The following is a 231,015-nucleotide window of genomic DNA, read 5'->3' as shown; positions in this document are numbered from 1 at the left end:
AACATGGGTTTGCCATATGACCCAGCAATTTTACTCTGAGGTGTATATCCTAGACAGATTAGAACATATGTCCATAAAAAACTGGTACAAAAATGTTCACAGCAGCATTGCTCATGACACCCCAAAAGTGAAAACAACCCAAAATGTCCATCAATCAATGAATGATCAGTAAAATGTGATATATCCATACACAAACCCATTGCCATTGAGTTGGTTCTGACTCGTAGTGACCCTATGGGACAGAGTAAACTATGCCATAGGGTTTCCAAGGCTGTAATCTTTACGGAAGCAGACTGCCACATCTTTCTACTTTTTGGTTAGCAGCAGACAGTTAACCACGGTGCCACCAGGGCTCCTGGTACAGGCATACAATGGAATTTTACTCACAACAAAAAGGAATGATGTACATGTTACAAGGCGGATGATACTTGAAAAAACATTATGAAAGAAGTCACACAGACACAAGACTATGTATCAGTAATTTCATTTGTATCAAATACCCAGAACTGGCAACTCTATAGAGACAAAAATTAGATTCATGGTTGTCTAGGGCTGGGAGAGTGGGGGGCGGGGGGGAGGGGTGTCTACTAAAGGATATGGATTTCTTCTTGGGGTAGTAAAAATGTTCTAAAAATGATTGTGATGATGGTTGCACAAGCCTGGATACACTAAAAACCATTAAATTGTACACTTTCAATAGGTGAATTGTATGGTATGTGAATTATAGCTCAACGAAGTTCTTACCAAAAAGTAGGCCTCTATTCTAGGACTTTTTATTCTAGAGCAAATACAAAAAGTTGTATTTTTTTTTCAAATTTTCTATAATTAACTAGTATTACTTTTGCAATTAGAAAAAATAAATGATATAATTTTAGAGAAAAGAAAAATCCTATCCAAGCCTCAAGGACCAGATAAAATCATGCGCGCCTCCTTGGTGATGTCTTCTCTGATCAGTCCCACCAGAAGGGGTTGCCTTCTCTGTGCTATTCTGGGCCAGGTCCTCTGTTCTCTGTTCTCTTCTGTGTTCTCTACTCCTAATTATGAATAAAATAATTAATTGTTTAATGTAGGAGGCTGGGTGGCACAAGCAGTTTGCAATTGGCTGCTAACCAAAAGTTGGTGGTTCAAACCCACCAGGCAGCTCCAAGAAAGAGGAGGCCCGGCAATCTGCTCCTATAAAGAAAACCCTATAGAGCACAGTTCTAATCTGACACATGTGGGGTCACCATGAGCTGGAATCCATTTGACAGCAACTGTTTTTATTGTTTAATGTTAACATGCTGCATTGTTGTGTCAGTTGGAACCTCCAAGGAGTTACAAGTACAGTCGGTTTACTCAGGGATAACACCTGTGAAAATGAAAAGGGGAAGGAAGTAGAACGCAGATCTGACAAAGTCTTGGTCCTCTGAACAGGGAGCTTTGGAGTAAAGATTGCCCATCAGAAGAGCCTTCCTTTGGGTAGAACCAGCCAAGCCCACACCATGCTCAGTGATTAGTTGGGGGCTATCTGGGAAGACTGTGGCTTTGGCTCGAAAGCCGAAGTGTATCCTGAAGTCACTAACAGGTGGAGGCTCTCCTTGCAGCTGAAGGTGAGTTTTTTTAAGAGGGTAGGTCGGGACAGTGTAACTTCATAGTTGGATATTTGTATTGTAATCTTACATATATATATAAATATATATAAAATCTCACAAAGCTCAGGCTGTCCGTACTTCTTGAAATAATTCTTTGTATCCCCCACAGTGCCTAGCACAGCTTTTTGCCATGGTAGGATCTCATTGAATATATGCAGAAAAATGAGTGATGGAAAACCTTATGGAGCAGAGTTCTACTCTGACACACACAGGTCACCATGAGTCAGAATGGACTCAATGGCCACTGGTTTTTTATTTGTCTTAACAGCTGACATAACTCTCCATTTTTCTGTGTTTCCTCCCAACCTTTGCTTTATGCATACATATTTTTCAAAAAATGTTTTATTGTGGCAAATTTTAAACATGCACAAAGTATATAAAGTAAAATAATCAAATCCATGGACCATTACCCAGTCCCCCAAAACATTAATCTGTGGACAGTCCTATCCTATCCACATCAGCTACTCCCTCCCACACATGTTTTTGAAACAAATCCCAGGCACCAGACACCACATCATTTCATTTATAAATGTTTCAGTAGTAATCATTCAATTTTTCATTCTGCCTTTTTCACTTGTAGGCTAAGAAAGACAAAGACATAAATAATTCAACTTAAAAAAAAAAAATTGGAGTGTTCCGATGTTGGCAGTGAGAGTTGACTGGGGGGGATGGGAGGAATGCCTAAATGCTACAGCATCTGGAGAACTTCATTACTGAATCTTTTCATTTTTCCACCCTCCCTTTTGTGGTTAAATGCAGTTAGAAACCAAATAAAATTCCATTTGCTATCACTTAAACACTAACATGTTGTTGTTGGGTGCCATTGAGTCTATTCTGACTCCTAGTGACCCTATAAGACAGAGTAGAAGTGCCCCATAGGGTTTCCAAGGCTGTAATCTTTATGAAAACAGGCTGCCACATCTTTCTCCCACAGAGCGGCTGGTGGGTTCAAACTGCTGATTTTTTGGTTACCAGCCAAGTGCTTAACCACTGTACCACCAGGGCTCCCTACACATCAGTATAACATAGACTAAATTGTAATGAAAAACACATGAAAAAACAAATTTTATATGATACAACTAAATTCCAAGGCAGTTACAAGTCATCTTCCCCAATGTCAGCAATTTAAAAAGATTTCATTATAAACCCTTTGGATATATTTTGGTTTTTAAATGTTCTACCTGATTATCCATTGGTCAGACATTTCTTTGGAGATAGATTATTGTTCTCTCCCCTCATTCCATTATTTCACTTTGCATGATTGGAGTTCCAGAACTGGGGGAGAAAATGGAAAACACAAAGAGAATCATTGAAGAACTGCTGACAGAAGACATCCCTAATATTAGGAAAGATGAAAAGCTGGCCATCCAAGAAGCTCAACAAACCCCATATAGGATAGACCCAAAGGAAAATCACCAGGCATATCAATAATCACGCTCCCTAAAATAAAAGACAAAGAAAAACTCCTGAGAGCAGCTCGAGAAAAGTGAAAAGTCAGATACAGAGGGTAAACAAAAAGACTAAGCTCTGATTATTCTGAAGAAACCATGCAGGCAAAGAAGGCAATGAGATGACATATACAAAACCTTGAAAGAAAAATATTGCCAAATAAGAATAATATATCCTGCAAAACTCTCATTCAAATATGACGGTGATATTAGGACATTTCCAGATAAATTGAAATTAAGGGAATATGTAAAAACCAAACCAAACTTATAAGAATTATTAAAGGGAATCCTTCAGTTTGGGAACAAACAACATCAGACAACAGCCTGAATCTAGGATGCAAGACCATATCAGCCAGATACCAACTAGGTAATGAACTCTCAAGGATTAATCAAACTAAAAGATTTACAACAGGGAACAAGAGAGATTAATCTGTAAATGACAACAAAGTCAGAACAATAAAAGAAGGAATAAACAGTGTAGGTATAGAACTTTCAAATGGAGAGGAAGGCAAGGCAATAACAAGTAATAAAAGACCAGTTCAAACTTAGGAAGATAAGGGTAAATTTCAAGGTAACCACAAAGAAAGTTAACAAACCTACTCATCAAAATAAAGAAGAAAAACATAAAATCTCAGTAAACACAAAATCTACAAAAACGAAAGAAATGAAGAAAAAATCCACAAACAACAGGAATTCAGCACAGGAGAGTAAGAGGAACAAAGAAAACGTCGACACCACACACACACACACACACACACACACAAAAAGCACTACAAAATGACAATAAACTCACAGCTATCAATAATTACACTGAATGTAAATGGCCTAAATGCACACATAAAGAGACAGAGAGTGACAGAATGGATTAAAAAACAGGATCCATCAATATGCTATCTACAAGAGACACACCTTAGAAACAAAGACATAAATTTATTAAAAATCAAAGGATAGAAAAAATATATCAAGCAAACAGCTATCAAAAAGGAACAAGAGTGGCAATGGCTAAGCTCAGATAAAACAGACTTTAAAACAAAATCCAAAGAAGGGCATTATACAATGATTAAAGGGATGATCCATCTTGAAGACGTAACCATAATAAATGTCTACGCACCCAATGACAGGGCTCCCAAATACATAAAACAAACTCTAACAGCAATGAAAAGAGAACTCAACAGTTCTGCAATAATAGTAGAAGACTTCAACACACCACAATCAGTAAAGCACAGAACATCAAGAAAGAAACCCATTATTTCACTCCACAGTGTCATGAATGATGTTACCCCTCAGGGAAAATCAGGATAGAGGGGGCAAACATCGAAGCCCAGTCCCAAATGCAGATTTGGCAGACAGGAAATCCTCTTATCCCCACGTTTACCATATAGAACGTTTGATATTTTAAGGAAGTAACTCATAGTGTAACCTGGAGTTATTCAGTTTTGTAACACCATTAGACTATGGGTTACAATTTTCTGGACACTTTATATACACTGGAGCCCTCGTGGCACAGTGCTTAAGAGCTCAGTTGCTAACCAAAAGGTCAGCAGTTCAAATCCACCAGCTGCTCCTTCGAAACCCTATAGGGCAGCTCTACTCTGTCCTATATGGTCTCTAGACTGGACGGCAATGGGTTTGGGTTTGGTTTTGGTTTTACATACACTATCTTTTACCCTGGCTCTACCACGCAAAGTCGATTTTATTTGTGTTTGAGAAAACCAAGATTCAGAGAGGCTTACTCAAGATCAAGCATTTAACTGCGATGGAGTGAGGATCTGAACCCTTGTGTACCAATTAGGTTTCTTTAGTTGCAACCAACAGAAATTGGCTAAATTCAGTCAAAGGTGGGGCGTTAATTGGAGGGCTACTGAACAGCTTACAGAATGAATGGAAAGCTTCAGGACACAGGGCTGGGAACCAGGGCAACAGGATGACCCAATCCTCTAATCCGGAAAGAGTGAACATCAACCTTTTTTTTTTCCCATCCTTCTGCCATTTTGCTCAAGATTCAAAGCTCATGGAAAGAGATCTTTATTGGTCTTTGCCTTCAGGAGGAAGACATGACATGTAACTTACTATCCTGTGAGGAAGCCTCATGCTTCAGAAGAGATAATTCTTCAAAAGGAACTCAGGATGCAGTTTTGAAAGGGTGAATGGATGCTGGGTGACAAAATAATAATAATAATTCTGTGGTGCCGTCTTGAATTCAATGTCCATGTCTCCCTTCAGGGAGGGACTTGCTCCCTCAGCTGTAAGAGTCTTGTTAGCAGACAGCCTTCAGCTGTCCAGCCCTTCAGGAATTGCCTTTTCTGCAAAGAGCCACCTCACCTATGGTTACACCCTTCCAGGGGCAGCCCACATCCATGACATACTGAAGTTGGGGTATAAAGGCCTGGCCATTTCATCTCAATGCCAGGACACCTCAGAGGGGCCATTTTAACTTCAGAGCTCTCTATGGGTTTATTGAGGCTATTACAGAGTCTGTGTCGTAGCTCATCTTTTCTCTCTACTCATTCCTGCTTCCCTAGTCTCCCTTTCATAGGTGTTGATCCTAAAGGAATTTTTAAAGCATCCTGAATGCTAGACTCAGTCTCAGAATCTGCTTCCTGGAGAACACAACCTACCACATTTTCAACTTACCAATTCTGTCTGACTCCAAAGTCTTTGATCTTTCCACTACACCACATTGCCTCTTGTTTTAGTCTCTAGTGCTGCTATAACAGAAGTACCACAAGTGGTTGGCTTTAAGAAACAGAAATTTATTTTCTCATAGTTTAGGAGGCTAGAGGTCTGAAGTCAGGGCACCGGCTCTAGGGGAAAGCCCTCTGTCTCTGCTCTGGGGGAAAATCCTTGTCTCAGCTTCTGTGATGTTCTTCTCAGCATTCCTTGGAGATTTCCATGTGGCATCCATCTTTCCCCCATTCTTGCTTCCTTGATTCTGTCCCTAATCTGTTCTTTTTATGTATCTAAAGTAACTGGTTTAAGACATCCTGTACGCTGATAATGGCCTCATTAACATAACAAAGAAAACCTTATTCACAAATGTGATTATATCCACAAATATATTGTTGTTGTTGCTGTTAGGTGCCTCAGAGTCAGTTCTGACTCATAGCGACCCTATGCACAACAGAACACTGCCCGATCCTGTGCCGTCCTCACACTTGTTGCTATGTTTGAGCCCATTGTTGTAGCCACTGTGTCATCAATCTCTTTGAGGGTCTTCCTCTTTTTCACTGACCCTCTACATTACCAAGTATGATGTCCTTTTCCAGGGGCTGGTCCCTCCTGATAACATGTCCAAAGTAGGTAAGACGAAATCTCACCATCCTTGCTTCTAAGGAGCATTCTGGTTGTACTTCTTCAGAGGTAGATTTGTTCATTCTTCTGGCAGTCCATGGTATGTTCAATATTCTTCGCCAATGCCATAATTTAAAGGCATCAGTTCTTCTTCAATCTTATTGTCCAGCTTTTGCATGCATATGAGGCAATTAAAAATACCATGGATTGGGTCAGGCAAAGTGACATCTTTGCTTTTAACAGAGGTCTTTTGCCGCAAATCTGTTGTTTGATTTCTTGACTACTGCTTCCATGGGCACTGATTATGAATTCAAGTAAAATGAAATCCTTGACAACTTCAATCTTTTCTCCACTTATCATGATGTTGCTTATTGGTCCAGTTGTGAAGATTTTTTTCTTTATGTTGAAGTGCAATCCATACTGAAGGCTGTAGTCTTTGACCTTCGTCAGTAAGTGCTTCAAGTCCCCTGCACTTTCAGCAAGCCAGTTGTGCCATCTGCATATTGCACATTGTTAATGAGTCTTCCTCTAATCCTGATGCCCCGTTCTTCTTCATATAGTCCATCTTCTCGGACTATTTGCTCAGGGTACAGATTGAATAAGTATGGTGAAAAAATACGACCCTGACACACACCTTTCCTGATTTTAAACCATGCAGTATCCCCTTGTTTTGTTTGAATGACTGCTTCTTGGTCTGTGTACAGGTTCCTCAAGAGAACAATTAAGTGTTCTGGAATTCCCATTCTTCGAAAAGTTTTTCATAATTTGTTATGATCCACGCAGTTGAATGCCTTTATGTAGTCAATAAAACACAAGTAAACATCTTTCTGGTATTCTCTACTTTCAGCCAAGATCCTTCTGACACCAGCAATGATATTTCTCATTCCATGTCCTCTTCTGCATCCGGCTTGAATTGGCAGTTCCCTGTCAATATACTGCTGCAACCATTTCTGAATGATCTTCACCAAAATTTTAATTATGCATGATACTAATGATATTGTTCAATAATTTCTGCATTCTGTTGGATCACGTTTCTTTGGAATGAGCACAAATATGGATCTTCTAGTTGACTGGCTGGGTATTTCTTGGCATAGACGAGTGAGCACTTCCAGCGCTGCATCCATGTTGAAACATCTTAATTGGTTTTCTGTCAATTCCCGGGGCCTTGTTTATTGTCAATGCCTTCGGTACAGCTTGGACTTCTTCCTCCAATATCATCGGTTCTTTATCATTTGCTACCTCCTGAAAAAAATTGAACTTCGACCAATTCTTTTCGGTACAGTGACTATGTGTATTCTTTTCATCTTCTTTTGATGCTTCTTGCATCATTCATTTTTTGCCCACAGAATCTCTCAATACTGGAAATGGACACTTGAATTTTTTCTTCAGTTCTTTCAGCTTGAGAAATGCCGACCACATTCTTCCATTTTGGTTTTCTAACTCCAGGTCTTTGCTCATTTCATTACAATACTTTGTTTTCTCAAGCCACTCTTTGATATCCCTTCAGTTATTTTACTTCGTCATTTCTTCCTTTCACTTTAGCTTCTCTACATTCAAGAGCAAGTTTCAGAGTATCTTCTGACATCCATTTTGGTCTTTTTTTTTCTTTCCTTTTTAATGATCTTTTGCTTTTTTTGTATATGATGTCCTTGCTGTCATCCTACAACTTATCTGGTCTTCAGCCATTAGCGTTCAATGTGTCAAATCTATTCTTGAGATGATCTCTTATTTCAGGCGGGATATAATCAAGGTTGTACTTTGGGTCTAGTGGATTTGTTTCAATTTTCTCCAGCTTCAACTTGAACTTGCATACGAGCAATCGATGGGCTGTTTCTCGGCTGGCCCCTGGCCTTGTTCTATTTGATGATGCTGAGCCTCTCCCTGATCTCTTTCTGCAGATGTAGTCATTTTGATTCCTGGGTATTCCATCTGGCAAGGTCCACATGTATAGTCATCATCTATGTACTTGAAAAAGGTATTTCCTATGAATATGTCTTTTGTCTTGCAAAATTCTATAATCCGATCTCTGGTATAATTTTTATCACCAAGACCTTATCTTTCAACTTCCTTCACTTCCAACTTCTGCATTCCAATCACCAGTAATTATCAATGCATCTTGATTGCATGTTTGATCAGTTTCAGAGTGCAGAGGTTGGTAAAAATCTTCAATTTCTTCATCTTTGGCCTTAGTGGTTGGTGCATAAATTTGAATAATAGCCATATTAATTGGTCTTCCTTATAGGCACCTGGGTATTATCTTCAGGATAGATTTTAAAACAGTCCTTTTTGACGATGAATGTGACACCATTCTTCTTCAATTTGTCATTCCCAGCATAGTAGAACATGTGACTGTCTGATTCAAATGGCCAATATCAGTCTATTTTAACTCACTAATGCCTAGGGTATCTATCTTCAAGCATTCCATTTCATTTTTGAATACTTCCAATTTTCCTTGTTTCATACTTCATACATTCCATGTTCCGATTGTTAACGGATGTTTGCAGCTGTTTGTTTTCACTTTGAGTCCTGCCACATCAGCAAATGAAGGTCCCAAAAGCTTTACTCCACCCATGTCATTAAGGTCAACTTTTTCTACTTTGAGGAGGCAGCACTTCCCCAGTCGTATTTTGAGTGCCTTGCTACCTGAGGGGCTCAACTTCTGGCACTATATCAGACAATGTTCCACTGCTATTCATGAGTTTTTCACTGGCCTGTTTTTTTCAGTGGACCGCCAGGTCTTTCTTTTTAGTTTGTCTTAATCTGGAAGTTCCACTTAAACCCAACCATCATGGGTAACTCTGCTGGTATTTGAAATACCTATGGCATAGCTTCCAGCAACATGCAAGCCACCACAGTGTGACAAACTGACAGATGAGTGGTGGTCCAACAGCCTGGCCCCTCCGGCCTCCTCCACAGCTGAGTGAGGCCCAGTGCCTGTCTGAGAAAGGAATCAAAAGAAGGGATATGCTTGTAACCTGTGTCCCCAGTCCCAGCCTCACTCTAGGACCTGGGGCTGGCTTCTAAGTTTCCGTCCAGTCTTCAGCCAGCTTCTGAGTTAGTGGCAGTATACATACATCCCTATAAAACCTTGGAGTTTACGTTGAGTTTCTCCCAGCTTGGGTCCCCATGACTGCTCTGGTCCCCTTCAGCTCACTGGTCTCTTCCAGATGCCCAGGATGGGGAAGGTACAGGTTGGGCCTCTGTCTTGGAGTGGGAATGTGTTTTATTCACCCAAATTTGTTTTTGTTTTTCTCCCTGGGCTGGGGAGAGGAGATGGGTCTGGATCTTTTTTTCACAACTCCGTTTTCTGTCAGTCTCCATGCTACGGTTGCATTTCTGTTTTCTATGAATGAGTCTGCATTCAATTCAAGAAACTACCAGACACACACACACACAAGTACACACAACTATAGTGGTTAGGATTTATGACACATATTTTGGGGGGATACAATTCAGTCCATAACACCTCTTAACATAAAATGCTTTTTAATTTTATACTATATTGTTATTACTATTATTAAGCTCTATATCAACACACATTCTTCCCCACAAAATGTAATTATGCTTCATTATGAGTTTTTTTTACACCTTTAGAATAACAGTGCCACACAATATTCAAATTGGAGAAGAGAGAGGTCTTTACACGCTATAAAGTTTGAAAATTCAAGTATTAGACCTTAACAAACATAAAGAGAGAGAAACACAGAGAGAGAGAGAAATAAACAGGACAGGGCAAGTACACCTCCAAGTGAGTAAGAAAGGCCCATCTCCTCTTCTTGCCAGAGGAGCCATAGTTCCCTTCTGCCTCTCGGGGTGTGGGCATCTCTCTATGCTGTGATTCCAGTATTTAAGATTTGTACTTTGCTATAACACAGCACCAAACACAAACCAACTACTTCACCTTGTCTCGATGAAGAAACCACGATCCGCTCTAACACTAGGGAACAACTGTGGGGGTGGGACTTAATAAAATATGGTGTATTTGGGGCAGCTTGAGGCCTTCCTAAGGGTTTACAAGGGTAATTTTGACTGTATTCAATTTTCACCTTATATGCCAACCTTAGAACCTAACCCAGGTGAGACATAACCCCCTTTACATTTGCCTCGTTGCAACAGGACGGCATTAACTCATACCAAAAATTACAACAACACCTTAAAAAAAAGGTGAATGGAAGTATAGAAAAAGGGCAACAGACTGAAAGAAAGACTGATGTTCTTGTTAGGGTATCTATGGATTTTCCTCTTTGTAGGAATCTCTATACGGTGCTATCCAATAGAAATATAATGCAAGCCATACATGTAATTTAAAATTTTCTAGTAAACTCATTTTTTTAAAAAAGAAAAAGAAACATTTGAAATTAATAATATATTTCATTTAGCACAATATATATCCAAAATATTATCTTTTCAACTTGTAATCAATATAAAAAATATTAATGACATATTTTACTTTTTTTTTCATATTGTCTTTGCTAACCAGTGTGTATGTTGCACTTACAATGTATCAGAATTTGGACTAACCACACTTGAAGTGCTCAAGAGCCACATGTAGCTAGTGACTTTCTCATTGAACAGCTTAGGTCTAGAACATATTTTCCAATCACAGAGAAATCTCCTGTCATTTCTCTGAAAAGTTTGGTCTAATGGGGTAACATCTGAGGGAAAGATGTGCAAGTAGATGTAGCTCTATAGCAAAGCCTGCCAGAGCTGAGGAAGACTTCCATGCATCCTGGATGAAAAAGTGGGCAACAGTTTGTGTGTTGGTAGGAAGTAGAAACCCAAACCAAACCCTATAATGCACCCTTAGTAGAGAGAAGCAGCATCTCCCAGAGCAGAACATGAATCAATAGTTTCCAGTTCCCCAACAAGCAGTGAATCATTACGGTTTCACAAGGATAATTCACAGTGCAATCCAATCAAGTCTGTAAATTATAGGCAAGAAGTTTACTCCTCATGCCTCACTGCCTTCTGCCCTGGAGGAGAAAACAGCAACAGCTAATAGAGAAGACGTGAAAAAAGTGCCGAACTATTGAATGGTTGATTTAATTTAAAACGACAAACTCTACTTTTTACAGCAACATGAAAGAATGGAAGTAATAGCTCAATTTTTACTGCTTTGAAACGAAGTTGAAATATGGAGCTGAAAACAGCTTTGAGCAAAATGAAACAGACTTTAAAATCATGAATACCATTCTACTAGTTTGGTGCCTACACAATACCAAATGAAATAAAGAACTAATTTATTCAGATATCTTTTAGCAGACTACACACACACACACACACAATTTTGCATCTGATGCAGAAATGTTGAGCTAAGAGTTCAATATAAAAGCTATTCCATAATTATTGAACCCTGCAGTGCCTTCGAAGCAGAAAACTGTGAAAGTGCCATGTTAGAAACACCTTCAAAATCCAGCCCACACAGAACTCCATGGGAAACATCTCTGTGTCAGATAAGTTCAAAGTAAAAATCTATAAATCACAAGGAAATAAGTCATAAAGAGGGAGATTTAGCAGAAACAACAAACAGGACAACTTGTACTCCCAAAACTCAAGATAACAGAACAATCTAAAAAAGATTTTTTAAATAAGTTTCTTTAAAATGTTTAAAGAATAGTTGCCTTAAGGCGAAAACAACACTATATGAAAAAGTACCAGTGTGATCAAAGAACCATATAGAAATTTTAGAAACAAAACAAAACAATCATTGGGGAAAAAGTTTAATGACAGATTGTACAGTGGATTAGACATAGCTGAAGAGAAATTAGTAAATTGGAAGCTAAAAATAAAGAACCATGCAAACAGATTTAAAAATGTGAAGAAAAAAATTAGAGACTTGGAGAATAAAATGAGATGATCCCACATACGTTGCACAGGAGTTACAAAAGGAAAGAATAAAGGAAATCGGGGACAGGTAATATTTGAAGACATAGTGGGTAAAATTTTAAAGATCTGATTTTTCAAGTTGAAGAAGTCCACCAGCCAAGCAGAAAAAATAAAAGCAAATCCTTACTTAGACACATTGAAGTGAAATTGTAGAACATTGATGCCAAAGAGAATAAAAATTTTGAAACTATCAGAGAGATAATAAAGCTTACCTACAAAGAAAAAAAAAAACAAACTGAAACCGTTGCCATCCAGTCGATTCCAACTTATAGCAACCCTGTAGGACACAGTAGAACGGCTTCACAGGGTTTCCAAGGAGCAGCTGGTGGGTTTGATTTGCCAACCTTTTGGTTAGCAGCCAAGCTCTTAACTGCTGTGCCACCAGGGTTCCACCTACAAAGAAACAACTACTAAACTCATAACAGACATCTCACTTTCAAAGTACTCAGGGACAATAACCTAGACTCTCAAGACATTTCCAGACATGCAAAGACTGAGAGTTTACTTCTTACAGATTCTTGCTGAAAGATGTACTAACGGATATACTCAGGAAGAAAGAAATTGAACTCCGAAGGGCAGCGTGGGATGCCAAAAGCAATTGTGAGCAAAGGTACTAGGAAACATGTTGGTAAATCTGCAAATAGCTTAAAGCGAGAAAGTTGTTGTTAGTTGCCGTGGAATTGATTCCAACTCGTGGCAACCCCACATATGGAGAGTAGAACTGCTCTCTATTGGGTTTTCAAGGCTGCAACCTTTTAGTAGCAGGCCTGTCTTCCGAAGTGCCGCTGACTGGATTTGAACTGCCCGCCTTTCAGCAAGTCGTAGAGTGTTTAATCATTTGTGCCACTGAGGGTTTCCTAAAGCATGAATAAGTAACTAATAATTCACTAGGAAATAAAATTCACATGTAAGTTTTTTCACAAATAAAATGCACACATCTATTCTGGGTGATATTCTGACAGATGCATGCAAATTGTGTTTTGCTGTAACAGCACCAAACACAAACCTTGAAGTGCAAAAAGTTACAAATACCTAAACAAATTTACAAATACAATTTTCATTAGTCCCTTTTTATAAAATAATTTACCCCAAATTGTTTTTTAACATGTTGTCTTTAGTCATATCACTAGGGATCCCCAATCTCCACCTTTATCTCCAAGGACTTTTAGTTATAACAGAACAAAGGAATCAGCAATCTCACCATGAAAGTCTAAACATTAAACATGATTCTGGGTGCTGTACAAAGCAAATTATCTAGACACAACCCCAGCATTTTAGGAGAGGGTAGAATTCCTTCTACTCCTAGGCCAAATAGGTTCCTTATACTTCATTCTATTTATCCCTCAGAGCACATCACAGAACAGATAGCATCACTAATAATCTCACTGACCATTAGGATTTAAAAGACTTTCTTAGTGATATGGAGTCCCAAGGTAGGAATGATTTCCTGGGACCATTTTCTTCTATAAAATGTGGCATTCTCTTTTTTCCAAGAATAACAGTAGGAACTTTGCCAAAAGTCAGGAAGACATGCTTTCAAAACCAACTGTGCTTCCAAACTCAGTGTAGGGATAAAAATATTTTAACTGATGATTTAACTATGTTTCCCTTTGAGTTACTAACATGCAGGGCTAGATTTTTTAAAAGAGAAATATCTTTGTGCAAATAGTATAGGCTTCTGTGTATCAGTCTCTGTGTACAAAACTTTAGGAATTGTGTTTGGATTTTTAAAAATACATACGAAGTTCTGTGCCTTTCTTTCTTTGTATATCTCCATGTCACTATCTTAAAACAAACAACCAGGACTTTCTTCCTCGGTTCCTCGGCCTGGCCTTTCCTTTCTCACACGTTCTCTTTTTTCGCTCCTTTTCTTTCTCTATCTCTATCTTCTCTCTGTTTCTTTCCCTTAAAAAACAATTTTGATTCATAGTGACCCCATGTGTGTCGGAATAAAACTGTGCTCCATAAGGTTTTTCAATGGTTGATTTTTTTTAGTTTCCCATTCAACAATTTATATACAAAGTTTTGTGACATTGGTTGCATTGTGGCTGATTTTTTGGAAGTAGATTGCCAGGTTTTTCTTCCGAGAAGGTTTTGCATAGATTCAAACTTCCACCCTCTTGTTTAGCAGGCAAACACGTTAACCATTTACACCACCAGGGACTCCTTTTTTTCCCCTTAGCTTGCCAATATTGAAAAATATTTTTAAATCATTTGTTTGTGAAGTGAGATAGAAGGAAGGCCACAGACTTCAGATCAGATAGACTGGTATTCAAGTCTTAGTTCTTTACAAGCAATGTGGGCCTTGAACAAATTATTATCCCCTCTAAGCCCTGGTGGCGTAGTGGTTAAGAGTTCTGGCTGCTAACCAAAAGGCTGGCCAGGCGCTTCCTGGAAACCATATGGGGCAGTGCTATTCTGTCCTATAGGGTCACTATCAGTCTGAATTGACTCAACAGCAATGGATTTCTTTTTTGTTTTTCTAAGTTTCAGTGTTCTCATCTGTGATTTGGGGAAAAGATGTCTGCCTCGGAGTTGTTGTCAGAATCACTTGAGATAAGTATGTGAAACAGGCAAAGTAGAGTAAATATCGAATAAATTCTGGCTCACTCGCAGGGCTTTACGGTCTTTGCTCTTAATTTTGATAGCAAACAAATGAAATGTTTTGTTTCTCTCAAAATATTGTTTTATACTGAAAAAAAAAAAAAACCCAGTGCTCAGACCTGAAATTATTATTTTTTTCATAGTCAGTTGTTTGATGGAAAACCATTTCCCATCTATCAGTGTTTTCCAAATTTTGTTCCACAGAACACTAGTATCTTTCTAGATATTGATAGCTGTTCTGTGAACAAAAGGATTGGCGTCAATAAGTTTGGAAATGCTACAAACAGTATCTTCTTGTAGATTCACAGTGCACGCTAGCTGATCCAAGTCCCTGACAACTCCTCCAGGAATTTCCCGAGCAACTTTGTTTAACTCATTGTTTTCCATCACTAGTGGACCATCGTGCTCATTTTTCATGTAACACCTATTAATATCCTGCAGAATACCCCAAGGAACCCCATCTGAGAAACACTACCCTGAAGAGATGGATAAACTATACATTTTAAGCAATTTTCCATAATTGTAACTTCTTTTAACAGCTATTTTGATAAGAACTAAATAGCATCCAATTAAAAGTATAATCTTTGGCCAGAGCCTGGATCATTTTAATTTGGTGTTTTGGGTTGTCTTGGTTTTGATGATTTTAGTCCTTATTTTAAAATGTAGCAAGCATTCAAATGACAGTAGCCAAAGCACCCACTGAATACCGAGCACATAGACAAATCACACAGGCTCTTTCTTCAAACCTCGGTTCCCTTGTTTCTAAGGTGGGAGAATAGAGGCTTTCATATGGCTTTGCTGTGAGGACTGAATGAAATTACCCACGTGCAAGCGCAGCCTATACCAGAGTAGTCTGGACTGGTTAAGTAATGCCCTTGGGCTGCTGTTGATTGTAGGGGTGGGAGTTAAGGACATTCAATGGTACTAAAGAGAAATAATCACGGCTGCTTGCCTGGCAGGAGCCAGGAGCACTATTTGAGCTCAGACCCAACCAGGTCTGACTTTTCTTTCCAATGGAATTCTAAGAGTACACAAAACTCAGATTAGATGACCAAGGCCTGGAGATATGGGCAAGTTCGAGGAAGGAAAGAAAACTCACCACTACCTCGTACGGTTGTTATGAGGGCATAGTAAATATATAAAGAATGCTAGATATTATTATTAGAGAGAAGTCAATACTGTTTTGTTTAAGAAAGATGCATCTAAATATATGATAAAAGGCATAAATGACTACCGGTAGAACTAAAAGCAGGCAAATATTTCCAAAATTACCAGAAGCAAAAAAATCCAAAGAAAACACAGAGAATTTGCCGGAAGCTGGAAAATAAAGATATACCAAGGAAGCACAAAAATAGAAAAGAAAATAAGATGACGAAACTAAGACCACGTTTAATAATTAAATAATAAAAGTGAAAAAGAGATACTGTCTAGTCATCTAGTGCTGCCATAACAGAAATACCACAAGTGCATGGCTTTAACAAAGAGAAATTTATTTCCTCACAGGAGAGTAGGCTAAAAGTCCAAATTTAGGGCGTCAGCTCCAAGGGAAGGCTTTCTCTCCCTGTCAGCTCTGGAAGAAGGTCCTTGTTCTCAGCCACACCCCAGGGAAACTCCCTTTACCTTGGATCAGGGAGGTGACTTGAGTAAGAGTGGTGGTAACAATTCCACCCTAATCCTCTCAACATGAAATTGCAATCACAAAATGGAGGACAGTCACACAATACTGGGAATCCTGGCCTAACCAAGTTGACACATACTTTTGGGGGGACACAATTCAATCCATGACACTAACTTATTGGAAAAAATTGATCAAAAATCTAAATCAGCCTACAGAGCCACATCTAAAACCATAAACTGATAAAAGCCAATGTTGACAATAGGGAGCAAATACGTCCTCAAATCCAGTGTTGGTATAACATTCCTGCAAGGTGATTAGGCTAATTGTATTAAAATGTAAAATGTATATCCCATTTTAACCAGCTAGTCCACTTCTATCCACTGCCATCCAGTTGATTCCCTGATGGCGTAGTGGTTAAGTGCTACGGCTGCTAACCAAAGGGTCAGCAGTTCAAATCCACCAGGCGCTCCTTGGAAACTCTGTGGGGCAGTTCTACTCTGTCCTACAAGGTTGCTATGAGTTGGAATTGACTCAACAGAACTAGGCCTAGGCTAGGCCTAAGTCCACTTCTAAAAATTCCCTTAAGGAGAAAGTTGCACAACTGCAAAAAGTTACACAGAGGATATTTACCATTGTGTGGTTTATGATATCAAAATATGCAAACAACCTACATTCTCAACAATAGGAGACTGTTTGCATAAATCATCATTCATAAATATCATGGAATAGTTGCAACCGTTAACATTCATGGTGTTAGTTTATAGTTACATGACCCTTTGCCTTCAAGTTGATTACTCATAGAGACCTTAAAGGATAGCCGACCCTATAGGACAGAGTAGAACTACCCCACAGGGTTTCCAAGGAGCAGCTGGTGGATTCAAACTGCCAACCTTTTGGTTAGCAGTCGAGCTCTTAACCACTGTGCCACCAGGGCTCCTATAGTTACATAGTCTGTAGTCATTGACTTGGAATTACTACATTGTATAGTTAGAACTACATAACTATCCACTGCATATTCTGAGAGAAAATAGCAACTACAGAACACCACGTGAATTATGACCCCATGTATGTGAATCTACACGCATATACCTCTATATGTATGCTGTATACTGTGTCTACCGTAGAGAGATTCCTGAAGGATGTCACCAAAATCGTTATGGCTGTTGCTCGGGGTGGTGGGATCTGGGGCCAATTTTTATTTCCTTCTTTGTACCTTATCTTGAGTATAAACCTTAGTCATAAGAAACCCATTTTTGTGTATGTGTCTAAAAACTGTAATCCTTTAAAGCTGCTGGGTCAGCCTCATGAGACCCTGGATGCCTATGAATTTCATTCCTATCATTCTCCCAAAGATAAGCTTTAGGAATGAGAAAACAACTGGTGGCTATCAGGATAGCCAAGCCCAGACAGGCTTCCTGCTTAGAGAGACCAGCAGCGGACAGTTCATGCAGACCCAGCTAGCAGGTCATCTTTAGGGAAGGGTTGAAAGCAACTCTTCAAACTGGAGACGAAGAGTTGCTGAATGCAGGCCCTTCTATGTTGCTTCTCAGTGTTTGATTTTTTTTTTTTTTTTTGGCTTCTATGATGGCTATAATACAGCAAGAATGGGATTTTCCCCCAAATTAGAAGGCTACAGTGACTAATTTCTGGGACTTTCTGAGGCTGCTGTGTGCATTAGGCAGCTGCATGGATGGGTGTCTGACAGCCAGAGTTCTCTGCAGCAGTGGCTTTGTTTGCAGCCCTGTGACAGGGTGACAGACTAGGAGGAGCCTCCTGATGCTTTTATTTATTGTCTGACTGTTTCATAAAAAAAGAGCATCGATTACTTTTGTAAAAACAATAAAGCTGTTTTTAAAAGGATTGAGTGGTCAGCAGTGTCTGAATATGATAAAGACTGACAGGGGCTCATTGGATGAGGCAGCTGGGAGGCAGTGAGAGATCTGGTCAAGAATAGTATCTGTGTGGTGGTGGGGGGTGGGGAGTAGTGGCTTTAAGAGAGAGCGGGAAGTGAGGAATTGGAGAGAGTGAGTTTGGATAACTATTTCTGGAAGTTTGGCCACGAAGAGAAGGCATGAGATAGGGCAGCAAGTGACTCAAGGGGAAAATTGGGAGGCAGGAAGAAGTATTTAGTTTTTTGTTTGTTTGTAACTGTTTGTTTTTGCTAGTTTTTAGGATCGAAAAGTAACCAGTAAGTAAGGAGAAGTGGACAACTCAGCAGAGAGAGGGGAAGCTCATAACAGGGAGTCTCTGGAAAGGAGGAAGGGAATGGACACCAGAGCACCAGGGAAGAGGTTAGCCCTAAGCAGAATGAGGAACTTTGTAACTGGAGGGCAGGTGGAAAGGCCACGCAGAGATCAAATGGAGGGCTGCCTCTCCAGTGAACACAGAGATTGATAAAGATGGCCCTGCAGGGGCCAGTGCCGTTATTTTTCAGAAGAGGGTACTGCTGTCGTACTGTGGTGGCTTGTGTGTTGTTATGATGTTGAAAGTTATGGCACTGGTATTTCAAATACTAAAAGGGTCACCCACGGGGGACAGGCTTTAGTGGACCTTCCAGACTAAGTCAGACCATGAGGAAAGGCCTGGCAATCTACTTCTGAAAATTAGCCAGTAGAAATTGTATGGATCACAGAATATTGTGCGAGACTTCAACCTGCTTACTTTAGACATGTGATCAGGAGGGACCCGATGGCTGCAGAAGGACATTATGTTTGGTAAAATGGAGGATCATCAAAGGCAAGGGAAACCCTCAATGACATGGATTGACACAAGGGCGACAACGATGAACTCAAACATACCAACAATCATGAAGATGGTGAAGGACTGGTCAGCATTTCATTCTATTATATGTAAGGTCACCGTGAGTCAGCACCAACTCAATGGCAACTAACAATAACACTGCTGTTATACCAAAAAGTACTGAAACGTCACCCTGTTCCACCCTGAAACGGAAAAGATGTCTGTGTCTATTGTCTTGACCATGGTGATTTCACAGGTATATTCACATCAGATTGTACCCCTTAAGTATGTGCAGTTATTGTAAATCAATCATACCTCACTAAAGCGGTAAAGAAATGTCGTTCAGTTGTAAACTGCCTCACCTCAACCAACAGGGGGCGTTGTTGCACCCGAGAAGATAAGGAATTGATTTTCCGACAGGAGTTTTAATTCTGTGGTCGTTCCGCTTTTCCTCAGCTCTTTTCAGATGACAGTGCTCTCATTTACAGGCATTAAAAGGAGACAAATAAGTATAGGCATGAAAATATAGGGACAAGGATGTGCAAAACCTGGAGCTGCTGAAATACTCTGGGTGCCTGAGCAGCAAGCACTAACGGAGAGCCTCAGCCAGAGCAAGGGTGAGACAGAGAAACAAAAAAGCATTTCTTCACAGCAGTGCGAGCTGCGCAAGAGACTCTCTAGTAGCAAAGAAGGAAGTTGCTGCCTTCCAGAAGAGAAGACTGTGGATAAGCATTTTTGTGAATCCATCAGTACAAGGGTGGGTGTCACATCATCATCGGCCACGTGGAGCCCTGAAGGAAAGGGCATGGAGAAGGGGCACCCGTGTTGCATTCTCTCTGAGGACTTTCCTGCAGCTGGGGACCGAGTGAGGCTTGGCCCTGACCCACAGGGAAGACTCTGGCTCCCTGGAGAAAGATTTGCTGAGAAGCCCTGCCTGTCAGCTCCCTCAATGTAATATTTGGGGCAGTTAAGTTTCCTGCTCCCCCACCACTGGATCTCTGTTTTCTCATCTGCAAAACGAGTTGATGATCTTTGCCTTGCCTGCTTCTCAGAACAACTGTGGAAGACTCCAGTGAAAACACTGAAAAATCAAAAGGACCTGTGAACATGAGGGCTTAGTGCAACCGCAATAATTTGGCAGTGTAGGTCATGATCCAGGGTTCCCTGCTTTGTGAAAAGGTTTCACAAACTCTCCCAGATACTTGTGGTCAGCTTCGTTGATTCAGTATACTGGTAAATGACTCCTTCATCCCACCCCAGGCTCCACCCCTCTGACCTGTCATAACAACACCGCAGATAGTATTAGCCCCATCTTACAGCCTCATAAAAAAGAGAGAGGTTAAATGTCTTTCCTACTAAGGGTTACAAGCTAGTCAAGTAGAAGAGCTGGGATTTGAACCCAAGACTCAAACACCAAAGTCTAGTCTCCTATACTTTTCTCTGCTGTCTTTTAAAAGACTAGTGTCTAATACAGGTATTACAAGCCACAAGTGGCTACTTAAATTTAAATGAATTAAAATTAAGCAAAATTAAAAAATTTGGTTCTTCAGTTGCACTGGGCACATGTCAAGTTCAATAGCCACATGTCACTAACGGCTACTGTATCGCACAGTGCAGATATGAAACATTTCCATCATTGTGGAATGTTCTAATGGACAGCGGCTGCATGCACCAGGAAGATACGATCAGACAGATGGAATATGTACTCTTACCTGATTCTGCCCCCTTTTATCTTTATCGTCTAATTCTGAATATTCTCTCTAGTTCCCCTTCAGTCTTCCATCTAAGCGCCCAGAGGGCATGCTGGGGGATGACCTGCTAGCTCTGCAGGGCACCCAGCACCCAGGGCAGACACCGGGATTTTGATGACAAAGACCGATGTTGACACTTTGTCAGAGTCCAGGAGACAGCAGCTCTGAAGCAATCTGCAACGACAGTACCAGGGTGGGACGTGAACAGCCTGTTTCTGCAAATCTGTGGGTTTTTTTTTTTTTTTTTTTCCTCTCCTAGATCTGTCAGAAGCAGAGACAGAAAGGAAAAAGGGAGAAAGCCAGAAGGGAAGTGAGGGGAGGGGGCAGTGGTGCTACATACACCACAAACTTGGGTGAACAATGGAATAGAATCAATAAATATTCAACACTACATGCCTTCCTCCATGTGTTTATGAATGTCTTCTTCTAGTTCTTCAGGGCACGAAAGTTTATCCCTGAAAACCATAAAGGAGAGAAACTTCCTTTGCCATTCCTGCAGTGGGAGGAGTTTAACAATCACCCACTCTAAAAAAAAAAAGAAAAACCACCAAACATGAATTTATATGATCCTGGATCCTTGGAAACTCTATGGGGCAGTTCTACTCTGTCCTATAGGGTCGCTATGAGTCGGAATCGACTCGACGGCAGCGGGTTTGGTTTTTTTTTGGATCAAATTATGTCTAAAAACTCCATCCCCTGGTGAGGAAGACCATAGAATGAGTGTTGGAATCAGGTGTGGCAAAACAAAACAAACAAAGAAGGCCAGGTTTGCTCTGGGTGACCATTCTTCTCACCTGTTGCTGTCAGCACCCATTTCCTTTGTCCTCTTGCTGTCCCGGATATTTGGAATCCCTGCTTTAGTATTCATCCTTCCCCGGAAACCTTTATGCCCGCAGCAGAATTATTTGAGGACTTTTTTTTTGGTGAGGCTTATGATACACTTTCGGGCATCACACCACCTAGGCCACAAACTAAGGAGCCCTGGTGACACAACAGTTAAGCATTTGGCTGCTAACTGAAAGGTTGGCAGTTTGAGCCCACCCAGCAGCCCCACAGAAGAAAGACCTGGCAATCTTCTTCCATAAAGATTACAGCCTTGTTCCCAAAGTTCATCCTTTAACCAAAGATTAGACAGGCCTATAAAACAAACGATAACACACATGAGGAATGTGCCTCTTAGTTCAATCATGTATACAAGACCAAAAGGCAATGACGAGAAGGCAGGAAGGAACAAGAAAAATGGACGGAGGAAACAGGGAATTGGGGTGTGGAAGGCCAGAGTGTTGACACATTACGGAGATTGTAACCAATGTCACAAAACAATTTATGTATAAATTGTTGAATGAGAAACTAATTTGTTCTGTAAATGTAAAGTTTCACCTAAACACACTGAAAAAAGAAAAGATTACAGCCTTGAAAACCCTATGGGGGCAGTTCTACTCTGTTACATGGGGTCACTATGAGTCGAAATTGATTTGAGAGCACCTAACAACAACAAAAACAGGCCACAAACTACTCACCTTATCTAAACCTAAGTACAGTTTTACCTGCAATGTTTATTTGACTAAGTTTCTCCAACTCTTGTAATTTAGGAAGTAGCAACTTCACAATGTTATAAGATACTCTTTAAGTAATTTGGAGGTGCTCTTTTGCAAGGCCTGCCTCACTCGTGTAAGTATTATTTTAAAACACTGCCTTTGGGTTCCTGGTGTTCAGGTTGGCATTTCTGTAGCTGCTTCAGCACTTCCTTCCTAGGGAGAGCCTGTGGCCCAGCTCCAAACAACACTACACATCTTCCTCTAAGTATCCATGCTTGTTGGGTTTCCTACAACCCAGCCGTCACTCTGAACTGCTGTTCACAGAGCCTGCTGTGAGGAAATCAGAATGGGTCTCAATGGCACCACGCACAGGGCCAAGGAGCTTTGGAACCACTTGGAGAAGCAGCTGGGTGAAAAGCAGCAGGCTGCCTTGGGCCTCTGGGTCCCACCCTGCTGGGACACAAATGACACTGGAAACCTGCGTTTAGAGTTTCTCAGGGGCTTGGCACTTTGCTCGGTTGTCCCAGTGACTCACGTGATAATTTTCCAAGCCTTCAAACTGGGTCAACATGCTTTGTTTGTCCAGAGAGTTCCCGTGGGAGGCCATTCCAAGGAAAGCAGGCTGTGGTGATGTTTGGCCAGGTGATTCTTTTTGCTGGCTTTTAGCCTGCGGAAATATTACCAGTACTCAGGCCAGGAGAATTAAAAGCTCCTTAGCAACTGGGCTGCCCCCCCATCCATGTTACTAGTTAAGTGTTAACCACACTGCTAATGGTGGCTCCCTCCATTAGGGAACCCAACAGATGACTTGGGAAAGCTCTGAACCATGATGTCCACTCCATATAAATATGAGAGACAGTGAGCTTGGGCCAAGAATCTAGCCAGAGAGGCTTCCGTTAACTCTGTATGACCTGTTCAAATTATTTATCAACAAAGTCAGCTTGGGTTAGCATTTATCAAATTTGAGAATTTACAGACCCCCAAGAACATATCTGAAGACTTGCAGGCCCCACCTTTTAAAACTTGGCCCTAAAAGTTTTTCATAGCAGCATTATTCATAATAGCCAAAAAGTGGAAACAAACCAAATGGCCATCAACCAATTAATGGACAAACAACAGAATACAATTGAAAAATATTCAGCCATTAAAAAAGAGATGAAGTACTGATACATGGACAAACCCTGAAAACATTATGCTAAATGAAAGAAACCAGACACAAAAGGCCACATATCACATGATTCCATTTATATGAATGTCCTGAGTAAACAAATCCATAGAGACAGAAAGTAGATTAGTGGTTGCCGGGGGCTCCGAGCAGAGGAGGATGGGGAGTAACTGCTAATGGTTATGGGATATTTTTAGGAAGGGATGATGAAAATGTTCTGAAATTGGATAGTGGTGATTGTTGCATGACCTTGTGAATGTACTAAAAACTACTGAATAGTACTCTTTAAAATGGTGAATTTTATGGTATGTGAACTACATGTCAATATAAAATGTTACATGATATGATTTTAGTTGGTTACTGGATCCCAGGATATCTTAAACACCGTGTGAGGCAGTGAAACTTTCTGTCATGATTGTTATGAGGTACCCAGTCAGGTGCTCCAGGAAGTGCTCATGTTACCTTTGGATGATCATGGAAACGGAAATCTAGAATTACAAATATTCATAGACAACTCACCAGTAAGGCCCCCATGGATCTGTGAACCCCAGTCTGAGAAACACTGACCCAGATAATCTCCCAGGATTTGTTATTCTTTTACATGTTTTGCAGTGACTTCTCATAAGGTGTTTTCCAGAGAGAAAGCCTGGCCAGGGATACCTTGGGATTTACATGTCCCTTGGCTAAACCATGGTAACATAAGCAAATTACTACATCTACACTCCACGTAGTTAGGCATGTGATCTAGGAGGATAGAAATGCATAAGCCCCATCATGAGATGAAACTGGAGTATGATATCAGGTAATCTAACATGGAAAATCCCTGAGGAAGGTCTTCTGCTGTGGCCCCGCTTGGGTCGTGGGTTGACCGCCCTTGATTTAGACACTATGACCTTCCAAAAGGGTCACTTGCAATGGAATAAAGATGGCCACTGTTACTCAAAGCAGAGTAACAAAAAGCCAGTGGGCACCCAAGTGAACAAGAGGACTTTCCCACATAGATTTTTGGGAATGGGCAAAGGTCAAGGAGCACAGGACAAGCTTCAAGGTTGGCTCTTCTACTTCTTTAGCTGGAGGGTTACTCCCTTGACCCTCTACCTTTCATTTCTTCACCTGGAAAAAAATCAGAAACTATCCTACCTCATGGAGCGACTGTTCATATGAGTTCAGTTCATCAAAGCACCTATTCTTCATGTACCAGACACAGAGCTAAGTGCTCAGAGGAATTCACTGTGGCCCCTGACCTCAGGGAGCCCACAGTCTATCAGAGGAGACTATTGTGTTCAGTGTTATGGTGAGAAATTTCATGTTGAAGGGGCTTTAAAAACTATTATGTGCTACAAAATATACGGTAATATATCTTGATTGCCCAAAATGACTCAATGGCTTATCTGATACCTGGTTCTGGATATTTCTTTAATAAGAATACTTTTGTGGAATTAAGCATTGAGGCAGTTATTGAACATCATTTACCTGGTTATTGACTTAATTCACCATCTTCTCCCATAAAGGCATTTTCATGTTGTGCCACTAGGTGTCTCATTATTTTGAAAGAAAATGGAAAAGAACAATGTTTCCACTTACAGCATGAGTCAGCTGTAGTATAAACATCCCACCCACTTAGCTAAAATCTCAGCCCTTTGCCTCTCATTTGAAAAGAAGTAGGGGAAAAAGATGTCTTTGTGGATTCTTTCTCCTCATAATCCATGTGCCTCCAAACTGCTCTCTTGAGAAAGCCATGACTACTCAAGATGAAGTAGAGAATCTTCCTGGAAGTGAGACTAAGACCCGAAGGACAGCAGTACTGCATTCCCGTTGGTTTCCTAGGTACTCTTTGGCCTGTATTTGAGCCAACATGCCTAAATCACACCATACTATCTACGTGTCCACACAAAATATGTTCTTCCTCATTCAAAAGTGTCAATCAAAGGAGTCGTTTTCATACTACAACCCTGGATTTTTTTGTTCTGCAAATTTTAAGTTTATAAAATATTATCTCAATATTTTCACTCAAGAAAACAAAGTAAAGTATTATAATGAAATGTGCAAACATCTGGAGTTAGAAAACCAACAGGGAAGAACATGCTCAGCATTTCTCATCCTGAAAGAATTGAACAAAAAAATTCAATCCTCAAGTTGCAATATTAAAGGATTTTATGGGGAAAATATTGAATGACCCAGGAAGCATCAAAAGAAGATGGAAGGAATATACAGAGTCATTGTACCAAAAAGAACTGGTCGACAATCAACCATTTCAGGAGTAGCATATGATCAAGAGCCTATGGTACTGAAGGAAGAAGTCCAACCTGCACTGAAGGCATTGGCAATAAACAAGATTCCAAGAATTGATGGAATACCAACTGAGATGTTTCAACGAATGGATACAGCACTGGAAATGCTCACTCATCTATGCCAAGAAATTTGGAAGACAACTACCTGGCTGGCCATCTGGAAGAGATCCATATTTGTGCCCATTCCAAAGAAAGGAAATCCAACAGAATGCAGAAATTATCAAACAATGTCATTAATATTACACACAAGTAAAATTTTGCTAAGATCATTCAAAAATGGTTGCAGCAGTAGTACATCAGCAGGGAATTGCCAGAAATTCAAGCTCGATTCAGAAGAGGATGTGGAACCAGAGATATCATTGCTAATGTCAGATGGATCTTGGCTGAAAAGGATGTTTACCTGTGTTGTATCGACTATGCAAAGGCATTTGTCTGTGTGGATCATTACAAATTATGGAAAACATTGCAAAGAATGGAAATTCCAGAACGCTTAATTGTGCTCATGAGGAACCTGTACATAGACTAAGAGACAGTCGTTTGAACAGAACAAGGGGATACTGATTGGTTTAAAGTCTGAAAAGGTGTGTGTCAGGGTTGTATCATTTCACCATACTTACTCAATCTGTATGCTGAGCAAATAATCCAAGAAGCTGAACTATAAGAAGAAGAATGTGGCATCAGGATTGGTGGAAGACTCATTAACAACCTGCGTTATGCAGATGACACAACCTTGCTTGCTGAAAGTGAAGAGGACTTCAAGCACTTACTGATGAAGATCAAAGACCACAGCCTTCAGTATGGATTACACCTCAACATAAAGAAAACAAAAATCCTCACAATTGGACCAATAAGCAACATCTTGATAAACAGAGAAAAGATTAAAGCTGTTCAAGGATTTCATTTTACTTGGATCCACAATCAATGCCCATGGAAGCAGCAGTCAAGAAATCAAACTATTGCATTAGGCAAATCTGCTGCAAAAGACCTCTTCAAAGTGTTAAAAAGCAAAGCTATCACTTTGAGGACTAAGGTGCGCCTGACCCAAAAAAAAAAAAAGCTCCTGATCCAATCCATAGTATTTTCAATCGCCTCATATGCGTATGCATAGGAAAGCTGGACAATGAACAAAGAAAACCAAAGAAGAATTGATGCCTTTGAATTATGGTGTTGGCAAAGAATAGTGAGTATGCCGTGGACTGTCAGAAGAACGAACACATCTGTCTTGGAAGAAGTACAGCCAGAATGCTCCGAAGAAGAGAAGATGGTGAGACTTTGTCTCACATACTTTGGACATGTTATCAGGAGGGACCAGTCCCTGGAGAAGGACATCATGCATGGTAAGGTAGAGGGTCAATGACAAAGAGGAAGACCCCTGATGAGATGGATTGACACAGTGGGTACATCATAGGCTCAAGCCTAACAACCATTGTGAGGATGGCGCAGGACCGGGTTGTGTTTCATTCTGTTGTACATAGGGTTGCTATGAATTGGAATTGACTTTTCTTCAGATGGCCTAGGGCAGAACCCTTTGCCTATAAGCAACATTACAGAGGAAGGTAACAAAAAGGAGACTGCATGCCTTCAAAAATCTATCAAAATTTCAAGAGCCCATCTCATCAGGCTTTCTAAATTTTACTAGTGGGTGTGTAAATTGACATGACCTTTCTGCAATGCAATTTGGCAATATCTGTCAAGTCGGAATCAACTTGATAGCAACAGTAATCTATCACTATATTTCAAAAATATCAATTTTTTAAAATTATACTTTTTAACCCTGTGTCTTTCAGGATTCCAAACAGGAAAGACTATTTACCCCAATGGTATAAATGAAGAGATTTTAATAAAGGGACTAATTACAGGCAGGGATGTTGAGGCACCTGAGAGAAGAGCAACGGTGGGAGGCTGTTAACCACTCCTAAAGCTAAAACGGCAAAAGAAGGAAATAATCTATGGATCTCAGTAAGAGCCAGAAAGGGTCATATAGGAAGAGCCACCAAGGCAGGGGGCTGGGATGGTGGAGAGGGACACTGCAGCTGGTGTCCCAAAGCAGGAAAAGGGTAAAGAGGAAATACCCAGACTTCTTTTGCTTCTTGCCCTCTGATCACCCATCTACTAAATCCCAAGGAAGCCAGAGGGCAAGAGACCCAGGAGGTGCAATCTAGAAAGACAGAGAGTTGGGGGGAGAGGGCAAATCGCAAATACCCAGCACAATCCCATAATCCATTTCTAGGAATATATCCTAGGGATACAATCAAAGATGGAGGCAAAGAGTTACATGCAAGGGTGTTTTTCACAGTGTTATATATAATAGTGAAATAAATTAAAACAAGCTAAATTTCCTATAATAAAAGAATAGATAGATAAATAATGGCAGATCTATACTTTGAATATCATTGTACTATTAGAGTCATTTTTAAAGAATCTGTGATGATGTACACAAACGCTTACAATAAAATGTTAATTGAAAAAAAGGACACAAAACTATATGTGTAGTATTTACCCAATTCCTTATGTGCAAAGGGAAAAACACCTTAAAATATTTACACTATTTCTTTTTGATGATGGGATGATGTTTTTATTTTCTTCATTACATTCAATAGTTTCTCTTTTCTTTTTCCACATTGAGCATGTGATACTTTTGTGATCGGGGGAAAAAACCAGTGCCAAAATGGAGCATCCATGTCATTGAAACAGGCCCTGATCAATGTAAAATATTAATAAGGGACACAACAATTGTTTAAGGAAATTAAAGTCGGTGACATGAAGATTGAACCTCAATGCATGTCTGTTTGATATCTAGACAAAAAGAAAAATCAGTCAATTACTAGGTGCTTTCCTACATGATAGCCAGTATACAGATATTTTAAATGATTTTGATTCTTGAGTAAATTTTTTTACTATTTACTTGAATAACAGGTATCATAAATATTCAGTTTTAATTGGTTTCATTCTTATAACTCTGGGAAATCCAAGATATATCTACAACCTTGAAGCTGTTTCTCAGTTGAGATAAAAAATGTCCACTCTTTTAATTTTTATATTTTAGTGTTCAGTATTTTTAAACTGTATTTTTATTAATTAGCCAAATAATACATGAATACCTTCTTGTTTTAAAGATCCAAGCTATACAGAGAATGCAGATTTTCCCTTGGCCGCCTGGTCACTTGATTTTCTTCCTCTAGGTAATCCTCAAGACCTTTGTTTATCATTTCCATACGTATTGAAATATATGACTTTGTTTTTCATTTGAGTTAATGATGTTACATTGTACATATTGTCCTGCAACTTGTTTTGTTTCCTTCATGTTGAAGCTTCACTTTTTCAGTGGTTATGCAGTTTTTCAGGGTTTGGATATTCCACAGTTTACCTGGCCATTCCTCTTGCTGATGATTGTTTAGGTTGAGTCTAGTTATCTGCTATTTCAGACAAGGCTGCAGTGAAAATCCTTGTACATGCCTCTGTGTGCTCGTATGTGAGCATTTCTCTAAGACAGCTATGAAAAATGGAATTTTTGACTGGAAAAGTGTGTGCACTTAAATTTTTACTTTGTACTGTCTGACAGCCTTCCATTAAATTTCATCAATTTACACTCCCACTAAAAAGAGGAAAAGATGCCCATTTTTCTCCTTTAGTCACAAATTAAAGAAGATTGATAATGCGAAGTGTGGCAGGAGCTAGAGAAATGGATACTGGAATAAAGGTTCTTTTTACTGCCAGCATCTACACTTCAGGGAGTATTCTTTGGAGACATTAAAAGTGATTATGTTAGACTGTTGTGATAAATAAACAAAGAACATTTCTGTTGCAGGATCACTGATTTTTGTGTGTAATGACAGCAGCCCTGCAGCTGACAGGAATTCACTCAGAGCATTTTATCAATTACCATTGTTTTATAATCATTAATCCCTTCATTCACTAAGTACCGCATTTTAATAAGTTCTACCTTCTATTCTGTTTGCCAACCACACCCTCCTCCTCCCCAGATATTTCCACAAGCATGCTATACTAATTTTTTTGCTTGTTATTGGTGTAAAAATATGGTAGATACGAATTTCCCCATTTAATAATAATATTTTGGATTATACCATTTTCTCATAGGTTACTTCAGTTTTGATCTCTCTTCAGTAATGGTGTAAAGTGCTATTTCAGATGGGGAAATCAAGGTCGAGAGGAGTTAAATGGTTTTCCAAGGTCATACACAGCCAGTTTTAAATGGAAGGGCTCAGATCTTCTAACTCTCAATTCTATTAGCTTCCCACTTTTTCAATTGCTTTTAAAATAAAGGACAGTGGAGTAACCACAAAGAAATTTAATACACCTACTCACCAAAATAAAGAAGATGAAAACAAAAAGGACAGTAAACACAAAATCAACAACAATGAAGGATATGAAAAGAAAATCCATAAACAAAAAGAACTCAGTACAGAAGATAAAGCAGAACAAACTGTTAACATCGCCAAAAAAAAAAAAAAAAAAGCATAACAAAATCGCAGCAGTAAATCCATACCTATTGATAATCACACTGAATGTAAATGGTTTAAATGCACCAGTCAAGAGACAGAGAGTGGCAGAATGGATTTAAAAAAAAAAAAAAATGACCCAGCAATATGTCGCCTACAAAGAGACACACCTTAGACACAAAAACATAAACAGGTTAAAAATCAAAGGATGAAAAAAATATATATATCAAGCAAACAGTAACCAAAAGAGGGCAAGAGTGGCAATAATAATCTCTGATAAAATAGACTTTCAGTCAAAATCCATTATAAGAACAAAGAAGGGCATTATATAATGATTAGAGTGTCAATCCACCAAGAGGACATAACCGTGATAAATATTTGCACACCCCATGACAGAGCTCCAAAATACATAAAACAAAATCTAACAGAATTGAAAAGACAAATAGACATTTCTACAATAATAGTAGGAGACTTCAACACACCAGTTTCAATGAGGGACGGAACAAGTAGGAAGAAACCCAGCGAAGATACAGAAAGAAGATCTAAATAACACAATCAACCAACTTGACCTCATGGACATATACAGAACGCACCACCCAACTGCACCACAGTACACAACCTACTCCAACACACATAGATCATTCTCCAGAATAGATCATATTTTAGTCCACAAGCAAGCTTCAATAAATTCAAAAACATTGAAATAATGCAAAGCTTCTTCTCTTATCATAATGCTATAAAACTAGAGATCAATAACAGAAAGAACAAGAAAAAAGACTAAATACATGGAAACTGAATAACACCTTACTTAAAAACTATTAGATAATAGAAGAAATTAAAAATGAAATTAAAAACATTCTTAAAACCAAACAAGAATGAAAACTCAACATACCAAAACCTTTGGGACACAGCAAAAGCAGTGCTCAGAGGAAGATTTATAGTAATAAATGCACACATCAAAAAAGAAGACAGGGGGCCAAAGTTGATAGCTGAACCCCACAACTGGAACAAATAGAAAAGGAGCAGCAAAAGGAGTCCACAAAAAAGTCCATAGTCACCAGGAAAAAAAGGAAATAATAAAGAGCAGAGTACAATAAAGAACAGCAGAAGTCCTCTCTGCCTCTTTGATGGAGTTCATGTCAACCCAAAAGGAACCACAGAGGGCAGCATGGCTCAATGGGAGATGCAACTGACCACTGGCTCTTTGCTCCCTTGAGCAGTGTGACCGTAGGCAAATCATTTAGCCTCCCTGGGTCTCAGCTGCCTCTTAGAAAAATAGAGATGATGCTCAATATAGGTATTGGCAGCCGAGATGACACTGTGCGATACCTGCTGGCTGTGAGATCGTATTTGCAGTTAAACTTAGGTTAGCCCTTCTTCTCCGCTCATAAAAATACATTTTACAAAACCCAATTCTCTGCAATGAATTTATCCTCCACAAATGTGAACCCACAAGGGAAAAACTTACGATACAACGCTTTCTTTGTTGAAGTCTAAAAATGTTCCTTATCTTTTTTTTTTTTAAAAGCTTTGTTAGGTAAACCCCTCACTGAGGGCTGGGGAAATCCTCAGGGAACAACCGCAAATGGTTTCAGCTAGCTCCCTGTGTCTGAAAAGATGTTTTCTGCTTTGGATCTCTTACACTTTGTCATGACCTCAATGCCACCTGCATTGTTTGTTACTTATTATTTACAGAGGAAAAAAAAAAACTGATTTATTTTCCTTCCCCACTTGGAATAACATGAAAGCTTTCACCAGGTTGTTCTTGACAGCTCCAAGGTCCACAAAGCCAAAGATTTTAAGAGCTGGAAGGGATCTTAAGAGATCACTTGATCCTATCCCCTACTTTTGAGCAGATAAAATATTTTTTTTCCATTTACCAGATGAAATATCTGATGTCCAGAAAGCCTGTGACTTATCGGGGTTTTACAGCCCCCGAGTCTTCTCATCAGTACTCATTCCGTTCTAACACAGGACAATTCATTGGTGACCCCAGCTCTTCCAGAAAATTGCACTGCAAGTCAAAAAGAGTAAACCATGTGATCGTTGGCTGTTTTCTTTTTATCACACATCACAAGTTCTAGTCCTAACCATATTTTGATGCATTATTTATGAGAGCCATCTGGTCACAGGTTCCTGGAGAAAACTCTGGAATTTAAAAAAAGTATGCTCCATTTTTTGAGGAAACATACTGATTTACTTAAATTTTTTTATACCTGCTTATCAGTTATACAGCAATAAGAATTGATAATTCTTTTTTTAGAATTTAGATATAACTTAGAGTGTGCATATCTTACCTGTACAACTTGATACATTTTTGCAGTGTGTCTATACCATGTAACAACTACCCAGATGAAGATACAGAATATTTCCAAAGGTACCCAAAGGTACCTGCTATTTTGACTTCTATGACCAGAAATTAGTTTTGCCTGTTTTTGAGCTTCATATTAGTGGAATCATACAGCCTGTACTCTTCTATGTCTAGTTTCTTTCACTCAACGTTATATCGGTGAGATCGTTAACTGCATTCTGAAAATGCAATTCACCTTCTGGCTGAAGTCCTCAGGGACTCTCTCAAGATCCGGTACATAATATGCCAGCTACACAGAGGTATGCATAGTCTAAAAAAAAATGCAGTTGAGAAAAGAACTTTGAAAAATGACTAGACTGGAATACCCTGTACTGTTTCTGTCACTTTCTACTCTTGCAGCAATTTCCCTCTTTATCTCTGCTTTTAGATGCACCCAAGTATCCCCTTTTCCCATTAATGGATAAATAGCTTATAAAAATTTCCTTGCTTATTCCTTCCTGATTTATATCCAGCATTCCCCTTCAGTGCTCCACAATCATTAGTTTAAAAGCTGGAAATGGCCTCAAGCTCTCATCTGACGCAGCCCTCTATCATCAGCAAGGAAAGGACTATTCTCTCCTTCTTTTCAGATTCAGCAGATATTTACTGAGTGCATTAAACCTTCCATGTGTTATGCTAGTCTCCAGGTGTGCAGGGGGAGGCAGGGGAGAGGCTACGAATATATAGCAGTGATGGTCCCTACCCTCACGAGCTTCCAGCCTAGTAGAAAAGCAGGATAGTGCAGACATCTATATAACGTATATATGTACAATGTATAAATGGTCACAATATGATTATAAAGTGTTAAGTGACATGGCTGGGTTAAAAGAAGATGCTGTGTGAGATCAGAGGGAAAGCTAACTTGTAGTGGGAGTAGCTTCAAGGAAGCTTGATGAGGGGTATTTGTACTAAGAGGATTATAAGAAGTAGGATGCGATGGCTAGGCAAGTTTAGTCATGCAGCGATGGGGGAAGGGCATTTTAGATAGTTAGCTGTAAGGACGAGGACACTGAATTGGGAAATCACGTAGTGTGCACAGGGAGCAGCAATGCAGTTTGACCCAAGAGTAGGGTAACTGATGAAGAAACTGGGGCCCAGCGTGGTTGTGGATTACCCAAGGCCATAGTGCCAGGGAGCCCTAAAATGGGGATTGGATCCCAGGCATCTTCCTTCCCTAAAGCTCTCAGTGCATGCTTTCTTTACAACAGTCTATTATATATTGTCTGTTAATTAACTGAATCTCCACAATACTCTAGGCACAATTGAACACTACAGTCTCCAAGACTAATTTGGTATGTACATAAAACATACCAAATTTTTTTTATATAAAACAGTCATTTCCAGGTGGAGTGTAGGGCTAATATAATATTGGACTAAGAAAGTTTCCTTTCCCTTTAATTGCTAGAACTATTGAGTTAGACTTCAGAGCAAATACTACAAACAACAGAGAGAATTAAGCCAACCACAAAAAAGTTCTCTGCATCATGTTTTTCTGCATGGCATCTATACACTGAGTCTTAGCTTTGACTACACATGTGTTTTTTTCCATAACGACTTTGACTTATGTTTGAGCAAGGGGTAATACAGGACGATCTGAAACCTTCAGTTTAAAAACACTCCTAACATTCTAGTATAGCAAGACTCACTTCCGGTTAGCTTATCAACCACTGAAAGACATTTCCCCTTTGTTCTTGTTATGTTTAGTGTAACTATGGAGACTCATCATTTTCTATACAACTGACACACTTGATCCTGGTTTAATGTACTCATTTTCTGAGAAATGTTACCAAAAAAAAAAAGGGAACTGTGGTCACTATTAGACTTTTAGTCTTCTTTGGTATTTCGATGTAAATCCAACATGCCCGTTAGTAGAATTCATGACAGCATAGTTAAGTACCAAGCACTGTGAATTCTTTCTAATTTCATTAACTGCTTCTTCCTAAAGTTTTGGTGTCAGAAAAACATGTAATTATATTTTAAACAGGTAAGGCTTTCGGATATTTTTATAAATTGTAGGGCGTATAAAGTTGAATTTTGAGAGTTCTGCTTCCAGGAATATGACAGGCTCAGCATTCAGACTGCCCCTCTCAATGAAAACAAAAAGACAAGCCACACATAGGGGAAAATACGTGTTTGTAAATCACATATCTGATAGATGACTTTATAATATATAATCTATATATTAAGAAATTTTTGTATTATATATAAAGTATAAAATGACTTTATAATATATATTTATGTAAACATATAAAGAACTCCCAAAACTCAATAATAAGAAAACAAACAACCCAATGAAATAATGGGCAAAAAGTCTGAACAGACACTTCATCAGAGAATGGCAAAAAAGCACCTGAAAAGTTCTCAGCGTCATCTGTCATTAAAACTAAAACCTAACCTGTAGCGGTCAAGTTGATTCTGACTCACAGTGACCCTATAGGACAGAGTAAAACTGCCCCATAGGGTTTCCAAAGAGCGGCTGATGGATTCGAACTGCCGACCTTTTGGTTAGCAGCCTGAGCTCTTAACCACTGTGCCACCAGGACTCCTCGTTAGTCATGAAGGGAATGCAAATTAGAACCACTCTGAGAATACTACCACATCTCTATTAGAGTAGCTAAAATAAAACAATCTGAAAATACCAAGTGCTTGTAAGAATAGGGAACAACTGCAATTCTTGCACATTGCTGGTGGAAATGTACAATGGTATAGTCACTCTGGAAAACAGTCTGGCAGTTTCTTAAAAAAGTTAAACCTACATGTACCATAAAAGCCAACAATCTCACTCTTTATTTACCCAAGTAAAATTAAAACTATGTTCACTTTAAAAACCTGAACACAAATGGCTGTAAAAGATGTATTTGTAATAACCCGAAACTAGAACAACCTCTATGTTCATCAACTGAAGAATGGATAACTGAACTGTGGTATCCATACAATGGAATACTACTCGGCAATAAAAACCAATGAACTCTTGATACACACAAAATAGATGAATCTCAAATGCATTATGCTAAGTGAAAGAAACCAGACTCAAAAGGACTACATATTGTATGCCTCCATTTACATAACATTCTAGAAAACTATAGGGACAGAGAACAGTTGTTTCTAAGAGTTAAGCGTAGGGGAGAATTTGATCGCAAGGGTGTAAGTAGCACAAAGGAATTTTTTTTTGTGGGGGGATACTCTGTATCTTGACTACAGTGGTAGTTTCACAGCTCTACATATTTGCCAAAACTCAATTTTACTATATATATAAAAAACTGTCCATAATTGTCAGATTGGGTAAAAATACAATTGAGTCTCTGACAGTCTTTGTTGGCCAAGGGCAAACTTTGCTTCAGAAAAAAATGTGTTCAGTTCTCATTCTGAGAATTCCTATAAAATTATGCTCCAAAACTTGTTCATTGAACAATATGTATATAAATTTTTGAGTGAGAAATTAACTTGAGCTGTAAACTTTCACCTAAAGCACAACTGAAAAAAAAAGTATTTCTATTTTTAGATGGTCAACATGTGGCAGGAAATAAAAAACCCATATATATTTGACCTAAATGAATACATTTTAACGTACCATGGTTCTATGTATCTTAAACAACTGCAAAAATACGGAGATTAAGAATCAAAGAGAAATTATATGTCTCTAACAGCAAGAGTTCTTGAATTTTTCACTTTTTATCCAGCTGTTTTGCCATCATAGAGCTAATTTTAGAAGGAGCAATCTTATAAAATACAGCGTAATTAAGAAAACTAGGGTTTTTTTTGTTTGTTTGGTAGTCTGTTTGGGGTTTAAAAAAATTTTTTGGGGGGACTTCTAATTCAGAGTTGTACAGGGTGCTTGATTTTCTGAACAAAGCCAGTAGCCTGAGAATAGTCTGAACCCTAAACCTGAAGTTAAACCAAGCAGCTTTGACCTAAAGAATCATAGTTATTTTCTACAAGAGTTGAAATTCAGAATCCCAGTTCCTTTTTGTTAATGGATTTTGATATGAAAATAAAGTTTTTCCTCCATCAGTGAAAATCATGGTGCGTGATGGGTGACTTTTCCCTGCAAACAGAATGACTACATTTGCTTTGTAATGGATTTAAGAGGACAGTGCTTGATTTCCCTTGCTGAAGACTGCACCAGCTGCTTTTTCTTGCTCTTTTTATGATGAGAATCGTCAGCAACATGGAACACACTGCCACATTTTTTGAGCAATGGTACTTACAAAAATGTAAGGAATCAAACCAAACCATCTAACCCAAACCGGAAATTCAGACCACAAAGGCCAGTCTAGTTTTCCCCATTTCTCAAAATAACCGGAGCTGGGTACACACAAAATTCCACTTTTCTTTGTGCCATGTAGATGCTGCAACAAGTGGGAGAGATTCTGCACTCTCGAAGTCATAATGAAGCCAGTCTTTTCACCCTGTTACATAGGTGAGCAATTACTTTTCACTAATTAACTAGGAAACAAAATAGATTAAAAAGAAAACAGTTTTATGTAACTCCCAACAGGTTCAAGTGCTACACAAGGAATGACTTAAGAGTGTAGCTAACAACTTATTCAGTGCATGAGTTACCATTCAACTGCTCAGTAAAAGCTTATTTAGAAACAAAAACATATGTCCACACAAAACTTGCACATGAATATTCATAACAGCATTATTCACAACCCAAAGGTGGCAACAATTCAAATGTCCAACTGATGAATGGATAAACAAAATGTGGTGTATATATATATACACATAGACACACAATAGAATATTATTTGGCCATATAAAGGAATGAAGTTCTTATACAGGCTACAATAATGGATGAATCTTGAAAACATTATGCTGAGTGAAAGAAGCCAGTCACAAAAGACTACGTATTGCATGGTTCCATTTATATGAAATATCCAGCTATCCTTTCACCATACTTATTCCATCTGTATGCTGAGCAAATAATCAGAGAAGCTGGACTATATGAAGAAGAACGCAGAATCAGGATTGGAGGAAGACTCATGAACAACCTGCAATATGCAGGTGGCACAATCTTGCTTGCTGCAAGTGAGGAGGACTTGAAGCACTTACTGATGAGGATCAAAGAGCACAGCCTTCAGCACGGATTACACCTCAACATAAAGAAAACAAAAATCCTCACACTTGGACCAATAAGCAACATCATGATAAACGGAGAAAAGACTGAAGTTGTCAAGGATTTCATTTTACCTGGATCCACAATCAATGCCTACGGATGCAGCAGTCAAGAAATCAAATGACACATTGCATTGAACGTATCTGCTGCAAAAGACCTTAAAGTGTTGAAAAGCAAAGATGTCACTTTGAGGAGTAAAGTGTGCCTGACCCAAGCCACGGTGTTTTCAATCACGTCATATGCGTGTGAAAGCAAGACAATGAACAGGAAAGACCACAGAAGAGTTGACACCTTTGAATTATGGTGTCGGTGAAGAATGCTGAATATACCATAAACTGCCAGAAGAATAAACAAATCTGTCTTGGAAGAAGTACAGCCAGAATGCTCCTTAGAAGCAAGGATGTCAAGACTTCGTCTCACATACTTTGGACATGTTAACAGGAGGGACCAGTCCCTGGAGAAGGACATCATGCTTGGTAGAGGGTCAGCAAAAAAAAAGAAGACCCTCTATGGGACGGATGGACATAGTGGCTGCAACAATGGGCTCAAGCATAATAATAAATGTGAGAATGGTGCAGGACTGGGCAGTGTTTCACTCTGTTGTATGTAGTGTTGCTGACATGGATTGAATTATGTTCCCCCAAAAATGTGTGTATCAATTTGGCTGCACCATGATTCCCAGAATTCTGCGGTTGCTCTCCATTTTGTGAGTGTAACTTTATGTTAAAGAGGATTAGGGTGGAATTGTTAACACCTTTATGAGGTCACATCCCTGATCCAATATAAAGGGGAGTTTCCCTGGGGTGTGGCTTGCACCAACTTTTATCTCTCAAGAGATAAAACGGAAGCAAGAAGAGGGTTGGGGACCTCATACTATTAAGAAAGCAGTGCCGGGAGCAGAGCGTGTCCTTTGGACCAGAGGTTCCTGCGCTGAGATGCTCCCAGACAAGGGAAGACTGATACATCACAAGGACCTTCCTTCAGAGCCAAAAGAGAAAGAAACCCTTTCACTGGAGTTGGCACCCTGAGTTCAGACTTCTGGCCGACCGGACTGTGAGAGAATAAACTCCTCTTTGTTAAAGCCATCTGCTTGTGGTATTTCTGTTATAGCAGCACTAGATGACTAAGACTGTTGCTGTCGGTTGGAACAGACTCGACAGTACCTAACAACAACAACATCCATAACAGATAAATCCATAGTGGAAAAAAAGCAGATTAGTGGTTGCCAGGGATTGCGGGGAGGGGAGAATGGGGCATGACTATTAATGGGTGTGGGGTTTCTTTTGGGGGAGAAGAAAATGCTCTAGAACTGATTTTGGTAAAGGCTCTAAAAGTCTGTGACTATACTAAACACCATTGAGTCATACACTTTAAATGGTGAGTGGTATGTGAATTATAACTCAATAAAGCTGTTACCAAAAAAAAAATCCTGATTTATAGAAAAAAGTTAACCAACTATAGAGTTGGAAAGCTTTTCCAACCAGCTAAGAACCCAAGAAACTTCTATGGGGGGAAAAAGAAAAAGAAAACATCCTATATGGCTCTGGAGTCATATTTGATCTGAGACTTAGGTTTCACCTAATTACTCTCAAATTGTGTGCCTGGTCACAAAAGTCATTCGCTAAATCCTGAGACCAGTGATTGGCCAAGCTTGCTTTTGTGTGGTTAGGAAAACCGTATTACTGAGCAAACCCACAGCTTGTGACATTTATAAGAACCTTGGCAAATTAGCCACAACTACTGAAAAAACCAAAACAGCCTTATGAGAGTAGAAATGGAGAACGAACGGAGAAAAGTTACTTTCGTCAGGCAGGCTTTGAGCAGAAACAACATGTTTACAAAATGTTTTGAGATGTCCTGATAAGCAGTTCTAATGACAGCATATTACAGAGTTATCATGAGCCATGTGTAGCCTAAGGAGAATTTTCAGTGTATCAGGGTGGCCCACATGTTGCTATTTATCACTTCAATTTCATATCAGAACCAAAATTGAGGGGGAAAAAAAACCCAACCGTGACACCAAAGCAAGTCATCTGTGGCCTGAGTAATGAGGCCTCTTGCAAAAAACAGAGATGAACACATTTTTGAGAAACAGGCTTTGGTTTCAGAGAACTATTGCAGCTCTTTAATTCGTTGGCTGATGCACCTCAAGTATGTAGAAATTTACAGTAAATTTTTAAAGGGTTTATGTGCCTCCAGAAATTTTTACCATTTTTAAGAGAAATAAGAAACACTGTGGTAGTTACCCACCCCTTGCCTGTTACCATCTGACTCATAGTGATCCTACAGAACAGAGCAGAACTTCCCCACAAGGTTTCCAAGGCTGTAATCTTTACGGAAGCAGACTGCCATATCTTTTCTCCCGAGGAGTGGCTGGTGGGCTCGACTGCCAAATTTTCAGTTAGCAGCTGAGTGCTCAACAACTGCACCACCAGGACTCCTTATGGTAGTTCCCAAGTAGTAGCATTTACTTACTTTCAGAGGCTGCTTTTTAGTGAATAAAGCAACACTTGTAGACCATAGGAGTATGTCTTCGATGCAATGCAGTCGCTGCTTGTTACAGCAAGTGAGAACTCTGATGAAGAGAGACATGCAAGATCTCTTAAAGAATAACAGTCTCCTAAAAAGGCAATTGCTTTCCCTATAGGAAATAACACGTGAAGCCTAGCAGGCAGAGTTCGATTGCCTGAATTTTCAAATGGGCAGTATTCTATTTCAAGGCCATTCTGTTGCAAAACCTTGCTGTGTTGTTGTAACACATCTGTGTCTGTTATAAAACAGAGAAGAAAGCAAAAAAAAAAAAAAAAAAGAGAGAGAGAGAGATGGAAGGAAAGGGTACTGCATGTAACTTTTCAAATGGCGGCCTTACAATTGTTGTTAGGTGCCATTGAGTCAGTTCCAACTCATAGCAACCCTATGTACAACAGAACTAAATGCTGTCTGATCCTGCACCATTCTCATAATCGTTGCTGTGTTTGGGCCCATTGTTGCAGCCACTGTGTCTACCCATCTCATAGAGGATCTTATTCTTTTTCTACTTTACCAAGCATGAAGTCCTTCTCCAGGGACTGGTCCCTCCTGATAACATGTCCAAAGTTTCTGTGAGACAAAATCTTGCCATCCTTGCTTCTAAGGAGCATTCTGGCTGTACTTTTTTAAGACAGATGTGTTCATTTTTCTTGACAGTCTATGGTATATTCAACACCCTTCGCCAACATCATAATTCAAAGGCATCAATTCTTTTTCAGTCTCCCTTATTCATTGTCTAGCTTCCTTATTTGTTGTCCAGTTTTTCTCTACTGAAAATACCATAGCTTGAATCAGGCACACTTTAGTCCTCAAAGTGACATCTTTGCTTTTTAACACTTGATAAGAGGGCTTTTGTAGCAGATTTGCCCAGTGCAATGTGTTACTTGATTTCTTGACTGCTGCTTCCTTGGACTTTGATTGTGGATTCAAATAAAATGAAATCCTTGACAACTTGAATCTTTTCCCTGTTTATCATGATGTTGATTCTTGATCTAATTATGAGGATTTTTGTTTTCTTTATGTTAAGGTGTAATCCATACTGAAGGCTGTGGTCTTACAGTAGATAGCTGATTCTTAAAACACAATTGAATGAGCTCTGTTTTTACTAAAGATTAACATGTTTCCTGTACAGACTCTAAAGTTTAAGACACTACTGGATCAAGGACACCTTATCATCTAAATAAATGCTTGTCATCTTCACAAAATGAGAATTATGAAGGCCAATTAATTAACAATGGCTGATCATCACTTATTGAGTATCTGCCAGGTATATTTTCCTGTCCAATTTCTTTTGGGGTTTCAGGGTTTCAGGTTGGGTTTTAGGGATAAAAATGTGAGATGGGAAATTTATCATATAATTGTCTTGTGTTGAGGTTATTATTGGGAATATGTAAGGGAATGTGTCTGTGAAATGTCCTTCATAAATGCCTACTTGTATAGATATGTATTGTCTTGGTAATCCAGTGCTCCTGTAACAGAAACACTACAAGTGGATGGCTTTAACAAAGAGAAATTTATTCCCTCACAGCCTAGTACACTGTAAGTCCAAATTCAGGGCGTCAGCTCCAGGGGAAGCCTTTCTATCTCTGTCAGTTCTGGAGGAAGGTCCTTGTCATCAATCTTCCCTGGTCGAGGAGCTTCTCAGCTCAGAGACCCTGGGTCCAAAGGACACACACTCCTGCTCTTCTTTCTTGGTAGTATGAGGTCCCCCTGTCTCTCTGCTCAATTCTCTCTTTTATATCTCAAAAGAGTTTTACTTAAGACAAAATCTAATCTTGTAGATCTCATCTACATAACTGCTGCTAATCCATCCCATTAACATTGTGGTGACAGGATTTACAACACATAGGAAAATCACATCAGATGACAAAATGGTGGACAATCACACAATACTGGGAAACATGGCCTGGCCAAATTGATACACATATTTTTGGGGGACACCATTCAATCCATGACATGTATACAGACAGCCAAATGTTTTCAGTAATGATGATAATTATAATCATTCTATCCAAATACATAGGTTGTTATAAACTATGTAATTAAGAACTGGAACAATATATATTCACAGACTAAATGATAGGTAATGTAATGACAGATCTGAGAAGTCCTTCAAGCAACTACAGCCTTGATCATAAAATACTCAAAAGGGTAGAATGATTAAGATGTAGTTGGGGTTTTGCTTGGCGTGGAAGGGAGATGGTTAATTGAAAATCAAAAGTTTTCTCCCAGTATCCCCAAATCTGGACAAATATTTACTAATATTGAAACAGCTTCTAAAGAGCCCTTGGTGGTACAGCGGTAAGTGCTCAGCTGCTAGCCAAAAGGTTGAAGGTACGAACCCACCAGTTGCTCTCAGGAGAAAGATGTGGCAGTTTGCTTCCATCAAGATTACAGCCTTGAAAACCCTATGGGGCAGTTATACTCTGTTCTGTAAGGTCACTATGAGTTGGAATTGACTTGATAGCAACAGGCTTGGGTCTTTTTTTTTGTAAATTGCTTTGAATGGTGAACGAGTCAAAAATAAATAAGTCCTTCCATGAGCTACCTCATTCCTGGTCCTCCAACTGTAGTCCTCATCCTAGGCAAAAAAATCCCTTTCCTGTTCCCTGTGAAATTATTGATTTTTTAAATTACCTTTTTTTATCATGGTAAAAATATATATAACAAGACATTTGCCAGTTCAACAATTTTTACATGTACATTTCACTGACACTGATTATGTTCACTGTGTTATGTAACCATCACCACTATCGTTTCCTAATTATTCCACCACCGTTAGCAGAAACTCATGCACTCTAAACAATAGTTCCCTCTTTGCCTCTCCCTCCCACCTCTGGTAACCGCTATTTGGCTTTGCTCTTCATAAAAAAAAAAAAAAAAAAAATTTTTTTTTTTTTTTTTTTTTTATGAAGAGCAAAGCCAAATAGCGGTTACCAGATACCTTTGCTTATTTCATATAAGTGGAATCATATAATATCTTTTCCTTTGTGACTGACTTATTTTACTCAGCATAATATTTTCAAGGTTCATCCATGTTGTAGGACTTCATGTACATGTATCTGGACTTCATTTCTCTTTATGGGTGGGTACTATTCCACTTCTGCCAGAAGAATGAACAAATCTGTCTTGGAAGAAGTACAGCCAGATTGCTCCTTAGAAGCAATGATGGCAAGACTTTGTCTCACATACTTTGGACATGTTATCAGGAGGGACCAGTCCCTGGAGAAGGACATCATGCTTTGTAAAGTAGAGGGTCAACAAAAAAGAGGAAGATCCTCAGCGAGATGGATCGACACAGTGGCTGCAACAATGGGCTCAAGCATAACAATGATTTTGAGGATAGCGCAGAACTGGGCAGTGTTTCGTTGTGTTGTACATAGGGTTACTATAAGTTGGAACTCACTGGGTGGCGCCTAACGACAACAACACTATTCCATTGTACATATATACCACATTTGTTTATCCATCCATCTGTTGATGGACATTTAGGTTGTTTCCACCTTTGGCTATTATGAGTAGTGCTGCAGTGAACATTGGTGCTCTGGATTTTTTTTTTAAAGAAACACAGAAGTTTCTCAGAAGGATCTGCACAGTTAGTTCCTGAAAAAAAAAAAAATTAGCTTTGTAACTTCCCATTTCCAAGGACTTTAACTAGGCCAAAAAGAAAAATATTGAATGAGGTTTCTTAGGCCTGAGATACAAAGTTTCCCATAATCACAGTCCCGGAGCACAGTTTCTTGACAAACAGAACATGTGTCAAAGTGTCTTTCCTGTTCCAGTCCCAGAAAGTCACAGATCTCGCTCTACATCTGCTTAACATCTGCAAAAAACTCTTGTTTTATGGACAATGCACTCACTCAAGCCATAAGTCTTTCACTCACAATTCAAAGTGGTAGTAGTGACAAGAACAAATTCTACCTTGGAAGGTATTTTCTGACCCACTCTGCTTAGGAGGATAGATCTGTCCAGTTTTTTATTACTGCTTTATGTATCTAGATGATACTCTGGTCTATCCAAATCAGCTTCAGATTCAGTTATTTGAATTCTTTGAATTTCTTAGTTCTGTGGACTTAGGTGGGCATCATCAATTAATCCCCATAATTTGATCCACAGCTATTTCTAATAGACTCTAACCCCCAGATGTGCTTGCTTCAATTTCCCTGTTGCTTTGGAAACCCCTACGTAACTTCAATTAGAGTCTTTTTACATTATGTAGCTTTCTATAAATAGGCTCACTGTGTTCTCTAGATGTAAAGATTGATTTTACATTGATTGCTTTCAGCATAGGACTTACTAGTATTTTAAAATCTTGCCTTTCCTTAAATATGCGCATTCGTCCAAGTATTAATAAAGCTTATGCATTAAATTTTACAGATGATATAGATTTACACAGGCAAAATGTTCGACTTGGAACATATACTGTAGAAAAAGAAAGCTGAACCAAAGTGGATAAAACAAAAGATCAAGTAAAGAATCCAGCATGGGACTCTCCCAATGCCACAACCCACTTCTTGCCGTAATTTGTAGCTTCACTAGTGGCTGCATTTTTATTCTGTTTCCTTTTTTAGTCTCTTCCTTAGATGTACCACTTACATATGCTTTTGGATGGCAACACTAACCTCTACTGAGTTTCTTCTTCTAATGCAACTTGGTCAGTTTCATTTGCATCGTAGATGCCCCGTGTGATACAAAAGGTAGTATCCTGAAGGTCCAGAAATGTAATGGAAATGATATTTCTGTTGTCCTTTCTCATCCCGTATGCTTTTCACCTATCACCACAAATGTAAAACTACTATTAAACTGCAACAACCATACCTCCATCGCCAGCTAAATACCCTTGGTTTTTGCTTTTGTTTGTTTGTTTTTAATACTCCTTTTTGAGCTTCACAGAGTACAACAATTTTAGAGTTGAAAAGTTGACAGAATCCAGCTTTCAGGGTAGGAAAGATGATTTAGTGAGAATCCAACCTTTGACACATTTTCTTGTATAAAATATTATGGAAACTTAGTCGTTAAGGAAATGCAAATGAAAACTGCAATAAGATTCTATTACACACCAATTACCCATTGCTCTCAAGTCAATTCTAACTCATAGCAACCCTATCGGACAGAGTAGAGCTGCCCCATAGAATTTTCAAGGCTGTAATCTCTACAGAAACAGACTGTAATCTTTACAGAAGCACATCTTTCTCTCTTGGAGCAGCCGGTGGGTTTGAACCACTGACTTTTTGGTTAGCAGCTGAGCACTTAACCATTGTACCACCAGGGCTCCTTATACACCAATTACAATGGCTAAAAAAAAAAAAAAAACCTAAAGAATCCAACGAATCAAAACTTGACAGTAACAAGTGGGGCAACTGGAACTCTCATACATTACTGGTAGGAATGCAAAATGGTACAGCCACGTTAGGGAACAGTTGACAATTTCTTATGAAATTAAACAGACAAGTATCACAAGACCCAGTAAGCTCTCTTCCTAGGTATTTACCTAAGGAAAATGAAAAGGTATGTCCACATAAACACCTGCATGAGAATATTTATAGAAGCTTTATTTATAATTACCCAAACTGGAAATAACAGAAATGTCCCTCAATTGGAAAATGATAGATAAACTGCGGTACGCTCATACAATGGGATACTACTTGGCAATAAAAATGAACATGGTGCACGCAACATGGATGAATCTCTCAACTGCATTATGTTAAGTGAAAAACGTCTCGAAAGGCTACACATTATATGATTCTATCTGTATGTCTTATGTACTTTGGACACGTTATCAGGAGGCACTAGTCCTAGAGAAGAACATCATGCTTGGTAAGGTAGAGTGTCAGCAAAAAAGAGGAAGACTGCCGATGAGATGGATTGACACAGTGGCTGCAACCACAGGCTCAAACGTAGCAACCGTTGTGAGGATGGTGCCAGACTGGGCTGCGTTCCGTTCTGTCGTATATAGGGTCAGTGTGGTCAGAACCAACTTGACGGCACTTAACAGCAACAGCAACGTTTGTATGTCATCCTGGAATGGGCAGTATTATGAGAATAAAAATCAAATCAGCGATTGCCAAGGGCTAGGATGGGGTTGGGGGTTTGACTACAAAGGGATGTGACAGAACTTTTTAGGGTGACAGAAATGTTCTATAAAATATTATGAGTGTAGTGATAGTTCACAGGTGTATAATTTGGCAAAACTCATCAAACTGTACACTTAGAGGGTGAATTTTACTGTATGGAAATTTAACCTCAATAAACTTGACTTTAAAAATCACACACACAAAAAAAACTTTATGGAAATGGATGGAAGATGATGAAGACTATCTTTGCCTGTGCATCGCACACCTAGGGATTTGTATTTTCTCATACTTAATTATTGCATTACTTTTCAAAGAGAATGCCAGCAAAACTTGAATTCTTGTTATTCTCATGACAATGAGATCTCTTATTATTCTCATGACAGTGAATCTTAGTAATAATGAAAACAGGGGAAGAAAAAATAATAATGTACAATAAGTCAGCCAAACTGTTATAAAAAAGAATGTCTGTATTCCATGAGCTGTTAGATTCTGACTGAACATCCTGTATTAGAGGAAGTGGTCTTGTTCCTGATAGTAAGAAAAAGATGCTTTGGTTTTATATGTAGATTTTCTGCAGCAATAATTAATTTAAAAAATTAATTTTTAGAATATTTAAATATAAAAAAGTTTAAAGAAATCCTTGTACCCACACGCAAAATAAATATTTCTTAAAATTTTGTCATATTTATTTAGATTTTTTTTTTTAAGTTGTATGATACTACAGTTGAAGCCCTAACCTCATCTCATTTCCCTCTCACTGCCATAGGTAGCCAATCTCCTGAAGTTGATATGTATCCCTGTGTTTTAGAGATTTGTCCGTGTCGATAGATGTCATATTTCATTAATTTTAATTACCATATAATATTCCATTGTATGATTATATCAAGGTTCTCCTTTTGACAGACATGTAGTTTTTGTAATCTTTACTATCAACAATATACCAGTGACCATAGCAGTGTCTCCTGCACAAGTTTTTCTAGGTGCAAGGGTTTTCAAGCTTTATGGCCAATACAGTGAGAAATAATTTTTCATTCAGACCCTATACAGGCATACGTGCGTATATCATCACAGGTTGGGTTACCTGGGAAGCAGACTCTGAGACAGAGATTGATGCACAGGATGTTTATTGGGGAGTTCCCTGAGATCAGAACTTGTGGGGGAACGAAGGAATCAGGAGTGGGCAGAGGGAGAAGTTGGGTTGCAATGAAGGAGCAACAAAGGCCTCAGCAGATCCCGCTTTAACTGGGGTGACGCTTCAGAGTTATCTGGAATTGGGGAGAGGAGCTCAGGCCTTTTATACACTTGCATTGGCCACTGACTGGATAAGGCTGTACTCAGGAAGAAGGAGTGGCTTTGGCAAGTAGCTCTCTTTGGTCAAAGGCAAGTCCTGGGGAGGAATTCAGCTAAAAGCTGTTGACTGACAACACTCAAACAGCTGAGAGAATGAATGTTACAGTCCTGAAGAGGAAATCTAGGTAGCATACCAGGGCATCTTGAATATTTATATATATGTATATGTATGTATATATGTATATATATGTACATTTCTCCCCCCACAAAACAATTCTTACCATGATATTTCCTGTTCTATTTCATTAAAAAAAAAAAAAAGATTGCTACAATCTCTAAATTGTTTTCCCAATCCACTAGTGGATCATGACTCACGGTTTGAAAAAAATCTGCTTTAGGGTATATACCTGGAAGTGGAATTGCTGAATCATAGGGCATAACATTATGAATTTTACAACAATATTGCCAAACTGCTTTCCTAAGGGGCTGGGCCATTTGAAATTCCCACCAGCACAGCATGTGTGTTCCAGTTTTCCCATGACTTTACCAACTCTTGGTATTATCAGGTTTTTTAATGTTTGCCTATCTGATGGATGTGAAATGAGGTAACACGTTAGAGAATCTGATGCTCCGTCTTTCCTAAAAGTTTAAACACATTCCTAATATTCTAGTACACCAAGACTTACTTCCTGCTAGCTTATCAACCATCAAAAAGATATGTGCATTTCCCTAGTAACTAGGTAACATTCAATATTTGTTCCCTCAAAGTAGAAATCTAGTCTTGTAAAACGAATCTTTTAGTCTTGTAATCTTTTCTGTAGCACTTAGTAGAGTGCCTTGCATATGATGAGGTACCAAGTAAAATATTTGTAGAGTGAAGGAGTGAATTCTATGTCTAGGTCCACGGTATTTAAGAAAATTTCACTTTGTTTTAATCCGTGGTTTGTTAGAAGCCTAGAAGTGAGTATGAGGCCTGGGCTATGGTCTAGTTCATTTATGTGGTTTGGGAAAACCCACTTTATCTTTCTGAGTCTCAGCGTTTTACTATGCATCCTGCTTACTTCATGCTTACTTTGAAATATTGAATTCCCAGAAGTGAATTAACATTTAGGTAATAGAGAGAACAAGAACTGGGAATCTGGAGATCTGGATGCTCGTTCTAGCTCTTCTCTCCCATTATTAAATACATGACCTGGGAAATATCACAAGTGGGCAAATGGTCACTAATTTGAAAATGAAATGGTCTCTAGATGATCTCTAAGATTCCTTCCTGCTCAAAAGTTCTATGTTCTGGGTCAAAGAAACATAAAGTCAATTTATGAAAATGCCATTCTCTCAGAAGGCATGGTCCCTGGATTGTCTGTTAACCCAGAACTAAAACCATTCCCAAAGCCAACTCTTCAGTCAAAGATTAGACTGGACTGTAAGACATAAAATAATACTCATGAATAGTGTGCTTCTTAGTTCAGGTAAATACATGGGACCAAATGGGCGGCTCCTCTCCGGAGGCGAGATGAGAAGGCAGAAAGGACAGGAGCTGGTTGAATGGACACGGGAAACACGGGGTGGAAAGGGGGAGTGTGCTGTCACATTATAGGGATAGCAACTAGGGCCACATAGCAATGTGTGTGTAAATTTCTGTATGGGAAAATAACTTGAGCTGTACACTTTCACCTAACGGACAATACAAAAAAAAAAAGTCATTCTCATAAAGCCATCATGATTCTGGGTCACGTGATAAATCTTAAATCCGTTTCCTAATTGCCTGCCCTGTCTCAAGTGCTCTATAAACCCAAAAACCAAACCCACTGCCGTCCGGCAGATTCCGACTCATAGTGACCCTGTGGGACAGAGTAGAACCGCCCTATAGGGTTTCCAAGGCTGTTTCAACCTTTACAGAAGCAGACTGTCACATCTTTCTCCCACACAGTGGCTAGTGGGTTCAAACGGCTGAACTTCTTTGGTTAGAACAGAGCCCATCAACCACCACACCACCAGGGCTCCTAATTGTTCTATAGCCCAATTCATTTAGCCCTACCCTTGTGCAATTGCCCTACATGTTTCCTGAACTCCACCCTTGAGATTTTCCTTTTCAACCAGTGACCATTTTTATTATCTCTAGTCTTTCAACTCTTGGTCCTAGCCTTTTAGCAAACAGAGGCTTACTTTATGCAATCGTTCAGAGAGTTTGAAATGGAACACATGTTTCTTGTCTCTTTTCACAATTCTACTAATTCCCCATCCCCTTTTAGCACAGAATTAGTTCACCAATGACCTGTATCAACACATACTCTCTTCACCGCAACATCAAGGATCTTTTCTTCAACTGTGTATCATCCACTACTTTCCAGAGAGCAATGCACAATTGGGCATGAGTTTGAACCCTGTAGTGCCATTTCTAAAAGCTTTTCTTCCATTTCCATTCTGATATATTCAAATAAAATAGCCTCTTATCAATTTAAAGTCATTATATTTCCCTTTTAGCTTAATCCAGAACTGTGCAAGTTATTGTAATACTGAAACCTTAAAAAGCCCGTTGCCATTGATAGATTCAGACTCTACTGAGTAGAACTGCCGTACAGGGTTCCCAAGGCTGTACTTTTTACTGAAGGAGACTGCCACGTCTTCCTCCCGTGGAGCCACTGGTGCTTTCCAACTGCTGGCTTCTTGGTTAGCAGCTAAGTGCTTAACCACTCGACCACCAAGACTTCTTTAAAATACCTAGGCTCTAGTAAATCAATAAGGTGATTTTTTTTTATTAACTTTTACTGAGCTTCAAGTGAACGTTTACAAATTAAGTCAGACTGTCACATATAAGTTTATATACACCTTACTCTGTACTCCCACTTGCTCTCCCCCTCATGAGTCAGCCCTTCCATGGTGATGTTTATTAAATTAAAGATGCTGTTGAAACAATTACAACCAAATATGAAAACTTGCAGGGTTATGAGTGGACAATGGAGGCAAAGGATATCCATTACTAGGAATCACTAGGACACAGTAAAGTAATGCTGACACTGTTATTGTGTGTTGAGTCCATTCTGACTCATACTGACCCTATATGACAGAGGAGAACTGCTCCATTGGGTTTCCTTTGGTGCAGTGGTTGAAGAGCTCAGCTGCTAACCAAAACGTCGGCAGTTTGAATCCACCAGCTGCTTCTTAGAAACCCTATGGGGCAGTTCTACTCTGTCCTACAGGGTCAGTACGAGTCTCAATTGACTGGAAAGGAACTTTTTTTTTTTTTTTTTTGCTCTCTAGTCAATTCCAACTCATAGCGACCCTACAAGACAGAGTAGAACTGTCCCATAGGGTTTCCAAGAAGCAGCTGGTAGATCCGAACTGCCAACCTTTTGGTTAGCAGCCAGCCTCTTAACCACTGCACCACCAGGGCCCTGTAGCTGACACTAAACCAAACTCACTGCGGTGGAGTTGATTCCAACTCATAGTGACCCTATAGGACAGAGTAGAACTGCTCCATAGGGTTTCCAAGGAGCGCCTGATGGATTTGAACCACCAACCTTTTGGTTAACAGCTATAGCTCTTAACCACTGCACCACCAGGGTTTCCTGGGTGACGCTGAAACCCTAGAAAGCCTAAAATAGCTTTCCGGGATTATTTAGTTTAACAAGATAACCATCTTATGAGTAGCTTTGGAGATCTTTTTGTTTTTTAACTTAAATCTTTATTATTAATAGCCTATTATTTTACATGTAAAAATGGTTGAAACGGCAAAGGTTTTGTATTTATTTTAGCACGCGCAGGCACACACACACACACAGTCTATTATTCTCCCAATCCTGAGTAAGCTAATTGTTAGAGTTTTTCTTTCTTGGTTACCTGGTCCCTTGATATAACTAGCTGGAATATTGTACCCCCATCCATCTCTTTGTTGGTATGCACAAGTGTGGGAAAGAGGAAGGCGGTGCTTATGGATAGCAAAGGCTTAAATGCCTTCTCTCAATTGGGAGCCTTGTGTTGTCAGTCTGAAAGTCTTCCGAATGAGAGGCTGTCACCACCATCCTACAGAGGGGTAGGAGGGAAAGAGACCAAGTCCCTTAATGCCCTGTTCCTCTGAGCTAGCCTCAAGGCAGGACATTGAACTTTACCACCAAGAATAGGGAGAAAGGGAGGAGGAAGTTGGCAACCTCCAGATGTACCTGGAGCAACTGATGTATATGCATATGTAGGCGTAGGTGTGTGTAAATAGTCATATGTGTGTATATATGTGTATTTATTTATGAAAGTCATGACTCTTATTGAAAATATAGCAAAATATAAAGAAAAAAAGTATTCTCTGTGCTCAGAGGTAACTACAATTAACTTTTTTTTTCAGTTTTTTTTAAAAAATAATATTTCATTGTGTTTTCCATGAAGGTTTACACAACAGTTTAGGGTCCCATTCAACTGTTTCTACACAAATTGTTCATTGTCATTGATTACATTCTTCACAAAGTATGAACATGTTCATTATTTCCTTTCTGGTTGTTCTGTTTCCATTAGTCTAGTTTCCCTGTCCCCTTACCCTCTCATCCGTTGTTTTAAAGTAGTTGTTGACTATCTGGTCTCATATAGATGATTTTTTAAAGGAACATAGTATTCACAGGTGATGTTCCTTATTTTGTGAGATATTTGTTACTTAGCTAAAAGGTGACCTCAGGGGCTAGTTTCGGTTCAAGGTTTAAAGAGAATCTCAGGGTGATAATCTCGGGGAGTCCTCCAGTCTCAACCAGTCCAGTAAATCAGGATTTTTTTTAAAGAATTTGAGGTTCTGTCTCACATTTTTCTCCTACTCTATCACGATCCATCTATTGTGGCACTGATCAGAAAGGTTGGCAGTGGTAACTGGTACTGGTAACAATTTAAAGTATTTCCTTCCAGAATTTTTTTCTGCATAAGTACATACTAACTGTTTTTTATTTTTTACTAAATTGGAGTATATTTAGTACACACCTTTGTTAGTCTGGGTTTTTCAGTGAGACTATTCCTAAATTATTATTAAATAATCTTTGAATATATTAATAGTTATCATTCCTGATTTCCTCCTTAGTAATAACTGGAAATGCATTTGGGCTCCAGACATCAGTTTTTATTTCTGAAGATGGAGTTTACTAACTTGTCTTCTTTTTATTTCTCACTCTCCCTTGCAGCTCTTCTTTCCTCCATGTTGTTAGACAAGCCTGAAGGTGCCCTGAAAGAAGGTTAGTAGTTTGCTTTCCTAAGTCCTCCTCCGTGAGAGGTGGCACAGTTTAGGAGTCTACTGGGTTCAGGAATGAGTCCTTCCAGGGACATTTTCTTTCTTTCTTTTTCTTTTTAATTGTACTTTAGATGAAAGATTACAGAGCAAATTAGTTTCTCATTAAATAATTAATACACATATTGTCTTGTGACCTTGTTTGCCAACCTCATGACATGTCAACACTCTCCCTTTCTTGACCTTGCATTCCCCATTTCAGCTTTCCTGTCCCCTCCTGTCTTCTCATCCTTGCCCCTGCGCTGGTGTGCCCACTTAGTCTCGTTTTGTTTTACGGGCCTGTCTAATCTTTGGCTGAAGGGTGAACCTCAGGAGTGGCTTCAGTACTGAGTTAAAAGGGTGTCTGGGGGCCATACTCTCGGGGTTTCTCCAGTCTCTGTCAGACCAGTAAGTCCAGTCATTTTTTATGAGTTAGAATTTTGTTCTACATTTTTCTCGTGCTCTGTCTGGGACCTCTATTCTGATCCCTGTCAAAGCAGTTGGTGGTGGTAACTGGGTACCATCTAGTTGTGCTGGACTCAGTCTGGTAGAGGCTGTGGTAGTTGTGGTTCATTAGTCCTTTGGTCTGGGAACATTTTATATCACTATTTCTATATGAACTATCACTATTCCTATTAATGCTATAGTTCTGTTCTTTTCTATTTAAATATTTATTAAGTAAATATACTTTTTTTTTTTTTTACTAGGCCCTGGGTTAGATTTTGAGAAAAGATTAAGATATGAACCCTACTCTCAAGCTGCTTATGTTTCAGCTAATTGAGAAAGAGAAATATTTATCAATAAAAAGGATAGTATAAAAATAAAGTATTATAGATGCTATAAGTACAAGGTAATCATAACATTTAACAATGGAAGACATTTATGAGGTGCTCACAATATGCCTGGCACTGTGCTAAAATGTTTAATACATAACATTTTCAGGACCACTTAAAGTTGTTATTATTCACTCCATTTTACAGATTATCAACGGATGCAGGGAGGTGAAGAGCTTGTCCCTCGCCACATAGATACAGGATATAGACTTGGTCTCACTAATTGTAAAACCTGAATGCAGAGCCACACAGTGGGGCACAAAAGGAGAGAAGAGCCAATTTTACCTGCGGTGGAAATGGGACGGGGCTAGGTGGAGCAGGAGATAAGGTTTCTGGAGAAGATGAGGCATGAATGTGAGCTTGAACAACGGAGTAGAAGTCCCATAGGTATGTGTTAGAGGGGTGGGGCAATCCAGATAAAAGGAGCAAAGACTTGGAAACAAAAAGTGTATGAGTGGTTTTGGGGAGATTACAAATTAGTAGTTTCACATGGCTAGGGGTAAAAATGAGCACAGTGAAAGATAAGACCGGAGAAGTTGGGGTGGGGGTCTAACTGGAGAGCTTTATATTCCATTCCAAGTATGAAATAGGGAACTATTGAAGAGTTTAAAACAGGGAAGTAACATGAGCATATATCAACATGAGCATACTTCTTCCTTAGAAAGAGCAACGTGGCAACACAGGGATGGAGGGATTGAAGATGGAAAGACAGGAGATAAGGAATCCAATTAGATGACTGCTGCAAAATTTCAGGTAAAAAAAAAAGAAAAAGGTGTGAATTTGAGCCAGGTCAGTGGAAGTGGGGATAGAGAGGTGAAGAAGGCTACAACTGATTTAACGAGGTGCTTTCAGTTGGTTTTGATGATTGGTTAGGTATCAGGGAATGACGGAAAAAGAGGAGTTGATGATGACTCACAGGTTTTGGCTTTTGTGACTGGGTGTGTGGTGGGTCCTACTCAAGGGATTAGAAAATAGAGGAAAAATAGGTGTGGAGTATAGATAATGAGTTCATCTTGGAAAATGTTGAGTTTGAGGTGCACTTGTGATAGCCAGAAGATGTCTGGAGGCAGTTGAGTATATAATCCTGAAGTTTAGGAGAGAGAAATGACCTAAAGATGTGTCTATCTCATATTCTGAGGGATTATATAGAAACAGAGTTTTCATTTTGTTTTTAAGCTCATTCTTTTCAATTGCAGGTGTTTCCCCTTGTTGGCACCATTTCTTAAGCTTTAGCAATGTTGTCTAACCTTGCAGGATGCATGTCTGGACCCATCAATTAAAAAAAAAAAATGTTTGATTTGTTCAGCTGTATGTTTTCCAAATATTCTAGCCATGACAAACAATGTTGAGTACATGAGGAAAGCTGACTCATATTTCCTACAAATCAGCACAGATATCCATCCATCCAGATTATTTGAACCTTTGGCCACTCACGAAGAGAGTCAAAGTGTTGGAACAATTTACGAGCACCTCTTCCATTTGTTGAGAGCAATTCTAGTACATCTGTTAGAAAGATTCGGAGCTAAAAAATTTTTTGTTAAAAAAGCTTTTCCTGCCTTGTACTACCCCCTACCTCCATGCCCCAGACAATGATATCCTCTCTTTCATAGAAAGTCCAGGTTCTCTGAGGACTCAACTTCCCTGAGCTTCCTCAGCAGTGGGTGTTTCACTAGAATAGAAATTACCATAGTCTGAATTTTAGTAAATTTACATGCCTGGGATTATTAGTGTGCCCTTATCTATCTTGGTTTTCCCTTTGTGTCCAGCATTATGCTTTGTATATAAATGATGATTGAAGAAAATTTGTTAATAGTCACGAAATATCATCCTAGGATTTAAAGAAAGTTGGAGGCATACTTGACTGAAGACAGTGGCAGTTAAAAAGACACATCATATAAAAATAACTTTCTTTTGCAGATAATTAAAAAATTAGAAATGAAATTAAGAGGAATTATTGAAAGAAGAAAAATAATTAACTTGACATTTCTTATTATTCCTGAAAGTTGTTCAGATAATTTCTTTCAAAAAGCATTTTATCAGATTTGTGTTTAAAAATAACTTGATAATATTGCTAATAAATTTCAGTTTGTGGACTTAAATACACTGGAATGTCACTCTCAGTGCTATTTCACAATGAATAGAATTGGCAGTGTGTGTTCTGCTTTGGGACACATCCAAAGAGTTTCTAAAGGACTATAAGATCTCATCCATAAGGAAGCCTGGTGCCATAGATATCAAGGGTTGCTTTATAGAAGGCTCCAGGGTTTTTATTTAAAGTTGTGGGAAACTTCTGGGATAGTAATTAAGGCACATAGATTTAACAGGTGGAGAGGATTAGACTGTACAATAGCCTGAGATTCCAGTGCTTTAAACTGTTACCGGTTTCATAGTTTTCCTTCTTGGATCATTCAAATCAGTGTTTTCAAATAACTTCTCAGAAATAGCCAAGATACAGTTTCGGGTGTAAAAGATGACACAGTTTCAGAGCTGGCATGCGGTGGAAATTTATAAGCGACATTTTTCTGTCTGACCTGTGTCTGCACTGCTAGACTCCCTAGCCCAAATCACATTTAGGGCTTAAGTTTGTTTAAACTGTGACGATCGTAACACATGCCTGGGATGTTGAGAGGACTAGTGACATGACTGTTAAGGGCTCTGAGGTACTTCCTGAGTACACAGACAAGTACTGCTTATTGTTTTTCTCCAAACCCAGACCCATTGCCACTGAGCTGATTCTGACTAATAGAGACCCCATAGGGCCGAGTGGAACTGAGCCACAGGGATTCCAAGGCTGGAATCTTTATGGAAGCAGATTGCCACATCTTTCTGCCCCTGATTGGTTAGTGGGTTTGAACTGCTGACTTTTCGGTTAGCTGCCAAGCACTTAACCACTGCATCACCAGGGCTTCTTATCGGTTTTTCTACTGCTCTTTAATATTGTTTTTTCAGAAGTTGTTTTCTTTGTTTAAAAAACAACAACAAAAACACTTCAAACCTTTTCAACTCTTGAAACATTTTAAGAATCCCATTCTGTAAGCTATGCTTGCAACTATGTGTCTATAATATTTTAATTTGTACTTTGTAGTGTAGATGGAAACATTTGGATGTTTTTAGCCAATGAAAGGAGTGCTTTTTGTTGCTAGACAAATGTTTTGATACACCAAGCTATTCCTCAAAGAGGAATTGACCTGAGAGTTCTAACAATTAAAATCAATGAAATGTTAGATCTGTGTCCAGTGGGGTTGGGGGGGAGATGGGAGATTTCCAACTGGACTTTTAATTTTTTTTTTTTTTACAGCTTTATAAAGTGATAATTAACATATGATGTACTCAAACATGCTGGTGACTGTGAGGATGATTCAGAAGCGGACAACGTTTTGTTCTGTTGTACATAAGGTTGCCTTGAGTCAGTAGTCGGCTAGACTGCAGCTATCTATCGGTCTAAACCACACATATTTAAAGTACAGAATCTGATAAGTTTGACATATGTATACCAGTACCATACCCACTGCTGTTGGACACAGTAAAACTGCCTCATAGGTTTCTAAGGAGTGGCTGGTAAAATCGAACTGCCAACCTTTTGGTTAGCAGCCGTAGCTCTTAACCACTGCACCACCAAGGCTCCTGGCATATGCTCCTGGTATACATTTGTGAAACCATAACCACAATCAAGATAATGAACACGCTCATCATTCCCTCAAAGTTTCCTTGTGCCTCTTTATACTATCATCCCACCCTTGCAGCCAGTGACTGGCCTACAGCCATGGCCTTAAATTGGGCATGAAAACGCTGTAGATGACATGGCAACAGGGAAGAAGGGCCCAGTCTAGTAACTAGATCTAGTTTTTTGTTTAATGGAGTTAACGATGCTACATTTAGGAGCTGTTTATATATATATATGTGTGTGTATATATAGACTCAAAGTGTTTTCAGGTAAAAATTGATCTTTTGAACTTCATAACTTTATGGAAGGCTAGATTATTTAAAATGTGACAAAAACTCACTCCCATCTCTCTTGCCCATTTCCAACCCTTTCTTCACGGAAGATTGATTTTAAAATTAAATTTTCCCAAAGCTGGAATCATTTATTTTTTTAATGAGAATTAATAGTATTCATAAAATATGCACTGGATTAGTTGTACATAAAAGGAGGGGCAGGTTGCCTGTGCCATTTTGGGGCATACATTTATAAGACCATGGAGCATATTTTATGACCACGGAACACAGTTTTTCAGCACTAAAACTTAATTGCTCTTACAGTCATACTCTTCATTAGTATTATGTGTTAGCCATCTGAGCTAAAACTTACATTAATACTTCCTTCTGGGGTGGCGGTTTCTAAACTTGCATGGTGTGGTCCACTGAATCCCTCAATGGGAGCAAACAATCCTGCTGACCATCAAGGCCATTTACTATTTTTTTTTTGGGGGGGGGGGAGGTGGCGGGAACTTCACCGGAGGCCTTAAAAAATTCATTTTTGATATTCAGATAGCAAATTATACCAGAAAATGCAAGGTTAAGCACTTTACAATACATTTGAAACTACAGCATCAAAAAACCTACACATATATAGCAGGCCACATTCTTTTCCCTAGTAGCACTGTAGTGGATTGAATTGTGTCCCCCCAAAAAGACTGTCAGCTTGACTAGGCCATAATCCCCAGTATTGTGTGATTGTCCACCATTTTGTCATCTGATATGATTTTCCTAAGTGTTGTAAATCCTGTTTCTATGATGTTGATGAGGTGGGATTATTGGCAGTTATGTTAATGAGGTGGGACTCAATCTACATGACTGGGTTGTGTCTTAAGCCAATCTCTTTTGAGATATAAAAGACAGAAGCGAGCAAAGAGACATGGGGACCTCATACCACCAAGAAAGCAATGCTTGGAGCAGATCTTGTCCTTTGGACCTGAGGGTCCTGTGCAGAGAAACTCCTATGCCACCAAAGGAAGATTGATGACCAAGACCTTCCCCCAGAGCCAATGGAGAGAGAAGGCCTTCCCCTGGAGCTGGTGCCCTGAATTTGGACTTCTAGTCTACTAGACTGAGAGAATAGATGTCTCTTTGCTAAAGCCAACCACTTTTGGTATTTCTGTTACAGCAGCACTAAATGACTAAGACAAGTATATTATGCAAAAATGAATAAGATGACTGATTTGGATTACCACTAACAATTAATAAAAACAGAATACGTGTACTTATCAAATACCATTGATTAAGTAACTATACATGATACTAACATGCCGTACATTAGAAACAAATTAATTAGCCATTTTCAGTGAAAGTAGTGTTTTTCTATACACAATCTTATGTGATGCTCACACATTTTTTAATGATAAGGAAAATGGAAGATCAGCATATATGATCTGACCAATTTAGTTAGTGCTGAAGAGGCTCAACCCCATAGTTTTGTTTTGTTTTGTTTTTACTTTAGATCCAATTCTTTGGCCCATACATTGTCTGAAATGTAAATATAGATGTCACACTGCAAACATCACTGCTTCCAACTCCCTTGTTCTTACAATCATCCCCTACTTAAAATTCTTTAGTGGCTTTCAGTTACAGTTAGAATAAAATCCAGGCTCTGTAAAATTCAATCTCTATGTCTTCCAAGGCCCTGTAGGACTGGGTTTTCACTCACCTCTCCAATCCTATGCCAGGGTCCTTCATGCACCCTGGACTACACTTAGTGCCAATGAACAAGCTCTTCTTGTCACCGGTCCTTTGCTCATGCCATTCCTTTTGCCTTAAACAATTCCTCAGGGCCTTTCTCTCATGGCTGGCCCTTTCTCATCCATTGGATGGGCCTTCCTTGACCACCCTAGGTTATTAAGCTATCCTGTTATTTGCTATCCCAGAATTTTTCATAACCTTTATAGTGTTTTTTCCCCCAAAATGTAATGAAATATTTGTTTATTGTCCCTCTACTCCCACTACAGGGCCAAGGTGGCACTGTGGTTAGGCATTTGGCTGCTAACCAAAAGATAGGCAGTTCAAAGCCACCAGCCATTCCTTGGGAACCCTATGGAGCAGTTCTACTCTGTCCTATAGGGTTGCTATGAGTTGCAATGGACTCCAGGCAACAAGTTTGGTTTTTCGGGTTTTCTCCCACTAGGCTGTCAGCTCCCTGAGGGCAGACCTTTTCCGTTTCCCTCACCACTCTGTTTCTTCAGTGTTCTGAATGAATGTTTGACTGAATTAATGAATACAAGGGAAGAAGTGGAGTTAGAACACAGAGCTCTAAACCTGGCTATTAACAAGAGTGTATACCTATTCTGGAAAATTTAAGAAAGTTGATTTGAAACCAGAGGGATCTTAGAAAGCCTGTTTTTCCCTTCATTTGTCCATGGAATAGCATTTAACATTTATTGAGTACTTTAGGCATTATGGAAACCCTGGTGGTGTGGTGGTTAAGACCTACGGCTGCTAGCCAGACGGGGCCAGCAGTTCAAACACATCAGGCGCTCCTTGGAAACCGTATAGGGCAGTTTCACTCTGTCCAACAGGATCGCTATGAGTCGGGGCCGACCCCACAGCAACTAGTTTGGTTTCTTGGGGTCTTTTAGGCATTATACTAAGCACCTCACTGGTATTGTGGAATTTAACCCTCAGAACAGCCCTGTAGGAATAATTAACCATTATTATCCTCACTTTTCGTAGGCAACCTGCCAAGAACCATTAATGGTGGAGCCACAGTCAGGTCAGGTTAAAGTAGGCCGTATCCAATAAATCCAATGTAATCTATATCTCTTATCTCTTCAGTCAACAATAGGTGCTTTATCAACGTACTTTCCAGAGAAAGCCCCTGAACTCCCCATTTTACGTGACCTTTTTTTTTTTTTCTATCTTAAGACCGAAACCTACAGGGTGCGGCTGCTAACCCCTGGGAGGTTTCCTGAGGGCTCAGAGCGCCCTTGGTTATGGGGCGCCGCGCAGACAGGCGCGCCGAGCTCCGGTTGGGCAGCCTCAGGACTCCCAGACGCGCCGAGGAGAAAGCAGGAGACAGGTGAGTTGGCTAGGGCCTGATCCCTGTGCCTCGGGGCGGTGAAAGGGGAAGGCAAGATCAGCGCTGCCCACGCCCGCCTTGGGCTCGGGATCTCCCGACCCGAGGGGGAACCGCAGAGCGTATCCCCAACTACACAGCGCGTCACTGGCGAGCGCGGCTCAGCCCCGCCCAGCTTGGCCGCCCACTGTCAGGGGGGCGCTAGGACCCGGCGCCCTCCGGCTTGGCCCCCTCCCGCCCCCTCGGGCCAGACCAGGCCCGCGATTGGTGCTCGAGCGCCGCGATCCCTGCCCCCGCCCCCTCCGTCATGGCCAAGATGGCGCCGTTTGCGGCGGCGGCGGCCGCGGCGGCTGGAGCAGCAGCAGGAGGCGGAGGCAGCGGCGGCCGCAAGGGGAGGGGGAGTCCCGTCTGACTGAGACGGCAGCCCGGGCGGGCGGGGGTGCCGCGCAGGGCGGAGCGCCGGGCTGGGGATGAGCTAGACGAGCTCGGAGCGCCGTGGCGTTCAACCCCTCGTGTCCCGCCGCCGCGCGTGAGGGGACCCGGCGCCGCTGTCCAAGCTCTACCCCCGGCTCAAGCGGGAAGCAGCGGTGCGGTGAGTGCGCGGGCGGCGACGCGGGCAGCGGTGCCGTGCGGAGCTGTCACGGCCTGAAGCGGTGACAGCGGGGCTCGGGAGCGGGGCGGCCGGGCTCCGAGAGGCGGCGCTGGCAGCCGCGACCTCCGCCGGGGCTCCTCGGAGCGGGGGCGCCCCCACGGACCCGGGCTGCCCGGGGAGGGCGCGGCGGCGCTGGGAGAGGAGCGTCCGCGCCTCTGCGTCGGGCACGCGGGGGCTCCCGTGCTTTCGTCCCAGGTTTTCTATTCCGGGCTGGCCTGGGGCTGCTGCGGCTTGGGGGTGGGGACGGGGCGGTGAGGAGGGAGGTCCTGGAGCTGGGATTTTGACAAGCCGGTTACGTAAGACCAAGGTGGCCTCCTGGAATCCCACCTGCTCGGCATATTAAACAGGCGGCGGCGGGAGCCTGGGGAGCCCCGGGGCCCCGTTTTCCTTCCGGGGGTCTGCCAACCTCCGCTGGTTCCGCGTGAGCCCGGCGGGCGTCCAAGTTGGCCAGTTTTTTCAGTCTTCAGAAAAAAAAAAGGATTCGTGGTCACCACCGTTCCCTTTGAAGTTTATCGCTTTCGGGAAGGAGGAGGGAGGAAAAAAAAAAAAAAAAAAAGCTTGCGACCTAAAATTGGGTCGCAGCGACAGCTTTTCATTATCGTGCTTTTAAATGACAGATGTGTTGGAAGATTTTTTGTTTTTGTTGTCCCAGTGTGCTTTTAATTCATACGTATGGTTCCGCCTGGAGCCTTAGAGAGAGGTTTCTGCCTTAGAGGACAGTTATTTCTTGTTTGCAGCAGCAGGGCAGGCATCAGTCAACAGGCATGTATTTATTTGAGGACAAAACGCGTGTCAGCCAGCTAGAGACCCGGAGGACAGAAATTGTATGACTCCGTGAATATGATATTCTTTAAAATGTATTACACATTAATGAAAAGAATAGCCCAACTGATAGAGAAGCAGCCTTACAGGATTACAGGCTGCTGTGTGGTGTGTATAGATTATCGTTCAGTTCTCTCTCCTTCTCTTGGGGGAAGGTGGCGGAGCCACCTGTAAACAGTGTAGCCCAGGTTACACTGATCGATTGTAGTACGTTTGAGATTGTTGTAAAAAGTAGTCTCTGGGGTCCTAAGATTGAGTAATAAATAAGGTCTCTTGGGCAATTTACTGCGTTTATGTTTACAGTAGATAGTTCTAGGGCTCAGCTTCTGAAAACTTAAGTATACAGAATTACTGATCTGTTTGAACCCTGTTTGAACTTGTAATGAAACAAAAGATTGTATCTGGCTTCTTCTACGGGAACATTGTTTTGGACAGAACTAAACATTTTGAACAACTTTTTATTTCATTTTTACAATTTACCTTTGAATTGCAGCTCTCACTAGGAGTTCAGAATAGCATATATTATCATTGTATACAATGTGCATTACATAGTTTTCCTTTTCTGAATGATTAAACGTAGACCTACTTCACTGTGGTATTTTATAAGAATGTGTTTTTTAAAGAAAGTTAATTGAGCCTGATAGCAGCCCAATACTGGGTAAAAGTATGAGTAAGTTTTGGCCTGAGTTTTAAACTTATGTACACAAATGTACATTTTTAAAAATTGGTGAAGCGGTAGGAATTTTTCGTTTGTGCAGGGAAGCTGATGCTGATTTGTTCTGAACTTTTCCACTTGAACTACACTGGTTTAAATAGCTCTTGATTCTTAAGCTCCTGGAGCTGTTGGCCTATTTATGGCAACTTGGGTAATATTTAGGATAATTGGGGGACTATAAGGGAGAAGGGACAAAGTATATGATGTTTATTAATTTATTCAAAAATAAAAATTATGGCAGAGTTATAAATGAAAACTTATTATTTTCCAAATGGGTGATAATAGCTTTCTTTGAAGAATTTTTCTAAGCAGCGTACTTAAAAAGAAAACCTGGATTTAAGCACCAGTTTTTACAGATAGAGATGTTCGCAGTGTTATAAATTTTGTGGCATTCCTGTTTAAAATTGAATTGATGGTTTGTTATTCAAAATGGAAAACAGAAGTGGCTGTAGCAGGAAGATTGACTTGTTATTCTTGACCTCTTTGATGTCAGGTGACTTACCTTTTTGGGACTTTCCTCTTTCCCACCAGAGGTGGAAGAATTGAGTGACTGAAGAAAAATTAATGCAATTTTCTTTATTTTTTGTGTTTTAATGCCCCAGATTGTTTATTGCTGAGTAAAATTTGGGCGGGGGAGGGGGAAGTCAAACACACTATTGCTGTATATTATAATTATTACTTTGACTTTTTCTTTAATTGAGGTAACTTTATTATTTAATCATTTGGCAAAAAAAAAAAAGGATTCTTATCGTTGTCTACATTTAGGTTTCCTTTGGGTTCTTCAGGGCATAAAAACCAGCCCTGAACATTTGTCCTCATTGATTCCTTTTTCTAAGGTTTTAATTATTTTCATTCATTCCTTTTGGATTTGCTATGTGATACAGGGGTTTCAGAGTCCAAAGCTGAAACATAATAAAGTACCGAGCATAGGAAGAAGACAAGCATGTTGCTCTTGAATCCATCATTCCTGATATTACAATTCATAGTGCTGTGAATGTGGATGGCCTTTTTATAGTACCTATAAGGTCGCTATGAGTCGGAATCAACTCGACGGCACTGGGTTTTGGTTTATGTAGTCAGGAGAGATCAGTCCCTGAAGAAGGACATCATGCTTGGCAGAGTACAGGGTCAGCAGAAAAGAGGAAGACCCTCAATGAGGTGGATTAACGCAGTGGTCCAACAATGAGTTTAAGCATAACAACGATTGTAAGGATGGCTCAGGACCGGGCAGTGTTTCGTTCTGTTGTGCAGAGGGTCGCTATGAGTCGGAACTGACTCGATGGCATGTAACAACAACAACATATGAGAATAAAAGAAAAAATTTTCATGCTTATTTGAGAGCAGATACTAATTGTCCTTATTGGAAAGAGCTCTTCAAGATCTTGGATACATTATTCAAATGTTTCTGTTCTTAGTTGCCTTGGAGTCATTTCCAGCTCATGGTGACCCCATATGTGCAGATGTGACTTAGACTTATAAAAGAGCAGTGCAAAACTTTCTACATAATTAATTTAGTATGACGTGTAATTGTAGTAGTGAAAAATTTGAAACAATGAAAATATCCTGTAATAAAGGAATGGTGAAATTAATGATAATGGATTCATGTGTTAGATGCAGCTATTAAAAATTATATTTTCAAAAAATATTTACTGACATGAGAAAGTAGTCAAATATAATGTTGGGAGAAAAAGCAGAATATATGGAAATATATACTGTGTTTTTATTTATAATATCACATGTATATGGCAACAAAAATTGGTAGGAAAGACATAAAATTTTAAGAGGTGTTATCTCCAAATGATAGGATTATGGGTGATTTTTATTTAGTGTTTATATTCTTTGTTCACTCTCTGAATGGTATTATTCTTATATTTACAAAAACGATTACAATATTTTCAAGAATCATAGGAGAAAATACTGAATATCCTCCATAACCATTGCTCCAACAGGGCAACGATCTTATTCATTATTAAGAAAACAAACCTAAAATGTGGTGCTAATTTGTAGTAAACAACAATGGAAATAACTAGTAATGTAAGTGTAGGTATGCTCCTTATTGCTAGCACCATCCTGTGATCATTTTACATAAATGGATGTTCTATGTATCAATGCACGTTGCTGCCTCTTTTCTATTTGTTGCTTACACCAAACTGCTCTGTGTTGACAGCGCCACCTGTTGATGGAGTTTTCCACTCAGTTTTCTTTACAACCTCCTAGCGTGTAGGCTCCACGGCACTGGGCTTTCTGGGTAGTGTGTAGGCAGTAGTCTTTGAATGTTAATTCGGTGCCAGGCACATTTTTAGTCACTGAGGATAGAAAGGTGAATGAAACAGGATTTCTTCCCTGAAGCTCTGGTTGAGAGCCTTTTCTTTTTGGATCATCAGTGCTTATTGTGTACTCTGCGTTTTGCTCATTGCCTGGTACCTCAGGCTGTATCTTTTTCCTGGTGGGAAAATATGTTCTGATTTCCATTAACATAAAATTTTAGAGCATTATTTGATTGTATTTTGAATAATCTTATATTCACAAGGGCAGCATGTATATTCATGTATTGCTGTTATCGTGATTTTTGTTGTAATAATCGTCTTATAGGTGAGACATTTTCGTTTTTGAAAAGTTTTACAAATATAGAAAATCACAAAAAATAATGTAGTAGATAGCCACAAACCCACCATACAAAATATTAACTGTTTTCATTTTTAACATATATATTTAATATAAAAGAATATTATAGTTGTCACGTTGAATTCAAAAAGCAGTATTGAACTCTATACTGTACGTGAACATTACTGATTGAGTTAAGGTCCCTTTTGTTCTCTCCAATTTTATGCAGCTTCCCCAGAGGCAATTGTTATGGTGATTTGATGTGCACACTTTCAGTTTACCTTTTAATACACTATTAATATATATACAGTACATGATATGGCTTTGGGTGCTATTGAAGAATGTGGATTTTGGAGCCATACTCCCTTGGTTTGAATCTTGACTCTACTAAATAGTTTTGTGACCTCAGGCAAGTTATTTAATCTTTCTGTGCCTCATTTTACTCATCTGTAAAATGGTGATAGTAAAAATGCCCTCCTCATAAGATAGTTGTGAAGATTACATGAGCTGATTTACATAGTGTTAAAACTGAGCCAGAACTATTTTTTCAAATTTATGTGTTAATACATTTTAGCAGTTATTAAAATAATTGTCATGGTGTACATATTTTGAAACTTTCATTTTTCTTTTTTTGCTTAATCCTTTTTGATACTACAGATATAGTTCATTCATTTTAACTGCTGTATAGTATTCCATTGAATGTATATACCACAATTTATTATTTCCTCTACTGGTAAGCATTTAGGTTATTTTCATTTTTTTAAACCTGTTATAAACAGAGGCCTCATGAACATCCCTGAAGCTCTTGAAGGAACATACCAGCGTTTCTCCAGGTCATGTACCTGGTTGTCAAGTTGCTGGTTCCTAGGATATATATTTTTTTCCCTTTACAGGGTATTTCTAGGATATTGCCAAATGATTCCTGTTTTCTCCATATCCTTACCAGCAGTTAGTATTGTCAGACTCTGATTTTTGCCAGTCTGATGGGTGTGATATGGCAGTTTATTCTTGTTCCATTTTTATTTCCCTTTATCTTATGTATTAAGTTTTTTTGATTATCTTTTCAGTGATCTGCTTGTACCTGTCTTTTACCTATTTTCTACTGGACTGTCTTTTTCTTATTGATTTGTAAGAGTTTTTTTTTTTTTTAAGGTGTTCAGGGTAGTTAACATTAGTAAAGCTTGTTTTTGTTTGGTTTTTGAAGTTTCCATATCTCTCAAACAATGACCAATACAGACCCAAATTACTGTGAATTTTGCACTGTAGTATATTATTGATGGTGAAATTCCAATGTACTTTCTCAAAATATTTGTACAGTACATTCTTCTCCTTTTGAGACTATGGGGAAATGTTTCAGTGATGTATTGTAAGTGTATTTTACCTAAAACTATTTAAAATTTGTTGACTTTAAAAGCCAAGTGGAATTTTTTTTAATGTCGTTAATATTACAAATTTGCTTTAGTCCAAAGTTGGAGTGGCCTTGTGCTTACAGCACCAGAAATAAAAGGACAGTTTCCTGCCCCCTAAAATGCTTACTGACTAAGGAATTAAAATGTACACATACGAAATGACTAATAGCTACCTTACAGGTACAGTGTTACAAACTGTTCATCAAGCCGAGGTTATTTTGCACATCAATGCTGAGATATTTCTATTTTTATCTGAACCCCACTATATGTGACTTAAAGGCCTAAAATCAGTCTGATTAAGGCAATAATTTCCCTTATTATCATTGTTTTTAAAATTTAAATGAACTTTTTATTTTCGAATAGTTTTAGATTTCCTGAGAAGTTGCAAAGAGCTAGTGTGTATCCTGCACCCAGTTTTCCCTATTGTTAACATCTGACATTCTAGGTTACATTTGTTAAAACAAAGGAACCAATATTGGTACATTACTGTTAAAGCCCATACTTCATTCAGATTTCATTATTTCTTACTTATTGCCCTCATTCTGTTTCACGACCCCATCCAAGATACCACATGACATTTAGTCCTCATGCCTCCTTAGGCTTCTCCGAGCTGTGACAGTTTTCCAGACTGTTTTTTACTGACAGTTTTGTGGAATACTCGTCAGGTGGTTCGCTACGAGTCGGAATCTACTCAACGGCAACAGGTTTTTCTTTTTTTTTAAAGCCCTTAATTTGCGTTTGTCTGATGTTTTTCTCATGGTTAAACTTGGAGTTGTGGTTTGAGGGAGGAAGACGACCACAAAGGTAAAATGCCATTCTCATCACATTATATAGAGGGCACACACTGTCAACATGACTTAGCACTGATATTGTTAACCTTGATCAACTGGCTGAGGTAGCGTTTGCCAGGATTCTCTACTGTATAGTTTTCCCACCTCTTCCTACTCTATTTTTGGGAAGCAAGTCACTAAGTGCAGCCCACACTCAAGAGTGGGGAGTTAAACTGCATCTCCTGGAGAGACAGGAGTATCTGTAAAATTATTTGGAATTCTTCTCTAAGGGAAATTTGTCTCTTCTCCTCCACTTATTTATTCAACCATTTATGTGTGTTTATATGGAATAAGTCTGTCTTGGATGAAGTACAGCCAGAATACTCCTTAGAAGCAAGAACGGTGAGACTTCGTCTCACATACTCTGGACATGTTATCAGAAGGGACCAGTCCCTGGAAAAGGGCATCATGCTTGGTAAAGTAAGAGAGTCAGCAAAACAGAGGAAGACCCTCAATGAGATGGATTGACACAGTGGCTGCAACAATGGGCTCAAGCATAACAACAATTTTGAGGATGGCGCAGGACCGGGTAGTATTTCATTCTATTGTAAACGGGGTCACTATGAGTCGGGACCAGCTCATGGATTTATGGATATTTGGTTTAAGCTTTGGGTTATAATCCTGTACTATATTACTTACTTTGTTGCTCAAATTGTTTACTTCTTTTGGGTTGGCTCCAGTGGCCAATAAGACTTACCCCATTTTTTAAATTTTTGACCATTTCTTTACTTTCTGGCACTATGAGATGCCCCAGGCTCAACTTGTATATTCCGCGCTTCAGCTCTAAAATCAACCATTTCTCCAAGGAGCTCTGGTTCCTTGTATTGGAGAATGATAATAGAAACTAAGACCTGGGTGCTGGGTGCTTCTTGCTGCCGTGGTATCATTGCTTCTAGGCCCTCTCAGTATACAGACCTAGGAAATGTATGTATGTGTACTAACTCATATATATAAACATAATTTTTAAAAATAATTTTTATTGTGCTTTAAGTGAAAGTTTACAAATCAAGTCAGTCTCTCACATAAAAACTTATATACACCTTACTACATATTCCCAATTACTTTCCCCCCAATGAGACAGCCCGCTCCCTCCTTCCAGTCTCTCTTTTCATGGCCGTTTTGCCAGCTTCTAACCCCCTGTCATCTCCCCTCCAGACAGGAGATGCCAACATAGTCTCAAGTGTCCACCTGATGCAGGCAGTGCACTCCTCATCAGCATCTCTCTCCAACCCATTGTCCAGTCCAATCCATGTCTAATGAGTTGGCTTCTGGAATGGTTCTGGTCGTGGGCCAACAGAAGGTTTGGGGACCATGACTGCCGGGGTCCTTCTAGTCTCAGTCAGACCATTAAGTCTGGTCTTTTTGTGAGAATTTGGGGTCTATGTCCCACTCTTCTCCTGCTCCCTCAGGGGTTCTCTGTTGTGTTCCCTGTCAGGGCAGTCATTGGATGTGGCTGGGCACCATCTAGTTCTTCTAGTCTCAGGATGATGTAGTCTCTGGTTCATGTAGCCCTTTCTGTCTCTTGGGCTTGTAATTACCTTGTGTCCTTGGTGTTCTTCATTCTCCTTTGATCTAGGTGGGTTGAGACTCATTGATGCATCTTAGATGGCCGCTTGCTAGTGTTTAAGACCCCAGGCGCCACTCTTCAAAGTGGGATGCAGAATGTTTTCTTAATAGATTTTATTTTGCCAGTTGACTTAGATGTGCCCTGAAACCATGGTCACCAAAGCCCTGCTTCTGCTTCCCTGACCTTTGAAGCATTCGGTTTATTCAGGAAACTTCTTTGCTTCTGGTTTCGTCCAGTTGTGCTGACCTTCCCTGTATTGAATGTTGTCTTTCCCTTCACCTAAACTAGTTCTTATCTGCTATCTAATTAGTAAATACTCCTCTCCCACCCTCCCTCCCTCCCCCCTGTTGTAACCACAAAAGAATGTGTTCTTCTCAGTTTAAACCATTTCTCAAGATCTTATAATAGTGGTCTTATACAATATTTGTCCTTTTGCAACTGGACTAATTTCACTCAGCATAATGCCTTCCAGGCTCCTCCATGTTATGAAATGTTTCACAGATTCATTACTGTTCTTTATTGATGCCTAGTATTCCACTGTGTGAATATACCATAATTTATCCATTCATCCATTGATGGGCACCTTGCTTGCTTCCATCTTTTTGCTATCGTAGACAGTACTGCAGTAAACGTGAGTGTGCATATATCTCTTCGTGTAAAGGCTCTTATTTCTCTAGGATATATTCCGAGGAGTGGGATTGCTGGGTTGTGTGGTAGTTCTATTTCTAGCTTTTTAAGGAAGCGCTAAATCGATTTCCAAAGTGGTTGTACCATTTTACATTCCCACCAGCAGTGTAGAAGTGTTCCAGTTTCTCCACAGCCTCTCCAACATTTATTAATTTGTGTTTTTTGGATTAATGCCAGCCTCATTGGAGTGAGATGGAATCTCATTGTAGTTTTGAGTTGCATTTCTCTAATGGCTAATGATCATGATCGAGGGCATTTCCTCATGTATCTGTTAGCTGCCTGAATATCTTCTTTAGTGAAGTGCCTGTTCATATCCACTGCCCATTTTGTAATTGTGTTGTTTGTCTTTTTGTGGTTGAGTTTTAGCAGAATCGTGTAGAATTTAGAGATCAGGTGCTGGTCAGAGATGTCATAGCTGAAAATTTTTTCCCAGTCTGTAGGTGGTCTTTTTACTCTTTTGGTGAAGTCTTTAGATGAGCATAGGTGTTTGATTTTTAGGAGCTCCCAGTTATCTGGTTTCTCTTTGGCATTTTTAGTAATGTTTTGTATTCTGTTTATGCCATGTATTAAGGCTCCTAACATTGTCCCTATTTTCTCTTCCATGGTCTTTATTGTTTTAGACTTTATAAACATAATTATTTTTGTATCTATCCATCGGTATCTATATTAAGCTAAACATGAATTCATACTGCTGTCTTTGACTCTAATCCAGTGCCACATGGTTCATTCTAGCCTTATCCGCTTCCCTATTTTAGCCTCTCTCTCCAACAGTGGCTCCCACCATCCACGACCATTTACTTATTTGTTCAATTCCATTTTACCTGTGCAGCAAATTCAGAATTGTTAACCAATATCAAGTCTACAGCCTTCAGTATGGATTACTCCTAAATGTGAAGAAAACGAAAATCCTCACAAATGAACTGATAAACAACATCATGATAAATGGAGAAAAAAATGAAGGTGTCGGTGATTTCATGCTACTTGAATCAACAGTCAACACCATGGAAGCAGCAGTCAAGAAATCAAAGACATATTGCATTGGGAAAATCTGCTGCAAAAGACATCTTTGATGTGTTAAAAAGCAAAGATGTTACTTTGATGACTAAGGTTCCCCTGGCCCAAGCCATGATGTTTTCATTTGCTTCATATGCATGAGAATGCTGGACAGTGAAACAGGAAGACAGAAGAACAATTGATGCATTCCAGTTGTGAAGAATATTGGATATATTGTGAACTGCCAGAAGAACGAACGAATCAGGCTTAGGAAAAATACAACTAGAATGCTCCTTAAAAGTGAGAATGGCAACACTTTGGCTTGCTTACTTTAGATATATCATCAAGAAAGACCTATTGCTAGAAAAGGACACCTTGGTTGATAAAGTAGAGAGTTTGTGAAAAAGACAGAAACCATCAATGAGATGAATTGACACAACAGCCAAAACAGTGGACTCAAACATACCAGTGAATATGGCTCAGGACCAGGCAACCTTTCATTCTGTTAGACATAGGTCATCATGAGTCAGAGTCTACTGGACGGCAACTAACAACAGTTCCCGTGAGAAATGACTTTACCAACTAGAGCAGTGTTCCTTTTTTATTTAGTCAAAACACTGTTTTCCAAAGTTAAGTCAGAACCTTTTCCCCTACCCCCCACATTTTAATTTTTACAAATTAGTCTGAAGTACCTAGCAACTACTTATAAAACTTACTAAAAATATCCCTTGCTCAACTATAGATCTTTAGGCTGTATGTTTCTTTTCTGACTTCTGTGGCTGGCGGGGGGGGGGGGGCATTGGGGTGGGGTGGGGAATCTCTTCTCTGAAAGCAATATTTTCTGAGGTTAAGCCAGAACAGTATTCCTCATTTGGTTGTCAGTTGACATCTTTATGATTTGGACTAAAGAGTTATTACTGCTTCAAATATTTTTGGTAGTACAAGTTGAAAAATGCAATCTAGTGGAGCATTAAGATCATCGTTCAACATAAAGAAAACAAAAATCCTCACAACTAGACCGATAAGCAATGTCACGATAAGTGGGGAAAAGATTGAAGTTGTCAAGGATTTCATTTTACTTGGAACCACAATCAACACGTATGGAAGCAGCAGCCAAGAAATCAAAAGATGCATTGCATCAAGCAAATCTGCTGCAAAAGACCTCTTTAAAGTGTTGAAAAGCGAAGATGTCACCTTGAAGACTGCGGTGCTCCTGACCCAAGCCATGATGTTTTCAGTTGCCCTCTATGCATGTGAAAGCTGGATGATGAATAAGGAAGACAGAAGAAGAATTGAAGCCTTTGAATCATGGTGTTGGAGACGAATATTGAATATACCATGGGCTGCCAAAGGAATGAACAAATGTATCTTGAGAGAAGTACAACCAGAATGCTCCCTAGAAGCAAGGATGGTAAGAGTACATCTCACATGCTTTGGACATGTTGTCAGGTGGGATGAGTCCCTGGAGAAGGACATCATGCTTGGTAAAATAGAGGGTCAGCGAAAAAGAGGAAGACCCTAATGAGATGGATTGACGCAGTGGCTACAACAGTGGGCTTAAGCATAACAATGATTGTGAGGATGGCGCAGAACTGGGCAGTGTTTTGTTCTGTTGTACATAGGGTCACTATAAGTTGGAACTGACTCAACTGGCACCTAAAAACAACAAGATCATTGCAAGTAAACAAATATATAATATTTGAGTCCTTAAATGTACCTGTATTCTTGTAATAAGTTTATATCTATTAGCTCATTTAATTCCCCCGAGAAGTCTGTAAGGTAAGTACTTTATTATTTTATCCATTTTAAAGATGAGAAAATTAAGACACTGTGAGGTTAACCAACCTGTGGAAGGTCACACAGTTAGTAAATGGCAGAGCTGGAATTTGAGCCCAGCCAGTCTGATTGTGGAGCCTGCACTCTTAATCACTTTGTGATATTACCTCTGAATAAAGAAGAAAAGTTCATATTGTGGAAAGAGTTACAAAGGAAGTAAGACAGGGTGATATGAGAGAATGACTGAAAGTGTTCGCATAGTATTTCTCTGGGAAGCCCTCTGTTAGGAGATGACATTTAACAGACAAGAAGGAGCCAGCCAGCCATGTGAAGACCTGAGGAAAAAGGGATCCTCGTGGGGGAACTGGAACTGCAAAGCCTTACAGTGCAGAAGACCTTAGGGTGTTGGAGGAAAGAAAGGCACCTGGTGTGTCTAGGTGTAGTGAGCAAGGTTGAAAATAGTCCATGAGGATCTGTGTTGTTGTTGTTGTTAGGTGCCCTCAAGTCATTTCCGACTCATAGCAACCCTGTGCACAACAGAATGAAACACTGCCCTGTCTGGGCCACGCTCACAGTTGTTGCCATGCTTGAGCTCATTATTGCAGCCACTGTGTCAGTCCATCTCGTTGAGGGTCTTCCTCTTTTACGCTGACTTTCTACTTTACCAGGTGTGATGTTCTTCTCCAGGGACTGATCCCTCCTGATAACATGTCCAAAGTATGTGAGACGTAGTCTCGCCATCCTTGCTTCTTGCTTCTAAGGAGCATTCTGGTTGTACTTCCTCCAAGACAGATTTGTTTGTTCTTTTGGCAGTCCATGGTATATTCACTATTCTCCAACAACACAATTCAAGGGTGTCAAGAATCTGAAGATCTATAGTGCTTACTAATCGCTTTGCTATAAATAATTTAGTCCCCACAATAACCTACTGTCTCAGTTTTATACGTGAGGAAACTGAGTAGTCCGTATTGCCAAAATTACCTCTTTTCCTCCGTTTACTCATTATTCCATGGCAATCTGATTTCTGCATCTTTATATTACTAAAATTGCTCTTGCTAAAGAAAGCAATGACAATACTGTTGTCCACTTTCTCAAATTCTACACTTTGACTTCTACCATGCCACCACCTTTTTCTGTTTATCCTGGTCTACCTAACTCCTTTGCATCCTTTAAGAGGCTTTGTCTCCTCCAGAAAGTCTTCTCAGACTCACACTCATACTTGCATTATCGGGTTCCTCTTGGAATAATGTATTAATAACTGTATTATGTCAGTGCCTGGTACAAAGAAGGCACTCAGTAAGAATTTGTTGAATACATACATGTTGGAGAGGCAGTATTAAGTAGTTGGCCCTAGACCCAGATTGCCTGAGATTGAAACCAGGCTTTGCCATTTGACTGTGTTATCTCTATCTCAGTTTCTTCCCCTCAAAAATGGGGGTGATGATGCCTTCATAAGGCTGTTGTGAAGCTTAAATTTGTTAGTGTAAGTAAAAGACTTAGAACGGTGCCTGACACTTTGTAAATGTTTAGTGAATGACCTACTATAGCTATTGTTGCCCTTAGAGTTTTTAATATGTGTCTCTTAACCGCACTAAGCTGTGAATCAGTGAATGAATGAACCAACCAATTCTGAGTTTTAAAATGAATGCTGCATTCCTAGCTTTTGAGAATGTCATTGCAAGTTGACCATTAGTCTTACTCTCTAGTAGCTCCAACATTGAGTATCGTGTAACAAATTGGAAATTTGCACTGATGATGATTTAAAAAAAAACCCACTTGATGATGATTAGCATTTCTTAATTGTGCTAATGAATTTGTTGCTTTTTAAAATTTCAGTGCATTTTTCTTATTAAGAGCATTGTTTAAACTCTTGAAATGCCCTTTATTTACTCTTAATCTTCACGTAGCCCATGCTATAGCGTTTAGCCGCCTTCCCTGTTACGGTGAAGGTGGGAGACAGTAGCTCTGTTAAGATACCACCTTTAAAAAAAATTAATGTGGGAGCTAAGACTGTTTGGAGCATGTTGCAGAGAAAGGTTGAACAAGGGGGCATAATGGGGAATTTGGAAAGCTTCCCAACTACTTCTGAGTCAAACCTGTGTGGTTTTCCGTCACTATGTGGTTTAAAGTAAAGTCTTAGAATAGTAGAGGCTCGTGATCAAATGCAATTTTGGTAAGCACATTCTAAAGGCAATAATCTTTTTTTTTTATGGCAATTACTGTTGAAGTTTTCATAAACTTTTCCTTTTATCCTGAATTTGAACACCAGAACTAGCTATATAATCTTGGCAAATTCCATAGAAGTACAGCCTGTTTTCTTGTTTTTATCTCTATGCTGTTACATTTGTAGATTTTCCCAGTCTTCCTAAGTTTTTATTATGTGAAATTGGTCATATTTCTTTACAAAAGCAAGCTTGTCTGTTTTAAACCCACAGATAGTAAATATTACTAGTATTCATTCTTTTTCATCATATGTTTGAAAACTGTAGTTCTTGTTTTTTTTTTTTTTGTTAATCTGAGTTGCCAAAGGAAACTTCTCCTCACTAACAGATCAATAAAAAAAAAAAATGGAAAACCTTATGTATCAGTCTTGTTTCGGAAGCTAATGCTATATAATGACTGTGGTATTGGTGAACGCTTCCTTTGTTTAAAGGTCCCTATTTTTTTTTTTTATCTTCTAGCATGGCAGCCCAGGTGGCCCAGTGGTTAAGCGCTTGGCTGCTAACAGAAAGGTTGGTGGTTCAAACCCACCCAGCTTCCCCATGGGAGAAGGATGTTGCAGTCTGCTTCCATAAAAATTACAGCCTTTGAAACCCTATGGGGCAGTTCTACCCAGCCCACAGGGTTGCTTTGAGTTGGAATTGACACGAAGGCAATGGGTTTTTGGTCTTCTAAACAACAACAAAAAGAAACCATTGCTGTTGAGTCGATTACAACTCTTAGTGACCCTATAGGACAGAGTAGAACTGCCCCATAGAGTTGCCGAGGAGCACCAGGTAGACCTGAACTGCCAACCTTTTGGTTAGCAGCCATAGCTCTTACCCACTACACCACCAGGGTCCTTTGGTCTTCTGGCACAGAATATTTAGTTGAGAACTCCAAAGTGAAATATTTTAAGATAGATCAGTGTGGATGGATGGGGAAATCTATATCATGATATTTAGGTGTGTTAGACAGGATTAACCATTATCAGAAAAGATCTACCCTCCCTTTTCCTCTTTTGGTCAAACTTACGGTAAATGATAGTATTTTCCTGTAAAAAATAATCCGTAGGGGGGATGGGGAGCAATTGCTTAATGGGTGGGATGAATGGGTGATCCTTTTGGGTTGATGAAAATAGACAGAGGTTCCCCAACATTGTGAATACACTAAATGCCACTGAATTGTTCACTTTAAAGTGGCTAATTTTTTTTTTTTTTGTAAATTTCACCTCCAAAATAATGCAAAAAAACTCTTTTTTTCTAACAAGCTCTACTAAGATATTCCCTATCCCCTAATCTTTCATATTTTTCTTTCTTAACACCAGAGCATTGTAATAGAATTTTATTCATCCTGACTCACAACTATCCTGAGGTTGGATTTATAGAAGGCTGTCTAAACCTGTTATAGTTAGTGAGTTAGTGAATATTTCTCATTTTCTTGCACTGAGGAATGCTTGAAGATGTCAATTTAACAGCCATTTTTTAAAGAAGATTTTTTCACTCTATGATTAACTCGTGTTTTGATATTCCTACTTGATCGTGAGTTGGAGCTCATGGCAGCTAACAACAAAAATAACAACTTGACCTTGTCTTTTTTTTAGGTTTGTTTAATTGAGATTCATTTGATTTCAAGTAATAGAAACAAAATTCAAACTAACTTAGTCCAAAAAGGGAATTAATTGGAAGGATACTGGAGATTTCACAGTATTTGTGTGGTGCAAACAGCTAATGAGTTCTGCTGCTAACCGAAAGGTTGGACATTTGAATCTACCCAGAGGCTCCTTGAAAGAAAGGCCTGGCAATGTACTTCCAAAAAGTCAGCCATTGAAAACTCTATGCAGTACAGTTCTGCTGTGATGTGCATGGGGTCTCCATGAGTCAGAGTCAACTGCATGGCAACTGGAACTGGAAGAAGTACAGCCAGGCTTCATGAGGGGAGGGTGAGCCAGGAACTGGAAACCTATTAGTAACCCAGGGAGCTATTTTTTTTACCACTCAGGGGCTCTGTTTCTCCCTACGTTTCAACTTCAATTGTCTCTCTCTGTATATTGTGTTTTACCGCTGCGCATGGCCAAACATGTCCTCTGGCTCTTAAACTCATACATTTGCTCACGGTTCTGTGATCCCATTGTAAAACCCTGGGAGAAAATCCAACTTGAGGGAAGTGTCTATGTATGGTCCAGTCAACTGTGGCCAGTGAAGCCAAAGTTTCACAGGACATGAATTTCAGGCCCCATTTTTGTGGGAGGAGAATGGCTGCGGGGTGTACAACTCTCAGAGGAGGAGGGTATGGACTAAGCAGACGCTCTAAAAGGTGACGATTACAAAGAAATACTAAATGATGAGAAATAAAATTAAGATTAAAAAAAAATTTTTTTGGGCTTTAGGTGAAAGTTGACAGCACAAATTCGTTTCTCATTCAAAAGTTTATACACAACTTGTTTTGTGACATTGGTTGCAACCCCTGCAATGTGTCAGCACTCTCCCCTTTGCTTTTGCACCCTGGGTTCCCCGTGTCCATCAGGCTGGTGGAGGCTGTGGTTCATGAGGTCTATTAGTCCTTTGTATTAATATTTCACTTGTGTGTTTGGTTTTCTTCATTCTCTTTTCCTTTGGATGGGATGGGCCCAGTAGATGTTATCTTAGATGGCCATTCACAAGCTTTTAAGACCCTAGAAAAAATTAAGATTTTAATGAAATAAAAGGGATCGCTTAGTGGCTTCGTATAGTAATAAAGACCTTAAAAATATTTTATCCTAAGCCCACAGGTGATTGTTGTGAAATCTGTGAAACACCTTCCTTTTTAAAGTAAAAGCCAGTAGAGCTGATTTCTTAGCTTCTGCATGCAGAATTTGAAGTTTGAGTCATGTTATTTCATGAATGCATATAAATGAATATATACCTTCTTTAACCTTATGTTAATGTCATTATTCATATAGCTTGCTGTTCTTTATGCAGTAAGCATGTATTCACTGCCTATTCTCTGCCAGTCCTGGCAGAGATTAGAGATGTAACATTGCCTACTCCCTAACAGTTCATAATCTAGTTATGAAGGGTGGATGAACAAAGAAATAATTACAGTGTTAATGGGATAATCCTAATAGACTTAGATGCAGGATGCTCTTGAAGCATAAGGAAAGAAAGTGACAATCTCTCATGGGGAAAGAGACTTGCAAAGGTTCAAAGAGCAAGTCTCAGATATTATGCAGGAGCTGGCCATTTGAACAGGGGCATTGTAGCAGAGGAACTGAAATTGCAAAGGCGTGTGTGCTATAAACCAAACTGTAAACCAAAAGCCAAACCCATTGCCGTGGAGTCAATTCCGAATCATTGCGACTCTACAGGACAGAGTAGAACTGCTCCTTAGGGTTTCCAAGGCTGTAAATCTTTATAGAAGCAAACTGCCACATCTTTCTCCCGCAGACTGGCTGGTGGGTTTGGACCGCCAGTCTTTTGGTTTGCAGCAAAGCGTTCAACCACTGAGCCACCAGGCCTCCTTTGTATGACTGTAGCATGGGTATTTTGTAATAAGTGAATTTTTTTACCATACAATTTAATAAAACAAATTAAAACTCTTCTTTCATACCTGTCCTTCATGTGGTTGTGAATACTGCCTTTTTTGAAGGAGGGTTATAGATTATAGAATACTCAAATCATTTTGGTCTGTAACTTTGATGCCACATTTGAGAATGAGGTGTCACTGATTGTTTGCTTCTAGACTCTTATCAAAATCTTCTAGTAGTGGTTTATTAGTTTACTTTTATGATAATTTTCCTGTTCAAGCATAGATCTTCATACAATGGGTGACCGAAAATGCTGGAGCTTATAAAGCTTATGAAGACAAAAATAAACAGTGAGAACAGTGCATAGTGTAAGCCTAATGTAATTTTAAAGATAAATCTCTAAAATGATTGTTGTTGTTACTGAAATTTTATAATTTTGGAGAAGAAAGCCCAGATAAGATAGATATACTTTTATAAGATGTTATTTTTCATTAGTGTTTTTTCCCCAGTAAAATTGTACCTGCCTTTCTTAAGCAAAACCCTCGTAGGTTGTTGTCAGAATACTCTGTGCTTCATTGCTCTGATCGGTTGATTTACTTCTCTTTTCAATTCCTTTATTTACTCATTCATGATTCCTGCATCAAAAATAACCAACCAACCAAGCAAAAAAAAAACCCCCCAAAAACCCCGGGCTCTGTAGTTAACTATTCTGAGACGTGATTGAAGTGAGGAGGAGAGAAAAGGAGGTAGTTGTGGCCAGCTTGGCAGTGCCCGTGGCCATGTGTGAGTGTCCGTTTCAAGCATGAGGTTTGTTTTCATACAGCAAGTTCAAAAATATACCAAATTGTGGCCACTTCTCACTCTCTTTCACAGACCCATCAGTTTGCCTTCTGTCACTTTTGTCCTTCAGATAAGCTTTTCCTATTGTGTGGGAAGGAGGTGATAAGCAGAAAAAATAAAAGATGATATAGATGCCTTTGTGTTTGCTGCTTCTTTTGTTTGGAATACCTTTCCATTTCTTTCCTGTCACCCTACTCATATTTCAGGATTTAAGTGATACCTCCTTTTCTGACCCCTCCAGCCTGAGCTGTGTATCCTGCTTGTGCTCTGTGTGCTTACTCCTGTTAGAGGCTTACCGCTAATTGTAATTGCTTGTCTGCCTTCTCTATTAGAATTTGGACTCTTATAAGACAGGCTCATGTCTTATTTGTCTTTGTGTTCCCAGTGCCTAGTACAAGAGCCTGGTACATGGTCAAGATACCAGTTCAGGGTCCATGTTTGCAAACAACAGAAATCAGCTTTGGTTAGCTGAAGCCAAAGAAAAAGAGTTTTATTGGAAGGATATTGGTTAGCTTATAGAATTGATTGAAGGCTGAACAACCAGGTTCAGAGAACAGATGGGAAACAAGGAAAACTTAGGGCTAAACCATAACCAAAGTTAGACCATAGGAATATCCTATTTTTGTTTAAGATACCATTGACTCCTCCACAGAACACTGAATGGCATTTCTGGAACGTTGTCTCTGGGTGCTATATGTTATTGCCCTAAAAATGAATTTTAAACTGTCTCTGCAACTTAAGCTCCAGACTCAAATCCTGCATGAGAACATCTGATTGACCAATCTATGTGCCTGGTCCCTAAATAGGGAGAGCAAGTATCTGGCCTTTTTGGCTTTTGGTTTGTTCTAGGGCTCAGCTGTCTCCAAGACACACATAGTAGCAGATTCTCTAAACATAGGGGAGTAGATGATGGACAGCCAGATACAAAGCTGACACATGTCCATTTCCATAAACATTCGGTAAATACTTGTCAAATGAATGAGAGAATCAGATTCACGTAATTTCCTGTCTCTAAACCTTTATATACCAAACATTGAAGTGATTAGTGGGTTGCCATTCTGTAATTCAAAACAAAATCAATACCAAGCCATAAAATAAGTAATATCAGCAAAATTCTCATTTTTTTAAATGACAACCTAGTGCCGCCGATTTATTCCGACTCATACTGACCCTATAGGACAGAGTAGAACTGCCCCACAGAGTTTCTAAGGAGCACTTGGCGGATTCGAACTGCCGACTCTTTCGTTAGCAGCTGTAGCACTTAACCACTACGCCACCAGGGTTTCCTTTAAATGACAAGTACCTCACTATTAAGTTATTTAAATTAAATCTAAACATTTCCTGGCGCCCCTGTTTTGCAGTGCCCTGATCACGTGTTTATTTGCTTATCAGATAATCTAACACTGGTTAGAGCCAGGATTTGAACTTGACAAGACTGATTCCGTAACACTTACTACTGTGCCTTTTATATACTCCTCATATAGCTGTAGTCAGCAATCTTTAATTAAAACAACAACAAACTAATATTTTATAGAACTCAGTCAGAGAAATGTCTCTGCTTGCTTAAAAAAAACAAAAGAAGTTTTTATTTCTAAGCCATCTTATCCATCAACTATAATACAAGGTTTTATGACAACCAGTTCAGAAAATTTGGGGCAACATCTACCAGTTTAATATACATATACCTATATCCGAGCAATTTTATTCCTAGGTATATTCCAAAAACAGACCAAAATATGCATGCACTTGTCCATTAAAAGACATATATTATTTATAATAGCCTGACATGAGAAACAACAAGCCCAGTGTCTATTAACAGTAGAAGGAATGGATGAAATTGTGGTGTGTATATACATATATATTTTTTAAATTGTGGTGTCTTCTTAACATGAAAAACTATAAAGAACTGGAAATGAACAAACCACTGCTATGCATATGAGTGTGGCTGAATCTCAGAAATACACGAAGTGAAAAAAGATACACCGAAGGAACACGTAACTGTTCTTTCATGTTCAGTTTATATAAAGTTTAGAAACAGGCAAAATCTAGTGTTAGAAGTCAAGATAGTGGTTCCCTTTGAGAAGACTGGAGGGGGCTTCCTGTTACTGGTAATGTTCTATTCTTGACCTGGGAGGTAGTTTTAATGGGTAGCGTGTTCACTTTGTGATACTATACGTATGTTACACGTATGTTATACTTTAGTTAAAAAGCAAAAAAAACAAGAATCAGACTTGTGTATGGATTTGCATGGGGAGTGGCTCAGCGAACCCCTAAAATCGTGTGTAAATTTATATCTGTGTGTCTGTGTGTGTATTTTAGGGGCAAGATGATCCGTAGCAATAATTAGATTCTCGAATGGATTTATGACTCAAAAAAGGTTAAGAACCCACATCACCAGAGCCTGCATATTCAGCAAAACTCTTGTTAATTTAAAAATATTTTTTATGGAAAGCTTATTTATTATAATGGCATAAATCCTTGCCTCTAAGACCAGACCCTATTTATGTTTGGGATCCTATCCCCTCACGCGTTCTCAGGGTTTTCGCTTTTACAAACATCCTCTTTCTTTCCCACATCCTCTTTTCTCTCTGTATTGGAGATTGCCATCAGCATACCTCCCTTAAGTACATTCTTTTTTTTTTTTTAAAGCCCTCTGTTGATTTCATGTCTTCTTTCAGTGACTGCTCCATTTCCCTGCTGTCCTTTACATCTATACTTCCTCACCTCTCCTCAGCCCTTTCCAGTTGGGCATTCTTTGTTACCACTTTACTGAAATGGCTCTTCTCAAGGTCACGTTGATTGGAGACTTGCTGATGCCAACAATTAAATATGTCTCTGGGAGGAAGTGGAGTGAGAGTGTCTCAGGTATAGAACCTGATGTAATCATATTTCTCATTTCATGGTACACTTTTGTCGTTGTCCTGCGCAGGGCGTTGCTTTTATTTTATTTTATTCTCCATCTTCACTCCCATTCTGTTTTCCCTCAGAGGCCTTCACTGTAATATGTTTAGCATATCATCCTGAATATATCTTTGAAAACTGTAGTCCTATTTTGAATATGTATGTGTTTTTAATTTATATAAATGCTATTTTGCTGTAGATTCCTTTCTGTTCCTTACTATTTACATTCAATGCTAAGTAAAAAAAATTATCTATGTTGCTGTGTTTACATGTATTTCATTACTTCTGACTACTACATGGTATTCAGTTATAGATATCTGCCATATTTGAAGATCAGTTCCTTTAGTTATGGACACCGCGGTTTGTTTATTCATTCATTCAGCAAATATTGACCACCTACTGTTTGCCAGCCACTGTTCTAGGTGCTGGTTATACAGCAGAGAATAAAACAGAAAAGTCCCTACCCTTGTGAAACTTACAATCTTGTGGGAGAGAGAGACAATAAATCAAATAAGTAAAACATACAGTACATTAGACAGTGAAGTGCTGAGGTGAGAAGATTAAAGCAAGAAGGGAGAGAATATGAAATGTTGGGTGTGAGAGATTGTTGAAAGTTTAAATAGGGTGGTCATGGAAGGCCTCACTTCTCTGAGAAGGTGCGTTTTTAGTAAAGACCTGAAGGAAGTGATGCGGCTGGCTAGGCTGTCACGGGGGAAGATTATTCCAGGTTGACAGAGCAGCAGGTGTAAAGGTCCTGAGCCTGGGGTGGACCTGGTTTCTTCAAGGATCAACGAGAAGGCTGGCATATTACCTCCAAGAGTTGTCTACAAAGAATTTTTATATTTTTTAAATATGCTGTACTTTTACTATATATTTAGACTTATTCCTGCTATCTTGTTTTGTGTTTTCTATATAATGTAGTTTCTTTTCATTTCTTCTTTCTCCTTTCATATTTTCTATAGATAAATAAAAATTTTTGTACCAGTTTGAAAGTTATATATTCTATTTTTATTCTTCTAATCATTAACCTTTACTTAGATTTGAATTTATTTATTTTTTCTATCAATTTTTTAGGCTTATTGATTACATCTTCCCCTGAACAAGATATGAGTCTTGGCAGGCTCTTACCGTCCTATATTCTTCCCCACCTCTGCCCCCACCTTCAGGCTTCTGAAGTTCAGGATTGTTAAGAGTACACTTTCCTGTTTTTGTTTTTTCCTTTCCTTTCCTTCCTTTCCTCCCCATTATTTATTTAGCAGTAGTGAACCTTTAAGTTAATTACTCACCCTTTCTTGCCATATCTTATAGTAGAGTCCTCCTGGGTTTATTTCTCTTCTTATACTACTTTCTCCCACAGTGTTTCACTCTAGAATTCTGTGTCTTTAAGGATATGAAGTTATACATAATCTTTTAGCCTAATCGAATTTTTGGTTAGTTGTTTTCTTGGTAAACATTCTGAATGCTCACATTCCTGTATTCCTAAGAATATCTATTTCATCCTTGCATTTAAATGATACGAAAAACCAAACCAAACCCAGTGCCGTCGAGTCGATTTTGACTCAGAGCGACCCTATAGGACAGAGTAGAACTGCCCCATAGAGTTTCCATGGAGTACCTGGCGGATTCGAATTGCTGTCCCTTTGGTTAGCAGCTGTAGCACTTAACCAGGGTCCCCTGTAAATGATAGGTTGGTTATGTATGGAAGCCCTGGTGGTGTAGTGGTTAAGTGCTATGGCTGCTAACCAAAGGGTCAGCAGTTTGAATCTGCTAGGCGCTCCTTGGAAACCCAATGGGGCAGTTCTACTCTGTCCTATAGGGTTGCTATGAATTGGAATTGACTCGATGGCACTGGGTTTGGTTTGGTTTTTTGGTTTAGTTATATATAAAATTTCCTTTCTTTCAACATTTAAACAATATTACTCATATTTCTCTATAAGGTGTCTAGGTTTTTTGTTTTTTTCTTATCTAGTATACCAAACTGATGTTTTATAACTTTAATTATTGGAAATCATTGGTCATTATTTCTTCAGTTATTTCCTCATCTCCATTTTTTCCCCTTACCTTCTGGAACTCCAGTTATTTAGATGTTGATACTACTTTTTCTAGCCTCCATATAGTTTTAACTTTTATTGTATATGTGTTTTCCAGGGTCTTTATACCTTCTTATTGCCTCATTCTGATCATATATTCGTTAATTGTATTTTCCAACTATATTCATTTCATTGCTTAAACCTCTGATTTTTTAAAATTTAATTTATTATATTTTTCATACCCAATATCTCCAGTTGGTTCATCATTGTAACTGCTTAGTCTTATTTTCTTAATAACTTACTTTAGTTTCCTGGAGATGTTTATTACGCTTATTTGAAATTTCTGTTCTGTCTGAACCATAAATTCTTTTTCCTCTGGGATAGGTTGTTCCTTTTTGGCCTTTCTTTTTACGTGGTTGTACACCTGAGGTGTCTTACTTATTTTTCCTGGAATGTATATTTCCTTGTGAATATTAACTGCCTTGACTGAAATATGTACCTGAATGAAGCATCAAAGTCTCAGGTTCAAATTTATGCTCTCCTTGGTAAAGCCATAGACTGCATGGGTGTGAGAGAATGGGGAAGTGGGCTTAGGCGTAAAGGTAGGGATTTTCCGAGGAAATCAATAGTTCTGTTTTGGTTGTGACATACCGGTAAAGTTATCAGGTAAGCATTTTGGCTCTCAGTGAAGAACAAGGGCTGGTCATTTAAATTTGAAAGTGAACAGCATTTATGAGACTAATAAATTTGAGGGGGGTTTTTTTTTTAAGAAGAAAGAGAGGCCCCAGAGATTGGAAAGTAGGTTCAGGAAGTTTAAAGAATAGAAGAGATACCTTGTCAATAGTTAGTCTTGGCCATCAGGATGTTTAGAAAGAGCGGTGTGTCATCTAGCCTGACTAAGGTGACCTGCTTATCCTCGTCCGATCTATAGTTCTGCGTCACTGTTCCAGGCTTTTGTGGCGCTTTAAGAGTCCTCTAGCAACATTGGTGTAATGGCAAGAGATCTGGGATTAGGAGTTCCAGGCCCTGCTCTGCTGTCGATGAGCTGTGCTGCTTCGGTCAAGTCAAATTAGTCTTCCCGGACTTTAAGTTCCTCATCAACAAAATTATGCGATTGAACCAAGTGATTTGTAAGGTTCTTGTCTACTTTAAGATTGTATGACTCTTAAAGGAGATGTAGTTATAAGCAATCTTTAGACTACTAGTTTGAATTTTTAAAAATATTTTCTTGAGGTGATTTCACCAAAGTAGAATTAGTTGATAAGAGTAGTTTTAAGGAATTGCTAGATTACTTCTCAGAAGGACTATTTCAATTCGTAGTGCCTTTAGCAGTTTTTAAGTATATACAGTTCCCTACAGCACCACCAGCTTTGGGTTTAATGTTAAAAAAAATTCATGTTTAATAATTTAATGGCTGTGGTATAATACCTCAAAGTTGAATTTCCATTTCTTTAATTATTTGCAAGGCTAACAGTTCTTCCAAGCATTTGGGTTTCCTTCTGTGTGGACTATTTGTTTATAGTCTTTGATCATCTAATAAGTCCTACAAATAAAAAAAAAAAAGCATCAATCATTAACTGGAAAAATAACAGAACTCTCAAAGGTATTTTCATGTATTTACCAATTCTCAAAGTCCTTTTCAAATATCATGTTATTTGACATAGTTTGTGAGGAAAAGTGGAAAGAGATTCTTTAAAAAGGGATTTTAAAAAGGTAGTGAAAGGAAATAATTAAGAAACTACTAAAGTGTTCAGCATTAACTAAATGACAGAACTATAAGTTTTCATACCTGCCTTTCAAAAAAGTTAATATTCTCAGTCAATGGATCTCTTTTTTATTATGTATTAATGTAGCTGAATTTTAGCTTAAGTTATGTGAACTTAAAGTAGCTTGTGTATGGTTGTGAAATAGAGAAGAAGAACCAGATACTGCGTATCTGAGATAAACTTTTGGGAAGATTCCAATGGTGGCGTCCATTCGTTTTAGATTAGATACCAGCTAACAGATGCATAACAATAATTCAAAGAGGAAGTAAGGACTTTGTGATGTGGCAGTGGTGTGCGTAAGGGAAATTAAGTAAAAAAACGATGGCGCAAGAGATGAAATTTAAAACCAGACTTCCCTTCCACTCTAAACTGGTAAGCTCTATGTATTTGCATATCACATATGGTGCTGAGTATGAACAGATCTTCGGGACAAGATTGGTGATTGATTTTTGTTGTTACTGTTAGTTGATAGGAATCTAATTTCATTGTAGGAATGAAAAATCTCAGTTTCTTTATTTAAAAAAAAATGTAAAGTATGCAAAAGAAGTTCTCCATACAGCAATTCCATATACTTCTTTACCCGTTTTTCACCTCCTTCCCATTTCTGCTGTATTTTTACTTTGGTCCCTTCTATACCTTTTTCCCCGATCTTTTTTTATACCTTTTCTTGCCATTTCTCTTTGTTCAACTTTTTTCCTTCTCATTTTTGGTCATTCATTCTTTCTCTTACCTGCTAATTGCCCACTCCCTTCAACCAGTTTAACTTCTCCCACTTACCTGTTCTTTTTTTGTCCATCCAAGCCTGTGTTTACTAACACACAGGTCTCCTCAGAGACTCTCTTTCTTCTCTTCCATTCTTTACTATGAAGTATTGTGTAGGAGAACTTTGAATTAAAACCCATGAGAGTTGCATTGTAAATTGATGTATTTGGTCTTAGGCAAGTTATTTAACTTTTATGCCTCGATTTGTCCAACTGTAAAAGGAGGAATTGTAACTAAACCTCCAGGGATCCTTCCAGCTCTAAAATCCTGTGATTCTATGATGTCTTAAATTTCTCTCCCATTTTCTTCTCATGTGCTGACCTCATTCATTTAATAAATATTTACACACCTACCTCGTGTTTTTAACTGCTATGCATGTGGCAAAAAAAAAAAATAGAAGACAGGGCTCCTGCCTTTGGATTGTTTATAGTCTGTTTGGAGAGACAAGAGGTATCTGTATATTAACACTCAGTTATTTCCAGTCTGTTTCTATTCTGTCTAGACCAGATCCATATTCTCAAAGGAATACCAGCTACTTCAGCTCTAACCTGATTTCATTGTAAGGGGCAGGGTTGCCCTTGAAAACAGTAAAAGACTCCTTTTTATGCTTTATACGTCTAGGAACCCCCATTGTGACTGTCTGTGCCTTTATTTTATGTCAGCCACTTGACTCCAGTCTGGAACTTATCTCAGAACTAGAGATTGGTCTTCATCATGACTTAGTAGATGATCACTTTCTGCCTTCCTGTCTTTTGTGTGTATACATGTCTATGCATTTGTATGTTCATATAATTATGTTCAAATATAATGTAGATGGCTGAGTAAATGTGACCACAACCGTATTCTGTGCTTTGGTTTATTTCTGTACCTATTTTTTAGGGGGCATTGCTTTTGGAAACACTACCTTTTCCTTTCATAGACTGTATGAGCTGCCTGGTTGGAGTCCTTGAGTGGTACAAACAGTTAACGTGCTCAACTGCTAACTAAAAGATTGGGGGTTCAAATCTACCCAGAGGCACATTTGAAGAAATGTGATCTCCTCCCAAAAAATCAGCCACTGAAAACCCTGTGAAGCACAGTTCTACTCTGACACACATATGGTTGCCATGAGTTGGAACCAACTTGATGGCAGCTTGTTGGATCGTTGCTTAAAGGTTCAGGGTCAGAGAGAGGGGGTGAATGGGAGGTCGTTGCTTTATAAAAGAGCAGCAGGAAGAATCTTTGTGATGGAACTATCCTGTGTCTTGACTGTGGTGGTGGATATAAGAACCTGCACATGTGATAAAATTACATAGACCTACATATGCACACATATGCAGACACACACACACAAATGAATACAAGTAAAATTAGGGAAATCAGAATAAGATAGGTAAATTGTATCAGTGGCGAATCTTAGTTGTGATATTGTACTACAGCTTTTTGTAAGAAGTTACCGCTAGGAGAGACTGGGTAAAAGGTATACCAGCTCTCTCTGAATTATTTCTTACAACTGTGTATGAATCTACAATTGTCTCAAAATCAAAAGTTCAATGAAAACTAATAGCAATTTAAAGGAGTTTGTGCTGAAAGATGATGATTTAACACATGTAGCTGCAAGAAGCACTTTACTTTTGGAACATGACTTTCCATTCAGATCAAAGGATGCTCTACTAACTAGATTTTATTCATTTACTATTCCAAGTTTTCTTGTGCATATATGGAAAGTGAAGCAATAGCTATGATGTGTTGGCTCTATTAGCAGAAGAAAAACTTTGCAAACACTTTAGTAATGCCGATTTTATATAAGTGTCATTTTTTGTATCTAGTAGAAAATCAGTTCATTCTAATAATGGGTCAATTTTTTCATACAATTCATGAATCAAAGTAAAGTTTTTGTAAGTTCATTCTGTCAATGATAAAGCATTTATTATTATTGTGAATGCTACTATAAGTTAATCTAAAAAATTCACCATTGAAGAAAACATTATTTGTTTTTTGAGTAATGATACAAATATTAAGTTTAGTGGAGCACTGGATCATGGTCAAAATAATGTTCTTACTGTGTTAAGAAACTCAGTGTAGCAGAAAATGTATTTGGAATTGGTTGGAGTACATTCGTAATTCATAATTGCATCTAAACAAGCCTGTAGTCTGAATAAAATTGGAGCGTAAAATGTTTGAAAATTACTTGCTGGCTCTTAACCATATAAAATTTATAAATATATATACACAAATAGAGTATTTTAACTAAAAAATTTTTGTGATAACCTAATGTTGAATTAAAAAAAACACTTCTGCAGTTCAGTATTCACTGTCTCTTCGCTACCTGTCAGCAATAAGATTTTAGAAATATTTGAAAACATGTATATATCCTGACCATTTTTAGCAGTCCAAATTGTAACAAGATTATGTTTGTATTCTCATTCATTCCTCCCTCCCCCAACCCCCCCCCCAACCGCCCCATTCCAAGGCACTTTATCAAATTCTTTACTCAAATAATTTTGGCTGTTTCCTCGCTTCTCCCCAACTTTCCACAGATACATATACCTTAAGGACCAACAAGTTAGACAAATCTGGTGTCTGATGCCCTGTCATTAGGAGTAATTGTTATTAGGTGCCGTCAGGTCAGTTCCAACTCACAGAGGCCCTGTATACAACAGAACGAAACAACGACTGGTCCCGCACCATCCTCACAGTTGTTGCTCTGTTTGAGCCCATTGTTGAAGCCACTGTACCAGCCCATTTTGGTGATGGTCATCTTCTTTTTTCACTGACCCTCTCCTTTGCCAAGCATGATGTCCTCCTCCAGGGACTGGTACCTCCTGATAACATGCCCAAAGTATATGAGACAAAGTCTTGCCATCCTTTCTTCTAAGGGCATTCTGGTTGTACTTCTTCCAAGACAGATTTGTTCATTCTTCTAGCAACCAATGGTATATTCAATATTCTTCACCAGCACCGCAATTCAGAGGCGTCAGTTCCTCTTCAGTCTTCCTTATTCATTGCCCAGTTTTTGCATGTGTATGAGGTGATTGAAAATACCATGCTTTGAGTCAGGCACACCTTAGTCCTCGAAGTGACATCTTTGCTTTTTAATACTTTAAAAAGTTCTTTTGCAGCAGATTTGCCCAATTCAGTGCATCATTTCATTTCTTGACTGCTATGTCCATGGGTGTTGATTATGGATCCAAGTAAAATGAAATTCTTGACCATTTTAATCTTTTCTCCATTTGTCATGATGTTGCTTATTGGCCCAGTTGTGAGGATTTTTGTTTTCTTCATGTTGAGGCGCAATTCATACTGAAGGTTGTGGTCTTTGATCTTCATCAGTAAGTGTTTCAAGTTCTCTTCACTTTCTGAAAGCAAAGTTGTGTCATCTGCATAACGCAGGTTGTTAACGAGTCTTCCTTTAATCCCTGATGCCCCGTTCTTCTCCATATATTCCAGTTTCTCAGATTATTTGCTCAGCAAACAGATTGAATAAGTATGGTGAAAAGATACAACCCTGATGCACACCTTTCCTGACTTTAAATCACACAGTATCCCCTTGTTCTGCTTGAATGACTGCCTTTTGATCTATGTACAGATTCCATCATTAGTAGATATTCGGTATTACTTAATACTGTAATACTTTTGGGTGTAAATTTCTTGGAAACAAGTATATGGAAATTACTTGAGACTGTCTTTAAATTAACTGAGATACACTATATGTAATACCTCAGGGATAGGCATATTTTTCTTTCTCACCTTCCTTCTGTGTAACTTACTCCTTTATGCTCTTGCTTATTCTTCTGCTTTTTCTCTTTTTACTCCTTATCTGTTGTTCTTTTGTGTGTGTGTGTGTGTGTGTGTGTATCTGTTCTTGAGTAAAATGTATGTTCTGAAGGAGCTGGTGCTCAAAAATTACTTATTGGCTCTTTATCATATAAAAACGACATATATAACCATTTTGTTTAAAAATTATCATTGTTAACAACTTTAAGTATCCGCGGGCATCTTAGGGGAAATACTTGATTGGAATTAATTTAAGCTCATTTCTTGTTCTTTTCAATACAGTGTTTCTCAAACTCTGAGGCTTGCAGAAGTCACATATTGAGATCTGGCATCATTTTCAGAGAGACCTTCAGTAATGTGTAAGTAGTGTTTGTTTCTCACTTTTGTTTCAGTTAGCTGTTTTCTGTAATAAACACAGTGAAACATTAATATGCCAGAACTCTTAATAAGAATTTGGAGGTATTTTCACCACATAATGATTATGAGAAACAAATGACACAAATAAAATAATTTATTGAAAGAATATGTCTTAAGAAGTGTCCTGGGTCAGTATAAATTCAGCACCGTTTATTAGAGGCAACGTCCTCAATGTAAGGAATACTGGATTAAGGATTTGGCTTCTTGCTCAGGCTCTGTCACTAGCCTGCTTGGTATCTGTTAGTAAGCCAGTTTCTGTGGCTATAAAACTGGACTATGATTAATAAGATTCTTTCCCCTCTGAATGTCTATTATCCCTACCTTAAGTTTTTTTTTTTTTTTTTTTTTATGAATCGGGTTGGTAATCTTTCAAAAGAGAACTGTCAAATTATGCATTTATGTTTTGATTTTTTTGTTGTTGGTTTTTGCTTGGGGTTAGTGAGAAGGGGAGGCGGTGATTCCTAAGCAGCGCCCCCTTGCTCAAGAAATTTCCCCCACGTAGTGCATCAATTTGTGTTAATGAAGCTTGCTTAAAAAATCAAGTTTGCCTTGGGAAGGTTAAACTTTTTTTTTTTTTTTAAACATCAATGTATTGTTAAATATGATATGCAAATAAGACTTCTTTCAAAATCTCATTGGGATGCTGATGCTGAAGGAGTGCCAGTCTTCAGGTGGGGTGGGCGGGGGGTAATAGAGTGAGGATTACTTCTGTGCCTGTGGATTTTGAGGAGAAGCAGGCAGGGATAGATTATTGGGGAATTTTGGGCTGCATGAAGACAAGCTACTTGGAACTTGGAAAGGGTGATAGGAGGAAAAATGGCTAGAAGTGGAATGAGAGTATGGAAAGGGATGTGGAAACGTGGAACTAAATAAAAAACTCCTTGAAGGCAGGGGCTGTTGCTTTCATCTCTTGTCACAGCTCCTAGAATAGTGCTAGTACTTAATAAGCATTTATTAAAAAACCTCTGAGCCAACGAATCAAATATTTATTCAGTAAATTTCTAATTTTGCTTAGGGCCCTAATGGTGGTAGCTATTGATTACTACACTCAAATCATCTAGTTAATCCACGTGTATCCTACATTCATCATCGACAGCATTTAAGATACTTGAGATTCAGAAAAATGATTCTGAATTATAGGAAAAAAAAAAGACATGTTTAGCATACTGTGCTTGAGGAAGACTAGAAAGTGAACTATTTATTCATTTAACAAATATTTTTTAAGCAAAAAAAAAAAAAATTTTTTTTTTTTTTTTTTACCTACCATACTTTGGAAACCTTGGTGGTGTAGTGGTTAAGAGCTAAGGCTGCTAACCAAAAAGTCAGCAGTTCAAATCCACCAGCCGCTTCTTGGAAACCCTATGGAGCAGTTCTACTCTGTCCTATTGCTACAAGGAGGAACCAACTCGACAGCAATGGGTTTGGTTTTTTTTGGGGTACCATACTTTGGGTACTAGCTGAGAATGGAAAATAGGATACAGCCTATGAAGTATATTTTAATTTGATGGGTATTATGTAGCCATTTAGGATAATTACGAAGATTATATCAATTTAGAAAAAAAGCTTATTAAATAAATGAAAAATACTAATATTTATATAATTGTAACTGTGCATGAGAATTAGAAAGATGTTTTCTTAAAGAGGAGTAGGAATCATGGCGAAATATAAACCTGATTTATTGTTGTAAATGGGATTGTTGATTTTCTTTTTGCTTCTTTGTGCAATTCATAAAGTTTCGGTGAAAGTGCATGTAAATTTTAATTGTTTTGAAAAATACGATAAACATATATTGACCAGAAAGAAGAAATAGGATGTGTAATCAAAGCGGAAAAGAACAAAGCTTTATTTGAAGCACAATGGGTAGATGACCTTGGTTGGAGAAAAGATGAAAGGTGGAGTTGGAAAAGATGGGCGTGAGAGTCTCTAGTTTAGTTTTGATAATGTAAGAAAAGATGAGCTAGTTTAGGTTCTTGAACTAGAAAATTATGTTAAAAAAAGAAAAAATCTTTTCTAGCTTTTTCAAGTGAACTGGAGTTGGGGGAGTTGAACTGGTCCATTGGACCATTTTAATATATAAATTTGAGTTTATTGACATTATCAGGCCCTGTCCAGGAGGTTTTTACTCCTTTTACCATTTCAGTAATAGTTTATAATTTTGCAAAACTTTTATGGCCAGATTTTTTTTCATATAATTTTTAAATGTTTCCTCCGATGCCACTCTTGCCTTTTCTTGTCCTTCAAGTTAGTCTAGGTAGCAAATGCTTACCTACTTTGATATAATAGAGCAGGAGAAGAAATAAAAGAGAATCTGAATTGATTGGGCAGAGTTTGAAAGGGAGACAAAACAGAAATCACTCTCCAGTAGTTGCTGAATGAGTAAGAGCTTTCTTACAATAACATCACAATTTAGTTCTCATCCTTCTTGTTCTGTATATTCGAAGAAAATAGATGTAAATTTAAAGTGAAATACTACCTAAGCAGGTTTCTTAAATTTTAGGAGATATCTATAAACATTTTATTTTATGATCTAACTACTTAGGTTGTTTATACCGTGCTGAACAAAGAAGAATTAAAAAACAATCATTGGTTTATGATGTAGTATTTGTTATTTTAATTTTTTTATTATACTTTAGATGAAGGTTTATAGAACAAACTAGTTTCTCATTAAACAGTTAGTACACATATTGTTTTATGACATTGGTTAACAACCCCATGATGTGTCAACACCCGCCCTTCTCAACCTTGGGTTTCCTATTACCAGCTTTCCTGTTCCCTCCTGCCTTCTTGTCCTTGCTTCTGGGCAGGTGTGCCCCTTTAGTCTTGTTTTGTTTTATGGGCCTGTCCAATCTTTAGCTGAAGGGTGAACCTCAGGAGTAACTTCATTACTGTGCTGAAAGGGTGTCCCGGGGCCATACTCTCAGGGTTTCTTCAGCCTCTGTCAGGCCAGTCAGTCTGGTCTTTCTTTTTGAGTTAGAATTTTGTTTTACATTTTTCTCCACCTCTGTCCTGGACCCTCTATTATGACCCCTGTCAGAGCAGCCTGTGGTGAGTCAGGCACCATTTAGTTGTACTGGACTCGGTCTGGTCGAGGCTGTGGTAGATGTGGTCCATTAGTCCTTTGGACTAATCTTTGCCTTATATCTTTAGTTTTCTTCATTCTTCCTTGCTTCTGAAGGGGTGAGACCAGTGGAGTATCCTAGATGGCCGCTCACAGGCTTTTAAGTCCCCAGACGCTATCCACCAAAGTAGAAGAGTGTAGAACATTTTCTTTATAAACTATGTTATGCCAATTGAGCTAGGTGTTCCCTAACACCATGTTCCCCATAGCCTTCAATTCAGCACTTCGGTCCCTCAGGGAGTTTGGTTGTGTCTATGGAGCTTCCATGACCTCGCGTTGTACAAGTTGTGCTGGCTTCCCCGGTATTGTGTACTCTCTTACCCTTCATCAAAGTTACCACTTATCTATTGTCTATTTAGTGTTTTTCCATTCCCACCCCTCCCCTCCCTCGTAACCATCAAAGATTAGTTCTTTCTGGGTGTAAACCTTTTCATGAGTTTTTACAGTACTGGTCTCATACAACATTTGTCCTTTTATGATTGACTTATTTCACTCAGCATAATGCCCTCCAGATTCATCCATGTTATGAGATGCTTCACAGATTCATCATTTTTCTTTATCATTGCATAATACTCCATTGTGTATATATACCACAGTTTGTTTATCCATTCATCTGTTGATGGGCATCTAGGTTGTTTCCATCTTTTTGCTATTGTGAATAGTAGTATTTTTTAAGATAATTTATTTTATTTTTATTGTTGTTGACAATATACAGAGCAAAAATACAGCAATAGAACAGTTTCTGCATGTATAATTCAGTAATATTGCTTACATTCTTCAAGTTATACAACCATTCTGACCCTCCTTTTCTGAGTTGTTCTTCCCCCATTGATATAAACTCACTGCCCCCTAAGGTTCCTATCTAGTCTTTTGAGTTGCTGTTGTCACATTAATCCACTATAGATAGATCTTAAAAGCATAATGCTCAAGGCAGACATTCTTTATTAGTTAAGCTAAACTGTTGTTTGGTTTTAAGAAGACTTCAGGGAGTATTTTTGGTTTAAAGATTATCTCAGGGCAGTAGTTTCGGGTGTTTATCCAACCTCCATGGCTCCAGAAAGTCTGGACTCCATGAGAATTTCCCCCTTTTGATCAGCATTCTTCCATAAAATCTTTGATCAAAATGTTCAGTAATGGTAGCCAGGAGCCATCCAGTTCTTCTGATCTCATGGCAAAGGAGCCAGCTGTTCATGGAAGCAATTAGCCCATATATCCATTTCCTCCTCCTATTCCTGACTCTCCTTTGTTGCTCCAGGTGAATAGAGATCAACCGTTGTGCCTTGGATGGCTACTTGCAAGCTTTTAAGACCTCAGGCTCTATGCAGTGAACTACAGTGAACCTGTGAGAGCTGGAACTCGAAGGGACTGCCTTGTTTTTCTGATTCTTGCAAGTTTTCTGCCTTTGACAGGGTGCAGTCTTACCACTTTTCCGTTGCTCGCCATTAGTGGAAAATATTTGAGTTTTCTCTGACAGGTTTTTGCCTTACATGAATTCAGGTTTTTGCAGGTTTTACTGTATATTGGAAACTCTATGGGGCAGTTCTACTCTGTCGTATAGGGTCGTTATGAGTCAGAATCAACTCGACGGCACTGGGTTTTTTACTGTATATGATGTATCATTGTTGCTTCAGCATGAGTAAAATTGTTCAAGAGTTTTATATTACTGTGATTATTTAGGGAACTGTTGAATCAAATGCTTGTTTCTCAAAACCCCCAGTTTCTAAAAATGAATTGAAAAAAATTTACCTGCTTATCGTTATAGGGGTTTCTGCTCTGAAGTACTGCATTAAAAGTCCAGGTTTTTTTGTGTGACCAGGAATATTTTCCCCAAATACTATTTCCAAGTAATTTATGGTGTCTCTTGCCAGCACAAGGCACTCTTGCCTTAACTTATACAATTTGTATCTTCCAGAAGGATTCCAAATTTCACATGCCCATGGTAGTCTCTTAGTTTAACGGAATTGTTAGGAAGCCTTCCGTAATTACTCATTTCTGTATTAAGTATTTCCAGTATTCTTTCTTTGCCTCATAATTTTTACCATTGTCATCCCTGTAGCTTCAAACCCCAAACTTAACTTAAAAAACAGTTGATTTAAAATAAAAACTAGAGGTGTGTTTTTTTGTATTATGGACTTATCCTGAATGAATTAAAGAACATTTAGATCTTATAAGAAGTCACCTGTAATGTTGCTAGCTATGTTCTTGGTATTATATGTTCTGTCAACTGTGCCTTAAAAAATTTTGCCTGCTTCCCAGTCATCCCCAGCCCAAAAATGAATAAATAGAATACACAAACAAAGCAAGGGGCCTGGGATGATACAGACTTTCCTTTTCTGTCAGTGGATGTAAGAGGATTTTATCACCGCTTAAAAGTTGTCTTTTTTAAAAATATTTATTGATGAAGAACAGTAACTTGTCCCTTTTAGTGGTTATTCACTGTGTACAGTTGTGAGTTTAAATTACTAAATTTTGTGAATCAGAAAGATCTAATAAAAAGGAACTTTCCATACAATTTGCCCCCATTTATCTGCTTATTAGTATGTTGTTGTTGATCCCCACCAGCTGGTATCAATTGGAGCCCAACTCATGGTAACCTCATGCACAATGGAATGAAATGCTGCCTGGCTCTGCACCATTCCCATGATAGGCTGCAGATTGGACCATTGTGAATCGTAGGGTTTTCACTGGCCGATTTTCAAAAGTAGATCACTGGGCCTTTCTTCTACTCTTAGTCTGGAAGCTCTGCTGAAACCTGTTCAGCATCCTAGCAACACAGGAGCATCCACTGACAGATGGGTGGTAGCTGTGTATGAGGTGCACTGGTTGGGAATCAAACCCTGGCCTCCCACACAGAAGGTGAGAATTCTACCATTGAACCCCAATGCTTTGCTTACTATTAGTATAATGGCTGTTTAATAGCTGAGGTAGTAGATTTCAAAAAACTTATATTTTTTTTTTATATCATATATATTATGTTATATATCCAAGCAAACACACACACACACACACACACACATATATATATTTTAATGATAGTACTGTTTCCATTCCCTTTTCCTTCCTTCTTCATAACAGGACATAAGACTGTATTCTATGCAATAGTGACTGCATGCTTTAGTCTAAATAACATGAAGTTAGAGTCTGGGAAAAAAGACAATGTTTCAATCTCCTCATTAATATGAAAGGGAAGTTAAATTCATGCACTCCTATAACCACATACACAGGTTGTTTAGGTAACTTTTCACCCAGTAGTTCTACTTCAGTAAATTTATCCGGAAGAAATAAGAGATGTAGCCAGAGGTTTATGTTTAAGTTTTTTCACTGTAGCATTTAAAAAATATTAGCAAAAGAAGTAGAAGTAATAAATGATCAATAATTAAAAAAAAAAAAAGTTAAATCAGTAATGGTACATCCGTAAAACAAAGTATGCTGTTGTTGCTGTTATTAGGTGATGTCGAGTCAATTCTAACTCTCAGCGACCCTATAGGACAGAGTAGAGCTGTACCATAGGGTTTCCAAGTAGTGGCTGGTGGATTTGAACTGCAGCCTGAGCTCTTAACCGCTTCACCACCAGGGCTCCATAAAATATCATGTAGCCGTTAAAAATTGTTTTCAAAGACTAATGAAATGGAGAGAAAGTTCAATACAAAAGTGCACTTGTTATTATTTTACTTCTTTTTTTTTTGTGAATAGGTGGTCAACTAGATAAAACATTGTTTTTGTGGAGCACCTGTTAAATGCCACCAGCTGAGTGACTATTCAGCATTTAAGAGAGTCCTCTCAGGAGAATAAATTGTTACAGCTTTCTCTTTACTGTCACTCTAGGAGGCATTTCTGAAAAGTTTAAGTTCTTTATTACGTGCAGAAACCTTTTGTGCACAGGAGCCATGTTATATCTAAATAAAATAAGTAGGATCATATAGTCCTTTTTTAGGTTAGCTTTCCAAGCAAATAGTGGGAATATTTACGAGTATATTTGAACAATCAACATAGATTCTAAAAAAATGTGGCCAGAATTATGAAAACTCTTAACATTCACAACGTAGAAAATGGAATGAGTATAGGGATTGTGATGGAAAACGTGGTGATTACGTTATAAACAAGTATGCTACATAATTTCTTTGCCCTCAGGTATTTTATAATCTGCATGGAAAGGTTGTTAACTTTACCATAAACTAGCAGTTTCTAAAGCATGTTCTAAAAAATTTTTCAAGTTGTTAAGTGGAAAAACAGGGTCCGGTTTTCAAATAGCCTGGGAAATTCCTGAATTAAGCAAAAGTAATCAGATATCTTTATCAAAATCAGGTACCAAATCAAAGTCATTATAAAAAGGCTCTCTTGAGACCTTAATGTTTTCATATATATTGTAACTATCCAAAGGAGGCGTATAGTGTATACACCTTATTTATTTGTCCATGGAATCCTTTCTTTGCATTTGTTGGAACTAAATCTAACATGAAACACATGTTGGGAAATGCTGTTTTAGATTAAACTTTTTCCCTATAAAGTGGCATGTAAGAAATGACAGTACTATGTGTGCTTTCTGCTAGTTAAAGAAAAACATAGGGTTTCAGTGATACTGGACAATTGAAGGAGATTTTTATATTAAAGTGTTTGTGAATACATGATGGGCTACTCTACTTTGTCTTGTTATTTCTTTGAATCTGTTATAAACGTGCATTACTGTTATAATCTCTGCCCTACTTTCATAATTTAAAATTCTTCTCTTTGTTGTTTCTGCTGAGACTCATTCATGGTGGACTTTTCCTTGTATGATTTTGTAGTTTTGGAATAGGAGCCCATCTTCAGCTGGGCTTCATCTGTGGAAAACCTGTGTTTCCTGGGTTGAGGGTGTAACCTCTACAGCTGCATGTGCTTCCCCAGGGTATCGTTAGCCTGGGAACATTGTTATTGTTAATTTCTCATTTGGGAGCTTGCAAGTGGCTTAAATTTAAACCCCAAATCCAAGTGTGAGTAGGTCTGTTGTTATGAATTCTGAGGAGACCCTCCCCACCCCCGACTCTGCAACCCAAGGCCGAGATTGAGGAAGACTTTTTATTATTATCTCCCTATGCCAGTGAAGGAAACCCTGGTGGTGTAGTGGTTAAGTGCCACTGCTACGGCTGCTAACAGAGAAGTCAGCAGTTTGAATCTGCCAGGCGCTCCTTGGAAACTCTATGGGGCAGTTCTACTCTGTCCTATAGGGTTGCTATGAATCAGAATCAACTCGATGGCAGTGGGTTTGGGTTTTTGGATGCCAGCGAATGGGTTTTTATAACATACTCTTTAACTGAAGGTGTAAGTCCTTTGAGGCTCATGGCTTTAAATAGGTCTCATTTCCAATTTCCTGTCTTATGTTGTCCCAAGGCAATGCCTTTTCCATGTAAACCCCTTGATTGCTGGGGAGGTCCGCAAACCTTCCCCGCCCCCATCAGCTTCTACACACTATTCTGGCTTTTGGTTTCCTCAATGTTTTGGGGCCCTAGTAATTTGCCGTTTTTACAAATGATGGTTTTTGTTGTATATTTTGATAATCTAGGCTTCCATATTTGCCAGAAATGGAAGTTCATGCATTACTTTTATAATCAGAAAACAGTGCTAAGGTATTGCCATTAAAAAATGGGCGTACCTTTTAAATATGAAAGTAAAATAGATAAGACCATGTGTTTCTCAGGAGTGCTCTTTTTGTAGTTTTTGTTATTTGCACACAAACCAGTTACATTTATTTGGCATATTATAGGAGAATATACATTTTACTTTCCTCTCAGATGTGACCTTCTGTAATGGAAGATGATTGAAGACAAGGGACCTCGTGTTGCTGACTACTTTGTGGTAGCAGGATTAACTGATGTTTCAAAGCCTCTTGAAGAAGAAATTCACTTCAATGATGCCTGTCATAAAGTAGCTAAACCAAAAGAACCTATCACAGATGTTTCAGTTATTATTAAATCTCTGGGGGAGGAGGTACCACGGGATTATGTATGTATCGATGTTACTCCAACTGGATTATCAGCTGATCTCAATAATGGAAGTCTTGTGGGGCCACAGATTTACCTTTGCTATAGAAGAGGAAGAGATAAGCCCCCACTCACAGATCTGGGGTAAGTGCTTTTTAAAATGTTTTATTATTATTAATCCAAATAATATGCCTTATAGATTTTAGAGTTAACTGTTTAATTCATTCATTAGTAGAAGTTTGGCAGCTTTAGAAAAGTAGACAAGTTTATATGCAGAATTCTGTATTTTGTCCCTGTCCCCTTTCAGTGGCCCTTTGTCCTGCAGGTTCCCAGCACTTTTATCATGTCTGGGTTTACCAGGAATGAAGATTAGTCTTCTTGTTTTCCATTGCTCTGTTGCAGAAGGGGATGGGCTTAACTTACAATGTTTTGGTTAAAAATAAGAAAGGTATCTATACTCCTACAAAAACCATCAGAAAGGGGCTATAACAATTCCACTTCTAACGTGTTAAGTCTGAAAGTAGGTAGTTGTGTTTACTGATACTTGAGGAAAGATAGGATGACTTGGAAGAGCTTCTGAAGTTTCTTTGACTTTTTTTTATTCTATCATCTGTTTGATATCAAAAAGTTATATGAAACAATTAGTCTTTATTCTGTTAACATCTTTCAGTAATTTTACATTGGCTTCAGAATAGCTACTATGTTGCTTCGTATAAAGTTTAAGTATTTAGTGAATGGCTTCTCAAAGAAAGCTAGCTGCTAGGTCATACGGTCTTCAAAAGAATAGGTGCTTCGCCCCTCTGACCTTTGGCCATACTCCGGAATTCTAGCTTGTGGATAAAATGAAGGAAATGTTGCAGATTATTGTTTGGGTGTTGGAGTCTCATGGTTTAGAGAGGAGTTTTCCAAACATAGGAAGGATTCTCTGTAGGAAAATACTTGAATTGGAAAGAATAAATTAACCTTTCTTATAGCTATTTTTTTTTTATAGCTATTATCTTATGTTAGTCATTGTGGAGTATATGACATCATTCTTGCCTTTAAAAAGCTTACATTTTAATTAGACAAGAAAGGTTTAATTGACAATATAAAAATCAAGTAGTAGTAAACAGTTATAGCTCCAACAGCACAATGAAAGAAAATAGGTATTTTCTGCAGTGAATGTATGTATGTCATGTCTTTTAAAGATTTGAAGTGATAAATGGTGTTTTGTTTTTATTGTTCTGTGTGTTGTATTTTTATTTTCTTGTTTTTAGTTGAGAAAATGTGTGCCAGGCACTGTTTGTTTTGGATACATTCCTTACATTCTCATCTAATTCCTCAAGACATTGAGTTAGATTTTTTAAACTTCATAGCTGAGTAGTAAGTAATAAGGCTCAGAGAGGCTAAGTAACTGCCTAAGGGAATGCACCTAGTGAAAGATCACAGGAATTTGAATTCAGATCGGTTTAACTTCTCTGTGTTTTTGTGCCCTTTCTTAAAAAGATTAAAACACACACAGAGAGAGAAGTGGGATCAAAAGGAGGGGTAAGCAATTAAGCTAACTTCAGGATAAACATGGAGTTCCTGGGTGGTGCACTCGGTCAATGTGCTCAGCTGCGAACCAAAAGATTGGCGGTTGAAGTCTATCCCGAGGTGCCTTGGAAGAAAGGCCTGATGGTCTGCTTCTGAGAAATCAACCACGGAAAACTCTGGGGGGCACAGTGTTACTCTGGCACACACACAGGGTCGCCATGAGTTGGAAGATTTAACTAGTTTTAGCTTAAAGACAGTTGCAATGCTTAATCCTCAAATTTAGCTCTGAATTTTCCAAATCAGATATTGCAAGTTAAAAAAATACTTGCTTCAAAAATACATTAGAAGGAAAGAATTTGACCAATTCTCGACATTAAACTTTATTTGCATAATGGAATTTTATATAAGGGAATATTGATTGATGTTGAGGACATTGCCTGTATAACAATTTTTATAGCAAATTCAGAAACAGATTTAATTTTGTAGAGGCTTAAAAGAAATCTTAGACTAATACCAACACTTAGCATTAAATTACGAATGAGTAAATTCTGTGAGAGAACAAACTAATATTGTTCAAGTATGACGTTTTCTTGATCTCCCCAAGTACTTTAAGTATAGTATTTAGAAGATTCAAGGAATGGATGCTTGGTCTGTCCTTTGTTAAAAGCCTTATGTCTTTCACTCAAACTTTGATTAAAGGTAAATTTGAGGTCATATTCCTTCTTGAAAGTCTTAAACTATCTCTTGAAGCAGAGGAAAGTATTGGAGGTACAAGTATCCAAGCAGTTTCTCTTCTGTCTGGGCAAGACACCTTTTGTAAAATTTTAAACTTGGTCAAAATGCAAAGTAGCTTTTTGTAAAGAAGATACTTGGTTTTAGAGATTTAAAAAAAAAAAAAGCTGTTTTATTAAATAGAGCACTAAAGCAAGTACCTTTGCCTCTAATTGTTACATTCTGTGGTTTACATCAGCTAACACAAAGGTTAATCTGAATCTGTTCTTAACATGATTTTTTTTTCCGCCCCTAAGGAAAAGTTGTCCTTTACTATTATACAGGACTGTGCAATTCAAACTTATAATAAGATTGAAATATCACACTGCTACATTTAGGATCAGTTCATAGTGCCTGAGGATATTACCTTTCATATTTGAGGGTGCTTTGTGTATTCATATTTATACATTTTTACATTTATTTTTTAGGGTTTTGTATGACTGGAAAGAAAGATTGAAACAGGGCTGTGAAATTATTCAGAGTACACCTTATGGACGCCCTGCAAATATTAGCGGCAGTACCTCATCACAGAGAATTTATGTCACTTACCGAAGAGCCTCTGAAAACATGGCACAGAATACGCTGGCTGTCACAGACATATGCATTATTATACCCAGTAAAGGAGAAAGTCCACCACACACATTCTGCAAAGTCGACAAGAATCTCAATAACAGTATGGTAAGCGATTCTTTGGTACTGAGAAAATTAGCCACTGATGAAAAGAGCATACTTTTAAATAAACCTTAGTTTGGAAAGCAACATAGCACAATTACTGAATTGAAAAATACATTTTTAAAGATGTTGAATATTTTATTTTTAGGAAAGTGCTTTGGTTGTACTTTCAAAAGGAGCTGTGCAAAAAGGTTTTTTTTTTTTTTTTAATTAAAAAATAACTCTTCCTCCCTTAACTGCAAAAGCAATGCACTAGTCAAGGCTAACTCCTTTACTTGTGCCCTAGATCCTATACCATACACTTACCTCTTTGAAGACATGGCATCAGCAATTCTCCCTACTTTTTTTGAATCATCTGCTTTTCCTTGTATATCAGATTATTTCCTCCAGCATGTAAAACACTTTGCAATATCTCTCATCTTTACAAAACTTCTTGATCCCACGTCCTCTTCCATCTGTTGCCCCATTTCTTTGTTCTCCTTAATAACAAAACTCCTTAAAAGAGTCAGCTGTATTCTGTCCCCTTCTTTACTTTGACCTTTTCATTCAGGCTTTTTGTAACCGTCATTCCACCAAGATGGCTCCTGTTGAATTTAATGATCAATTCCGAGTCTTAGTTTTCCAGCAGATTTTGATATGGATGATCACTTCTTCCTTCTTGGAACAGTGGCAAGAAGAGAGATGTATTCTCTTCCTGTGTACTCTGGTTTTTCCGCCCACCTCACCAGCCATTCCCTCTGTTGATCGTTTCTTGTATCCCTAACCTCGATGTAATGAAGTGTCTAGGGTTTAGTCTTCAGACCATTTCTCTTGACCACATAAACTCCCTCCCTTGGTGATTTAACCACTTATACTAGCTGTATATTGGAAGCCTCCTAAGTTTATGTGTCTAGCCTAGATGCCTCATATGTGCAGCTGCCACTGCATCACCTCTTCTTGGGTATCTTATCTAATAGGGCATTTTAAATTTAACACATCCAAAAAGGAACTTCAGATGTTTTTCTCCAAACCTGCTTCCCCCCATAGTCCAGTTAGCTTGTGTAACTACCCTTATACCCTTATGCAAGCTAAAAATCCTTGGCTTAATCCTTAAACTTTCTCTTCTACTTTTCTGTAAATCCTATTGACTTTAACTTCTTGTATTTGAACCACTTCTCAGTCCCTCCATTGCCACCATCCTGGTCCAAGCCATGATCATCTCTTAACAGGATTATTGCAATAGCCTCCTAATTCAGAGGTCAGGCAAACTTTTTCTGTAAAGTGTTAGATAATAAATTAGTTTTTGTGCACCAAAGGCAGTCTTTGTCACATATTCTCTTTTTTTTAAACAACTCTTTAAAAATGTGAAAACTATGATATAATGCTTAGCTTAAGACACCATTTCAGATTTGGTTGGGTATTTTTATACAGGCTTATAGATAACTTGATATTTTCCCATTTGTGAGTTTTCCATTTATTTTGTGGATGTGTTGGTTTTGAAATCAGAGTAAATTGATGTCGTCATTAGAGCCAGTCCTAGGTCTCATCAGTTAATCAAGGTGTTCTAAGTAGACTTATGGAATTGAAGCACAACCCAGAGATATGAGTTTCTGTTTTTCTTTGTCCCGAAACACTAGTTCCAGTATTCTCAGAGAGCATTTGTTCTCCATTAGAGAGAATAAAGAGGCACATAGCATAGTGGTTGAGAGCATGAACTACAGCTAAACTGCCTGGGTTTGAATCTCAGATATGTGTCCTGGACAAGTCCTGTTGAACCAAGGCCTGGGATCACCAATAAAAACACAGCTTACACACAGACATTAAATAGAACAATGCTTTACTCACACAGAGAAGAGACAGAGTAAGGTCAGCTTCAGCTGTGGGCTCCAGACCCCTGTGGCCAGCAGGTCACTCCCCACAGCCAAATCAGGGCTGTTGATCTACGTAACAGCTCTCTCGTGTTGCAGCTGATGGACCTTGTTCTCTCTCCACCGGGAACAGATATAGAAATGGGATTGGCCAGCTGCCATATAACACACACACTTAGCTAAGCAGTTCCTGGGAACGTTGATGTGCTAAGGGCAAGAGGGGAGGGATGTGCTGATAGTCCACCAGCTGCTATGGGAAATGTTTTGGGTCAAGATGCCCTGGGAAAGAGGTCATTCCACACTCTCATCCCATCTAAGAAGTCAGGTTGACACATCTGATCGTAAGCACAAGGTTCATTTGTGGGTTACAGGATAAGGTGGCATGCTGTGCTTGGAGTGTCCCCTTCCACAAGTCCCTTGACTCTTTGAGCCTCAGTGTCCTCATTCATGAAGTGGGGATCAAGTAGTACTTTATTTCACAGGCTTTTTGTGAAAATTAAATGAATTAATATTTATAAAGAATTTAGAACAGTACCTGGCACACAGTAAATACAATATAAGTATTGTTGTTGTTGCTGTTGTTAGCACCCCCCAAGTCATGGCGACCCCATACACAATGGAATAAAATGCCACTTTGTCCTGCACTATCTCCATGATCAGTTGCAGAGTCAACTGTTGTGGTCTATAGGGTTTTCACTGGCAGATTTTCAAAAGTAGATCACTAGGCCTTTCTTCCTAGTCCGTCTTAGTCTGGAATCTCCACTGAAACCTATTCAGAATCATAGCAGCACTCAAGCATCCCCTGACAGACAGATGGTGGCTGTGCGTGACGTGCATTGGCTGGGAATCGAACCTGGTCTCTCATGTGAAAGACAAGAATTCTACCGTTGAATCGCCAATGCCCCCATATAAGTGTTAGCTGTTGTTAGCTGTTAGTTAACTCTACTCTGCTCTACCAGTCCCTTTTTTCGTATATTTAATGTCTGAGGAAGAGTTCTTTTGTCTAATGTTTAAGCTTCTCCTAAGTTTTTTAAAGAAGCATTAAAACCATGGAAGCCCATTGTCATTCAGTTGATTCTGACTCATAGTGACCCTACAGGACAGAGTAGAACTGCCCCATGGGGTTTCTAAACATTCGGCTGGTTTGTTTGAACTGCTGACCTTTTGGTTAGCAGCTGAGCTCTTAACCACTGAGCCACCAGGGCTCCAAAGAAACATTAGAGTAATAGAAACCTCTTAAATGGCTGTTTTCTTGTTCTTTAATCTAGCGTCAGACCTGAATATAGAGATTGTTCCTTGATCTTAGCAATAAACCATTAAATTTCAACTTGCAATGGGTTGTAGTTTGTATCTGTTAACATTCTTTGTTTCCATTGACTATAAGATAATAAAAACAAATTCAGGCCTTTGGAGTGGATGTACAATAACTTATTTTCTCCCTCCTTTTAAATAGCTAAAGTAGACATACAGTCTAGAAAACTTATTTTTACATTTGTTCAGTGTATATGTAAGGAATCAGGAAGCAGTTGGGACTAAATTATTGATGTGTTGATAATCCTAGCAATATAGTCATATAGGTGACTCATGGTTTAGAAGATTAGGTAGCTTGAATGAAAGTCATCTACAGGGTTTCTAAACCAGAAAAAAAAAAAAAAAAATGATCTGCTAGACCCCGGGAAATGTGTGTTCAATCTTTATAAGAATTATTCAGCTTTCAAATTTTAGACCAAAAGCCTTAAATAGTTTGGACTTTTGATTTAAAATTGAATCATAATATTTTAGAGCTGAAAGGCTACTTCTTGGCAGAATTGGGCCTACCTACTAAGTTTTTTAACTCCCACTGAGAGTTTTTTTTTTTTTTTAACTCTATCAAATAGCTCTCATTTTACGACTTTTTAAGAATGTCACCATTTGATATAACAAATTTATTTAGAAAAGTAGAGTTGTTAACAAAACAAATAATTAAATCGTGTACCTAATTCCCAGGGGAGAAGGGGAAGTATCTGAAAGTAAATTTTTGCTATGGCGTAAACCACAATGTGGATAGTTTGACTATCGGTCGAAAGTTTAAGGTAATTTTAGAACAGTGATTCCTCCTGCTTTCTTTCTTGCTGAACCCTGTATATGAAAAAATTGGGAAACTGCTGTTGTAGTCTTTATATTTATGGCTCTTTTCCTACAGATCCTCGTAATTTTTACTGTGTCACTGAAATAACAAACAAACAAAAAACACCACCAAAACAGTTGCCAGCAAGTTGGTTCCAACTTATAGTGACCCTGTGTGTGTCAGAGTAGAACTGCACTCCACGGGGTTTTCAAGTCTGACCTTTCGGAAGCAAATCGACACCTTTTTTTCGAGGTACCTATGAATGGATTTGAACTGCTAACCTTTTGGTTAGTTGTCAAGCACTTAACCATCTGCACTACCCACCCAGGAACTCCTACTGTGTGTCTGAGTCCCTGTTTTTCATTTTAGAGTATTCCTTTTGGTTTCTGCCATATCCAAATGATTTTGTATTTCCCTTTTTATAATCATAACAGTTATTATGGAAGGTTTTTGTTTGTTATTGTCTTTAAAAATTTGACTTATGGGGAATTGGAGGGTCCTTTATTTATAAATTTCCTATCCATCTGATAAAATCCAAGTTTGCCAACATTTGTAACATCCACTTGAGTTTTATACATCCATATGACGTATTAAAAAATGTGTCTCCAGAAGATTAGTATATCAAATCTGGCTTAGGAGGTTAAATTATGCTCATTGCTGTGTTGAGATTTTATTTTTATAAATGTTTTAATATTTTTGCATCAAGAGAAAATTTCCTGAGGCTGTAATCTCGACTAGAATATAATCCATTAAATTTTTTTGAAATAAAATGTTTGTTTTTTGTTCAGATATTTCCAGATGCCTAGACATACTATTTTCTATATGCTGTGTTGTTTAAATAAGAGAGGTGTTTGGATATTATTCCCTTTCATCTTAGTTTGGTGCACTTATGCTTTTAGATGTTCAATTTAGAAGATATTTTTGGAAGACTGACAGATACCTAAAGTCAAAAACAGAAATTTATTACGATTTTGATTCTTCAGGATATTGTCTTTTCTTGAAAAAGGATTTTTAAAAAAATGATCATATAATGCTTACTATGGTATCTTTTCTCCTTGCTGTTCACCAGATTTTCAAAATACATGCAATTGAGAACTTAATAAAATGGGTATGAGCTAAGTATCAGAGAAGCCAAAGGAGAAAAATAATTCATATTTAGACACTTGACTTACATGAATTTCCTTATGCAACTTGTCTCTATTTTCTGTAATGCCAACATTTCCCCAGTCCTTTCTTAGCCCTTACCTTTAAGTGACTCCTGTGTCACCTAGTCTTTCCCAAGTATAATGCCCCACTTACTCAGAAACGAGTCATCTAGCAAGCACAATTGTTGTGTAATTCTTGAAAGGATTACATGAAAAGCAGCAAAGAAGATCAAAAAAGGCTTTTGAACATTCAAAGTAGATATAAAGTCCAGACACTAAAAGCTTATACTTTACTCACTGAGTGTCTCAGAATTACCCCTCTTCTAACTTACTCTTGCTTTAGACATTATTGTAATGAAATGATCTGTTTTCTTCAGCTCACAGCATATTAGAAGGGACATTTAAAAGAGAAGAAGGCACATGGGGGAAAGACTTGTAAGAAAGAAAAGTGGCAGAAACCTGAAACAGAGGAAAGAGTTAGGAAAAAAAAAAAAGGAGTTATTAGGAATTTTAAAAGCAGAGTAGTTTGTAGCAAAGTTCAATATCCATATGATGATTCTAGCGATCTTGACCTCACTAAAATGTTTTACTCTGTTTAAGAAAGCAATGAAAAGCTTTGCACAAGGAGCCAAGTTATTGCAGCATTGTTCATAGTAGCAAAAAAGAAAGAACTAAAAAAACAAAGTGTCCATTCATAAAACCACATCCGTCTCTGTCGAGTCAATTCCGACTCATAGCCACCATATAGGACGGAGTAGAACTGCCCCATAGTGTTCCCAAGGAGTAGCTAGTGGACTTGAACTGCTGACCTTTTGGTTGGCAGGTGAGCTCTTAACCACTATACCAGCAGGGCTGGGGGAATAGGTATTAAACTATGGTTCATTCATTTATGGAATACTGCCCAGTAGTAGTTGTTGTTATTAGGTGCTGTTGGGTCGATTTTGACTCATCACAACTCTATGTACAACAGAACTACCCAGCCTTGCGCCATCCTCACAGTTGTTGCTATGCTTGAGCCCATGTTGCAGCCACTGTGTCAGTCCATCTCGTTGAGGGTCGTCCTCTCTTCTGCTGACACTCTACAGTGAAGAAATTAAATATACTATATCAATTTGGATAATTCTTGAAAACATATTGATGAGTAAAAAGCAAATCACAAAAGGACATATATTAGTGTATCACTGTGTAAAATTAAAAAGCACACAAAACAATTATATATGGATATGTATATTCATGTACTAGAAATTTTTAAAATGCATGGTAATAAAATGCACTGACTTTCAGCTAGTGGTTAACTAAGGAGGAGGGAAAGGGATGGAAGCTGGGGCTTTAGCTAAACCTGTCTTTTTTTTATTTCTTTGTGAAATAAAAGATCTGAAATAAATATGGTAAATTGTTAACATTTGTTAAATCTAGGTGGTAAGTACACAGATGTTTGTTATTTAATAGTCTCTTAATATCTAAGAAGAATTTCTTAAAGTTTTAAGGAGCCGTGGTGGTGCAATGATAGCTTATTTTCTATATATATTTGTTCTCAGTGCCATGTACCTATTCTTACATACTTGTTAATACGTGTGTGCATGTATGTATGAACACATCCTCTCACATTAATTCATTTAACAAATGTTATTAAGCATTTTCCATATACCAGATACAATTTTCGGTGATACAGATTCAGCAGTGAGCAAAGCAAAGTCCTAACCATCACGGAATTTAAATTCTAGTAGTAGGAGGCAGATGATAAATACATAAATATATAATGTGCCACATGGTAATACTAAATGCTATGGAGGGAAAAAAAAGTACAAGACTGGGTGGTAGGGAGGGCTGGGCAGGGTGGAGGGGGACTTGTTATTGCGTATAAGGTAGTGAAAAAAGACCTCTCTGATAAAGTGATGTTGGAGCTGGAACTCGAAGGAGATAAAGAAATGTGCTGTGTGACTCTCTCTGTCACTACCCACACGTCAAGGACTCTAAGTTTACATATCCATTTCTGACCTCTCACCTTAGCTGTATTTGATTCTTAACTTGAATTTTCAATAGATTTTTCAAACTTAATATGTCTAAAACTGAAATCCTCATCTTTGCTCCAAAACCTCCTCTACCCCCGTTCTTCCTCATGTCAGTTGAACTTCATTCTTCCAGTTACCCAACCCTAAAACTGTGGAATCACCTTTGACTCTCTTAGACTTTGTATCTAATCAAATAGGAAATCCTCTTGTCTCTATTTTCAGAAAACAAGCAGAATCTGACCTCTTTTCAGCATCCCTACTGCTACCACCCTGGCCCAAGCCATGATCATTTTTTTTACTTTAGTAGCCTCTTAACTGGTCTCGTCACTTCCACACTTGTCTCTTCCCCTCACTTCTCAGCACAGCTGTCAGGGTGACTTTTAAGTCAGATAATGCCACTCTTCTGCTCAAAATCTTCCATTGACTTTCAGTTTCTCTCTGAATAAAAGCCAGAGTCTTTAAAATGTCATACAAGGCCCTACATGATCTGGCTCTCTTATCTCCTTTACTTACTCTTTTACACTCACATTGCCTCCTTTTGACTCTTTGGACATGCCAAGCATACTCCTGTGTCAGCACCTTGAACCCTCTGTCCTGAGATTTATTCATTAAGGAAATACTTTATTGAGCACCTACAGCATGCCAAGTACTGTTCTAGGTGCTAGTGATAGCATAGAATATATAGCTTATATTCTATGAGAGTGGGAGAAATAGACACCAAGTAACGAATATTAAATAAATAAATTATGAAGTATGTTAGAAAGTGATACATGCTGTGCTAAGAAAAAAAAAAAGAAGAAGAAGAAGACATAGGTTAGGATAAAGAGGAACTGGGAGTTCTGGCAAATGGGTTGTAATTTTAAATTGGGTGGTCAGGGTAGGCCTTACTGAGAAGACAGTAAAGGAATTGACCATTCACCTATCATGGGGGAAGAATGTTCTAAATAGAACAGTTTGTGCAAGAGGCCTTGAGGAAGGAGCATTCCTGACAGGTTTTGGGAACAATAAGGAGGGTGTTAGGTCTTCAGGAGGGGAAAATAAAGAAATTGAAGTGGGGGCAGATTAGGTAGAACCCTTAGGTGATTTTAAGGGCTTTGGCTTTTATTCAGAGTAGAACTGAGCTTTTCAAATGGAGCAGTGACATGACTTAATGTTTGCTTTAAAACGATCCTGCTTTTACCTGATAATAGACTGAAGTGGACAGCAAAGGTGGAAGGAAGGAGATCACTAGGGAGATTACTACAATCCATGGTAGTAGCAGTAGAGTAGTAGAATATAAATAACATTAAATTGTGATAATAAATGTTTTGATTATATACTATTTTTAGTTATCAATTATGTTGCCCTCCTTCATTTGCATGGATTATGTGAAGATTGTCTAATTCATATTGTCTAATTCATAAAGCTTATTGTTTTAAAAGCTTTTTAAATATTTATGTATTTATTTACTCAGCAATACTTATTGAACTACCACTATATACAAGGCACTGGGAGTGCAGTGGCAAAGAAGACAAAGTCCCTGCCCTCATTGAGCTTACATTCAAGTGGGAAAACAAGCAAATATAGCGTATAATGACAGAGAGTGACAAGCTATCTGAAGAATAAAGGGGATAGAAAGTGACAGGAGATGCTGTTTTGGTTAGGATGACTAGTAAGGCCTCTCTGAGGAAGGGACATTAGAGCCAAGACCTGAATAAAATGAGGTGAAGAGCATGGGAAGTTTAAAGGCCCTCTCATAGACCTGTGCTTGGTAGGTTTGAGAAAAGGCAGGGAGGCCAGTGATGTTGGAGCAGAGTGAAGGAGTGATAAGGAGATGTGGTTGGAGTGGTAGGAGGCATGATCACAGGTTGTAGAAATCTGATCACATAGGGCTCTGTGGTCCAGAGTAAGGAGTCTGGATTTTATTCTTAATCTAATAGGAAGCCATTTGAGAGTTTTAAGCAAGAAGCAACATGATCTGCCTTACATCTAAAAGGCTCCCTCTGGCTATACAGTGTTGAAGACCAAGAAGCCAAGAAACTGCTTCGGAGACTACAGTAGTGGTAAAAATTAAAAAGGTGACTCCTTGGTCAAGAGCAGTGGTGATGAAGGTGGTGCAGAGTGATCAGATTCAAGGCTGATTTTGAAGGTAGAGTTGACAGAATGTGCAGATGGATTGGATATGGTGTATGAGAGAAAGAGAAAAGACACAAGTGGTTCCAGGGTCTTCAGACTGGTAAATAGTGGGGCCATTTTCTGAGATGGGAAGCACTGGGAGGAGAGCAAGTTTGAGAGGGACAAGATTTCTGTTATAGTTGTGTTAAATATGAGGTGCTCTCAGACACAGAAGTGCGGGTGTCCAGTAGGCACTTGGATATGAGTCTGGAGTTGGTAGGGCGAGGGTATAGTTGGCGCTGGGACTAGAAATTTGAGACTTCTCCGTGAGTAGCTGTTATTTAAAACCATGGACTAAATGTATGAGATCATTTAGAGAAGGTAGAGAGCACATTTAATGATTAGGAAGAAGGGGAGGATCCTACAAAGCAAACTGAGAAGGAGTGGCTGGATAGGGCCGTGAGGGACCAGGAGAGTATGATGCCTCAAAAGCAAGTAAAGAAAATGTTCCCTGAAGGTAGTAACTAATGGTATTAAAACCCACTGAGAGGCTGAATGAGATGAACACTAAGAGTTGACTACTAGATTTGGCATCCTGGAAGTTGTTCAGTTCTTTTAAGGAGCTGTGGGGATTAAAGCCTGGTTTAGAGTGGATTCAGAAGAGAATGGGAAATAAGGAACTGGATACATCAGATTTCAACAACTCTTTTGAGGAATTTTGGCATAAAGGGCTGCAGAAAAATTTGGCAGTATCTAGAAGGGGTGTGGAGTCAGAAAGAAAACATGCACATAAATAGTATTTCTGTATAAAAATAACCATGTAGTTTGTCATTTCTACCCAAAGATTGAACTCAGAATAAAACCTAAATTGTTGTTGCTTAATTTTGTTTTAAAGGGTCAAGCTTTCCTCATGTTACTGCTGTTGCAGGGGAAAGGGAATGTTAAATTTAACTTCTAAAAGAAAAGTAAGCAATAACTTCAGTAAATTGCTGACAAAATAATCAACTGAAAATAGCTAACAGAGAGAAATCTGTTGCTACATTTTAGATAATATATACTGGGGAGATCAAAGAAATTTTATCAAGTGTCTTAGTCATTCAGTGCTGCTGTAACAGAAATACCACAAGTGGATGCCTTTAACAAAGAGAAATTTATTCTCTCATAATCTGGTAGGCCACAAGTCCAAATTCAGGGCATCAGCTCCAGAGAAAGGCATTCTCTCTCTGTTGGCTCTGGAGGAAGGTCCTTGTCATCAATCCTCCCTGGTCGAGATGCTTCTCAGGCACAGGGACCCCGGGTCCAAAAGACGCGCTCTGCTCTTGGTGCTGCTTTCTTGGTGGTATCAGGTTCCTCTGTTTCTCTGCTGGCTTCTCTCTTTTATATCTCAAAAGAGATTGGCTTAAAACACCATCTAACCTTATAGATCTCATCAATATAACTGCTGCTAATCCATATCATTAATGTCATAGTGATAGCATTTACAACACATAGGGAAATTACATCAGATGACAGAATGGTAGACAGTAACACAATACTGGGAATCATGACCTAGCCAAATTGGTACACATATTCTTGGGGGACACAATTCAATCCGTGACATCAAGTTACTGCCTTTTAAAATTAAATGATATTTTCTTTTTTTTTTTTTTTAATTCAGTGGGGATCAGCAGTGTACTTATGTTATAAAAAATCCGTGGCAAAGACTAACACTATATCTTACAAAGCTGGTAAGTATGTTATTTTTCATGAAGCACTTTAGAAATGTATTGTGTGACCCAGTAAGATAAAAGGGGAGGGGGAGCCTGTTTTATGATGCTAGTGTCAGAACTGTTACAAGAACCCTTCCATGTCTCTTGATTCTTAGTTTTGTCTTCATATGCACGTTTATTGGATGGTTTTTGGAAGAGTAATTTTAAAAGCAGGGCTTAAGCATTAGGTTTAAATGAAACAGGCAGTCTCCAGGTTAAGAAATCCGACTTATGGACAACTGGTACATAAGAACAGACTGCCATATTAAAAATTTGAGTTATATTCAGTGCTTCTTAATAACTAACGTACATACTACTTGGTGATGCTCATGAAAACATTGCATGTTTGGGAGTGTTTCGTGTTTTATATGCATAGCAAGGTAGGATGTACACTATTTACTAAGACAAACATTTGACTAACTGCTGGTAAACAAGAACCGTATGTCCTGTTCTGACTTAACGTACAGATTCAACTTAATGACAGACTTAAGAACAGATCTCATTTGTAACCCGGGGGCTGCTGTAACTCGTAAATGGATGCCAGTTCTTTTTTAAGTTTTTCAATCAGAAGATAGTATGGGAAAAATATTTACCCTCCTTTTAATTAATGGTTCTTTAATATCTATATTAATTCTAGTCAAATCTGTAGTTTATATGTAATTATGTTTTATAATAGTGTGAAATATTATAAAGTAATTTGTGATTTTATAACACATAGTTGAAATCTTCAATTTCTTGAGGCTTCAGATATCAAACATACTGATCTTATTTACAAGAGAAGAGATGCAGATTCAGCTTTCTAAAAATACATATATTTTTAATACAGTTTATTTTTGTTGTTGTTGTTAAGAATATACACAGCAGAACATGCCAATTCAGCAGTGTCTACGTGTACAGTTCAGTGACACTGATTACATTCTTCATGTTGTACAGCCATTCTCACCCGACTTTTCCGAGTTGCTTCTCCCCTATTAACATAAACAAACACATATTTTTAAAATTAGTGTCCTAGACTCCTAATTTTTCTTCAACTTTTTATTTTTTAGGACCCACAATTCATCACTATTCCTATACTTAATGGCTTCACTATTACCTCACTACCTGAGAGAGTTAACTGTAGATTTTTGTGGGACCTACTGGCTGGCAAACTGGCTTATAATTAGAGAATTTTAGAGCCGCCTTGGACCTTATTCATCTTTCTCACTTTATAGATGAGAAACCAGAATCCTATGGATATGTGATTTGTCCAGAGTCATACAGTTATTAGTGGCAGAAGCAGCCAGTCTTATTCCCAGTTTATCCTTTTGTTTTTATGGTCATGTCTAGTGACAGCATCCACTTGAAGAAATTCAAGGTCAGGGAAGCTGTTTTTTGTTTCTAGTTTCACAAAATCCAGTACAAGTCTCTGTACTTAGGATGTATTTATTAGAAGATGCCATTTTCCAGCCTAGTCTAAAAGCCAGTTGCTGCCGAGTTGATTCCCACTCTAGTTTACCTAACGTGAAATCATAGATCACTTGAAACTCCTATCTTCATATAATCTGGGGCTATTTAGAAGCTGAGCTTGAGTTGATACTATTCTGGAAACATTGTAAATATGTGGCTTTTCTATTTTTACAAGTAACTTTTTTGTATTTGTGGTAGATATTATATATATACTCATTGGCAATACCCATTTTCATGTGTAAAATCCCCCGAGGAAAGGTTATTGAGAGCTGAAAAATTCAAAAATGGTATATTCGTATGCCTTGAATTAATGTGACCACAAACTGAATTTTTAGGTCTGTATATTTCTATAGGGTTATCTTTTTTTGTTTGCCTTATCTAGCCTTTGTGGATGAAGCTTGGTAAGTATTAAGCAGTTTGTTAATATTAAAAGTTACAGTGTTGAAAATTTAAATCTATATGAATCCTGTGAAGCATTCAAAGTTATTTGATGAACATATGCATGTTTTGGCCTTCCAAATGTGGGAAATGAGAAACATTTTCATAATTCAAATTATGAACAGCTGAATTTAGGAAGTGATGACCTAATATTTATTACTGTTTTTACAGGTTTAATTTGTAGATATCCCCAAGAGGATTATGAATCATTCTCACTACCAGAATCTGTTCCCCTCTTTTGTTTACCAATGGGTGCAACTATTGAATGTTGGCCACCAAACAGCAAATACCCTCTCCCTGTGTTTTCTACCTTTGTGTTAACTGGAGCATCAGCTGAAAAGGTACTATGTGTTTTAACAAATGGCATTTACAAATTTTGTGTACATTTTCAAGCCTTAAGTTTTATATAATGCAAGGAACAGTAGGAAAAATAGCTGGTTAAGTTAAATCCATGCCTCTTACAGTTGGTTAAAATAATATATCCAGAGACATAGGAAAAGAGAATTTTCATTTTATCCCATCCACTTGGTCCTTTTTTTGTGAATATGGTGAAAGATTGGTTTGTTTTATGTGATTAAAGAAACTTTTGAAGTAGTACAAAAGACATCATTAAATATATAATGCTGTTTGCAATCTTTTACTGTTATAGCTGGCAGGGACCTTGGGAATCATGTAGTCCAACAGGCTCAACTTACAGATAGAGAAACTGAGGTCCAGAGAAATTTAGTGAGCTGCCCAAGATTGGAATTTATATTTCCTTATCTGAAATTCTGTCCCACTTTCTACCAAACAATTATTTTCAGTCATTTTCTTATAGAGAATGTTGCAACAATTGCTTTCATTCTCCATAAAGCAATGCAGTTTAATTAAGCAGTTTTTCCTCCCCCAATAAGAGGACCTGAGAATAGTGCTGTATAGTACTTTTATACTTCAAGAAAGCAAGAGTGATGTCTGTTCACCACTGCGTTCCTAATACTGGCACTTAGCCTCGCTCATAGCAAGCATCCATTAAATGTATAACTGATGATGTAATTTGATGTATAAAAAAAAATTTTTTTTGTTTGTTACATATATTTCCTGTTTTGCAGGTCTATGGTGCTGCTATTCAGTTTTATGAACCATACTCTGAGGAGAATCTCACGGAAAAACAGAGATTTCTTTTGGGATTAACATTGCCGGCAGATGGAAAGCCTGATAGTTCCAAAACAATTCACACTAGTAAATGCATTTGTCTTCTTTCTCACTGGCCCTTTTTTGATGCATTCAAGAAGTTTCTGACTTTTCTATATCGTTATTCCATCTCTGGACCTCATGTCCTTCCAATTGAGAAGTAAGTTAGACATCATCTTGGTTCAAAATTTAGCAGATCTTTTCATTATGTGGTATATTGTTACTTAATTGAGTAAATTTTATGTGGAGACTGAACTTCTCAATAGTTATTTTGAAAAAAGAACTTGATAAATAACTTTATACCTAACGAAATAAAATAAATGTTTCATTTTTCTTTCCATCATCTTGCCAGGCTTAAAGAACCTAATCTGGAGAGATATTGTAATTTTTATACTAATTTGTAATTCTTATATTAAAAAAAAATTTTTTTTAATAATTCTTATATATAACGGGTTTATTACGAAACTTTAAAAAATATTCATACTATTTTAATGTCATGAATTTAGATGATTAAATGAATACTTTGTTTTTTGCTTTATTAACTTTAGTGATTTAATTTAAGATCACTAAAATTAATTGATATTTCATGCCATAAAATCTGATGTCAGTGAGATCTAAACATGTCAATTGTTTGACTGTTGTTTATACCATCTATCACTTGAGCTCTTTCGTGTCCTCAGGCAGAATTCTCTGATTCTGATGACAGTTGGGCGGTGATAGGATTGTTATAAAAGCATTCAGTGCGCAATATTACTCTTAATTTTGCCTTATCTTTTTCTATTCTTAATCCCAACAGTCCTCAATTTTTTTGGCCTGAGGACCCCCCAAAAGCTTTCGTTTATGTGTTTGTATCAATATTTATTATAATAGAAATTAAAACTGAGAAACTTTTCAAATATTTATTCATTGATTTAAAAAAAAATTATATGTTAACATGAATATCTTTTTTGAAAAATAGCTACTTGCCAAAACAAAAAAATATTTAGTGAGAAGAGTGGCGTTATTTGACATTTTTGCAAATCTCTTTAAAGTCTGGCTTAGTTGCACAGTTGGGTTCTCATATATGCCTCTGCATTGAATCTGTTGCGACAAGTTGTTTTGGCTCAACTATATGAAGAAAATCTGGCTTCACACAGATAAACAAGTGGAAAAATGAGGAGCATTTGAGTAATCTTTTCAGAAAATTGTGGATATTCTTTTTTGAGACTGCACCAAAATTTGACAAGTGGTAGTTTTTACAGGTTATTTGCAATGTGGAACCTGAACCTTTAGCAGTGAACTTTCTTTCCTTGTTAACATTAAAAGCCACAGGTCTGTCTTGTTCTTTTAGTGGAACTTTTACTTACGCGTGATTTTATAGCATTGCGCATTGGTCATTTGGAAAATATCGACTCACTGAGTTAAGCAGATCTTCCTAATGTAAACATATTTCATTATCAATGTAAAAAAATTATGTTTCTTATTATCACCACCTATCTCACCAGGCAAGTTTTGAGTATTAGGAAACTATCAGGCTCATGGTGGCAAAATTCTAATTTTTGAATTGTATAAGTTTTTTAAGTTTTACAAATTATGAATTTAATTATTGGCAACAAATACTGTCAGTTATTTTCCTTGAGGCAATAGGGTCACTTCATTTTCTTTTAGAAAATATCTGCCAAATACCTGACTGGATAACCTTAGTTTGTCAGTAAAAATGATACTCTTAAAAAGAGGAAAACAGTTAACTCACTTGCGACTAAACAAACAAGTGCTTTTCCTCAAGACAACAGTGGTACTTCTGTATTCAGAAGAAATGCTTTATGCATACTTCCCTTTCAGTCCACAGAGTATTTTTTAAAAGTATACCTGCAGGGTCAAGATTTAATAAAATTGTTACTATTTACTGCTTAATGAAACTGACATTCTTTTACTACCAGTGTGTTAATAAAGAATATTAATAATGTCTGCTAGTACAGTTTGGTGCCTCTGCACTGATTCATGGTAAGGTGCTCACAGTTTTACCCACAGTGCTTTTGCATCATCAGTGCCTATGTTTTACCCACAATGCTTTTGCATCATTAGCGCCTCTATTAAGGCAAACAACACCTTAATATTATTACTAAAATAGTTTTGACCTCACATACCCTCCCCAAATGGTTCTTGGAAGTCTTTAGGGATCTGTAGATCACACTTTGATTTTCCCTATTCCAACTACCAATTCTTCAGATAACTTAGGCAGACTTGTGTCCTGTAGGACTCGTTCCCCTCATCTTTATTCTAGACTGAGAGTACCCTGATGGTAGAGACTGGTAGCTTTATGCCTCTTTTACATTTCCCTTCATGTCTGCCATAGTGTCTTATATATGGTAAGCAGTCAATACATGTTTGTAAAATTAGTAAATTTCTCTTCTAGTGTTCTATAGCCCATTGAAATTAACTCGGTTCTGAAACCAAGATGATTTTGAAACAATGCTTAAAAAAGAATAATAAAACAGAAATAAAATAGCTTATTCAGAAAAAAAAATTTTTTTCTCTATAGTTGCCTTTGTTCTGTTCCATAGTGTTCAAAACAAAGCCCATCAATCTAACTTTTTGTCTATATTCTTCTGGAAAAAAACTTATAAAATCAGTAATAGAATTTGTTTACCTATTGTTGATAGAAGTATATTGTTTATCTTTTAGAATTAACTCATTTTTCTGGAGCACTGTAAATGGTTGTTTCACTTCCAAAGATAAGCAATTGACTAAAAAGCATATTATAAATATGGAAATTAGCTTATTTAATAATGTCCATATCATCTTCATAGGGAGAGATAAACATTGAAATGGTGTTTAAGACAGTGATGATTACAATTGTTATATGTGAGCATCTATTAATGTGAAAGTTACTGGATTGAGGCGCAAACATTTTTAATGGGACAGATGGTTTTGGGTTGCTGTTTGTTCCCTTGTTTTCACAGTACTGAGATTTCAAAATTAATTACAGGTACACAAAGGCTTTGACTCAGCTTGGGCTGGTGATGACATGTTGGCCTTTACAGCATGTGGTAGTCACTTTGGAATAAATAAACTGGGTTTTTGTTTGTTTGTTTTTAAGGCATATTTCTCATTTTATGCACAAAGTTCCTTTTCCATCTCCTCAAAGACCACGGATTTTAGTTCAGGTAAGGCCATTGAATGATTATTGACTCTGTCAAAGTGTAGCATAAGAATAATAATTTTAAGTGAGAAAAAAAATGAGATCTAAAGAGAACCAGATGCTATTTCATGTGGAGTTTGGGCTCTTAATGTGTTATAAACCCCCTCCCAGACAGCTAACATTTCTGCTTTAGAGAAAGAGTTAAATTGAAAGGGATTTCTTTCCCTAAATTTGCTCTAGGTGTTTGAAAGTTTGTGCTTTTGGTAATCATTCAGTAAGATAAATGTATTAAAGAGATATAAGGAAAAGTTGTGCTTTTACATATATTGTAGGAAGAAAGGAATGCCCGTATATTTTATGTGACGAGGGAACTTTAAAATGAACATAATTTTCCCCATCTCTTTCCCCAATTGAATGTATCCTGCATTTACATTTCCTTTTTGTTTGTGTTCTTGATACTTAAGTTGTCTGATTTTTTAATCATCATTTTTGAATGGATTTATATAAAGAAATACTTTCATGTATTATCATTATGTGGTCTTATTGTATTCATCACAGCCCCAACAAGGTATCATTCAGCATTAAAAATCATCCTGGAAATAGGTATTTACAGATTTGTGGAAATATGTATAAATTTGAAAATATAGATAAAAATAATTGTATTTTTGTATTAATTCAGATAAAATATCTGGAAAAATATCAGTTTGATGATCTTTATAATGAGTGTACGTATCCACATATCATCACTTTCTTCTTGTAAGTGCTTAGTACCAGAATAGAGATAGCACACTCAGTTTGAAAGCATACAAAGGATTTGTTTTACAGGCAGGGTTGGCAAACCTTTTTTTGTTAGGGATCAGATAGTAAATATTTTAGGCTTTGCAGGCCATCCGATCTCTATCCCAGCTCCTCTGCTGTGCTGTTACAGCACAAAAGCAGCCAGAAGCAGTACACAAATGACAGGCATGGCTGTATTCCAGCAAAACACAAACAGGAGGGCTGCAAATTTGACCCGTGGGCCGTAGGCTTGCTAACCCTGGCTTTATAGCATTAGATGATTAATGTAATCTTTTAATGCAGGTTTGCTTCAATGACATTTGGGGGAAATGCTGAGGAACAAAAGAAAATAAATAGAATTCAGAGTAGGAAAAACTAGTGATTGGAAGGTACCAGCCATCAGGATGTGTTCTTTAGGATCTTAATCAGTGATAGCAGCAGTTCCTACACTAGTCAGTGGATACAGTGCAGCTTCCTGGGCACCTTTATTAGCCTGTACGTTTTTACCAGAAAGTGGTGTTCATCCTGAGTTTTCAAATCTTTGTTTTAAATCTTACAGTTATCACCACATGATAATCTGATTCTCAGTCAACCTGTTTCTTCACCTCTCCCACTAAGGCAAGTAAAACTTCCTTTCTGTTTAAATTTCTTTAAATCTAGTGTGAGGCCAAAGTGACATTCAAATATTTTCTCTGTTTGCTAGATAAAATTTCAAGTGTTGATAGAAGTACTTCTCATTTAACTTTTTTTATTATCTAAATTCCCTTTACTTGGTATTTAGGTCACAGATTTGAAGAAACAAGGAATTTTACAGTAGTGTTTGGGATTTTAAATACCCATTTATTACCATCAATACTATTACATAAATGTATATATATGTGGATTTTGAAAATAATTTTTTTTAGCTTTAATTATCCCTCAGAGAAAATTAAAATGCAATTCATTTTAAAAAGTGACCCAAAATAAGAGGGTAATTATGATTAATAAACCAAAGACTTGGAACAATGTATGTCATCAGCTTAAAAATTTAGAGGAATTATGATGCATGTTTTTTTCTGCGGTATCCTTTATTGAAATCCAATTAGCTATGTAATTTTTCTAGCAGAGAAATAGTTACAGTGTAATTAAGTTATTATGTAGCACATACCTAAGGGAGACCAGCTGCCATCTTTGACATTAGTTTTGTAAGAATTGCAAATTATTTCATCAGGAGGCCTTGGCGCAGAGTGACCAGTGTTCTCTTAACCTTTGTTTGGTCCCAAAATAAACTAGAAATACTGACTGAGACCACATGTAAATGATCTAAATTATCCAAGGCTTTTTTTTTTTTTTTTGTAACAGCTTTGTTGCGATATGCCCATTTAAGGTGTACAGGTCAGTGGTGGTAAAGTGTATTCAGAGTTGTGCAGCTGTCACCACAGTCAATTTTAGAACATTTTCATCACCCCAGAAAGAAACTTACCCTTTAGCAGTCACTTTCCAATTCCTTCATCCTCCCCAGCCCTAGGCAACCACTGATCTACTTTAAACCGAAAAACCAAATCCACCGCCATGGAGTCAATTCCGACTCATAGCGACCCTACAGAACAGAAGTAGAACTGCCCCATAGAGTTTCCAGGGAGCGCCTGGTGGATTTGAACTGCTGATTTTTTGGTTGGCAGCCATAGTACTTAACCACTATGCCACGAGAGTTTCCTTTGTCTCTAGAGATTTGCCTATTCTGGACATTTCTTACAAATGGAATCATACAATACGTGGCCTTTTGTGTCTGGCTTCTTTCAGTTGGCATAAAGTTTCCAAGGTTCATCCATGTAGTAGCATGTACCACTACTTTATTCCTTTTTTAAACATTTTATTGTGCTTTAGATGAAAGTTTCAGGGCAAATATTAGTTTCCCATTCAATAATTTATACACAATTTATTCTATGACAAGGCTGCAATCCCTGCAATGTGTCAGCACTCTTCTGCTTTCCCTTTACACCCTGGGTTCCCTGTGTCCGTTAGTCCAGGTTTTCTGCCCCTTCCTGCCTTCTCATCTTTGCTTTTGGGCAGGTGTTGCCCATCTGGTCTCATATAGTTGATTGTTCTACGGAGCATGTTCCCCACAGGGATTATATACTATATTTTATTTATCCATTCATCAGTTGATGAGCATTTAGGTTGTTTGTAGTTTGGGATTGCTGTGACTAATGCTGCTGTGTAGATACATAAGTTTTGTGTGGACATATGTTTTCATTTCTCCAAGAGATTTTGTTATTAGTTTTGCTTTATTAAAAAAAAATTTAATTCACTAAAATCAGTTGTTTAGCATTATGTAGACAAGATACTGGTTGGATTACTGAATTATGTAATTTTTCAAGGCAGTATTTTGTTACCATATACAAGATCTAAGTTTATTGTTTTGCTTTGTATCATTTGTAGCTCCTGATTTCCTATTACTATTGTCATTGCAATAGTAATGTAATATATATATTCATAACCCAAATTTTAATATGTGTATTTACATTAAAGGAAGTGAGCCTGCAAGTCATGTAGCTCTTCTGATAATTACAGGGCGAGATGAGCCATGTTCTAAAAATTTCTATTAAAGGATTTGTCTTCACCATTCAACCAAAGCATGCCTTTCATGAATTGAATTCTTTATTTTGAACGTTATCTGCATTGCAGATCATTTTATATAAAATGAAGCAGATGACTTCTCATTTTCCATGTTGAATACAATGCAAAAGAATCGAATGATTTTGAAACCTCTTAAAATTACATTGTTTTCATGGATGTTTGCCATGCAGTGTTTTCCTTACGTAAGAGCAGCAGTCATGTTTAAAGTTGAATATATAATACAAATAATACCCTAATAATGTACTTTTCTTATTATTTTAGACCATAAGGTATTTGGATCTTAATTTTTTTAATCACTTATTCAATAAATATATTTGTTTGGGTTGACAGTGGTGGCAAGTTTTCAACACTACTTCAGAATTTAGGCCCTGAAAATGCCGTGACATTACTGGTGTTTGCAGTAACAGAACATAAAATCCTCATTCATTCCTTGCGGCCTTCCGTGCTTACTAGTGTGACAGAAGCACTAGTGTCTGTGAGTATCGTGGTTTCTTACTGCCAGGCAATTTAGTTTTCATCCTAATTTATTCATATAATTTAATGTTATTTTAATGCTTATCTAAAATTCATAGAGTAATGAATTTTTATATTATGGAAACAGTTTTAATTTCCTGACCATTAACTCTAGTTATAACTATTTAATTTGTTATCAAGCATTAGGCATTAGCTATAAGTATTTAAAAGATAATTTTTTTATATGCTTACAACTTATACTTCAGTATCAAAAACCTGAATATTCTCCTATCTCTTGTTTATCCAAGATGATTTTCCCGTTTCACTGGCCATGCCCATATGTTCCTCTCTGCCCACTGGCTTTAGCAGATGTCTTGAGTGCACCATGTCCATTCATAGTAGGGATTGATTCAAGATACTTTGATCTCTACGATCCTCCCCCAGATGTTAGTTGTGTTGACCTAGACACCAACACCATTTCTCAGTAAGTACATTTTAGAGATTCCATACCTAATAACTTACAACCTCATAGTGCATGTGTGTAATCGTATCTTTTGTGAATGTTCATTAGAATTGTTTTGAGATACAATGTTTTCTTTGTATTTGTGGTTATTACCATCTTTGAATCAGCACTTACGTGCCTTGATGGGGTAGATTTAGGGTATTAAGGAAGGTTTTAATGGAAAGGAAATATACTTCTAGTCCTTACATCTTATAAGTATTGAAGAAACTTTGTAATTTTATGCTTACTTAGAAATTTAGCAGAAGGGAAATTAAGATGAAAAATAGAAAATGTTTATTTTTCTCTAGTCAGATGAGTGTGGGTGAAATCACAAATTAAATTTAAAACACTGTTTCTTGATTAATACTTCAATCCTGTTTCTAGTTCTGTGTAATACTATTAGAAGGCTAATACTAGTATTCCATAGGGAAATTAATGTAATAATATTAAAATTTTAATAACTTTTAAATTATATATACTTTCATCACCTTTACACTCTAGGAATATAAGACTTTTATAAGTTTCCCTCTTTTTATTGGGATAATACTTAAGTCGTGGTTATTGGAGCTGTATTTTACGTTATAACTCAGTACTTCTCTTGTGTTTTCTTGCAACAGTCCCTTATTTTCAGTTTAATTGCACTTAAGTTATTTAGGGAAGAGGAAATTGATGCAGTGACTTTACATCTCCACAGGACATACTTAAAATAACTGCAATTTAGTTTATTAATAAAGCCCAAAAGCTAGTATGGCTTTTATAATTTAAATATGTACATCCAAATGCATTTGTCTCCATTTTTTAAAAAGTGCTATTAATTTTAAAGCCTTTTATTTAATTTTGAAGTCTTAGATTAATTCTCAGTTTTGTCTATGTCAAAACTTGAAGTGTCTAAACCATTAGAAAAGTTTAGTAAAAAAATCAGTCTTCTATGATAAAGAATTTATGCTGTTGAAAAGCTTTTATTTGTAGAAAACCTCACCAAGAAAATATAGAGTGTATTTTGTATATAAGTCATTTTACATAGGGGTCAGATAGAGTCAAAGATTCTCTGCCAGGAACATTTAACTCTTTACTGGGAATATTTTATTCTTTAAATATTAAAGTAATGTTGTTATGTTACATGACAATATTTTTGAAAATTGAACTTAAGGATAGTAAATAAATATATACTGTGCTTATTATGGTAATAAATTATGTTTTTTCTTTTTGTACTTTGCCTCCATTTGTTAAAAAAGAATTTTTTTCTTTCTATTTACTGTTTGATCTTTCTGCTTTGATCACTAATGAGTTAAAGAATCAAAGAAACAAGAGTCATTTGTACTCATCGGTTTTCCTCCTTGTTGATATAATCACTCTTCCTATGGGAGGATAGACTAGGGAACTAACAGCTTTCTCCTTCCCTTCATCCAGAATTTCTGAAGCCTCAGCCTGAAATTTCAAAGAAAAATAAATCCTGAGTATGGAGCTTACAGTTTTCCCTCTCTGGCTCTTAAACAAAAAACCAAACTCACTTGCCATCAAGTCAATTCTGATTCCTAGTGACCCTATAGGACAGAGTAGAACTGCCTGTGAATGTCAAGAAATTTCTGAAAAATGGGAAAGCAATTCCTATCTTATATAAGCTAAGCATAAAGCCATACCCATTGCATAAGCTATCTCACGTTATTCTCCATTCTCTGCGAGGTAGTTTTTATCAACCCTATCTGACAGATACTGAAACTTAGATTTTTAAGTAATTTATCAGTGGGCACATAGCTTATACTGCCAGAACTGGGTTTTGAAACCAACACTGTCTGTCTACAAAACTAATACTTCTGCTATTAATTATTGGGTAACTATTTATGTAATTAGTACTCTTATAAATGGAAGGAATATGAATAAAAATGCAGAAGGCTATGATAGATCCAAACTCAAGCACTAGATAGAACTCTCATACCTAGCCTAGTTTTAGACTGAAGATATCAAAGGCAAGAGGGAAAATTGTGTGAATAAGTAACATTGATGAGGTGTAAGCAGATAATACCAAGGTATTATTCATTCATTTATCCACAGACATATCTTGAGTGCTCATTTTTTGCTAGGCACTGAAATAAACAGGCAAACCAAATACACTCCTTTCTCTCAAGTTGACGGGCATGTACACCATGAATGGCAAGGCATGGAAGGAGCGCCAGGTTGCAAAATTTAAAGAAAATATTGTAAAAAGTGTTTCTACTTTGTGTTCCCACTTTAAGGCAGGATTTCATGTTCCTGATCACATTATAAATGTAATAAAACCTTCACAGCAGGACATCTGCAATTTGATCCTGCCCTACCTTTGTTTTTATTTTCATTTATGAAGAAAGAGCGGGTAGATTCCAAGACAGTCCTCCTTAGTCAGCTTAAGCTTTCCCATCCACTCTTTTCTTTGCTTAATTTTCAAAATGATATTTGCCCTTTTTGTTCTGTGGGAAGTTTAGAGAGCTGTCTCAGTTATCTCGTGCTGCTATAGCAGAAACACCACAGGTGGGTGGCTTTAACAAACAAATTTATTCTCTCACAGCTTAGGGGGCTAGAAGTCTGAATTCAGGGTGTCAGCTCTAGGAAAAGGCTTTCTGTCTCTGTCTACTTAGAGAAAGGTCCTTGTCTCTTTGAGCTTCTGCTCCTGAGCAACCTTCATGTGACTTGGCATCTCTCTTCCCTCATTTCTGCTTCTTTTGCTTGCTTGTTTAATCTCTTTTATATTTCAAAAAGGGAGCCCTGGTGGCACAGTGGTTAAAGCACTAGGCTGCTAACCAAAGGATCAGCAGTTCAAACCCATTAGCCGATAGGAGAAAGACGTAGCAGTCTGTTTCCATAAAGATTTACAGCATTGGAAACCCTATGGGGCAGTTCTACTCTGTCCAATAGGGTTGTTATGAGTCAGAATTGACTTGACAGCAGTGGGTTTGGTTTTTGTTTTGGTTATATCTCAAAAGAGACTGAGTCAAGATACACCCTAATGCTGCCTCATTAAAATTATAAACATAACCTAATCCCGCCTTGTTAACATTCTTCCCATCACATCATCCCAAAGGTCTTCAGTCAACTCCAAGTCCAAAATCTCATCTTCTGAATTATCTAAATCAAATATGAGTGAGACTTTAGGTGTATTCCATCCTGGGGCAAAATTCTTCTTCATCTGTGAATTTGTGAAATCTAGGCTACAAGTTATCGGTTTCCAAAGTACAATGGTGGAACAAGTACAAGGTAGACATTTCCGTTACAAATGGGAGAAGTTGGAGGGAAAGAAGGGATGACAGGCACCAGGCAAGTCCAAAACCTAGCGGAACAAATTACGTTAGCTCTCAAGTGTTGGAAATAATCCTCAGTTCTCTGAGACCACCTAGGTTATGCACCCCCCTACCCCACCCCGACTGCCGACTCTGGGTGTTGGCCATGCTATTTGCAATCTGAGTGGAGGCCCCTTGGGTCTGGGCTTCAGCTCCACTTCCCATGCCCTCTGGGACAGCAACTCTGCTCCCTCAGCTTTGGGTCACCCAGTTCTCATAGTCCTTCTGAGTGGCGACCCCACCCGCTTGGTCCTGGCAGACCCCGCTAAGTCCTGTTTTCACTTTGCATAGTTCTTTTTAAGTCCATCTCTTCCCTTTCATATTTTACTATAAGCGGCAAGGAGAAACCATGCGGCCCCTTTAAGATCTTGCTTAGAAATCTCATCAGCCAGATATCCAAGTTCACCACTTCCGAGTTCTACCTTCCACCAAACATTGGAACATAATTCAGACAAGCTCCTTGCTGCTGCATAAAAAGCATCACCCTTCCTCCACTTTTCAATCACATGTTCATTGTTTTCTTTTAAAGCCTTACCAGAAACACATTTAATACCCACGTCTCTAGCAACGTTCTGTTGCTGGCACCATATGTATTCTCTCAGATGATAAAGCTCTTTTCACTTCCTTCTGGACCCTCACCAGAATTGCCTTTGATATACATAGTTCTACCAGTAGTCTCTTCAAGGCAGTCTAGGCTTTTCACCTTAAAATTCTTCCAGGCTCTACCCGTTACCCAACTCCAAAATCACTTCTATGTTTTAGGTATCTGTTAGAGCAGCACCCCCATTCTGGTACCAAATTCTGTCTTAGTTATCTAGTGCTCCTATAGCAGAAATACCACAAGTGGATGGCCTTAACAAACAGAAATTTATTGTCTCACAGCTTAGGAGGCTAGAAGTCTGAATTCAGGGTGTCAGCTGCAGTTAAAAGCTTTCCCTCTCTGTCAGCTCTGAGGAAGGTCTTTGTTTCTTTGAGCTTCTGCTCTTGGGTGATCTTCATGTGGCTTGGCAACTCTCTTCTCCCATCTCTCCTCTCACTTGCTTGTTTAATCTCTTTTATATTTCAAAAGAGATTGACTCAAGATATACCCTAATCCTTCCTCATTAACATAATAAACATAACCTAATGCTCATTGGAGGAAGCCTTGTTGGCGTAGTGGTTAAGTGCTACAGCTGCTAACCTAAAGGTCAGCAGTTTGAATCCACAGGGCACTCCTTGGAAACTGTGGGCAGTTCTACTCTGTCATATAGGGTCACTATGAGTCGGAATCGACTTGACGGCAGCAGGTTTCGTTTTGGTTTAATCTTCATTGAGGAGCCCTGGTAGCGAAGTGGTTAAGAGCTCAGCTACTAACCAAAAGGTCAGCAGTTCAAATCCACCAGCCACTCCTTGGAAATCCTGTGGGGCAGTTCTACTCTGTCCTGTGGTGTCACTATAAGTCAGAATCCACTCAACAGCAATGGGTTTGGTTTGGTTTTGGAATCCTCATTGACATAACCTAATCCTGCCTCATTAATATCACAAACACAACCCATTCTCAAATAGGATATAACCACAGGCATAGGTTAGGATTTACAGCTCATATTTTGGGGGAACACAATTTAATCTCTAACAGGAGAGTAACAGCGTCTGTGCTAAGTCCCATTATATAACTTGGTCTGCTAGTATCCTTTTATAGAAACAAGGCTTATCAAAAGCTTTTGGAAGTATCAATCTTAGGTTAATTTCTACTTTTTTTTTTCCAGATAATCTTATAGAAAAGTCTAAAATTATAAGGCATAATTAATTTAGATGTGCTGGTTAATATAAATTTTATTTGAACTGTGAACCCATGAAACAAGCCCCATTTCTAGTTCTGTAGCCTACTTGTTAACTAACTTTGGGAAGACAAAAATCGAAGCCAAAGAAGATGGCATCATAATAACTATAAGCAGAGTTGAGTTGAGGAAGGAAATAGTTATTAAAAATTAAAGATTTCTGTTTAAAAAAATAAAGAACAACATAGGTATCTTCACAGTAGGGTAAATGATTAAGTACCCAGCTGTCCAGACTGTCTGAAATAGCACGTCACCTTTTAATATCATGTTTCTGAAGGATATACTGTAGAAAATGTTCATTGCAGAATGTTAGTGAAAATTATGTATGAAATAGGAATCATATCATTTAAAAAAATAGTAAATTAAAGGCCCTGAAAATGGAGAAAAGGCTAAAAAGTAAATATATCCCAGATATTACTAGTTATCATTTTTGGTGATTGGAGAATAAATGATTTAATTTTCTTCTTTTTCTGTCGGTATTTTTTCAGGTTTTCTAAAACATGTCTTCATTGCTTTTGGAATAGAAAAAAAAAGATTTAATAGGAATAGAATCAACAAAGCTATATTGTTGTTGTCAGGTGCTGCCAAGTCAATTTGACACGTAGCGACCCTATGCACAACAGAACGAGACACTGCCCAGTCCTGCTCCACCTTCACAATTGTTGTTACCCTTGTGCCCGTTTTTGCAGCCACTGTGTCAATCTGTATCCCTGAGGGTCTTCCTGTTTTTTGCTGACCCTCTACTTTATCAAGTATGATGTCCTTCTCCAACGACTGATCCCTCCTGATAACGTGTCCAAAGTATATGAGACATAGTCTTGCTATCCTTGCTTCTAAGGAACATTCTGGTTGTACTTCTTCCAAGACAGAACAAAGCTATAGTTAAGTCCAAAAACTTTTTGGTGTTTTATTGCCATGTTCTTTTCTTCTTCTGCCCAATAGATACAGAGCAACTATGTTATAACAGTTGGAATAAAAGAGATAATAGGAGTCCATCCTTGAAACAGAGATACCATTTTCCATCAGATGTCATCTTTTATAGTTATAAACATATTTTGGAATGTTGTACTTTATTCAAGTAATTTCATATTATGGATTTTTTTCCTAAGAAACAAAAATAATTTTTACTTATATTTTTATGAAATAAGGAACTAAATATTTAAATATACCAAAGTATTTCAATAAGATAAATTTATTGAAAGTTTTCTGCAGTGCTTAGAGTCTATAAGGAAAAAAAATCCTCATAGTAGAAATTTTCTAATATTTAGGTGTCTAAACACTCTTAAATGGAGTTTAAGAGTAATGATCGCCACATCGAGCTTAGTGGTAATTAGCTGGATTCCGGTGCAAGTGGAATTTACTCAGTACCAACATCATCATAAATTTTTGAGCTATATTTAATATAAAGTTCTGCCATCATATAAATTAATTTTTAAATATTCAACATCCCAATTTACCATTGTAGTATTTTTGTCCTCTTAACTAAAATATTTTGTATGTGTTTTATTTTTTGTTCAATACATTTTGTTTTTCCTTTTTTTATATGTAACAGGTATATAATTTCCCCCCAAAAAAGGCCAGCTAACAAATATGTTATTGTTGTCATTTAATCTCAGAACTGGAGACAAGAAAAATGTAGCCTGGAAGATACTTCCAAAGAAGCCGTGTAAAAATCTGATGAACACTCTGAATAATTTGCACCAGCAGTTAGCAAAATGTAAGTGGAGAACTTAACTAAAGGAAGTAATCTAATCTGAGAAAGAGATTCCAGTTAATCTGCCTTACCTGTAAAAGGATAACATTTATTTTATCTAAAGGAAAGTGTTTTTATAATCTTGAAGGTAAGCGAACATTAAAGCAAAATTTGTTAGATGCTAATGGGCGATTCACACAATTTTTATTTTACATCTATCACATTTTCATAGAACCATTCTAACTTGTTTAGAATAATAAAGTTCAAAAGGATGTTAAGATGCTTACTTTCTTTAATTTTGCCATTACTGAAATACCTTGGAAAAATAAGGGTTTCCACTTTTATTTTTCCTTCATACAAAGAGTAGAAAGTTAGTTTTGAAAATCTGAGACAGATGGTTTAAATCGCATTTGAAAATGCTTGTGATTTCAGTGGGGTGAGAGCTAGGTCACCTGCTTTTCACTCTCAGTGGATCTTAATGCCGTTCTGACTTCAAATAGAATCTGGCCAAAAGCATTAGGAAATTAATCAAAATGAAAATTGATTAGTGTTTGAGATATTGCAGTGAAAAGTTTTTATAAGAATATATCCTGACTTTGATCCAGAATTACTGATAAGGAGAATTAAACCTTCAGTTCTTTATCTAATCATCTTGGCCCATTTAGAGTCCATAACTTAATACTTACTGTGTGAAATGCAAATATTAGTAATGTAGCAATATATGGGGTTCCCATTTATGTATTAGTTGAAATATAAAACATAGGGGTGGCCTTACCCTCAAAGTGCATGTAGAATAGTTGGAAATAGACATGGGAAAAAAAGCAATGTGAACAAAGCAAACCTCATAACAGGTAGATAATTGGAAATAGCTTATAAGAATTGGATATGAAATAAAAATGATGTCAATATAACAGAATTTGATCTTATGGAGCAAATTATGTGCATAATTTTATTTAAGCCCCCTAGTTAATTGCTTTCTATAAGTGCTTGCACTTCTTTTGAATACCTGAGAAGTCCAGCAGCTTTTGTAGCAATATTTAAATAATATTAAAATCACCCACCTAGCTCTAGTCAAGGGCAGAATTTCAAAGCTCAAAACTACAGAGACTTTTAAATAATACTAATGGTTAAAGATTATGTAATAGTTTACAGCCACAGGGTTGCTAGGAGTTGGGGAGGGGTTACAGCTTTAGAAATCTTTCACATAACATTCTTATTTTTCCTACAACTCTGAAGGACAGTAAGGTTGAGGGAGGTTAAGTCGCTTGTCAAAGGTCCTGCAGTTAACATGGATGGAGCTAGAATTAAAACCTAGGCCTTCTGGTTCCAGTGCTCACAGTTTTTCCAGTGTTATATTTTTGTAGACAACAAGAACTCCAAAAAATAAATTCTCTAAGATGATTAATTAATTGGTTCCTCATATTTAAAAAAATTTTTTTTAATTTGAAGCAATCACCAGTGTTGTCTTGACCCTTTGAGAGTAGATGCCCCATCACCACCAAATAGAGCATTTTCTACCAACAAGTACATTCCCCTGCATCAGCCATCTCCTGCATGTAACCATGAAAATCAGGAAATTAACACTGATACATTACTGCCATCCTAATCCTCAGACCACATTCAAGTTTTGCTAATAATTACAATAATGTTCTTATTAGCAGAAGGATCCATTTCCAAATCAGGTGTTGTTTTTGGTTTCACACCTCTTTAGACTCCTTCCCTCTAGTACAGTTCCTCAGTGTTTAACCCATTTTTTAACCTTTGACACTTTTGAAGATTATCCTTAACATCATAGAATGGTCCATGTTTTGGGTTTCTCTGAGTTTCCTCATAATAGAAACAGGACATGCATTTTTGTTGGGAATACACAGAAGTAACGGAGTGTTCCTCCCATTGCATCCCTTTCAGGCGGTGTACTATTTCAGTTTGTCCTGTTACTGATAAGGATGTTCACTTTGATGTCTTGACTAAGGTGGTGCCTGTTAGGCTTCTCTTCAATAAAGTGACTTTCATTTGTAATTAGGTTTTTTTTTTTTCTTTTCTGTTGTTGTAAATATATCTATCACACAACTTTTGCCAATTCAACTTTTTACAGGTATACAATATAATTAGGTATTTTGTTGGTGTACTTTAAAACTATGCAAGATCCCATTCCTCATCAGATTTTCAATTTATTCCTTTATTTATTTAATATCTGTATGGGCTCATGGCTTCCTGTTTTATTCAATGAATTATAAACTGTCATTAGCATTTATTTTGATACTCACATTTTCCTCCCCTTCACCTGCTTTGGCTCTGATCACCAAACAAGGCCAGCCCTCTGTAGGGATTCTCTTGTCACTCTTCTTAGGCTCTGACTCACCATGCTCAGCCCATCCTCCCTCCCTCACCTGATTTGGGCCCAACATCCTCCTCCGGGCGGCACAGCTCCACACCCCGCAACTGCCTATGCATTCTTTGCTCTGCCCTGCCTAATAGCTTTAGCACTAAATTGTTCAGCAAGGGGAAAAGTAGGGTTTTTTTTCTGTTTTTGTTTTTTAGCATTTTAAACCCTGTTTTTTTCCTCCTATAGTTATTTTTTTTTTTTAATGGGAGGGGGGAAGGAAGGATTATTGCATTTAACCCTATGTCCAGATGATATCGTTTTATGATCTTTATTTATTAGAGTGTATATAATTATTTCAGAACCTGAACACTTTTTCTGAGGATAGTTAGATAAACGAGGGTAATTTTATCTTTAACTTGGATAAAATATGTTCTGCAGAGCCTGAAAAATGGTATGGTAAGCTTTGGTAGGGTTTACGTATTATAAAGTTATGTAAACAAAGAGTTAGGGTAGCTGAAGCCAGTGGGTGGGTTTCAGCCCTTTTGAGAATAACAGCTTTATATTGGTACCATCGTAAAAGTCAGCTTTGATGGCTTGGAGGAAGCACTAACACCGTATCCCTTCACAGGGCAGCAGAGACCGAGAGATGATGGACTGATGGACTTAGCAATGAACGACTATGATTTTAATTCTGGAAAGAGGTTGCATATGATAGATTTGGAAATCCAAGAGGCATTTTTGTATTTCATGGCCTCTATTTTAAAAGGTTATAGATCGTACTTAAGGCCAATAACACAAGCCCCATCTGAGACAGCCACAGATGCAACCTCTCTTTTTGCCCTACAAGGTGAGTGATTGCATAGTTTTACAGTTTTTGTATTATCGAGCTTAACCTAATGATGATTTGATTACTCTCTGGGTTTGTAGCTTGCATTTATCAAAATATATAGCTACCTATTTCAGGGTATGTGAATACCAACTCTGTTGGTAATCCATCTGCGTAGGATCTGTTTTTTCTCAGGCACGTTGAATATCATCCCGTTAGCAAAATATGTCAAAGAAACTACGTATTTGAAAAGTACAGAGCCTCCTGACCATGTACCCCTGTACTCTGATGTGTGCTGAGATTAGTTTTGTTGACATATTGATGCTGTCAGCTTTTGGGGCAGCCAGGCAATGTTGAGAACATGGAAGAGCCCCTGGATGGTCAAGTCCAAGTTTGAGCAGCCTCATTTGTTTCACTTCAGTGTGCGTTACAAATATTTTCTGTAAGAGCCATGAAGTAAAAAAGGTTGAGAAATTCTGGGGTGCGATTAAGTATTAATAAGTATCTGGGGTATCATAATAAGTATTTGCTCTCTCCTGTTATATTTGATATTTGAAAGAGAAATTCATTTTATAAGCATTTATTGAGTGGCTCCAAACCCTGGGCATTGGGTATATAGTGGTATGCAAGAGACCTTTCCCTCATGGAGCTTATAAAGGATAAAGAATTAGAAAATAATAGGAGTGATTACAGAAGGCTTTTCTAAGGAAGTAACATCTGAGCCATGATCTAAAGGATGAATAGAAATTATTCAGGTAAAGGGAGAAAACAAGAGTGTTTTAGGCGGAGAGAACAGTTTATACAAGGTCCCTGTGACTCAGAAGAGCTTGAGTTAATAGGCCCAGAGGAAGGCCAGTGCAGTGTAACCTGAATATAATGATCAAGGTGTAGGGGGAATCCAGGAAATAAACTTTACTTTGTTTCCAGTAAGTAAGGCACAAATATAATGAATACTAGAGGGAATGTTACTGCTGCTTTGAAAAAACTGTATATGTAAAAAGAGAGAGAGACACAGAACTATGTATGCAAAAAGAGAGAGACACAGAACTATGTATATAAAGAGAGAGAGACACAGAACTATGTGTATATGGAGAGAGAGAGTGAGTGTGTGCGTAGACAGCGCAGAAAACACTGGTGGGGGGGGAGCACTTTTCTAAATGATTTCAAGTTTACTAGTTTGTGTGTAATCTTTGAGGTACCAAGGGGGCAATCGAAACAATTCTGGGTGAGGATGTGAGAGATCTGGGTTCAAATACCTTCCCTATTGCTGTCTTTTCAGGCAATTTCCCCTCTCAAGGATTTTTGTTTCTTTTTCTGCAAAACGGCAGCAGTGTAGAGAGTGTAGGTGACATGGTTAATAATCAAGTTCCTTCCAATTCAAAAATTCTATGACTCCATGAATTCTGTATTTTGACATTATATATTTATGTTGAACAGCTTTCTTAAGAAGCCGGGATCGGTCGCATCAAAAATTCTATAACATGATGACCAAAACACAAATGTTTATTCGCTTCATTGAGGAGTGTTCTTTTGTCAGTGATAAAGATGCAAGCCTGGCATTTTTTGATGATTGTGTAGATAAAGTAAGTAAAAGTATGTCTCCAATTCCCCAACTTATTTTGTGTGACTGCAATAAATGTTATGAGTTATAGTTTCCATTTATAAATTTACCAGCTTTTATGAAAATCTAAATTAATTAGTTTTACCATTGACCCCTTGTAATGAAAGTTTTGGTGGCCTGCTAGAAATTACAGAGCACAACCTCTTGTAAGTACCTTGCAGGATTTTACTAAATCATGAGTTTTAGCAATCAAGCCCTTAACCTTACTTGCCCATTTATAGACAGACTGTTGGGTTGTTTCCAAGCCTGTGGACCTCCAACTTAAGCGTCCTTAATTTTCTCCTCCTCTTTTGGTGTGAAGTGGCTGGTCATATGCTGCGAGTAGGTGTACAGCATCCGAGATATTTCACTTGAATATTTCTATAATAAGAGAATGAGTTTGTGGCATAAATTGATTAATTCTGTTATTTTAAGTTCATGTATTAAACCTCTCTCTCTGCTTCCATCTTAATGCCATTAGGTAGGGCAGAGCAAAGGGGGTATCCGTGCTGAAGAGGGAGGAAGTTGTGGAATGGGCGCCAGAGAGGGGTGTCAAAACTTGGGTTGGGTGAGTAGCCCAAAGTGGGGTATAGAAACCAAGCCAGATGAGATAACCATGCAGAGGGGTGGTCTAGCATGGGGAATCAGAGGACAGGCAGGATGAAGAGCCTGTCCATTGCTGGGGGACAGACTGCTGCAGGGTGTCAGAGCCTAAGCAAGATGAGAAGGTTGTCCATACAGGGGTGAGGACAGCGTGAAGTCTGAGCAAGGTGAGAAGAGCATCCCGGCAGGGTGAGGGTTTCAGAGCTTGAGGTGGATGAAGGCAGTGACAGCATGGTGGGGGCAAGGAGTTAATCTGGAGGGCATTGCCAATGCCCAGGTAGGGTGAAGAAGGCATCTGCATGGGAGAGGGGACAATAGCAAAGATGGGAAATTGTTACATATGGAAGGATTGATCAAATAAGTAAATATATTAAGGATAATGAGGTTTTTCGCTGTCAGAGAAAGGATTTACAAATACGGAATTGGAGAAAATGGGAATGAACCCTGTGGCCATGGAATGGAATTGGAGGTTTAGTGTTGGTTTGGTATTGTTGGTTTTCAATATGTATAGATATATAGAGAAATAAATATAGATGTAAGTATGTGTCAGTGTGTATATACATATTTATTCCCTGGTTCTGTACACAGAGAGGACCTGGAAGCAGGTACACCCCAATAGTAATAAGTACATTTAATGTACAGATTTGGGCTTCTAAATACCATTCTCTACTAAAAGGAATTAGGGCTCCTTGGAGACATGGTTGGTTCCAGCGATAGGGCAAGGAAGGTACAAGATGAGCTCCTCATTGTATATTTATGTTGAAAAGTTTCTTAAGAAGCTGGGATTGGTCAAATAAAAAACAGAGACGTTTATTTGCTTCATTGTTCCAAGACTGATGGAGACACGTTGAACACACATACATATACACATATACTTGACCATGCATGCCAGTTTAAATGAAATAGGAAACCACAAGTCCACACGGATACCAATCATTTGAAAATCTGATTAAAAAAAAAGGGATCTTACATAGTTTCAAAGTACCTCCTTACAAAAATATGTATTAATTACAAGGGAAGAAAGAGTAAATTTGTAGTGGAAAAGCCTGGCAGACACAATCTTAATCAGGTGATCAAAGCAAACATCATGAATAATCCTGCGCCACTTAATAGGCTGCAATGAGAATGCAACATCAATTCTGTGATATCCTTGCCAGAGATGTATAGCCTGTGCCTCACCTGAAAGAAACATCAGGCAAACCCAAAATAAGTGACATTCTACAAAATATCTGTTCTGTGATCTCTAAAAGTGTCAAGGTCAAGAAAATAAAAGAAAAACTGAGAAGCTGTTCCAGAGGGAAGGAAACTAAAGAGACTCAACAACAAATGCAATACGTGATTCCTAACCGGATCCTTTAGCTCTGTATAGCATTATTAGAATAATAAACAGAACTTGATTGTGGTCTGAGGATTAGATAATAGTAATGTATTTTTTTTATTAGTGTTGATTTCTAGAGTTTCATGTTGCATTGTGGTTATGTAGGAAAATGTCCTTGTTTGTAGGAAGTACACACTCAAGTGTTCAGGGATCAAGGGACATCAGCAACTTTCAAAAGATTGAGGGGCAAAATTATTTCTTCTGTACTTGAAACTTTTCTGTAAATTTGTGATTGCTAAGAATATATATATGTGTGTGTGTGTATATATATACATATAAAGTGTGTGTGTGTATGTATACTGATGATTTCATGCCTATCTCATACAGTTTACAATTGTAAGGTTATTTAAAGGAGTCCATAGTTACTTTCAAGTTTATGTGACTGTGAAAGAAACTCAGTGATTTTTTTTTTCCACAACAGCCAAAATATAACTCATCCCTGAATATTGAGAAATTGGCTCAGTCCTGCATTTGATGTGAAAATATCCCTTACTGATTATTAACTAGGCACCACATGTGTCTTATAAAAATGAAAAGTGATTCTTACTATATATGGTACAGTAGGAAAAACTACCCTGAGAATCAGAGGAACTTTAATCCCAGCTCTTATACTTGTGACTAGTCATTTAGTCTGAGTTGTTTTCTTATCTATGTTTTCAAAAAGTCGTGAAGGGAGATAATTATACCTACAAATCTCACAGTGTTAGCTGTATAAACAAAAAGTAAAAAAAATATTATGACAGCTTTTATGTTTTGCTGAATTTTGAGTTTATGGATTAGTAGTTCATTTGGTTTTATCATTTCGCGTCATGGAAATGTTCAACTTTTGAATGACTTACACAGCAGGAACGAGCTTAGAGCCTTGTGTAGGCATCTACCTTTTCCTTCAATTTAGAACACTTGACAGATGATTGATATAGAAGGATACTGTTACCGATGCTCCTAGGGAGCTAACCAGCTGAGGTGCCCAGAAGTATCAATGCTAGTCCTTGAAATGCTTTGAAATAGAGAAAAGGTGGATACATGCCAAGCATTTACCTGCTTAGAACTCATTCATTTTCCCACAGAAGTGCTATAAATGGTAATTAGCTATAATTCAAACAGTACAGGGCTACGGTATTGTGCTATGAGCATGTCTTTTTTGGGCGGGGAGGGTGAGGTGATACTCTAACCATCTTTTAGGACATTTTTTTAAAAAATCAAATAATGTACAAATAGTAAATGCACCTTTGAAGCATACAGTTTGTTGAGTTTTGACAAATACATTCCTACAAAGATGCATAGCCTTTATCTAATCTCAGGGAAATATCACCTAACCAGAACTCCAAAGTATAGAACGTTTTCATCAATCCAGAAAGGACATTTTTTTAGGGGAAATTTATTTTCTAAGTTTTGAACAACCTATTTACAAATGGGCTTTTAGAAGTTTGCCTTTCTTAAGTTGAGCTCTGCCTATCTAGAACTTTAAAACCCTGTTCATTTTGAGAAGTATATAATGTCATAGCTTATTGACAGTTTTTTCTTCATTACAGTATTATTACATACTGGCAATAAATAAATTTGAAGAAAATTTCTCTAAATCCTTTTTTATAGGAATAATTGTGTTAGGTTTTGTTTATGAAAATGAGCTTCTGACTAGCATGATGCACTTTGAATGGTTTTCCATAGTGGTGCAGGGATCCAACTAGCCATATGTCCATACTCACAGATTTCCCCTTATGGTTTACATTTGTGTAATGATTGTTCCCTGTTCCAAGCTAACTGAATCATCAAAAAAAAAAAAAAAAACTGAATCATCAAGGATTCAGTTAATGATTCCAGTTAGTGACCAGGGTTTTGTTAGTAGCATGCTTTAGCCAATAAATTTATTAATCCACATGGAAACACTGAATTCATTGTAGGAATTCAGTTAAGAGTTCAGAGGAGAGAAATTTGTATTTTCCCTTTGATTTTTGACCCATTTTATCTATCTTGTTCACAAGCTTGTGTTTCAGCTAAGAGCTCGTGTTGTAGTATGATGTGGTTTAAAAAAAACTTATTATAAGATATAGAAGACCGGTCATTTTGCTACATACTTAGGGCATCGTGTCCAGGAGGCTATTTTAGTACTGATCATTAATATATTGTCCAGGAGTTTCTGAAAGCAGGTCACCTGCTGTTCATTGAATGGGAGTCAGTGAAGGAAATGACTGGAATAATTGCATAAAAAATATAAATTCTGAGAAATCTCTAACAAGAAACAGTTCCATTAAATATATAATCATTGTTTCTTGGTAGACTCTTTTCCTAAAGTACACAATTTTACCTATTCAAATTCTAGATCCAGCAAAAGATCATTTATGTAATATTTTTATGATATATATTTTTAAAGATTTTAATAGCTACTCAGAAAATCAGAACAGAATTAATTCGGTTAAATATCGTCACTTGTATTTGGTTTATTGGGAATCACTGGGTGGTGCAAATGGTTTACACTCTTAGCTACTAACTGAAAGGTTGGTGGTTTGAGTCCCCCCAGAGGTGCCTCTGAAGTAAGGCCTATCAATCTACTTTGGAAAAATCAGCCTGGAGAGCACAGTTCTGCCTTGCCACACATGGGGTCTCCATGAGTCAGGGTCAGCACCAGGTCAACTGGTTATTTGCTTTATTATAATTCAAAGGACACTTTTATTAAAGAGAAAAACAAAACGTAAAAAGATATAAAATGTATTTTAATAAATAACCTATATAATTGGAATAGAGGTTAATTGTATCCCTAGTGTTATTAAACAGAACTCACTGAAATAGGAAATAATTATATAATGCTATTACTACATTTCATGTTTTAATACCACAATTTACGTGTGCTCAGCACAGAAAATCAGTGTTTGCTTTTAATCTATATGTTTTTTTTTTCTAGAGTTTCCAAGGCTATAAGCTTTTCTTCTTTTCCTTCTAAATTTTATTTATTTTGTTGTTGTTGCCGAGAATACACACAGCAAAACATATCCCAATTCAATAGTTTCTACATATATAATTTAGTGACGTTGACAACATTCTTGAGCTGTGCAACCATTCTAACCCTCCTTTTCTGTGTTGTTCCTCCCTCATTAACATAAACTCACTGCCCGCTAAGGTTTCTAGTTGCTGTTTTCAATTTGATCCTGTATAGATAGTTCTTAAAAGAACATAATGATCAAGGCAGACTTTTTTTTTTTTACTAATTAAGCTAAACTATTGCTTGGTTTTAAGATTATTTCAGGGGATAGTGTTCAGTTTGAAGCCCAGGTAGCACAGTGGTTAAGAGCTCAGCTGCTAACCAAAAAGTCGGCAGTTGGAATCCACCGGCCACTCCTTGGAAATCCTATGTGACTGTTCTACTCTGTCCTATAGGGTCCTATGACTCGCAGTTAACTTAAGGGCAATAGATTTGGTTTTTTGGTTTTGTATTGTTCAGTTTTAAGATTTCTTCAGGGAATATTTTTGGCTTAAGGTTTAAAGATTATCTCAGGGCAATAGTTTCAGGGATTCATCCACCCTCCATGGCTCCAAAAAGTCTAGAGTCTGAGAATTTGAAATTCTGTATTTTCTCAGACATATTCCTCTTTTGATCTTAGCATATTCAAACAGAAACATTTGACTGACTTTAAAAAGCTGGAGTGGGTAATGCCGAATAGGACTAAGAGAAACAATATGTTAGAATTATTTGAGTTTCACTTATGACTAATTTAAGAACCATGTGTTTTTGTTATTCCTATGATGATATTTTCAGTCTTTACAATCTGTTCCTGTAGGTTGTGCTTAACTAAGGGCAGTTTTGTGTAACAAATACTCTGCTAAGATTTTTCTTAGTCTACCAAGCATCCCTTTGCAGTGTTTTCTTGAGCATATTAATGTCTTATGAAAAAATATGGTGAGAATATGAAAGCGATTTTAATTTTATCCTGCTGTGGGTGTTGGATTTCTTTTTCTCCAAACAGAGATATGTCACTGTGCTTTCCAAAAGACAGAAATGTCCACCTGATAAATGTAGGGTTTATTGCATGGCTATTTTGTAATGTTAAAATGGGATTTTTATTGGTATACAATTTAAGAGAAATATCTTTTACCAGGTTACTGAATCTGCAGGTCAAATTTTTTTTATCTTAATAGACTTTACTGAGAATTAGAGCAGTTGTCCTGGAACCCAGGCTTTTTCTATGAGAACCAAGTAGCTGGAGACTTGGAAATAAGCACAGATCTGGAGAGGAAGAAGCTGTTTTAAAAGATAAAAAAGAAGATGCTGTTAAATACATACACACATACACATAAATGTAATTTAAAAAGCATCAGGCACTCATATACAAGCAGTCCTCTTACAATGTTCCATCATGGAGACAGGCGATTTCCAGCTTCTTTTCCAGCCAGCTTACGTATCTGTTTTACCCTTTTTGTTCTGCTCCATCTCTTTTGTTTTGTTGTCATTGCTGCCCACAATAGTATATTAACTTATTTTATCTGCATAAAATGTTTGTAGGTATCGACCATCCCATTTGTTCTTGGGTTGCCCATGGACGCCATCCATATCCTGTAGGGATAGCTATGATTTTAAATTATCATTGGCATGTTCTTGTTTTTCCTGGAAGTTAAATTTTTTAGTGCTTTTATTAAATTACTAAAGTAACAGGAAACTTAGAAAATAAAGGGATGAAAAAATTCTATAAGCTCAGTGCCCCAATATCCTTTTTTACTTTACTTCCAGTGTTTATTTACAGTTGTAATGTAGCTTCCAATTTTTTTTTTACATAACCAGAGCTTATAAACATATTGCTGACCAATCTTACAAAAGTTTCATTTTTACCAATTTTTAAAGTTAACTAATTTTACAAGGTTTTATGTCCCATCCCTTCCCACCCCCGTTTTTTACTCCCCAGGGGCAATCTCTTTCTCTTCCAGCTGTATCTTTAGTCAGTTATCTTAAGATTTCTAAATAGCATGCTTATATTGCTATTTATTGTTTTATGTATTATCTATTGATGTCATATCTACCACCGCCACCACAATTCTCCCAATGTACTTATAAGTTTTGGTCAAATAATTGTTTGGTGTTAACATTGTTATCACTTTGTATATAATCACAGCTGGGCCATATAAGTAGAACTGCTCCAGAGAGTTTCCAAGGAGCACTTGGTGGATTCTAATTGCTGATCCTTTGGTTAGCAGCCATAGCATTTAGCCACTAAGCCACCAGGTTTTCCGGGGGGACGGAAGCCACCAGGGTTTCCGGGCCATATAGCATACTAAAATCAACTTTTCTTTCATTTGCAGATTTTTGTTTTCCCTGAAGTTAATAATTGCTAATTTTCTTATTTATGTATCTATTATTAATTCATTTCCAAATTCTTCTTCAGGTATTACAAATATCTCAATTTTTCCAACACATCAAGTAATCTATCCATGTGATTTTTTTTTTGGCTGGAGATTTCTTCCTCTTTCTCCAGTCTGAAATGATTGCGTTCTAGTCTGTTATCCTGGGGTTTTCCTTCATCATTGTCTTGGGAATTATATTGATTTCTCTCCTGAGTTGGACCACCTTTTCTGGCTTGAGTAACTTCTTTCTCAGTTTATTTCTTTGCTAAGGTCTAGCACATCTTCTGGTAGCTTAGTGAGAAAGACTACACAGGAGATATATTTCAAAACCTGCTTGTCTGAAATTTCGTCTCTATGCTGATTGCTAATTTGGTTGAGTGTAAGATTTTGAAGTCATTGTGGCACAGTCTTCTAGTGTCCAGTGTTGTTGTTAAGTCCAATGCCATCTTGATTTCTAATCTTTTATGCCTGATTTTTTTTTTTTTTTTTCCTTCACTGGAAGCTTTTTGGATCCCCATTATTCTGAAATGTCATAAGGATATGCCTGATGTAGGCTTTTTTTCTTCATTGAATTGGATACTTGGTGGGCCATTTTAACCTGTAGATCCATTTCATTCAATTTGGGAGAATTTTCTTATATTTTTCTCTTTGGTTAATTTTCTTTCATCCATTTCTCTAGTCTCCGTTTCTGAAACATGTGTTATTTGAATATTGGCCCTCCTGACCTGATCTTCTAATTTTTTTTTTTTCCTTCTGTTTTTCTCTTTGTCCTTTAGTTCCATTTTTCAGGAAATCTCTTCAATTTTATTTTCTCAACTAATATTTCTGCTATCATATTTAATTTTCATAAGCTCTTTTTTCTTCACTGAATGCTCCTTTTTAATTGCATCTTGTTCTTGTTTCATGCATGTATGCTTATTTATTTTAGTTCTTTTGAAGATTTCTTCTTGCTACATTGTGCTTCTGAGTACCTTTTTATATCAGTTTACTTTGTTGTCTTTCAAGTTAACAATTTTTCTTGTGTCTAGTGATCTTTAGTTGGTACTCATTTTCAAGAATGAGGCACAAATAGCTCATTGGAGCTCTTTCTGGGCAGGTGGGGCTTGGGGCTTCCTTAGGTGTTAGACTGATGATCATAAAGGAACTCAGCTATTTCCTTAGAGTAGCTGTTTGATTAGTGTCTATAAGTCTTAGTTCTCCTAAGACGTATCCCCCTAGTCTAGCCTGGGGAGCATAAGCATAACTGCTAGTATTCTCAGAGCTGAGTGGAGGAAGGTAACTGGAGTTTTCTCCTTGTAACACGTAGGCTTTGCTTACTTCATCTGTTTTTAGTAACCTCCCTCATCTCTCCCAGCACTGCCTGGTGTTCTCAAGTCTAAAGTCCCTCTGGTTCACTCAGAACATTTATCTCTAGTCTTCTGCCATGGTTGTGGAGAGGTAGTGGCCTGAGTCCTGGTGGTGTAGTGGTTAAGAGCTTGGCTGTTAGCCAGAAGATCCGCAATTCAAATCCACCAACTGCTCCTTGGAAACTCCACGAGGCAGTTCTCCTCTGTCCTGTAGGGTCACTATGAGTCAGAACCAAATCAACAGCCACAGGTTGGTTTGGTTTTAGTGGCCTAACTATATTGGAGTAGGGATCTGGGAGTCATTCATTGCAAGCTTTTAAATAATCCTTCTGCTTCAACCCCACCTGCATTCCCATCTTCAAAGGCTTCTAGCACTTCCTATCCCTGACCTTTCTGTGATTCTACAGAACAAAATAGTTTGCTTTTTGGCTTCTTTCTTCTAAGAAGCTTTTTGACTTCTTCCCTTCCCAGTACTAGGTATGTTGCTTACAGCATTCACAGGTCATAAATCTACTTCGCAGCCTCTAAAATGTTTTGAACTCTAGCTCTGCTGTTGTCCCCTCTCTGGTTCAGTTTGTCTTTGTAGATTTTTTCCCAATCCTCCTAGTCTTCATTTTGGTGGAATTTCAGAAGGGGTTGTTCTGTTTAATTCATCTTGTTCAACCAAAAATCTACATAATCTTTACTATTCATTTTTAATGACTGCATATTTCATCCAATGAACATATCATATCCATTTACCTATGTTTTTATTTATATGTGACCCCCCAATTTATTGCTATCACGATCCTGCAATAAACATCCTTATCCTTATACTGATAGCTTTTTTACACATTAGGTTATTTCCTTAGAACAAGAATAAGGTTGAAATGTTTAAACACATTCTTGTTTTTTAAAGAGGCTGTACTAATTTTGAGTACCAGCAGGGTATGAGATTTTACCATATCAGTGCTAGTGTCACCATATGAAGGTCTTTCTGACAGGTTAAAAAAAATTCCCTTCTTTTATAGTGGTGAAATTTTAAATATCCTTTACCCCCAGTGCCGTTGAGTCGATTCCTTTAAAATATCCTTTAGCAGGATTGAAATAACAAGTGATTGTTCTAAAGGTAATATATTCTACCTTGATTATCAGATTTTTATTTTGAGCATTTATTACTTTTGCAATTAAAAAAAGTAATACATATTCATTATTTTTCATTGGAAATTAAACAGCAATATAATTTTTTTTGTAAAGAAGAAAATTAATCACTGGTAATACCACTACCAAGACCTAACATTTTGATAATTGTACGTGTGTGTAAGAGAGAAAAAGCACACATGCACACAAATGCACCTACATAACGTACATACTCACCCTTTTTAAAAAAAAAAATTAAGAATTATACTATGTGTGTCACTTGGTAGCCTGATTTTTTCCCCATTTATCATTATTTTATGAATAGTTTCTCTTGTCATTAAATATAATTATGAAGCATGACTTAATTGTTGCATACTTCACTGTATGAATATACTATTAAAAACATTCTTTAATTCTGGAGATTACAGCATGTTATGCTGTGAAATTATAAATAACAATTTATGTAAAAGGACTTTGAATGTACCAGTTTTTTTTAAGAGTTAGAAAAATTTTTTAACTTATTCCTGTCTTTTTTTGGTATACTCTGCCTTTTGGTCTTTAATAAAATAAAAAAACCCCGTTGCCATCAAGTCGACTTCAACTCACAGCCACCCTGTAAGACAGAATAGAACTTCCCCATAGGGTTTCCAAGGAGCTGCTGGTGGATTTGAACTGCTGACCTTTTGGTTAGCAGCCAAGCCCTTTAACCACTGCACCCCCAGGGCTCCTGGTCTTTGACAGTCCCACAGCAAAGGAAAATATATAACCTACAAAGTGTATTATGTGAAAAATCAAAATTATATTACATTCTTTAGTATTTAAATTTTAGTGTTTTTCTTTCTTTTACACTAATATGTGTAATACTTATCAAGTAATATATGCAATAAATATATACAAAAATCCTTCATGGGGCTAAATTTGATATGAAATTCTGAATTGTTTTATTCTAGGTAGTCATTATACCATACATTATGTAATGGCCCAGTAGGGTCTGCTATAGTTACCTGTAATTAAGCACATGAATATTTTTTGTAGCAAAACATGTGAATGTTCACACTAAATAGGATAAATAAAAACCATAAGTAGCTTCCTGTCAATTTAGTTCAAGTTTTGCTGTCACATGAGTTATGGAGAGGTTTCCAGCTTCCAGGACTTTATGGATTTTAAAATTGTGTCTAAGGAATTAAGACGCAATATTAAACCTGGCAACCAATATTCCTGATTATTATTTTGACGGTTTCCTAAATCCTTATCTTCAAGATTTAACTTATTAATAATTCTCTCACCTACTCCTGACTGTATATGATATTAACTCTTTCTAACCTAACAATAAAGTTCTGTGGATTGTATTCTGTCATACGTGTGACATCTGTTTTTGTTATTAATGTCAATATTGTGTTCTTTAGTTTATGAGCTCCTGTGGGGCAGTTTAAGCTCTGTGAAGCTTTCATTTTTTGTGGATATTACCTAGCTATACAGTACCTGGTAAAAATAGTTCTTTTAAGGTGCTTTTCAATGTTAATGTGACTAAAGTTTAACTCATATGTGTTTCTACATTTACTGGAATCCTGCAGACACTGATTTAGGTACTGATTTAGAATAAATCAAAGTAAAAACAGAGCCCACTATTCCCAACACATATACACACTCGTATGCTTTTTTTTTTTTTTTTTTTGCTATTTCTAGAATAAGTAATACATTCTCATAATCCAAAACGCAAAACAATATAAAAAGATGTAATGGGGAAATCTGGGTCTAATCCTTTGCCACCTCCTCTCTTCCCCCTTCTCTATATAGGTAATTGCTTTTCTTAGTATCCTTCTAGTGTTTCTTCATGTAAATTAAAGCAAAGATGAATGTCTGTTCCTATCTTTCCCTCTTTCTTACTCAAAAGGTTGTATACAGTACGTGATGTTGTGTCCCTTGCTATTTTCACTTAATTTATCTTGGACATCTTTCTATAGTGTTATGTAGAGAACTTGCTCATTCTTTTTTTTTTTTCCAGGGTAGGTCTTTAATATTCAGTTGTGTAAATGATTTATTTAACCATTCCCTTATGGATGAACATTTGGCTAACAATGTATTTTTTTAATGTATGTTTTTGAAACTCCTTCAGGTAGATATGGACAAGAGTGGTGAAGTGCGACTTATAGAACTGGATGAATCTTTCAAAAGTGAACATACTGTTTTTGTAACACCACCTGAGATCCCCCATCTGCCCAATGGTGAAGAGCCCCCTTTACAGTACAGGTATTCAAGAGGCAGAATGTTTGCGATTGAAAGAGAGAAGCGATCCATCATCTGTGACGTAGCTTTCTAAAAAGGACTGTGGTATTTTCAAAAATGCGGACTTTACAGATCCCACGTCCGTTATTAAGTTTTGAAGTATAAACAGGAAAAAAAGTTATAATATTACCTACTACAGATTTAGGAAGCTCCCTAGTTATATCTACGGCAGTATCTGTCCTCACAAATGTTGGTAAAATTCAGTTAGACATCCGCTTCCAAATGGAACAATTTGTTTATAGAATTTGTTTTTGTTTCCGCCTAAATCTAGTTCCTTCACCCTCATCCCCCACCCCACACACACTGATTAGTGTAACACTGGTTTATAAAAGGATTTAACTGGATTTAGAGTCAGTATTTGTGACCTTGAATTGTATGATATAATTTTTAGACTATTAGTTTTCCCATGAGTTTTTATTGTAAGTCATGGAAATTCAGAACTGTTGGAATTGATCATTGTTAATTTAGGAAATTTGGTCAAGCACTATGCTAAGTGCTTGGTACACACACTTGAATGAGACATTATTCCTGCCTTCAGGCCTAGTGGAAAAGAGAGAAACGTTCTGAGCACAATAAGATAATGAGGATAGTGGTAAATTTATTAGTTTTTACATATATTTATTTTTACTTAAACATGTTACTTCGTTTTAGATTTAAAATTATAATAATTGTTTTATTCTCCAGTAATGCTTTCTTCCTTTATTCAAAGATTCTAAAACCATTTCACATCTATCACTTCATTTTAGTTAGTTTGATATTTTCATTGAAAAAGAATTTTTCAGCACATCTTCATTTATGACTTGGATTAAGTCCTTTTACAAATGAAAACGTGGTGTTACAGATGTTTGTGGGTGTTACAGATGTTTGTGGGTATTACAGATGTTTGTGGGTATTACACATGTTTGTGGTTGTTACACGTTTGTGGTTGTTACACGTTTGTACATGTTGATGAACTCATTGGTCACTTGATTTCCTGCCCTTACTTTCCACCCATTGATGATGTTTCTCATATCACTTTTAAAAAATCTGTCTTTGTCCCCAGTGTTTAAAATATTTCTCCTAATTTCTTTTTTCTTTTTTTTTCTAAACAAGATTTTGTTTCTTTACCCTCTTTTGTACTTTATACTTCTAAGTCTTCTTTTGGTATGTTTCAATAATATAGTTTTTTTTTTTCGTTCATGGTTTGGTTTTAACTTTTTAATTTAAATTTCACTTTAGTTCTTTAATAAGAAAATTAATTTTAAAAGTTTCCATTTTTTTAAAGAATCTAGTCTTTTTTTTTCTTGAGGCTCTCAATATAATTTGTGTATAATCATTAGAAAAACAACTTAATTTACATGCCTTTAATGGGTACAGTGGGCCCTCTTAAGAGATGACTTCTATACTTACATTATATAAAATGTTCAGGCAGCAAGTTCTCATAAGATACACAAAAATGGCCTTATTGTCACACCATGTACATACAGTGGATGTTCTTAAAGGACATGGTTTTCCTGGACTTCTTTGTGTTGTTTTATTCCTACTTAACATTCAGTCATTACTAATATTTTCTTATTTTGCTGAATTTGCATACAGTAATGTATAATAGATACAAAAAAAAAATATAGCTGCCATATTTTATTATATTAATTTTTTTAGTTCATTAAACTATTTATGTGCTTTTAAGCATGTTGTAGAGTTGGTTAAGCTTGTTGCTTAGGGGCTCCTTCATTCTCTTCAACATGCCTTTTCTCTAGATGCTGCTACCTGTTAAATGCCCAGCAGACCTTGCTCTAGCCTTACTTAGGTCCACCTCTCATAGATCCACCCGTTCTACCTCTTCACCCTCCCCAGTTTTCATTCTCGTAAATAAGGTCCTGAATCTGTTAGCCAGCCTGATAAACCCGTTGATGGTAACGTGATAGCTGGTGCAGGTGTGCTAAGGTACCGCACTTAAGGTTGTTATTTGCACCTTTTTAAGTGGGGTGTTCTACAGTAAATATATTACTTCAGTTAATGACCGAATGCTGATCTGATTTGCCTCTTACCAGCTGTCATATTGTCTGGTATTCGTTGAACATTTACATGAATACTAATATTTTAACAGTTTGCTCACATTACTTTGGAATTTGATGTCAAGTTTAGCAAAATTTAAATGTATGTCACTTTTCTTTTCAAAATATATACTTGAATCTGGATCTGGCTACTACATTTCTAAATATTGTAGTAAAACATTAGCATGTATATTTGTTGAGTATCTACCGTAGTCTGATGGAGAAAGATCGTCAATATAAATTCTGAGTTAAGAAGTTATTGGTTATAATTTTTCAGTTTGTAAGCAGATGATCATCTATTTGTGCTTGAGGAGTTTTTTTTGTTTGTTTTTTCCTAAACAGCTATAATGGATTTCCAGTTCTTAGGAACAATTTATTTGAGAGACCTGAAGGATTTCTACAAATGCGAAAGAGCAAATTGCCTTCAAAATCAAGCAGTCCTAGTAGTCCTTCTCCCATGTTCAGAAGAACAAAACAGGTGCTTTGAAAATTTTGAGTTCTTCGTATAATCAAATATTTGGACAAAAAGTGAATTTGACATACACCCTCCCTTAATATAATTTACCACCCCCAGAGATAATAACTATTACCGGATTATTGTGCTCCCCAGAGCCCTCTGAAGATAGCTTAGAGGAATCTGAATTCAAGAAATTAATTATTTCTCTTGTCCTAAAACTTTATACATTGTATAATACAAATTCAAGCAGAGGCTTTAAAATATATTATGTCCTTTGCCTATTGCGATCAAGTCAGTTCCGACTCATAGAGACCCTATAGGACAGAGTAGAATTGTCCCATAGGGTTTCCAAGGAGTGGCTGGTGGATTCGAATTGCCGACCTTTTGGTTAGCAGCCGTAGCTCTTAATTGCTGCACCACCAGGGCAGATTTTATTATGGAAACATTATAAAAGCATGTGACTTGTACTTGTTCAGCCTTCAATTATGTAAGAATGCCTAAGTGTGTAAATTTATTAATAGGATCCTTGCATTTTTTTTTTCTAGGAAATTAAATCAGCCCATAAAATTGCAAAGAGGTATTCTTCCATCCCTCAGATGTGGTCTAGGTGTCTGCTGCGTCACTGTTACGGACTGTGGTTTATTTGTCTCCCGGCTTATGTGAAAGTCTGTCACTCAAAAGTCAGGGCTCTAACAACAGCATATGATGTGCTAAAAAAAATGCAGTCCAAAAAGATGGATCCACCTGATGAGGTAACGATGGTTCTTTAAAAGGTGTGATTTTACCCTAGATCCGTGTACACAGGTGACCTTGTTTCTGCACACTTTTGAATGTACTGTCTCTCAGGTGTGCTACCGCATTCTGATGCAGCTGTGTGGGCAGTATGATCAGCCAGTGCTTGCGGTCCGAGTGCTGTTCGAGATGCAGAAAGCCGGCATCGACCCCAATGCCATTACTTACGGCTATTATAACAAGGTAATAGTTTGGTTTAATGGAGAAACGGCGTGACTTTTGTGATTACACAGTCTGAATGTATTGGCAGAAATAATCTATGTGAGGTTATTTGGTCTTTATTTTAGAGTATCTCAAAAATATTTGGTAAGTCAAATAGGCCTTCCTGTTCTATTTTGTGTTATACAGTCTACTTTGATATTCTGTAGTTTGATTCTGAAGCCAGTGTATATTCATTTATAAAAATTATTGTACTGATCATCTTATTTTGTTGAACGAATAGGCTGTACTGGAAAGTACCTGGCCTTCAAGAAGTCGTAGTGGCTATTTTCTTTGGACAAAAGTAAGGAACGTTGTTTTGGGAGTAGCACAATTCAAAAGAGCTTTAAGGAAACATGCACGCTTATCGCAAACAACCCTCTCAGGTAATTAAAGGGTTTAAGAAACGGATATGGGTGTTTTACTATTTTTTTAATTAACTTTGCGTTTTTAGCAATTTTAAATAGTTTCAAAATGTTAAATATTTTCTAGTTTTTATTGCCAATAAGTAAATTATAGAGTACTCACTAAATTTCACTTTTGGTGAGTATTCTACTATTACAAAATTATACCAAATTTCTCTTTTTTTTCCTGTTAAATTATCAACCTTTGGTGGTCTTGTTTTAGTGTCCATTGATAATTCACAATAGGTTTCTTTTGATTGTATTTTGCTAATTTTGTGGCAGTTTTCATGTCACTATTGTATCAGTAGATTATTAGCTTGAGCGATAAACTTAGGCATATTTTTGGTATCTTCCTTGAGTAGTAAAATGCTATCAAATTGTGTTTTTAAGCAGATGGCAGTGACCTGGATGCTGTTAGTCATGACAGCATGGATAGTGGTCATGGGACACACACTGTGGAGCAGGCATCTTTTAACACAGGTTTAATCAAAGTGTATGCTGCTGATGATAGATCCAGTACAGGTGTGTTCAGGCTTATATTACATTTATTACGGTACAGTTTTAAAACTAGATTGGCTACCCTGACTTTTAACTTTTTTACTTTTGATGGGGTATTTAAGTGAACTTTCACTTTGTAATTTTATATGTTAGGCTTTTGGTTCAATATTAAATTTAATAATGGTATGCAGTTTAAAGAGCAGCGGTGGCACAGTGGTTAAAAGCTACAGCTGCTAACCAAAAGGTCGGCAGCCGGAGTCCACCACTGCTCCTTGGAAACCCTATCGGAGCAGTTCTACTCTGTCCTATAGGTTTGCTATGAGTTGGAATCAACTCGACGGCAACAAGTTTAGTTTTGGTTTTATATGCAATTTTACTGATTATTTGAATAGAGATGAAAGTTTAAAGAAAGCTTATAAGACAGTTTATTTAAGTATTTTGTCCATGATAATCTAATTAACTCTGGATAGCACACATATTCTTTACCATATCATTTTCTTAGGATAAATTCTCCTTTGTAATTCTGAGAAGATTGTTAAAATTAAAAACAAAACAAAAAAACTTCTCTCCGTACCTGAGTTAATAGTATTGTACCATTGTCAATTTCTTGGTTTTGACAGTGTACTGCAGTTATATAAGATATCATTAGGGGATGCTGGGTGAAGGATATATGAGAATTCTCTGTATTGTACTATTTTTTGCAATTTCTTTTGAGTTTTAAACTCTCTTAAAAAATTACAATAAAGTTTTAGTATATTTTTAAAAACATAGCATTCTAGCCCTGCACAGGACGTTAATTTCATTGATATACAAGATTTGTACATAAGCTTCCCCTAAATATTATTAAAACTGACGCACTTAAGAAATCATACACTTGCATGGTTCTATCCTTGTCATTATTACATTTTAAAAAATTACACTTGGCTTTTGAATATAGTACAAGAGCCAGCTCTTAATGGAAACTTTAAATTAAAAAAATTCAAGCATTATAATAAATTATAAAGGCTCCTCTCTCTGCAAATGGTATCATTACTCTGGCCTCTCTCCTTTGATGGCCTACTTTTAAAAGTAATAAATGTAAGCTAATAGTGTTTCAGTGTAATTTCAATAGTTGTTCTTCCTTGTCTCCTTTTATTTCTTGATTACACAATTGAACTTAATCAGAGTTATACTAGTCATCCACAGGCATTATCTTTTAAATGAAGCAGTCTTTTTTTTTTATTTTAACTCTGGCTACTTACTAAAAATCTATCTTAAAACAGTGCAGAACCTAATAAAATAGCATGAACTTCATCAATACTTTGTTCAAATTTTTCTATTTGTAGTTTCTTTGGAAATGGAGCTCAAAGGTTGATTAGCAAAATACAAACTCAAAATTATAACAAAGGTATTAAAGTAAATACCTAATGATACTTAATACAACTTCTTTGCAAGTTTTCTTTAGCAGTTAAAATGTTTTGCAAGTTTACAAAACCATTTCCTATATAGTCTTTAATATTGTAACAACCTTCTGTTTTACAAATCTGGGAGCTCGAGATCCAAACAAAAAAGTTAAGTGATTTGCTTAAAATCACGTGTCTCAAAACCTTATCTTTTAATTTTAACCTAGTGAAGACAATTTGCTGAAAATGATAGCCTCTTTACCAAAACAATGTCTTTAAAGCTTTCTTATATCTTATGTAACTTTTGCTTTTCTAACAATAACTTTAACACTTTAGATTTTTTTCCTTTGCATGTATTTGTACTCAGGTGCAATGAAATAATTATTAAATTGAATTTTCAGAAAAACTAATTGACTATCAATAAACTTAAATAAACTCATTGTTTTGGCAAAATCATTTAGATATTCAGCTGCAGTGATCTGTGTGTGAATGTCCTATTATGAATTCCCTGCAGATTTCTCTTCTCCATTGCTTAGTTGGAACTAAGACATTCGCCGTGAAAGGTCATGGACTCATATAAAGACTGTCTGGTTTGTCTGTGCTTTTGGAGCTCAGTAGTGTGAATGTATACAATTACTTTTGACTGCAATATGGACTCAAAAACCAATTATTTTGTGATTATTTCTTTTTTACATTAATAGAGATAGGGGATTGGCTAATAAAATCATACTTTCATTTGGAAGTTATTCAGAAAAATGTCTCTAAGTAAATGGAAACACCAAGGTGTGGCTCCAGTCCCAGTTGCTCTTACTAAAGAAGCTTCTGATAGCCAGCACAGGGTTTCATTTCTGTCTTCTTTTTTCCAGGTGGTCAGTCTGATCTTGGGTATAATTCATTATCTAAGGATGAAGTTAGAAGAGGGACTGTATCTACTGAAGACATTCAAGAAGAAAGAGAAGATAGGAAAGGAAGTGATTGTAGTTCCCGTGGGTATTGTTGGTATTATGTAGAATTGTGAACTTAGGTTTATAGAAAATACAAGTGACCTTAGCATAAAAGTGCTTGGTTTATTTCCCACTATAACCCTTTCTTTTCCTTCCATTGCAAGACCTCTCTGCCACCTAGTATAGTATTTTAACATACAAATGCTTCATGTATAAAGTATATAGTCTCAGTGGCAAAACACCGGTCAAATCAGTATTGTTAGTGTAAATGCTATGTGTTTCTTGAAACAATGGCTCTTTTCTGAGGTTTAACAATATTTTTATTTAATGAGTTTGTTAATGTGATGTGACTGTATTACCCTCCTCCCCTTGCCTCCAAAACTACTGGTTCACAGCCAAAGAGGAAAAATTAAATTTGTATTATTAAGTAGTTAACAGAAATGAACATTGATATGGGGGGGGAGGGCCAACTTTAATAATTATTGTTACTTCGAGTTATAAGCATAGTTTCTTAATGTCCTGGACCATATGCATGACCAGGGCTTAATATCTGGATCCACACCTTGTCTCTAGTAAATTAAATCACTGATATGTGACTGACAGATAGAGATGTTTAGTATTTTCTTAACTTATCACTTATTTTCAGGCAGAAATATTTATAACTAAGAACTACTTTTCTTTTTGCCTCCTACAGTATATAGAGATTTCATTTTAATAACATTTTCATTTTAATCTTAACAGTGTCAGAGAGTGAGAGTACAAAAGGAAGTGCTGATTGCCTTCCTAAGCTCAATTATCAGAATTCTTCCAGTATAGTTCGCCTCAGTGGTACAAGTAACAAGAGTGCTGATAAAATATCAGAAGAAACCACAGGTGAGTTGAATAGTAAAAAAAAAAATACCCCATTATGTACATAATAAGCTGTATCTGTATTTCTAGTGAAAATTTTTTTTTAAGTCTTAATTTTGTAGTTTTTTTTTTTTTTAATGTATTTATGCAACCTCTCATGGTATAGCTTAGCGGCTTGAATTCTGCATTTTATAACCTACTTGATTCAAGCTTTTATTTTAACAAATATAAAGACAAACCTCAAACCTACGTACCGCCTTTTGGGTTTAGTTATCCAGACCATCCAAACTGTTGGGACTTACTGGAAGCGGGGAGTAGAGGCAGGAGAGTTGATCCCGTTGAGGGGAGCACACAGCTAGCCAGTTTTCAAACAAGCCTGTGGATCCTTACGGTTCATGCTGATCCTGTTTCTTCTGGAGACAGAGATACCATCCTTCAGATAGTTTAGATAACGGTACCCAGTATTTTTTTCCAAAGTGCTTTTTACACAGTATTTCATATTTATTAGTACAGCAATGCTGAGATTAGTGAGAGCGGATATTAGCACTATTTTACTGAAGAACATAATAAACTGATTATGGGCAGTCATAAAAGTTATCAACTCATTAATGGAAAAGTAAAGTTAGGATCCAGGATAATGCTTGCCCACAAGTTTTTTACCAGACCATTTTTGGGGGGATTAAATGGACATAAGCTTAGAGTTTCTTGTGTTAATAATATGTTTACCTAATTATTTTATTTAAGTATTAGCTCAGTTTGTTTTATGTTATAGCCTGAGAATATTAAAGAACATGTACTGTCAAAGCTGAAATCCTTTATCTGTAAATGCTTTGCTGCGACAATATTTTATTTCTTTTTCTTCAACAATCTGCCTTTAATTCAAAGGTAGGCAAACTATGGCCCATGGGCCAAATTTGGCCTGCAGCCTGTTTCTGTACAGACCCATGAGCTAAGAATGCTTTTACATTTTTAATGGTTTTTTTTTTTTTTTTTGGCTTTAAAGAACAGAAATTTATTTTCTCTTAGTTCCAAAGGCTAAAAGTCTGAATTCAGGTTGTGGCTCTAGGGAGGAGGTCCTTCTTTGCCTATTTCAACTTCTCATAGTCGGCAGTTGTTAGAGTTCCTGGGCTTGTAGATTCATCTGTCTCCCTCATCGTCAGGTAATGTTTGCCCTCCCCCTGTGTCTGTGCATGTGTATGTGTGTCTGTGCTGTTCTTTATATAACTCAGAAGTGATGAGGTTAGGATCCATCCTACCCTGGTATGACCTCAACTCATTGATTACATTACATTGCACCATGGAAGATGATTACATTATGTTACAATAGATTATATCCACAGATACAGAGGTTAGGATTCCAGCACATATTTTGGGGGGATACAATTCAACCCATAATAGTAACCAAACATTATTTATTAAGTCATCCTCTTCATGTTGAATTATAATATCTTGATTGTATACTAAATTCTTGCATATACTCCAGACCCATAAGCTAAGAATGCTTTTACATTTTTAAATGGTTTAAAAAAAAAAAAAGATATTTTTTGGCACATGAAAATTATATGAAATTCACATTTCAGTGTTCCTAAGTTTTATTGGAATACAGCCACACTCATCCACTTACGTATTATCTGTGCTACTGTGCTACTGTGCTACAGTGCAGAGTTGAGTAGTTGTGACAGAGACTGTATGGCCTGCAGAGTCTAAAATATTTACTATATGGTCCTGTACAGAAAAAATTTGCAGACCTCCGGTCTAGCAAAAAAAAAAAAAAAAAAATAGATGCTTATAACTATTTAACTTTCCATTTCTTTTTTTTAGGTAATTGTTATAACTTCAAACATTTCAGATTTTCTCATTTCTATCATGGGATTGGTTCACAACCATTTACTCTTTCCTTACCATTGTCTGGGGCAGTGGTTAAGAGCTTGGCTGGTAACCAAAAGGTCAGCAGTTCGAATCCACCAGCAGCTCCTTGGGAACCCTATGAAGCAGTTCTGCTCTGTTCTATAGGGTTGCTACAGGGTTGTTATGAGTCAGAATCAACTTGATGGCAATGGGTTTGGTTTTTTGTGGAACCACTGTCTAATTATAATCCTTCATAACTTGGCCTTTGGTAGTCTTTGTTTTATTGTTCTTTCATTACTGTCTGCTCAAGCTTGCCTTTTTCTTAAAATCTGCTTTTATGGATTCTATATTTAAGCATGATCGTAAGCCATTTCTTTTTGGATTTTTTAAAAAATTTTTTATTGTGCTTTAAGTGAAAGTTTACAAATCAAGTCAGTCTCTCATACAAAAATTCATATACACCTTGCTATATACTCCTAGTTGCTCTCCCCCTAATGAGACAGCACACTCCTTCTCCCCACCCTCTATTTCTATGTCCATTCAGCCAGCTTCTGTCCCCTCTGCCTTCTCATCTCCCCTCCAGACAGGAGCTGCCCACCCACGTAGTCTCATGTGTATAATTGATCCAAGAAGCTCACTCCTCATCAGTATCATTTTCTATCCTATAAAAAAAAACCAGTCTAATCCCTGTCTGAAGAGTTGGCTTCGGGAATGGTTCCTGTGTTGGGCTAACAGATGGTCTGGGGACCATGACCTCCGGGGTCCTTCTAGTCTCAATCAGACCATTAAGTCTGGTCTTTTTACGAGAATTGGGTGTCTGTATCCCACTGCTCTCCTGCTCCCTCAGGGGTTCTCTGTCAGGGCAGTCATCAGTTGTAGCCAGGCACCATCTAGTTCTTCTGGTCTCAGGCTGATGGAGTCTCTGATTTATGCGGCCCTTTCTGTCTCTCGGACTCATAATTACCTTGTGTCTTTGGTGTGTAAACCATTTCTTGATTTATGTTCTAGTTCAACCCCCTTATCTTATCGTGGACCTATAACAAACAGTTCCCAGAACAGAAGGTGGTCTATGAAACACATTTTGAGTAGCATTATTTAGTGTTATAAAAATAAGACTTGGCATCAACTTCTGTAGCAGAGAAAATGCACCAGTGTTGAAAAATGATAAAATGTACAGTAGGGAATTTTTAAATATTGTCTGAAAAATTGTGAGAAGAACTTTTGAATCCCCAAGCTACAGCAACCAAAACTATGCATGTTGATAAGGAGCGGAAAAGAAAAAGCATGAGAGAGAAAGATAAACACAAACCAAACCAAAAACAAACCCAAACCCACTGCTGTCAAGTCGTTTCCGACAATGGCACCCCCATGTGTTACAAAGTAGAACTGAGCTCCATAGGGTTTCCAAGGCTATAATCTTTATGGAAGCAGACTGTCACATCTTTCTCCTACATAGTGGCTGGTGGGTTTGAACTGCCAACCTTTTAATTAGCAACTGAGGGCTTAACCACTGCGCCACCAGGGCTCCTTGAAAGAAAGATAGATAAGGATAATAATTTCAGTACACTTTGGCTCCAAATAACCATCAGTAAAAACCAGGACTCAGGACTCTCAGGTACCCTCCTTTCTCCTGAGAGAATCCTAGTTTACCATGTCCTCTCCTCATGCCTGCTACAATTCTCCCAACTCCATCACTTCTGTCACTTGTGCTGCCTACACCTCCCTGTTCTTGTGGCCTCTCTCATTGCTGTTCTTACCTACATGGAAAAGGCCTGGCTCTTTCAGATTCGTGTGACCTTCTCTGTGAAAGAACATAAATTCCATTCTTCTGGCTTGGGTCTGTAAGAGTCTGAATGATGCCATGCAGACTGCTCGTCACCAACCCCAAGCCAGCCACTGGGGCAGGGCCCTGGTACTTTCTCTCCCTCCCCGAGATGAGCTTCCTGACCTCCTCAGTATATTTATAATTATTATTTCTTCTCTTGGAAATAGGCTTATTGACTTCTATACTTAGATTCACAGGATTACTGAAGTGAAGTAATAGATTTTTCATACTTTCCCCAAAACCTATAATCTTGCCCTTTTCATAAAGTAAACACATACAAATCAGTAGATACACATAAACCCACACACCCACACCCACACACACACACACACATATAGTCTCACTTAGTATTCGTATAGCCATGTGCTCTTTGGATCATCTAACACCCATTTGGGACAGTCTTTTTGCCGACGGTCTGTTTGACAGTGTTACAGTTATTTAAGGGAGTGTGGCACACGAGTGGTATAGTTATCTAAGGGGAAGGTGCGAAGTTAGTGACGATATCATGGGGCAATTAAACGTAATGATCGTGCAGCAACCTAAACAGTGTTTGTTGTTGTTGTTAGCTGCTGTAGAGCCGGCCCCTGACTCATGGCAACCCTGTGCACAATGCGATGACATGCTGCCTGATAGGTTGCACATTGGACCATCGTGATCCATGAAGCTTTCACTGTCTGATTTTTGGAAGTAAACTGCCACATCTTCTTCCATGGCAGGCCTTTCTTCCTAGTCTGGAAGCTCCGCAGAAACCTGTTCAGCATCATAGCAACACACAAGCCTCCGCCGACATACAGGTGGTGGCTGTGCATGAGGTGTATTGGCCAGGAATTGAACGTGGGTCTCCCACGTGGAAGGGGAGAGTTCTACCACTGAGCCACCATTGCCCTTACAAGTCAGTGTTCAGAGCACTAGAAATATGTAACAAGGTCCTACCATTGTTCCTCATGGCTCTCTGATATTAACCTACGTGAATGCTTATATACTTAAGTGACTTTTATTACCAAAATGATCCGTAAAGAGCACAAAAATATAATAATAGTTTCTAGAAATTTTTAAAACGGGTTAATTATAAGGAGCAAAACAAACAAAAAGCATGCACAGAAACTTTTACTTTACATGTGCCCTAAACTATAATGGTATAAACATCACACACTTCGTTAAACTCCTTACTGAGTGTCTTCAATTTATTTTTTCCCGTTAATGTGACTATGAATCATGTGAAATCTTTAAAACAAATTGTGAAGGCTTCAACTATGCAGTAATTGGAGGTTGTAGGCATGGGGAAGCTGACAGCAGACTAACTAGAAGCCAGGCATCTTATGTGATGGTTTGGGAGAATTTTTGCTTTTTCTGGTTAGTCCTGAGTTGGGAGAGGTAACAAAAAATAGGGAAGCTAGAAAATACACAAACAGCCAATAAGCACATTAAAAGATGCTCGATATCATTAGTCATTAGGGAAATGCAAAGCAACAACGAGATACCACCTTATCCCTACTAGGATGGCTGTTATCAGAAAAACTGAAAATAATAAGTATTGTGGAAGATGTGGGGAAATTGGAACCCTCATCCATTGCAAGTGAGATTGTAAAATGGTGCAGACACTGTGGAAGACCACATGGTGGTTCCTTAAAAAGTTAAACATAAAACTGCCTAATGACTCAGCAATTCCACTCCTAGGTGAAATATACCCAAAGAAATTGAAAGCAGGAACTCAAAACATACACCATATTTTTACGCAAATACCATGCGCCTTCTACATTTGTTTGCCAACTGCACCCTCCCCCTGTGACGTATTTTCATAAACACTATGCTAACTTTTTTTATAGCAACATGTGAAAAAAATTGGCATAATGGCACTTACAAAAATACCTCATAGGAGGAGGGCGCAGTTGGCAAACAGACTTAGAAGGTGTATGTTATTTGCATATAATGTGATAATTGTTATACCAGTGTTCATTGCAGCATTATTCACAGTAGCCAAGAGGTGGAAACAACCCAAGTTATCTATCAACAGATGAATGAATCAATAAAATGTGGTATATTGGGGCCCTGGTGGTGCAGTGGATGAAGAGTTTGGCTGCTAACCAAAAAAGGTCAGCAGTTTGAATCCACCAGGTGCTCCTTGGAAACCCTATGGGGCAGTTCGATGGCAACAGGTTTGGTTTTTTTTGGCATATACATATAAGGAGCCCTGGTGGCACAAATGGCTAAGCACTCGGTTGCCAACCAAAAGGCTGGCGGTTCATACCCACCCAGTGGCACCACGGGAGAAAGACCTGGTGGTCTGCTTCCATAAAGATTACAGCCAAGAAAACCCGATGGGGCATTCTACTCTGTCTCATGGGATCACTGTGAGTTGAAATTGACTAGATGGCACCTAACAACAACTGAATATACATACAGGAATACTATTCAGCCGTAAAGAGAAGCAAAGTTCTCATACATGCGATGACATGGATGAACATTGAAAACATACTGAGTGAAGTCAGTCAGGCACAAAAGGACAAATATTATATGATCCCACTTATATGATATACCCAGAAGAGGCAAATGCATAAAGACCAAAGATAACTAGTGGTTACCAGGGGCATGTGGAAGAGGGGGTTGCAGGGGAGGAGGCAGGTGTTCCTTAAGGCATGCAGAGTTGTTCTTAAGGATGTTGAAAAAGCTTAGGAAGCAGACAGTATTGATTGTTGCACAGCATGGTGAATGTAATTAATGCTACGGAATTGTACACATAAAAATGCTTGAAGTGGCAAATGTTTTGTTATATATATCTCACCACAATGAAAAATCTAAAATATAAAGAAGCCGACGTCACTGACCAAATCCTGACCGTTTGGGGCCAATTGCTGCCAAGTTGGCTTTCTGGGTTGGTTGCTGCAGAGCGTCAGAGTGCTGTTGTCATGTAGGCAATGGCCGTTGTCCATTTGTATATTCCGCCTCTCTGAGTAGAGATAAGAGAAGAGCCTAGGTTCACATTTTAAGGAACTCTTACATTTTATAGTCTGGTATGAGAAGCAGTACTCACCAAAAGGGAGCAAAGGCAGTACTGGACCTAGGAGAAAAGCATTTAGGTTCTGTCTTGTGAAAGTTAAGAAAAGAGAGCATTCGCATATTTACTTTGATTTGAAGGACCTTAGTTATATTTTATTTATTATTTTAAACTTTCTTCTGGCAGCTCTGTCAGCCTGCATCCTTGGCTGAGCTTCGGGTCATTTTTCATTTCTATATTAATAAAGTTGCTTATGGCCTGGGCCAAGTCAGGGTTAAATTGCCCTGTAATTGGTTTTTTGGAATCACCTCAACTTTGAGATCTTAAACTTTGTTTCTGACATTATTTGGCATGATGGGATAATGACCCATACAAATATTGACCATCATAATTTGATTTTCTACTTTGTTGGCAATTAGCAAGGAACAGCTCAATTAGCTAAGATCAGAAACAGTTTCCAACTTAGTCCTGTGGAATTTAGCATGTATATAAACTTGATATGTCCAAGGATAAGCAAAATTTTTTTTGTAAAAGGCAGGATAGTAAATACTTTAGGCTTTGTAGGCTGCATACAGACTCTGTCACATATCCTTTGTGTATGCATGTACCCGTCTGTGCATGCAGGCACATGATTTTTACAACCATTTAATAAAAATGTACAAATAATTTGAGGCTGTAAAAAAACAGGCCTCAGGCAGGATTTGGCTTGGGAATAGTTTGCCAACCCTCGTATAGTCTGATAACCTGTTTTTTGTCTCAGGCCACAGCAGAGTGTTGACTTTGCAAAGTAGCCCTGGCAAATCTCTTTGAATGCAATTCCACTGTATTATCTTTAGATTTTAAGATTTCTCCCAGTCTTTGTGGTATTTAACCTGTCAAACAAAATTTTCTAGGGTACCAGAAGAAAGTATATTCTTGGTGTTTTGGTTTCTTATGTCTTTAATCACAAGCCAATACAAAATAAAAAGAATAAACTTTGACTCTCCACCACTCTGTCTTCCATGTTGACTATACATGCTTATTAAACAGTATTAGTTTGTGGGCTTTTATGGTCTCTTTCTCTAGCAACCTTTGCTTAACATATTGATGGCAGATTTATCCCTTGTCCTGCCGCCTGCAAGCATCACATGGAAAGAAAAAAGCCTATTTTCAGTAGTTGCCTGGTTTTAGAGAACTAATACAGTTGGTGCATGTAGGAATAGTTGATAATATCATACCTAGACTAATGCTTTAGAAGACTCCCATATAATAAGCACAAAGAAAATCATCAGAAATCAAAATTTCTGCTTTCAGCATTGTTATCTAAATAATTTGGTAGAAAGCATTGAACAGTGTTTCTGAATGGAAATTAACAGACATTTGACTGGTGTAAACTTGCAATCAATATGTTAAGCAGAGGTGAATTTTTTTTATTAACTTTTATTGAGCTTCAAGTGAACATTTACAAATCAAGTCAGTCTGTCACATATAAGTTAATATACATCTTACTCCTTACTCCCACTTACTCTCCCCCTAATGAGTCAGCCCTTCCAGTCTCACCTTTCGTGACAATTTTGCCAGCTTCCAACTCTCTCTATCCTCCCATCCCCCCTCCAGACAGGAGATGCCAACACAGACTCAAGTGTCCACCTGATATAATTAGCTCACTTTTCATCAGCATCTCTCTCCTACCCACTGTCCAGTCCCTTTCATGTCTGATGAGTTGTCTTCGGGGATGGTTCCTGTCCTGTGCCAACAGAAGGTTTGGGGACCATGACCGCTGGGATTCCTCTAGTCACAGTCAGACCATTAAGTATGGTCTTTTTGTGAGAATTTGGGGTCTGCAGCCCACTGATCTCCTGTTCCCTCAGGGGTTCTCTATTGTGCTCCCTGTCAGGGCAGTCATCGATTGTGGCCAGGCACCAACTAGTTCTTCTGGTCTCAGGATGATGTAGGTCTCTGGTTCATGTGGCCCTTTTTGTCTCTTGGGCTCTTAGTTGTCATGTGACCTTGGTGTTCTTCATTCTCCTTTGCTCCAGGTGGGTTGAGACCAATTGATGCATCTTAGATGGCCGCTTGTTAGCATTTAAGACCCCAGATGCCACATTTCAAAGTGGGATGCAGAATGTTTTCATAATAGAATTATTTTGCCGATTGACTTAGAAGTCCCCTTAAACCATGGTTCCCAAACCCCCGCCCTTGCTCCGCTGACCTTTGAAGCATTCATTTTATCCCAGAAACTTCTTTGCTTTTGGTCCAGTCCATTTGAGCTGACCTTCCATGTATTGAGTGTTGTCCTTCCCTTCACCTAAAGCAGTTCTTATCTACTAATTAATCAGTAAAAAACCCTCTCCCTCCCTCCCTGCCTCCCCCCCTCGTAACCACAAAAGTATGTGTTCTTCTCAGTTTATACTATTTCTCAAGATCTTATAATAGTGGTCTTATACAATATTTGTCCTTTTGCCTCTGACTGATTACGCTCAGCATAATGCCTTCCAGGTTCCTCCATGCTATGAAATGTTTCAGAGATTCGTCACTGTTCTTTATCGATGCGTAGTATTCCAATCGATGCATAGTATTCCATTGTGTGAATACACCACAATTTATTTACCCATTCATCCGTTGATGGACACCTTGATTGCTTCCAGCTTTTTGCTGTTGTAAACAGAGCTGCAATAAACATGGGTGTGCATGTATCTGTTTGTGTGAAGGCTCTTATTTCTCTGGGGTATATTCCGAGGAGTGGGGCAGAGGTGAATTTTTTTAGCCACCTCTGTAGTCATAGGGATTTGGAGTTTTTTAAATATTTTTTTTTTATGTTTAAGGTTATCATAGCTGCCTTTTTTGTTTCGTTTGTTTTGATGTGGGGGGGTCCTCCCCCACTTTAACAGGCAGAATACTCAAAATCTCAAGATCATCTAGCCCAACCACAGTTGTATAACTATTATTATTTAGTCAATTTAGTAGAAATAATGTAAATTTGTTGTTATTGTTAAACATAAAACCAAAACCAAACCAAACCCACTGCCATTGAGTCGATTCCGACTCATAGTGACCCTATAGGACAAAGTAGAACTGCCCCCCTAGAGTTTCCAAGGAGCGGCTGGCGGATTCGAACTGCCGACCTCTTGGTTAGCAGCCGTAGTATTAACCACTACACCACCAGGGTTTCCACTGTTAAACATAGCAAGAGTAAATTATAATCTTAATTTGTAAATTTGAAAAAAGCAATGCAACCTAGTATCTAGGAGTCTACCTTTTATAGTCAGTCAAACTTGGATTGGAATCCCAGTTCTACCACTTAAGGACTGGGTAACTTTGGGCAAGATTAATCCCTCCGAGTGTCAGTTTTTTCTCAAACTATAAGAATGTTGGGATGTTTATAGTAGATAATATTCGTAAAGTGCCTAGTATAATATCTGTCAGATAGCACTCAGTGAGTATTTACTATTATTATTTTCATTTCTAATATTTTAAATACTTAAGATGGCTTGTATTTGCACATTACATTTTCATTACACTTTTTTTGTTTTTCAGAAAGCACACCTGAGCTGCTGTTAATATCATCTTTTGAGGATTCAAACAAAACAGGAAACATTCAAAGTAGATGCTTCAGGAAAAGACATAAAAGTGACAGTGAACATAATTTACAGCCACAAATGGCCTGGGGAAACAGAAACCGTAATCTTAGTGGAGGAGTACTAATGGGACTTATGCTCAACAGAATTAACCAGGAAGCAAACCCTGGAGATATAGTTGAAAAGTTAGGAGCTGATGCAAAAATTCTTTCAAATGTTGTCTCAAAAAGCACAAGACCAAATAGTCTTGATATTGGAAAGCCACCTTTAAGATCAAAAAGAGATAGTCTAGAAAAGGAATCTAGTGACGACGATACACCTTTTGATGGTTCTAACTGTTTGGTAGATAAAGTGGAGTCTCCTGTTATTTTTGACTTGGAAGACTTAGACAATGAAACAGATGGAGCAAAAGCAAGATATGTTGCCTCACAAAATCCCAAGAGGATTCAACGTATGAACAGCAGTTTTTCAGTGAAACCTTTTGAAAAAACTGATGTTGCAACAGGATTTGATCCCCTATCTCTTTTGGTTGCTGAGACTAAACAGCAACAAAAAGAAGAGGAGGAGGAAGATGAAGACGATGACAAAAGTGTTTCAACACCAACTACTAGGCGTGATTTAGCTGAAGAAATTGTGATGTATATGAATAACATGAGTAGTCCATTGACAAGTCGCACACCAAGCATTGATTTACAACGGACGTGTGATGATAAATTAACCAGTAAGAAAAGTCCAGCATTGATCAAGGCAGGCAGAAGATCTAGCCTCCCTCCTAATTCTCCAAGGCCAGTGAGACTTACTAAATCTAAAAGTTATACAAAAAGCGATGACAGACCAAGAGATAGACTTTGGTCTTCTCCAGCCCTCTCACCTACTTGCCCATTTAGGGAAGAATCTCAAGATACATTAACTCATTCATCACATTCATTTAATTTAGATACACTACTAGTACCTAAACTAGATATTCTAAGGAATAGTATGTTCACTGCTGGAAAAGGAGTTGCAGAGAAAGCAAGCAAATGGTATTCAAAATTTACCACATATACTGCATCATCTAAGGTAAGTTTTTTTGGATTTGCTACTACTATTTTTCCTTTTAAACCGCACCCCCCCCCAAAAAAAAAACAAAGCCGCTTACTTGCAAGGATGTCTTGTTTTAACCATGCTCCTTAAATACAGCTGTATAAAAAAGACTCTTAGAATGTGTAAGGTTTTAAGTGTCACAAAGGTTATGTTTATAGTTCATTTTTGAAAGGGAATGATTTATAGCTGGTGTAAGAATTAGTGTCATATGAAGGTATTTACTGAAATTCAATATTTCCTTTGAAATTCAGATTTTTTTTTCATACACAGTGTCCAGCATGCCCTCAAAAATTATCAGCCAGGCATAGGATTCCTCCTCCTAGTTAGGATTGAGTAGCTTGTATTAAAGAGCAAACATGACATGAAACATCAAGAGTATCTGTTTAAAGTCATCAGAGAAACGCTAAGACCCTCAGTTGGAAGCCCTGCAGAGCTATGTCTCAGGAGCATTGGCAAACCAGAGGTAGACCAAGCCTGACCAAAACTGTAACCCAGGCATGATTCAGCTTGATTTGTCATTAGATTAAAATAATCAGCCTCTACTCTTATGTGACCCTTTCTGAAGGTGTAAAGCACAGTTATACACAATTATACACAATTTCGATCATTCAGTCAAAAATAGCTATACCAAGAGACAGACTATAAACAAAAATCAAGAGGAAAACAGATGATAGAAACAGACCCTCAGATGATCCAGATATTTGAATTAGCAAAGAACTTTGAAATAAATATGATCAAGAAAATACAGGAAGAGGTGTATAAAATATCTGCAATGATGGAAAATTTCACCAGAAAATTGGAATCTATTAGAAAGAATCAAATGGAAATTCTAAAACTGAGAAAGATATGAAATTAAGAATGTGGTAGTTGGATTTAACAGCAGATAAAGCACAACAAAAGGAAGATTAGTAAACTAGATGGAAAGTCAATAGGAAATGTCCAAACTGTAGCCCAGAGAGTTAGGGAAAATACAGAAAAGAATGTGAGATTCAGTGAAAATATCTAACATTCATGTAATTGAGTTCCAGAAGAGAGAATGGGATAGAAGGAATGCTTGAAAAGATAATCCTCAAGAACAGAAGGTGTATGGGAATAACCAAGAAAATTTTGAAAGAGAAAAATGAGGGACTCACCTCCAAAATATCAAATAAATGCTAAAACTGTAATTAAAATAGTATGCTAATTACTGTAAGAGAAGATAATGAACCTGTGGAATGGAGGGAAATCAGAAATCTGAATATGTTTATAGAAGCTTGGCATATAAAAATATAGCACGTTATATTAGTGGGGAACAAGAGAATATTAAATAAACTGTGAGGAAATAATTAGCTATCCATTTGGGAAAAAAGTCAGATTCTTGCTTCATGCTGGACAAAAAATAAACTCTAGATAGATTAGCTATCTAAATGTAAATTATAAGATTATTAAAAGAAAAAAGATATTTTTTATCATTCTAGGATAAAGATTTCTTAAGCAACATACAAAAACCCAGAACCCGTAAAGGATTAAAAGATTTGACTACATAAAAATGTTAAATCTTAGAAGGTTTGTCCAAACAGTTCTATCATACTGTATTTCATTTGTAGTTTTATTTGATTTATAGTACTTTTACTTTTTTTTACTCTATGATTTTGTTTTTTAATTAGGTAAAATATTTGTATGTCTCCAAATGTTTTCTATTGCACATATATACACATACATGACTGAAAAAAAATTATATTATCGAGGCAGTAGAATTACAGATATTTAATTTTTTTTCATACAAAAAATCTGTATCTACTAGATTTTTCCATGTATTATTGACATAATCAGGAGAAAAAACTTTGGTGTCCTCAGAATTGAAAACTAGAAATGCATATTTTTGAAACCTGGATTATTGTGGAAAAGAACGTAATCCTATTCTAATGGGACAGTATCACCCTGAGCTTTTCAGGGAAGAAAATTCATAACAAATGGAGACTTAAAGTCAGCAAAATTACCTTACTATGTACTTTCTAAAAAATACTTTCTTAAAAATTTATCTTCCCCGGGATATGTGTTTGTCCAGATTAGTATGCCCTTATAAAATTGGTTATTTTCACCTCTAGAAACTGTGATGTTGTTTAACCAATCATCCGGGTAGTTAAATGATAAATGTTTCCTCTGCTTTAGAAGTAACTTTTTAATAACTTTTGAATATGAAGGAAATTAAGCTTATAATTGTGTTCTTAGGATCAAAGTTCTGATCGTACCAGTCTTTCTTCAGTGGGAGCCCAGGATTCCGAATCTACCTCTTTAACAGATGAAGATGTCTGCCAGGAGCTGGACGGAGCTGCTTCCTCTCAGGAGAGCAGTGCTGCTTCAGGGACTAAGGGAATTGATCTCAGCCGAACAAGCCTGGAAAGTTCTGCCTCCTTAGAAGGTTTGTCCAAACAGTTCTGTCATAGTCATATTGCATTTCGTTTCTAGTTTTATTTGATTTATGATACTTTATTTATTTATTTTACTCTATGGTTTTGTTTTTTAATTATGTAAAATATTTGCATGGCTCCAAAGTCAAACAGTAAAACCAAGTCTAGCTTCCATCCCTGCCTCCTCATCCTCACCCCATTTTCTCCCTGTTCCTAGGGGATACCACTTTTATTTGTTTTTGGTTGCTTTTTAAAAATATAGATGAATATTTGTGTGTGTGTCTGTGTATGTCTGTGTATGTTCTTATTACCTCCCTGCCTTCTCACTTAAAAGGTAATGTACTGTAAATACTGTTCTGGCCCTTGCTTTTTTCACTTTTATCTGTGTCATTCATGTCATTCCATGTCATCATATAGGAATGTCCTTTATTTATTTTTATTACTACACAGTCCTTCATTGTGTACATGTATCATAGTTTTTTTCCCAGAAAAAAAAGGAATTCATGAAGAAAATGGCATTTCATAATTATACATGGATTGCCTTGGCATTGTCACTAGTTACTACAAATCAAAAATAAAAATAAATTAATAGTAAATAAAACAAATGAAAACTAACCCTTAGCTACCATTTTGTGTTTTTACTCACATGCATTTCCAAAGACATAAAATCCTTCCTCCTATGAAGTTTGTTGTTAGGTGCCGTCGAGTCAGTTTTCAACCATAGCAACCCCATGCCTCATAGGATTTTCTTGACTGTAATCTTTTGTCGTCGTTGTTGTTGAGCATAGTCTATTTTAACCACTTCCCTGTTGGTGGACATTAAGTTTCTCGATAAATAATGCCACAGTGCACGTATATCATAATATATTTTTGTGAGTGTATTATTGGGAGATACTTCTAGATTCTTCCTTGAAGTGATATTGCCAAGTCCACTTCCTCAGGGGTGTACAGTTTTGCACTTCCACTGGCAATATCTGAGAGTCCCTATTTTCCCACAGCCTTGTCAACAAAATACATTGGCATACTTTTGAATTTTTGTAACTCTGATATGTGAGAAATGTATTTCAGTTTAGTTTTAATTTCTATTTTTCTTATAAATGAGATAGAATATCTTCTTATATGTTTAAGGACTATTTGCATTTCCCCTTTCTCCTCCCCCAACAAACCCCCCAGTTTTAGTAGCTTTTTATGTTAGAGAATTAATCCTATTTTAGGCTTTGTGGGCCACCTGCATCTCTGTCACCTGTTCTTTTTTTTTTTTTTTTTTTAACTTTTAAAATGTAAAAACCACTCTTAGCTCCTGGCCATACAAAAACAGGCTGGTAACTGGGTCTGACCCCAACTTAGATATTTGATCCATTTGAAATTTATCCTGGTATATGGTGTGGGAATGTATCCAGTATGTATTTTTTTCATTTTCCCTCTTCGCCTTTAAAAAGCTTTCATTATGGAAATTTTCAGGTATACCCAAAAGCAGAAGGAATAGTATTCCCTACGTACCCTTCACCCAGCTTCAGCAGTTGTCAACCAATGTGTCTTCTTGTTTTATCTATTCCCCTGTCTCTTCTGTGGCTGACACTTTTTCCTTCCCCATTGGATTATGTTAAAGTAATCTCAGACAGCATATCGTTTTATTCATAAATACCTCAGTATATGTATCTCTAAAATATAAAGACATTTGTTATGTTTTTCTAAAGTTTCAATTAAAATGCAATGTGCATACTTTTCTGTACATAAATAAATTTCCCATGTTGAGCAGTCCTGAGTACGCAGCTCTCACATCAGAAAACAGAACCCTAACAGCACCGAAATCCCCTTCATGCCCCATCTAGTCACTGCTGCCTTCACAGGTAAACAGCCTTAACTTCTAACACCATAGTTTAATTTGGCCATTTTTCAACATTTTATGAACTTATACAGTATTTATCTTTTGTGAAGGTTTCAGTTTTTGAAAACATGGTCATAATGTCATTATCATAATTTTAAAGATACAATATCATGTGATATCTTGTCAATATTCATTTCATTTCAGATTTTCACATTTGTCTCATAAATGTCTTTTTCTAGGTGGTTTGGTCAAATTGTGATCCAAAGTCCATGTGTTGTATTTGGTTTAGATGTTTATTATCAGCCAAAGTCTCCTTTAATCTTTGTTCCCCTTTCCTCTTTCTTTTTCTTCTCCTTGCGGTATATTTGTTGAAAAAATCAGGTAATTAATCTTCTCCCTCTTTTTTTTAGCATACAAGAACAGTTAATTGTGCTAATCAAATAAAATTTAACTCACAACCTAATTCACATTTATTAAAATGAATATTCATTTCTGTGCTGTAGATTAATTAGACAAAAAGAAACAGATTGCCTACATAAATGACTGTATTAGTTAAGGCTATTTTGGTAATAGAAACCAGTTTTGAACTACCTTTAGCAGAAAGGGGTTACCGAAGGTTACTGGGGTAACATCGAGGGATGAACAGCAATTACCACCAGCTCTAAGCATCTTAAAGGCTGGTATTAGGCTCCAGCCCTCTCTCTCTGCCTCTCTCAGGCATTTCCATGTGGCAGGGGCTGTGGTCAGTGGTAGTTCTGGGGTTATCCTTTCTTTTTTAACTTGTCACTTATTTGTTGAAGCAATTAGGCATTAGTCTGGGTTATGCCGGTTGTAACCAAGGGGTGTTGTTTCACATGTTTTCCTATCCCCTTTATTTCTTGTGAACTGGTGGTTTACACCATTATTTTTTTTTTATCTTTGTATTTATAAAAAATAACAGCACTTATCCATAAAATTCAGTAACTACAGGAAAAAAAAAGTATAGAGAAGATAGAGTACATCCAATTTCACTAACGAGATACAGCCACTGCCAACAATTGATTTGACCACAGAACTCCCCACTTTTGTTGTTGTTGTTGTTGTTTTAATAAGTACTAATATTTCATTAAGGAGCCCTGGGAGCACAGTAGTTAAGTGCTCAACTGCTTCTGTAAAGACTACCAAAAGATCTTGCTGCTGTCAAGTCAATTCTGACTCATAGTGACCCTATAGAATAGAGTAGAACTGCCCCATAGGGTTTCCAAGGCTGAAATCTTTACAGAAGCAGATTGCACATCCTTCTCCCATGGAGCAGCTGGTGGGTTTGAACCACCGACATTTTGGTTAGCAGCTGAGCACTTAACCACTGCACTGCCAAGGCTCCTAGGTGTGAAAAAAAAAAATGAGGCAAGAATAATGCTGGCTGTAATGGTTAAGGTTATGTGTCACCTTGCCTGGGCCATAATTCTCAGTGGTTTGGCAGTTATGTAATGATGTAATTTGGCAGTTATATAATAATGTAGTCATATTCCATTTTGTGAGCTTATGTGACCATCCTTCATTTTCACGTAACACCAATTTTCACATAATGACCTGGTCTTTTGAAGCTAATCATGTCAATAAGGGAGCAGTGGGTGTACTTGGGAACTACTCTCCTAGTATTTAAGAGTAAGATTATTGTACCAGATAAATTAGCCTCATAAAGGCAGAGAATTACCATTAAATCTGTGATTTGAAATAAGATTAGCTCTTTACATTACAGAAATGCAGATCAAAACTACAATGAGATTTCTTTTCACTCTAACAAGGCTGGCATTGATCCAAAAAACACAAAATAATAAATGTTGGAGAGGCTATGGAGAGATTGGAACACTTATACACTGCTGGTGGGAATGTAAAATGGTACAACCACTTTGGAAATCAATTTGGTGCTTCCTTAAAAAGCTAGAAATAGAACTACCATATGATCCAGCAATCCCACTCCTTGGAATATATCCTAGAGAAGTAAGAGCCTTTTCATGAACAGATATAAGCACACCTATGTTTATTGCAGCACTGTTTACAATAGCAAAAAGATGGAAGCAACCAAGGTGCCCATCAACAGATGAATGGATAAATAAATTATGGTATATTCACTCAATGGAATACTACACATCGATAAAGAACAGTAATGAATCTGTGAAACATTTCATAACATGGAGGAACTTGGAAGGCATTATGCTGAGTGAAATTAGTCCAGTTGCAAAAGGACAAATATTGCATAAGACCACTATTATAAGAACTTGAGAAATAGTTTAAACTGAGAAGCAAACATTCTTTTGTGGTATGAGAGGGGGAAGGGAGGGAGGGTGGGAGAGGGGCATTCACGAATTAGATAGTAGATAGGAACTACTTTAGATGAAGGGAAAGATAGCACATAATACGGGGAGGTCAGCACAACTGGACTAAACCAAAAGCAAAGAAGTTTCCTGAATAAACTGAATACTTCAAAGGCCAGCGTAGCAGGGGTAGGGGTCTGGGGACCATGGTTTCTGGGGACATCTAAGTCAATTGGCATAATAAAATCTATTAAGAAAACATTCTGCATCCCACTTTGAAGAGTGGCGTCTGGGGTCTTAAACACTAGCAAGCAGCCATCTCAGATGCATCAATTGGTCTCAACCCACCTGGAACAAAGGAGAATGAAGAACACCAAGGACACAAGCCGATTACAAGCCCAAGAGACAAGAGAGGGCCACATGAACCAGCGACTACATCATCCTGAAACCAGAACTAGATGATGCCCGGCTACAACCGATGACTGCCCTGACAGGGAACACAACAGAGAACCCCTGAGAGAGCAGGAGAGCAGTGGGACTCAGACCCCAAATTCTCATAAGACCAGACTTAATGGTCTGACTGAGACTAGAAGGACCCCAGTGGTCATGGCCCCCAGACCTTCTGTTGGCCCAGGACAGGAGCCATTCCCGAAGCCAACTCTTCAGACATGGATTGGACTGGACAGTGGGTTGGAGAGGGACGCTGGTGAGGAGTGAGCTTCTTGGATCAGGTGGATACTTGAGACTATGTTGGCATCTCCTGCCTGGAGGGGAGATGAGAGGGTGGAAGGGGTTAGAAGCTGGTGAAATGGATGCGAAAAGAGAGAGTAGAGGGAGAGAGTGGGCTGTCTCATTAGGGGGAGAGTAATTGGGAGTGTGTAGCAAGGTGTATATGGGTTTTTGTGTGAGAGACTGACTTGATTTGTAAACTTTCACTTAAAGCACAATAAAAATTATTTGAAAAAAAAAAAAAGATTAGCTGTTTGTACTTTTTAGACCTAAAACACTTTCCTGTATTTTAAACATGGAAAGATAGAACAGCACAATAGTAGTTATAATTGGATGCTTTCTAGCCTGTATACAGAGAAAGGGCCTACTAAGTATTTAATGCCTAGTGAACATACCTACTGTGTGGGGACCACTAGAATTAGAGCACATTTCTTAGGTTTGTACTTGAAAGCAAAAATGCATGCATTGAAAAACATTTTTTCATTACTTACGTTCCCTTAAAGTACCTTTAATATTTTGAATAAAGCAGGTTGATATTTGACGTGTACTTATGAAAATGAAATATACTTATGTTCTTTCTCATTAATGTTAGTGGTTTTGCTCCTTGTTTTTTAATAACAAACAGGATCCCTGTCAAAGTTTGCCTTACCTGGGAAATCAGCAGTGCCATCTTCCTGCAGCACAAGTAATACGAATATCTTCCACAACTATGCAATGGAGGTACGATTTTACCCAAAAGAGCATCTTTGTGTACTGCTTTATAAAATTTATATTCCTTCAGTACTTATGGTGGAACCCTGGTGGTACAGTGGTTAAGAGCTTGGCTGCTAACCAAAAAGGTTGGCTGTTCAAATCCACCAGCCACCCCTTGGAAATCCTACGGGGCAGTTCTGTTCTGTTCCATAGGGTCGCTATGAGCTGGAATCAACTCACTGGCAACGCATTTGGTTTGGTTTGGGTTAAATATTGATGGTGCAAGCAGTGACAAAGGTTAATTGTATCTATAGAAATTCTTCTTAACCTGATGGTACTTTATTTGGTGTGTAATTTGGAGCATCAGAAAATCTCAGAATGTATATTGAATCTGAATGAACTTAAAATCTAGTTTTGGAATAGCTAATATTTGAGATTATTAAAGACATACTACTTTATCCCAGTTAGAACGGTTCCATGCTTACTTTGAGACTTTCTCAACATAGAAACTCATTTTCATTTTCAGCATTTATGTTTACCCCTTGTCGTGTGTATGCTCTCTTTGAATTTTTGTTTTACATCTTAAACACTTAAAATTAATTTTGCTATGCAAGCAGACTTTTGCTGGTGAGGGTGCAGGGAGTGGTTTTAGTTTTTCATTCTTTGTGTCAGTTTGATATAAATCTCTGCTGGGTGTGCTCCTGTATCCCCTGTTCTCACAGTAAAAAAGTTAGACTTTTACACTTTTAAATTTTTCTCTGATTTTTCTATTTAAAAAATTCCTTCCAGGTATATTTGGGAATGTTATTGCTATTTCATGCTAATTTGGATAAATCTAGAAAAATAAATTTGCGTAGAGCTGGAAAATAAATGAGCGTTGACGCTGCAGTTTACAGAGTTGCTGGTGGCTTCAGGAATTTCTGTATTAATGTAATGACAGCGTTTACAGTTACCTACAGCAGTGCTTCTTAAACTGCCCATAGTGACAGACCAGGGTTTGTTTTTTTTTCCCCTCATTAATTTCCAACCTGTCATGGCTGATATTCTTGTAAAAATACATTGATCACATACTTAGATGTTACAGCGATATCTAATTATTTAAAATGTTTCTCAATCCTCCTCTCAGTTTCTTTACTTATCACAAACCCTAATAGTTACAGCCTAGCACCAGTCACGTGACCACACTTTGAGTAGCCCTGATCTATAATAGGTAACTACAGCTACCCATTTGGGGTGTCAACAAATTAATGCCTTAGTTTACTTTTCCACAAATTATAGCGGAAAAAATGCTCAAACAAAAGTTGCCCTTTCAAGCAAGAATTTTGGAATAGATTTACCTGAAACAGTGAGAGATGAGTATATCTATAATGCACTGAATATCACCCATTTTTTGTTTGTAACATCTGAGTCCTTCTGAGTTTTAATTTTCCAAACAATTTATGAGTTAAAATGGTGTTTAATTCATAATGTGCACTAGCTACTTACAAAGTGGTGTTTTCTCTGATAGGTTCTCATTTCAAGTTGCTCTCGCTGTCGAACCTGTGAGTGTCTCGTCCATGATGAGGAGATCATGGCTGGCTGGACAGCAGATGAGTCAAATCTCAACACCACATGTCCGTTTTGCGGCAATCTTTTCTTACCCTTTCTAAATATTGAAATAAGAGATTTAAGACGACCTGGAAGGTAATGATTTATGCTTCCTTTTTCTTCATGTTTATGGATCATGTTTCCTAGAATATCTCTTCTAAAAAAGCTGCTTTGATTCACGCGACAGGTACTTTTTAAAGTCGAGCCCATCTACAGAAAATCTGCATTTTCCATCTTCCCTTCCAAGCCAGACGAGGCAGTCTTGCATCTCAGCATCAGCCTCTGGTCTTGATACGTCTTTTGTCTCTGTCCAAGGGAACTTTGCTCTAAACAGGTAATTATGTGGAATTAGCTATTTTAACACTAACAGAAAAATTAGTGGACCATTTAAGGTTTGATTTTCAAATTAACAGACTCATAACCTTAAATTCTTACTCGTACTTAAAACAGCATTAAAATTGTTTAATAACCTAAATATGTAAATAAAACAGCTACGTTTTATGCTTTATCAATCTGAGTTTAAGCTGTATAATTTATATATGATAATGTGTGCTACTCTTTTAAAGATAAATATCTGTAGAACACTTGAAGTTTATAATGACCATCTTTTCCTTCTCTCAGTCTCTTCAGGTTTTAAGTCAGTACGGACTTCTACTTTGGAACGTTTGATTTTTTACTTAGCAGTGTGTAATAATCTAAGAAAACATTTGGAGTTGATACGGGAACTATAAAATTAAACTAAGGCTTATATCAGACAACCCAAACCTGTTGCTATCAAGTTGATTCCAACTTATAGCAACCCTATAGGACAGAGTAGAATTGCCCCGCGGAGTTTCCAAGGCCGTAAATCTTTATGGAAGCAGACTGCCGTATCTTTCTCCTGGGGAGCAGCTGGTGGGTTTGAACTGCCTACCTTTTGGCTAGCACTCAGGCACTTTAACCACTGTGCCACCAGGGCTCTTTAAGGCCTATACAATAAGTTTAAGTAAATGTATGTAAGTAATGATGTAAGTAAATCTATGCTTAACACAAATGCAGAAATGTAAGTATATCTATGCTTAACACAAATGCAGAAATCTACTCCCTTTTGTAGAAATGTCAAGTAGGCCCTATATACCAGAGTAGGTGAGGCCATATAAGTAGCTGTATGTACAAAAGAAGACGCCTCCATAGTACCAGCAGGCTAACATGACCCATTTGATCCTGAAGGCTTAGGCAGCAAACCAGAAATCTGTGTGTGCACATTCTCTCATCATAGCTCTGTTGTAGCTCTCTCCTTGGCTGTTTCTCCCACTAGCCTGTGACATCCTGAAGGAATATCACTTTCTTTTCCTGCTTCGTATCCCCAAGGCCTAGTGTGGTTCCTACTGTATGAAAGTTGCCCACTAAGTGTTTTGAATAAATGAGTGAACCTTGAATACTTAAGAGTTCCCTGGATAAAAAGGAAATGTAATATGTTTACTTGAGAATGCATCCTGTTTCCCAGCTGAAGCCAAAGGAGCGTCTTTCCCTTTGATTTGCTTTACTATGTTCAGCTTTTATTCTAAAGAGAAGAATATGGTTCTTCCAGATGAAATAAAGCACATCCAGACACTGAATAGGCTTTTTTCTTTTTTCAATGCCCCAGCAAATCTAAACCACAAGAGAATTCATGTGCCCGAAGTATTCAGATCCCTGCTGATAGATCAAAAACAGCTATGTCAAAATGTCCAATATTTCCAATGGCCCGGAGTATTAGTACTTACGGCCCCTTGGATAAGGAAGAAACTGGAGGACAGAAGCTCATTCCAACAGGCAGCCTGCCAGCTACTTTACAAGGAGCTACAGTATGTACTTTTTTTTTAATTTAGACATTGATAGTTTGTTCCCCTTGTCCTCAATAGCCTTATTAGCTTCAACTTTACTATTGTCTAGAGGAGCCTCTAATGTCATAATAAAATTATAGTACCTTTCTACTAACATGGAAATCATTGACAGGAATTTGAGAAAATGCTTTAGTATCACTGTTCTTGCATTTGCTATTTATGGTTTGTATTTATTCAACAGGATTCTCTAGGATTAGAATGGCACCTCCCAAGTCCAGACCCTATCACTGTTCCATATCTCAGTCCTTTAGTGGTATGGAAGGAACTTGAAAGCTTATTGGAAAATGAAGGTGATCACGCAATAACAGTGGCAGACTTTGTGGACCACCACCCAATTGTTTTTTGGAACCTAGTGTGGTATTTTAGACGCCTTGACTTGCCCAGTAACTTACCTGGATTGATTCTTTCTTCTGAGCATTGTAACAAGTATTCAAAGGTATGAGCGTCAATATGAACTAAAAGGCAATGTACTTTCACTATCGTAGTGCTCCCACATGCCTAATCATTTATTTTCATGCTAAGTATTTTTAATAACCATCTGAATGATTAGATCAATAGAATTGTTTTAGTTGCATTCACAATCATTTTTTCTTCTTACAGTGTACCAGTAAGGCAAAGTCGTGTTTTTAACCTTCTTATAAAATTTAGAAACTCTAAAATTGAGTTTGAATTTTTTTATAGCCTGAAGAATAAACTGGTAATGAATCTTATAAGGATTTGTGAGTTAGGCCCACTCTGAAGCAAACATATTTATTCAAACTTTACCTGGTTCTCTAACACTTCTGCCTCAAACTTCCTTTAAAAACAAGCCTGACACTTTTTAAGGAAGATGTCTGTAATTCATATCGCAGCAGCCATGTGCCACCATTCTCTCCATTCCTTTACTCTGAATTTGCTTAACATTTAGGCGATTGATTGTTATGTGTTCATTTGTATGTTTGATATGTTGTTCTATAAAAGTATTTTTAGTTTTTCATGTGCTATTGCCACCACTAAGCTGCGAAATCTCCTACGTTCAGGGACTTTGCCTTCTCCCTTCTTGCACTTCGTGTCAGTGATTGTGCGCACACTTTGGATTTGCAGTACGTGATAAATGAGTGATCAAGGGGTTAACTCAGTCAGGGTCATCTGGGCTGGGATCTTGGACGAATACAGAGTGGGACTCCTGGATTCATCTTTCAGTGGATCCTCATCTTGAGCAGGGCAAGACTAGCGCTTCATCATAGGCATTCTCACTGACGTCCGTACTTTGCGAAACCTTATACTGATGCGACTCTCGAGGCCATTAGCTTCTCCACTCAGCACAGCTTTTCTCAGGAGGTATAAAATGTGGACAGTCAGTCATTTTCTGTTCTCTTTTCTCTCTTGCACACATACATCCTTAAAAAGTATTGAAAGATCTTATAGTATTTATAAGAAATTATCATGTAAGATCATTAACGAATGTTTATTCTACCACACAGATTCCCCGCCACTGTATGTCTGAAGATAGTAAATATGTTTTAATACAAATGTTATGGGACAATATGAAATTACATCAGGATCCGGGACAACCCTTGTACATCCTCTGGAATGCCCACAGTAAGTGCCATCATGGAATGCTGACTTGGATCAGACAAGCGGAACCTCTACCTCCTTGCAATAGCTCAAACTAATATATAACTGACTTTTATTTCACTACTGCTTTTTGTCTTACAGGTCAAAATCGTACTCTTTTGTTTGAGAGTGAGTGTTAAGTTTGATGTTTTTATTGCTACTTCTGTGGAGGTCAAGGCCTATTTTCTTTGGAGGCGTGCTGTGTATGTGCTGGAGGGGTTCAATTTTGTAGAGTTCAGCTTTCAGCACATTGCTTGTCCCAGTTTCTTCTTTTTATTTATTTTTTATTTGTTTCCATTCCAGGCTGCTGATACAGAATCTCTTTCAGGGGCTGTATTAAGGGAAACAATATTTTTCATTATTGTCTGTTTGAGGCCACAAAAATCTTTCCGCTGATTTTTGTCATTAGTTGTCTTGTTTTTTCCTTTTTTGCTGTCTTCATTCTTAGATTTCTATTCCTTTCTTTACTTATTGTCCTTAATTTATTTTTGATGCTTTATAATTTCTTTAATAACTGTCAGTTGCTGCTTATTTTTTTTTCTCCTTTCTACACAGAACATTTTCCTTCATCTGCACTTTTGTTCTTTTGCAGCCCAGAAGTATCCAATGGTCCATTTATTGCAAAAAGGTGACAACTCATTCAGCCAGGAACTACTGAAAAGTATGGTAAAAAGCATTAAAATGAATGATGTCTATGGACCAATGAGTCAGATTTTAGAGACACTGAATAAGTGTCCACATTTTAAAAGACAGCGGTAAGTCATTCCCTTAAATTATATATTCTACCTCCAAGCTAGTTTGTGCTATTTGCTTAGTAATTTGTTAGCATAGCTCATGCTTATATTAGCATAACAAACCTTGTAGAAAACATATGGACTATATGGCTACTAATATTTCCCCACCTCTTTTCTCCCCACAGAAGTTTATACAGAGAAATATTATTTCTCTCACTTGTGGCACTGGGAAGAGAAAACATTGATATAGGTAATTCAGCGTATTATATAATTTGTAATATTTATATGTTGTGGTATCATCTTTAAAGTGTTTTTATATTGGTAGTCTTAATTTTATCATTAATATTAATATTCTGTTAATTCATTAGAAGGATTGTTTGATCTTTTTTTTATCTGATGTAAAAGGTACTTTGATACTTTGGTCATGGCAGTAACAATTCAGTTCCCTCGTATGCATGCAGAAGTTGTGTAGTGAAAAAGGAAGACAGAAGAAGAATCAATGCACTCCAGTTGTGGTGCTGGCAAAGAATATTGAATGTACCATGGACTGCCCGAAGAACGAACAGATCAGTCTTAGAAGAAACACAACAGGACGTTCCTTAGAAACAAGGATGGCAAGACTTCGAATTGCTTATTTTGGACACGTCATCAAGAAAAATTAATTGCTAGAAAAGGGCATCGTGTTTGGTAGAGGGCCAACAAAAACAAGGGAAACCCTCAGTGAGATGGATTGACACAAGAGCTGCAGCACCAGACTCCAACATGCCAGCAATCATGAAGATGGCACAAGACTGGGCAACACTTCGTTCTTTATACGTAGGTCATCTATACATAGGCAGCTAACAACAAGAAGCAATAATAATGAATAATAATGGTAAATACTAAAACTTAACATTTTTTGAGGGCTTACTATGTGCCTCACACTGTAACAAGTGTTTTCCATGTATTATCTCATATAATTTTCCTGAAAGTCCAATAAAATAGGTACTATTATCGTCCACATATTATTTAGGAGACTGAGGATCTGAGAGGTTAAGTAACTTAATTTTGGGTTTCACAGTAAGTAAGAGAGCCATATTTAAACCAGGCAGTCTTAATTTCTGGTCCCATGTTTTTAACTATCAGGTTATATCACTAATGGCCTCAAGCTTCTTTCAGAAAGAATCTAAGGTAGCTAAATGTTTTAGGAGATGTCAAACTTTCTGGTTAATCATCTCCTTCTCCCCATTATTATGTTTGACCTCCTTTAGGTTTTCACTCTCAAGTCCTAAGAAAGGACAGAAATGCCTCCTGATAGGAGAAAGAAAATTGGTTTTAGTCTTGGTTTTCAAGGAGAGTTTTGGCAGTCTGTTTCAGAATTATTAATGTTGTCAATAGATTCATAATAATTAATACATGTAATTCATCTGACTTGAGTGGTATCTGACTTGAGTGCCCTACTTAAGCTCATTTACCAGTTAATGAGAGAATAGGTAATAGGTCATATTCTATTAGGTAGTTGTACATTGGTATTAGCAAAAAACAAATCTAGTTCTTCAGCAGCAACACTTCCAGTGGCTTTTAAAATGCCCATGACATTTGCCACAGCTGTTTATTAGTGGCTCCAGAGTGAGAAGGATGATGCCATGTAACTATCATATGCAGTATTACAGGTTGCTCAGTCAGACCAGATGGAGCACGGAGATGGAGCAAGGGCTCCTCTCCTTATATTATCGGCTTCCTGATAAGTTCACTGCGATTTGCGAGAGTTAGTGAGTAAAGGAGAGGTCTAAGAGCAACCATCCCTAACTGGGTATCTTAGAGTGCCATCTGACCAGAGGTGACTTGTACCACTGGGAATTGTCACCCTTGAAACCAAGAGAGAGTTTATAGCATTTGGCCACAAAGGTATATAGGGATGAAATGGCAAGCATCTTAGAAAATGGAATTATTAGATGTATGTGATATTTTAAATAAAATGAACATTTAAGAATAAAGAGGCTAATTTACTTAGAAGGAGAAAATAAATCTGTTCATGTAGAAGAGTAGGAAATTAGCTTACACTAAAATGACCTTAAAAGATTTAGCTATAAATCCAAGCTAGAGAGTCTTGTTTCACATTTTTGTTTAAAAAAAATTTTTTTTTAAATATGACCCAGAGAAATATAATCCAGGAACAGTGCACTCAGAAGTCACATTAAATTGGCGAGTAACTAGCTGAAATAAATTTGGAAAAATTTGGAGAAAGTTGCAATGGGAAGGTAAAACATATTTAGAATTAAGGAATATTTGATGGCAAAGACTAAAGGAAAGATAGCTGTGTTTAACCTACAATTTTGTATGTAATAACATACTGTATAAATGTGTTGAGCTGTCTTTTCCATTAAAAAGAGGAATGGGTTCCAATTCAAACCAGGAGACTTTGAGCAGAATGTTGTGAGTTTTTTTTTTTTTTTTTTTTCACTTTAATGGTTGTGAACGCTGGAGACTGTTAAAAATAAGAAACTTGACAAAATAATTTGAATGTTTACCTGGAGAGATAATTGTGCAAGAATATCCAGGAGTAAAAAAATTGTAATAAAAGAAACAACAGAATTAAAATGGTACACCAGAGCCTAATTAGCAGAAAAGAAGGCAATAATGAAGGAATTAAGGGACAAAAAGATGTAAGGCACATAGAAAATAAATAGCAAAATGACAGACATAAATCCTACCTTCAGTAATTATTTTAAGTGTAAATGAATTAAACTCTTCTATTAAAAGACAGAGATTGGCAGAATGGATAAAAAACATGACTCAATTATATGCTGTATACAAGAGACACACTTTATATTCAATGACACAAATAGGTTGATAATAAAATTTTAAACAGATAGAAAATTCATATACCATGCAGACAGTAACCAAAAGAGAGCTGAAGTGGCTATACAAACATCAGACAAAGAAGGACCTATCATAATGATAAAGTGTCCATCTACCAAGAGGATATAGCAATTTTAAACATCTATATATACCTAACAATGGAGCCACAAAACACGTGAAGTAAAAACTGACAGAATTGAGAGAAATAGACAATTCAACAGTAATAGTTGGAGATCTTAGTACCTTACTTTCAATAAGGGCTAGAACAACTATACAGAAGATCAGAAAGGAAATAGAAGACTTGAACAACACTATTAACCAACTAAAGCTAACACATCTATAGAACACTCCATCCAACAACGACAAAATACACACTCTTCTTAACTGCACATGGAACATTCTCCAGGACAGACAATACTTTAGGCCATAAAAAACATGCCTCAATAAATTTAAGAGAATTGAAAGCATACAAAATATGGTTTCCAGTCACAATGAAATGAAGTTAGAAATCAGTAATACAAGGAAATTTGGGAAATTCACAAATACGTGGAAATTAAACAATATACCCCTAAATAACCAGTGAGGCAAAGAAGTCACAAGGGAATTAGGAAATACTTTGAGATGACTGAAAACAAAAACCCAACATACCAAAACTAATGGGATGCAGTAAAAGCAGCGCTCAAAGGGGAATGTATAGCTGTAAATGTGTAAGTTGAAAAAGAAGAAAGACCTCAAATCTATAACCTAACTTTCCACCTTAAGAAACTAGGAAAAGAAGAGCAAACTAAACCCAAATCAAGCAGAAAGAAGGAAACAATAAAGATTAGAGCAGAAATAAAATAGGGACTAGAAAAACAATACAGAAAATCAACAAATCAAAATTTGTTTCTTTGAAGAGATCAACAAAATTGACCAACTTTTACATGGATTGACCAAGAAGAAGACTCAAATTACTAAAATCAGGAATGAAAGCAGGAACATTACTACTGACCTTAAGGAAATAAACAGGATTATAAGAGAAGACAATGCCAACAAATTAGATGAGCTGGACAAATTCCTAGAAGGACACAAACCTAGAGAATACACACACAAAACTATTAGAGTGAATAAACAAGTTCAACATTGTTGAAGGACAGAAGATCAATATACAAAAATCAGTTGTATTTCTATATACTAGCAATGAACAATCTGAAAATGAAATTAAGAAAACAATTCCATTTACAACAGTATCAAAAAGAAGAAAATACTTAGGAATAAATTTAACCGAAGAAGTACAAGACTTGTACAATGAAAGCTACAAAATGATGTTGAAAGAAATTGAAGAAGACCCTGAAAAAATGGAAAGACATCTTATATTCATGGATTGGAAGACTTAATATTTTTAAGATGGCAGTAGTCCCCAAGACAATCTACAGATTTAATGCAATCCCTATCAAAATTCCAACTCCTTTTTTTTTTTTTTTTACAGAAATGGACAAGCTGATCCTAAAATTCATATGGAATTGCAAGAAACCCAGACTAGCTGAACAATCTTGATAAGGAAGAACAAAGTTGGAGGACTCAGGGATCCTGGTTTCAAAAACTATTACAAAGCTGCAATAATCAGAACAGTATCATACTGGCCAAAGATAAACATATAGGTCAGTGGAATAAAACTGAGAGTTGAGAAATAAGCCCATACATTTCTGGCCAGTTAATTTTGACAAGGATGCCAAGACCATTCAATGGGGGAAAGAATCGTTTCTTTCAATAAATGTTGCTGGGACAACTGGATAGCCACATGGAAATGAATGAATTTAGACTTCTGCCTCATACCATATACAAACATTAACTCAAAATAGATCAAAGAACTAAATGTAAGAGCTAAATGAAATAAAGCTTATAGAAAAAAAAAAGGTATAAATGTTAATGGCCTTGGATTAGGCAGTGGTTTCTTAGATATACACCAAAAGCACAAGCAACAAAAGAAAAAATAGATAATAGACATCATCAAAATTAGAGACGTGTGTGTCAGAAGACACTGTCAAGAAAGTGAAAAGAAACCCACAGAATGGAAGAAGATACTAGCAAATCACATCTGATAAAGGTTCTGTATTCAGAATATATAAAATACTCTTACAACTCAACAGTAAAAACAAATAATCCAATTTAAAAATAGGCAAAGGATTTGTATAGACATTTCTCCAAAGAACATGTACAGATGGAAAGTAAGTATATGAAATGATGCTCACTGTCAGTAGTCATTAGGGAAGGCAAGTTAAAACAACAGTGCGCTATCACTTCATGCTCTCTGGGACGCCTATTTAAAAAAAAAAAATGGAAAATAACAAGTGTTGGCGAAGATGTGGGGAAATCGGAACTCTCGTTTGTTACTGATGGAAGCCTAAAACGGTACAGCCGCTGTGGAAAACTGTTTGACAGTTCCTCAGAATGTTAAACGTACAGTTACTGTGTGACCTCTCAGTTCCACTCTTAGGTACATACCTGAGAGAATCAAAAACATGCAAAACTTATGCATGAATGTTCATGATAAGCAAAAGGTAGGAACAACCCAAATGTCTGTCAGCAGATAAACGGATAAACAAAATGTGATACATTTGTACAGCGGAATATTATTCAGCCATAAAAAGGAATGAAAACATTTTTGTTAATCTTGGTGGAAAATGCCATTATTTATTCTTACTCCTTTTATTATTTATGGCATATTAAAAGCTAGGTACAAAAAAAAGCCTGTGTCATATTTGGTGGGTTTTAACATCTTTATTTGATAATAGTAAAAATTGGCATTTTACAACTTTTTAAGTTTCACTGATCTATGCAGTCTGGCTCTCAAATTCTGTGGACTCGGAGGTTCCCCCTCCCGCTCTGAAATTCTGTGGTTCTCTGCATGGCAGGAATGATCGAGAGATTCTTTCTTGGCCTCTAGTTTCGTGGTTCTATAGTACTATAGAAATTTGATTGTTGACAACATCAGACGTAAATTTTTTTATGTCTTCTCTATGAATTTTTGCAGATGTATTTGATAAAGAGTACAAGATGGCATACGATCGTCTCACACCTAGTCAAGTCAAAAGTACACACAACTGTGATAGACCACCAAGTACTGGGGTGATGGAATGTCGAAAAACCTTCGGAGAACCTTATCTTTAAGATGCGCGTGTGTGTGAGTGAGTGTGTGTATGTATGCATTCAATATGTATTGTATAGTCAGTGTGTAAAATAACACTTTTAGACGCTAAAACTTTTCCTTCAATTTTTGAAAATACATTTGTAAATGGTTCAGAAGGCCCGGATACCTTTGTATATGTACAGAATGTTTTCAGAAGAAGAATAGTAACAAATGGGGAGAGAGCCACTTTGTTTCTCATTTCTTGTTCTTTTGCCTTTAAATCCCCTTAATAAGTAATTAAGTATTTTTGTTATGAGGAAATCTGTAAACAAAATTAGTTGCCATAAAATTACTTTTACGGTTTCTCTTGGAAGAGACAGATTGAAAAATCATGTCTGGAACCTAAACAGAAATGTAAGATCAGAGTATCCCCTGTTTTCATAGACTATTCAAATGTTTTAGCCATAAAGTTGTATTATACATATTTTAAATTGTTTATAGTAAGTTGCTATTTTTTTAATTTTTAAACTTAATATAGCAAATATAAAATTAAGTACTTATTTTCCTTGTCTGCTGCTATTTGAAGTACTTGGTTCAGCTGCAGATCTTTGTATATAAATATATATATATTTTTTTTTTTTAATTTGGGAGAATGATCCAAAAACGTCAGTGCTAATGTCCACGTTGCCCTAGGATTGCATGTTAGTGTCATTGCCTGACCACAGTGAGTCATGTGAAGGGTGGCATGCACGCCCAGACCGACTCATTGATCCTCATGAAAGGGGAGCCAGAGAGGGCCCAGGTCTGCATCTGCAAAACCAGGCTCAACAAACCATGATTCAGAATTTTCTCTTGCTAATATATATATACTGTATACAGGGAAAATAGCTTACAAAGCCAAATATCAATTTAAATTTTAGTATTCTACATGAAAACATATTTTTGGAAATGTCAGGCAATTGACCCTAACCTAAATTTTACCCTTATTTTAAGACTTAAATTATTGGGTACGATGCAAGTTATACTACAGAATATTTACCCGGAATATGACCTACTGAGGTATTCTGTTAATACTATATATAAAAATTCAAAATATTTTTACAAAAGTAGAAAAATAGTACTCTCTAAAAGTATAATAGCCAGATAGAATTTCCCATATTGAGGAATTTGGCTTTTTCGACAAGCCTTCAGAATCTGAAGTTTGTGGAATCTAAAACCCAGAAGTAGCCAGAAATCAGACAATAAATTGAATGTTTAAGTACCATGAGTATAAAAAAGACTAGAATATGTTTTTAGTCCCATTATTTCTGCTGTCACTGTCTTTGGGTAGCTTCTGATAGAGAAAATTATATCCTCTGGCTGTGAGAACTATAAATTTTCAGGATGTGTATATGTACCTTCACACACACTGTCATTAATGAAGGAGCTCTGTGGCCAATTTCAAAGAAGAAATAAAAGGATGATCCCAAATTAGGTGTGTAAAGCCAGCAGAGTCCACAGCACGTTCAGATGCAGAAAGCCACCTTTAGCATTCACACCAGTAGTGAATAGCACCAAGCTGAAACGTTTCACAGCTTTCTACCCTGGGAAACAATGGAGAGTTTAAAAATGTAAAACTGTCAGCTCAGTTTGGGGCTGAACTTGCTTACTTGAAAAATCTGGTGCTATGCACACGTATCTGCCTCCCTTTTGTAAATACCACCCCAGTTTTACCCTCCTTCCTATCCCATCCAAACTTCATATTCTAATCCAGTCTTCTGTTCTCGAAATTATTTGAAAGTTGTCAAATGAGAAAAATATTTGATAGGTGAAGCTTTTGGCATTGTTGGTAAATAGCCTTCCAAACAGGATTCTGGGGTTATGTTACCTTTGTTCCTTCCCCTGTAAGTAAGCAGTTTTTGCTATTGTTTATCTTTTCTTTAATTCGAGAACTATATAGGAAACACAGATTATTGATTTCAAATATCTGACCAAAAAGGAGTGAGTTAAAGCCCATTGTTTATGGTTCAAACTCATTTGGAAAGTGAATGTAACCCCCCCGCCCCCCCCCCCAAAAAAAACTGGGTTTCTGTTTTGGGGTGAAGTTTTGTTTTCCCTACTTTTAATCCCCAGGGAATATTATTTGCATAAATTTAGTCGTTAAAAATAAAACTTAAAAACATGCATAGAAAATGGTACACCCTGCTTAGAAGAAAATATGGATCATCCTTTGAAATAACTATACAAACTTCTCTTCAGTTTTCTCTGTTGACCGTATATTTTGGAGAATCATGGCCAATCATGTTGGAGAGAAATGTTCTTTCACTCTCTTATTTCTTGTTCTCTTATTCTTAGTTTTGTTTATATGTTTAAATTGTTGAAAATAAACCATGCTGTGTGCTGGTGTAATGTGTTCACTACTTCCTCCATTATGTTTTGAATGTCACACATTAATATTCTGCATCATATTTCAAATACTCAACTCTCCCTCCTGTTGCCAGATAGGGAACCTTGTAGCTCTTTATCTTCTGATTTTTGGTTTTTTTTTTTTTTTTTTCCTGATTTTTGGGAGCTTTTTTTCTTGCTTTAAAACTAAACACCACTATCTTATTTTCTTATAAGGTTTTCTAATATGTATTCCCATTTTCTTAATACAGGGAAGTGGCCCCTGAAAGTGCCATTTCAACATTTTAGGTGATAAATACTTGTTTTTACTTTATGCTGGTAATTACTATGATACATTAGTACAGTTAGCAAGTGTTAGCCTGCTGTTTATAGAAGTTAGGTTGTGTTTCTAAATACCTTGTAAGTATATGGCGCAAAAATACCCATTTGTTTGGTGATGTGCCACAGTCCAGCTTTATTTCTCCCACTAGTACTTGAAAGCTGTTATTGGGCTGTTTATCTTAGACCAGCAAGGAAAAGAGCAAGCTGTCTTTTTTGGAGGGCTGTCGGCCCTTCTGCCATTTAGCGTGCTGTGCCCCTTCCTGCTTAGATACAGGGCTGAGCTTTATTTCAGAATCGAACTCTTTAGCTTAGCAGCTGCCTCCCAGTTCACCTTGACATCCTTGGTACATGGTGTCTTGTCATCCCGTCCTACTGCCCTCTTCCTCTGGCCTCAAGGTGAGCACATTTGCTGGCTTAGTTATTGATGTTTACAAAATCATCAATGCACAGATTAATGTAGGAATTTTTACTCCGATTCACTAAGTCCATGCACATGTGCTTGTACTCTGAGATGTTAACACACTCTTCTGATCCAGGTACTGCTGCATCCCCACAGTTGCTGTTCATTTGGCTGGCTCCCTCCTTTTGTGTTTAAAGATTTTCTTTTCAAATGTAGCACTGTTACAAAACCACTGGAGCAGCTGACGGAAGTCTGTCAGTGAAATTCTTCAGGTTTTGCTCCTCATCACAGGGCCGGGCCTGAAGACCAGAAGTGTGCCTTTGGTCATGCAGGAAGGCTTAGACCAGGTCTCCATGCCAGGCTCTAGCAGTGCCCCGCGGATGGGCAGCTCCGCCTCTGAGCCATCTCTTGGTACCTTTCATGGCTACCAGTGTCTGAACACATTGCCAGTTGCACCTGCAGGGGGCCCCTCCCACAAAAAAAGATCAGAATCAAGTGTATTCCTGGGTACATAAGTCCTGCCCATGTATCCTTCAGGCTGTGCCCTAAATGTAAAATTCCAATTCCTGCTCCCTTTGGTACCCAATCTTTAAATAAAGGCTAAGTCTGATATAGGCAGTGTCATAAAAAACTAAGCCTATAATTTGATAAACCATTTTCACATTTCTTGATGAAAGTGTAATATAATGTGCAAAATATATAGGAACCCTTTAAACACACCAGTTTGCAACAATTTGGAATCTGTCCCTTTTTTCTGATACTGTATAGAATCTTAACCCTTTAAGTCAGGAAGAGTTTCACATTTTTTAGAAGTCTGGGCCAAATCTATTACCAGGGCCACCAGGGACATGCAGCTCTGGGGGGATAAAGGAGGAGTCGCCCATGCATCTGCCTTCTTCAGTTCAGATGCCCACATGGTTCAGGTCAGACTTTCTAAACTGAATGAATGGCCTAGAATTTGTCCCAGGCAACTACAGAGATTGTTTTGCCTATTAAATGAGAGAACCATCTCAATATTATCTTGACATTTTAAGATGATCCTTTACCTCAAAACAACATTTTAATAAGTTATAGTAGGTTTATAAGTGTATGACAAAAATTTTCATTCCCAAACATAACAAATTAATCTCTTCGATGTGACATAAGTTTCCATCTCCCTGAAATCTTCTTGTCTTTCTTCACCACTGAATTCCTGCTCACCCATCAAGACCCAGCTTTCATTTTATGTACTTGTCCCTTTCTGTCATAGTGTAAAGTGATCAGAACTTCCTTTCTAGGCAAAAAGAAGTGGTAGAAATTCAGCTAACTGATTGGGAAAAGGATGTTAGATCATCAGAGTTGGCTTTAATCATTAAAAGGAGTCCTGGTAGCTTAGTGGGTGAGTGTTCAGCTGCTAACTCTGCAGGAGAAAGATGTGGCAGTCGTCTTCCATAAAGATGACAGCCTTGGAAACCCTATGGGGCACTTCTACTCTGTCTTGTAGGGTCACTATGAGTTGGAATCAATTCCATGGCAACAGGTTTGGTTTTGGGGGGTTTTTAATCATTAAATGAATTTTCAGCACTTTATCATTACTGAACATTTCACTGTCCATCACTCCTCACTCAGCTGGTCTGGGGCAGAGTGTCAGATCCTGGGCTGTGAGGAGGCAGTATGTCTCCAGGACAAGCTGGAATTGGCTGCAGACACCAGTTGCCAGCCAGAGTTTTGGTATCGGAATTTCGCGTCCACAGGCCTTGTTCTCTCCTCTCCTCCTGCTCTTAGGCAACGGCATGGGGGACCTAGGCATGCAATAGCATCAGAAATGAGGATAACAAATGTATGAAAGTGGAATTTAAACGTGGTTCCATATCCTTCATCAGCCTTCTCTTGAGCATTCTGACCAAGAAAACCTAACACCAGGGATGAGTTCATCCCTGTTGGTAAAGTGATAGACCAACGAGACTGGCAATTTATTGAATTTTAACAAAAATTATTTCCAAAGAATAGGAGAATCCTAGGCTAGTGAGGCCCTTACTTAAATTAACTAGCTGATTTTAAAAGACGAATTCTGATTTAAAAGATGAATTCTGACTTGAAAGCCTCACTGTGTTCCCACTGGGACCAAAGTTCTCCAAACACCTTAGCCCTTCAACACTAAAAGCTTTTTTTTTTTTTTTTTCCTGTCACATCACACCTGTCCTGCTGTCTTCCAGTCTTCGGTGAATCATTTCTCAGGTTTGTATTAAAGCCATATTTACCATCGCAGTCTGCTGTCACCTGGCCTCCAACCCAAGTGACGTAACTTGTGGGTTTCATTGCTAGTGAGTTCCTAATATGCTGCTGTTAAAAGCAGCAAGCAGTGGTATTTAATATAAAAGCATGTGAAATTCCTCATAAAATGTTTAAATAACAACACAGCTTTTAAAAACACAAATGTCCTTCACACTAACTACCTTGGGAGGTCTCAACACCCTTTTCCTACCACGTTGTCGTTGCATTGGGCATTTTGGAATTTTCTCCTTTGTAATTGCCTTAAGATCCACTTGTAAACCAGGCAAGAAAATCGGTCTCCTTGCTTATAGTCTTACCTAGGTTGACATTAAAAACTGCCTTGCTCCACTAGATCGTCTACCTTATCAATCTGAGCTTGATTGACTTTGGACTCTTTAAAATTACTTCCCTTCTCACAAGTGGGAAGAGCTGTCACTGCTGGAGTGGCAGGACCAGGACAGCTCCATTAGAAGTCTAATCCCTCAGGGTGACCACTTGATGGAGACAACATTAACTTGGATTTTCTAATAAGTACATATTTTTTAATTGCCCCTCGAGTCATTTTCCTCTCCTCATCTCCACTCCTTCAAGGACAATCATAAACGTTCATTTCTCGGACTGCTTCCTGTTTTAATTTCCCATTTCACATATGCAGCAGGAAGAGCTAATATCCGTTTAAGCTAGAAGATACTGGTACACATTTTACTGGATGGGGATGTGGCATGCTAATAGATTCCTGTTATACTTCCTTTTTTCCTGTAGCCTTAGCTTCTTAAACTCACCAACAACTGAACCTGTAGTGCAAATTGCAACATGTGCTTGGGGCAGGGGCCAGGGGGTGAGATGTAGACCATGTCTGCACCTTCTGGGTCAGCGGCTCTTCAGGAATGACTGAGGGACAGGGAGCAAAAGAGCTTGTCTTACTGCTGCTGTGCCAGTCCCAGCCCTCAGCCCCAATTATCTCGCATTTAGAAAACCCTGTGGCTGCAGGGGTCCTCTGCTGGTCCCCACGTAATGGAGGTCTGCATCAGTCAGGGAGGAACCCCACTCCTCCAGAGGGGAGGTCCTTCATCCACCATGAGCCGCCAGATGTTTCCAAGGAGAAAGTGCAGTCCCCGATCACGTTCACATCAGAGGCTCTGGGCCACTGTCCGGGATCGTGTTCTTTCGCTGAAGTTAACAAGAAATGCAGGAACTTCGGGCATGGTCTTCTGACCTACATCCACTGTGAACAACAGTTGGTCTGACTCAGACAGATACAGGACAGGATATAATTCGGTCTTCTAACATCACACTGACTATCAGGAACACGAAGTAAAGGAGGAACATTATCAAGCCCAGGATCTTGTTCATTCTCCATTTGCATGATGCGATCGAAGTGATCACAAATAGGAGCATGAGAAAAAGCAAAACAATTGCACAAAACAAACCATTGCTGCTCACTGGAACAGGCAGTAATCCATTGACAAGAGAGAAAAGCAACCAAGGAACGGGCAAGCTGCAAGATTGAAGAAACAGTGTGAATATTCTGAATATATATAATAATTCCATATACTTAAATGGTAAAGCACTTTTTTTTACACACACACACGACCTATGAAGTAGACATCAGAAATTATTAGCCCCGTTTCACAGATGAGGAAACTGAGGTTCAAGGAAACTAAATTGCTTGGCTAAGAACTCACAGCTAATAACTGGGAAAAAAAAATTTTTTTTTTTTTTTAAAGGCTAGATTAAATGAAACTATCTGGGTCTGAACTCTCTTATCTGCACACTTTATGACTTCTACCTGACTAACCAAGATTTTTACGGTAAGGCCTGGCTCAGGATAACATCCCTTTAAATTCTGATCAAAGCTCCCTCTCCTATGCCCTTTTCACCCCCTCCCGGTCACCCCTAACCACTCTCTTCTCCCATAAACACATAGAAAAATTCAAACTAAAGGAATCAAGGCCACCACGCAAATCCAGGACACAACTGAGAAAATGAAAGTGGCCCAGCTGCTCTGCTCCAACAAGGTGGGGAGGAGTCTGTAAAGGATTGGGCAAGGGAAGATGTAGCATTTGCTTGTTTATGCCAAGTGCTCTTGAGAGCTTCTGAGCTGGCAAGGGAGGAAGGAGACGGGAGGAGGAGTCTTAGAAAGTGAGATTGAGTCATTGCTCCTTTGAACCCCAGCCCTGGGGGTCAGCAGCAGAGCATTTGACTGTCTATGGTCAAAGAATTGAATGGACTTCATTTTCAATTCATCTGTAAATTCCAGTCAGCTACATTTCAGGCAGCATTTTAGTTCTGTTATCCCATCTGGCTGGGATGAGTGAAGGAAAGTACTTTGTTGCCTTGTAGAAACTAATGGTATAAATGCCCTTTTATCCCCTGCATAATAAGTGAAGCAGAAAACTGGTGAACAGAGCCAACACGCTGGTTTCTAGTCATTCATTCTAAATATGCCTTGGGAAGTAGCTTTGCCACTCACCCCACAGTGATGTCAAATATGTTACTGCCCACAGAGCTTGACACGGCCATGTCTCCTAGGCCTTTCCGAGCGACGATCACACTGGTGATGAGGTCAGGAATTGACGTGCCTGCTGCTAGGATTGTCAAGCCCATAATCTCTTCAGAAATCCCCACCGTTTCACCAACCTGGTAAACAGCGACAGTAATGAGAAACCATGGCAACAACAGTTCAGAAACCAGAGGCTCTTCAAAGCACTGGCCTCGTGCTACTTTGTGCAGGCACAGCACCTTTCCAGGACCTGGATACTCTCCCTCAGTCTGAGGGAGGGAGAGCGATGGGTGGACTGACAGCGGGGAGACGGGCCCCAGAGAGAGAGAATGGGGCACCTGCCCAAAACTGCAGAGAACCCATCTGTGACATCGGCTGTACTCTTCTTACTGTCATTCCAACTACATGACCACCACCCAAAAGAACTGCCCCTCCAAAATTCTCTTCATGTCAGCGTTTTCATTTCCAGAAATGGGAACCTGCCATGTGTCAGGAACTAGGAGGCTGGTGATGGCTGTATGAACAGCACAGCACATCCCTGCCCGCGGCCTAGTGACAGAGAGAGGCTTGTCAACAGCAATCCAGCTCTGTGCTGAGGTGCTCGGGTAGAACAGAAAGGCCGTGGGTGCTCAGAGGACAACTGATTGAGTCTGCAGGGAGGTTGTGGGGTAGGAGCGCCAGAGAGAAGCCCCTGCTGAGCCGACTCTGGGACAGTGTTTAGGATTTCACCAGGGTGGAAAGAGTGGGGGATCTATGGCAGAGGAAGCAGGGAATAAGGCTGGGAACGGTCAGCTAGGACCAGGTCGTGCAGAACTTCCTATGCCTTCTGCAGTGAGAATATAAGTCACACTCGGAAAGCACCACATTCGTTGGGATAAAAAGTCTATTTTTAAGCTTTTATAATGTACAGGCTGTACAAATTTCACTTGGTCTTTCCCATTCCCCGGGGACTGGAAATACATCGTGAAGGGGGAAAATTCTTGGGATGTGCTAATGCCGAGTGTAGTTCCTGCTGTCCACTCACCTGGTGAGCCCACCACACCATAAGGTATGAGAACATGGCTATCCACATGATGGATCCCAGGAAGGTGAGAACAAAAAACTTCCTAGACTCCTGATGGAAAATTTGAAAAGAGAAGTAAGTTGCAGAGGCTAAAGTTCTTTGGCCTTTGACGAAGCCCCCAGGTCAGTGGTAAGGTCCAATGGGGGCATGATGGAGAGGATCCAGAGACATTTGAGAGGAGGGTTCTGTCTCCAGGGAGGACCTTGGCATGAATGGGAAAGAGTGGGGGCAGGGGCCCACAGGGAGCGTCCAGCTGGGAGGGTGGGTAGGGAATAGCCAAACGGAACTGCTCTTTGCTGCCTTGGAACCAGACCAGTCTAGGTGTTTAGTTTGTTTTCTGCAACCTCCCAGGCCCCTCTCCAGACCCAGAGGCAGAGTATGAACTGCCCTTGGGTGAGGTTGGTTAGGCAGACCTTCCCTACAGATAGGAATGTTGGGTAGAAAGAGCAGTTAGCACCTTGGGTTTGCAAAATATCCCTGTGAAACTTGGAGCCATCATTCCCATATTAAATTCAAGAAACTGAGAAAGAGACTATGTCCACACTCCTTGTTGTGGTGGAAATAAGCATACTTGAAGTCTAGGGACTCCCAGGCCCAGGGGCATGTCCCCCAGGCATGCGGTCCCCTTCAGGGCTGCAATTCCATCCCAGATTCCCGCCAAGCTGGTTTGCCCTGACCTTTCCCTCTTGAGTGTGAGCCCTGGGTGTCTGTAGGCCCCAGCAGCCTTCCCGGGGATAGACAGCCTCAGTGCAGCTGGGCACACTCACCAGCCTCCGGACGTCAGGCACCGTCAGCCACAGCGGGAGAACAATGGGCAGGAGGAAGAGGTAGAAGGCCTGCTTCTGCCAGGTCTTGGGCCATTCCAGTGACAGAGGCTCCTCATTTTTCTCCCCCTCTTCCTCTTCTTCCTCCTCCTCCTCCTCATCACTTTCACTATCATCTCCATCACCTCCCTCATCACCCTCTGCACCTTTCTCATCACCTTGATTTTCAGCATTGGATTCCTGGCCTTCAGCTTCACCTTCATCACCTTTCATTTCACCATCTTCTCCTCCTGCCTGAATTTCACCTTCACCTTCATTGTCTCCTTTTCCTTCTGCTTCGACTTCACCTTCACCTTCATCGTCTCCTTTTCCTTCTGCTTCGACTTCACCTTCATTGTCTCCTTTTCCTTCTGCTTCGACTTCACCTTCACCTTCATCGTCTCCTTTTCCTTCTGCTTCGACTTCACCTTCACCTTCATTGTCTCCTTTTCCTTCTGCTTCGACTTCACCTTCACCTTCGAGTTGAGTTTCACCTCCACTTTGCTCTCCAGTTTCACCTTCACCGGGAGCTTCAACCTCTCCACCTGTCATTTCACCTGTGCTCTTGGCTTCAGCCACATCTCCTTCCTGCAAACCAAAACCAACAGATTAATGTGTGATAAGTACTCTCTTTAGTTAGTTCTCTCCCATTTTTATTGCTGTTGTTCGGGGGGATGTATCTGAAAACTGAATATGAGGAGAATACTTGTGCGATCATTCAGCAAAATTCCCTCTTTGACATTCCTACCCAGTGGTCGTCCAGCCCTTATTTGGTGATTTCCAGGAATGGAGAACCACCACCTAAGCAGCTTCTGTCATGTCTGACAGCTCCGATTGGTTTGAAGTCCATGTTTACATCGAGTTTCTACCCCTTGTGTTTAGGTTTACTCTTTGGAGCCACACAGAACATGTCTAATCACTCTCCCATGAAATAGCTCTCCCTTCTAAATGAGACACCCCCAGGTCATTCTATTATTGCCCCATGTCATGGCCCAGAGCTTCCTCACCACCTTGGTGAACTCATCCTAACTAGTTCATATTCCGTGAGGAGACCTCCAGAACTGAACACAGAAATCTGTACGGTGTGAAACAGGACTATCACCTCCCTTGTCTTAGATACTATGCTTCCATTAATGTTGCCTAATATGGCATGATATCTTTTGATGGTCACATCACATTTCTGATCTACTAAAACTTTTAAAATTATTTTCTTATATGAATTACCTTATATAAACGAAATAATGATTATGATAATACCTATTTATTGAGGGTTTTTATGTGCCAGGCTGCACTCTAAAAAGTTTAATAATACTAACAGCTAGTGCTTACTAAGTTCCATGAGTCAACTCTCTCATGCTATAGAATTATACCCATCTTATAGATGCAGAAACTAGGGTATAGAAGCTAAATAACCTGCCCATGGCCCACACAGTTTGTAAGTGATAAAGTTGGGATTTGAACATGGGTAGTCCAACTCTCAGCCTCTTAACCACTAAGGTATCTCATTTTGTAAATGCAAGGACTTAATGAGATCTCTGGTTCTCAAACCTGTTAACCTGGGGATCTTATCAGGAATACAGATTTCCTGGCTCCACCTGGCCCAACTGAATTAGGATCTTTGGGAGTGGAAGCCAGGAGTTTGTATTTTAACATTTTCACAAGCGCTAATAATACATCCGCCTGCATACCAGTGTTTGGGAACCATGGGCTGACCCCATGCATTCTAAAAGCTATTGAGTCTGAGGTTCCTCGGATGAAGCACCCAACTAACCTATAACAACATGCTCGTCCAGTCCTTTGAACAAATGACCTGAGCTGGGTGCTCATAGAGTAAGTCTGTCCTCTGAAACAAATTTCATGGTGTAAGCAAGCCCTCCCCCCAAGGTGGTTCAGTGACTCTCAACCCTGCTGCTTATTAAAATCACCTGGATGCTCTTAAGAAAAATTGATGCCCAAGTCCCCACCCAGATACTCTGACTTAACTGGTTGAGAGTGAGGCCTAGGCATTTTTCCCTTTTTTATTGCGGTAAATATCTGGGCATTTTTTTAAGTTTCCCCAATTATTCTAATATGCAACTGGGGTTGAGAACCCTTGATGAAGAAGCCAAATATTAAGTTAGCTTGTCCAGAGCAAAGAAGAGTGAAGAAAACCAAAGACTCAAGGAAAGCATTAATCCAAAGGACTAATGGACTACATGAACCACAGCCTCCACTAGCCTGAAACCAGAAGAACTAGATGGTGCCCAGCTACCACTACCAACTGCTCTGGAATCACAATAGTAGGTCATGGACAGAGTAGGAGAAAAATGTAGAACAAAATTCAAATTCATGAATAAGACCAGATTTACTGGTCTGGCAGAGACTGGCAGAACCCCCAAGACTATAACCCTTAGACACCCTTCAAACTTGGACTGTAATCACTCTCGGAGATTACATTATAGCCATACAATAGACAGGCCTATAAAATGAACGATAGCACCAATGAGGAATGTACACTCAGAAAAATCAAGTATATGAGACTTAAAGGGCACCATTTGCCCAAAAGCAAAGTTCAGAAGGAAGGTGGGGGCAGGAAAGCTGGGCGAATGGACACGGGTACCCAGGGAGGAAGTGGGGAGAGTGCTGACACATTCAGTGATTTGCAACCAATGTCACGAAACAAGCTATGTAAAAATTGATGAGTGGGAAACCAATTTTCTCTAAACTTTCACCCAAACCACAATAAAATGACAAATCACTTAAATCGATAGGTATGAGAGTATCTATCCAGCCTGCACACTCTTCTCTGAGAATGCCACCCCTAGTAGCCCCAGCTCAACAGCGTCTCTCTTCTTCCATGTTGAAGCCAAGGCATCCATCTCTCCCTGCCACAGCTGACTTGATTCAGGCTGGATCTGACCCATGCCTGGGTTGAACAGATTCTGTCTCTTCTGAGACTGGGACTGAGTCACTGGTTGATGGCCATGTGGACTAGAGGACTGTGGTGGTGGCGTGGGGTTATGTGTGCTAATAAGGAAACGAATGGAGCCAGGCTGCCCAGAGAGGTTGAATGATAGAGCCTATGCAGATGGAGAAAGGGATGGCAGGCCGACACCATCAGGCTCACAGATACCTTTTCAGGCCTGGGCCCAGCTCCTCATGAGGCCAAGCTTCACTTTCTGCCCTGGAATTCCAGGAGATAAGCCCTGTATTTATCCTTTTAATCCCTTTTACTTGAGCTGGCTGTAAAGGGCCTACTCGGGACACTCATGATCCCATGAAGATATCTTAGACACTGAACCCAAAGTTGCTGGATCAAGGATGGGGTGGAAATTGGAGACTGCATGCTTCTTTACTGTCAGTCACCTAACCCTAATTGGGCACAACCACGTGCCAGCCACGTGCTTCTCTCTGCAGGGGTGACAGAGTTGACTTGGATTCTGCTTTCAGGAATCTCACCACTTAGCAGGGGAACCAAGTTGTTGTGAGCCATCAAGTAGACTGTGACTCTAGCAATTCTAAAGGACAGAGCAGAACTGCCCCATAGGGTTTCCAAGGCTGTAATCTTCAGGGAAGCAGACTGCCACCTGAAGCTCCTGAGGGGAACTAAGAGAAACTTAGTTATCAGCAGCTGACCACTTTAACCACTGCGCCACCAGAGCTCCTGAGGGGAACTAAGAGAAACTCATGAATAGAGTACAAGAAAGGCAGTGATAAGCACCCTGAGAGAGGTTCAGAATACCACAGGCATTTGGGTGGGGGATCAGAGAAGGCTTCATGGCAAAGAGGTGTTTACTCAGGGCCTGGAGGGTGGGTGAGATTAGGATCTATAAAGAGAGAGGGGAAAAAGGCAACCTAAAAAAACAAATCAAACCGTTGCCATTGAGTGGATTCCAACTCATAGCAACAGAACAGCAACCATGTGAGCCAAGTCATGGAAGCAGAAAAGCATGGAGACATGCTTTTACCTGGAGCACCGTAGAAGAAAGAGGTGGTGGGTCTGAAGAGACAGGTCAGTGTCAGGTCTCAGAAGGCCTGTGTACCAGACCAAGGAGCCTGGGCCAGGAGCTGCAGGCAACCGGGAGCCTTGGAAGGTTGCAAAGTCTTTACCCAGCTCCACTCCCACCCGCATTTCAAGCTACCTGGCTCACTGTCCCCTGGCAGCTTGCAGACCGCTAACAATGTTTCCTGATGTTTTTAGAGCATGTGACAGCTCACAGCACGTCCTCATTCATGGTAATGCATTCGTCCTACGGTGTCATAGTGAATGAGCGGGCCCCGTGGGTATTTGTATTTTTAAAATGATCTTCTGAGAAAAGGCAATACTTTTCCCAGAATAACAAATCTCAATGGGATTTCAGATTTCAGGGAGGAAGTATTTTGGATCAACAGGTCCTTCCTAGGGCCTCTCAAACCCCTCCATTCGTGCAGAGGGCAGCCAGGCTGGATGCCTACCTGGCTGTCAGGATCGTCCTCCTGATCTCCACTGATGTCTGGAGCAGGGGCTGGTGTGGGCGTGACCCCAGGAAGCTCACCAGACTCCTCCTCTTTAAAAGATAAACACGGGATAGGTCAGAAGAGAGTACCAGGATCTGAGCAACTGGCGGGGCGTGGGCTAGTGTGAGCAGCCATAGTGCTGTCGGACTTGGATCATTTTAGGACATCAGTAGGGTTTGGGGATTCCTTGTTGATAGGAAAAGTAAACTGATATGATGTGACCTGCTGCTGCCCTGTCCACTGAGATTTCGCAGATGAGAGGAAGTGACCGTCCTTGCCACCCCTGTATCCACAGACATCTCCATCCTGGCCAGTGTGGCCACGGAAACTGTGAACAGTTTGGGCAACTAGAGCAGGGAGAGGGAAAAAGCTCCCAGTCGCTGGCATCTGACCCTTTCCCCTACCAGCCTCATGGAAAGGATCCTGCTGATTTCAAAGGAGGCAGGTATGAAGCCTTGGTGCAGGACGGGGGGAGGAGACTTGGCAAGTCTAGAGAGCTGAGTTTAGGTTCTCACCCTCTCACTTCATGGCTGTGTGGCTTCGGGCGAGTCTCTTGACTCTCTGAGCCTCGGTTTCCTTGTCTGTTGGATGGGAACGGTGCTGCCCTACCTCCTCCGGGGGCTGCTGGGTGGATCAGGCAGGTCTGGGGCACTGTGCAGAGCCCACGTGGCAGCAGCTCTCCCACTGCCCTGTCCCTGCTGCCACACAGAGATGCTGGACCTCTGTGTCACCAGACCCCTGGTGGCCTTCCCTCACTGGAGTTGCTGGTCTAGACCATCACTAGCAGTACTGTCCTTGTGTAGAAGTGACAGGAAGGAGAAAGGATGTGGCCATGCCCAGTGGGGTCTCATTTGGGATGAAATTTAGCAAAAAAGACGTGGGAGTTCAACAACCCATGGCTTCCCCTCACCCACCCCCGTCCAAAGAAGGTGCACCATGGCCTCCCTTCGCCTGCCCCGTCTGAGGAAGGTGCACCATGGCCTAGGCCTCCCCTTGACCCCCCATCTGAGGAAGGTACACTGTGGCCTCCCCTCACCCACCCCCCACCCCGTCTGAGGAAGGTACACCATGACCTTGGCCTCCCCTCACCCACCCCATCTGAGGAAGGTGCACAGGAGCTGCATGGGGCCACCCTCAGGCCAGCGATCATGTCAGAAAGGGACACCCTGGAAGGAGGAGGTAGGAGGGCAGTAGAGTGCAGAGCAGCATGGGGCAGGCTGGACATACCAACATGGGGATCGTTACTCTGCCTGCCTGGCTCAGAGAGACCAGAGGCATGCCTCAGTTCTGGCCTGAGCTGGCTGTTGTTTCCAGGCCAGGCTTGCTCTTGACCCACTAGCCTGACCATTATCTCACCTTCTGGTTTGCTTTCTGCTTTGATCTGGGATTTGGCTCTGGCCTCCTGATTCAAGTTCTCCTCCTCCTTGTCCTTGGAGAGGCGGGCTGCAAAAGAGAAAGGAAACAGGTCTTATCTGGGACCACAGTATTGTCCCTGCCACACCTTTTCAGTTAGGATGGTCAACTGAGCAGCCAGATCAGTTGTAGTGGGTGGGAAGAACCTGGCCCGCCTGGGAGCTGGAATAGCTGGATTTTGGTCCTACTAGGCCTGTTGATGGTGCCCAACTCCCAAACTTCTGTCTTAGATTCCCTGCACTGTCACAGCTGGCTGTGACCTTGAGCAAGTCACTTCCCCTCTCTAGGCCCGTTTCCTCTCTGGTAAATTGGTTGGACTCAGGGACAACAACTAGGATTTATTTCCTTTATCAGCTCAAGTGATGGCTACTGAATTGATAAGGATTCTGACTCAGGCTTAGTAGCAAAGTGCCATTTGACAAGTGATGTCTGTGATGAGCAGGGAGTAGGGAAATAATGGCGGGAAGACCTCTATGTGCCACCTTGGGCTAGATTATATGTAAGGTCTTTTGTGGCTCAGGCTTTCTAGGAATCCACTAGAAGCTTTCCTACAGCTCCAAGGGGGCTCCTGGTGGCTATGCTCCTGACCCTTCTCTCTCCAGGGGAAATAACTGATGAAATATCTTCCGGCCACACACTTTTTGGGCCCAGACACCTGCTGCCCAAGCAGGGCCTCCTCCAGATCCCTGTGCATGTGCTTTGCTGGAGGCCCACACAGCAGTGTGCGCGGAATGGTGCTGCCCTGGTTTCTAGGCAAGGAGAATGATGAGAGGGCAACTCTTTTCAATGACACTATGTGCCCGCACCATGTAAAGTACTTCACACGTGTCATTTAAAGGTAGGAGAGGATGGACAGTCAGAGACTGAGGTCCAGGGGATCATGACAGTCCTCCTCACGCCCGTGCAGCTGAGGCAGGAGAGCGATGGAACAAAGTGGCTCCACAGGAGCTGTTCTGGATTCCTGTCTGGTTCTGCCTGTAAGCACTGGGTGACCTTGGAAAGCCTGTGGACCTTCTCTAAGCCTTAGTGTGCTCACCCTGAAAGGCAGCATACACCATGACATATGCAGAGCACTGACATGAGTGACCATGAGACAAAATAAACAAAAATGTTTCAATCGCTGCAAGTGCCAGCATCACCCATATTGTTATGTTAGCACACACTTTGGAGCCAGATGGCCCGGGCTTGAATCCTAGTTCTGCTGCTTGCTAGCTGCGGACCAAGCTGTGTGATTCCTTCACTTCTCTGTACCTCAGAGTCTTCATCTGTAAAACATTTAGAGTCATTGTGAGGAGGAAATGAATTCATGCAGGACTGTGCTTGAATCAGTGCCTGGCACCTAGAAAGCAGCATATAAGTTTTAGCTGTAACAACAAGGACAATGATAAGTTGACAGTTGTAGTTGAAAGGGTCAGTGAAAGACAGGAAGACCCTCAATGAAGTAGACTGACACAGTGGCTGCAACAATGGGCTCAAGCATAGCAATGATTGTGAGGATGGCACAGGACCTCGCAGTTTTTCATTCTGTTGTACACAGGGTCTTTGAGTCGGAACCAGCTTGACGGCACCTAACAACAACAACAAATTGAGAGCATCTGTCCTGCCCAGGAAGCAACTCTGCAGAGACCAGGCCCCGCATTCCAGAGGGCTGAGTTAGAAGACACCCTGAAGATCGCTAGCCCACCATACGGATGCAGAAACTGAGGAGGTGCAACCTGGGAACCTGGGTAGATCAAAGCCTCTACCTGGGGCCAGGGTTGGCAGAAAACAGGTAATCAATCAGCCTGGAATTTCCTCCTCTCAACCTGTCTCCTAAACTCTGAGCTGTTGCAGCTGCCGCTGCCTCTGGAAACGGGCTCCATCCCACAGCATGACCACTATGGCACGTGTGGTCCCTCGCAGTATCCTGGTGGCCTGCCTAGGGGACCTCATTAGAATGAACTATCAGGAGGTCCTCGTCAGAACTGAGGTGTCAGGAAGCCAATGCTCCACTGCCTCCTTCACCCAGACAACTCCAGCGCCCCCCAGCATAAACCAAGCAGGCTCTGTAGTCTCATCTCTCGTACACCCTGGATTCTCACTCCCTACTAAGGAAATCAGGTCAGCTGCAGAGTCGGTCCCCGTCTCTGGCTGACTCCCTGTCTCTCTCTTTCTTGTGCTCTCTCACACACACACCTGCACACACACATACTCTTACACACACATGCACAATCCCCAGTGAAATCACCAGAAGGGACAAAGGATGTTAGAGAAGAAAAGCCCCTTCATGGGAAAGGAGAGAGCTCAGACCACAAGACATTCTCTTCCAATGACCAGCTCTGTGGAAAGAACTGGAACATCTGGAAAGGGTGGACACATCTGGCCCACCATTTGGAGACAGCACATGGAAACACAAACAGGTATCTGGAAAACCCCAGGAACCAGGACCCTCATCACAGTCCGGCGTGGTCCCAGCCCCCCTTGACAGAGCCTCAGGATCTAGAACCAGGGTAGTGGTTTCTATGACGACTGCATCCCACAGCATGGCAGCGCAGTGTTCACTGTGAGGTCTTTCCATGCGATGCCACACACAACATCCCGAGCATGCTTGACTTCCTGGGACAACTGTAGTGGGTTCCCCCCGGTGTTGATCTCCTCACACGGCCTCTCCAGGCCAGTCCTCAGTGTGGCTGGATCATCTCCTTAGTATCAATCTCCTCTGACCTCAGCCTGGCCTGGACATCCCATAATCCTGTTAGGACAAGCAGGCCAGCTGGCGGCTGCTGGCCATGGAAGTGCCCAAGGCAGGGAGAACTGCCATCCCATTCAAGAGAAGGTCTTTATCTTCAGGACTTAGCTAAAATCAGTGATTCCTCAGGGAGTGGTCAAGCATGGCCAAGAGACACAGCTTCCTTCACTGGGCCTGGCTGGGCACCCACTGGGCCAGGCTGCCAGGTGCTGCAGACTTAGTTCTTGAAACCCAAGGGGTACCATTCTTTTAGAGCTGAAACTTGGGGTGGCCTCTCTCACGATGTCTGCTGAGGGTCACCTTGAGGAACATTCGATCACCTTGTCTTTGACTCTGTTTTCACAGTACGATATGCTTGTTTTAAACACCCAATGTAAAAAAAAAAATGGTGGCCCGGGGGGCATTTGACCTCTTCTAACTTTATAAGGGGGAGGAGAGAGAATTAAGATCATCAGCCCAAGGTTGATTCCTGTGAGGTAGAGGTCAGACATACCTCTTCCCTCCAACCTATTTACCAATTCTGGCACCAGCCGTCCCTCCCACAGCACTCTGTACTTGTTTGCTAGATTCGATAATTCATCACAATAGCCACTCAGAACTCACAGACTACACTCACAATTATGAGATTTATTAGAGAAGTAACAGGTTACAATTCAGGATCAGGAATGACTCAGGATAGAGTTCCTCATCAGGACAGCTTCTTCTCAGCCATGCTGCAAGCAGGCCTCTCTCTGGCCCTCGCCTTCTCCACCTCTGCCTACTTGGACAAATGTGATAAAGCTCTTTAGCTCTGGTGATAAGTACCCAGGGACACCCTACTCTGTGAGTAAGCTTCGGCCCGAAGGCACTCAGCTCTTTCACTCCTTGGGTTGGCGACCCTAGCTTCGCCAACAAGTACCCGGAGGCGCTCCACTCTGCCAGTAAGCCTCCAGCCCAAAGGTGCTCAGCTCTTTCGTTTTGTAGGTCGGTACACTCACGATAGCCACCTTACTCCATGGGCTGGGAAGCCCACTGTGTCTTGCACTGGTCTCCTGGTTTTGCTGCTCCCATTTCTCTGCCACTCACTGCTTCTCGCCGTCTCATGCCATTTCCAGTGTTAGAGCTCTCTCTGTCTCCTGGATCTAGGAGGTTCCCAGCATAGGAACTCTAGATCCAAAGGATGTGTTCCACTCCTGGCTCTTCTTTCTTAGTGATAGTGAAGTCTCCCCTTTCCATCTCTGGGATGGCTCATTTTAAGCCCTAGTGGGATGGCAAAACTGACCAATCCTCCTCACTAGGGTTCCATACACCTTATTTGCATGACTCCATCCCCAAACCCACTGCCAAACCCACACCATCGAGTCGATTCTGACTCATAGTGACACTATAGGACAGAGTAGAACTGCCCTATAGAGTTTCCAAGGAGCACCTGGTGGATTTGAACTGTCTACCTTTTGATTAGCAGCCATAGCACTTAACCACTACGCCACGAGGGTTTCCATCCTCACAAGGGTGCATTATTACCAATCTGTCCAATCCCCTTGGTGGGCCACAAGCATCTTACTTGCATAGTTCCACCCAGTCATTTGGTGGGAGTTACAAGACCATGCCAAGAAAGGCCATATAAAAGAGATCAATCTCATTGCACCCAACAACTCAATATGGTATCTGAAAAGGACACTTCAGGGCCTAAGGAAAGTTCTGAGCCTCCTAAATTTGTCCCTGAAAAACCAGAAAAGTCAGTGGAGGTGCCCCCAAGGCTCATGGGTCAGTCTCTGGTATCATCATAGTCAGCTCATTCCTCAGCCCTCTGCCCAAATGCACTCTGACCCCTTGGCTTCTGTCCAAAGGCCACCTTTCCTTGATGGGCCTCCTGCCTGGGCTCCCAGTTCTGCTCCAGATTCCCAGAGAGGAAGAGGCCCAAACAGTGCAGGAGAGTACTTTAGGGGTGCTCTGTAGGCACCTGAGAAGCATATTGGGGTGCAAAAATGGCACGGCAGCTTCAGACCTTATCGTCTAACTTCACAAGGGGGAGAAGAAAAAATCACCATCAGCATCAGTCCAAAGTTGACTCCTGTGAGGTTCAGGTCAAACATACCTCCTCTCTCCAACGTTTTTACCAATTCTGAGGCCAGCCGTCCTTCCCACAGCACTCTCTACTTCTCTGCTGGGTTTGATAATTTGTTGCAATGCCCCACAGAACTCACAGACCATAGTAACAATTATGGGGTTTATTAGGGACTTAACAGGTTACAATTCAGAGTCAGGAATGACTCAGGATACAATTCTTCCAACAGGACAGCTTCTTGGGTGCTCCCACAGGCAGGGCTCTCTCTTGGGTCTTCGGCTCCTCAGCCCCTCAACCTTCAGGCCTTTCGTCCCTCAGCCTAGCCTCTGCCCTGCTCAGGCAAGTGTTACAAAGCTCTTTAGCTCTGCCAATAAGCACCCAGAGGCACCCCACTCTGCCTGGGAGCCTCCTGCCCAAAGGCGCTCAGTTCTCTCACTCCATGGGTCAGCACACCCACTGTAGCTGCTCCCTCCGTAGGCCAGGAGGCCACTGTGCCATCCTGCACTGGTCCCCTGGTTCTGCTGCTGCTGCCGTCTCTCTACTGCTACATCTTGCCATCTCATGCCATCTCCAATGTTACAGCTCTCTCTCTCTCTGTCTCCCAGGCGTAGGAGGTTCTCAGCGCAAGGACCCTGGGTCCAAAGGACACACTCTGATCCCAGCTCTTCTTCTTGGTAGTCGTGAGGTCCCCCCTTCCGCTTCTGGAATTGGCTCCCTTTAGGCCTATGGAGTGGCAAAACTGACCAATTCCCTTGTTAGGTTTCCATACATCTTATTTGCATTGTTAGCGAGCTGTCCAATTCCCTTCGTGGGCCACAAGCACATTATTTGCATAGCTCCACCCAATCATTTTGGGAGAATCAGAAGACCACCAATGGCTAGAAGGGCTGTATTCAGTAATTTACTGCACTGCATGGAAGCAGCTCTCTGGAAAAGGGGGCAGAAGGCAAGACTTGGTAAGGTGGATGGTGGGATTCTCAGCTGCCCCATCATTTGTCAAAGTGGAACATCAGCCACCTTGGCACTTTGGACCCTGTCCCCACCCTCACCACTCTCAGAAGTGGTCTTGGCAGCTCCCAGGGTGCCCTGTTGGATTCCTATCTGAGGGAGGGGATAACAGTCTTCCTCAAGCTCCAGAACTGAATATACAGCAGGAGGCAGTGCTACTCAGAGCTCCGGACTATGTGGCCCTATAACAGATGCCCCCAGAAGAGGCCCTGGCTGGAGACTCTCTGTCAGGCACTGAGCCCTCCATGGGCAGCAGGCTTTGTGGGGAAATCACTGAGGGTGGCCCCAGACCAGTGCAGGGCACATGGCACTCATGGCCTCACTAATGGCCAGGTGAACACTTCATCTTCTATGGAGGGACACTGAGGCAGGGAGGGAGTGGGATGTGGATACCCCTGTGTTCCTTGGTCGGGGTTGCTTGTGGCCCTCTCTTAGTAACTCCCCTGTCTGTCTTTGTCTCTACCGTGTTTCCCAAACTGTCTTTCACCACCCACTCTTTGCTCTCTCTTTCCACTCCCACCGCCACCCACCCACTGCCTCTCAGGTCCGTAGGTCCCAGTTCATCCCCAGCTGCAGAGGAAAAGGTAAAGAGGGCAGACCCGCAGGTCTGGGCAGGCCTTGCTTACCTTCCCCCAGGGGTTCCAGGCTGTGGATCATGAGCTGGTAGATGGTGGTGCGGATGGTGCTGTTGTGCAGTGAGGCAGAGCTGCTCCCTCGGGTCAGCACAGATGGGAGCTGAGCAAGGGGAGAGACAGCCACACAGGCCTCAGCGGGCCCCTGCTCAGGCCGGGGGAGAAGCCCCACACGAGCCCCACTAACCCTGCCTCCCTCCCGTAGAGATCAGGGAGAACACACAGAAGCCTAATCCTGGCCTCCCTTCTTCCTTGGCCTCAAACCAGGAGAGTTACATGGCTTTCTTTCTCAGCCACCCTTCAGCTTTTCCTTCCGTAACTGGCTGATTCTATAAACTGAATAATTCCTTAAGATCTCAACTCGAAGCAGATGATGTGTATTAAAGATACCACGTTACCAAGGGCTTGTCCATCCCCACAAGTACACCCACCCAGAAAGACATACTCATGCAGATACCACAAAGACAGAGCTATAAAGTGGGCCCACTGCACATGGCCACAGCTCTTCACAGTTAGTGACAAGCACTAGAATGTTTATCATCACCCCATGAGATACCCAAGTTTATGATCCCCATTTTACACCAAAAGAAAGGAAAACCCAAAGAGGCCATGGGGCTTACCCAAGGTCACTTGGGGAGTAAATGAAAGAGTTAAGACCAGCACCCAGGGCTTCTGACCCCCAGTCCAGTTCTTTGCCACCCACGTGCTCAGAAACCTTCACAGACACACTCATACACAAACACACCCATGTGTACTTACGGACACACATATACTGTAGTGGCACACATAGAAATATCATCTGCTCAGTCAATATCTTTCTCTCTACTCACACAATCTTTCCATCTCTGTCTCCTCTTGCCTCCCAATCCCTCTCATTCTGAACTCTTCTGCCATCTAGTGGCTGTAGAAACACAGTACTTCACAGCAGGCCTAGGGATTTACTTTGGATGGAGGTTTCAGGCCAGAGTGGAGGGTCCCAGCCTTGCCTCTCAAATGTTCTAGTAATTCTTCCCAGACACCCCATACAACAGCCAAGAAACAGCTTTTCAGAAGCCTCACACGTCTGTCCGGTGCCCCTCCTTTCTTTTTCTTAGTTCTGGGCCATTCCAGCGCTACACTTTTCGATCATACAAGCACAGAATTCCAGACAGTAAGCAGGACTTGAGTTCATCTAGTCCAAACAGTCATTTTACAGATGCAGAATTAGAGGCCCAGAGGTCAGGGACCTGCCAAGGCCATAGGGCAAGCTAGTGACATTTCAGACACAGCTCCCAAACCAGCACTTCCTTACCCAAGGTGCGAGTCCCTCTGGTAAAGGAGCCCCCGCCTTCCCTGCCCACCCTGGCAGCACTCCCAGAAGCTGGATCACAGCCTATGACCTTCAGCATCAGGGCTGCAGGGCCCTGGGTCTGGGGATGTCAGCTGAGAAAGACCCTGCAGTGTCCCCACTGGGCAGACTCTACACAGCACCCACCTTCAGCTTCTTGATATCTTGTGGCTCATCCACCGCAACGGCCCCATTGCCTGGCTGCAAACAGGGACAAAAGTCACGAGATGTCGAGATGTCAGGGACAGACCCTCACTCTTTCTCCCTACTTCCCTCTTTTTCCAGGGAAGCCCTCAGATTGGAACACAGAAGCATTCCTGGAGATAACCTGGTCTCAGAATATGTTTTCACATGTCCAGCCTCCCCGCGCCCTGGCTTGGCCTTCCACATCTGGCTGCAGCCACACACAGTCAAATGTGTCCACTGACTAGGGTCTAGCAACACTGACTGCCTCCGGTTCCTCCAGTGTGCCATGCTCTTTACCCACTTCAAAACCCTCTTCACAGGATTGCTCCCCATTCCTTACACTTCAGGTCCCCACTGAAACGTCACTTCCTCTGGGAAGCTAGGAGTCCGTATGATACTCTTTTATAGACTCCTGTTCTTTTCCTGCATAGCATTTTCCTCCATTTAGTTTATGTTAATAAACATACAAATAACTTGATTGCCCTGCTAGCACCTTGAAGACCAGAACACTGCCCAGCACTTAGCAAAGGTTCAATAAATATTTGTTGAATGAATGAATGAATGAACTCTAATGTACCTCATCTATTCCAACTCCTGCTCCCTTGCTCACACCTCTTCCCTTTCCTAAAATGCCTTCTCGTTGCCTGTCTACCCAAATCCTATCCAGCTGCCAGAAGATTCTAGGATGAATTCTTGTATAATAGAAAGCTTTCCCCTCTAGCCCTTCCAGCTCACGCGATCCTCTCTCCTGGACGCTGCACTGGAACACCGAGCACACATTGTGATGCCGAGATCTGGCTGTGTCATCAGATAGGAGCCACCGTCCTGGGGAAGCTGTAGGACAGCCAGCTGGGAAACATGACAGCCCTCCAAAATTCAGGATGAAAAGTCAAGTCCACAGCGTTTTCTGTCTGCACCGCTTGCTTGCCACTTGATTTTCTGACTTGTAATACCGTTTACATTGTCTTCCTTGTTGTTTTTCTAATATCATTGTTTAACTTTTCACATACGTGAATCATCTACCCAGCTAGACTTCACTGTTTTTTTTTTCTTTTTTGCCATGTAGTGAGGTTAGGATATAGTCTTCTTTGCTCCCCTATCCTATAGCAGCATGTTTCATACACAGTAGGCACTTAGCAAAGGTGAGCTTAATGAGTGGATACACCAAAGTGGCTTCTAGTGCTCTTGCTAGGCAGCAGGGTCACTAATGGCTCAACTTCTCATTGCCTACCCCACCCTACCAACCCCTATGGCCAGGACCAGAGCTGGAATTGCTACACTCCCTTCTCTGTTCTGCTCAGAAAAATAGAGGAAATACTGACTGCTCCAGGGCCACCTGCCCATTCACCCAATTCATTCATTCTTACTTACCGAGCACCTGCTATTTACATGGTGCCATGCTGGTGGTTGTAGTAATACAAAGGTATTTAGGACATGAATTCTATGGCCAAAGGGAATTGAGACTACTGAATACACAGCCACATGAAAGGTGCAGCTGGGTTGGGATGGGGAAGGAAGGCTTCCTGCAGTAGGCGGAATTTGAGGAAGCTTTGAAGGATGGGAAGATTTGGGTGTGAGGACAAACATTTGTTGAATAAATGAGCATAGAAATGAATGAAAGAGCAGAAATAAGTAAGCTGAATATGAAGGGGGCACTGTGAATTTCCTGAACAAATCCCCCAACTCTTCCATGACACACCTGTGAGTTTACTGCGGCATAGGAGCAATGCCCCTGCCATCTTTATCATCTCCAACCTACTGCTCTAAACCGAACCAAAACCAAACCTGTTGCCATCAAGTACTCAGAGGAAAAAACTGTGAAGGGCCAGTCCCATGCCCTCTTTGGGATGGCTGGTTCTGTCCATGGGGTAGGAGGGGAGCGGGGTAGACAGGCCTTTGCCCCATGGTGCACACCCCTGACAACTTCTCTGTGGGTTCATGGTTCATTGCACATATTAATATCTTTGAACCTCACTAAGCACTTCTAACTTTTCTGAAGTGCTTCACATTCATTTCTTCATTTGAGATTACAACTGTGAAATAAACAAGGCTAATATTTTTTTCAACAGTTTCTGCATATACAGTTTAGAGACATTGATTACATTCTTTGAGTTGCTCAACCATTCTCACCCTCCTTTTTTGAGTTGTTCTCCCTCATTAACATAAACTCATTGCCCTCTAAGGTTCCTATCTAATCTTTCATGTTGCTGTTGTCAATTTGACCCTATATTTTTTTTTTAGATAGTTCTTAAAAGAGCATAATGCTCAAGGCAGACCTTTCCTACAAATTAAGCTAAACTATTGGTTTTAAGATGACTTTGTGGGATATTTTTGGTTTAAGGTTTAAAGATTACCTCAGGGCAATAGTTTCAGGGATTCATCCACCTCCATGGTTCCAGAAGGTCTAGAGTCCATGAGAATTTGAAATTCTGTTCTGTGTTTTCCCCCTCTTGATCAGGATTCTTCTATGGAATCTTTGATCAAAATGTTTAGTAATAGTAGCTGGGCACCATCCAGTTCTTCTGGTGTCATAGCAAAGGAGGCAGTTGTTCATGGAGGCAATTACCCACACATTCCGTATCCTCCTCCTATTCCTGACTCTCCTTCCTCTGTTGCTCCAGGTAAATAGAGACCAACTGTTGTGCCTTGAATGGCCAGTTGCAAGCTTTTAAGACCTCAGACACTATGCAACGAACTATGACCCTAAACCTCCAAACCAAGGAACCAAATCCCATGAGGTGTTGGATTGTACATAAGCAGCCTCAGCAGCTACTGTTTTTTTTGTGTGTGTGTGTCATTGTAAATACATCTATCACAGAACTTTTGTCAATTCAACTTTTTACAGGTGTACAACTTACTGACAGTAATTACAATAATCTGCTGTGCAACCCTACCCTTAATCAATGTGATTTTTCCAACACCATTAACCCCCCTTTTTCTCCTCCCCACCACCCCTGGTAACCACTAATAAGCTTGGTTCTCTATATTGTTTGGACAAGGCTGGTATTAATACTGCTATTTTGACAGATGAGGAAACAAATGCAGAAAAGTTCTGTGACTTGCCAACAGTCACAAAGCTAGTGACAGAACCCCAATCTCCTAACCTGCATCATATTTTTTTAACTAAATCTCATTTCTTTATCTTAGCATAAAGAAATGAGACCCTTCTCCCTCTTCTTTCTTCAGTCTAATCGTCCCTACCTCCTCTTTCTCCTCCCCAAAATTAGCAAAGGGGCTGAAGAACACGAAGAGGCTATCTTCACCATAGCCAGACACCCAGCACCTGGCTAAGGAGGAGCCATGGGATCCCTCGCAGCTGTTCTCTGGGGACCTAGGATGGCAAACCATGGCAGTCGTTCAGGGGCCGCTCCTCCTGACCTGCAATTTCTATTTCCCACTGATGCAGCAGTTAATCATTGACCTGTCCCCTTCTAAACCACCCACAACTCATTTCCTGAACCACACATTTTTGTCTGTGATTTTTGGTTGTTGTTGTTAACACTCATTCAACAAATATTTCCTGAGCCCTCTGTCTGAGTCCAGCCTTCACCCTTACACTCCAGTAGGGGCCTCTTGACTTTGGCCCATCACCAAATACAGTCTCACTGTCCATCAGAAATACAGTGCAAGCCACATAGGTAATTTCAAATTGTTTAGTAGCCACATTTTTTAAAGTAAAAAAGAACAGGTGAAAATTTTAACAATATATTTTACTTAACTCAATATATAAAGATATTACAATTCTTGATCATGAAAATAGAGAGTAGAGAGAAGGAGTGTGCTGTCTCATTAGGGGGAGAGCAACTAGGAGTATATAGCAAGGTGTATATAAGATTTTTGTATGAGAGACTGACTTGATTTGTAAACTTTCACTTAAAGCACAATAAAAATTTGAAAAATATATAATTCCAACATATAATTAGTATAAAAAATTATTAACAGATCTTTTAGAATTTTTTTTTTCTTTTTCATATTAAGCCTTTGAAATCTGGTGCAAATTTTACACTTAAGCACATCTCGATTCAGACTGGCCACATTTCAACTGCTCAATAGTGACATGTGGTTGGTGGCTACTATACTGGACAGCACAGCTATAGTCTCTTCACACTCTATGTTCCTGGCCTTCCCACATGCCTAGAAGACCCACTACCCTTTCTTTAGTCAAGATCCAGCTAAGCATCACCACCTCTAGGAAGCCTTCCCTGATTCTCTGGTCTGTTGAAACACCACTCTCTGCAGTACTAAATCCCTCCACGCTTACCTATATCATTAGCTCATCACATATTATTGCAACTATTGCTTTCATTTCTCTGTCTTCCCCATAAAGGAGGATTTACCCTGACACTGATGACATTTAAGCTTCAGGGCCCACCTCTCCGCTGCACAAATTCCTTTCAAAGCCTTGTGCCTAGTTTTGTAGCAATAATCTTATATTCTTTTTCTTAAAGTAAATGTCAGGCCCCAGAAAACCTGAGTCAACTTCAGCTCCTCCACTAGGCTGAGCTCCTTGAGGGCTGAGGTTATTCCTTACTTATCCCCTGTCCCTAGGCCCTATGCAGTGCCTCACACAAAGCTATTCTGTAAGTGTTTACTGACATAATGAACGTTGGAGTTCTTCAAAGCTTAATCCTAGGCTGTCTTATCTTCTACCACACTCTCGGAGTAGCATCAGCCAGTCCTTGACTTTACCATATATTTGTTGGTGAGTCACAAACTTCACAAAGCCCAGACCTTGTTCCTGGGCTTCAGGCCCATTGTTACGACTGCCTCTTGGACATATCTACATTGAGGTGACCATAACCTGTAATTCACCATGCCAGAGTAGGAACTCGATTCTCCCTCAACCCATTCTTCCAAAAGTCTCCCTTTTCTCTGTAGATGGCACCACCATCCACCCTGCTCCTCAAGTGAAACACCTTGACAGCATCCTTGACTTCTGCATTCTCACCCTCTATATTCACCTCCATCACCAAGCGTAGCTGGTTCTGTCTTCAAAATATCTCTCAAGTATATACACGTGTCTCCTTCTCAACCTCCGTCGCCTGGAGGCCCTCAATAGTCTCCTAACTGGTCTCCCTACTTCTGCGTTTGCACATCTAGGATTCAGTCTCTACACTGTGGTTCAGGAGTGGCCTTCTAAAAACATAACTCGTATTACATCGTCCCCCTGTTGTGCTTCATATAAAATCCCAACTCCATATCTGATCCACAGGGCCCTGCATGAATCAGCTCCGACCCTCCTCTCCAGCCTCATCCTGTGACCACTCTCCCCCTTACTCAGTAGCCACACTGGCCTGCATGTTTTTCCACTGACATGGCAAGCTCTTTGCCAGCTCTGAGCTTTTGCAAATGCTGTTCCTTCTTCCAGAAACACTCTTCCCCAAAGAGCATGGGGTGGTTTCCCTTCTCATTCTGCAGATCTCTGCTTGGGCTTCTCCTCTGAGAGCCCTCCCTGGTCCTCACTCACTAAAGGGCCCCACTATCGACAGTGACTCTCCGTGACATGCACTGCCGTGTCCTTCACAGCCCTTGTCACACTCTGATGGTATCTGTTTCGTTTATTTTATTCACTTATCATCTATGCGCCCATCCCCCCATACACTGTAGAGCGTTTCTGCTGGTTTCATATTTCCCGTTTATTTAGGCGGCACAGCTCTTCTTTGTGAAACACCATGAAATTTCTAATTTCATGTTTAATTCCATCATATGGACAAGGAAAAAACAGTCCTGTGTTGTAAGAATGCACTGTAAAATCTCAACTACAAGCAAACTCTTATCCGTGAAAACAACAAGCTATGGGACTAGCCATGATCAGATGTTCAAGTTTTTCTGTTAATACTTGTTTGTTTCCTATGCATTCACTTTGTCATCTGCTGGCACCCACCAGCAGGTGGGCACTGAAAGCTTAAGAAAATTTTTGAGGAAGAGAAACCTTAAAATTCAAAATTCAACTCACTGTCTTTTCCTGACAATCAGGGAAAGCTGGCTATTCTTCAGGGGGTCCAAGGAGGGAACACCTCGGTCTAGGCTCGGATGGCTCTGTGAGTTTGTCTCTCACTGATCCCCTGGAGCCTTGCATGGCTGGGCCTGTGGAGGCAGGAAGGGCCCTGTGGGTGCTTCCTGTCTCCACCCTCCTGTCTTCACAGCAGTCAGCTGGCTGGACAGGCCAAGGGTGGGCAGCCCTCGGGATAAATGTCCACCCTGGCAAGAAAGGAGGTCCCTGGGTGGCGCAAATGGTTTGTGCTTGGCTGCCAACGATAGGTTGGTGGTTTGAACCCACTCAACCGTGCCACAAAAGACAGTCCTAGCGATCTGCTTCCATAAAGTTGTTTTGTTTTGTTTTTTATTATACTTTAGGTGAAAGTTTACAGTTAGCTTCTCATTAAACAGTTAAAACACAAACTGTTCTGTAACATTGGTTGCCAACCTCGCAATGCGTCAACACTCTCCCCTTCTCCATCCCAGGTTCCCTGTTTCCATTCGTCAAGTTTCCCTGTCCCTTCCTCCCTTCTAGTCTTTGCTTTTGGGCTATTGTACCCATTAGTCCTGTACACATGATTGAGCTATGAAGTACGTCCCTCATGTGTGTTATTGTTGGCCCTATAGATCTGTCTAATCTTTGGCTGAAGAGTGAATGTCAGCACTTAGCTAAAAGGGTGTCCAGGGGCCATACTCTTGGGGTTTTTCCAGTCTCTGTCCAACCAGCAAGTCTGGTCTTTTCTTTTTTGTGTGTGTGAATTTGAATTTTGTTCTACATTTTTCTCCCACTCTGTCCAGGACCCCATTGTGATCCCTGCCAGAGCAGTTGGTGGTGGTAGCTGCGTATCATCTAATTGTTCTGGGATCAGTCTGGTATAGGTTGTGGTAATCATGGTCCATTAGTCCTTTGGGCTAATCTTTCCCTTGTGTCTTTGGTTTTCTTCATTCTCCTTTGATCCAGCTGGGATGGGACCAGTAGATATATCTTAGACTGCCGCTCGCTCACTTTTAAGACCCCAGACACTACTCACCACAGTCAGATGTAAAACATTTTCTTTATAGACCGTGTTATGTCAATTGAGCTAGATGTCCCCTGAGATCTTCCCATAAAGATTACAGCCAAGAAAACTCTATGGAGAATTTCGGTCACGAAGAGTTGGAATCAACTCAATAACAGGTTTGATTTTTGGTTTCGACAAGAAAGGTTAGGCCCAGCCCCAAGGGAGGTTTGTCTGCTTGGTGGGTTTGTTTAATTTAACAAAAAAAAAAAAAAATCCACAGGGGAAAAAAATAACCTCATTGAGGAAAGAATGGCAGAGTTTCCTCCAGAACTTCACATTGCGAGGTTTTCTTGGGGGCATAATGTGGGTACAAGGTTTCCAAAGCAGCTGGCCCAGGCTCATTCCCTGCCTTGCATCCTTTTTGCCCCTGGCTCTCCGTGCAGCTGTCATGGATCGTACAGTCATGGAGAGGGCTGGTCCTTCCTGGCCAATCCTGTGACCTGTCACCTCGGTCTGAAACTCTCTCTGTAAAAAGAGTTTGTCGTCCTTCATATACAAATAAGGTTTTCAGTCAGGCTAGCACCTCAGCCATGCTGTTTGTTTGCTTTTTATGGCTCTGTGATCAAAGCAGGTCAGATATTTGTTGTTTTAGGCCAGAAAAATACCTTCAGCACTTCAAAACTAGGTACGAGTTTTCAGAACTGAGCTAAATTAGACTGTATTAATAACTATAAAAACGTTGAACATTTCCTTCAAAAAAACCCTCAAACCCGCTGCCATCAAGTCAATTCTGACTCATAGCAACCCTGCAGGACAGAGTGAAACTGCCCCACAAGGTTTTCAAGGCTGTTATCTTTATGGAGTGGCTAGTGGGTTCGCACCACTGACCTTTCAGTTAACAGAGGAGCACTTAACTGCTGGGCCACCAGGGCTCCTTACTGGGGTCATAAAAAAAACATCTTTATAACCAATACATGTCAATTTGACTATGTGGTCTGAAATAATTTTAGCTTTGATTTTTTTTTAACCAGACTCAAAAGAGACTGAAAAATAATTACTATGTGTCTATGCTCAATATTGTCTTTTTTTTTTTTTTCTGGAATTTTTTTTTTTTTTTTTACTCTTTAGGGAATTCTGATTAGAATCACTCCCACAAAACCTTTAACCTAGTTTTAGATAGTCAAGAAAACATAAAAGGTAGAAGGCCCTCTAGCTCAGAAACTGTACAGATGGTAGGTGGGTGAAACACTGAGCGAATAAATTTCCTGCTGATTTTTTTGTCTCCAACTTGTTCAGGTAGGAAAACACCCGCAAATTCTGTTGCTCTCTGTAAAATACCATGTGGCCACTCCCGTTCACTTATTTGTTGCCTGTGGCTGTCTTCATGCCACAATGGCAGAGCCGAATAGACCAGACAGCTGGCAAAATCTAAACTATTCACTTCTGGCCCTTTATGGAAAAAGCTTGCACCAGTTCGTCCCATGCACTTTACCGATGAGTAACCTAAGGCCTGGCTCAGAAGCAAAGTGACTCTGTAGTACTGTGCAGTGTTGCCTTTATTACAGCTATTATTTGTCCATGCTTGTCTCTTCTGCAAGGAGGGATACAATCTTTTTATTTCCCACACAAGAAAACAAAAATCCTCACAACTGGACCAATAAACAACATTATGATAAATGGAGAAAAGACTGAAGTTGTCAAGGATTTCATTTTGCTTGGATCCACAATCAACAGCCATGGAAGCAGCAGTCAAGAAATCAAAAGACACATTGCATTGGGCAAATCTGCTGCAAGGGACCTCTTTAAAGTGTTGAAAAGCAAAGGTGTCACCTTGAAGACTAAGGTGCACCTGACCCATGCCCTGGTATTTTCAATCGCATCATATGCATGTGAAAGCTGGACAGTAAATAAGGAAGACCGAAGAAGAATTGATGCCTCTGAATTGTGGTGTTGGTGAAGAATATTGAATATGCCATGGACTGCCAAAAGAACAAACAAATCTGTCTTGGAAGAAGTACAACCAGAATGCTCTTTAGAAGTAAGGATGGCAAGATTGCATCTTACATACTTTGGACATGTTGTCAGGAGGGACTGGTCCCTAGAGAAGGACGTCATGTTTGGTAAAGTATGGGTCAGCGGAAAAGAGGAAGACCCTCAAGGAGATGGATTGACACAGTGGCTGCAACAATGGGCTCAAGCATAACAATGATTTTTAGGATGGCACAGGACTCGGCAGTGTTTTGTTCTGTTGTGCATGGGGTCGCTATGAGTCGGAAACAACTCGACGGCACCTAACAACAACAACAACAACATTTCCCACCACACGGCTTTTCACTTATGTTCTTAATCATAAAGGTTTGTTGAATAGCCCAGGGTACCGGTGATAGTTCGCAGTGAAGCCTGAGTTAAAACTCAGATACGATGATTCATGAACCAGTGATAAAGACTGCCTACTAGCTGTGTAACTTTGGCTGAGTTAACTGTCTTCTCTGAGCTTCAGTTTCCTCATCTGCAAAATGGGAATAACAAGCTATTCCTCAAAGTGTATTTATGAGAAATTGTTGAGCTAATGCATGTATGGAACAAGCCCTCCATGAGTACTGATTCTTTCCCTCACTCCTGTCTCTAAGCCAGAGTCCCTGAACTGTTAGGGTACCCTGAGGAAAGTGAACCAAATACTTAGGTAGGTCCTGCTAGGGAAAAACCAAAAACCAAACTTGTTGCCATTGAGTCGATTCTGACTCATAATGACCCTACAGGACAGAGTACAACTGCCACATAGGGATTCCAAGGAATGGCTAGTGGATTCGAACTGCCAACCTTTTGGTTAGCAGCCGAGCTCTTAACCCACTGTGCCAACAGGGCTCCTCCTGCTAGGGGAGACACCCTGAAAATTGTTTCCCCATTTACTGACAATGATGCACCTGACATTGTGGGCACGCCCTCCACACCTTGCCCCAGTTTGGCAACAGAGGAAGGGGGAGGCCCCAGTATCTTTCCTGTTCCTGTTTCTCTCCAAGAAGAAACTGGCTCACTCTGCCATCACGTCTCTTCCCCGCTTAGAATTCCCAAGCAACTTGTCTCCCCAGCCCTGCTTCTTGGCTCCCAATCACTCAGGCTGGCCTTGCCCCACTTCTCTTCTGACTCCCACACCTTTGGAGCAGTGGCTGAGCGTCTGCCTTCCTGAGGTGATGCTCAAAAAAGGGGCCCACTAGACAGAGAGAGGTGTGAACCAAATAATGTGCCCCATTCACACCAGAGTGAGTGTTCTGAGCAAGGCGCGTTCATTGTCACAGGTAAAGTAAAATAATTTACAGGGGTAGATACGGGCTATTACGTGAAACCACAAAAATGAACACCGACACAGTTTCCTAGATTGAAGATTAGATCTTCAGAGTATCGTTTCATGAATTCAGGCTTGCTTTTCCTTGTCTGTCAGTGAAGTACTGATAATTCATCTCCTTCTAACCACACCACAGGGCTTGGCCAGCCAAACACGGACATAAAGATATAAGCAAAGGCACTTCCCTCTCTCCCCTGCTACAAGAGAATAAAACTCCAAATTCATGTGTTTTAAAAACCATTTTAAAGTAACTATAGTTCTTGAGTTTTTGGACTAATTTTTAGAAGGCAGCTGTTAGTGGTTAGCTCTTAATTTTAAATACATACAGATTTACTTTCAAGCATAGCCAATAATTCAACCTGACTTTTTAAAAAAGAATACTGTCAATCAAAAGTCTTACTGGCTCAATTTCAGTAAATAGATAAGAACAGAGTTCTTATCTATAGGACAGAGTAGAATTGCTGCACAGGGTTTCCTAAGCTGTAATCTTTACGGCAGCAGGCTGCCACATCTTTCTTCCATGGAGCGGCTGGTGGGTTCAAACTGCCGACCTTCTGGTTAGCAGCCCAGTGCTTAACCACTGCACCACCAGGGCTCCTTATAAAACCATTTAAGAGTCTCAAGTAGGTTACAATTTCTCTTTTGAAATCCTGATTATGCTTCATTTGCTTGGCAAGCTTTGTCTTGATGGTCTAGCTCTGACGAAATTGAAAATTCAGAATTTGTAGAACTTAAGTAAAAGTGGAGTGGCTATGAAGGAGCAGGAGGTACATGAGAGGCATTCTGAAAAGCACTGGCCTGATGTCCACGGAGGAATTAAACTAGACGTGTTTCTCAGGAGACAGTGCCAGGAGCTCACAGCCACCTTTTCACAAGGCCTGCCCTGACAACTTCATCAGGAGGGAAGCTCCTGTCTCCTCACATCAAATTATGTGATGCTCTGAGCCTCCCTTTCTTTCTTAAGCTTATAGTTTCGAGGACCAGTGGTCTGGTAGGAAACAGCACTGAATGGGGAGTTAGGAGGCTGGGTTCCCATCCAGTTCTATCACCTGCAGGCTGTTTGACCCTGATGGGACATTTCTCCTTTTTGAGCCTACTGAAAATGAGGAGATTGAAGCTCTGTTGACTATATCAGACAAATAACCATTGTACTGGGTCCCACTGGAGTTGAACTCATTTGGATCTAGGATATTATCATAGAATGTTAGAGCTAGACAAGACTTTTCAGTAATTGCTTGGACTCTGTCATTTCCTCTGGAGAAGAGAAGGGTCACACAGCTAGTTTGAGACAGAACGAGATTAGAACTCAAGTTTCCTTACTCTCAGTTCAAAAACCCAGAAGGAAGTACATTTCATCTCCCTTATATCACGTAACCCCCAGACATGTTGCTGAGTTGGGTGTCCATCCTGCCCACTCATCAAAACTGCTCTGGATTAAGTAGCTAAAACCTTCCACTCTTCGCATGCCAAATTCTGGTTGCACCAATGACTCTTCTGAGACCCGAAATGGGCTGATTTTGAGCCAATCCTTCTCCCAAGCCTCCAGAAGCGGAGAGAAATGGGGTCTATGTTCCTTGAGGTTACCCTCACTTTGGAGTCTCAAGGAATAAGAAACTTTGGGATGAATTCCTCAGAGATCACTTAACCTCATCTTCCAGGTTATTGAATCATCAATGAATTTAGCAGGAAAGTCCCGGGGTGGGGGGAGGGGCAGAGAAGTTCATGGGAAGAAATTTCTGGGCTGGATTGGAGCTCCTAGTATCTGGTCTCCAGTCAGCACAGAGAGAGGGCTCTGTCCCTAGAGGTGGCTTGTCAGTGGATAAGTGGAGATCCCATCTTCTCCAAAATTAAAAACAAATAAAAATCCGTCTTTCTTCTTAGACCCAATCCAAGCCACCCAGCTTGGAATGTGAACAAACAGGATTAAAAGAAAATGAGGGTGCTAGATAAACCCTAAACACCATGCACATGGAAAAGATTAGCATTTTTTCCCTTGCCTGGTATCTCCTTGGATAGTCTCCAAAGCCCAGTTCAAATGTCACTTCCAAAGATCCAGTCAAACCAACCTGGGTTCAAATCCTTGCTCCACCACCTATTTGCTCTCTGACCTTGAAGAAGTGGTTTACCTTCTTTAGGCTTTGGTTTCTTCCCTTGCTAACGGGGATCTTAAAAATAACCATTTTATAGAGTGATGGGGGGTTGAACCAAGGTCACACTTCCAAAGGCCCCAGCACAGTGCCTGTAAATGTTGAATGAATAACAAGGGAATCAGAAGCACCCATCTCTTGAGGTCTGACCCAGAATGTTCTAGTCTTCAGCCTTGGCTTCCCCTCCTGCCTGCTCACCCCAGAGGGGCTAGAGAAGCCTGGCCAGCCTGGCCTTACCTTGCTGAGGTCCCCCAGGGCCATGACCTTGCCCATGGGCCTCCGGCTGAGCTGCTCCTTCACCCAGACCTCGAGCTGCTTGTTCCATTTCATGGTGAACACATAGAGGGCATAGGCCGACAGCAGCAATAGGCTCTCCCACCAGGCAATGAAGCTGTCTAGGAAGAAGAGGATGAGCATCATCAGGTCAAGGATGTAGAAGGTAACATCACGGAACAGGGGCCACCAGGTGAGATTGAGGATCTCCCGGGAGAAGAGGGCACAGGTGCCGATGACAAACAGAATGTTGAACACGGCGGAGCCCACGATGGTGCCGATGCCCACGTTGCTGTGGGAGATGAAGACTCCGATGAGGGAGGTGAAGAGCTCAGGGGCAGAGCCCCCAGCAGCCATGAATGTGGCGCCCGCCACATCCTCGGAGATCTGCAGCTTGTCTGTGATGACACCCAGGGCTGGAACAAAGTACTCGTCACACACAATGGCCAAGGCCACAAACACGTACGTCATGCCGAAGATGTGCAAGACCACCCAGCCCTGCCGCCGCTCCTGCACACTGAACAGGTCCGGGGGGTACTCCGCCTTGGGGTGGAGGTCTGGGGGGCTGGAAGGCAGCACTGAGGGGCTGGGACTGGGCTCTTCTGTTGTCAGGCTGGGGGAGGGAGTGGTGGGCACAGCAGGCACTGGCTCCACAACCACACAGTGACGGACCTGGGTGTTCGGATTTGCCCTGACCCTGGGGGTTACTGATGTGCTGGGTGCTGAGGACGCTTTCTTTACCAATCCCCGGAAGGTGGCTGAGGCAGTTCCAATGGTTGGTACACTGGTTCTGGGTGAGGAATTCCTAACACTCCAGGAGACTGTGGAGGCTTTGGTTTCTGCTGGGCTGCTGGCTGGCCTGGTGCTTTTCGTCACTTGCCCCTCAGAGATGGCTGGGGTATACTCCAGAACTGCTCTCCGGGGAGTTGTTAGGTTGTTCTTTCCCACTAGCCTCCAGGGTTTGGTTGAGCTGTTATTTTCCACTCTCCTGGGGGTAGACAGGGTGTCCTTTTCCACTATACTCCTTGGAGAAGTCAAGATGTTCATTTCTACTTCATTTGCCAGGAAAATTGGGGTGTTACCAGCTACTCCCTTCAGATTAGTTGGGGTATTTTCCTCTACTATTCTTTTAGGGGTGTTGGTCCCCATTATTTTGTAGGTCGCCATAGTTTCACTATCTTTCACTGCTGTCCTGGGGGTGATCGCATGGTTCATTTTCATTGTCATGAACATGGATGAAGCATAATTGTCTACTGTTCTACCAGGTGGGGATGGGGTGTATTTCTTCACCTTTTTGCTGACTCGAGTTGGGTGGGAGCTCTTCATTTCTCTCCTGGGTATTGTTGGGGTAAAATTCTTTACTGTTTGTCTGCTTGAAGTTAGAGTGTAATGATTCAATACTCTACTGGGTGTGGTTGGGGTGTTTTTCTTCACTCTTTCTGTGCCTGCTGGTGTCGGGCTGTAGTTAGTCTTAGGTTTTGTTGGAGTGATGTTGGCTGTTCTTCTGGGTAAATTGGGGGTGTTCTCTGTGGCTATGCCAGGTGTTGCTTTATACCTGCCCACCGTGGCTTGAGGCGCCAGCATCTCACCCTCCATTTCAGAGCTAGCTTCTGGAGGGTCACTGCTCACCATCACCATCTCATCATTGGAGAAGTCCTGGATGGCCAGTTTTACAGGGTGTTGGGAAGAGACTGGTTCCCACAGTGCAGGGAGACCCCAGGGGCTACTCAGGTGCTGGAAGATGGGACCAATGAGCAACATTCCCAGTAGGAAGAGGAGACGACTCCAGCGAAGCCTCTTTGGCCGGAGTAACCGCCTCTCCTGCGCCCCCATCCTGATCAACTTCCCCATGGTGGCCAGCTGTGTCTGGTTACACAAGGCTTCTCATTCTGTCCATGGAAAGATGGGGGCTGCTCTGGGATTTGGGCTGGTGATTAGGACAGGTTTCACCATGAAGCCCAGCCAGGTGGTAGCCACAATCCTTAAAAAAAAAAAAAAGAGAGAGGTTATTTGCTCCTAAGAGGAGAGCTGGGAACCACCACACCCTCATCTGGGCGGGGGGGGGGGGGGAAGTGAGGATGGAAGCCCCCAGGACAAAAAAGTATCATGTGGAAGCCTTTTGTGCTGGGGACAGGGAGGTGGCAGTTGTTTCTGTTAGAGCAAAATTACCCCGCTCCCTGCTCTGGAGGGTAATGCCTACTCTTGGGAAAGAGAGTACTTGGGGGTCCTCTCTGCTATTCACCCTTTCTGTGTGGGGTATCAGCAGCCCAAGTTTCTGAGCTGGGTCCTGGGTGCTCTACAGAGTCTATCTGGTTCTCCCTGGGCTCCCTGCAAAGGTCTGTTAGCACTCTTCAGGCTCCAACCCTGAGTTGCTGGTAGCTCAGTCTTCTGAGGTTGGTGCCCAGGCCACAGATCTCACCCCATCAAAGGCAGAAGGGAGGGAGGGAGGCATGACTTTAACCCTTAGACCAAAAGAGGAGGCAGTAGAAGGCATTGCCAGGAACATCAAGGCTCCACGTGTGTTTCTAGACTGATGTAAAGCGATTCCACTATATCAACCAGAGAGGACAAAGCTTCAAAGTTAATGTCAAGGAGTTTCCCAGATAGTGTGGTGTGATGGAAGGAACTGCAGTATGGAGTCAAAGGCTTGGATTCCCAGCTCTGCTGCTTACCAGCTGTGCCACCCTGGACAGGCGGAGCCTGGGTACTTCATCTGTGAAACGGACATGATAACATATGTGTTGATTACACAAAGCATTATACAGAATCAAGTGCTATGTAATGGTTAGAATGCGGGAGGGAAGAACATAAAAGGCCCTCAAAAAATCCTCATTTTATAAAGGAGGACGTGAGACCCAGCCTGACTGAATATTTAATAAACCTCTAATCAATGGCCACAGACTTACCGAACTGTAACCAGAAACGTTTGGTTTTATACATGATAATAAAGTATTAGAAGTAAGCTGAGTAACTCACAGAATCTTAGTGGTCAAGGTAGAGTTACGACACTGTCTAGTGCAACCCCTCGTTTGAAACATGAGGAAACTGAGGTCGAGAGAAGTGACTTGCTCAACGTCACACAGCTAGCGAGCAGCAGAGCAGATGAATCTCCTAATTCCCCAGTCTTTCCAGCAAACCACACTAACTAGAGATGCAAACATAACTGTCACGAAAAAGCAGAACACGGCCGGCCGAAGAGAAGTAAGGACTAAGTGAACTTCCTTCTTTGTCCTGATTCCTGTTATTTTCTTCCCACCAGCTCACTGCAGCAGCCCTGCCCTCTGCCATAGATGAAGCACTTTTTGGCAAGCCCATTTGAATCTCCTAAAAAACACTTGAGAGTGTCCCTCTCTTTCTGGCGTGCCTGTGTTTTGTAACAGAGCTGAGCTGGCACCCCAGTTGATCCCTCCTACCTACCACACCATTTACCTTCAAACCCGGACATTTGGGGGTCTTCTCAGTTCCGTAAACTCATCAGAATCCAGGGTCTCAAGGAGTAGGTCTGAAGCTGGCCAACAGGGAACACCCCATTCTCCTGCCCCCAGTTCCCCTGTGGAATCCTGTTCATAGCAGGGTCAGATGTGAAGGGCATGTCAGGGGAAGAATATCCAATCCTGGCTAATACCCGCCTCCCCTAAGAAGCTTATCAGGGCATTGTACAAGTTCTGGGTCCCAGTGCCTCTGACAGAGTCTGAAGGTGTGGACCTCCCACCAGGGACACAGATGGAGGCTCTCCACGGGCCCCCAAAGCTGGGCAAACTTCTCAAGCTTGTTTCTAAACTATGGGAATGGTAGGTGGTCCAGGGTTTCCCTGATTAAACCTGTTGCTGTTGAGTCAATTCCAACTCATAGCAACCATATAGGACAGGCTAGAACTGTCCAATAGTTTCCAAGGCTGTAATCTTTACGGAATCAGACAGCCACATCTTTCTACCACAGAGCAGCTGGTGGGTTTGAACTGCCGGACTTTTAGTTAGCAGTCTAGTGCTTTAACCACTGCATCACTAGGGAGGGCTCTGTACATTCTCTTAGTGATCCTATGAGATTTGTATACATACACACATATACATACGTACACACATATATACCTTGCTTTGATTATTATTGTCTAAGTAAGTAGGACTGTGAATATATGTACATGTGTACACACACACATATACATATGCAGAACAGTGGTTAAAGTGCTCAGCTGATAACCAAAAGGTTGCCAGTTCTAACCCACCAGCCACTCTGTAGGAGAAAGACATGGCAGTCTGGTTCTCTAAGTATTTACAGCCTGGGAAACCCTATGGGGCAGTTCTACTCTGTCCTAGGGTCACTGTGGGTAGCAATTGGCTCCATGGCAGTGGGTTTGGTTTTTGGTTTTATGTATATGTATACATCCATATATACTTTACTTTTATTATTATTGTCTAAGTGCGTATATGTGCTTGTATATACACACATACACAGATATACATACACACATACACATACATATGCATATATATCTTGGTTTTACTATTACTGTCTAAGTAGGACTATGTATATATGTACATGTATACACACATATATATGCATATACATATACACACTGCAGAACGGAATAGATAGCATTATAACACAAATGTACACACATATGTAGAGAAAATTTTGCAAATCATATGTAAGAACATATAAGAATGACTGTACTTTTGTTACCAGTGAATACTGAATAAACAAAACCAACCAGCCAAACAGAAGCATCCCCGGTACTTTATCTCTCACAGCCAGTGGCTGGAAACAGACTTGAGGCCGGCAGATGCATGTGGTTACCTCTAGGAAGGGAAACCCTTCTTTTTCACTTTATATATAATTTTTTGAAAGTGTTTGAATTCGTAAATATGAACTACTTTTACAGTGAAAAAAAAACTAGTTTTGTTTTGCTTTATCTGCTTTTGTCATTAAGCAGATGCTACTTTTTTTTTTTTTTTTTTTTTTTTTACTAAGCTATTAAAATGGTAGTTACAATGAGATAAGAGGGTAAGGGGTGAGCCTGGTGAAACAGGTGGGGGCCTAGATGATAAGCGGTCTTAAAATTTTAGCATTTATAAACTTCAGAGGAGAGGGTGTCCCAAATGAAGCTCAGTCCTACTTACTTAGGCAAATGCGGTTTCTTCCAAAACTTCTCTGCTTTCCCCCTTTGACTTTTTTGTTAATAATCTCTCTTCTTTCCCTCCTATCTTCTTTCCTCAAATACATACCCGGTGTTGTATGCCAGGCACTGGCAATCGGTAGATAAGGCTCACTCCTATTCACAGAGCAAAGTTCATTGGAATTGTGTAAAAAAGCCTTTCTTTGTTCTCTGAGTCCTTCTATTATTTTAGAGAGAAACTTGGCAGTTTTCTCATATGCTATGAAAGAGACTGAAGGAGGATTGAGAGCAGTTAAAAGAGAGGGGTCACAGTTTCTTCAACAAATACATTGCAAGGGAAAAAAGAGATGGAGGCAGAAACCTATAGATCAAGAAATTTAAAAGGTGTTTCAACAGATTGCAATGGAATGGGCTTTATTTGAATCCTGATTTAAACAGCCAAAGTGTGAAAAAGTAAACGGTATGATATTTATGAGACAACTGAGTATTTGAAAGCTGACTGGATATTTGATGACACTAAGAATTTATTGCTGATTATTTTTAATTTGATAATGGTATTGTAATTATGGTTTTTTAAAGTCTTTCTCTTCTAGAGATACATACTGAAATATTTATGGATAAAATATTAGGCTATCTGGGATCTGCATCAAAATAATACGTTGTGGGGGGAAGCAGGTAGGGGTATAAATAAGACAAGATTGGGGACTGAGCTGATGATGAAGCTATGTACCAAGAGGGGCACATGGGGATTTATTATACTTTTGCCTCTATCTTTGTCTAGTTGGAAAATTTCTATAATAAAAATTTTTTTGAAAGAGAGAAGGGTCAGATCTAGGATTTCTTTAGACTTCCACTTTGGTGAAAAAGGGAAAATGGTCACAGGGATGGGAAAAGGGAATAGCTTGGGAGCTTGAAAGTATGATCTGGGAGGGGATGAGGTACAGGTGAAAGGAGGCAGGAAGGAAGATGGAGAAGGAGAGGGGAAGTAAGAACAAAAGGGATGTGGGCCCTCGGCTTTTTCTCCTTACTCTTCCCCTTCCTCACTCACTCGCTCTTTACCTTTCATCTCTGTAAATGAAAAGTCACCTCGGGAACTTAACAACAAAGGTTGCCTGGCCACCAACCCCTGAAATTTCAATTCAGTCAGCAAAGCCTGGAACCTCCATTTTCAACAAGTGCCCTAGGAGATTCAGACAGCTGGACCTTCCGTTGAGCTCACCAGCCTATACTCTGCCTGAGCGAGTACCAAGCCACACTGCTTTCCAAAGCCTCGAGGACAGCAGTCCACTGTTTCAAAGCAGGGAAAAAATAAAGGGGGTGGGAGATTGTGCAAAGGAAGACGAGTATTGATTTCCTTTAATGTGTATCTGGAAACATGCAAATGATGAAGGTCCTTTGAGTGGGGAAGAGAAATGTATCAGCTAGCTATGGCTTGAAAGAAATCTCTTTTAAGACTTTCTAACTCAATGTTCTCGAATTTTATATTCACTGAACAACCTTCAGGTTTGGTTTGGTTTCTAAATTTTATTTATTTTGTTGTTGAAAATATACACAGCAAAGCACACACCAATTCAACAGTTTCTACATGCACAATTTAGAGACATTGATAACATTCAAGTTGTGCAGCCATTCTCACCTCATCTTCTGAGTTGTTCCTCCCTCATTAACATAAACTCACTGCTCCTACAGTTCCTATCTAACCTTTCTAATTGCTGTTGTCAATTTGATTCCCTACCGTTCTTAAAAGAGCATAATGCTCGACGCAGAACTTTTTTTTACTAGTTAAGCTAAACTACTCAGTTTGGGAACCCTGGTGGTGTAGTCGTTAAGAGCTATGGCTGCTAACCAAAAGGTCAGAATCTACCAGGCGCTCCTTGGAAACGCTATCGGGCAGTCCTACTCTGTCCTACAGGGTCACTATGAATCGGAATTGACTCAATGGCAACGGCTATCGTTCAGTTTTAAGATGGCTTCTGGAGATATTTTTGGTTTAAAGATTATCTCGACATAATAGCTTCAGGGGTTTTTAACTGGATTCCATTAAAAAGAAAACAACACTCACCTGAGTGACACGGTTCTCTTTGCAGTTTGATCTTTTATCATCAATTTTATTAAATTGACAATTCTTGCTTCCCAAGCCTCCTGAAAGCCTATTATTCAAAGAAATAGGTCACCAAGATCGATCTAAACTTAAGCTTTAGGACAGGGTAAAATAACAAAACAGACCATGGAAGTGGGGCAGAAGTACCAGAAAAATAGTAACCCTACGGCTGAGTCATCAACGCGTTAGAGGTAGCTAGACAACTCCCTGGCCCATATGTTCTTGGCCACTTCTCTCTCACTAGGGAAAGAACAGAAATTGTGACTAAGCAGTCAGGATGCAGCCTTACCTACCGCCCCATACTCCAGCATAACATCTTGAAATGGTGACAACCAGCCGAGCTGGAGAAAGAAGTTCTGAAGCAAATAGGCAAGTCTACAGGCTTCTGGGCCCTCATGCTGGCAGGGATATTCCCAAGGACTGACTCCCCTTTCTCTGCCACCTCTGATACGAGGAGACAGGAATGAACTATAAGCAACCTGAACCCACACTCTCCCACAGAACAAGCTGTGAAAAGTCAGACAGACTTGGTCGTTCAGTTCAAAGTATCCTCCTTCCCTGTCCTACCCCAGAGACATCCCACCAGCTAAAAGAAAGAGTCAAATGTCTAAGGTCTTCTAGAGGCCCTTCCGTTCCCATTTGTAACCTATATTGTACAACGTTGTTCTTTGAACCCAACTACCCATGGGCCTGATGGCATCCATTCAGGCCTACCTCTAGTTGGCACTGGTAAGAAAGTCATCTCTT

The 231,015-nt window shown here is 39.2% G+C and overlaps 2 protein-coding genes and 1 long non-coding RNA gene across 9 annotated transcripts; 1 reads left to right on the top strand and 2 right to left on the bottom strand.

The window, feature by feature from the left end:
• Positions 1-935: 935 nt before the first annotated feature.
• Positions 936-40,568, bottom strand: LOC126088010 (uncharacterized). The gene is made up of 4 exons (XR_007519921.1): positions 40,367-40,568; positions 20,930-21,142; positions 2,813-2,906; positions 936-1,034 (listed from the first exon to the last, which is right to left on the bottom strand). It is a non-coding gene; the product is annotated as an uncharacterized LOC126088010 (long non-coding RNA).
• Positions 40,569-60,774: 20,206 nt separating this feature from the next.
• DENND4A (DENN domain containing 4A) lies at positions 60,775-189,162 on the top strand. Of its 5 annotated transcripts, none has more exons than XR_007519821.1 (34): positions 61,171-61,448; positions 90,953-91,029; positions 99,974-100,306; positions 102,877-103,126; positions 113,983-114,052; positions 116,129-116,298; positions 117,046-117,287; positions 120,207-120,273; positions 121,585-121,643; positions 123,975-124,119; positions 124,406-124,581; positions 131,344-131,444; positions 134,375-134,593; positions 136,010-136,155; positions 148,063-148,196; positions 150,608-150,743; positions 151,268-151,474; positions 151,569-151,697; positions 151,957-152,098; positions 152,507-152,638; positions 154,863-154,982; positions 155,682-155,813; positions 165,974-167,073; positions 169,309-169,498; positions 174,967-175,061; positions 176,542-176,717; positions 176,809-176,955; positions 178,249-178,447; positions 178,668-178,922; positions 179,950-180,067; positions 180,675-180,837; positions 181,002-181,066; positions 185,126-185,297; positions 186,671-186,726. XR_007519821.1 is itself a non-coding variant. In XM_049905232.1 (34 exons), exons 4-34 carry the CDS (start codon positions 99,996-99,998, stop codon positions 186,805-186,807), a joined length of 5,733 nt encoding a protein of 1,910 aa, XP_049761189.1. In that variant the 5' UTR covers positions 61,171-61,448; positions 90,953-91,029; positions 96,938-97,061; positions 99,974-99,995; the 3' UTR covers positions 186,808-189,162. The 5 variants fall into 5 exon arrangements, 4 of the variants coding, with proteins under 4 accessions (XP_049761190.1, XP_049761189.1, XP_049761188.1 ...); XM_049905232.1 differs by lacking the exon at positions 185,126-185,297 and adding an exon at positions 96,938-97,061 and having other exon boundaries at positions 186,671-189,162; XM_049905233.1 differs by lacking the exons at positions 61,171-61,448; positions 185,126-185,297 and adding an exon at positions 60,775-60,859 and having other exon boundaries at positions 186,671-189,162.
• A 4,036-nt stretch (positions 189,163-193,198) lies between these two features.
• On the bottom strand, positions 193,199-224,905 carry SLC24A1 (solute carrier family 24 member 1). Of its 3 annotated transcripts, XM_049905236.1 has the most exons (10): positions 223,019-224,905; positions 210,273-210,326; positions 208,793-208,901; positions 202,327-202,413; positions 200,929-201,020; positions 196,881-197,082; positions 196,459-196,766; positions 195,653-195,742; positions 194,599-194,765; positions 193,199-193,623 (listed from the first exon to the last, which is right to left on the bottom strand). In XM_049905236.1, exons 1-10 carry the CDS (start codon positions 224,903-224,905, stop codon positions 193,374-193,376), a joined length of 3,246 nt encoding a protein of 1,081 aa, XP_049761193.1. In that variant the 3' UTR covers positions 193,199-193,373. The 3 variants fall into 3 exon arrangements, with proteins under 3 accessions (XP_049761193.1, XP_049761195.1, XP_049761194.1); XM_049905238.1 differs by lacking the exon at positions 195,653-195,742; XM_049905237.1 differs by lacking the exon at positions 210,273-210,326.
• Positions 224,906-231,015: the final 6,110 nt, after the last annotated feature.

The sequence above is a fragment of the Elephas maximus genome, chromosome 13 (assembly GCF_024166365.1).
Source record: "Elephas maximus indicus isolate mEleMax1 chromosome 13, mEleMax1 primary haplotype, whole genome shotgun sequence".
Taxonomy (NCBI): domain Eukaryota; kingdom Metazoa; phylum Chordata; class Mammalia; order Proboscidea; family Elephantidae; genus Elephas; species Elephas maximus.
This window is presented reverse-complemented; position numbering and strand designations above follow the sequence as displayed.

What these genes read in the sequence shown, in the direction of transcription:
- SLC24A1 (XM_049905236.1), bottom strand. Translation starts at nt 224,905, where the DNA reads ATGGGGAAGTTGATCAGGATGGGGGCGCAGGAGAGGCGGTTACTCCGG. An exon ending in AAGATATCAAGAAGCTGAAG is followed by an intron (nt 208,902 to 210,272) that starts GTGGGTGCTGTG and finishes CCCCTTGCTCAG; the next exon opens with CTCCCATCTGTGCTGACCCG. An exon ending in AGCAGAAAGCAAACCAGAAG is followed by an intron (nt 201,021 to 202,326) that starts GTGAGATAATGG and finishes TATCTTTTAAAG; the next exon opens with AGGAGGAGTCTGGTGAGCTT.
- DENND4A (XM_049905233.1), top strand. Translation starts at nt 99,996, where the DNA reads ATGATTGAAGACAAGGGACCTCGTGTTGCTGACTACTTTGTGGTAGCA. An exon ending in CTCTCTTTTTGCCCTACAAG is followed by an intron (nt 134,594 to 136,009) that starts GTGAGTGATTGC and finishes TATGTTGAACAG; the next exon opens with CTTTCTTAAGAAGCCGGGAT. An exon ending in ATCGCAAACAACCCTCTCAG is followed by an intron (nt 152,099 to 152,506) that starts GTAATTAAAGGG and finishes TGTGTTTTTAAG; the next exon opens with CAGATGGCAGTGACCTGGAT.